General features: G+C 49.0%; 3 protein-coding genes and 2 long non-coding RNA genes across 5 annotated transcripts; all 5 read left to right on the top strand.

Moving 5' to 3' along the window:
• Nucleotides 1-20,402: 20,402 nt before the first annotated feature.
• On the top strand, nucleotides 20,403-21,332 carry LOC306760302 (olfactory receptor 4B13-like; the record flags this gene model as incomplete). The annotated part of the gene is made up of 1 exon (XM_079246102.1): nucleotides 20,403-21,332. One exon carries the CDS (start codon nucleotides 20,403-20,405, stop codon nucleotides 21,330-21,332), a length of 930 nt encoding a protein of 309 aa, XP_079102228.1.
• A 5,425-nt stretch (nucleotides 21,333-26,757) lies between these two features.
• Nucleotides 26,758-30,396, top strand: LOC306760080. The gene is made up of 6 exons (XR_013771435.1): nucleotides 26,758-26,906; nucleotides 28,150-28,268; nucleotides 28,382-28,694; nucleotides 28,788-28,870; nucleotides 29,345-29,384; nucleotides 29,705-30,396. It is a non-coding gene; the product is annotated as an uncharacterized lncRNA (long non-coding RNA).
• Nucleotides 30,397-30,557: 161 nt separating this feature from the next.
• LOC306760081 lies at nucleotides 30,558-33,633 on the top strand. The gene is made up of 3 exons (XR_013771436.1): nucleotides 30,558-31,471; nucleotides 31,810-32,024; nucleotides 33,008-33,633. It is a non-coding gene; the product is annotated as an uncharacterized lncRNA (long non-coding RNA).
• Nucleotides 33,634-35,937: 2,304 nt separating this feature from the next.
• Nucleotides 35,938-42,847, top strand: spcs2 (signal peptidase complex subunit 2). The gene is made up of 5 exons (XM_079246922.1): nucleotides 35,938-36,006; nucleotides 36,722-36,805; nucleotides 39,796-39,959; nucleotides 41,558-41,689; nucleotides 42,026-42,847. Exons 1-5 carry the CDS (start codon nucleotides 35,965-35,967, stop codon nucleotides 42,210-42,212), a joined length of 609 nt encoding a protein of 202 aa, XP_079103048.1. The 5' UTR covers nucleotides 35,938-35,964; the 3' UTR covers nucleotides 42,213-42,847.
• Nucleotides 42,848-48,520: 5,673 nt separating this feature from the next.
• On the top strand, nucleotides 48,521-252,196 carry abcg1 (ATP-binding cassette, sub-family G (WHITE), member 1; the record flags this gene model as incomplete). The annotated part of the gene is made up of 15 exons (XM_079246101.1): nucleotides 48,521-48,583; nucleotides 82,585-82,852; nucleotides 231,784-231,901; nucleotides 231,987-232,119; nucleotides 233,890-233,940; nucleotides 234,027-234,172; nucleotides 238,825-238,948; nucleotides 241,097-241,211; nucleotides 241,283-241,419; nucleotides 241,517-241,615; nucleotides 244,771-244,939; nucleotides 245,040-245,140; nucleotides 246,526-246,684; nucleotides 246,760-246,878; nucleotides 251,968-252,196. The coding sequence occupies 15 exons, from the start codon at nucleotides 48,521-48,523 to the stop codon at nucleotides 252,194-252,196; spliced, it is 2,031 nt and encodes a 676-aa protein (XP_079102227.1).
• Nucleotides 252,197-285,213: the final 33,017 nt, after the last annotated feature.

Raw genomic sequence — 285,213 nt, 5'->3', positions numbered from 1 at the left:
CATCGTGCTGGGGGACGGTGGAGGCATCGTGCTGGGGGACGGTGGGGCATCGTGCTGGGGGACAGTGGAGGCATTGTGCTGGGGGACGGTGGAGGCATCGTGCTGGGGGACGGTGGAGTTATCATGATACCTGACGGTGGGGGCATCATTATACGGGACGGTGGGGGTTATCATGATACCTGACGGTGGGGGCATCATTATACGGGACGGTGGAGGCATCATGATACGGGACGGTGGGGGCATCGTGCTGGGGGACGGTGGAGTTATCATGATACGTGACGGTGGAGGCATCATGATACGGGACGGTAGAGGCATCATGATACGGGATGGTGGAGGCATCATGATACGGGACGGTGGAGGCATCGTGCTGGGGGACGGTGGAGGCATCATGATACGGGACGGTGGAGGCATCATTCTGGGGGACGGTGGAGGCATCATGATACGGGATGGTGGGGGCATCATGCTGGGGGACGGTGGAGGCATCATGCTGGGGGACGGTGGAGGCATCGTGCTGGGGGACGGTGGAGTTATCATGATACGGGACGGTGGAGGCATCATGATACGGGACGGTGGGGGCATCATGCTGGGGGACGGTGGAGGCCTCATGCTGGGGGACGGTGGAGGCATCGTGCTGGGGGACGGTGGAGTTATCATGATACGGGACGGTGGAGGCATCATGATACGGGACGGTGGAGGCATCGTGCTGGGGGACGGTGGAGGCATCATGATACGGGACGGTGGAGGCTTCGTGCTGGGGGACGTGGAGGCATCATGATACAGGACGGTGGGGGCATCGTGCTGGGGGACGGTGGAGGCATCATGCTGGGGTACGGTGGAGGCATCGTGCTGGGGGACGGTGGAGGCATCATGATACGGGACGGTGGAGGCATCATGATACGGGACGGTGGAGGCATCATGCTGGGGGACGGTGGAGGCATTGTGCTGGGGGACGGTGGAGGCATCATGCGCGGGGACGGTGGAGGCATCATGCTGGGGGACGGTGGGGGCATCATGATACAGGACGGTGGGGGCATCATGATACAGGACGGTGGGGGCATCATGATACGGGACGGTGGGGGCATCATGCTGGGGGACGGTGGATGCATCGTGCTGGGGGACGGTGGAGGCATCATGCTGGGTTACGGTGGAGGCATCATGCTGGGTTACGGTGGAGGCATCCTGCTGCTGGACGGTGGTGGCATCATGATACGGGACGGTGGTGGCATCATGCTGGGGGACGGTGGAGTCATCATGATACGGGACGGTGGAGGCATTGTGCTGGGGGACGGTGGAGGCATCATGATACGGGACGGTGGGGGCATCGTGCTGGGGGACGGTGGAGGCATCATGCTGGGGGACGGTGGGGGCATCATGATACGGGACGGTGGGGGCATCGTGCTGGGGGACGGTGCAGGCATCATGATACGGGACGGTGGGGGCATCGTGCTGGGGGACGGTGCAGGCATCATGCTGGGGTACGGTGGAGGCATCGTGCTGGGGGATGGTGGAGGCATCATGATACGGGACGGTGGAGGCATCGTGTTGGGGGACGGTGGAGGCATCGTTCTGGGGGACGGTGGAGGCATCATGATACGGGACGGTGGGGGCATCATGATACGGGACAGTGGAGGCATCGTGCTGGGGGACGGTGGAGGCATCTTGCTTGGGGACGGTGGGGGCATCTTGCTTGGGGACGGTGTGGGCATCATAATAAGGGACGGTGGAGGCATCGTGCTGGGGGGCCGTTGGAGGCATCATGCTGGGGGACGGTGGAGGCATCATGATACGGGACGGTGGAGGCATCGTGCTGGGGGACGGTGGAGGCATCATGATACGGGACGGTGGGGGCATCGTGCTGGGGGACGGTGGAGGCATCGTGCTGGGGGACGGTGGAGGCATCATGATACGGGACGGTGGGGGCATCGTGCTGGGGGACGGTGGAGGCATCGTGCTGGGGGACGGTGGAGGCATCATGATACGGGACGGTGGAGGCATCATGATACGGGACGGTGGGGGCATCATGCTGGGGGACGGTGGAGGCATCGTGCTGGGGGACGGGGGAGGCATCGTGCTGGGGGACGGTGAAGGCATCGTGCTGGGCTACGGTGGAGGCATCGTGCTGGGGGACGGTGGAGGCATCTTGCTTGGGGATGGTGGGGGCATCTTGCTTGGGGACGGTGTGGGCATCGTGCTGGGGGACGGTGGAGGCATCATGATACGGGACGGTGGGGGCATCGTGCTGGGGGACGGTGGAGGCATCGTGCTGGGGGATGGTGGTGGCATCATGATACGGGACGGTAGGGGCATCATGATACGGGACGGTGGAGGCATCGTGCTGGGGGACGGTGGAGGCATCATGATACGGGACGGTGGGGGCATCGTGCTGGGGGACGGTGGAGGCATCGTGCTGGGGGATGGTGGTGGCATCATGATACGGGACGGTAGGGGCATCATGATACGGGACGGTGGAGGCATTGTGCTGGGGGGCCGTTGGAGGCATCATGCTGGGGGACGGTGGAGGCATCATGATACGGGACGGTGGAGGCATCGTGCTGGGGGACGGTGGAGGCATCATGATACGGGACGGTGGGGGCATCGTGCTGGGGGACGGTGGAGGCATCGTGCTGGGGGACGGTGGAGGCATCATGATACGGGACGGTGGGGGCATCATGATACGGGACGGTGGAGGCATTGTGCTGGGGGGCCGTTGGAGGCATCATGCTGGGGGACGGTGGAGGCATCATGATACGGGACGGTGGGGGCATCGTGCTGGGGGACGGTGGAGGCATCGTGCTGGGGGACGGTGGAGGCATCGTGCTGGGGGACGGGGGAGGCATCGTGCTGGGGGACGGTGGAGGCATCGTGCTGGGGGACGGTGGAGGCATCATGCTGGGGGACAGTTGAGGCATCCTGTTGGTGGACGGTGGTGGCATCATGATACGGGACGGTGGAGGCATCGTGCTGGGGGACGGTGGAGGCATCCTGCTGGTGGACGGTGGTGGCATCATGATACGGGACGGTGGTGGCATCGTGCTGGGGGACGTGGAGGCATCGTGCTGGTGGACGGTGGTGGCATCATGATACGGGACGGTGGTGGCATCGTGCTGGGGGACGTGGAGGCATCCTGCTAGTGGACGGTGGTGGTATCATGATACGGGACGGTAGGGGCATCATGATACGGGACGGTGGAGGCATTGTGCTGGGGGGCCGTTGGAGGCATCATGCTGGGGGACGGTGGAGGCATCATGATACGGGACGGTGGAGGCATCGTGCTGGGGGACGGTGGAGGCATCATGATACGGGACGGTGGGGGCATCGTGCTGGGGGACGGTGGAGGCATCGTGCTGGGGGACGGTGGAGGCATCATGATACGGGACGGTGGGGGCATCATGATACGGGACGGTGGAGGCATCGTGCTGGGGGACGGTGGAGGCATCATGCTGGGGGACAGTTGAGGCATCCTGTTGGTGGACGGTGGTGGCATCATGATACGGGACGGTGGAGGCATCGTGCTGGGGGACGGTGGAGGCATCCTGCTGTTGGACGGTGGTGGCATCAATATACGGGACGGTGGAGGCATCGTGCTGGGGGACGTGGAGGCATCGTGCTGGTGGACGGTGGTGGCATCATGATACGGGACGGTGGTGGCATCGTGCTGGGGGACGTGGAGGCATCCTGCTAGTGGACGGTGGTGGTATCATGATACGGGACGGTAGGGGCATCATGATACGGGACGGTGGAGGCATTGTGCTGGGGGGCCGTTGGAGGCATCATGCTGGGGGACGGTGGAGGCATCATGATACGGGACGGTGGAGGCATCGTGCTGGGGGACGGTGGAGGCATCATGATACGGGACGGTGGGGGCATCGTGCTGGGGGACGGTGGAGGCATCGTGCTGGGGGACGGTGGAGGCATCATGATACGGGACGGTGGGGGCATCGTGCTGGGGGACGGTGGAGGCATCGTGCTGGGGGACGGTGGAGGCATCATGATACGGGACGGTGGAGGCATTGTGCTGGGGGGCCGTTGGAGGCATCATGCTGGGGGACGGTGGAGGCATCATGATACGGGACGGTGGGGGCATCGTGCTGGGGGACGGTGGAGGCATCGTGCTGGGGGACGGTGGAGGCATCGTGGTGGGGGACGGGGGAGGCATCGTGCTGGGGGACGGTGGAGGCATCGTGCTGGGGGACAGTTGAGGCATCCTGTTGGTGGACGGTGGTGGCATCATGATACGGGACGGTGGAGGCATCGTGCTGGGGGACGGTGGAGGCATCCTGCTGGTGGACGGTGGTGGCATCATGATACGGGACGGTGGTGGCATCATGATACGGGACGGTGGAGGCATCGTGTTGGGGGATGGTGGTGGCATCATGATACGGGACAGTGGTGGCATCATGCTGGGGGACGGTGGGGGCATCTTGCTTGGGGACGGTGGTGGCATCATGATACGGGACGGTGGAGGCATCGTATTGGGGGATGGTGGTGGCATCATGATACGGGACGGTGGAGGCATCGTGCTAGGGGATGGTGGAGGCATCATGATACGGGACGGTATCATGATGCCTCCACCGTCCCCCAGCACGATGGCCCGTCATGATACGGGACGGTGGAGGCATCGTGCTGGGGGACGGTGGAGGCATCATGATACGGGACGGTGGGGGCATCGTGCTGGGGGACGGTGGAGGCATTGTGCTGGGGGATGGTGGTGGCATCATGATACGGGACGGTAGGGGCATCATGATACGGGACGGTGGAGGCATTGTGCTGGGGGGCCGTTGGAGGCATCATGCTGGGGGACGGTGGAGGCATCATGATACGGGACGGTGGAGGCATCGTGCTGGGGGACGGTGGAGGCATCATGATACGGGACGGTGGGGGCATCGTGCTGGGGGACGGTGGAGGCATCGTGCTGGGGGACGGTGGAGGCATCATGATACGGGACGGTGGGGGCATCATGATACGGGACGGTGGAGGCATTGTGCTGGGGGGCCGTTGGAGGCATCATGCTGGGGGACGGTGGAGGCATCATGATACGGGACGGTGGGGGCATCGTGCTGGGGGACGGTGGAGGCATCGTGCTGGGGGACGGTGGAGGCATCGTGCTGGGGGACGGGGGAGGCATCGTGCTGGGGGACGGTGGAGGCATCGTGCTGGGGGACGGTGGAGGCATCGTGCTGGGGGACAGTTGAGGCATCCTGTTGGTGGACGGTGGTGGCATCATGATACGGGACGGTGGAGGCATCGTGCTGGGGGACGGTGGAGGCATCCTGCTGGTGGACGGTGGTGGCATCATGATACGGGACGGTGGAGGCATCGTGCTGGGGGACGTGGAGGCATCGTGCTGGTGGACGGTGGAGGCATCATGATACGGGACGGTGGTGGCATCGTGCTGGGGGACGTGGAGGCATCCTGCTGGTGGACGGTGGTGGCATCATGATACGGGACGGTGGTGGCATCGTGCTGGGGGACGTGGAGGCATCCTGCTGGTGGACGGTGGTGGTATCATGATACGGGACGGTAGGGGCATCATGATACGGGACGGTGGAGGCATTGTGCTGGGGGGCCGTTGGAGGCATCATGCTGGGGGACGGTGGAGGCATCATGATACGGGACGGTGGAGGCATCGTGCTGGGGGACGGTGGAGGCATCATGATACGGGACGGTGGGGGCATCGTGCTGGAGGACGGTGGAGGCATCGTGCTGGGGGACGGTGGAGGCATCATGATACGGGACGGTGGGGGCATCATGATACGGGACGGTGGAGGCATTGTGCTGGGGGGCCGTTGGAGGCATCATGCTGGGGGACGGTGGAGGCATCATGATACGGGACGGTGGGGGCATCGTGCTGGGGGACGGTGGAGGCATCGTGCTGGGGGACGGTGGAGGCATCGTGGTGGGGGACGGGGGAGGCATCGTGCTGGGGACGGTGGAGGCATCGTGCTGGGGGACAGTTGAGGCATCCTGTTGGTGGACGGTGGTGGCATCATGATACGGGACGGTGGAGGCATCGTGCTGGGTGACGGTGGAGGCATCCTGCTGGTGGACGGTGGTGGCATCATGATACGGGACGGTGGTGGCATCGTGCTGGGGGACGTGGAGGCATCCTGCTGGTGGACGGTGGTGGTATCATGATACGGGACGGTGCGGGCATTTTGCTTGGGGACGGTGGGGGCATCATGATACGGGACGGTGGAGGCATCGTGTTGGGGGATGGTGGTGGCATCATGATACGGGACGGTGGTGGCATCATGCTGGGGGACGGTGGGGGCATCTTGCTTGGGGACGGTGGTGGCATCATGATACGGGACGGTGGAGGCATCGTATTGGGGGATGGTGGTGGCATCATGATACGGGACGGTGGAGGCATCGTGCTAGGGGATGGTGGAGGCATCATGATACGGGACGGTATCATGATGCCTCCACCGTCCCCCAGCACGATGCCCCGTCATGATACGGGACGGTGGGGGCATCGTACTGGGGGACGGTGGAGGCATCGTGCTGGGGGACGGTGGAGGCATCATGATACGGGACGGTGGGGGCATCGTGCTGGGGGACGGTGGAGGCATCATGATACGGGACGGTGGGGGCATCGTGCTGGGGGACGGTGGAGGCATCATGATACGGGACGGTGGGGGCATCGTGCTGGGGGACGGTGGAGGCATCATGATACGGGACGGTGGGGGCATCGTGCTGGGGGACGGTGGAGGCATCGTGCTGGGGGACGGTGGAGGCATCATGATACGGGACGGTGGGGGCATCGTGCTGGGGGACGGTGGAGGCATCGTGCTGGGGGACGGTGGAGGCATCATGATACGGGACGGTGGAGGCATCGTGCTGGGGGACGGCGGAGGCATCATGATACGGGACGGTGGGGGCATCATGCTGGGGGACGGTGGAGGCATCATGCTGGGGGACGGTGGAGGCATCGTGCTGGGGGACGGGGGAGGCATCGTGCTGGGGGACGGTGGAGGCATCATGATACGGGACGGTGGGGGCATCATGCTGGGGGACGGTGGAGGCATCATGCTGGGGGACGGTGGAGGCATCGTGCTGGGGGACGGTGGAGGCATCATGATACGGGACGGTGGGGGCATCATGATACGGGACGGTGGAGGCATCGTGCTGGGGGACGGCGGAGGCATCATGATACGGGACGGTGGGGGCATCATGCTGGGGGACGGTGGAGGCATCATGCTGGGGGACGGTGGAGGCATCATGATACGGGACGGTGGAGGCATCGTGCTGGGGGACGGTGGAGGCATCATGATACGGGACGGTGGGGGCATCGTGCTGGGGGACGGTGGAGGCATCGTGCTGGGGGACGGTGGAGGCATCATGATACGGGACGGTGGGGGCATCATGATACGGGACGGTGGAGGCATTGTGCTGGGGGGCCGTTGGAGGCATCATGCTGGGGGACGGTGGAGGCATCATGATACGGGACGGTGGGGGCATCGTGCTGGGGGACGGTGGAGGCATCGTGCTGGGGGACGGTGGAGGCATCGTGCTGGGGGACGGGGGAGGCATCGTGCTGGGGGACGGTGGAGGCATCGTGCTGGGGGACGGTGGAGGCATCGTGCTGGGGGACAGTTGAGGCATCCTGTTGGTGGACGGTGGTGGCATCATGATACGGGACGGTGGAGGCATCGTGCTGGGGGACGGTGGAGGCATCCTGCTGGTGGACGGTGGTGGCATCATGATACGGGACGGTGGAGGCATCGTGCTGGGGGACGTGGAGGCATCGTGCTGGTGGACGGTGGAGGCATCATGATACGGGACGGTGGTGGCATCGTGCTGGGGGACGTGGAGGCATCCTGCTGGTGGACGGTGGTGGCATCATGATACGGGACGGTGGTGGCATCGTGCTGGGGGACGTGGAGGCATCCTGCTGGTGGACGGTGGTGGTATCATGATACGGGACGGTAGGGGCATCATGATACGGGACGGTGGAGGCATTGTGCTGGGGGGCCGTTGGAGGCATCATGCTGGGGGACGGTGGAGGCATCATGATACGGGACGGTGGAGGCATCGTGCTGGGGGACGGTGGAGGCATCATGATACGGGACGGTGGGGGCATCGTGCTGGAGGACGGTGGAGGCATCGTGCTGGGGGACGGTGGAGGCATCATGATACGGGACGGTGGGGGCATCATGATACGGGACGGTGGAGGCATTGTGCTGGGGGGCCGTTGGAGGCATCATGCTGGGGGACGGTGGAGGCATCATGATACGGGACGGTGGGGGCATCGTGCTGGGGGACGGTGGAGGCATCGTGCTGGGGGACGGTGGAGGCATCGTGGTGGGGGACGGGGGAGGCATCGTGCTGGGGACGGTGGAGGCATCGTGCTGGGGGACAGTTGAGGCATCCTGTTGGTGGACGGTGGTGGCATCATGATACGGGACGGTGGAGGCATCGTGCTGGGTGACGGTGGAGGCATCCTGCTGGTGGACGGTGGTGGCATCATGATACGGGACGGTGGTGGCATCGTGCTGGGGGACGTGGAGGCATCCTGCTGGTGGACGGTGGTGGTATCATGATACGGGACGGTGCGGGCATTTTGCTTGGGGACGGTGGGGGCATCATGATACGGGACGGTGGAGGCATCGTGTTGGGGGATGGTGGTGGCATCATGATACGGGACGGTGGTGGCATCATGCTGGGGGACGGTGGGGGCATCTTGCTTGGGGACGGTGGTGGCATCATGATACGGGACGGTGGAGGCATCGTATTGGGGGATGGTGGTGGCATCATGATACGGGACGGTGGAGGCATCGTGCTAGGGGATGGTGGAGGCATCATGATACGGGACGGTATCATGATGCCTCCACCGTCCCCCAGCACGATGCCCCGTCATGATACGGGACGGTGGGGGCATCGTACTGGGGGACGGTGGAGGCATCGTGCTGGGGGACGGTGGAGGCATCATGATACGGGACGGTGGGGGCATCGTGCTGGGGGACGGTGGAGGCATCATGATACGGGACGGTGGGGGCATCGTGCTGGGGGACGGTGGAGGCATCATGATACGGGACGGTGGGGGCATCGTGCTGGGGGACGGTGGAGGCATCATGATACGGGACGGTGGGGGCATCGTGCTGGGGGACGGTGGAGGCATCGTGCTGGGGGACGGTGGAGGCATCATGATACGGGACGGTGGGGGCATCGTGCTGGGGGACGGTGGAGGCATCGTGCTGGGGGACGGTGGAGGCATCATGATACGGGACGGTGGAGGCATCGTGCTGGGGGACGGCGGAGGCATCATGATACGGGACGGTGGGGGCATCATGCTGGGGGACGGTGGAGGCATCATGCTGGGGGACGGTGGAGGCATCGTGCTGGGGGACGGGGGAGGCATCGTGCTGGGGGACGGTGGAGGCATCATGATACGGGACGGTGGGGGCATCATGCTGGGGGACGGTGGAGGCATCATGCTGGGGGACGGTGGAGGCATCGTGCTGGGGGACGGTGGAGGCATCATGATACGGGACGGTGGGGGCATCATGATACGGGACGGTGGAGGCATCGTGCTGGGGGACGGCGGAGGCATCATGATACGGGACGGTGGGGGCATCATGCTGGGGGACGGTGGAGGCATCATGCTGGGGGACGGTGGAGGCATCGTGCTGGGGGACGGGGGAGGCATCGTGCTGGGGGACGGTGGAGGCATCATGATACGGGACGGTGGGGGCATCATGCTGGGGGACGGTGGAGGCATCATGCTGGGGGACGGTGGAGGCATCGTGCTGGGGGACGGGGGAGGCATCGTGCTGGGGGACGGTGAAGGCATCGTGCTGGGGGACGGTGAAGGCATCGTGCTGGGGGACGGGGGAGGCATCGTGCTGGGGGACGGGGGAGGCATCGTGCTGGGGGACGGTGGAGGCATCGTGCTGGGGGACGGTGGAGGCATCGTGCTGGGGGACAGTTTAGGCATCCTGTTGGTGGACGGTGGTGGCATCATGAAACGGGACGGTGGAGGCATCGTGCTGGGGGACGGTGGAGGCATCCTGCTGGTGGACGGTGGTGGCATCATGATACGGGACGGTGGTGGCATCGTGCTGGGGGACGGTGGAGGCATCCTGCTGGTGGACGGTGGTGGCATCATGATACGGGACGGTGGTGGCATCGTGCTGGTGGACGGTGGTGGCATCATGATACGGGACGGTGGGGGCATCTTGCTTGGGGACGGTTGGGGCATCATGATACGGGACGGTGGTGGCATCATGATACGGGACGGTGGGGGCATCTTGCTTGGGGACGGTGGGGGCATCATGATACGGGACGGTGGTGGCATCGTGCTGGGGGACGTGGAGGCATCCTGCTGGTGGACGGTGGTGGTATCATGATACGGGACGGTGGGGGCATCTTGCTTGGGGACGGTGGGGGCATCATGATACGGGACGGTGGAGGCATCGTGTTGGGGGATGGTGGTGGCATCATGATACGGGACCGTGGGGGCATCATGCTGGGGGACGGTGGAGGCATCATGCTGGGGGACGGTGGAGGCATCGTGCTGGGGGACGGGGGAGGCATCGTGCTGGGGGACGGTGGAGGCATCGTGCTGGGGGACGGGGGAGGCATCGTGCTGGGGGACGGTGGAGTCATCGTGCTGGGGGACGGTGGAGGCATCGTGCTGGGGGACAGTTGAGGCATCCTGTTGGTGGACGGTGGTGGCATCATGATACGGGACGGTGGAGGCATCGTGCTGGGGGACGGTGGAGGCATCCTGCTGGTGGACGGTGGTGGCATCATGATACGGGACGGTGGTGGCATCGTGCTGGGGGACGTGGAGGCATCGTGCTGGTGGACGGTGGTGGCATCATGATACGGGACGGTGGTGGCATCGTGCTGGGGGACGTGGAGGCATCCTGCTGGTGGACGGTGGTGGTATCATGATACGGGACGGTGGGGGCATCTTGCTTGGGGACGGTGGGGGCATCATGATACGGGACGGTGGAGGCATCGTGTTGGGGGATGGTGGTGGCATCATGATACGGGACGGTGGTGGCATCATGCTGGGGGACGGTGGGGGCATCTTGCTTGGGGACGGTGGTGGCATCATGATACGGGACGGTGGAGGCATCGTATTGGGGGATGGTGGTGGCATCATGATACGGGACGGTGGAGGCATCGTGCTAGGGGATGGTGGGGGCATCATGATACGGGACGGTGGAGGCATCATGCTGGGGAACGGTGGTGGCATCATGATACGGGACGGTGGTGGTATTGTGCTGGGGGACGTTGGAGGCATCGTGTTGGGGGACGGTGGTGGCATCATGATACGGGACGGTGGTGGCATCATGATACGGGACGGTGGAGGCATCGTGCTGGGGGACGGTGGAGGCATCATGATACGGGACGGTGGGGGCATCATGCTGGGGGACGGTGGAGGAATCATGCTGGTGGACGGTGGTGGTATCATGATACGGGACGGTGGGGGCATCTTGCTTGGGGACGGTGGGGGCATCATGATACGGGACGGTGGAGGCATCGTGTTGGGGGATGGTGGTGGCATCATGATACGGGACGGTGGTGGCATCATGCTGGGGGACGGTGGGGGCATCTTGCTTGGGGACGGTGGTGGCATCATGATACGGGACGGTGGAGGCATCGTATTGGGGGATGGTGGTGGCATCATGATACGGGACGGTGGAGGCATCGTGCTAGGGGATGGTGGAGGCATCATGATACGGGACGGTGGAGGCATCATGCTGGGGGACGGTGGATACATCGTGCTGGGGGACGGTGGAGGCATCATGCTGGGTTACGGTGGAGGCATCCTGCTGGTGGACGGTGGTGGCATCATGATACGGGACGGTGGTGGTATTGTGCTGGGGGACGGTGGAGGCATCGTGTTGGGGGACGGTGGTGGCATCATGATACGGGACGGTGGAGGCATCGTGCTGGGGGACGGTGGAGGCATCATGATACGGGACGGTGGGGGCATCATGCTGGGGGACGGTGGAGGCATCATGCTGGGGGACGGTGGAGACATCATGATACGGGACGGTGGAGGCATCGTGCTGGGGGACGGTGGAGGCATTATGCTGGGGGACAGTGGAGGCATTATGCTGGGGGACGGTGGAGGCATTGTGCTGGGGGACGGTGGAGGCATCATGATACGGGACGGTGGGGGCATCGTGCTGGGGGACGGTGGAGGCATCGTGCTGGGGGACGGTGGAGGCATCATGATACGGGACGGTGGAGGCATCGTGCTGGGGGACGGCGGAGGCATCATGATACGGGACGGTGGGGGCATCATGCTGGGGGACGGTGGAGGCATCATGCTGGGGGACGGTGGAGGCATCGTGCTGGGGGACGGGGGAGGCATCGTGCTGGGGGACGGTGGAGGCATCATGATACGGGACGGTGGGGGCATCATGCTGGGGGACGGTGGAGGCATCATGCTGGGGGACGGTGGAGGCATCGTGCTGGGGGACGGTGGAGGCATCATGATACGGGACGGTGGGGGCATCATGATACGGGACGGTGGAGGCATCGTGCTGGGGGACGGCGGAGGCATCATGATACGGGACGGTGGGGGCATCATGCTGGGGGACGGTGGAGGCATCATGCTGGGGGACGGTGGAGGCATCGTGCTGGGGGACGGGGGAGGCATCGTGCTGGGGGACGGTGGAGGCATCATGATACGGGACGGTGGGGGCATCATGCTGGGGGACGGTGGAGGCATCATGCTGGGGGACGGTGGAGGCATCGTGCTGGGGGACGGGGGAGGCATCGTGCTGGGGGACGGTGAAGGCATCGTGCTGGGGGACGGTGAAGGCATCGTGCTGGGGGACGGGGGAGGCATCGTGCTGGGGGACGGGGGAGGCATCGTGCTGGGGGACGGTGGAGGCATCGTGCTGGGGGACGGTGGAGGCATCGTGCTGGGGGACAGTTGAGGCATCCTGTTGGTGGACGGTGGTGGCATCATGAAACGGGACGGTGGAGGCATCGTGCTGGGGGACGGTGGAGGCATCCTGCTGGTGGACGGTGGTGGCATCATGATACGGGACGGTGGTGGCATCGTGCTGGGGGACGGTGGAGGCATCCTGCTGGTGGACGGTGGTGGCATCATGATACGGGACGGTGGTGGCATCGTGCTGGTGGACGGTGGTGGCATCATGATACGGGACGGTGGGGGCATCTTGCTTGGGGACGGTGGGGGCATCATGATACGGGACGGTGGTGGCATCATGATACGGGACGGTGGGGGCATCTTGCTTGGGGACGGTGGGGGCATCATGATACGGGACGGTGGTGGCATCGTGCTGGGGGACGTGGAGGCATCCTGCTGGTGGACGGTGGTGGTATCATGATACGGGACGGTGGGGGCATCTTGCTTGGGGACGGTGGGGGCATCATGATACGGGACGGTGGAGGCATCGTGTTGGGGGATGGTGGTGGCATCATGATACGGGACCGTGGGGGCATCATGCTGGGGGACGGTGGAGGCATCATGCTGGGGGACGGTGGAGGCATCGTGCTGGGGGACGGGGGAGGCATCGTGCTGGGGGACGGTGGAGGCATCGTGCTGGGGGACGGGGGAGGCATCGTGCTGGGGGACGGTGGAGTCATCGTGCTGGGGGACGGTGGAGGCATCGTGCTGGGGGACAGTTGAGGCATCCTGTTGGTGGACGGTGGTGGCATCATGATACGGGACGGTGGAGGCATCGTGCTGGGGGACGGTGGAGGCATCCTGCTGGTGGACGGTGGTGGCATCATGATACGGGACGGTGGTGGCATCGTGCTGGGGGACGTGGAGGCATCGTGCTGGTGGACGGTGGTGGCATCATGATACGGGACGGTGGTGGCATCGTGCTGGGGGACGTGGAGGCATCCTGCTGGTGGACGGTGGTGGTATCATGATACGGGACGGTGGGGGCATCTTGCTTGGGGACGGTGGGGGCATCATGATACGGGACGGTGGAGGCATCGTGTTGGGGGATGGTGGTGGCATCATGATACGGGACGGTGGTGGCATCATGCTGGGGGACGGTGGGGGCATCTTGCTTGGGGACGGTGGTGGCATCATGATACGGGACGGTGGAGGCATCGTATTGGGGGATGGTGGTGGCATCATGATACGGGACGGTGGAGGCATCGTGCTAGGGGATGGTGGGGGCATCATGATACGGGACGGTGGAGGCATCATGCTGGGGAACGGTGGTGGCATCATGATACGGGACGGTGGTGGTATTGTGCTGGGGGACGTTGGAGGCATCGTGTTGGGGGACGGTGGTGGCATCATGATACGGGACGGTGGTGGCATCATGATACGGGACGGTGGAGGCATCGTGCTGGGGGACGGTGGAGGCATCATGATACGGGACGGTGGGGGCATCATGCTGGGGGACGGTGGAGGAATCATGCTGGTGGACGGTGGTGGTATCATGATACGGGACGGTGGGGGCATCTTGCTTGGGGACGGTGGGGGCATCATGATACGGGACGGTGGAGGCATCGTGTTGGGGGATGGTGGTGGCATCATGATACGGGACGGTGGTGGCATCATGCTGGGGGACGGTGGGGGCATCTTGCTTGGGGACGGTGGTGGCATCATGATACGGGACGGTGGAGGCATCGTATTGGGGGATGGTGGTGGCATCATGATACGGGACGGTGGAGGCATCGTGCTAGGGGATGGTGGAGGCATCATGATACGGGACGGTGGAGGCATCATGCTGGGGGACGGTGGATACATCGTGCTGGGGGACGGTGGAGGCATCATGCTGGGTTACGGTGGAGGCATCCTGCTGGTGGACGGTGGTGGCATCATGATACGGGACGGTGGTGGTATTGTGCTGGGGGACGGTGGAGGCATCGTGTTGGGGGACGGTGGTGGCATCATGATACGGGACGGTGGAGGCATCGTGCTGGGGGACGGTGGAGGCATCATGATACGGGACGGTGGGGGCATCATGCTGGGGGACGGTGGAGGCATCATGCTGGGGGACGGTGGAGACATCATGATACGGGACGGTGGAGGCATCGTGCTGGGGGACGGTGGAGGCATTATGCTGGGGGACAGTGGAGGCATTATGCTGGGGGACGGTGGAGGCATTGTGCTGGGGGACGGTGGAGGCATCATGATACGGGACGGTGGAGGCATCATGCTGGGGGACGGTGGAGACATCATGATACGGGACGGTGGAGGCATCGTGCTGGGGGACGGTGGAGGCATCATGATACGGGACGGTGGGGGCATCATGATACGGGACGGTGGAGGCATTATGCTGGGGGACGGTGGAGGCATCATGATACGGGACGGTGGAGGCATCGTGCTGGGGGACGGTGGAGGCATCATGATACGGGACGGTGGGGGCATCATGCTGGGGGACGGTGTAGGCATCATGCTGGGTTACGGTGGTGGCATTGTGCTGGGGGACGGTGGAGGCATTATGCTGGGGGACAGTGGAGGCATTATGCTGGGGGACGGTGGAGGCATTATGCTGGGGGACAGTGGAGGCATTATGCTGGGGGACGGTGGAGGCATTGTGCTGGGGGACGGTGGAGGTATCATGATACGGGACGGTGGAGGCATCATGCTGGGGGACGGTGGAGGCATTATGCTGGGGGATAGGCTGGTGTTCGGACAAACCAGTCACAGTCCAGACCTGAACGCAACGGAGAACCCTTTCCTGAAAACTGCTCCCCGTCCCATCAGACTGGATCTGAGGCGACAGAGCGAGACAGAACCTCCGCGGCCCTGAAGCCGAAAGTTCTGGCGGAGTGAAACTTTTCTACTCTGTGCAGCCCTGCTGGTCCTCGGCGAGTCCAACTTTCAGGAAGGTGGAAACTTCCTGACAACAGGGTTAAATGTCTCAGGGGGGGGTGGACACACACCACCGGTGCGGTTACATCACGTCTCATTACAGTAACGAGTCCCAGCAGAACAACGTGCCTCGGAGGACAAAGGGCGCTCGGACAACAACACGCCAATTAGCCGCACAAGGGACAGACGAAGGACACTCAGGTGTCGCCATGGTTACCACTGGTGTTTGTGCTCCAACATCCAGAGGGAGGACGGTTAGATCAACACAGCGGGTTTTCAAGGTTCTCCAGGATTTCCAGGTTCTTCAGGCTCTCCAGGTTTTCCATGCTCTGTTCTGGATTCTGGTCTGGACTCTGGTCTTGAGTCTAGTCTGGTTTCTTGCCTGGTCTGTAGTCTGGATTCTGTTCTGATCTCTGGTTTGGATCTGGTTTGGACTCTGGTCTGGACTTTGGTCTGGACTCTGGTCTGGACTCTGGTCTGGACCAGCTGACCTGAGTCTCTGGATCTATTCTCTGAACATATCACAGATGGATTCTGGACCTAAACTGTTCTGGTTTCTGTAGACCAGAGGTGTCCAGGTCTGGTCCTCCAGGGCCACAATCCTGCAAGTTTTCCAGCTGTCTCTGCTCCAACACACCTGACTCAAACTAATCAGTCATTGTGTAGAGCCTCATATGTTGTTGTGTCCTTTAATGTGAGCCAGGTGTGTTGGAGCAGGGATGTATGGACACCCTGACTGACTGGAAATCAGTGTAAAGATGGTAACTGGTGCGATGTGTTCAGATTTTGTCATCCTGGCTGAACTGGTGGGGGGTTGATTGGTGGTCTTTCTGCATGGAGTTATCATGTTCTCCCCGAGTATCTGTGGATTCTATCTGGTTATTTCCTTCCACCACAAGTACGAGTGCTAGGTTGATTCCTACGTTTAAATGATCATTCATCACATGTAAGTCACTCTGAATACAAGCGTGTCAAACAAACCGATGTAAAAACCACGTTGTATCATATCATCAGAGGATGCAGCTAGTCAGGAGGAATCTCTGGGCGGGGGACAAGGCTGAAAGCTGGAGGCCTACCAAATTAAAAAAAAATTAAAAAGAAAAGAACATCTGCTCCACCTGGTAGGGATTGCTGCCGAAGCGGTGCTGTCCATTATCCTCTGCTCCTGGGTCCCCAGCTACCTATTCTTTGGTTCCCTGTCTCCATCTTCTGCCACTTATCTGGGGTCGGGTCACTGGCACAGCTGCCTAAGCAGGGAAACCCAGACTTCCCTCTCTCCAGCCACATTCACGACCCAAAGCTCATGACCATAGGTGAGGGTTGGAACGTAGATCGACTGGCAAATCGAGAGCTTTGCCTTCTGGCTCAGCTCCTTCTTCACCACGACAGACCCTACCTTACCAGCCTTTAATGGCCCAGCCTCTGGGCTGCCACCCAGAGGTCCAGCCTGTGTCGTTGCAGCCTTCGGGACACCCTCGCGATCAGAGTCTCCTGTCGTTGCAGCCTTCGGGACGCCCTCGCGATCAGAGTCTCCTGTCGTTGCAGCCTTCGGGACGCCCTCGCGATCAGAGTCTCCTGTCGTTGCAGCCTTCGGGACGCCCTCGCGATCAGAGTCTCCTGTCGTTGCAGCCTTCGGGACGCCCTCGCGATCAGAGTCTCCTGTCGTTGCAGCCTTCGGGACGCCCTCGCGATCAGAGTCTCCTGTCGTTGCAGCCTTCGGGACGCCCTCGCGATCAGAGTCTCCTGTCGTTGCAGCCTTCGGGACGCCCTCGCGATCAGAGTCTCCTGTCGTTGCAGCCTTCGGGACGCCCTCGCGATCAGAGTCTCCTGTCGTTGCAGCCTTCGGGACGCCCTCGCGATCAGAGTCTCCTGTCGTTGCAGCCTTCGGGACGCCCTCGCGATCAGAGTCTCCTGTCGTTGCAGCCTTCGGGACGCCCTCGCGATCAGAGTCTCCTGTCGTTGCAGCCTTCGGGACGCCCTCGCGATCAGAGTCTCCTGTCGTTGCAGCCTTCGGGACGCCCTCGCGATCAGAGTCTCCTGTCGTTGCAGCCTTCGGGACGCCCTCGCGATCAGAGTCTCCTGTCGTTGCAGCCTTCGGGACGCCCTCGCGATCAGAGTCTCCTGTCGTTGCAGCCTTCGGGACGCCCTCGCGATCAGAGTCTCCTGTCGTTGCAGCCTTCGGGACGCCCTCGCGATCAGAGTCTCCTGTCGTTGCAGCCTTCGGGACGCCCTCGCGATCAGAGTCTCCTGTCGTTGCAGCCTTCGGGACGCCCTCGCGATCAGAGTCTCCTGTCGTTGCAGCCTTCGGGACGCCCTCGCGATCAGAGTCTCCTGTCGTTGCAGCCTTCGGGACGCCCTCGCGATCAGAGTCTCCTGTCGTTGCAGCCTTCGGGACGCCCTCGCGATCAGAGTCTCCTGTCGTTGCAGCCTTCGGGACGCCCTCGCGATCAGAGTCTCCTGTCGTTGCAGCCTTCGGGACGCCCTCGCGATCAGAGTCTCCTGTCGTTGCAGCCTTCGGGACGCCCTCGCGATCAGAGTCTCCTGTCGTTGCAGCCTTCGGGACGCCCTCGCGATCAGAGTCTCCTGTCGTTGCAGCCTTCGGGACGCCCTCGCGATCAGAGTCTCCTGTCGTTGCAGCCTTCGGGACGCCCTCGCGATCAGAGTCTCCTGTCGTTGCAGCCTTCGGGACGCCCTCGCGATCAGAGTCTCCTGTCGTTGCAGCCTTCGGGACGCCCTCGCGATCAGAGTCTCCTGTCGTTGCAGCCTTCGGGACGCCCTCGCGATCAGAGTCTCCTGTCGTTGCAGCCTTCGGGACGCCCTCGCGATCAGAGTCTCCTGTCGTTGCAGCCTTCGGGACGCCCTCGCGATCAGAGTCTCCTGTCGTTGCAGCCTTCGGGACGCCCTCGCGATCAGAGTCTCCTGTCGTTGCAGCCTTCGGGACGCCCTCGCGATCAGAGTCTCCTGTCGTTGCAGCCTTCGGGACGCCCTCGCGATCAGAGTCTCCTGTCGTTGCAGCCTTCGGGACGCCCTCGCGATCAGAGTCTCCTGTCGTTGCAGCCTTCGGGACGCCCTCGCGATCAGAGTCTCCTGTCGTTGCAGCCTTCGGGACGCCCTCGCGATCAGAGTCTCCTGTCGTTGCAGCCTTCGGGACGCCCTCGCGATCAGAGTCTCCTGTCGTTGCAGCCTTCGGGACGCCCTCGCGATCAGAGTCTCCTGTCGTTGCAGCCTTCGGGACGCCCTCGCGATCAGAGTCTCCTGTCGTTGCAGCCTTCGGGACGCCCTCGCGATCAGAGTCTCCTGTCGTTGCAGCCTTCGGGACGCCCTCGCGATCAGAGTCTCCTGTCGTTGCAGCCTTCGGGACGCCCTCGCGATCAGAGTCTCCTGTCGTTGCAGCCTTCGGGACGCCCTCGCGATCAGAGTCTCCTGTCGTTGCAGCCTTCGGGACGCCCTCGCGATCAGAGTCTCCTGTCGTTGCAGCCTTCGGGACGCCCTCGCGATCAGAGTCTCCTGTCGTTGCAGCCTTCGGGACGCCCTCGCGATCAGAGTCTCCTGTCGTTGCAGCCTTCGGGACGCCCTCGCGATCAGAGTCTCCTGTCGTTGCAGCCTTCGGGACGCCCTCGCGATCAGAGTCTCCTGTCGTTGCAGCCTTCGGGACGCCCTCGCGATCAGAGTCTCCTGTCGTTGCAGCCTTCGGGACGCCCTCGCGATCAGAGTCTCCTGTCGTTGCAGCCTTCGGGACGCCCTCGCGATCAGAGTCTCCTGTCGTTGCAGCCTTCGGGACGCCCTCGCGATCAGAGTCTCCTGTCGTTGCAGCCTTCGGGACGCCCTCGCGATCAGAGTCTCCTGTCGTTGCAGCCTTCGGGACGCCCTCGCGATCAGAGTCTCCTGTCGTTGCAGCCTTCGGGACGCCCTCGCGATCAGAGTCTCCTGTCGTTGCAGCCTTCGGGACGCCCTCGCGATCAGAGTCTCCTGTCGTTGCAGCCTTCGGGACGCCCTCGCGATCAGAGTCTCCTGTCGTTGCAGCTCCCATTTAAAGCCACCCTTCACAGCTGAGTCTCACGTCATGTTTGTGGATATTTTATTTTGGCCTGGTTGGACCCGATCCTCGGCAGCAAAAGTAGGGATTTGGAACATCACCTCTATTGTGGGAAAAAAGCTTCAGCTGGTGTGGTGTTAGATATTGACACAGCTTGGACTCTAGATTTAGTGTCCTCTGGAAGGGCTGGCCTACCTCGGTAGATTAAAAGGTGGGGGACGGGTCCTGACTGTTGTTTGTGCTTATGTACCAAGGGCACTTGCTCACAATGAGCTTTGCGATGGACCTGTGATGTTGAGTCTTTTATTACTTCTTCCAAATTCTTCTGGCACACAGAGATTGGTCATGTTGAAATTTAGGGTTTCTTCATGTCCTGAGGTATAATGCCGAAATGCCGATAGGGGGAGGACTTTCCTCGTCACGTGGCAGGCTGCGGGTAATTCCCAGCTGTGCCGATGGCAGCTGAGGAAAAGGTTGAAGTAGAGGCAGACCTCAGTCTGACTGCTCAGAGGTCTGACTATCAGACAACGCACAGAGCATCATCTTCATCATGTTTCATTCTTTGTTGTGTTTCTGACGGTGATTCTGAGGATGACGACAAACTTCACTCAGGTCTCCTATTTTACTCTCACTGCCTACTTGGACTCTGAGGTTTTAAAATATGTAAATTTCACAGTAATTTTGACAGTGTTTCTTTTGATCCTGGCAGCCAACGTGCTGCTGACGGTGGTGATCTGTGTGAACAGGAGCTTACATGAACCCATGTACATGTTTCTGTGCAGCCTGTTTGTCAACGAGCTGTATGGTAGTACCGGCTTGTTTCCGTTGCTTCTGGTGCAGATCCTGTCTGATGTTCACACTGTTTCTGCTCCTCTCTGCTTCCTGCAGGTCTTCTCTGTTTATTCTTACGTACATGTAGAGTTTTGTAACTTGGCCGTCATGTCGTACGACAGGTATCTGGCCATCTGCTTCCCTCTGCAGTACAGCTCCCTGATGACCTCCTCGAAGGTCACAAAGCTCATTGCTTTGACCTGGTTGTTTCTGCTCATTGAATGTGTCGTGGGAATAATCCTCACTGTGTCTCTGCAGCTGTGCGGAAACATCATCCACAAAGTTTACTGCGACAACTTCTCCATCATCAAACTGGCTTGCTCCGACACCACCTCCAACAACGTGGGGGGAATGGTTTACATCTTCACCGTGATCCTGGGCATCATCATGTTAATCCTCTACACGTATGTTCAGATCCTCAGAGTGTGTTATTCTGGGTCCAGACAGACCCGACAGAAAGCCGTCAGCACCTGCGCGCCTCACCTGGCCTCCCTCCTCAACTTCTCCTTCGGATGTTTCTTTGATATAATGCAGAGCAGGTTCAATATGAGCAGTGTTCCCAGCGTGCTCCGGGTGGTTTTATCTTTGTACTTCCTCACCTGTCAGCCGCTCTTCAGCCCGGTTCTGTACGGACTAAACATATCCGAAGTACGACGTTTAGCTAAACATCTTGTTTTGGGTAAAATGTGAGTTGATGTAACTTCCACCGAAACATCATGAAGCCATTTATAAGGACACTTAGGTTGCTTCTGTTAACCTTCATCATAGGTAAACCTGATCCAACACGGTCCAGCGGTTCTGATCCAGCACAGTCCAGATCCAACATGATCCAACGGTTCTGATCCAATACAATCCAGCGGTCCAGATTAAACACAGTCCAGATCCAACACGGTCCAGCGGTTCTGATCAAACACAGTCCAGATCCAACACGGTCCAGCGGTTCTGATCAAACACAGTCCAGATCCAACACGGTCCAGCGGTTCTGATCAAACACAGTCCAGATCCAACACGGTCCAGCGGTTCTGATCAAACACAGTCCAGATCCAACACGGTCCAGCGGTTCTGATCAAACACAGTCCAGATCCAACACGGTCCAGCGGTTCTGATCAAACACAGTCCAGATCCAACACGGTCCAGCGGTTCTGATCAAACACAGTCCAGATCCAACACGGTCCAGCGGTTCTGATCAAACACAGTCCAGATCCAACACGGTCCAGCGGTTCTGATCAAACACAGTCCAGATCCAACACGGTCCAGCGGTTCTGATCAAACACAGTCCAGATCCAACACGGTCCAGCGGTTCTGATCAAACACAGTCCAGATCCAACACGGTCCAGCGGTTCTGATCCAACACAGTCCAGATCTCTATATGTGTGTGTTGGGTGGCCCCTCGTCCCGTTGGATCAACCTGCCTCACCTCGTCATACTGACACTAAAATAAAATGTTTACTTTATTTGATATTTACCTACAAACAGGTTTCATCATTTATTTCAGTGACTGGCATCATATGTATAAATTTAGTTGCAGATATGTTGTTTTATGTGGGAGTTATATGAATTTGTTGTTGATGGCGGGACATCAAACTTTGAGGCCCCGCCCTTCCTACACGCCTTGGATTCTGTAAACGATTAGCACAACTTTTAATCACACATGCGTCGTGAGCATCCTGACTAATTTTGGTGTCTGTTGGATAAAATCCCTTGGATAAGTTCGTTAAAATGCATGACAAAGAAACAGGCCAAAATCACCCCATAAATGGCACCTTTTTCAAAATGGCCGCCTTCCTGTTGAATTTAGCCATGAAGTCCAAGAGGGTTTTTTTGCAGGGGTTCACATGGAGCACAGGTGTACCAAATTTCATACATGTCAGTCAATCGAGTGGGCGGGGCTAATCAATTGAAATTTTCTTGGGGCCGCTATTCAAACACATTCGAACTTTTTTTTTTTAGCATGTTTCTACATGGCTCAGTTGACACTATGACTGTCCTAGATCTTGATAAGTTTGGTAGAGATCAAAGGTTTTATTGCTTGGTTACACCTACTTCCTGTTTCATGGCGTTGGAGCATCATTCACCATGGTTATGTTTGGCGTGGCAACTTGAGGTTTGTACTGTAGCAACCTGAAAGGGTTTAACATGTTGGGAAGCAGTTTCAAGTTTTTGAGGTTTATTCCAGAGGAGATAGACCACTCAATGTGAACATAAGCACTTCCTGTTGGAAGTGGGCGGGGCTTGGGCCTAGACTGGAAATGGTCATATCAATCTGTTCAAGACCAGGCCCTGATTAATCCCTGTAAGTTTGAAGGTGATCAGTTAATAATTGAGGGATTTACAGTGATTTATGATATCATGGCGGCACGGTCACACTGTGTAGCGCAGAGAAACGATCTTCACCACATATCATCCCCAACATGTTTTCTGCTGTCTGAGGCAATTTGAGCTTGGTGGTGTACACAAAGCCAGAAAAATGGGTGTCTGAGTAAAAAACAACACTTCTGGCCACCAGGGGGCGTGGCTAATCAATAATCCAGTTATTGACATATAGAACTTTTCAGGATGGGACTACCATCAGATCTAGCAAATTTGGTGTCGATAAGTCTTTTTATGTGGAAGTTATCTCAATTTCGTTTTTCACGGCGAGACATCAAACTCTGAGACCCCGCCCTTCCTACACGCCCTGGATTCTGTAAGGGATTAGCACAACTTTTAATCCCACATGCCTCCTGAGCATGCTGAGCAATTTTGGTGTCATTTGGATAAAAGCCCTAGGACAAGTTCGTTCAAATACGAGGTGAGTAAAACTTTGACCTAAAATGGCCGCCTTCCTGTCGACTTTTCATGATGACGTTAGGAGGATTTTTTGTTCACCCTGTCATGTAGAACATGTGTGTCAATTTTTATAAAGGTTGATGACATGCAGTGGTGGGGCACTGAAAATTGGTGGCGCTTTTTTACATTCCAATGGGGGAGTAGGCAAAATTTGGTGAATTTTGGGGCATGTTCAGTCCCCCAAAAAGGCAATTCATTTCGGAGAATAAGAATAATAAGAATAATAAGAATAAGAATAATAAGAATAACAATAATTAAAGCCGCAAGCGGCATCCATTGATTCCTCGCCTCATGCCGAAACCTCCACCCGGACTCTTCACAAAGCTTCCGAGTGGATGTGAAGTCAGTGTTATGAATCCCACGCTAGTTTGTTTAAAAACAAAGCACATACAGTGCTAAATAGAAGACACCAAAATGGCGGACACCCCGTTGCCATGGTAACAGGTGGTCAATGCACTTTTTTACTCGCCTTGGGTTGTTGGTTGCCTTGGGAAGATCGGGCCCCTAGCCCCCCCCCACCCCACACAATACACGTTTCAGCATTTTAAGGACCTACCAAATATGAATGCTGACGGTTTTGGTGCAGATCAGATGTATTTCTGCAGAGATATAAGCAAACCGTCTTTCATGGCGAGAAGGCTTTTTTCCAAGATGGCGGACACTCCGTTGCCATGGTAACGGGTGCTTAATTGAGTTTTTTGCTTGTCTAGGGTTGATACACATGTGTGCCCTCTTTCGTAGCGCTAGGTCAAAGTAGACGATCAGGCCCCTAGGGCGCCCCCCCAAAAAGTGCCCCCCCCCCCACAATACATATTACAATGCGTTAAGGGCCCTCCAAATAAGAAAGATTTTAATTTTGGTGCAGATCGTATGTATTTCTATATGAGTGAACCGTGTTTCATGGCGAGAACGTGTTTTTTCATGGGTTAGTATTTCACTAACTTTTGGTCCCCATCTTGTCACGAAGCTTCCTGGTGAATGTGGAGTCAATCGCATGAATGGCCTCAGACTAGTTTGTTCAAAGATGCGTCCAAATTGAAAAACGGGCAAAAAAATGGCCGCAAACGCCAAGATGGCGGACATCCCGTTGCCATGACAGCAGGTTTACGGTTGGCTTTTTTGGTCATCTTGAGGTGGTAGACATGTGTACCGAATTTCGTCCTCCTACGTCAAACTAAACTTTTTTTTTACCCCGTTCTAGGGGCCATTTTTGGCATTTCTAGGGGGCGCTGTCGAGGCATTTTTGCATTGGCGTGTACGCAGAGCCTACAATATCGCTATTTTCGCCGGGCTTGAGGTGTGTGCCAAGTTTCGCAACTTTTCACGGAGTCTTAGAGGGTCAAAAATGGCCGAGTTGTGGTGAGAAGAATAATAAACATTGCAATAACAATAGGATCCTGCCATACTTTGTGTGGCAGGGCCCTAATTAAAGCCGCAAGCGGCATCCATCGGGTCCTCGCCTCATGCCGAACCCTCCACCCGAACGTGTCACAAGGCTTCCAGGTGCGTTTAAAAGTCAACGACCTGACTCCTAAACCAATTTGTTATAAAACAAATTTGTTACCGCCCACGGGACCCCCTCAAAAACTGCCCCCCCCCCCCCCCCACACACACACACACACACACACACACACAATACATTCTATAATGTGTTAAGGACCTACCAAATATGAATAGTTACAGTTTTGGTGCACATCGCATGAATTTGTGCAGAGATATAAGCAAACCATGTTTCATGGCGAGAAGGATTTTTTCCAAGATGGCGGACATTCCGTTGCCATGGTAACAGGTGCTTAATTGAGTTATTTGCTTGTCTAGGGTTGATACACATGTGTGCCGAATTTCGTAGCCCTAGGTCAAAGTAGACGATCGGGCCCCTAGGGGCCCCCCCCCCCAAAAAAGTGCCCCCTCCACAATACATATTACAATGCGTTAAGGGCCCTCCAAATATGAAAGATTTTAATTTTGGTGCAGATCGGATGTTTTTCTGCGAAGATATGAGTGAACCGTGTTTCATGGCGAGAACGCTTTTTTCCATGGGTTGCCACGGTAACACGCCAATAGCATGAATCCCCTCAGACTAGTTCGTTCAAATGCGACGCGCCCAAATTGACAAAAACGGGCAAAAATATGGTCGTAAACTCCAAGATGGCGGACAGCCTGTTGCCATGACAACAGGTGTTTCATTGACCTTTTTTACTCGTCTTGAAGTGGTAGACATGTTGCCGAGTTTCGTCCTCCTAGTCAAACTAAACTTTTTTGACCCCATTCCAAAGGCCATTTTGGGCGTTTCTAGGGGGCGCTGTCGAGGCATTTTTGCATTGGCGTGCATGCGGACCCTAGAATATCGCTATTTTCGCCGGGCTTGAGGTGTGTGCCAAGTTTCGCAACTTTTCACGGAGTCTTAGAGGGTCAAAATTGAGTGAGTTGTGCTTAGAACGAGAATAATAAACATTTCAACAACGATAGGATCCTGCCATACTTCGTATGGCTCGGACCCTAATAAATTACGCCTTCGCACCACCTTCGGTGCTCGGGCCTAATTATGTTTCTTTCTGCATCTCATCACCTGATCAGGCTCTGACTCGAGCCAAATGTTGACATTTTTAGTTTTATGACTCTCCGCGGCTTCCGTAGAGGTAATATAACGATGGAGCAGCGAGTTGTTGACATTCAGTTAGATGGCTAGATGGGAGGAATTCTCAAACACTTTAAATCCAGGTGAAAAAACACATCTGTTCTCATGACCTGCAGGATATCTGTTAACTGATCCAGACATAATTTCTATTAAAAACAGTTGTTATTGTTATGTTATTTTATATAATTTAATGTGACTTTTTCCTGCCCACACAGAGCAAGTGTACTAACTGACACTGCTGTGATAACACACTTATCTTGCTGCTTATTGCCTGATATTTACTTCTGTCATATTAAAGTCTGACTGTTATCTTATGTTACTTTATACGGTGGCCGGGAAGTGCAAAACAAAATTACATGCAGGGAAACACTTTTACATTTTCGCAATACAAATTTACATCTTGTTAAAAACTTTTACGTTTTCGTGATACAAATATTCATCTTGTGAAACACTTTTAAATTTTCACAATACAAATTTACATCTTGTGAAGCACATTTACATTTTCGCGATACAAATTTACATTAATGCGAAACACTCTTACAAGTTTACCGAAACACTTTTACAAAGTTTTGCCCCGGAAGTGCTATCGTGGGGGCTTCTTTTAGAGCGCCAACAGGAAGCCCCTCATTTGACAATAATCAGCAGGACACGAACAGACATGTATTGTCCATTCTGTGGCAGTTCTCTGAAGAGAACGACCGCTTTTTGTGAATTTTGTGGACGCTCCCTCCATGTCCTTAATAAAGTTGGTGAGGAGACCGCTGGACCGAGCCATCGGGGTGCACACGCTAAGCCACGTAAGTGCCGCATTTTTTCCATGACCCTAGTTTTGTATGTGGATTAAGTTATGTGTATACGTTTTATAAATGTCAGATTAATCGTAGACGTGTAACGTGCATAGAATTTTGGAAAAATGCTCTCAGGGCTGGACCTGCAAACAAAGTCAATACATTAGTCGTAACTCAGGTCATCCCTGGGCATATAATGCTCACACTCGTGTAAGTGCACGTACACACTCATGGATAAAGTGTAACCAAAGCTCCTTATTCTACACTGACTGGCATTTACATAAAATTAAGAACCACCAGTCTTGTGGGGTTTTTTCTTCCTTACTCCCATGAACAGGTTCAATACAACAGTAAAATCAGGTGTCCTTTATTAATGATGGTTTTATGTAAATGGTACTTCTATAGCACTTTTCTAGTCATACAGACCACTCAAAGCGCTTTACACTACTTGTCACATTCACACACACACTCATTCAACACACTCATACCCCTATAGGCACATCGGGGGGCAGTTTTGGGGTTCAGTGTCTTGCCCTAGGACACTTGTCAGCAAACCATTTAGATGTCATGTGGATGCTAGTTTCATGTAGTTCATATATTACACTAAAAATACTAAAAATATTCAATACTAAAGTAAAAACATGATCGGTCAACAGAAGCTTCACCTGATGTTATTTATATGTAACAATAAAATATGTAAAAAAAAAATCGATTAATCTTTGATAAGTGGTTATCCAAATTTAAGAGGGGTTTCCAAACTTCATTATCTAGGGACCTACATGTGGAGATATGTTTGGTAAAATAAGCCATGTCATTATAGTGTAAACACTGTTTACAGCTGTTTCTGAGTTAGACAAGGATACATGTGGATCTGTACACAGTAAGTGTTCAGATCAAGCAGCCAGAGTATCAAAATATCCACCTGTCAGTTTCACACAGCACATAACATTAGAAATTATGCTAGACCAGATACCCTGGAATCACAGATGAACTAATATTTTCTCTTTTGAAATGAGGAAATCACATGCAGAACTTACTTTATATTTAGGGTTGGAATTACCAGTAGATTAAAGTTTCAGTTGATAGGAGATAAATACACATTTTCATGATTCACAGAATTGCAGTTTAGTGGAAGCAAAAGTGAATTTCCTACCCTGGTCATGTTGCAAAATGTTTGTACTTCATACAAACAAATGCTGGAGCTGCTTGCACCTAGCAGTTGGATACTAACATTGAAACTGAATCATTCCAGAACAAGAGCCATGCCCATCTTTTGACAAGTTCATGGAATTTCGAAGTGCCAAGTCAAAAGAGCGCCAGTCATTTCATGTTGGCCAAAAAAGATTTAAACAGGCAACCAAACGTGTACAAGTATGTTTTGTTCTCTTTCAAGCTTGTGTGTGCAGTATCTGTTTCTTTGTCTTTTAGACATGTGCAGCACTGTATTTGAGCTTGTATAATGCATTGTATTCTTATGTTTCCAGATAAATATCGGGTTGATGGTGCCACTTCAGCATGGGATGGGTTTAAAACCTGCTAGAGGGAGAACATTGCCTTTGTTCACTGATCCGGAAATATCTGCACCAGATCTTTTAAAAGATGCTGTCCAGAAAATGAGGGCATTCAATAAAGATATGGCGGCTGGACCATTTGTGCTCCTGTACCCGGATTGTTCAGAAGTTTTAAATGTGCCGGGGTCTGACACACCTTTCAAATTGGGGGAGTACAAAAAAGAAATTGGAAAGGCTTATTCCAGAATAACCCTCTTCATTTGTCAAAAGTCACACTTTGAATCAGGTTTGAAAAGCTCATAAGCTAGGATTGTTTTGTATAGTATTGTATTATAGACAATGTTTTGTTAATTTTTTTTTTTTTTTTTAATATTACCAGAGAATAATGATGTTGACAACTCAGATTCAGAAATCATCATAACATCAAGGAGCACTGCTGAATTCAACCTGGCTGACACTCTGGTAATTTGATTTTCAACTGTTAAATACAGTTAATTTCAGTGTTTTTAAATGTTGAACATTTTCTTTGGCTCGACCAACAGTTTAACTCAATGAAAAGAGTTAGAAAACCGTCAAAATGTAGACAGCAACTAAAAGAATGAATTCTAGCCAATAGCTACTCTTATTTTAAGTAATGTTATTAGACTTTGTTAAAATAAACATTTCTCCCCTAAAAAAACATAACTGTATGCGTTCCCTCTTAGCCCTATCAACCACCAAGCCAAAGCACACCCAGGTCTGAACCTCAACAAGTGAGGTGGGGGGAAAAAGTTTTGCATAAGGATATTAATCAAATTATGATTTGAACACATTCATACATGTGAAGTAGAAGAGGAAATATGATATTAAGAATCAGTTTCTTCTGGATTTAAGTAGACTGCTTGGTTAATCACACTGAATAGGGTTAGTAATTTTATGAATTGGATCCTGTTTCAGAAATGAACAGAGACATTCATCCGCAGTCCAGGATGGAGAGGTATTTATACATTATTGCAAGTTGAAATGTACTCAATGCCTACTAACTTGTGTTTTTGTTCAGCTTTTTTTATTTAACTAACTGCAGTGGGTGGCTTCTTCTGTTTACTGTTAAAAAGATTGGATAATGGCAAGGCTAATCCATCTCTTAAAATAATTAATCTATGCATTGGAAAAAAAATACTAACTTTATTGTGATTCTACAGAAGCATTATACAGTGTATTTCACTGCACCACCTGTGGTGCAGCGAAATATCACATGCTAATTTCTTTGGTTGAGTATGTTCAGTCTGTTTGAGGCATTTTTAATGTCTTTTTCAGATAATAATATCTGACTCTGAAGATCAGGTTTTCTCTGCACAAGATGCTCCCAGTTCCTGTTACCGGTGAGTAAAAAATGATGAGGTTGAATCTCATTAGCTGAGCATGCAATTGAAAATATTTTGATTAAAATTAAACATTTCCTGTAATTCTTCAGAATGGTTAATCTATTTGGAGTGTGAATTTCCCAACAGTCAATACACAGAACTGTATGCTCCATATGTTGAGGAAGAGGAGGAGGGGGAGCTTGTTACAGGAAATGAGAATGACATTCAGCATGCAACAATGCAAGTTTATTTCTCTGCTTTTCATAATGTCATAATAACTAATTTTGTACAACAAACTGTGCTTTTTGTGAATTAACCACTAATTATAACTTAATGTCATTGTAGTGAAGAGACTGACCTTCTGCTGCCCGATGTTATCGCCAATCTTGCAAGTGTTATTGACCATACACAAGTTAGCAGGTTTAACATCTCACAATGTAATATTTGGGATGGTGCAGTCAGAGGGTTCAGACGTTCAACTTATTCTGAAGCTTCTGACATGCTGGGGAAATTCAGTGATGATGCTGGAATTTTAGAAGAGGGCTTGGACACAGGGGGGCCAAGAAGAGAGTTTCTATCACTCCTGATGAAATGCCTGAAAGACCGGCCCATATTTGATGGACCAGATGGTCATCGCTTCTTGGTTTACAATGCAAAAGGTACGCGACAGGTCTTGATATGGTCTCTACTAGTTTCCAGATATCAGTGACCACATAAATCAGACTGCATTTACATTTGCTGGTAGTTTTCCAGAGTTTTGGTACCATGTGACAATTATCAATAATACTATATTAATAGTAGTTATATTTTATTGGGGTGGGGCATACACACTCTCCTAAGAATTTTAGATGTGGTCTATTACTGCCACGTCTTCTTGTGACAGCTTAACAGCCGTGGGCTATACTACCGCTACTTGAGTCGTGAGCATGTCTGTCACAATATTAATGATTATCATGCCTCATCCTTTTGCTTGTCAGTGGTTTTTGTTTTGTCACCTCGCTATTAATCCACAGCTGTGAAGGAGGATGAATACTACCTGGCCGGAAAAATGATTGCTGTATCACTTGTGCATGGAGGTCCAGGGCCCCATTTCCTTTCTGAAGATCTTGTTCACCATCTTGTGGGCCAGGAGTCATTCAAGGGAACAATTGATTTAGTGACAGATACAGAAGTAGGGAAAGCTTTGCACGAGGTGAGAATAGTGAATCTTTTGTGCGATACAGCTGGATTTAGGTACAGTTTTTGGAGTCTTATGAAAATAACTATTTGTGACCTTGAAGTATATATGTCATTGTCTTGTCTGTTTTGGTTGTGTGTAAGCTTGCCTGTATTTAGCCAATGGATATTTTCTAGTTTTGTTACAGACTTCCTTTAATTTTTTTTTTTTTTTTTTTCTTCATTAAATTTGACTTTTCTAAATCCCAGTCTCCTTTAAGGTCCAGTTTACCCTAAACCATTTCACAATTTTTTATATTTATTGCATTTGTTTGCAAGTATTTGCATGCGGTTATTCAGAAGGGGTTTTGAATCTTTGTAATATTTCTCAGATTCAAAATGCTGCTACGCTGGATGCCCTGCGAGAATGTACCATGAGACACAGTACCATGTTACAGACAGCAGGTTGTCTGAGACACGTGACGACTGTCATGGAAAAGACAGAAATTGTGTCTGACTACCTTTCATGGTATATTGTTTATCGCAACTCCTCCGTTATTGACAGGTAACATAAAAATGAATTAGTTTAAATGATCAGTTTTCTATGTACATACATGTAAGAAATGTATTTATTTTCCTGGCACTCATTCTCATTAGCTTGCAGTAGCATGCACAACATATTATTTGGACATTATTTTTTATATTTCTGTTAATAAACATGTTAAGATCTTTTCATGTGCAATGCAAGCTTTGTTGAAATGACTGGACTTTAACTTTCCCTCTCCTTCTACCTTACAATGTGTGTTTCTTTTTTTTTTTTTTTTTGCTTGTTTTTTCTTTTGCTTAGAAACTAATATGGCATTACTAAGCATGTGACAAATGTGTTTGATCTCCACACTCCAGATTCAAAGAGGGGCTCTCAACTCTAAAGGTTTTGACTGCATTACAGCAACACCCAACTTTGCTGGCTCCTGTCCTGTGCTTCCAACACAACCCACTCACCGCTGTGGAACTCGAGAGACTTTTCACACCTGATCTGAGTCCTCTAGGGAGTAATAGGAGGCACCAGGAGAGTCTGACTTTAAGCTTCTGGGCAGATTACCTCCTAGACTGCGAAGGTGTGTGATTCACTTTGATCACTTCTGAGGACAATTTATCCATATATTCACCAATCACATATAACACCATTATCTGCATAATATTTTGTTGGTAAATCTCTGATTGCTCAGTGATCCCATTTTTATCTGCAAATACCCCATTATAAGAGCTTTCAGTGGTATGGACTATGGATTTGCATCAAACTGAGATGTATTTTGCTTTCTGACCACTTTCTGTCAGAAGCATTTTTTCTTCGTTTTAGTGATGTGCACAACGATACTTAGTCTATTTGAGTAAACATATCTTGTTTGTAATGTAGCTTGGAAAAAGCCAAAATACCTTTAGTTATGACTCCACTCGAGTCAGACTTGTGTGACAAATGTTGACTTCAGACTTGCTTGATTAATCATCAGAGAACTACAGTCTTTTCCCCTAAATAATTTTGTATGCAAGGTGGTAAGCTACTCATGGTTGTATGTACGAATATGTACTTGAAACCACAACCTAAGACAAGGAAAAATTAAGTTTCCCCTACCCCAAAGCAAAGCACAATAATTCAAAATCTGCTTATAGCAGCCTAAAACATATAATGCTTAAAACCGTGACTAGGAGGACCCCTGAGGCCACATTTGTGTAGTCTGTGTGTGAGTCACTTCCATCTCTGCCAGAAGTTCCTTTATTTCCATTTGGTTTGGAATCAAATAATAACCAAGTCATATAGACTGCTGTACACATTACAGGTATCATTTCAAGGTCAAACGGGGTCATTTTCAGTGTTTCTGTGTGAACAGTTTGTCATATCGGAGCTCTTCTCACATTCAGTTTTTTTTAAATAGTTTGACCCAAAACTGTATTGTCTTCAAAGTGGACGAGGTCCCAGAATAGACAGATATTCCCTAGTTGGTCAAATATGGATTATGGAACATCTTACTGCTTTCTTACAGCTTGAGGAAGATGGAACCAGTGTTATTCACATGTTTATCCGTATCTTTTATATTTACAGAACACAAAGCCGCTTTGACTGTTGAAGGCATCCTGATGTTTGCAACAGGCCTGACTTCTCTTCCACCATCTGGATTGGATCCACCACCAAGAATGGAGTTCCTGGATAATTCTCCATTTCCAATGGCAAATACTTGCGCAAACACAATTAAGCTGCCTTTATGTAGCACTTATGATGTGTTCAAGTCCCAAATGGACTTTGGGATTCAAAACTCTCCAGGATTTGGCTGCTTTTGAAAGAAAGCTGAGAGGTTCTGCAATTTTGAGTATGGTAGTTAAACTTATGTAACATCCATAGTTGCATTTTATTTTTATAATGAAACATTGGTATACTACATTCTAGTGTGGAAAGGAAAATGTTAAACCTGAAATGGTATGTATGTATAAGATGGTATGAGGGGGGAAAAAAAAAAGTTCTTCACTGGTGTTCACGTCGTGGGCCATTTCAAGGCCAAGTTTGGCTTGAGTTTTTCATTTGGCCAAGTGTGTTTCAATAAACTGTTTATGGTGTCTGAGACCTGAAATTTTAATGTTTTTAATGGTTACAGCCCAAACTGTTACTTTATCAAGATAATACTTGTTTCTGAATATTCACAAATGGAATAATTCAAGTTTTGAAATAAAAATAAAACCCAAGATGGTAAAATGATGAAAGTTTGTTCTTTATTGCCTTGCTCATTTGACTATTAATAAAATGTTTTAGTCATCTGAAAGTTATTTTATAGAAATCTTAGATGGAAAAAAAATTACAATTTACAGTTGGGCAATTTCTGTCAGTCTCAACTAAATGTCTGATGCACTCTCCCAGTTCTTTGGCTTCTGTAGCTGGTTGTGCTCCATGACCATGTCCAAGTACTCCTGCATGGTTTGGTCTCCACAAGAAGGCACTGTGATCTGTGACTCGGGAAAGGCCTCCAATTCAGTCTGTTCAACTGGAAACCCACAGTCTCGTGAGCCAAACCTAGAGGATTACATCAAGATTCAATAAGTATGTCAACTGCAAAGTAAATCATGGTTGCACTAAGCAGTGAAATAGTAAGTTACTAGTCCCCTATATAAGCTAAAATTAATGAGGAAAAAACAAGGTATTAACAGCCTGGGAAGTGAAAACCACAATGGGTATGCAATTACAATGAGGAAATATGGTCTTAGAAGTGTTGGATGATGAAAAATGTGCAAATACATTCAGTATTCAGCCTCTGAATTCTAAACATGTTTACGTTGTGTGGATAGTTATTGTATTTTGTTGCAGTCCAACAAATCCTCTTACCTGTGAGGCAAGTAGTAGAGTTCATTGGGCATGATGCTGTTCTGGAGGGACGAATCCTGTGGCTGTTCCACAGTCTCACACACTCATTCAAGTCTCTTTGAACAACGTCAGAAAATGAATATCTCAGAAGACACTGGTGCTGATGGCTTCCATTAAAATGTCCCATGTCTCTGAGATCTGCAAACAGGTCCATCCAGAACTGAGACCTAAAGGAGGGTGTAGATAGAATTGTGAGGGCTTGTTTATCAAACAAATTTAATACTTCCACACAAATGTAATGTCAACACAAATAATACAACACAAATATACAAACAACGAAAGAAATCTACTAGTCCAATGTGATATAGATTATAGAGACATAAAATAACAACCATCGTCATGTTTTGGTGAACCCGACAAAGCAGATTTACCTGGACTTTCTGAACGTAGACCACCAGGACTCGATACGCTGATTTGAAGTTGATGTACCATACATGTGGCTGGAGGCTCCAGAGAAGTAGTCTCTGAATTGCGGCAAGGATGCCGTTCTCTGTGCCGCAATCAGTCCGTAGTCTCATAGGAACAACACCAAGTTTTTGCACACATTCCAGGAAATTGTGAGCGATGACTGCCGGGTTGTTATTTGAGGGTCCACAGTGGAGCCATAACACTTTCCTGGAAAAACCATCAATGCAGCCTGAAATGGCAAGACCAAACGGCTTCAGTTTATCATAGCCGTCCGCATGCCACATGTAGTTCGGTCCCAAAGAGTGATCTGTTCGTCTAACAAATCTTCTTCTAGCCCTCGTCTCACAACCTGGAGGGTTAAGCTCCCGCAGAAGAGTCATGACCTCGTCTCTCCTCACACGAAGTTTATACTTCTGCTTAAGCACCTGGGTCATTGTCCTGTAGCCAAACAGTTGTCCAGGTCCACCAAGTTCCAATCTGATCGCATTTCTTATCTGGAATGAAGATGAATAATTTTTTCTACGATAGAATCCGGCTTCATTTAATTTAAGTTTCACGGTCCGCAAAGACAAGCGGACATTGTGCAGCCTTTCCATCATGTCAACAATCACACCGTATGTGTGGCCTTCATTAAAATATTTAACAAGACAGTCCATTAGAATAACCTCTTCTCCCTCGACATCTGCGAGAAAACCCAAGCTGTGACCACAATCGCCACAAAATTGCCCTAATACTTGAAAGTAAACTCCACAAAACGGACAAAACATCTCTGCGTCGATTCTTCTACCAATTTGCTTCCTGTTTACATGATCTTCTCTCGCCCCACCACAATATCATTTCCGGGGCAAAACTTTGTAAACGTGTTTTGGTAAACTTGTAAGAGTGTTTCGCATAAATGTAAATTTGTATCGCAAAAATGTAAAAGTGTTTTACAAGATGTAAATTTGTATTGTGAAAATGTAAAAGTGTTTTACAAGATGTAAATTTGTTTTGCACTTCCCGGCCACCGTAACTTTACTTTATGTCTAAATTTAATTTAATTTAATTTAATTTAATATTATTCAATTAATTTTAATTTATTTAATATGGTTTAATTTAATTTAATTTATTTCATTTAGTCGCGAACACGCATGCTACGTGCGCGGCCATGCGATCTGGTGACGACATACGCCGCAGCTTGAATTTACAGCCAATCAGATGCTTCCAGGTTCCAGCCGCCATATTAGTGGTGGAAAGAGAAGATGGCTACACCGCGGAACGGGAAGAGCGGCTTGTTGGAGAAGGTGAGAATGAAGCTTTACCTTGTTGGAGAAGGTGAGAATGAAGCTTTACCTTGTTGGAGAAGGTGAGGATGAAGGTTGGGTTAATTTGTTCCTGAGTTCGGTCTGCAGGCTAACAGGCTCCAGCTGCACGCGCCCTCTGCCTCCATCAGCAGTTTCCGTTAGCGGCTAAGCTAATGCTAACAGGCTACTTCTAACCAAAAATACAAATAATAATAATAATAATAATAAAAGTTATAAACAGGGGTGTTGCTGATAGGAGCCCAGCGTGGATGTTCGGAGTCAACCTGCAGATATTTCCTGCTGCCGGCGGTTCCGCTAAACTCAGAAAATTCACTTTTATTTACATTTTATAGATAAATATATCACAGAATTCACATTTATATTCCTTCTAAAACCTTAAACAGAGATATGCGAGGTTGTTGCTGTTTTATGACATGATCGGGGCTTCAGTTTCAGAGCTGCAGCCTCGCGTGGACTGCTGACGTGTTCCTGCGGGCCGTGAATGCACCACGGCGGGTTGTAGGAAGCAGCTGTTGTGGTTCCAGTTGAACATGCAGCTGGTTCTAGTCTGGGTTGGAACTGGACCCAGGACTGGAACCAGTTCCGACCCAGACTAGAACCAGTGAAGGAACTAAAGAGGCGACGGGAGACCTTGAGGTCCTAGGAGACGGAGATGTTCCTCCTGACCCGGTCTACGTGTCTGTCTGTGTTCCAGTGGAGGATCGACGAGAAGCCGGTGAAGATCGATAAATGGGACGGCGCCGCCGTGAAGAACTCTCTGGACGATGCTGCCAAGAAGGTCTGGTTGTCCAAACGGATGAAGTTGTTCTGTATGAGGGTCAGCTGATCCAGGTCGCCAAGGTTCCTGGATCCAAACGTGATCCGGATCAGCACCGAACAAGTCCTGAACGTTTCATGCCAATCCGTCCAGAACTTTCTAAGCCATGTTGACAGACCAGGGAAGGAAACTCCGGTCCTTTAGCGCCACAGTCCTGCAGCTGTTTGGAGTTTCCCTGCTGCAAATAAACGGCTAATCTGCAGTTTGATGTCAAGCTCTGCTGGTTAGGTCGAGGTGTGCCAGGTGTGTTGCAGCAGGGAAACACCTAACAGCTGCAGGACTGCAGAACTCTGGGAGTTAGTTACCCCTGAGAGAGACAGATAAATAAACAGATAACAAAACAAATAACAAACAACCTGTTACCCAGTAACCCAGTGACCTGTTCCTGTTACCCAGTAACCCAGTGACCTGTTCCAGTTACCAGTTACCCAGTGACCTGTTCCAGTTACCAGTTACCCAGTGACCTGTTAACCAGTAACCCAGTGACCTGTTCCAGTTACCCTGTTAACCAGTAACCCAGTGACCTGTTCCAGTTACCCTGTTAACCAGTAACCCAGTGACCTGTTCCAGTTACCCTGTTAACCAGTAACCCAGTGACCTGTTCCAGTTACCTGTTACCCAGTGACCTGTTCCAGTTACCCTGTTAACCAGTAAGCCAGTGACCTGTTCCAGTTACCTGTTACCCAGTAACCCAGTGACCTGTTCCAGTTACCTGTTACCCAGTAACCCAGTGACCTGTTCCAGTTACCTGTTACCCAGTAACCCAGTGACCTGTTCCAGTTACCTGTTACCCAGTAACCCAGTGACCTGTTCCAGTTACATGTTAACCAGTAACCCAGTGACCTGTTCCAGTTACCAGTTACCCAGTGACCTGTTCCAGTTACCTGTTACCCAGTAACCCAGTGACCTGTTCCAGTTACCTGTTACCCAGTAACCCAGTGACCTGTTCCAGTTACCTGTTAACCAGTAACCCAGTGACCTGTTCCAGTTACCCTGTTAACCAGTAACCCAGTGACCTGTTCCAGTTACCTGTTACCCAGTAACCCAGTGACCTGTTCCAGTTACCTGTTACCCAGTAACCCAGTGACCTGTTCCAGTTACCCTGTTACCCAGTGACCTGTTCCAGTTACCTGTTACCCAGTAACCCAGTGACCTGTTCCAGTTACCCTGTTACCCAGTAACCCAGTGACCTGTTCCAGTTACCCTGTTACCCAGTGACCTGTTCCAGTTACCTGTTACCCAGTAACCCAGTGACCTGTTCCAGTTACCTGTTACCCAGTGACCTGTTCCAGTTACCTGTTACCCAGTAACCCAGTGACCTGTTCCAGTTACCCTGTTACCCAGTACCCCAGTGACCTGTTCCAGTTACCTGTTACCCAGTAACCCAGTGACCTGTTCCAGTTACTGTTACCCAGTAACCCAGTGACCTGTTCCAGTTACCCAGTAACCCAGTGACCTGTTCCAGTTACCAGTTACCCAGTGACCTGTTCCAGTTAACCAGTAACCCAGTGACCTGTTCCAGTTAACCAGTAACCCAGTGACCTGTTCCAGTTACCTGTTAACCAGTAACCCAGTGACCTGTTCCTGTTAACCAGTAACCCAGTGACCTGGTCCAGTTACCTGTTACCCAGTAACCCAGTGACCTGGTCCAGTTACCCTGTTACCCAGTAACCCAGTGACCTGGTCCAGTTACCCTGTTACCCAGTAACCCAGTGACCTGGTCCAGTTACCCTGTTACCCAGTAACCCAGTGACCTGGTCCAGTTACCCTGTTACCCAGTAACCCAGTGACCTGGTCCAGTTACCCTGTTACCCAGTAACCCAGTGACCTGGTCCAGTTACCTGTTACCCAGTAACCCAGTGACCTGTTCCAGTTACCCTGTTACCCAGTAACCCAGTGACCTGTTCCAGTTACCCTGTTACCCAGTAACCCAGTGACCTGTTCCAGTTACCTGTTACCCAGTAACCCAGTGACCTGTTCCAGTTACCCTGTTACCCAGTAACCCAGTGACCTGTTCCAGTTACCCTGTTACCCAGTAACCCAGTGACCTGTTCCAGTTACCTGTTACCCAGTAACCCAGTGACCTGTTCCAGTTACCCTGTTACCCAGTAACCCAGTGACCTGTTCCTGTTACCCTGTTACCCAGTAACCCAGTGACCTGTTCCAGTTACCCTGTTACCCAGTAACCCAGTGACCTGTTCCAGTTACCCTGTTACCCAGTAACCCAGTGACCTGTTCCTGTTACCCTGTTACCCAGTAACCCAGTGACCTGTTCCAGTTACCCTGTTACCCAGTAACCCAGTGACCTGTTCCAGTTACCCTGTTACCCAGTAACCCAGTGACCTGGTCCAGTTACCCTGTTACCCAGTAACCCAGTGACCTGTTCCAGTTATCCTGTTACCCAGTAACCCAGTGACCTGTTCCAGTTACCTGTTACCCAGTAACCCAGTGACCTGTTCCTGTTACCCTGTTACCCAGTAACCCAGTGACCTGTTCCTGTTACCCTGTTAACCAGTAACCCAGTGACCTGTTCCAGTTACCCTGTTAACCAGTAACCCAGTGACCTGTTCCAGTTACCCTGTTAACCAGTAACCCAGTGACCTGTTCCTGTTACCCAGTTACCCAGTAACCCAGTGACCTGTTCCTGTTACCCTGTTAACCAGTAACCCAGTGACCTGTTCCAGTTACCCTGTTAACCAGTAACCCAGTGACCTGTTCCTGTTACCCAGTTACCCAGTAACCCAGTGACCTGTTCCTGTTACCCAGTAACCCAGTGACCTGTTCCTGTTACCTGTTAACCAGTAACCCAGTGACCTGTTCCTGTTACCCTGTTAACCAGTAACCCAGTGACCTGTTCCAGTTACCCTGTTAACCAGTAACCCAGTGACCTGTTACCTGTTAACCAGTGACCTGTTAACCTGCCTGTAACTGAGCTGCTGCGCCCCCTTCAGGTGCTGCTGGAGAAATACGGTTATGTGGAGAATTTCCAGCTGGTCGACGGTCGTCTGCTGATCTGCACCGTTTCCTGTCTGTTCGCCATGTTGGCGCTGGTCTGGGACTACCTGCACCCCTTCCCGGAGTCCAGACCGGTCCTCGCCTGCTGCGTCATCTCATATCCTTCAGGACCCAGGTTCATCTGGCCCAGGTCTATGTAGTCTGAAGTCACTGGGTCTGGTCTGGTCCCGTCTGGTCTGCTCTCAGCTGGTCTGGTCAGGTCTCCAGACAAACTGGAGACAATCTATGTCAATCTGTGATGTGATTGGTTATGTCTGAACTAGAACCAGACGGTCCGACAAAAACCTCACATCCAGATGTCGCTCCTCTTCCATCCCATAATGATCCATAACCATCTCCTCTTCCATCCCATAATGATCCATAACCATCTCCTCTTCCATCCCATAATGATCCATAACCATCTCCTCTTCCATCCCATAATGATCCATAACCATCTCCTCTTCCATCCCATAATGATCCATAACCATCTCCTCTTCCATCCCATAATGATCCATAACCATCTCCTCTTCCATCCCATAATGATCCATAACCATCTCCTCTTCCATCCCATAATGATCCATAACCATCTCCTCTTCCATCCCATAATGATCCATAACCATCTCCTCTTCCATCCCATAATGATCCATAACCAGCTCCTCTTCCATCCCATAATGATCCATAACCAGCTCCTCTTCCATCCCATAATGATCCATAACCATCTCCTCTTCCATCCCATAATGATCCATAACCAGCTCCTCTTCCATCCCATAATGATCCATAACCATCTCCTCTTCCATCCCATAATGATCCATAACCATCTCCTCTTCCATCCCATAATGATCCATAACCATCTCCTCTTCCATCCCATAATGATCCATAACCATCTCCTCTTCCATCCCATAATGATCCATAACCAGCTCCTCTTCCATCCCATAATGATCCATAACCAGCTCCTCTTCCATCCCATAATGATCCATAACCATCTCCTCTTCCATCCCATAATGATCCATAACCATATAAACTGTGTGTAATGTTGTGCCAGTCATCAGTTATGTATCAGGTGTTGCTAGGCAACAGCAGCAGGGCTCTCCTTCCATCTGGGGGAACTATGGCCGTATGACGTTCCACAGGTAAATACCTGCTGCAGCGTCTGGAGTTTATTCTCCTCCACTAGACGCTGCTTTTATTGACTCTATTCTTTATTCTGGATTCTGTATCCTGATTCCTGCAGGTGATAAAATGAGTTAGTTGTGTCGGAGTCCGTTGTTGGGACTGGGAGCTAGTCTGTTGTCGGTTCCACGTCGCTCTTTTTATATCCAAACTGCATCCAGACAGAAATTTCCCTCTTTTAGGAACAAGATCATCAGTTTGGGTTGGCTGCTCATCTTTTAGTTAATTATCCTCTGAAACACGTCTGCTGCCGTCTTCCACCATGTTTAGGTATCGCAGCGTGCCGTAAAGCGTGTCTTGATGTAAAATACTGCAGTAAAGCACCTTATGGTGGCGTAAACGGCAGAGCCTTGTATGGAACGTTTCCCATCGTCCAGGTGATCCTTACGGTCGTATTGCCGCCTCCAGGTCTGACTGTAAAACTAATCCAAGCTGCAGCTTTTAAGTCTTGACTGAAGTGACCGGTGGAAACATCTGGACTGCTGGTTTCTCTTCACGTTTCAGACCAGTAACGTGTGTGTGTGTTCCCTAACTCGTCTTCATCACATACTTCATCATGATGGGCGTCCTGACTCTCTACACCTCCTACAAGGAGAAGAACATCTTCCTGGTGGCCGTGCAGCGCGATCCGGCGGGGATGGACCCGGACCACGCCTGGCAGCTCTCCTCCTCCCTCAAACGGTCAGTCCCACCATCATGTGGTCACATGGTCACATGACTCCGTGTTGGCCAATCCGTCCAGATGTGAGAATTTTTGTCTCCTGTATCCATGAAAACTGTCATTTGGACGGTTTCTGCCGTCTGTGGACGCTTCTTGCTGTTCGACATGACTTGGGTTGATGGTTTAATTCCCATTACCATGATAATGGGCGCCGCCAGGCTGGTGGGTCCTGTAAGCAGGGCCTGGGCGGACATGGGCGTGGCCGTAGGAAGAGCTGAGCGGCGAGCGTCCAGGCGGGGAACTGCTGCTGTTGCTTTGCTTTCTAATCCACGTTCTGTGGTTCTGGTCCGCTCCAGGTTCGATGATCAGTACACTCTCCGGGTCGCCTTCACCGACGGGAAGACCAGGAACTTCCGGGAGGCGGAGTTTACCAAGTCGGTGTCGGCCTTCTTCGACGAGAACGGGACTCTGGTGATGGACCAGTACGAGAAGTCCGTTTCCAAACTGCACGACACGCTGGCCACCGACAAAAAGACCAAATAACGACCCGGAAACCACCAGAAACTTCCTCCTCGGTTTCACTTCATCCTCACAGACCCGGTTCTGCTCAGGAGTTGAGCAGGTCCACGTGTCTGGATCAGCTGATGGTTCTGACCCGCAGGTGGAGGTGCCCGGTACCGATGATCAGTCCTCATCCGACAGTCTGGACCCTGGCTTGTGGTTGTTGCAGCAGTGTGGAGGAACAGAACATGTGGACCTGCTTATGAAACTAGAACCGCCGGTTCTGTGATGAACTGAACCCAGAGAGAGGAAGGACAAGGACTGATGAGCGCTTCTACCGCGGAACGGGGTTTTCTACGGACCCACTGGTCCCTGCGATCCGCGGGTCCGTACAAAACCCCATGGTGTGTTTTGAAACGTCTTGGACCGGACCAGAACCTCCGGCTCCTCCTCAGGTTTGGGAGTTCTGGTGAAACGGGTCGTCATTTCTCTGGAAGGTCGCTGAGCAACCACGGTGTGCCACGTCACGAATGGGCGGAGCCAGGAGGAGCAGGCGTATGATCCTCCGCCTCGCAGCGGGAACGCCCACTTTGTTTGGATGTTTTATTTTTTTATTTTGTGAATTCTGTTGTCATGGAAACGAGTTTATTAATAAACTGATTGTTTCTGCGAACTGTTCCGAGTGTGTTCGGTGTGCTCCAGCCGCCCCGCCCACGGCAACGCCGCGCCTCCCACGGCAATGCCACGCCCCACGGCAACGCGCCCCCCCCCCCACGGAAACGGTGCCGTTGCCGCACTGACCCTCTGCACCTGACCTGGAAGATGAAAAGTTCCTTCACAGCCCAAACGGCGCCAACAAATACCCCTGGCCGACCGGCAGAAACGGCGCCGAGTCCCGCCGCCGTTGGCTGATTTCAGGTTGTGTTGCAGCCAAGTTAATAAAGTCCAATCAAGTTCAATAAAAACAGAACAATGTCCTGTGTGATGGATCGACGTGGAAGTTCAGCAGCGATATCGATGACCGCGTCCTACAGGGACTTCGCTGTTCTCGCTGACTTCCATTAAACTGCAGATTTTTACCAGTTTTCCAGTCTAAAATGTCGACACTTCATTTTGTCCTGATTTTATCAATCAAACTTTATCTGTAGAGCACCTTCCCATTCCTTAAACTAACCAAAGTTCTGTTCAGGTAAAATAAAATAACATTAAAAGCGCTAAAATAAAGACAACATAAGTTAAAAGACAGAAGAGGCAGAGTGCTCCTGCTCTCACATATCTCACATGAAAAGTTTCAAAAGAGATTTAAAGCCACTTAAAGTCCCAGCAGACCTCACCGAAAGACGGAGACTGTTCCAGAGTTTGGAAGCTCCTGCAGAAAAGTCTCCACGAGTCGAGTCCTCGGGACGACTAAAAGCATCTGGTCTTCTGATCGGAGAGCTCCAACGGGACGACCAGAAGCATCTGGTCTTCTGATCGGAGAGCTCCAACGGGACGACCAGAAGCATCTGGTCTTCTGGTCGGAGAGCTCCAACGGGACGACCAGAAGCATCTGGTCTTCTGATCGGAGAGCTCCAACGGGACGACCAGAAGCATCTGGTCTTCTGATCGGAGAGCTCCAACGGGACGACCAGAAGCATCTGGTCTTCTGATCGGAGAGCTCCAACGGGACGACCAGAAGCATCTGGTCTTCTGATCGGAGAGCTCCAACGGGACGACCAGAAGCATCTGGTCTTCTGGTCGGAGAGCTCCAACGGGACGACCAGAAGCATCTGGTCTTCTGGTCGGAGAGCTCCAACGGGACGACCAGAAGCATCTGGTCTTCTGGTCGGAGAGCTCCAACGGGACGACCAGAAGCATCTGGTCTTCTGGTCGGAGAGCTCCAACGGGACGACCAGAAGCATCTGGTCTTCTGATCGGAGAGCTCCAACGGGACGACCAGAAGCATCTGGTCTTCTGGTCGGAGAGCTCCAACGGGACGACCAGAAGCATCTGGTCTTCTGATCGGAGAGCTCCAACGGGACGACCAGAAGCATCTGGTCTTCTGGTCGGAGAGCTCCAACGGGACGACCAGAAGCATCTGGTCTTCTGGTCGGAGAGCTCCAACGGGACGACCAGAAGCATCTGGTCTTCTGGTCGGAGAGCTCCAACGGGACGACCAGAAGCATCTGGTCTTCTGGTCGGAGAGCTCCAACGGGACGACCAGAAGCATCTGGTCTTCTGATCGGAGAGCTCCAACGGGACGACCAGAAGCATCTGGTCTTCTGGTCGGAGAGCTCCAACGGGACGACCAGAAGCATCTGGTCTTCTGATCGGAGAGCTCCAACGGGACGACCAGAAGCATCTGGTCTTCTGATCGGAGAGCTCCAACGGGACGACCAGAAGCATCTGGTCTTCTGGTCGGAGAGCTCCAACGGGACGACCAGAAGCATCTGGTCTTCTGGTCGGAGAGCTCCAACGGGACGACCAGAAGCATCTGGTCTTCTGATCGGAGAGCTCCAACGGGACGACCAGAAGCATCTGGTCTTCTGGTCGGAGAGCTCCAACGGGACGACCAGAAGCATCTGGTCTTCTGGTCGGAGAGCTCCAACGGGACGACCAGAAGCATCTGGTCTTCTGATCGGAGAGCTCCAACGGGACGACCAGAAGCATCTGGTCTTCTGATCGGAGAGCTCCAACGGGACGACCAGAAGCATCTGGTCTTCTGATCGGAGAGCTCCAACGGGACGACCAGAAGCATCTGGTCTTCTGGTCGGAGAGCTGCAACGGGACGACCAGAAGCATCTGGTCTTCTGGTCGGAGAGCTCCAACGGGACGACCAGAAGCATCTGGTCTTCTGGTCGGAGAGCTCCAACGGGACGACCAGAAGCATCTGGTCTTCTGATCGGAGAGCTCCAACGGGACGACCAGAAGCATCTGGTCTTCTGGTCGGAGAGCTCCAACGGGACGACCAGAAGCATCTGGTCTTCTGGTCGGAGAGCTCCAACGGGACGACCAGAAGCATCTGGTCTTCTGATCGGAGAGCTCCAACGGGACGACCAGAAGCATCTGGTCTTCTGATCGGAGAGCTGCAACGGGACGACCAGAAGCATCTGGTCTTCTGATCGGAGAGCTGCAACGGGACGACCAGAAGCATCTGGTCTTCTGATCGGAGAGCTGCAACGGGACGACCAGAAGCATCTGGTCTTCTGATCGGAGAGCTCCAACGGGACGACCAGAAGCATCTGGTCTTCTGGTCGGAGAGCTCCAACGGGACGACCAGAAGCATCTGGTCTTCTGGTCGGAGAGCTCCAACGGGACGACCAGAAGCATCTGGTCTTCTGATCGGAGAGCTGCAACGGGACGACCAGAAGCATCTGGTCTTCTGATCGGAGAGCTGCAACGGGACGACCAGAAGCATCTGGTCTTCTGGTCGGAGAGCTCCAACGGGACGACCAGAAGCATCTGGTCTTCTGGTCGGAGAGCTCCAACGGGACGACCAGAAGCATCTGGTCTTCTGATCGGAGAGCTCCAACGGGACGACCAGAAGCATCTGGTCTTCTGGTCGGAGAGCTCCAACGGGACGACCAGAAGCATCTGGTCTTCTGATCGGAGAGCTGCAACGGGACGACCAGAAGCATCTGGTCTTCTGATCGGAGAGCTCCAACGGGACGACCAGAAGCATCTGGTCTTCTGATCGGAGAGCTCCAGAACAGAGCTGTCAGACCGTTAAAAGATTTAAAAACCAAAAGTAAAACTTTAAAAGCTTTTCTAAATGAGACAAGAGATCACAGCACGGGGGTCACACCGTCTGTTCCCCGTTAACAGGCGGACAGCCGAGCCCTGGACCCGCTGTAGGCGGCGGAGGAGAGACTGGTTAATTCCAGTATAGAGCGAGTTGCAGTGGTCCAGTCTGGAGAAGATAAAAGCATGAATGACCCTTTCAGGACATCACGAGGAATAAAAGGCTTCACTCTACTAAGAAGCCTTAAGTGATAAAAACCAGACTGGACTGCTGCACTGACCTGCTTATCAGAGTTAAAATTAAAATCTAAGAAAAGATTTTTAATAAAAGGGCTAAAAGGGTCTAAAGAGCCGACAGCGCTGCAGCATCCAGCCAGAAGCTCAGTTTTCCCAAAAGTTAAAACTTCATTTTTATGCTTATTTCTGCAGAGGAAGTTTAGTTCCATGTTTTGATGTCCCTCAAACAGCTCTTCAGATTTTCCACACCACAGGATCCATCGGACGTTAACGGGAAATAAATCTGAATGTCGTCCGCGTCACAGTGAAATGGCACGTCATATTTTATAAAAATAGACCCCAGGGGAAGTAAATATAGGAAAAAGAGGATGGGACCTAAGATGGAGCCTTGAGGTACTCCATGTTTCAGTGTCACTTTTGAAGAAGAGAACTGCCCAAAGTTTACTGAAAAAGTCCTGTTACTTAAAGGTGGAGTATGGAAGATTTTCAATATTTTAAAAATAAATTAATAAAATAACTACAATCATAATTATCTTTTTGAACATGTAGGTTCCAGTCTGTCCACATTTAATGCGTTATTAAATGACAAGTTTAATTAATGACAAATGAAAAAAGCACTTTTTTTACTGGTAGGAAAACATTTAAGAAGGGTCTTTGGTTTTTTTTTTTTTAAATATTGAAAATCTTGCATACTCCACCTTTAAATAAGACTTAAACCATTTAAACCAACCGTTTAGACCTACAGACTGCTGCAGGCGTGACAACAGAACATCATGATCTACTGCGTGGAAAGCAGCAGGAAGATCAGGAAGAATTCAAACAGCAGAAGCTCCAGAACCAGCTGGTAAAAGCAATCATTCCAGACCTGAGAAGAGCTGTCTCAGTGCGGAAACAAGACCTGAAACCAGACTGAAACCTGAAGGCCCTGCAGGTTAAGGTGATCCTGTAGCTGATGATAAACCACCTTCTCTAAAATCTTTGAGAGGAACGGCAGCTTAGACACTGGCCTGAAGTTTGAGAGAACATCAAGATCGAAGTTCTTCTTTTTAAGAAGAGGATGCAGAGCAGCATGCTGGAAGTATCTGGACACAACCTGAGAGAAGAGAGGCCTTAACCAAACTGACAACCCCGATATTTACTGGATTCCAGCGGATTCAGCTGTTTTTGGTGGCATTTCCAGTCCTGGGACCAGCAGGCGGCGTGAGACCATGAGTCCAGCGACGGTTGGGCGAAGGACACCTGCACCGGTCGCCGGGCCAGAAATGATTTCTGATCATCAAACGTTGATAAGGAAATGATTTCACACACAAAAAGGATCCTGGTGTCTGCATCCTGGAACTGATTCAACGTTGCTTACTGCAGGACGGAGGAGGAAGAGGATGGTCATCGGGCCTGAGATGAAGGGGGACCTGGTTGGTCCAGACCGGTCCAGACCCAGGAGAGGGGTCACCTGCTTCATGCTGAATTTCTTCTGAAATACTCTTACTGTGCATTTCCATCTGCAGGAAAGGTTGTTTTATCCTCTTTTCCTCCAGAAAGCTTCAACAGGTGTGTTGCAGTACCGGCGCTCCACCGGCAGGGGGAGCTCTGACACCGGAAACCGGACGGCTCACGTGACTCTGGAGGGTCGCTATGATCTGTTTTACCAATCAGAGCAGCCGATTTTCATCCAGCAATAAAACCCTTTTCTGTTTTCTGCAGGTTGGCATAAAAACTTTTATCTGATTTTATCTTTGTCATGTCGGCAAAGAAAACGACTCTCCTGAACGCTCCGCCCACCCTCCTCTTCATCATCCCACCCTCCTCTTCATCATCCCACCCTCCTCTTCATCATGCTCACTGTAGTCTTCATTGGACCCACCGCCTAGTTGTGGGTTTGTTTTCAGTGTTCCTGGGCCAGGACAGACCAGGATGGACCAGGACAGACCAGACCAGGATGGACCAGGATGGACCAGGACAGACCAGACCAGGATGGACCAGGACAGACCAGGACAGACCAGGATGGACCAGGACAGACCAGGACAGACCAGGATGGACCAGGACAGACCAGGATGAACCAGGACAGCCCAGACCAGGACAGACCAGGATTCCAGGGGGATTCTGTGAAATTTGGACTTTCTGAAGTAAAACCAGAATAAATTTGAGGTTCTGATTCTTTTCGCTTCATCTGTAAACATTCACTTCCATCCATCCTTGACAGACACAAAGTCCTGGGAAGGACATGGTCAATATGTGGGAGGGTTTTATTGACGAGGGGGCGGGGCCATACTGAGTGCCTCTGCCATTATGAATAAGGGGCGGGGCTATAAGGGATGGGGCGGGGCCAGCCGGCAGCTCCACTGGGAGCTGAGAGTCTGAGCTCAGACGTTTGGGAGAGCTGCGTCATCTCTGCCATGGCCTGTCTGATGGCCGCCTGGTCCGTCCACAACCCCACTGTCACCAACTCCATCATCATGGTGAGCACGCGCGCGCGCGCACACACACACACACACACACTCTCACTCACCAGGGCTGCTGCTGGAAGTATTACAGTTTTATCTAGGACCTGCTCCGAGTTCAGGATCTGAAGGTGGAACCAGTAAGACCACAGTACCATCCTCGCCCAAACCGAGACGGATCCTGACAGGAAATCCTCCTCCGTGTTTAGAGCATGTAGACCCGACCTGAACCTTCATGGCACCTGCAGAGAAGCCCAGGACTCGCAAGACCTGAGGCTCACCTGCTCCAGTGGAGTCCACAGGTGTGAAGACTGCCCATGTCAGGACACATTTAGAGACGTTAGACATGACTGTTCGGACCAGTGAGGACATTAGCTGTTCTGAAGATTCAGAAACCAGAGAGGGCAGGGGGACCGTATACATATACACAAACCCTGGTACTCTGTGGACGAGTCTAAAAAGTTTAAATGCAACAAAGCCACCAAACTGGACTGCTTCCACAAAAGAATTTGTTGGTACAGATCTAGGAACCAGGTCTTGATCCAGTCTTTATTCAGTCCTGATCCAGTCCTGATTAATTCTTGATGTAGAATAAAAATATTCACTATAAGATCCTTAGAACTAGATCTGGTTCTGACACAGTCCAGGATTTAGATTGATGTTTGAGTCAGAACGTGTAAATTGAGTTAGGACAGAGTCCTGCAGGTGTGATGTGGTTCAGGTGCTTTGTGGTGGTCTGGGAGCAGGTGCTGAACCACAGCAGCTGTCTGAACTGGACTGTGTCCAGCAGTGACCTCTGAGGCAGATTAACGTCCATATGGAGGCAGGTTGTCTGACATTGTCCCACATGCTGCCCTGCTGCCGGCTAATCTTCTGCTCAGCTAACGTCCAACAGGACCAGCAACAGAATCCTCCACGTCACGCTTCCTGTGCAGGTTTTACTGATCCAGCTACACATTGTGGTCTCTCATTGGGATGACAACCTGCACATGGCGTTCAGGTCTGAAAAAAAAGTATGAACAAGAATAAACTAGTTCTATTTCAAATCAACTGATCCTGAAGTCCTGGTGGTCCGACTGGTCCAGCTTGACTAGGTTTACCTGCAGATCTTCCCAGAAGTAATTTATGGTCCAGATGTGGTCCTGTTTCGTCCTGTGGTGACTTCATTGTCTACACCCACATTGAGGTCTGGGATGTACCTGCTAAATACTGTAATTACTGAGTAAACATATAAATGTTGCAGTGACGTGCGTCATGCTTCACAATGGATGGAGGATGGGGTGAGTTTTTAGGGACCAGGGAGATTTCCTGGCAAATGATCAAGACTGGCTGATAAGCAGATTTAGAGTCCTGACAGCTGGGCTCTTACATCTGTGTACTAAACTGGGTCCAGTATAGATGGACCGACCCGCCGGAACCGTGTGATCCCAGTATGTCTTCAGTTGTTGATATCTCTTGGGTTCCTGGCAGCTGGCTCTGTCCAGCGAGGATTAGCCGACAGTTCAGCTGCAAAACAGGAGACGTCTGCCAGAGTATCTTATGGCCCAGTCCAAGCCCAGTCCCAGTTCCAACCCAGTTCCAACCCAGTCCAAGCCTAGTCCCAGTTCCAACCCAGTTCCAACCCAGGCCATCCCCAGTCCCAGTTCCAACCCAGTCCAAGCCTAGTCCCAGTTCCAACCCAGTTCCAACCCAGTCCAAGCCTAGTCCCAGTTCCAACCCAGTTCCAACCCAGGCCATCCCCATTCCCGGTTCCAACCCAGTCCAAGCCCAGTCCCAGTCCCAGTTCCGACCCAGTCCAAGCCCAGTCCCAGTTCTTACCCAGTTCCAACCCAGTCCAAGCCCAGTCCCAGTTCTTACCCAGTTCCAGCCCCGTCCCAGTTCTAACCCAGTTCCAGCCCAGTTCCAGCCCAGTCCCAGTTCCGACCCAGTACCGACCCAGTTCCAACCCAGTTCCAACCCAGTCCAAGCCCAGTCCCAGTTCCAGCCCAGTTCCAACCCAGTCCATGCCCAGTCCCAGTTCCAACCCAGTTCCAACCCAGTTCCAACCCAGTCCAAGCCCAGTCCCAGTTCCAACCCATTTCCAGGACAATCCCAGTTCCGACCCAGTACCGACCCAGTTTCAACCCAGTCCAAGCCCAGTCCCAGTTATAACGCAGTTCCAACCCAGTTCCAGCCCAGTCCCAGTTCCAACCCAGTACCAGCCCAGTCCCAGTTCCGACAAAGTTCCAGCCCAGTCCCAGTTCCAATCCCAGTTCCAACCCAGTTCCAGCCCAGTCCCAGTTCCATCCCAGTTCCAGCCCAGTCCCAGTTCCAACGCAGTTCCAGCCCAGTCCAAGCCCAGTCCCGGTTCTTACCCAATTCCAACCCAGTCCCAGTTCCGACCCAGTTCAAACCCAGTCCAAACCCAGTCCAAGCCCAGTTCCAGTTCCGACCCAGTTCCGGCCCACTCCAAGCCCAGTCCCAGTTCCAACCCAGTTCCAGCCCAGTCCAAGCCCAGTACCAGTTCTTAACTAGTTCCAACCCAGTTCCAACCCAGTCCAAGCCCAGTCCCAGTTCCAACCCAGTTCCAGCCCAGTCCAAGCCAAGTACCAGTTCTTAACTAGTTCCAACCCAGTTCCAACCCAGTCCAAGCCCAGTCCCAGTTCCAACCCAGTTCCTGCCCAATCCATGCCCAGTCCCAGTTCTAACCCAGTTCCAACCCAGTCCCAGCCCAGTCCCAGTTATAACCCAGTTCCAACCCAGTCCAAGCCCAGTCCCAGTTCCAACCCAGTTCCAGCCCAGTCCAAGCCCAGTACCAGTTCTTAACTAGTTCCAACCCAGTTCCAACCCAGTCCAAGCCCAGTCCCAGTTCCAACCCAGTTCCAGCCCAATCCATGCCCAGTCCCAGTTCTAACCCAGTTCCAACCCAGTTCCAACCCAGTCCAAGCCCAGTCCCAGTTCCAACCCAGTTCCAGCCCAGTCCAAGCCCAGTACCAGTTCTTAACTAGTTCCAACCCAGTTCCAACCCAGTCCAAGCCCAGTCCCAGTTCCAACCCAAATCCAGCCCAGTCCAAGCCCAGTACCAGTTCTTAACTAGTTCCAACCCAGTTCCAACCCAGTCCAAGCCCAGTCCCAGTTCCAGCCCAATCCATGCCCAGTCCCAGTTCTAACCCAGTTCCAACCCAGTCCCAGCCCAGTCCCAGTTATAACCCAGTTCCAACCCAGTTCCAGCCCAGTCCAAGCCCAGTACCAGTTCTTAACTAGTTCCAACCCAGTTCCAACCCAGTCCAAGCCCAGTCCCAGTTCCAACCCAGTTCCAGCCCAATCCATGCCCAGTCCCAGTTCTAACCCAGTTCCAACCCAGTTCCAACCCAGTCCAAGCCCAGTCCCAGTTCCAACCCAGTTCCAGCCCAATCCATGCCCAGTCCCAGTTCTAACCCAGTTCTAACCCAGTCTCAGCCCAGTCCCAGTTCCAACCCAGTTCCAGCCCAGTCCCAGTTCCAATCCCAGTTCCATCCCAGTTCCAGCCCAGTCCCAGTTCCAATGCAGTTCCAGACCAGTCCAAGCCCAGTCCCAGTTCTTACCCAGTTCCAGACCAGTCCAAGCCCAGTCCCAGTTCCAACCCAGTTCCAACCCATTCCAAGCCCAGTACCAGTTCTTAACTAGTTCCAACCCAGTTCCAACCCAGTCCAAGCCCAGTCCCAGTTCCAACCCAGTTCCAGCCCAATCCATGCCCAGTCCCAGTTCTAACCCAGTTCCAACCCAGTCCCAGCCCAGTCCCAGTTCCAACCCAGTTCCACCCCAGTCCAAGACTGTCCCAGTTCCAACCCAGTTCCAACCCAATCCAAGCCCAGTACCAGTTCCAACCCAGTCCAAGCCCATTCCCAGTTCCAACCCAGTCCAAGCCCAGTCCCAGTCCCAGTTCTGACCCAGTTCCGACCCAATTCTGACCCAGTTCCAACCCAGTCCAAGCCCAGTCCCAGTTCCAACCCAGTTCCAGCCCAGTCCCAGTTCCGACCCAGTACCGACCCAGTCCAACTGCAGTCCAACCCCAGTCCAAGCCCAGACCCAGTTCCAACCCAGTTCGCGCCCAGTCCAAGCCCAGTCCCAGTTCCAGCCCAGTTCCAACCCAGTCCAAGACTGTCCCAGTTCCAACCCAGTCCAAGCCCAGTTCCAGTTCCAACCCAGTTCCAGTCCAGTCCAAGCCGAGTCCCAGTTCCAACCCATTTCCAGGACAATCCCAGTTCCGACCCAGTACCGACCCAGTTCCAACCCAGTCCAAGCCCAGTCCCAGTTATAACCCAGTTCCAACCCAGTTTCAGCCCAGTCCCAGTTCCAACCCAGTACCAGCCGAATCCCAGTTCCGACACAGTTCCAGCCCAGTCCCAGTTCCAATCCCAGTTCAAACCCAGTTCCAGCCCAGTCCCAGTTCCAATCCCAGTTCCAACCCAGTACCAGCCGAATCCCAGTTCCGACACAGTTCCAGCCCAGTCCCAGTACCAATCCCAGTTCCAACCCAGTTCCTGCCCAGTCTCAGTTCCAACCCAGTTCCCGCCCAGTCCCCGGTCCGACACAGTTCCCGCCCAGTCCCAGTTCCAATCCCAGTTCCAACCAAGCTCCAGTCCAGTCCCAGTTCCAATCCCAGTTCCAATTCCAGTTCCAACCCAGTCCTGTCTAGCACCAGTTCCGACCCAGTTTCAATCCAGTTCCAACCCAGTTCCAGCCCAGTCCCAGTTATAACCCAGTTCCAACCCAGTTCCAGCCCAGTCCCAGTTCCAACCAAGCTCCAGTCCAGTCCCAGTTCCAATCCCAGTTCCAACCCAGTCCTGTCTAGTACCAGTTCCGACCCAGTAAATCCAGTTCCAACCCAGTCCAAGCCCAGTCCCAGTTATAACCCAGTTCCAACCCAGTTCCAGCCCAGTCCCAGTTCCAACCCAGTACCAGCCGAGTCCCAGTTCCGACAAAGTTCCAGCCCAGTCCCAGTTCCAATCCCAGTTCCAACCCAGTTCCAGCCCAGTCCCAGTTCCAATCCCAGTTCCATCCCAGTTCCAGCCCAGTCCCAGTTCTAACGCAGTTCCAGCCCAGTCCAAGCCCAGTCCAAGCCCAGTCCCGGTTCTTACCCAATTCCAACCCAGTCCCAGTTCCGACCCAGTTCAAACCCAGTCCAAGCCCAGTTCCAGTTCCAACCCAGTCCAAGCCCAGTCCCAGCCCAGTCCAAGCCCAGTACCAGTTCTTAACTAGTTCCAACCCAGTCCAAGCCCAGTCCCAGCCCAGTCCAAGCCCAGTACCAGTTCTTAACTAGTTCCAACCCAGTTCCAACCCAGTCCAAGCCCAGTCCCAGTTCCAAACCCAGTTCCAGCCCAGTCCAAGCCCAGTACCAGTTCTTAACTAGTTCCAACCCAGTTCCAACCCAGTCCAAGCCCAGTCCCAGTTCCAACCCAGTTCCAGCCCAATCCATGCCCAGTCCCAGTTCTAACCCAGTTCCAACCCAGTCCCAGCCCAGTCCCAGTTCCAACCCAGTTCCTGCCCAGTCCCAGTTCCAATCCCAGTTCCATCCCAGTTCCAGCCCAGTCCCAGTTCCAATGCAGTTCCAGACCAGTCCAAGCCCAGTCCCAGTTCTTACCCAGTTCCAGACCAGTCCAAGCCCAGTCCCAGTTCCAACCCAGTTCCAACCCATTCCAAGCCCAGTACCAGCCCAGTCCAAGCCCAGTACCAGTTCTTAACTAGTTCCAACCCAGTTCCAACCCAGTCCAAGCCCAGTCCCAGTTCCAAACCCAGTTCCAGCCCAGTCCAAGCCCAGTACCAGTCCTTAACTAGTTCCAACCCAGTTCCAACCCAGTCCAAGCCCAGTCCCAGTTCCAACCCAGTTCCAGCCCAATCCATGCCCAGTCCCAGTTCTAACCCAGTTCCAACCCAGTCCCAGCCCAGTCCCAGTTCCAACCCAGTTCCAGCCCAGTCCCAGTTCCAATCCCAGTTCCATCCCAGTTCCAGCCCAGTCCCAGTTCCAATCCCAGTTCCAACCCAGTCCAAGCCCAGTCCCAGTTCCAACCCAGTTCCAGCCCAATCCATGCCCAGTCCCAGTTCTAACCCAGTTCCAACCCAGTCCCAGCCCAGTCCCAGTTCCAACCCAGTTCCAGCCCAGTCCCAGTTCCAATCCCAGTTCCATCCCAGTTCCAGCCCAGTCCCATTTCCAACCCAGTTCCAGCCCAGTCCAAGCCCAGTACCAGTTCTTAACTAGTTCCAACCCAGTTCCAACCCAGTCCAAGCCCAGTCCCAGTTCCAACCCAGTTCCAGCCCCGTCCATGCCCAGTCCCAGTTCTAACCCAGTTCCAACCCAGTCCCAGCCCAGTCCCAGATCCAACCCAGTTCCAACCCAGTCCAAGACTGTCCCAGTTCCAACCCAGTCCAAGCCCAGTTCCAGTTCCAACCCAGTTCCAGTCCAGTCCAAGCCGAGTCCCAGTTCCAACCCATTTCCAGGACAATCCCAGTTCCGACCCAGTACCGACCCAGTTCCAACCCAGTCCAAGCCCAGTCCCAGTTATAACCCAGTTCCAACCCAGTTCCTGCCCAGTCCCAGTTATAACCCAGTTCCAACCCAGTCCAAGCCCAGTCCCAGTTCCAACCCATTTCCAGGACAATCCCAGTTCCGACCCAGTACCGACCCAGTTTCAACCCAGTCCAAGCCCAGTCCCAGTTATAACGCAGTTCCAACCCAGTTCCAGCCCAGTCCCAGTTCCAACCCAGTACCAGCCGAGTCCCAGTTCCGACAAAGTTCCAGCCCAGTCCCAGTTCCAATCCCAGTTCCAACCCAGTTCCAGCCCAGTCCCAGTTCCATCCCAGTTCCAGCCCAGTCCCAGTTCCAACGCAGTTCCAGCCCAGTCCAAGCCCAGTCCCGGTTCTTACCCAATTCCAACCCAGTCCCAGTTCCGACCCAGTTCAAACCCAGTCCAAACCCAGTCCAAGCCCAGTTCCATTTCCGACCCAGTTCCGGCCCACTCCAAGCCCAGTCCCAGTTCCAACCCAGTTCCAGCCCAGTCCAAGCCCAGTACCAGTTCTTAACTAGTTCCAACCCAGTTCCAACCCAGTCCAAGCCCAGTCCCAGTTCCAACCCAGTTCCAGCCCAGTCCAAGCCCAGTACCAGTTCTTAACTAGTTCCAACCCAGTTCCAACCCAGTCCAAGCCCAGTCCCAGTTCCAACCCAGTTCCAGCCCAATCCATGCCCAGTCCCAGTTCTAACCCAGTTCCAACCCAGTCCCAGCCCAGTCCCAGTTATAACCCAGTTCCAACCCAGTCCAAGCCCAGTCCCAGTTCCAACCCAGTTCCAGCCCAGTCCAAGCCCAGTACCAGTTCTTAACTAGTTCCAACCCAGTTCCAACCCAGTCCAAGCCCAGTCCCAGTTCCAACCCAGTTCCAGCCCAATCCATGCCCAGTCCCAGTTCTAACCCAGTTCCAACCCAGTTCCAACCCAGTCCAAGCCCAGTCCCAGTTCCAACCCAGTTCCAGCCCAGTCCAAGCCCAGTACCAGTTCTTAACTAGTTCCAACCCAGTTCCAACCCAGTCCAAGCCCAGTCCCAGTTCCAACCCAAATCCAGCCCAGTCCAAGCCCAGTACCAGTTCTTAACTAGTTCCAACCCAGTTCCAACCCAGTCCAAGCCCAGTCCCAGTTCCAGCCCAATCCATGCCCAGTCCCAGTTTTAACCCAGTTCCAACCCAGTCCCAGCCCAGTCCCAGTTATAACCCAGTTCCAACCCAGTTCCAGCCCAGTCCAAGCCCAGTACCAGTTCTTAACTAGTTCCAACCCAGTTCCAACCCAGTCCAAGCCCAGTCCCAGTTCCAACCCAGTTCCAGCCCAATCCATGCCCAGTCCCAGTTCTAACCCAGTTCCAACCCAGTTCCAACCCAGTCCAAGCCCAGTCCCAGTTCCAACCCAGTTCCAGCCCAATCCATGCCCAGTCCCAGTTCTAACCCAGTTCTAACCCAGTCCCAGCCCAGTCCCAGTTCCAACCCAGTTCCAGCCCAGTCCCAGTTCCAATCCCAGTTCCATCCCAGTTCCAGCCCAGTCCCAGTTCCAATGCAGTTCCAGACCAGTCCAAGCCCAGTCCCAGTTCTTACCCAGTTCCAGACCAGTCCAAGCCCAGTCCCAGTTCCAACCCAGTTCCAACCCATTCCAAGCCCAGTACCAGTTCTTAACTAGTTCCAACCCAGTTCCAACCCAGTCCAAGCCCAGTCCCAGTTCCAACCCAGTTCCAGCCCAATCCATGCCCAGTCCCAGTTCTAACCCAGTTCCAACCCAGTCCCAGCCCAGTCCCAGTTCCAACCCAGTTCCACCCCAGTCCAAGACTGTCCCAGTTCCAACCCAGTTCCAACCCAATCCAAGCCCAGTACCAGTTCCAACCCAGTCCAAGCCCATTCCCAGTTCCAACCCAGTCCAAGCCCAGTCCCAGTCCCAGTTCTGACCCAGTTCCGACCCAATTCTGACCCAGTTCCAACCCAGTCCAAGCCCAGTCCCAGTTCCAACCCAGTTCCAGCCCAGTCCCAGTTCCGACCCAGTACCGACCCAGTCCAACTGCAGTCCAACCCCAGTCCAAGCCCAGACCCAGTTCCAACCCAGTTCGCGCCCAGTCCAAGCCCAGTCCCAGTTCCAGCCCAGTTCCAACCCAGTCCAAGACTGTCCCAGTTCCAACCCAGTCCAAGCCCAGTTCCAGTTCCAACCCAGTTCCAGTCCAGTCCAAGCCGAGTCCCAGTTCCAACCCATTTCCAGGACAATCCCAGTTCCGACCCAGTACCGACCCAGTTCCAACCCAGTCCAAGCCCAGTCCCAGTTATAACCCAGTTCCAACCCAGTTTCAGCCCAGTCCCAGTTCCAACCCAGTACCAGCCGAATCCCAGTTCCGACACAGTTCCAGCCCAGTCCCAGTTCCAATCCCAGTTCAAACCCAGTTCCAGCCCAGTCCCAGTTCCAATCCCAGTTCCAACCCAGTACCAGCCGAATCCCAGTTCCGACACAGTTCCAGCCCAGTCCCAGTTCCAATCCAGTTCCAGCCCAGTCCCAGTACCAATCCCAGTTCCAACCCAGTTCCTGCCCAGTCTCAGTTCCAACCCAGTTCCCGCCCAGTCCCAGGTCCGACACAGTTCCAGCACAGTCCCAGTTCCAATCCCAGTTCCAACCAAGCTCCAGTCCAGTCCCAGTTCCAATCCCAGTTCCAATTCCAGTTCCAACCCAGTCCTGTCTAGTACCAGTTCCGACCCAGTTTCAATCCAGTTCCAACCCAGTTCCAGCCCAGTCCCAGTTATAACCCAGTTCCAACCCAGTTCCAGCCCAGTCCCAGTTCCAACCAAGCTCCAGTCCAGTCCCAGTTCCAATCCCAGTTCCAACCCAGTCCTGTCTAGTACCAGTTCCGACCCAGTAAATCCAGTTCCAACCCAGTCCAAGCCCAGTCCCAGTTATAACCCAGTTCCAACCCAGTTCCAGCCCAGTCCCAGTTCCAACCCAGTACCAGCCGAGTCCCAGTTCCGACAAAGTTCCAGCCCAGTCCAAGCCCAGTCCCAGTTCCAACCCAGTTCCAGCCCAGTCCAAGCCCAGTACCAGTTCTTAACTAGTTCCAACCCAGTTCCAACCCAGTCCAAGCCCAGTCCCAGTTCCAACCCAGTTCCAGCCCAGTCCAAGCCCAGTACCAGTTCTTAACTAGTTCCAACCCAGTTCCAACCCAGTCCAAGCCCAGTCCCAGTTCCAACCCAGTTCCAGCCCAATCCATGCCCAGTCCCAGTTCTAACCCAGTTCCAACCCAGTCCCAGCCCAGTCCCAGTTATAACCCAGTTCCAACCCAGTCCAAGCCCAGTCCCAGTTCCAACCCAGTTCCAGCCCAGTCCAAGCCCAGTACCAGTTCTTAACTAGTTCCAACCCAGTTCCAACCCAGTCCAAGCCCAGTCCCAGTTCCAACCCAGTTCCAGCCCAATCCATGCCCAGTCCCAGTTCTAACCCAGTTCCAACCCAGTTCCAACCCAGTCCAAGCCCAGTCCCAGTTCCAACCCAGTTCCAGCCCAGTCCAAGCCCAGTACCAGTTCTTAACTAGTTCCAACCCAGTTCCAACCCAGTCCAAGCCCAGTCCCAGTTCCAACCCAAATCCAGCCCAGTCCAAGCCCAGTACCAGTTCTTAACTAGTTCCAACCCAGTTCCAACCCAGTCCAAGCCCAGTCCCAGTTCCAGCCCAATCCATGCCCAGTCCCAGTTTTAACCCAGTTCCAACCCAGTCCCAGCCCAGTCCCAGTTATAACCCAGTTCCAACCCAGTTCCAGCCCAGTCCAAGCCCAGTACCAGTTCTTAACTAGTTCCAACCCAGTTCCAACCCAGTCCAAGCCCAGTCCCAGTTCCAACCCAGTTCCAGCCCAATCCATGCCCAGTCCCAGTTCTAACCCAGTTCCAACCCAGTTCCAACCCAGTCCAAGCCCAGTCCCAGTTCCAACCCAGTTCCAGCCCAATCCATGCCCAGTCCCAGTTCTAACCCAGTTCTAACCCAGTCCCAGCCCAGTCCCAGTTCCAACCCAGTTCCAGCCCAGTCCCAGTTCCAATCCCAGTTCCATCCCAGTTCCAGCCCAGTCCCAGTTCCAATGCAGTTCCAGACCAGTCCAAGCCCAGTCCCAGTTCTTACCCAGTTCCAGACCAGTCCAAGCCCAGTCCCAGTTCCAACCCAGTTCCAACCCATTCCAAGCCCAGTACCAGTTCTTAACTAGTTCCAACCCAGTTCCAACCCAGTCCAAGCCCAGTCCCAGTTCCAACCCAGTTCCAGCCCAATCCATGCCCAGTCCCAGTTCTAACCCAGTTCCAACCCAGTCCCAGCCCAGTCCCAGTTCCAACCCAGTTCCACCCCAGTCCAAGACTGTCCCAGTTCCAACCCAGTTCCAACCCAATCCAAGCCCAGTACCAGTTCCAACCCAGTCCAAGCCCATTCCCAGTTCCAACCCAGTCCAAGCCCAGTCCCAGTCCCAGTTCTGACCCAGTTCCGACCCAATTCTGACCCAGTTCCAACCCAGTCCAAGCCCAGTCCCAGTTCCAACCCAGTTCCAGCCCAGTCCCAGTTCCGACCCAGTACCGACCCAGTCCAACTGCAGTCCAACCCCAGTCCAAGCCCAGACCCAGTTCCAACCCAGTTCGCGCCCAGTCCAAGCCCAGTCCCAGTTCCAGCCCAGTTCCAACCCAGTCCAAGACTGTCCCAGTTCCAACCCAGTCCAAGCCCAGTTCCAGTTCCAACCCAGTTCCAGTCCAGTCCAAGCCGAGTCCCAGTTCCAACCCATTTCCAGGACAATCCCAGTTCCGACCCAGTACCGACCCAGTTCCAACCCAGTCCAAGCCCAGTCCCAGTTATAACCCAGTTCCAACCCAGTTTCAGCCCAGTCCCAGTTCCAACCCAGTACCAGCCGAATCCCAGTTCCGACACAGTTCCAGCCCAGTCCCAGTTCCAATCCCAGTTCAAACCCAGTTCCAGCCCAGTCCCAGTTCCAATCCCAGTTCCAACCCAGTACCAGCCGAATCCCAGTTCCGACACAGTTCCAGCCCAGTCCCAGTTCCAATCCAGTTCCAGCCCAGTCCCAGTACCAATCCCAGTTCCAACCCAGTTCCTGCCCAGTCTCAGTTCCAACCCAGTTCCCGCCCAGTCCCAGGTCCGACACAGTTCCAGCACAGTCCCAGTTCCAATCCCAGTTCCAACCAAGCTCCAGTCCAGTCCCAGTTCCAATCCCAGTTCCAATTCCAGTTCCAACCCAGTCCTGTCTAGTACCAGTTCCGACCCAGTTTCAATCCAGTTCCAACCCAGTTCCAGCCCAGTCCCAGTTATAACCCAGTTCCAACCCAGTTCCAGCCCAGTCCCAGTTCCAACCAAGCTCCAGTCCAGTCCCAGTTCCAATCCCAGTTCCAACCCAGTCCTGTCTAGTACCAGTTCCGACCCAGTAAATCCAGTTCCAACCCAGTCCAAGCCCAGTCCCAGTTATAACCCAGTTCCAACCCAGTTCCAGCCCAGTCCCAGTTCCAACCCAGTACCAGCCGAGTCCCAGTTCCGACAAAGTTCCAGCCCAGTCCCAGTTCCAATCCCAGTTCCAACCCAGTTCCAGCCCAGTCCCAGTTCCTATCCCAGTTCCATCCCAGTTCCAGCCCAGTCCCAGTTCTAACGCAGTTCCAGCCCAGTCCAAGCCCAGTCCAAGCCCAGTCCCGGTTCTTACCCAATTCCAACCCAGTCCCAGTTCCGACCCAGTTCAAACCCAGTCCAAGCCCAGTTCCAGTTCCAACCCAGTCCAAGCCCAGTCCCAGCCCAGTCCAAGCCCAGTACCAGTTCTTAACTAGTTCCAACCCAGTCCAAGCCCAGTCCCAGCCCAGTCCAAGCCCAGTACCAGTTCTTAACTAGTTCCAACCCAGTTCCAACCCAGTCCAAGCCCAGTCCCAGTTCCAAACCCAGTTCCAGCCCAGTCCAAGCCCAGTACCAGTTCTTAACTAGTTCCCACCCAGTTCCAACCCAGTCCAAGCCCAGTCCCAGTTCCAACCCAGTTCCAGCCCAATCCATGCCCAGTCCCAGTTCTAACCCAGTTCCAACCCAGTCCCAGCCCAGTCCCAGTTCCAACCCAGTTCCAATCCCAGTTCCATCCCAGTTCCAGCCCAGTCCCAGTTCCAATGCAGTTCCAGACCAGTCCAAGCCCAGTCCCAGTTCTTACCCAGTTCCAGACCAGTCCAAGCCCAGTCCCAGTTCCAACCCAGTTCCAACCCATTCCAAGCCCAGTACCAGCCCAGTCCAAGCCCAGTACCAGTTCTTAACTAGTTCCAACCCAGTTCCAACCCAGTCCAAGCCCAGTCCCAGTTCCAAACCCAGTTCCAGCCCAGTCCAAGCCCAGTACCAGTTCTTAACTAGTTCCAACCCAGTTCCAACCCAGTCCAAGCCCAGTCCCAGTTCCAACCCAGTTCCAGCCCAATCCATGCCCAGTCCCAGTTCTAACCCAGTTCCAACCCAGTCCCAGCCCAGTCCCAGTTCCAACCCAGTTCCAGCCCAGTCCCAGTTCCAATCCCAGTTCCATCCCAGTTCCAGCCCAGTCCCAGTTCCAATCCCAGTTCCAACCCAGTCCAAGCCCAGTCCCAGTTCCAACCCAGTTCCAGCCCAATCCATGCCCAGTCCCAGTTCTAACCCAGTTCCAACCCAGTCCCAGCCCAGTCCCAGTTCCAACCCAGTTCCAGCCCAGTCCCAGTTCCAATCCCAGTTCCATCCCAGTTCCAGCCCAGTCCCAGTTCCAATCCCAGTTCCAACCCAGTCCAAGCCCAGTCCCAGTTCCAACCCAGTTCCAGCCCAATCCATGCCCAGTCCCAGTTCTAACCCAGTTCCAACCCAGTCCCAGCCCAGTCCCAGTTCCAACCCAGTTCCAGCCCAGTCCCAGTTCCAATCCCAGTTCCATCCCAGTTCCAGCCCAGTCCCATTTCCAAGCCCAGTACCAGCCCATTCCAAGCCCAGTACCAGTTCTTAACTAGTTCCAACCCAGTTCCAACCCAGTCCAAGCCCAGTCCCAGTTCCAAACCCAGTTCCAGCCCAGTCCAAGCCCAGTACCAGTTCTTAACTAGTTCCAACCCAGTTCCAACCCAGTCCAAGCCCAGTCCCAGTTCCAACCCAGTTCCAGCCCAATCCATGCCCAGTCCCAGTTCTAACCCAGTTCCAACCCAGTCCCAGCCCAGTCCCAGTTCCAACCCAGTTCCAGCCCAGTCCCAGTTCCAATCCCAGTTCCATCCCAGTTCCAGCCCAGTCCCAGTTCCGACCCAGTACCGACCCAGTCCAACTGCAGTCCAACCCCAGTCCAAGCCCAGACCCAGTTCCAACCCAGTTCGCGCCCAGTCCAAGCCCAGTCCCAGTTCCAGCCCAGTTCCAACCCAGTCCAAGACTGTCCCAGTTCCAACCCAGTCCAAGCCCAGTTCCAGTTCCAACCCAGTTCCAGTCCAGTCCAAGCCGAGTCCCAGTTCCAACCCATTTCCAGGACAATCCCAGTTCCGACCCAGTACCGACCCAGTTCCAACCCAGTCCAAGCCCAGTCCCAGTCATAACCCAGTTCCAACCCAGTTTCAGCCCAGTCCCAGTTCCAACCCAGTACCAGCCGGATCCCAGTTCCGACACAGTTCCAGCCCAGTCCCAGTTCCAATCCCAGTTCAAACCCAGTTCCAGCCCAGTCCCAGTTCCAATCCCAGTTCCAACCCAGTACCAGCCGAATCCCAGTTCCGACACAGTTCCAGCCCAGTCCCAGTTCCATTCCAGTTCCAGCCCAGTCCCAGTACCAATCCCAGTTCCAACCCAGTTCCAGCCCAGTCTCAGTTCCAACCCAGTTCCCGCCCAGTCCCAGGTCCGACACAGTTCCAGCACAGTCCCAGTTCCAATCCCAGTTCCAACCAAGCTCCAGTCCAGTCCCAGTTCCAATCCCAGTTCCAATTCCAGTTCCAACCCAGTCCTGTCTAGTACCAGTTCCGACCCAGTTTCAATCCAGTTCCAACCCAGTTCCAGCCCAGTCCCAGTTATAACCCAGTTCCAACCCAGTTCCAGCCCAGTCCCAGTTCCAACCAAGCTCCAGTCCAGTCCCAGTTCCAATCCCAGTTCCAACCCAGTCCTGTCTAGTACCAGTTCCGACCCAGTAAATCCAGTTCCAACCCAGTCCAAGCCCAGTCCAAGTTATAACCCAGTTCCAAACCAGTTCCAGCCCAGTCCCAGTTCCAACCCAGTACCAGCCGAGTCCCAGTTCCGACAAAGTTCCAGCCCAGTCCCAGTTCCAATCCCAGTTCCAACCCAGTTCCAGCCCAGTCCCAGTTCCAATCCCAGTTCCATCCCAGTTCCAGCCCAGTCCCAGTTCTAACGCAGTTCCAGCCCAGTCCAAGCCCAGTCCAAGCCCAGTCCCGGTTCTTACCCAATTCCAACCCAGTCCCAGTTCCGACCCAGTTCAAACCCAGTCCAAGCCCAGTTCCAGTTCCAACCCAGTTCCGGCCCAGTCCAAGCCCAGTCCCAGCCCAGTCCAAGCCCAGTACCAGTTCTTAACTAGTTCCAACCCAGTTCCAACCCAGTCCAAGCCCAGTCCCAGTTCCAAACCCAGTTCCAGCCCAGTCCAAGCCCAGTACCAGTTCTTAACTAGTTCCAACCCAGTTCCAACCCAGTCCAAGCCCAGTCCCAGTTCCAACCCAGTTCCAGCCCAATCCATGCCCAGTCCCAGTTCTAACCCAGTTCCAACCCAGTCCCAGCCCAGTCCCAGTTCCAACCCAGTTCCAGCCCAGTCCCAGTTCCAATCCCAGTTCCATCCCAGTTCCAGCCCAGTCCCAGTTCCAATGCAGTTCCACACCAGTCCAAGCCCAGTCCCAGTTCTTAACTAGTTCCAGACCAGTCCAAGCCCAGTCCCAGTTCCAACCCAGTTCCAACCCATTCCAAGCCCAGTACCAGTTCTTAACTAGTTCCAACCCAGTTCCAACCCAGTCCAAGCCCAGTCCCAGTTCCAACCCAGTTCCAGCCCAATCCATGCCCAGTCCCAGTTCTAACCCAGTTCCAACCCAGTCCCAGCCCAGTCCCAGTTCCAACCCAGTTCCACCCCAGTCCAAGACTGTCCCAGTTCCAACCCAGTTCCAACCCAATCCAAGCCCAGTACCAGTTCCAACTCAGTTCCAACCCAGTCCAAGCCCATTCCCAGTTCCAACCCAGTCCAAACCCAGTCCCAGTCCCAGTTCTGACCCAGTTCTGATCCAATTCTAACCCAGTTCCAACCCAGTCCAAGCCCAGTCCCAGTTCCAACCCAGTTCCAGCCCAGTCCCAGTTCCGACCCAGTACCGACCCAGTCCAACTGCAGTCCAACCCCAGTCCAACCCCAGACCCAGTTCCAACCCAGTTCGCGCCCAGTCCAAGCCCAGTCCCAGTTCCAGCCCAGTCAAAGCCCAGTCCCAGTTCTAACCCAGTTCCAGCCCAGTTCCAGCCCAGTCCCAGTTCCGACCCAGTACCGACCCAGTTCCAACCCAGTTCCAACCCAGTCCAAGCCCAGTCCCAGTTCCAACCCAGTTCCAGCCCAGTCCAAGCCCAGTACCAGTTCTTAACTAGTTCCAACCCAGTTCCAACCCAGTCCAAGCCCAGTCCCAGTTCCAACCCAGTTCCAGCCCCGTCCATGCCCAGTCCCAGTTCTAACCCAGTTCCAACCCAGTCCCAGCCCAGTCCCAGATCCAACCCAGTTCCAACCCAGTCCAAGACTGTCCCAGTTCCAACCCAGTCCAAGCCCAGTTCCAGTTCCAACCCAGTTCCAGTCCAGTCCAAGCCGAGTCCCAGTTCCAACCCATTTCCAGGACAATCCCAGTTCCGACCCAGTACCGACCCAGTTCCAACCCAGTCCAAGCCCAGTCCCAGTTATAACCCAGTTCCAACCCAGTTCCTGCCCAGTCCCAGTTCCAACCCAGTACCAGCCGAATCCCAGTTCCGACACAGTTCCAGCCCAGTCCCAGTTCCAATCCCAGTTCAAACCCAGTTCCAGCCCAGTCCCAGTTCCAATCCCAGTTCCAACCCAGTACCAGCCGAATCCCAGTTCCAACCCAGTTCCAACCCAATCCAAGCCCAGTTCCAGTTCCAACTCAGTTCCAACCCAGTCCAAGCCAAGTCCCAGTTCCAGCCCAGTCAAAGCCCAGTCCCAGTTCTAACCCAGTTCCAGCCCAGTCCCAGTTCCAATCCCAGTTTCATCCCAGTTCCAGCCCAGTCCCAGTTCCAATGCAGTTCCAGACCAGTCCAAGCCCAGTCCCAGTTCTTACCCAGTTCCAGACCAGTCCAAGCCCAGTCCCAGTTCCAACCCAGTTCAGACCCTTTCCAAGCCCAGTACCAGTTCTAACCCAGTTCCAACCCAGTCCCAGCCCAGTCCCAGTTCCAACCCAGTTCCACCCCAGTCCAAGACTCTCCCAGTTCCAACCCAGTTCCAACCCAATCCAAGCCCAGTGCCAGTTCTTAACTAGTTCCAACCCAGTTCCAACCCAGTCCAAGCCCAGTCCCAGTTCCAACCCAGTTCCAGCCCCGTCCATGCCCAGTCCCAGTTCTAACCCAGTTCCAACCCAGTCCCAGCCCAGTCCCAGATCCAACCCAGTTCCAACCCAGTCCAAGACTGTCCCAGTTCCAACCCAGTCCAAGCCCAGTTCCAGTTCCAACCCAGTTCCAGTCCAGTCCAAGCCGAGTCCCAGTTCCAACCCATTTCCAGGACAATCCCAGTTCCGACCCAGTACCGACCCAGTTCCAACCCAGTCCAAGCCCAGTCCCAGTTATAACCCAGTTCCAACCCAGTTCCTGCCCAGTCCCAGTTCCAACCCAGTACCAGCCGAATCCCAGTTCCGACACAGTTCCAGCCCAGTCCCAGTTCCAATCCCAGTTCAAACCCAGTTCCAGCCCAGTCCCAGTTCCAATCCCAGTTCCAACCCAGTACCAGCCGAATCCCAGTTCCAACCCAGTTCCAACCCAATCCAAGCCCAGTACCAGTTCCAACTCAGTTCCAACCCAGTCCAAGCCAAGTCCCAGTTCCAGCCCAGTCAAAGCCCAGTCCCAGTTCTAACCCAGTTCCAGCCCAGTCCCAGTTCCAATCCCAGTTTCATCCCAGTTCCAGCCCAGTCCCAGTTCCAATGCAGTTCCAGACCAGTCCAAGCCCAGTCCCAGTTCTTACCCAGTTCCAGACCAGTCCAAGCCCAGTCCCAGTTCCAACCCAGTTCAGACCCTTTCCAAGCCCAGTACCAGTTCTAACCCAGTTCCAACCCAGTCCCAGCCCAGTCCCAGTTCCAACCCAGTTCCACCCCAGTCCAAGACTCTCCCAGTTCCAACCCAGTTCCAACCCAATCCAAGCCCAGTACCAGTTCCAACTCAGTTCCAACCCAGTCCAAGCCCATTCCCAGTTCCAACCCAGTCCAAACCCAGTCCCAGTCCCAGTTCTGACCCAGTTCCGACCCAATTCTGACCCAGTTCCAACCCAGTCCAAGCCCAGTCCCAGTTCCAACCCAGTTCCAGCCCAGTCCCAGTTCCGACCCAGTACCGACCCAGTCCAACTGCAGTCCAACCCCAGTCCAACCCCAGACCCAGTTCCAACCCAGTTCGCGCCCAGTCCAAGCCCAGTCCCAGTTCCAGCCCAGTCAAAGCCCAGTCCCAGTTCTAACCCAGTTCCAGCCCAGTTCCAGCCCAGTCCCAGTTCCGACCCAGTACCGACCCAGTTCCAACCCAGTTCCTACCCAGTCCAAGCCCAGTCCCAGTTCCAACCCAGTTCCAACCCAGTCCAAGCCCAGTCCCAGTTCCAACCCAGTTCCAGCCCCGTCCATGCCCAGTCCCAGTTCTAACCCAGTTCCAACCCAGTCCCAGCCCAGTCCCAGATCCAACCCAGTTCCAACCCAGTCCAAGACTGTCCCAGTTCCAACCCAGTCCAAGCCCAGTTCCAGTTCCAACCCAGTTCCAACCCAGTTCCTGCCCAGTCTCAGTTCCAACCCAGTTCCCGCCCAGTCCCAGGTCCGACACAGTTCCAGCACAGTCCCAGTTCCAATCCCAGTTCCAACCAAGCTCCAGTCCAGTCCCAGTTCCAGTCCCAGTTCCAATCCCAGTTCCAATCCCAGTTCCAACCCAGTCCTGTCTAGTACCAGTTCCGACCCAGTTTCAATCCAGTTCCAACCCAGTTCCAGCCCAGTCCCAGTTATAACCCAGTTCCAACCCAGTTCCAGCCCAGTCCCAGTTCCAACCAAGCTCCAGTCCAGTCCCAGTTCCAATCCCAGTTCCAACCCAGTCCTGTCTAGTACCAGTTCCGACCCAGTTTCAATCCAGTTCTAACCCAGTCCAAGCCCAGTCCCAGTTATAACCCAGTTCCAACCCAGTTCCAGCCCAGTCCCAGTTCCAACCCAGTACCAGCCGAGTCCCAGTTCCGACAAAGTTCCAGCCCAGTCCCAGTTCCAATCCCAGTTCCAACCCAGTTCCAGCCCAGTCCCAGTTCCAATCCCAGTTCCATCCCAGTTCCAGCCCAGTCCCAGTTTTAACGCAGTTCCAGCCCAGTCCCAGCCCAGTCCAAGCCCAGTCCCGGTTCTTACCCAATTCCAACCCAGTCCCAGTTCCGACCCAGTTCAAACCCAGTCCAAGCCCAGTTCCAGTTCCAACCCAGTTCCGGCCCAGTCCAAGCCCAGTCCCAGCCCAGTCCAAGCCCAGTACCAGTTCTTAACTAGTTCCAACCCAGTTCCAACCCAGTCCAAGCCCAGTCCCAGTTCCAAACCCAGTTCCAGCCCAGTCCAAGCCCAGTACCAGTTCTTAACTAGTTCCAACCCAGTTCCAACCCAGTCCAAGCCCAGTCCCAGTTCCAACCCAGTTCCAGCCCAATCCATGCCCAGTCCCAGTTCTAACCCAGTTCCAACCCAGTCCCAGCCCAGTCCCAGTTCCAACCCAGTTCCAGCCCAGTCCCAGTTCCAATCCCAGTTCCATCCCAGTTCCAGCCCAGTCCCAGTTCCAATGCAGTTCCAGACCAGTCCAAGCCCAGTCCCAGTTCTTACCCAGTTCCAACCCAGTCCAAGCCCAGTCCCAGTTCCAACCCAGTTCCAACCCATTCCAAGCCCAGTACCAGTTCTTAACTAGTTCCAACCCAGTTCCAACCCAGTCCAAGCCTAGTCCCAGTTCCAACCCAGTTCCAGCCCAATCCATGCCCAGTCCCAGTTCTAACCCAGTTCCAACCCAGTCCCAGCCCAGTCCCAGTTCCAACCCAGTTCCACCCCAGTCCAAGACTGTCCCAGTTCCAACCCAGTTCCAACCCAATCCAAGTCCAGTACCAGTTCCAACTCAGTTCCAACCCAGTCCAAGCCCATTCCCAGTTCCAACCCAGTCCAAACCCAGTCCCAGTCCCAGTTCTGACCCAGTTCCGACCCAATTCTGACCCAGTTCCAACCCAGTCCAAGCCCAGTCCCAGTTCCAACCCAGTTCCAGCCCAGTCCCAGTTCCGACCCAGTACCGACCCAGTCCAACTGCAGTCCAACCCCAGTCCAACCCCAGACCCAGTTCCAACCCAGTTCGCGCCCAGTCCAAGCCCAGTCCCAGTTCCAGCCCAGTCAAAGCCCAGTCCCAGTTCTAACCCAGTTCCAGCCCAGTTCCAGCCCAGTCCCAGTTCCGACCCAGTACCGACCCAGTTCCAACCCAGTCCAAGCCCAGTCCCAGTTCCAACCCAGTTCCAACCCAGTCCAAGCCCAGTCCCAGTTCCAACCCAGTTCCAGCCCCGTCCATGCCCAGTCCCAGTTCTAACCCAGTTCCAACCCAGTCCCAGCCCAGTCCCAGATCCAACCCAGTTCCAACCCAGTCCAAGACTGTCCCAGTTCCAACCCAGTCCAAGCCCAGTTCCAGTTCCAACCCAGTTCCAGTCCAGTCCAAGCCGAGTCCCAGTTCCAACCCATTTCCAGGACAATCCCAGTTCCGACCCAGTACCGACCCAGTTCCAACCCAGTCCAAGCCCAGTCCCAGTTATAACCCAGTTCCAACCCAGTTCCTGCCCAGTCCCAGTTCCAACCCAGTACCAGCCGAATCCCAGTTCCGACACAGTTCCAGCCCAGTCCCAGTTCCAATCCCAGTTCAAACCCAGTTCCAGCCCAGTCCCAGTTCCAATCCCAGTTCCAACCCAGTACCAGCCGAATCCCAGTTCCGACACAGTTCCAGCCCAGTCCCAGTTCCAATCCAGTTCCAGCCCAGTCCCAGTACCAATCCCAGTTCCAACCCAGTTCCTGCCCAGTCTCAGTTCCAACCCAGTTCCCGCCCAGTCCCAGGTCCGACACAGTTCATGCACAGTCCCAGTTCCAATCCCAGTTCCAACCAAGCTCCAGTCCAGTCCCAGTTCCAATCCCAGTTCCAATCCCAGTTCCAACCCAGTCCTGTCTAGTACCAGTTCCGACCCAGTTTCAATCCAGTTCCAACCCAGTTCCAGCCCAGTCCCAGTTATAACCCAGTTCCAACCCAGTTCCAGCCCAGTCCCAGTTCCAACCAAGCTCCAGTCCAGTCCCAGTTCCAATCCCAGTTCCAACCCAGTCCTGTCTAGTACCAGTTCCGACCCAGTTTCAATCCAGTTCTAACCCAGTCCAAGCCCAGTCCCAGTTATAACCCAGTTCCAACCCAGTTCCAGCCCAGTCCCAGTTCCAACCCAGTACCAGCGGAGTCCCAGTTCCGACAAAGTTCCAGCCCAGTCCCAGTTCCAATCCCAGTTCCAACCCAGTTCCAGCCCAGTCCCAGTTCCAATCCCAGTTCCATCCCAGTTCCAGCCCAGTCCCAGTTTTAACGCAGTTCCAGCCCAGTCCAAGCCCAGTCCCGGTTCTTACCCAATTCCAACCCAGTCCCAATTCCGACCCAGTTCAAACCCAGTCCAAGCCCAGTTCCAGTTCCAACCCAGTTCCGGCCCAGTCCAAGCCCAGTCCCAGCCCAGTCCAAGCCCAGTACCAGTTCTTAACTAGTTCCAACCCAGTTCCAACCCAGTCCAAGCCCAGTCCCAGTTCCAAACCCAGTTCCAGCCCAGTCCAAGCCCAGTACCAGTTCTTAACTAGTTCCAACCCAGTTCCAACCCAGTCCAAGCCCAGTCCCAGTTCCAACCCAGTTCCAGCCCAATCCATGCCCAGTCCCAGTTCTAACCCAGTTCCAACCCAGTCCCAGCCCAGTCCCAGTTCCAACCCAGTACCAGCGGAGTCCCAGTTCCAATCCCAGTTTCATCCCAGTTCCAGCCCAGTCCCAGTTCCAATGCAGTTCCAGACCAGTCCAAGCCCAGTCCCGGTTCCAGCCCAGTACCAGTTCCAACTCAGTTCCAACCCAGTCCAAGCACATTCCCAGTTCCAACCCAGTCCAAACCCAGTCCCAGTCCCAGTTCTGACCCAGTTCCGACCCAATTCTAACCCAGTTCCAACCCAGTCCAAGCCCAGTCCCAGTTCCAACCCAGTTCCAGCCCAGTCCCAGTTCCGACCCAGTACCGACCCAGTCCAACTGCAGTCCAACCCCAGTCCAACCCCAGACCCAGTTCCAACCCAGTTCGCGCCCAGTCCAAGCCCAGTCCCAGTTCCAGCCCAGTCAAAGCCCAGTCCCAGTTCTAACCCAGTTCCAGCCCAGTTCCAGCCCAGTCCCAGTTCCGACCCAGTACCGACCCAGTTCCAACCCAGTTCCAACCCAGTCCAAGCCCAGTCCCAGTTCCAACCCAGTTCCAGCCCAGTCCAAGCCCAGTACCAGTTCTTAACTATTTCCTACCCAGTTCCAACCCAGTCCAAGCCCAGTCCCAGTTCCAACCCAGTTCCAGCCCCGTCCATGCCCAGTCCCAGTTCTAACCCAGTTCCAACCCAGTCCCAGCCCAGTCCCAGATCCAACCCAGTTCCAACCCAGTCCAAGCCCAGTTCCAGTTCCAACCCAGTTCCAGTCCAGTCCAAGCCGAGTCCCAGTTCCAACCCATTTCCAGGACAATCCCAGTTCCGACCCAGTACCGACCCAGTTCCAACCCAGTCCAAGCCCAGTCCCAGTTATAACCCAGTTCCAACCCAGTTCCTGCCCAGTCCCAGTTCCAACCCAGTACCAGCCGAATCCCAGTTCCGACACAGTTCCAGCCCAGTCCCAGTTCCAATCCCAGTTCAAACCCAGTTCCAGCCCAGTCCCAGTTCCAATCCCAGTTCCAACCCAGTACCAGCCGAATCCCAGTCCGACACAGTTCCAGCCCAGTCCCAGTTCCAATCCAGTTCCAGCCCAGTCCCAGTACCAATCCCAGTTCCAACCCAGTTCCTGCCCAGTCTCAGTTCCAACCCAGTTCCCGCCCAGTCCCAGGTCCGACACAGTTCCAGCACAGTCCCAGTTCCAATCCCAGTTCCAACCAAGCTCCAGTCCAGTCCCAGTTCCAATCCCAGTTCCAATCCCAGTTCCAACCCAGTCCTGTCTAATACCAGTTCCGACCCAGTTTCAATCCAGTTCCAACCCAGTTCCAGCCCAGTCCCAGTTCAAACCCAGTTCCATCCCAGTTCCAGCCCAATCCCAGTTCCAACCCAGTTCCAGCCCAGTCCCAGTTCCACCCCAGTCCAAGACTGTCCCAGTTCCAACCCAGTTCCAACCCAATCCAAGCCCAGTCCCAGTTCCAACGCAGTTCCAATCCAGTCCAAGCCCAGTCCCAGTTCCAACCCAGTTCCAACCCAGTCCAAGCCAAGTCCCTGTTCCAACCCAGTTCCAGCCCAGTCCCAGTTCAAACCCAGTTCCAACCCAGTTCCGGCCCAGTCCAGGCCCAGTACCAGTTCCAACCCAGTTCCAACCCAGTCCAAGCCCAGTACCAGTTCTTAACTAGTTCCAACCCAGTTCCAACCCAGTCCAAGCCCAGTCCCAGTTCCAACCCAGTTCCAGCCCCGTCCATGCCCAGTCCCAGTTCTAACCCAGTTCCAACCCAGTCCCAGTTCCGTCCCAGTTCCAACCCAGTTCCAACCCAGTCCAAGACTGTCCCAGTTCCAACCCAGTTCCAACCCAATCCAAGCCCAGTCCGAGTACCAACCCAGTTCTTACCGAGTTCCAGCCCAGTCCCAGTTCCAACCCAGTACCGACCCAGTTCCAACCCAGTTCCAACCCAGTCCAAGCCCAGTCCCAGTTCCAACCCAGTTTTAGCCCAGTCCAAGCCCAGTCCCAGTTCCAACCCATTTCCAACCCAGTTCCAGCTCAGTTCCAGTTCCAACCCAGTTCCAGCCCAGTCCAAGCCCAGTCCCAGTTCCAGCCCAGTCAAAGCCCAGTCCCAGTTCTTACCCAGTTCCAGCCCAGTCCAAGCCCAGTCCCAGTTCCAACCCAGTTCCAAACAAGTCCAAACCCAGTCCCAGTTACACCCTGTTCCAGCCCAGTCCAAGCCCAGTCCCAGTTCCAACCCATTTCCAACCCAGTTCAAACCCAGTTCCAAGTCCAGTCCCAGTTCCGACCCAGTACCGACCCATTTCTAACCCAGTTGCAACCCAGTCCAAGCCCAGTCCCAGTTCCAGCCCAGTCAAAGCCCAGTCCCAATTCCAACCCTGTTCCAACCCAGTCCAAGCCCAGTTCCAGTTCCAACCCAGTTCCAGTCCAGTCCAAGCCGAGTCCCAGTTCCAGCCCATTTCCAGGACAATCCCAGTTCCGACCCAGTACTGACCCAGTTCCAACCCAGTCCAAGCCCAGTCCCAGTTATAACCCAGTTCCAACCCAGTTCCAGCCCAGTCCCAGTTCCAACCCAGTACCAGCCGAATCCCAGCTCTGACACAGTTCCAATCCCAGTTCAAACCCAGTTCCAGCCCAGTCCCAGTTCCAATCCCAGTTCCAACCCAGTACCAGCCGAATCCCAGTTCCGACACAGTTCCAGCCCAGTCCCAGTACCAATCCCAGTTCCAACCCAGTTCCAGCCCAGTCGAAGTTCTTTCCCAGTTCCAGACCAGTCCAAGCCCAGTCCCAGTTCCAACCCAGTTCCAGCCCAGTCCCAGTTCCAATCCAGTACCAGCCAATCCCAGTTCCGACCCAGTTCCAGCCCAGTCCCAGTTCCGACCCAGTACCGACCCAGTCCAACTGCAGTCCAACCCCAGTCCAACCCCAGTCCCAGTTCCAACCCAGTTCCAGCCCAGTCCCAGTTCCGACCCGGTTCCGACCCAGTTCCAACCCATTCCCAGCCCAGTCCCAGTTCCGACCCAGTACCGACCCAGTTCCAACTCAGTTCCAACCCAGTCCAAGCCCAGTCCCAGTCCCAGTTCTGACCCAGTTCTGACCCAATTCTGACCCAGTTCCGAACCCAGTCCAAGCCCAGTCCCAGTTCCAACCCAGTTCCAGCCCAGTCCCAGTTCCGACCCAGTACCGACCCAGTCCAACTGCAGTCCAACCCCAGTCCAACCCCAGTCCCAGTTCCAACCCAGTTCCAACCCAGTCCCAGTTCCGACCCAGTTCCAACCGGATTCCAACCCAGTCAAAGCCCAGTCCCAGTTCCAACCCAGTTCCAGCCCAGTCTGAGCCCAGCCCCAGTTGCAACCCAGTTCCAGGACAGTCCCAGTCCCGACCCAGTACAGACCCAGGTCCAACCCAGTTGCAGCCCAGTCCCAGTTCCGACACAATACCGACCCAGTCCAACTGCAGTTTAACCGCAGTCCAACCCCAGTCCCAGTTCCAATCCAGTTCGCCCCCAGTTCCAACCCAGTTCCACACCAGTCCCAGTTCCAACCCAGTTCCAGCCCAGTCCCAGTTCCGACACAGTCCCCGCCCAGTCCCAGTTCCAATCCCAGTTCAAACCCAGTTCCAGCCCAGTCCCAGTTCCAATCCCAGTTCCACCCCAGTCCAAGACTGTCCCAGTTCCAACCCAGTTCCAGCCCAATCCAAGCCCAGTCCCAGTTCCAACCCAGTTCCAATCCAGTCCAAGCCCAGTCCCAGTTCCAACCCAGTACCGACCCAGTTCCAACCCAGTTCCAACCCAGTCCAAGCCCAGTCCCAGTTCTTACCCAGTTCCAACCCAGTCCCAGTTCCGACCCTGTTCCGAACCCAGTTCCAACCAGGTCCAAGCCCAATCCCAGTTCAGACCCAGTTCCAGCCCAGTCCCAGTTCCGACCCAGTACCGACCCAGTTCCAACCCAGTTCCAACCCAGTCCAAGCCCAGTCCCAGTTCCAACCCAGTTCCAAGCCAGTCCAAGCCCAGTCCCAGTTCCAACCCATTTCCAACCCAGTTGCAGCTCAGTCCCAGTTCCAACACAGTTCCACCCCAGTCCAAGCCCAGTCCCAGGTCTTACCCAGTTCCACCCCAGTCCAAGCCCAGTCCCAGTTCTTACCCAGTTCCAGCCCAGTCCATGGCCAGTCCCAGTTCCAACCCAGTTCCAACCCAGTCCAAGACTGTCCCAGTTCCAACCCAGTTCCAACCCAATCCAAGCCCAGTCCGAGTACCAACCCAGTTCTTACCGAGTTCCAGCCCAGTCCCAGTTCCAACCCAGTACCGACCCAGTTCCAACCCAGTTCCAACCCAGTCCAAGCCCAGTCCCAGTTCCAACCCAGTTTTAGCCCAGTCCAAGCCCAGTCCCAGTTCCAACCCATTTCCAACCCAGTTCCAGCTCAGTTCCAGCTCCAACCCAGTTCCAGCCCAGTCCAAGCCCAGTCCCAGTTCCAGCCCAGTCAAAGCCCAGTCCCAGTTCTTACCCAGTTCCAGCCCAGTCCAAGCCCAGTCCCAGTTCCAACCCAGTTCCAAACAAGTCCAAGCCCAGTCCCAGTTACACCCTGTTCCAGCCCAGTCCAAGCCCAGTCCCAGTTCCAACCCATTTCCAACCCAGTTCAAACCCAGTTCCAAGTCCAGTCCCAGTTCCGACCCAGTACCGACCCATTTCTAACCCAGTTGCAACCCAGTCCAAGCCCAGTCCCAGTTCCAGCCCAGTCAAAGCCCAGTCCCAATTCCAACCCTGTTCCAACCCAGTCCAAGCCCAGTTCCAGTTCCAACCCAGTTCCAGTCCAGTCCAAGCCGAGTCCCAGTTCCAGCCCATTTCCAGGACAATCCCAGTTCCGACCCAGTACTGACCCAGTTCCAACCCAGTCCAAGCCCAGTCCCAGTTATAACCCAGTTCCAACCCAGTTCCAGCCCAGTCCCAGTTCCAACCCAGTACCAGCCGAATCCCAGCTCTGACACAGTTCCAGCCCAGTCCCAGTTCCAATCCCAGTTCAAACCCAGTTCCAGCCCAGTCCCAGTTCCAATCCCAGTTCCAACCCAGTACCAGCCGAATCCCAGTTCCGACACAGTTCCAGCCCAGTCCCAGTACCAATCCCAGTTCCAACCCAGTTCCAGCCCAGTCGAAGTTCTTTCCCAGTTCCAGACCAGTCCAAGCCCAGTCCCAGTTCCAACCCAGTTCCAGCCCAGTCCCAGTTTCAATCCAGTACCAGCCAATCCCAGTTCCGACCCAGTTCCAGCCCAGTCCCAGTTCCGACCCAGTACCGACCCAGTCCAACTGCAGTCCAACCCCAGTCCAACCCCAGTCCCAGTTCCAACCCAGTTCCAGCCCAGTCCCAGTTCCGACCCGGTTCCGACCCAGTTCCAACCCATTCCCAGCCCAGTCCCAGTTCCGACCCAGTACCGACCCAGTTCCAACTCAGTTCCAACCCAGTCCAAGCCCAGTCCCAGTCCCAGTTCTGACCCAGTTCTGACCCAATTCTGACCCAGTTCCGAACCCAGTCCAAGCCCAGTCCCAGTTCCAACCCAGTTCCAGCCCAGTCCCAGTTCCGACCCAGTACCGACCCAGTCCAACTGCAGTCCAACCCCAGTCCAACCCCAGTCCCAGTTCCAACCCAGTTCCAACCCAGTCCCAGTTCCGACCCAGTTCCAACCGGATTCCAACCCAGTCAAAGCCCAGTCCCAGTTCCAACCCAGTTCCAGCCCAGTCTGAGCCCAGCCCCAGTTGCAACCCAGTTCCAGGACAGTCCCAGTCCCGACCCAGTACAGACCCAGGTCCAACCCAGTTGCAGCCCAGTCCCAGTTCCGACACAATACCGACCCAGTCCAACTGCAGTTTAACCGCAGTCCAACCCCAGTCCCAGTTCCAATCCAGTTCGCCCCCAGTTCCAACCCAGTTCCACACCAGTCCCAGTTCCAACCCAGTTCCAGCCCAGTCCCAGTTCCGACACAGTCCCCGCCCAGTCCCAGTTCCAATCCCAGTTCAAACCCAGTTCCAGCCCAGTCCCAGTTCCAATCCCAGTTCCACCCCAGTCCAAGACTGTCCCAGTTCCAACCCAGTTCCAGCCCAATCCAAGCCCAGTCCCAGTTCCAACCCAGTTCCAATCCAGTCCAAGCCCAGTCCCAGTTCCAACCCAGTACCGACCCAGTTCCAACCCAGTTCCAACCCAGTCCAAGCCCAGTCCCAGTTCTTACCCAGTTCCAACCCAGTCCCAGTTCCGACCCTGTTCCGAACCCAGTTCCAACCAGGTCCAAGCCCAATCCCAGTTCAGACCCAGTTCCAGCCCAGTCCCAGTTCCGACCCAGTACCGACCCAGTTCCAACCCAGTTCCAACCCAGTCCAAGCCCAGTCCCAGTTCCAACCCAGTTCCAAGCCAGTCCAAGCCCAGTCCCAGTTCCAACCCATTTCCAACCCAGTTGCAGCTCAGTCCCAGTTCCAACACAGTTCCACCCCAGTCCAAGCCCAGTCCCAGGTCTTACCCAGTTCCACCCCAGTCCAAGCCCAGTCCCAGTTCTTACCCAGTTCCAGCCCAGTCCATGGCCAGTCCCAGTTCCAACCCAGTTCCAACCCAGTTCCAGCCCAGTCCAAGCCCAGTCCCAGTTCCAACCCAGTTCCACCCCAGTCCAAGACTGTCCCAGTTCCAACCCAGTTCCAACCCAATCCAAGCCCAGTCCCAGTTCCAACCCAGTTCCAACCCAGTCCAAGCCCAGTCCCAGTTCCAACCCAGTTCCAACCCAGTTCCAACCCAGTCCAAGCCCAGTCCCTGTTCCAACCCAGTTCCAACCCAGTCCAAGCCCAGTCCCAGTCCCAGTTCTGACCCAGTTCCGACCCAATTCTGACCCAGTTCCAACCCAGTCCAAGCCCAGTCCCAGTTCCAACCCAGTTCCAGCCCAGTCCCAGTTCCGACCCAGTCCAACTGCAGTCCAACCCCAGTCCAACCCCAGTCCCAGTTCCAACCCAGTTCCAGCCCAGTCCCAGTTCTGACCCAGTTCCGACCCAGTTCCAACCCATTCCCAGCCCAGTCCCAGTTCCGACCCAGTACCGACCCAGTTCCAACCCAGTTCCAACCCAGTCCAAGCCCAGTCCCAGTTCCAACCCAGTTCCAGGCCAGTCCAAGCCCAGTCCCAGTTCCAACCCATTTCCAACCCAGTTCCAGCTCAGTCCCAGTTCCAACACAGTTCCAGCCCAGTCAAAGCCCAGTCCCAGGTCTTACCCAGTTCCACCCCAGTCCAAGCCCAGTCCCAGTTCTTACCCAGTTCCAGCCCAGTCCAAGGCCAGTCCCAGTTCCAACCCAGTTCCAACCCAGTTCCAGCCCAGTCCAAGCCCAGTCCCAGTTCCAACCCAGTTCCACCCCAGTCCAAGACTGTCCCAGTTCCAACCCAGTTCCAACCCAATCCAAGCCCAGTCCCAGTTCCAACCCAGTTCCAACCCAGTCCAAGCCCAGTCCCAGTTCCAACCCAGTTCCAACCCAGTCCAAGCCCAGTCCCTGTTCCAACCCAGTTCCAACCCAGTCCAAGCCCAGTCCCAGTTCCAACCCAGTTCCAGCCCAGTCCCAGTTCCGACCCAGTACCGACCCAGTCCAACTGCAGTCCAACCCCAGTCCAACCCCAGTCCCAGTTCCAACCCAGTTCCAGCCCAGTCCCAGTTCTGACCCAGTTCCGACCCAGTTCCAACCCATTCCCAGCCCAGTCCCAGTTCCGACCCAGTACCGACCCAGTTCCAATCCAGTTCCAACCCAGTCCAACCCCAGACCCAGTTCCAACCCAGTCCAAGCCCAGTCCCAGTTCCAACCCAGTTCCAGCCCAGTCCCAGTTCCAACCCAGTACCGACCCAGTCCAACTGCAGTCCAAGCCCAGTCCAACCCCAATCCCAGTTCCAACCCAGTTCCAGCCCAGTCCCAGTTCCGACCCAGTTCCGACCCAGTTCCGACCCAGTTCCAACCCATTCCCAGCCCAGTCCCAGTTCTGACCCAGTACCGACCCAGTTCCAACTCAGTTCCAACCCAGTCCAAGCCCGGTCCCAGTCCCAGTTCTGACCCAGTTCCGACCCAATTCTGACCCAGTTCCAACCCAGTCCAAGCCCAGTCCCAGTTCCGACCCAGTACCGACCCAGTCCAACCCCAGTCCCAGTTCCAATCCAGTTCGCCCCCAGTTCCAACCCAGTTCCACACCAGTCCCAGTTCCAACCCAGTTCCAGCCCAGTCCCAGTTCCGACACAGTCCCCGCCCAGTCCCAGTTCCAATCCCAGTTCAAACCCAGTTCCAGCCCAGTCCCAGTTCCAATCCCAGTTCCACCCCAGTCCAAGACTGTCCCAGTTCCAACCCAGTTCCAGCCCAATCCAAGCCCAGTCCCAGTTCCAACCCAGTTCCAATCCAGTCCAAGCCCAGTCCCAGTTCCAACCCAGTACCGACCCAGTTCCAACCCAGTTCCAACCCAGTCCAAGCCCAGTCCCAGTTCTTACCCAGTTCCAACCCAGTCCCAGTTCCGACCCTGTTCCGAACCCAGTTCCAACCAGGTCCAAGCCCAATCCCAGTTCAGACCCAGTTCCAGCCCAGTCCCAGTTCCAACCCAGTTCCAGCCCAGTCCCAGTTGCAACCCAGTTCCAGGACAGTTCAAGCCCAGTCCCAGTTCCAACCCAGTTCCAACCCAAGTCCAACCCAGTTCCACACCAGTCCCAGTTCCAACCCAGTTCCAGCCCAGTCCCAGTTCCGACACAGTTCCCGCCCAGTCCCAGTTCCAATCCCAGTTCAAACCCAGTTCCAGCCCAGGCCCAGTTCCAATCCCAGTTCCACCCCAGTCCAAGACTGTCCCAGTTCCAACCCAGTTCCAACCCAATCCAAGCCCAGTCCCAGTTCCAACCCAGTTCCAATCCAGTCCAAGCCCAGTCCCAGTTCCAACCCAGTACCGACCCAGTTCCAACCCAGTTCCAACCCAGTCCAAGCCCAGTCCCAGTTCTTACCCAGTTCCAGCCCAGTCCAAGCCCAGTCCCAGTTCCAACCCAGTTCCAGTCCAGTCCAAGCCGAGTCCCCGTTCCAACCCAGTTCCAACCCAGTCCAAGCCCAGTCCCAGTTCCACCCTGTTCCAGCCCAGTCCCAGTTGCAACCCATTTCCAACCCAGTTCCAACCCAGTTCCAGCCCAGTCCCAGTTCCGACCTAGTACCGACCCAGTTCCAACCCAGTTCCAACCCAGTCCAAGCCCAGTTCCAGTCCCGACCCAGTACAGACCCAGTTCCAACCCAAGTCCAACCCAGTTCCAACCCAGTCCCAGTTCCGACCCTGTTCCGAACCCAGTTCCAACCAGGTCCCAGCCCAATCCCAGTTCAGACCCAGTTCCAGCCCAGTCCCAGTTCCAGCCCAGTCAAAGCCCAGTCCCAATTCCAACCCAGTTCCAACCCAGTCCAAGCCCAGTTCCAGTTCCAACTCAGTTCCAGTCCAGTCCAAGCCGAGTCCCAGTTCCAACCCATTTCCAGGACAATCCCAGTTCCGACCCAGTACCGACCCAGTTCCAACCCAGTCCAAGCCCAGTCCCAGTTATAACCCAGTTCCAACCCAGTTCCAGCCCAGTCCCAGTTCCAACCCAGTACCAGCCGAATCTCAGCTCTGACACAGTTCCAGCCCAGTCCCAGTTCCAATCCCAGTTCAAACCCAGTTCCAGCCCAGTCCCAGTTCCAACCCAGTTCCAGCCCAGTCCCAGTTCTGACCCAGTTCCGACCCAGTTCCAACCCATTCCCAGCCCAGTCCCAGTTCTGACCCAGTACCGACCCAGTTCCAACTCAGTTCCAGCCCAGTCCCAGTCCCGACCCAGTTCCGACCCAGTTCCGACCCAGTTCCAACCTATTCCCAGTCCCAGTCCCAGTTCTGACCCAGTTCCGACCCAATTCTGACCCAGTTCCAACCCAGTCCAAGCCCAGTCCCAGTTCCAACCCAGTTCCAGCCCAGTCCCAGTTCCGACCCAGTTCCAACCCGATTCCAACCCAGTCCAAGCCCAGTCCCAGTTCCAACCCAGTTCCAGCCCAGTCCCAGTTGCAACCCAGTTCCAGGACAGTCCCTGTCCCGACCCAGTACAGACCCAGTTCCAACCCAAGTCCAACCCAGTTCCAACCCAGTCCCAGTTCCGACCCTGTTCCGAACCCAGTTCCAACCAGATCAAAGCCCAATCCCAGTTCAGACCCAGTTCCAGCCCAGTCCCAGTTCCGACCCAGTACCGACCCAGTTCCAACCCAGTTCCAACCCAGTCCAAGCCCAGTCCCAGTTCCAACCCAGTTCCAGGCCAGTCCAAGCCCAGTCCCAGTTCCAACCCATTTCCAACCCAGTTCCAGCTCAGTCCCAGTTCCAACACAGTTCCAGCCCAGTCCAAGCCCAGTCCCAGGTCTTACCCAGTTTCACCCCAGTCCAAGCCCAGTCCCAGTTCTTACCCAGTTCCAGCCCAGTTCAAGCCCAGTCCCAGTTCCAACCCAGTTCTCCCCCAGTTCCAACCCAGTTCCACACCAGTCCCAGTTCCAACCCAGTTCCAGCCCAGTCCCAGTTCCGACACAGTTCCCGCCCAGTCCCAGTTCCAATCCCAGTTCAAACCCAGTTCCAGCCCAGTCCCAGTTCCAATCCCAGTTCCACCCCAGTCCAAGACTGTCCCAGTTCCAACCCAGTTCCAACCCAATCCAAGCCCAGTCCCAGTTCCAACCCAGTTCCAATCCAGTCCAGGCCCAGTCCCAGTTCCAACACAGTACCGACCCAGTTCCAACCCAGTTCCAACCCAGTCCAAGCCCAGTCCCAGTTCTTACCCAGTTCCAGCCCAGTCCAAGCCCAGTCCCAGTTCCAACCCAGTTCCAGTCCAGTCCAAGCCGAGTCCCCGTTCCAACCCAGTTCCAACCCAGTTCCAACCCAGTCCAAGCCCAGTCCCAGTTCCACCCTGTTCCAGCCCAGTCCCAGTTGCAACCCATTTCCAACCCAGTTCCAACCCAGTTCCAGCCCAGTCCCAGTTCCGACCCAGTACCGACCCAGTTCCAACCCAGTTCCAACCCAGTCCAAGCCCAGTTCCAGTCCCGACCCAGTACAGACCCAGTTCCAACCCAAGTCCAACCCAGTTCCAACCCAGTCCCAGTTCCGACCCTGTTCCGAACCCAGTTCCAACCAGGTCCCAGCCCAATCCCAGTTCAGACCCAGTTCCAGCCCAGTCCCAGTTCCGACCCAGTACCGACCCAGTTCCAACCCAGTTCCAACCCAGTCCAAGCCCAGTCCCAGTTCCAACCCAGTTCCAGCCCAGTCCAAGCCCAGTCCCAGTTCCAACCCAGTTTCAGCCCAATCCCAGTTCCAACCCAGTACCGACCCAGTTCCAACCCAGTTCCAACCCAGTCCAAGCCCAGTCCCAGTTCCAACCCAGTTCTAGCCCAGTCCAAGCCCAGTCCCAGTTCCAACCCATTTCCAACCCAGTTCCAGCTCAGTTCCAGTTCAAACCCAGTTCCAGCCCAGTCCAAGACCAGTCCCAGTTCCAGCCCAGTCAAAGCCCAGTCCCAGTTCTTACCCAGTTCCAGCCCAGTCCAAGCCCAGTCCCAATTCCAACCCAGTTCCAACCCAGTCCAAGCCCAGTCCCAGTTCCAACCCAGTTCCGGTCCAGTCCAAGCCGAGTCCCAGTTCCAACCCAGTTCCAACCCAGCTCCAACCCAGTTCCAACCCAGTCCAAGCCCAGTCCCAGTTCCACCCTGTTCCAGCCCAGTCCAAGCCCAGTCCCAGTTCCGACCCAGTACCGACCCAGTTCTAACCCAGTTCCAACCCAGTCCAAGCCCAGTCCCAGTTCCAGCCCAGTCAAAGCCCAGTCCCAATTCCAACCCTGTTCCAACCCAGTCCAAGCCCAGTTTCAGTTCCAACTCAGTTCCAGTCCAGTCCAAGCCGAGTCCCAGTTCCAACCCATTTCCAGGACAATCCCAGTTCCGACCCAGTACCGACCCAGTACCGACCCAGTTCCAACCCAGTTCCAGCCCAGTCCCAGTTCCAACCCAGTACCAGCCGAATCCCAGCTCTGACACAGTTCCAGCCCAGTCCCAGTTCCAATCCCAGTTCAAACCCAGTTCCAGCCCAGTCCCAGTTCCAATCCCAGTTCCAACCCAGTACCAGCCGAATCCCAGTTCTAACCCAGTTCCAGCCCAGTCCAAGCCCAGTACCAGTTCCAGTTCAAACCCAGTTTCAACCCAGTTCCCGCCCAGTCCAAACCCAGTCCCAGTTCTGAGCTAGCCCCACTTCCCTCTGTCCAGTACCACTATGGTGTTCTGGATCAGTATGTGGTGGTCTACCTGCTCCACAGCGCTGCTGGATGACGGCTACAAGCGGGTCCCGTCACACTGCGTTTTGTGTTCTCATTTGGTGGTTTGGTCCTGGATCTGGTCTACTCTGACTTCCAGAACACCAACGGACCCCCAGACCTGATGCTGGACCCCCGGACGGTGTGTGTTTGTATGGAAGAGGTGGTCAACAAGCGGCCCGCGGGCACCCAGCAGACGCCGCTGCTGCAGGGATACCTGAAGAAGATGGACGGACACGCGAAGAAGGTGGACAACAGCCTGACAGAAGCCCAGAGATTCTCATCGTTACCACGGAGACCAGCGGTCAACATCGAGTTCAGAGATGTGTCCTACTCCGTCAGAGAGGGACCCCGGTGGAGGAGGAAAGGTAGGACGTCACACCTGAGCATCTACACAGGACCAAAAGACCTGGGGCCTCATTTACGAAGCTGTCGCACAAAACCCGCCGTACGCCGGTTCTCGTCCACTTCTGGGGTTTCTAAAAGCAGGACTTGGCGGTAAAACGTCCCGACCTCCACGCCAACTCTGACCCCGGCGTACGACATCTGGAGAAACAGGAAACGGCGACACCAAAGGCAGGAAATAAAAAGAAATCTGAGCCATTTGTTCCAAATGAAATGTAAACTTTCCCCCAGAATGTTGGACATTAACAGCATCTGCAGAAGAAGAGAAAAAGTTCCTCCAGCACGTAAAACGTCCAGCAGGAAAATGTTCTGAAACCAAGCAGTTCTACATGTTAGAAAAGCCACATCACACAGTTAATAAGTCGTACAGAAGCTGCCGTACTAATAAAGCTCTACATGAAGACCTGCAGGTAAAAGGAGGCGGTCGCCATGACAACAGCCCATCATCAGGCTGCTCAGGTGTTTCCTCCACCTGCAGATACAGAACATGAAGTGATGGTTGGATATAAAATGCTCCCCAATGTGGCTTATCTGTCCCTGCTGGTGGACATGGAACATGGAGACTCTGGACTCCAGTCCGGCACCTTCCAAAGGGAAGGGACTGACAGGTCGGGTCCGCTCCTTTTCCCAACCCAGAGCAGAGGAACAGAACGATGTTCTCCACAGCCAGACGTGGTGTAGCGGCCATCGGGCAGATGGAGGCAGGTGGAGGTGCCTCCATGCCCAGGAGGAAACCTGTTGTACAGCTGCAGATGTGTGCAGATAGTGGAGACGCTACATAACATGCTACTAAATGGTAACGTGTCCCGTTCAGCTGCGACCAGCGCTGTTGTCCCCGACCTCCAACCATCATGTTGGAACCAAACTGCTGCTGTAGCTCCCCCCCCCCCCCCCCCCCCTTCCTCCTCCTGTGGACCAAGATGTCCTCTCTCCCTACATTTTATTGTCTGACCACTTTATTTGTCCTTTCTGGATAAGTCCGCTGGTCTGATGAGACGCTGACAGCATCTGTCCCCTGCTGACCTCCTCTGTCTTTCTGCTGGTGGTGATGTCCATCCCGTCTCCACCAGATAAAATACTTTTACATTTTACAACTTTATCTGTTGGAATTTCTTCCTCATTTTCCAGAAAATTCCTCTTTTTTCCTGCAGAACCGTCATGGAAATGAGATGGATTCATATTTATCAGGGCGTCGGCCTGACCTTTTATGGCCAACATATGGGCGTGGCCAGATGTTTCCTCATGTGGTGTTGATCCTGATTTATGAAGGAAACAGGCGTGGGACGTGCGTGCACACTGCTTTGTAAATCGGGAAGTCTTTTTGCGCCGCATTTCCTGTTTTCCGTCCGTACGCCGCCTGTAGTCAGCGTTGCTACGTGCAGTTTGATAAATGAGGCTCCTGGTCCACACTCCAGGAGGTCATTAGTACAGTTAGACTTTACTTAGGACCATCTGGACTGTGGACTGGGTCTAACTTTACATCACGTCACACATGGGCGCTTACACAGGACCAAAAGACCTGGTCCTGGACCTGGTTCTTGGTAAAGTTAGACCCAGTCCAGAGTCCAGGTAGACCTGGTTCTTGGTAAAGTTAGACCCAGTCCAGAGTCCAGGTAGACCTGGTTCTTGGTAAAGTTAGACCCAGTCCAGAGTCCAGGTAGACCTGGTTCTTGGTAAAGTTAGACACAAGAGACTTGACAGAACCAGAATTCTTTAATGAGAGGAACCGTGCTGGTCCAGAGGAACCAGAACAGCTGCTGAGGACATGATACCGGCATCCGAGAACTCAGACCAGATAAAGATGCTGAATTAGTCGGACTTCCGCAACGTGATGAACATGCAGGACTGATGGTTTGTAGCTGCAGGGATATGTTGTTGAGATAACGTTGATCAGACGGATAGTTCTGTTATTTCCAGCGGTCCACCCACTGACCTTCCATCTGATCACACGGATCCCTGCATGCCCCTTCCCACAGGGTACTGGGGTTCTGCTGCAGCTTGGCAACACAAAGGACATGAACAGGAGCTTAAAACAACACAAGGCGGCCATGATAAACCCATGTAACTAAAATCAGGGATATTCTCTCCAGAAGGAGTTGGTTTTCATTAGGTATTAACATGCTGAAGCAGAAACCAAAAACTCCAAAGTGGATGTAAAACAATTCAGTGATGATGGCAGAAGTGGGCGTGGCTTATTTAAAATCACGATGAGTGATGATGGCAGAAGTGGGCGTGGCTTATTTAACATCACGATGAGTGATGATGGCAGAAGTGGGCGTGGCTTATTTAACATCACGATGAGTGATGATGGCAGAAGTGGGCGTGGCTTATTTAACATCACGATGAGTGATGATAGCAGAAGTGGGCGTGGCTTATTTAACATCACGATGAGTGATGATGGCAGAAGTAGGCGTGGCTTATTTAACATCACGATGAGTGATGATGGCAGAAGTGGGCGTGGCTTATTTAACATCACGATGAGTGATGATGGCAGAAGTGGGCGTGGCTTATTTAACATCACGATGAGTGATGATGGCAGAAGTGGGCGTGGCTTATTTAACATCACGATGCATGAATTTAATCTCTGTTACATCTAAACACTGAAGTCACCTGATACGCCTGCTTCTAAACCTTTTGGACACATTGGGTTGTAATGTTACCACCATGTTTCTGCTCATATCTACAACATGGAGGCTGCTGCCTTCTCTGGTTCACTGCAGGTTGATGACCAGGTCAATGACCTGCAGTAACCTCACAGGTACAAACACGCCTGGACAGTTTCTGTTTAAAACTGCTCTGCTTCTTAGCCTGGAGTCACCCATCGATCTGTTTATCCATCCATCCATCCATCCATCCATCCATCCATCCATCCATCCATCCATTCATTCATTCATTCATTCATTCATTCATCCATCCATTCATTCATTCATTCATTCATTCATTCATTCATCCATCCATTCATTCATTCATTCATTCATCCATCCATCCATCCATCATCCATCCTTCCATCCATCCATCCATCCATCCATCCTGCATCCCTCCTTCTTGCAGATCTGTGTTCTTCTGCTGGATTATCAACTGTAATCTGTTAATCTGCGTCTCTGTAAATAGCTACCGGTCAGATTAGAACCTCTGTTTCTTTCAGTCCCTGTCATGTTCATTTACCAAACACAGAGGAGAGAAAACAAGAGGAGCAGAAGTCCAGCATGTCTCTGTCGTAGTAGATCATCGATTAAAGAAGTTTACTTTACCAGACCAGTTAGTTCATTTGTGCAGCCGCTCTCATGAACAAAAAAAAATCAAAGTGCTTGACATGAAACAAAAGTGTAGAACAAACAGCAAAATCAGTCTGTTAACTGTTTTAAGCAACTGGTTAGAAACCGCTCAATAGCTGGTTAGACACAGGTCTGTAACTGGTTAGAGACAGGTCTGTAACTGGTTAGAGACAAGTCTGTAGCTGGTTAGAGACAGGTCTGTAGCTGGTTAGAGACAGGTCTGTAACTGGTTAGAGACAAGTCTGTAGCTGGTTAGAGACAGGTCTGTAGCTGGTTAGAGACAGGTCTGTAACTGGTTAGAGACAAGTCTGTAGCTGCTTAGAGACAGGTCTGTAACTGGTTAGAGACAAGTCTGTAGCTGGTTAGAGACAGGTCTGTAGCTGGTTAGAGACTGGTCTGTAACTGGTTAGAGACAAGTCTGTAGCTGGTTAGAGACAGGTCTGTAGCTGGTTAGAGACAAGTCTGTAGCTGGTTAGAGACAGGTCTATAGCTGGTTAGAGACAGGTGTGTAACTGGTTAGAGACAGGTCTATAGCTGGTTAGAGACAAGTCTGTAGCTGGTTAGAGACAGGTCTATAGCTGGTTAGAGACAGGTCTGTAACTGGTTAGAGACAGGTCTGTAGATGGTTAGAGACAGGTCTGAAACTGGTTAGAGACAGGTCTGAAACTGGTTAGAGACAGGTCTGTAGCTGGTTAGAGACAGGTCTGTAACTGGTTAGAGACAGGTCTGTAGCTGGTTAGAGACAGGTCTGTAACTGGTTAGAGACAGGTCTGTAGATGGTTAGAGACAGGTCTGAAACTGGTTAGAGACATGTCTGTAGCTGGTTAGAGACAGGTCTGTAGCTGGTTAGAGACAGGTCTAAACCTAGTTAGAGACCGGTCTGAAACTGGTTAGAGACAAGTCTGTAGCTGGTTAGAGAAAGGTCTGTAACTGTTTAGAGAGAGGTCTGTAGCTGGTTAGAGACTGGTCTATAGCTGGTTAGAGACAGGTCTATAGCTGGTTAGAGACAGGTCTTTAGCTGGTTAGAGACAAGTCTTTAGCTGGTTAGAGACAGGTCTGTATCTGGTTAGAGACAGGTCTGTAACTGGTTAGAGACAGGTCTGTAACTGGTTAGATACTGGTCTGAAACTGGTTAGAGACAGGTCTGTAACTGGTTAGATACTGGTCTGAAACTGGTTAGAGACAGGTCTGTAGCTGGATAGAGACAGGTCTATAGTTGGTTAGAGACAGGTCTGTATCTGGTTAGAGACAGGTCTGTAACTGGTTAGAGACAGGTCTGTAGCTGGTTAGAGACAGGTCTGTAACTGGTTAGAGAAAGGTCTGTAGCTGGTTAGATACAGGTCTGTAGCTGGTCAGAGACAGGTCTGTAGCTGGTTAGAGAAAGGTCTGTAGCTGGTTAGAGAAAGGTCTGTAGCTGGTTAGAGACAGGTCTGCAACTGGTTAGAGACAGGTCTAAACCTAGATAGAGACAGGTCTGTAGCTGGTTAGACACCGGTCTTTAGCTGGTTAGAGACAGGTCTATGGCTGCTTAGAGACAGGTTTGTAACTGGTTAGAGACTGGTCTGTAACTGGTTAGAGACAGGTGTGTAATTGATTAGAGAAAGGTCTGTAACTGGTTAGAGACAGGTCTTTAGCTGGTTAGAGACCGACTATATCTGGTTAGAGACTTGTCTGTAACTGGTTAGAGACAGGTCTGTAACTGGTTAGACACCGGTCTTTGGATGTTTACAGACAGGTCTGTAGCTGGTTAGAGACAAGTCTGTAGCTGGTTAGAGACAAGTCTGTAGCTGGTTAGAGACCGGTCTGTAGCTGGTTAGAGACAAGTCTGTAACTGGTTAGAGACAGGTCTGTAGCTGGTTAGAGACAAGTCTGTAGCTGGTTAGAGACCGGTCTGTAGCTGGTTAGAGACAAGTCTGTAGCTGGTTAGAGACAGGTCTGTAACTGGTTAGAGACAAGTCTGTAGCTGGTTAGAGACAAGTCTGTAGCTGGTTAGAGACAGGTCTGTAGCTGGTTAGAGACAAGTCTGTAGCTGGTTAGAGACAGGTCTGTAGCTGGTTAGAGACAAGTCTGTAGCTGGTTAGAGACAGGTCTGTAACTGGTTAGAGACAGGTCTAGCTGGTTAGAGACAAGTGTGTAGCTGGTTAGAGACAGGTCTGTAGCTGGTTAGAGACAAGTCTGTAGCTGGTTAGAGACTGGTCTGTAACTGGTTAGACACTGGTCTGTAACTGGTTAGAGACAGATCTGTAGCTGGTTAAAGACTGGTCTGTAACTGGTTAGAGACTGGTCTGTAACTGGTTAGAGACAGGTCTGTAGCTGGTTAGAGACAGGTCTGTTGCTGGTTAGAGACTGGTCTGTAACTGGTTAGAGACTGGTCTGTAACTGGTTAGAGACAGATCTGTAGCTGGTTAGAGACAGGTCTGTTGCTGGTTAGAGACTGGTCTGTAACTGGTTAGAGAAAGGTCTGTAACTGGTTAGACACAGATCTGTAGCTGGTTAGAGACTGGTCTGTAACTGGTTAGAGACTGGTCTGTAACTGGTTAGAGACAGGTCTGTATCTGGTTAGAGACAGGTCTGTAGCTGGTTAGAGACTGGTCTGTAACTGGTTAGAGAAAGGTCTGTAACTGGTTAGAGACAGATCTGTAGCTGGTTAGAGACTGGTCTGTAACTGGTTAGAGACTGGTCTGTAACTGGTTAGAGACAGGTCTGTATCTGGTTAGAGACAGGTCTGTAGCTGGTTAGAGACAGGTCTGTAACTGGTTAGAGACAGGTCTGTAGCTGGTTAGAGAGAGGTCTGTAAGTGGTTAGACACTGGTCTGTAACTGGTTAGACACAGTTCTATAGCTGGTTAGAGACAGGTCTGTAGCTGGTTAGAGAAAGGTCTGTAGCTGGTTAGAGACAGGTCTGTAAGTGGTTAGAGACAGGTCCGTAGCTGGTTAGAGACAGGTCTGTAACTGGTTAGAGAAAGGTCTGTAGCTGGTTAGAGACAGGTCTGTAACTGGTTAGAGAGAGGTCTGTAACTGGTTAGAGACAGGTCTGTAGATGGTTAGAGACAGGTCTGAAACTGGTTAGAGACAGGTCTGTAGCTGGTTAGAGACAGGTCTGAAACTGGTTAGAGACAGGTCTGTAGCTGGTTAGAGACAGGTCTGTAGCTGGTTAGAGACAGGTCTAAACCTAGTTAGAGACAGGTCTAAACCTAGTTAGAGACCGGTCTGAAACTGGTTAGAGACAAGTCTGTAGCTGGTTAGAGAAAGGTCTGTAACTGTTTAGAGAGAGGTCTGTAGCTGGTTAGAGACTGGTCTATAGCTGGTTAGAGACAGGTCTATAGCTGGTTAGAGACAGGTCTTTAGCTGGTTAGAGACAAGTGTTTAGCTGGTTAGAGACAGGTCTGTATCTGGTTAGAGAAAGGTCTGTAACTGGTTAGAGACAGGTCTGTAACTGGTTAGATACTGGTCTGAAACTGGTTAGAGACAGGTCTGTAACTGGTTAGATACTGGTCTGAAACTGGTTAGAGACAGGTCTATAGCTGGTTAGAGACAGGTCTGTAGCTGGATAGAGACAGGTCTATAGTTGGTTAGAGACAGGTCTGTATCTGGTTAGAGACAGGTCTGTAACTGGTTAGAGACAGGTCTGTAGCTGGTTAGAGACAGGTCTGTAACTGGTTAGAGAAAGGTCTGTAGCTGGATAGAGACAGGTCTGTAAGTGGTTAGAGACAGGTCTGTAGCTGGTTAGACACAGGTCTGTAGCTGGTTAGAGACAGGTCTGTAGCTGGTTAGAGAAAGGTCTGTAGCTGGTTAGAGAAAGGTCTGTAGCTGGTTAGAGACAGGTCTGCAACTGGTTAGAGACAGGTCTAAACCTAGATAGAGACAGGTCTGTAGCTGGTTAGACACCGGTCTTTAGCTGGTTAGAGACAGGTTTGTAATTGGTTAGAGATAGGTCTGTAACTGGTTAGAGACGGGTCTGTAGCTGATTAGAGACAGGTCTGTAGCTGGTTAGAGACAGGTCTGTAGCTGGTTAGAGACACGTCTGTGACTAGTTAGAGACAGGTCTGTAGCTGGTTAGATAACGGTCTTTAGCTGGTTAGAGACAGGTCTATGGCTGCTTAGAGACAGGTTTGTAACTGGTTAGAGACTGGTCTGTAACTGGTTAGAGACAGGTGTGTAATTGGTTAGAGACAGGTTTGTAACTGGTTAGAGACAGGTCTGTAGCTGGTTAGAGACAGGTCTATGGCTGCTTTGAGACAGGTTTGTAACTGGTTAGAGACTGGTCTGTAACTGGTTAGAGACAGGTCTGTAACTTGTTAGAGACAGGTCTGTAACTGGTTAGAGAAAGGTCTGTAGCTGGTTAGAGACCGACTATATCTGGTTAGAGACTTGTCTGTAACTGGTTAGAGACAGGTCTGTAACTGGTTAGACACCGGTCTTTGGATGGTTACAGACAGGTCTGTAGCTGGTTAGAGACAGACTATATCTGGTTAGAGACAGGTCTGTAACTGGTTAGACACCGGTCTTTGGATGGTTAGAGACAGGTCTTTAACTGGTTAGAGACTGGTCTGTAACTGGTTAGACACAGGTCTGTAACTGGTTAGACACACTTCTGTAACTGGTTAGAAACAGGTCTGTAGCTGGTTAGAGATTGGTCTATGGCTACTTAGAGACAGGTCTGTAGCTGGTTAGAGACTGGTCTGTAACTGGTTAGAGACAGGTCTGTAGCTGGTTAGAGACTGGTCTGTAACTGGTTAGAGACAAGTCTTTAGCTTGTTAGAGACAGATCTATAACTGGTTAGAGACAGGTCTGTAGCTGGTTAGAGACAGGTCTGTAACTGTAGCTGGTTAGAGACATATCTATAACTGGTTAGAGACAGGTTTGTAGCTGGTTAGAGACAGGTCTGTAGCTGGTTAGAGACCGGTCTATAGCTGGTTAGAGACAGGTCTGTAGCTTGTTAGACACATGTCTGTAACTGGTTAGAGACAGGTCTGTAAGTGGTTAGAGACAGGTCTGTAGCTGGTTAGACACAGGTCTGTAGCTGGTTAGAGACAGGTCTGTAGCTGGTTAGAGACAGGTCTATGGCTGGTTAGAGACAGGTCTATAGCTGGTTAGACACCGGTTTTTGGCTGGTTAGAGACAGGTCTGTAGCTGGTTAGAGACTAGTCTGTAACTGGTTAGAGACAAGTCTGTAACTGGTTAGACACAGGTCTGTAGCTGGTTAGACACAGGTCTTTAGCTGGTTAGAGACAGGTCTTTAGCTGGTTAGAGACAGGTCTATGGCTGGTTAGGGAATGGTCTAGGGCTGGTTAGAGACATGTCTGTAACTGGTTAGAGACTGGTCTTTAACTGGTAAGAGACAAGTCTGTAACTGGTTAGTCACAGGTCTGTAACTGATTAGACACATGTTTGTAACTGGTTAGAGACAGGTCTGTAGCTGGTTAGAGACAGGTCTTTAGCTGGTTAGAGACAGGTTTGTAATTGGTTAGAGACTTGTCTGGAACTGGTTAGAGACAGGTCTGTAACTGGTTAGAGACAGGTCTGTAGCTGGTTAGAGACCGGTCTATATCTGGATAGAGACAGGTCTGTACCTGGTTAGAGACAGGTCTATAGCTGGTTAGAGACCGATCTATATCTGGTTAGAGACTTGTCTGTAACTGGTTAGAGACAGGTCTGTAGCTGGTTAGAGACAGGTCTGTAGCTGATTAGAGACCGATCTATATCTGGTTAGAGACTTGTCTGTAACTGGTTAGAGACAGGTCTGTAACTGGTTAGAGACAGGTCTGTAGCTGGTTAGAGACCGATCTATATCTGGTTGGAGACTGGTCTGTACCTGGTTAGAGACAGGTCTATAGCTGGTTAGAGACCGATCTATATCTGGTTAGAGACTTGTCTGTAACTGGTTAGAGACAGGTCTGTAACTGGTTAGAGACAGGTCTGTAGCTGGTTAGAGACCGATCTATATCTGGTTGGAGACTTGTCTGTAACTGGTAAGAGACAGGTCTATAGCTGGTTAGAGACCGATCTATATCTGGTTAGAGACTTGTCTGTAACTGGTTAGAGACAGGTCTGTAGCTGGTTAGAGACAGGTCTGTAGCTGGTTAGAGACCGGTCTATATCTGGATAGAGACTGGTCTGTACCTGGTTAGAGACAGCTCTATAGCTGGTTAGAGACACGTCTGTGACTAGTTAGAGACAGGTCTGTAGCTGGTTAGAGACAGGTCTGTAAGTGGTTAGAGACAGGTCTTTAGCTGGTTAGAGACAGGTCTGCAACTGGTTAGAGACAGGTCTTTAGCTGGTTAGAGACAGGTTTATAATTGGTTAGAGATAGGTCTGTAACTGGTTAGAGACGGGTCTGTAGCTGATTAGAGACAGGTCTTTAGCTGGTTAGAGACAGGTCTGTAGCTGGTTAGAGACACGTCTGTGACTAGTTAGAGACAGGTCTGTAGCTGGTTAGACAACGGTCTTTAGCTGGTTAGAGACAGGTCTGTAGCTGGTTAGAGACAGGTCTATGGCTGGTTAGGGAAAGGTCTATGGCTGGTTAGAGACAGGTCTGTAACTGGTTAGAGACAGGTCTTTAGCTGGTTAGAGACAGGTCTATGGCTGCTTAGAGACAGGTTTGTAACTGGTTAGAGACTGGTCTGTAACTGGTTAGAGACAGGTGTGTAATTGCTTAGAGACAGGTCTGTAACTGGTTAGACACCGGTCTTTGGATGGTTAGAGACAGGTCTGTAGCTGGTTAGAGACCGACTATATCTGGTTAGAGACTTGTCTGTAACTGGTTAGAGACAGGTCTGTAGCTGGTTAGAGACAGGTCTGTAGCTGGTTAGAGATAGGTCTATGGCTACTTAGAGATAGGTCTGTAACTGGTTAGATACTGGTCTGTAATTGGTTAGAGACAGGTCTGTAACTGGTTAGACACATGTCTGTAACTGGTTAGAGACATGTCTTCAGCTGGTTAGAGACAGGTCTACGGCTGCTTAGAAACAGGTCTGTAGCTGGTTAGTGACTGGTCTGTAACTGGTTAGAGACAAGTCTTTAGCTTGTTAGAGACAGATCTATAACTGGTTAGAGACAGGTCTGTAGCTGGTTAGAGACAGGTCTTTAGCTGGTTAGAGACAGGTCTGTAAATGTAGCTGGTTAGAGACATATCTATAACTGGTTAGAGACAGGGTTGTAGCTGGTTAGAGACAGGTCTGTAGCTGGTTAGAGACCGGTCTATAGCTGGTTAGAGACAGGTCTGTAGCTTGTTAGACACATGTCTTTAACTGGTTAGCGACAGGTCTTTAGCTGGTTAGAGACAGGTCTATGTCTACTTAGAGACATGTCTGTAACTGGTTAGAGAATGGTCTGTAGCTGGTTAGAGACACGTCTGTGACTAGTTAGAGACAGGTCTGTAGCTGGTTAGAGACAGGTCTGTAAGTGGTTAGAGACAGTTCTGTAGCTGGTTAGAGACAGTTCTGCAACTGGTTAGAGACAGGTCTTTAGCTGGTTTGAGACAGGTTTGTAATTGGTTAGAGATAGGTCTGTAACTGGTTAGAGACGGGTCTGTAGCTGATTAGAGACAGGTCTGTAGCTGGTTAGAGACAGGTCTGTAGCTGGTTAGAGACACGTCTGTGACTAGTTAGAGACTGGTCTGTAGCTGGTTAGACAACGGTCTTTAGCTGGTTAGAGACAGGTCTGTAACTGGTTAGAGACAGGTCTATGGCTGGTTAGGGAAAGGTCTATGGGTGGTTAGAGACAGGTCTGTAACTGGTTAGAGACAGGTCTTTAGCTGGTTAGAGACATGTGTGTAATTGGTTAGAGACAGGTCTGTAACTGGTTAGAGTCAGGTCTGTAGGTGGTTAGAGACCGACTATATCTGGTTAGAGACTTGTCTGTAACTGGTTAGAGACAGGTCTGTAACTGGTTAGAGACCGGTCTTTGGATGGTTAGAGACAGGTCTGTAGCTGGTTAGAGACCGGTCTATAGCTGGTTAGAGACTTGTCTGTAACTGGTTAGAGACAGGTCTGTAACTGGTTATACACCGGTCTTTGGATGGTTAGAGACAGGTCTATGGCTGGTTAGAGACAGGTCTTTAACTGGTTAGAGACTGGTCTGTAACTGGTTAGACACCGGTCTGTAGCTGGTTAGAGACAGTTCTGCAACTGGTTAGAGACAGGTCTTTAGCTGGTTAGAGACAGGTTTGTAATTGGTTAGAGACAGGTCTATAGCTGGTTAGAGACCGGTCTTAAACTGGTTAGAGACAGGTCTATAGCTGGTTAGAGACAGGTCTGTAGCTGGTTAGAGACAGGTCTGTAGCTGGTTAGAGACACGTCTGTGACTAGTTAGAGACAGGTCTGTAACTGGTTAGACAACGGTCTTTAGCTGGTTAGAGACAGGTCTGTAGCTGGTTAGAGACAGGTGTATGGCTGGTTAGGGAAAGGTCTATGGGTGGTTAGAGACAGGTCTGTAACTGGTTAGAGACAGGTCTTTAGCTGGTTAGAGACAGGTCTATGGCTGCTTAGAGACAGGTTTGTAACTGGTTAGAGACTGGTCTGTAACTGGTTAGAGACAGGTGTGTAATTTGTTAGAGACAGGTCTGTAACTGGTTAGAGACAGGTCTGTAGGTGGTTAGAGACCGACTATATCTGGTTAGAGACTTGTCTGTAACTGGTTAGAGACAGGTCTGTAACTGGTTAGACACCGGTCTTTGGATGGTTAGAGACAGGTCTGTAGCTGGTTAGAGACCGGTCTGTAACTGGTTAGAGACTGGTCTTTAACTGGTAAGAGACCAGTCTGTAACTGGTTAGTCACAGGTCTGTAACTGATTAGACACATGTTTGTAACTGGTTAGAGAAAGGTCTGTAGCTGGTTAGAGACAGGTTTGTAATTGGTTAGAGACTTGTCTGGAACTGGTTAGAGACAGGTCTGTAACTGGTTAGAGACAGGTCTGTAGCTGGTTAGAGACCGGTCTATATCTGGATAGAGACAGGTCTGTAGCTGGTTAGACACCGGTTTTTGGCTGGTTAGAGACAGGTCTGTAGCTGGTTAGAGACTAGTCTGTAACTGGTTAGAGACAAGTCTGTAACTGGTTAGACACAGGTCTGTAACTGGTTAGACACATGTCTGTAACTGGTTAGAGACAGGTCTGTAGTTGGTCAGAGACAGTTCTGTAGCTGGTTAGAGACATGTCTGTAGCTGGTTAGGGACAGGTCTGTAACTGGTTAAAGACAGGTCTGTAGCTGGTTAGAGACAGGTCTGTAGCTGGTTACAGACCCGTCTGTTTCTGGTTAGAGACAGCTTTATAGCTGGTTAGAGACAGGTCTGTGACTAGTTAGAGACAGGTCTGTAGCTGGTTAGACACAGGTCTTTAGCTGGTTAGAGACAGGTCTTTAGCTGGTTAGAGACAGGTCTATGGCTGGTTAGGGAATGGTCTAGGGCTGGTTAGAGACATGTCTGTAACTGGTTAGAGACTGGTCTTTAACTGGTAAGAGACAAGTCTGTAACTGGTTAGTCACAGGTCTGTAACTGATTAGACACATGTTTGTAACTGGTTAGAGACCGGTCTGTAGCTGGTTAGAGACAGGTCTTTAGCTGGTTAGAGACAGGTTTGTAATTGGTTAGAGACTTGTCTGGAACTGGTTAGAGACAGGTCTGTAACTGGTTAGAGACAGGTCTGTAGCTGGTTAGAGACCGGTCTATATCTGGATAGAGACTGGTCTGTACCTGGTTAGAGACAGGTCTATAGCTGGTTAGAGACCGATCTATATCTGGTTAGAGACTTGTCTGTAACTGGTTAGAGACAGGTCTGTAGCTGATTAGAGACCGATCTATATCTGGTTAGAGACTTGTCTGTAACTGGTTAGAGACAGGTCTGTAACTGGTTAGAGACAGGTCTGTAGCTGGTTAGAGAACGATCTATATCTGGTTGGAGACTTGTCTGTAACTGGTTAGAGACAGGTCTATAGCTGCTTAGAGACCGATCTATATCTGGTTAGAGACTTGTCTGTAACTGGTTAGAGACAGGTCTGTAGCTGGTTAGAGACAGGTCTGTAGCTGGTTAGAGACCGGTCTATATCTGGATAGAGACTGGTCTGTACCTGGTTAGAGACAGCTCTATAGCTGGTTAGAGACACGTCTGTGACTAGTTAGAGACAGGTCTGTAGCTGGTTAGAGACAGGTCTGTAAGTGGTTAGAGACAGGTCTGTAGCTGGTTAGAGACCGGTCTATATCTGGATAGAGACTGGTCTGTACCTGGTTAGAGACAGCTCTATAGCTGGTTAGAGACACGTCTGTGACTAGTTAGAGACAGGTCTTTAGCTGGTTAGAGACAGGTCTGCAACTGGTTAGAGACAGGTCTTTAGCTGGTTAGAGACAGGTTTGTAATTGGTTAGAGATAGGTCTGTAACTGGTTAGAGACGGGTCTGTAGCTGATTAGAGACAGGTCTGTAGCTGGTTAGAGACAGGTCTGTAGCTGGTTAGAGACACGTCTGTGACTAGTTAGAGACAGGTCTGTAGCTGGTTAGACAACGGTCTTTAGCTGGTTAGAGACAGGTCTGTAGCTGGTTAGAGACAGGTCTATGGCTGGTTAGGGAAAGGTCTATGGGTGGTTAGAGACAGGTCTGTAACTGGTTAGAGACAGGTCTTTAGCTGGTTAGAGACAGGTCTATGGCTGCTTAGAGACAGGTTTGTAACTGGTTAGAGACAGGTCTGTAGGTGGTTAGAGACCGACTATATCTGGTTAGAGACTTGTCTGTAACTGGTTAGAGACAGGTCTGTAACTGGTTAGACACCGGTCTTTGGATGGTTAGAGACAGGTCTGTAGCTGGTTAGAGACCGACTATATCTGGTTAGAGACTTGTCTGTAACTGGTTAGAGACAGGTCTGTAGCTGGTTAGAGACAGGTCTGTAGCTGGTTAGAGATAGGTCTATGGCTACTTAGAGATAGGTCTGTAACTGGTTAGATACTGGTCTGTAATTGGTTAGAGACAGGTCTGTAACTGGTTAGACACATGTCTGTAACTGGTTAGAGACAGGTCTACGGCTGCTTAGAAACAGGTCTGTAGCTGGTTAGTGACTGGTCTGTAACTGGTTAGAGACAAGTCTTTAGCTTGTTAGAGACAGATCTATAACTGGTTAGAGACAGGTCTGTAGCTGGTTAGAGACAGGTCTTTAGCTGGTTAGAGACAGGTCTGTAAATGTAGCTGGTTACAGACATATCTATAACTGGTTAGAGACAGGGTTGTAGCTGGTTAGAGACAGGTCTGTAGCTGGTTAGAGACCGGTCTATAGCTGGTTAGAGACAGGTCTGTAGCTTGTTAGACACATGTCTTTAACTGGTTAGAGACAGGTCTTTAGCTGGTTAGAGACAGGTCTATGTCTACTTAGAGACATGTCTGTAACTGGTTAGAGAATGGTCTGTAGCTGGTTAGAGACACGTCTGTGACTAGTTAGAGACAGGTCTGTAGCTGGTTAGAGACAGGTCTGTAAGTGGTTAGAGACAGTTCTGTAGCTGGTTAGAGACAGTTCTGCAACTGGTTAGAGACAGGTCTTTAGCTGGTTAGAGACAGGTTTGTAATTGGTTAGAGATAGGTCTGTAACTGGTTAGAGACGGGTCTGTAGCTGATTAGAGACAGGTCTGTAGCTGGTTAGAGACAGGTCTGTAGCTGGTTAGAGACACGTCTGTGACTAGTTAGAGACTGGTCTGTAGCTGGTTAGACAACGGTCTTTAGCTGGTTAGAGACAGGTCTGTAACTGGTTAGAGACAGGTCTGTAACTGGTTAGAGACAGGTCTATGGCTGGTTAGGGAAAGGTCTATGGGTGGTTAGAGACAGGTCTGTAACTGGTTAGAGACAGGTCTTTAGCTGGTTAGAGACAGGTGTGTAATTGGTTAGAGACAGGTCTGTAACTGGTTAGAGTCAGGTCTGTAGGTGGTTAGAGACCGACTATATCTGGTTAGAGACTTGTCTGTAACTGGTTAGAGACAGGTCTGTAACTGGTCAGAGACCGGTCTTTGGATGGTTAGAGACAGGTCTGTAGCTGGTTAGAGACCGGTCTATAGCTGGTTAGAGACTTGTCTGTAACTGGTTAGAGACAGGTCTGTAACTGGTTATACACCGGTCTTTGGATGGTTAGAGACAGGTCTATGGCTGGTTAGAGACAGGTCTTTAACTGGTTAGAGACTGGTCTGTAACTGGTTAGACACCGGTCTGTAGCTGGTTAGAGACAGTTCTGCAACTGGTTAGAGACAGGTCTTTTGCTGGTTAGAGACAGGTTTGTAATTGGTTAGAGACAGGTCTATAGCTGGTTAGAGACCGTTCTTAAACTGGTTAGAGACAGGTCTATAGCTGGTTAGAGACAGGTCTGTAACTGGTTAGAGACGGGTCTGTAGCTGATTAGAGACAGGTCTGTAGCTGGTTAGAGACAGGTCTGTAGCTGGTTAGAGACACGTCTGTGACTAGTTAGAGACAGGTCTGTAGCTGGTTAGACAACGGTCTTTAGCTGGTTAGAGACAGGTCTGTAGCTGGTTAGAGACAGGTCTATGGCTGGTTAGGGAAAGGTCTATGGGTGGTTAGAGACAGGTCTGTAACTGGTTAGAGACAGGTCTTTAGCTGGTTAGAGACAGGTCTATGGCTGCTTAGAGACAGGTTTGTAACTGGTTAGAGACTGGTCTGTAACTGGTTAGAGACAGGTGTGTAATTTGTTAGAGACAGGTCTGTAACTGGTTAGAGACAGGTCTGTAGGTGGTTAGAGACAAGTCTATAGCTGGTTAGAGACTTGTCTGTAACTGGTTAGAGACAGATCTGTAACTGGTTATACACCGGTCTTTGGATGGTTAGAGACAGGTCTATGGCTGGTTAGAGACAGGTCTTTAACTGGTTAGAGACTGGTCTGTAACTGGTTAGACACAGGTCTGTAACTGGTTAGACACATGTCTGTAACTGGTTAGAAACAGGTCTGTAGCTGGTTAGAGACAGGTCTGTAGCTGGTTAGATACTGGTCTGTAATTGGTTAGAGACAGGTCTGTAGCTGGTTAGACACATGTCTGTAACTGGTTAGAGACATGTCTTCAGCTGGTTAGAGACAGGTCTACGGCTGCTTAGAAACAGGTCTGTAGCTGGTTAGTGACTGGTCTGTAACTGGTTAGAGACAAGTCTTTAGCTTGTTAGAGACAGATCTATAACTGGTTAGAGACAGGTCTGTAGCTGGTTAGAGACCGGTCTATAGCTGGTTAGAGACAGGTCTGTAGCTTGTTAGACACATGTCTTTAACTGGTTAGAGACAGGTCTTTAGCTGGTTAGAGACAGGTCTATGTCTACTTAGAGACATGTCTGTAACTGGTTAGAGAATGGTCTGTAGCTGGTTAGAGACATGTCTAAACCTGGTTAGAGACTGGTCTGTAGCTGGTTAGAGACAGGTCTGTAGCTGGTTAGACACCGGTCTGTAGCTGGTTAGAGACCGGCCTATAGCTGGTTAGAGACAGGTCTGTAGCTGGTTAGAGGCTGGTCTGTAGCTGGTTAGAGACCGGCCTATAGCTGGTTAGAGACAGGTGTGTAGCTGGTTATAGGCTGGTCTGTAGCTGGTTAGAGACCGGTCTGTAGCTGGTTAGACTTGTCTGCAGCTGGTTAGAGACCTATCTATATCTGGTTAGAGACTTGTCTATAACTGGTTAGAGACAGGTCTGTAGCTGGTTAGAGACAGGTCTGTAACTGGTTAGAGACAGATCTGTAGCTAGTTAGAGACAGGTCTGTAGCTGGTTAGACACATGTCTGTAACTGGTTAGAGACAGGTCTTTAGCTGGTTAGAGACAGGTCTATGGCTACTTAGAGACAGGTCTGTAACTGGTTAGAGACTGGTCTGTAGCTGATTAGAGACAGGTCTGTAACTGGTTAGAGACAGGTCTGTAGCTGGTTAGAGACCGATCTATATCTGGTTAGAGACTTGTCTGTAACTGGTTAGAGACAGGTCTGTAACTGGTTAGAGACAGGTCTGTAACTGGTTAGAGACAGGTCTGTAGCTGGTTAAAGACAGGTCTGTAATTGGTTAGAAACAGGTCTGTAGCTGGTTAGACACATGTCTGTAACTGGTTAGAGAAAGGCCTTTAGCTGGTTAGAGACAGGTCTATGTCTACTTAGAGACATGTCCGTAACTGGTTAGAGACTGGTCTGTAGCTGGTTAGAGACAGGTCTGTAACTGTAGCTGGTTAGAGACTTGTCTGTAACTGGTTAGAGACAGGTCTGTAGCTGGTTAGAGACCGATCTATATCTGGTTAGAGACTTGTCTGTAACTGGTTAGAGACAGGTCTGTAACTGGTTAGAGACAGGTCTGTAGCTGGTTAGAGACCCGTCTATATCTGGATAGAGACAGGTCTGTAGCTAGTTAGAAACCGGTCTTTGGCTGGTTAGAGACAGGTCTGTAGCTGGTTAGAGACTAGTATGTAACTGGTAAGAGACAAGTCTGTAACTGGTTAGACACAGGTCTGTAACTGGTTAGACACATGTCTGTAACTGGTTAGAGACAGGTCTGTAGTTGGTCAGAGACAGTTCTGTAGCTGGTTAGAGACATGTCTGTAGCTGGTTAGGGAAAGGTCTGTAACTGGTTAAAGACAGGTCTGTAGCTGGTTAGAGACAGGTCTGTAGCTGGTTGGAGACCGATCTGTATCTGGTTAGATACTAGTCTGTAACTGGTTAGAGACAGGTCTGTAGCTGGTTACAGACCGGTCTGTTGCTGGTTAGAGACAGGTCTGTGACTAGTTAGAGACAGGTCTGTAGCTGGTTAGACACAGGTCTTTAGCTGGTTAGAGACAGGTCTATGGCTGGTTAGGGAATGGTCTAGGGCTGGTTAGAGACAGGTCTGTAACTGGTTAGAGACTGGTCTTTAACTGGTAAGAGACAAGTCTGTAACTGGTTAGTCACAGGTCTGTAACTGATTAGACACATGTTTGTAACTGGTTAGAGACAGGTCTGTAGCTGGTTAGAGACAGGTCTTTAGCTGGTTAGAGACAGGTCTGTAGCTTGTTAGACACATGTCTGTAACTGGTTAGAGACAGGTCTGTAGCTGGTTAGAGACAGGTCTGTAGCTGGTTAGACACAGGTCTGTAGCTGGTTAGAGACAGGTCTGTAGCTGGTTAGATACAGGTCTATGGCTGGTTAGAGACAGGTCTATAGCTGGTTAGGGAAAGGTCTATGGGTGGTTAGAGACAGGTCTGTAACTGGTTAGAGACAAGTCTGTAACTGGTTAGTCACAGGTCTGTAACTGGTTAGACACATGTTTGTAACTGGTTAGAGACTGGTCTGTAACTGGTTAGAGACAAGTCTGTAAGTGGTTAGTCACAGGTCTGTAACTGGTTAGACACATGTTTGTAACTGGTTAGAGACAGGTCTGTAGCTGGTTAGAGACAGGTCTGTAACTGGTTAGAGACAGGTCTGTAGCTGGTTAGAGACAGGTCTGTAACTGGATAGAGACAGGTTTGTAATTGGTTAGAGATAGGTCTGTAACTGGTTAGAGACGGGTCTGTAGCTGATTAGAGACTGGTCTGTAGCTGGTTAGAGACAGGTCTGTAGCTGGTTAGAGACACGTCTGTGACTAGTTAGAGACAGGTCTGTAGCTGGTTAGACAACGGTCTTTAGCTGGTTAGAGACAGGTCTGTAGCTGGTTAGAGACAGGTCTATGGCTGGTTAGAGACAGGTCTTTAGCTGGTTAGAGACAGGTCTATGGCTGCTTAGAGACAGGTTTGTAACTGGTTAGAGACTGGTCTGTAACTGGTTAGAGACAGGTGTGTAATTGGTTAGAGACAGGTCTGTAACTGGTTAGAGACAGGTCTGTAGGTGGTTAGAGACCGACTATATCTGGTTAGAGACTTGTCTGTAACTGGTTAGAGACAGGTCTGTAACTGGTTAGACACCGGTCTTTGGATGGTTAGAGACAGGTCTGTAGCTGGTTAGAGACCGACTATATCTGGTTAGAGACTTGTCTGTAACTGGTTAGAGACAGGTCTGTAACTGGTTATACACCGGTCTTTGGATGGTTAGAGACAGGTCTATGGCTGGTTAGAGACAGGTCTTTAACTGGTTAGAGACTGGTCTGTAACTGGTTAGACACAGGTCTGTAACTGGTTAGACACATGTCTGTAACTGGTTAGAAACAGGTCTGTAGCTGGTTAGAGACAGGTCTGTAGCTGGTTAGAGATAGGTCTATGGCTACTTAGAGATAGGTCTGTAACTGGTTAGATACTGGTCCGTAATTGGTTAGAGACATGCCTGTAGCTGGTTACAGACCGGTCTGTTGCTGGTTAGAGACAGGTCTGTGACTAGTTAGAGACAGGTCTGTAGCTGGTTAGACACAGGTCTTTAGCTGGTTAGAGACAGGTCTATGGCTGGTTAGGGAATGGTCTAGGGCTGGTTAGAGACAGGTCTGTAACTGGTTAGAGACTGGTCTTTAACTGGTAAGAGACAAGTCTGTAACTGGTTAGTCACAGGTCTGTAACTGATTAGACACATGTTTGTAACTGGTTAGAGACAGGTCTGTAGCTGGTTAGAGACAGGTCTTTAGCTGGTTAGAGACAGGTCTGTAGCTTGTTAGACACATGTCTGTAACTGGTTAGAGACAGGTCTGTAGCTGGTTAGAGACAGGTCTGTAGCTGGTTAGACACAGGTCTGTAGCTGGTTAGAGACAGGTCTGTAGCTGGTTAGAGACAGGTCTATGGCTGGTTAGAGACAGGTCTGTAGCTGGTTAGGGAAAGGTCTATGGGTGGTTAGAGACAGGTCTGTAGCTGGTTAGAGACAGGTCTATGGCTGGTTAAGGAAAGGTCTATGGCTGGTTAGAGACAGGTCTGTAACTGGTTAGAGACAAGTCTGTAACTGGTTAGTCACAGGTCTGTAACTGGTTAGACACATGTTTGTAACTGGTTAGAGACTGGTCTGTAACTGGTTAGAGACAAGTCTGTAAGTGGTTAGTCACAGGTCTGTAACTGGTTAGACACATGTTTGTAACTGGTTAGAGACAGGTCTTTAGCTGGTTAGAGACAGGTTTGTAATTGGTTAGAGATAGGTCTGTAACTGGTTAGAGACGGGTCTGTAGCTGATTAGAGACAGGTCTGTAGCTGGTTAGAGACAGGTCTGTAGCTGGTTAGAGACACGTCTGTGACTAGTTAGAGACAGGTCTGTAGCTGGTTAGACAACGGTCTTTAGCTGGTTAGAGACAGGTCTGTAGCTGGTTAGAGACAGGTCTATGGCTGGTTAGAGACAGGTTTGTAACTGGTTAGAGACTGGTCTGTAACTGGTTAGAGACAGGTGTTTAGCTGGTTAGAGACAGGTCTATGGCTGCTTAGAGACAGGTTTGTAACTGGTTAGAGACTGGTCTGTAACTGGTTAGAGACAGGTGTGTAATTGGTTAGAGACAGGTCTGTAACTGGTTAGAGACAGGTCTGTAGGTGGTTAGAGACCGACTATATCTGGTTAGAGACTTGTCTGTAACTGGTTAGAGACAGGTCTGTAACTGGTTAGACACCGGTCTTTGGATGGTTAGAGACAGGTCTGTAGCTGGTTAGAGACCGACTATATCTGGTTAGAGACTTGTCTGTAACTGGTTAGAGACAGGTCTGTAACTGGTTATACACCGGTCTTTGGATGGTTAGAGACAGGTCTATGGCTGGTTAGAGACAGGTCTTTAACTGGTTAGAGACTGGTCTGTAACTGGTTAGACACAGGTCTGTAACTGGTTAGACACATGTCTGTAACTGGTTAGAAACAGGTCTGTAGCTGGTTAGAGACAGGTCTGTAGCTGGTTAGAGATAGGTCTATGGCTACTTAGAGATAGGTCTGTAACTGGTTAGATACTGGTCCGTAATTGGTTAGAGACAGGTCTGTAACTGGTTAGACACATGTCTGTAACTGGTTAGAGACATGTCTTCAGCTGGTTAGAGACAGGTCTACGGCTGCTTAGAAACAGGTCTGTAGCTGGTTAGAGACTGGTCTGTAACTGGTTAGAGACAAGTCTTTAGCTTGTTAGAGACAGATCTATAACTGGTTAGAGACAGGTCTGTAGCTGGTTAGAGACAGGTCTTTAGCTGGTTAGAGACAGGTCTGTAAATGTAGCTGGTTAGAGACATATCTATAACTGGTTAGAGACAGGGTTGTAGCTGGTTAGAGACAGGTCTGTAGCTGGTTAGAGACCGGTCTATAGCTGGTTAGAGACAGGTCTGTAGCTTGTCAGACACATGTCTTTACCTGGTTAGAGACAGGTCTTTTGCTGGTTAGAGACAGGTCTATGTCTACTTAGAGACATGTCTGTAACTGGTTAGAGAATGGTCTGTAGCTGGTTAGAGACATGTCTAAACCTGGTTAGAGACTGGTCTGTAGCTGGTTAGAGACAGGTCTGTAGCTGGTTAGACACCGGTCTGTAGCTGGTTAGAGACCGGCCTATAGCTGGTTAGAGACAGGTCTGTAGCTGGTTAGAGGCTGGTCTGTAGCTGGTTAGAGACCGGGCTATAGCTGGTTAGAGACAGGTCTGTAGCTGGTTTTAGGCTGGTCTGTAGCTGGTTAGATACCGGTCTGTAGCTGGTTAGACTTGTCTGCAGCTGGTTAGAGACCGATCTATATCTGGTTAGAGACTTGTCTATAACTGGTTAGAGACAGGTCTGTAGCTGGTTAGAGACAGGTCTGTAACTGGTTAGAGACAGATCTGTAGCTAGTTAGAGACAGGTCTGTAGCTGGTTAGACACATGTCTGTAACTGGTTAGAGACAGGTCTTTAGCTGGTTAGAGACAGGTCTATGGCTACTTAGAGACAGGTCTGTAACTGGTTAGAGACTGGTCTGTAGCTGATTAGAGACAGGTCTGTAACTGGTTAGAGACAGGTCTATAGCTGGTTAGAGACATGTCGGTAACTGTAGCTGATTTGAGACTTGTCTGTAACTGGTTAGAGACAGGTCTGTAGCTGGTTAGAGACCGATCTATATCTGGTTAGAGACTTGTCTGTAACTGGTTAGAGACAGGTCTGTAACTGGTTAGAGACAGGTCTGTAACTGGTTAGAGACAGGTCTGTAGCTGGTTAAAGACAGGTCTGTAATTGGTTAGAAACAGGTCTGTAGCTGGTTAGACACATGTCTGTAACTGGTTAGAGAAAGGTCTTTAGCTGGTTAGAGACAGGTCTATGTCTACTTAGAGACATGTCTGTAACTGGTTAGAGACAGGTCTTTAGCTGGTTAGAGACAGGTCTGTAACTGTAGCTGGTTAGAGACTTGTCTGTAACTGGTTAGAGACAGGTCTATAGCTGGTTAGAGACCGATCTATATCTGGTTAGAGACTTGTCTGTAACTGGTTAGAGACAGGTCTGTAACTGGTTAGAGACAGGTCTGTAGCTGGTTAGAGACCGGTCTATATCTGGATAGAGACAGGTCTGTAGCTAGTTAGACACCGGTCTTTGGCTGGTTAGAGACAGGTCTGTAGCTGGTTAGAGACTAGTCTGTAACTGGTTAGAGACAAGTCTGTAACTGGTTAGACACAGGTCTGTAACTGGTTAGAGACATGTCTGTAACTGGTTAGAGACAGGTCTGTAGTTGGTCAGAGACAGTTCTGTAGCTGGTTAGAGACATGTCTGTAGCTGGTTAGGGAAAGGTCTGTAACTGGTTAAAGACAGGTCTGTAGCTGGTTAGAGACAGGTCTGTAGCTGGTTGGAGACCGATCTGTATCTGGTTAGATACTAGTCTGTAACTGGTTAGAGACAGGTCTGTAGCTGGTTACAGACCGGTCTGTTGCTGGTTAGAGACAGCTTTATAGCTGGTTAGAGACAGGTCTGTGACTAGTTAGAGACAGGTCTGTAGCTGGTTAGACACAGGTCTTTAGCTGGTTAGAGACAGGTCTTTATCTGGTTAGAGACAGGTCTGTGGCTGGTTAGGGAATGGTCTAGGGCTGGTTAGAGACAGGTCTGTAACTGGTTAGAGACTGGTCTTTAACTGGTAAGAGACAAGTCTGTAACTGGTTAGTCACAGGACTGTAACTGATTAGACACATGTTTGTAACTGGTTAGAGAAAGGTCTTTAGCTGGTTAGAGACAGGTCTTTAGCTGGTTAGAGACAGGTTTGTAATTGGTTAGAGACTTGTCTGTAACTGGTTAGAGACAGGTCTGTAACTGGTTAGAGACAGGTCTGTAGCTGGTTAGAGACCGGTCTATATCTGGATAGAGACAGGTCTGTAGCTAGTTAGACACCGGTCTTTGGCTGGTTAGAGACAGGTCTGTAGCTGGTTAGAGACTAGTCTGTAACTGGTTAGAGACAAGTCTGTAACTGGTTAGACACAGGTCTGTAACTGGTTAGACACATGTCTGTAACTGGTTAGAGACAGGTCTGTAGTTGGTCAGAGACAGTTCTGTAGCTGGTTAGAGACATGTCTGTAGCTGGTTAGGGAAAGGTCTGTAACTGGTTAAAGACAGGTCTGTAGCTGGTTAGAGACAGGTCTGTAGCTGGTTGGAGACCGATCTGTATGTGGTTAGATACTAGTCTGTAACTGGTTAGAGACAGGTCTGTAGCTGGTTACAGACCGGTCTGTTTCTGGTTAGAGACAGCTTTATAGCTGGTTAGAGACAGGTCTGTGACTAGTTAGAGACAGGTCTGTAGCTGGTTAGACACAGGTCTTTAGCTGGTTAGAGACAGGTCTATGGCTGGTTAGGGAAAGGTCTATGGGTGCTTAGAGACAGGTCTGTAACTGGTTAGAGACAGGTCTTTAGCTGGTTAGAGACAGGTCTATGGCTGCTTAGAGACAGGTTTGTAACTGGTTAGAGACTGGTCTGTAACTGGTTAGAGACAGGTGTGTAATTGCTTAGAGACAGGTCTGTAGGTGGTTAGAGACCGACTATATCTGGTTAGAGACTTGTCTGTAACTGGTTAGAGACAGGTCTGTAACTGGTTAGACACCGGTCTTTGGATGGTTAGAGACTGGTCTGTAACTGGTTAGAGACAGGTGTGTAATTGCTTAGAGACAGGTCTGTAGCTGGTTAGAGACCAACTATATCTGGTTAGAGACTTGTCTGTAACTGGTTAGAGACAGGTCTGTAGCTGGTTAGAGACAGGTCTGTAGCTGGTTAGAGATAGGTCTATGGCTACTTAGAGATAGGTCTGTAACTGGTTAGATACTGGTCTGTAATTGGTTAGAGACAGGTCTGTAACTGGTTAGACACATGTCTGTAACTGGTTAGAGACATGTCTTCAGCTGGTTAGAGACAGGTCTACGGCTGCTTAGAAACAGGTCTGTAGCTGGTTAGTGACTGGTCTGTAACTGGTTAGAGACAAGTCTTTAGCTTGTTAGAGACAGATCTATAACTGGTTAGAGACAGGTCTGTAGCTGGTTAGAGACAGGTCTTTAGCTGGTTAGAGACAGGTCTGTAAATGTAGCTGGTTAGAGACATATCTATAACTGGTTAGAGACAGGGTTGTAGCTGGTTAGAGACAGGTCTGTAGCTGGTTAGAGACCGGTCTATAGCTGCTTAGAGACAGGTCTGTAGCTTGTTAGACACATGTCTTTAACTGGTTAGAGACAGGTCTTTAGCTGGTTAGAGACAGGTCTATGTCTACTTAGAGACATGTCTGTAACTGGTTAGAGAATGGTCTGTAGCTGGTTAGAGACACGTCTGTGACTAGTTAGAGACAGGTCTGTAGCTGGTTAGAGACAGGTCTGTAAGTGGTTAGAGACAGTTCTGTAGCTGGTTAGAGACAGTTCTGCAACTGGTTAGAGACAGGTCTTTAGCTGGTTAGAGACAGGTTTGTAATTGGTTAGAGATAGGTCTGTAACTGGTTAGAGACAGGTCTACGGCTGCTTAGAAACAGGTCTGTAGCTGGTTAGAGACTGGTCTGTAACTGGTTAGAGACAAGTCTTTAGCTTGTTAGAGACAGATCTATAACTGGTTAGAGACAGGTCTGTAGCTGGTTAGAGACAGGTCTTTAGCTGGTTAGAGACAGGTCTGTAAATGTAGCTGGTTAGAGACATATCTATAACTGGTTAGAGACAGGGTTGTAGCTGGTTAGAGACAGGTCTGTAGCTGGTTAGAGACCGGTCTATAGCTGGTTAGAGACAGGTCTGTAGCTTGTTAGACACATGTCTTTAACTGGTTAGAGACAGGTCTTTTGCTGGTTAGAGACAGGTCTATGTCTACTTAGAGACATGTCTGTAACTGGTTAGAGAATGGTCTGTAGCTGGTTAGAGACATGTCTAAACCTGGTTAGAGACTGGTCTGTAGCTGGTTAGAGACAGGTCTGTAGCTGGTTAGACACCGGTCTGTAGCTGGTTAAAGACCGGCCTATAGCTGGTTAGAGACAGGTCTGTAGCTGGTTAGAGGCTGGTCTGTAGCTGGTTAGATACCGGTCTGTAGCTGGTTAGACTTGTCTGCAGCTGGTTAGAGACCGATCTATATCTGGTTAGAGACTTGTTTATAACTGGTTAGAGACAGGTCTGTAGCTGGTTAGAGACAGGTCTGTAACTGGTTAGAGACAGATCTGTAGCTAGTTAGAGACAGGTCTGTAGCTGGTTAGACACATGTCTGTAACTGGTTAGAGACAGGTCTTTAGCTGGTTAGAGACAGGTCTATGGCTACTTAGAGACAGGTCTGTAACTTGTTAGAGACTGGTCTGTAGCTGATTAGAGACAGGTCTGTAACTGGTTAGAGACAGGTCTGTAGCTGGTTAGAGACATGTCGGTAACTGTAGCTGATTTGAGACTTGTCTGTAACTGGTTAGAGACAGGTCTGTAGCTGGTTAGAGACCGATCTATATCTGGTTAGAGACTTGTCTGTAACTGGTTAGAGACAGGTCTGTAACTGGTTAGAGACAGGTCTGTAACTGGTTAGAGACAGGTCTGTAGCTGGTTAAAGACAGGTCTGTAATTGGTTAGAAACAGGTCTGTAGCTGGTTAGACACATGTCTGTAACTGGTTAGAGAAAGGTCTTTAGCTGGTTAGAGACAGGTCTATGTCTACTTAGAGACATGTCTGTAACTGGTTAGAGACTGGTCTGTAGCTGGTTAGAGACAGGTCTTTAGCTGGTTAGAGACAGGTCTGTAACTGTAGCTGGTTAGAGACTTGTCTGTAACTGGTTAGAGACAGGTCTGTAGCTGGTTAGAGACCGATCTATATCTGGTTAGAGACTTGTCTGTAACTGGTTAGAGACAGGTCTGTAACTGGTTAGAGACAGGTCTGTAGCTGGTTAGAGACCGGTCTATATCTGGATAGAGACAGGTCTGTAGCTAGTTAGACACCGGTCTTTGGCTGGTTAGAGACAGGTCTGTAGCTGGTTAGAGACTAGTCTGTAACTGGTTAGAGACAAGTCTGTAACTGGTTAGACACAGGTCTGTAACTGGTTAGACACATGTCTGTAACTGGTTAGAGACAGGTCTGTAGTTGGTCAGAGACAGTTCTGTAGCTGGTTAGAGACATGTCTGTAGCTGGTTAGGGAAAGGTCTGTAACTGGTTAAAGACAGGTCTGTAGCTGGTTAGAGACAGGTCTGTAGCTGGTTGGAGACCGATCTGTATCTGGTTAGATACTAGTCTGGAACTGGTTAGAGACAGGTCTGTAGCTGGTTACAGACCGGTCTGTTGCTGGTTAGAGACAGCTTTATAGGTGGTTAGAGACAGGTCTGTGACTAGTTAGAGACAGGTCTGTAGCTGGTTAGACACAGGTCTTTAGCTGGTTAGAGACAGGTCTTTATCTGGTTAGAGACAGGTCTGTGGCTGGTTAGGGAATGGTCTAGGGCTGGTTAGAGACAGGTCTGTAACTGGTTAGAGACTGGTCTTTAACTGGTAAGAGACAAGTCTGTAACTGGTTAGTCACAGGACTGTAACTGATTAGACACATGTTTGTAACTGGTTAGAGAAAGGTCTGTAGCTGGTTAGAGACAGGTCTTTAGCTGGTTAGAGACAGGTTTGTAATTGGTTAGAGACTTGTCTGGAACTGGTTAGAGACAGGTCTGTAACTGGTTAGAGACAGGTCTGTAGCTGGTTAGAGACCGGTCTATATCTGGATAGAGACAGGTCTGTAGCTGGTTAGACACCGGTTTTTGGCTGGTTAGAGACAGGTCTGTAGCTGGTTAGAGACTAGTCTGTAACTGGTTAGAGACAAGTCTGTAACTGGTTAGACACAGGTCTGTAACTGGTTAGACACATGTCTGTAACTGGTTAGAGACAGGTCTGTAGTTGGTCAGAGACAGTTCTGTAGCTGGTTAGAGACATGTCTGTAGCTGGTTAGGGAAAGGTCTGTAACTGGTTAAAGACAGGTCTGTAGCTGGTTAGAGACAGGTCTGTAGCTGGTTACAGACCGGTCTGTTTCTGGTTAGAGGCAGCTTTATAGCTGGTTAGAGACAGGTCTGTGACTAGTTAGAGACAGGTCTGTAGCTGGTTAGACACAGGTCTTTAGCTGGTTAGAGACAGGTCTATGGCTGGTTAGGGAAAGGTCTATGGGTGCTTAGAGACAGGTCTGTAACTGGTTAGAGACAGGTCTTTAGCTGGTTAGAGACAGGTCTATGGCTGCTTAGAGACAGGTTTGTAACTGGTTAGAGACTGGTCTGTAACTGGTTAGAGACAGGTGTGTAATTGCTTAGAGACAGGTCTGTAGGTGGTTAGAGACCGACTATATCTGGTTAGAGACTTGTCTGTAACTGGTTAGAGACAGGTCTGTAACTGGTTAGACACCGGTCTTTGGATGGTTAGAGACTGGTCTGTAACTGGTTAGAGACAGGTGTGTAATTGCTTAGAGACAGGTCTGTAGCTGGTTAGAGACCGACTATATCTGGTTAGAGACTTGTCTGTAACTGGTTAGAGACAGGTCTGTAGCTGGTTAGAGACAGGTCTGTAGCTGGTTAGAGATAGGTCTATGGCTACTTAGAGATAGGTCTGTAACTGGTTAGATACTGGTCTGTAATTGGTTAGAGACAGGTCTGTAACTGGTTAGACACATGTCTGTAACTGGTTAGAGACATGTCTTCAGCTGGTTAGAGACAGGTCTACGGCTGCTTAGAAACAGGTCTGTAGCTGGTTAGAGACTGGTCTGTAACTGGTTAGAGACAAGTCTTTAGCTTGTTAGAGACAGATCTATAACTGGTTAGAGACAGGTCTGTAGCTGGTTAGAGACAGGTCTTTAGCTGGTTAGAGACAGGTCTGTAAATGTAGCTGGTTAGAGACATATCTATAACTGGTTAGAGACAGGGTTGTAGCTGGTTAGAGACAGGTCTGTAGCTGGTTAGAGACCGGTCTATAGCTGGTTAGAGACAGGTCTGTAGCTTGTTAGACACATGTCTTTAACTGGTTAGAGACAGGTCTTTAGCTGGTTAGAGACAGGTCTATGTCTACTTAGAGACATGTCTGTAACTGGTTAGAGAATGGTCTGTAGCTGGTTAGAGACATGTCTAAACCTGGTTAGAGACTGGTCTGTAGCTGGTTAGAGACAGGTCTGTAGCTGGTTAGACACCGGTCTGTAGCTGGTTAGAGACCGGCCTATAGCTGGTTAGAGACAGGTCTGTAGCTGGTTAGAGGCTGGTCTGTAGCTGGTTAGAGACCGGCCTATAGCTGGTTAGAGACAGGTCTGTAGCTGGTTATAGGCTGGTCTGTAGCTGGTTAGATACCGGTCTGTAGCTGGTTAGACTTGTCTGCAGCTGGTTAGAGACCGATCTATATCTGGTTAGAGACTTGTCTATAACTGGTTAGAGACAGGTCTGTAGCTGGTTAGAGACAGGTCTGTAACTGGTTAGAGACAGATCTGTAGCTAGTTAGAGACAAGTCTGTAGCTGGTTAGACACATGTCTGTAACTGGTTAGAGACAGGTCTTATGCTGGTTAGAGACAGGTCTGTAACTTGTTAGAGACTGGTCTGTAGCTGATTAGAGACAGGTCTGTAACTGGTTAGAGACAGGTCTGTAGCTGGTTAGAGACATGTCGGTAACTGTAGCTGATTTGAGACTTGTCTGTAACTGGTTAGAGACAGGTCTGTAGCTGGTTAGAGACCGATCTATATCTGGTTAGAGACTTGTCTGTAACTGGTTAGAGACAGGTCTGTAACTGGTTAGAGACAGGTCTGTAACTGGTTAGAGACAGATCTGTAGCTAGTTAGAGACAGGTCTGTAGCTGGTTAGACACATGTCTGTAACTGGTTAGAGACAGGTCTTATGCTGGTTAGAGACAGGTCTGTAACTTGTTAGAGACTGGTCTGTAGCTGATTAGAGACAGGTCTGTAACTGGTTAGAGACAGGTCTGTAGCTGGTTAGAGACATGTCGGTAACTGTAGCTGATTTGAGACTTGTCTGTAACTGGTTAGAGACAGGTCTGTAGCTGGTTAGAGACCGATCTATATCTGGTTAGAGACTTGTCTGTAACTGGTTAGAGACTAGTCTGTAACTGGTTAGAGACAAGTCTGTAACTGGTTAGACACAGGTCTGTAACTGGTTAGACACATGTCTGTAACTGGTTAGAGACAGGTCTGTAGTTGGTCAGAGACAGTTCTGTAGCTGGTTAGAGACATGTCTGTAGCTGGTTAGGGAAAGGTCTGTAACTGGTTAGAGACCGGTCTATATCTGGATAGAGACAGGTCTGTAGCTAGTTAGACACCGGTCTTTGGCTGGTTAGAGACAGGTCTGTAGCTGGTTAGAGACTAGTCTGTAACTGGTTAGAGACAAGTCTGTAACTGGTTAGACACAGGTCTGTAACTGGTTAGACACATGTCTGTAACTGGTTAGAGACAGGTCTGTAGTTGGTCAGAGACAGTTCTGTAGCTGGTTAGAGACATGTCTGTAGCTGGTTAGGGAAAGGTCTGTAACTGGTTAAAGACAGGTCTGTAGCTGGTTAGAGACAGGTCTGTAGCTGGTTGGAGACCGATCTGTATCTGGTTAGATACTAGTCTGGAACTGGTTAGAGACAGGTCTGTAGCTGGTTACAGACCGGTCTGTTGCTGGTTAGAGACAGCTTTATAGGTGGTTAGAGACAGGTCTGTGACTAGTTAGAGACAGGTCTGTAGCTGGTTAGACACAGGTCTTTAGCTGGTTAGAGACAGGTCTGTGGCTGGTTAGGGAATGGTCTAGGGCTGGTTAGAGACAGGTCTGTAACTGGTTAGAGACTGGTCTTTAACTGGTAAGAGACAAGTCTGTAACTGGTTAGCCACAGGACTGTAACTGATTAGACACATGTTTGTAACTGGTTAGAGAAAGGTCTGTAGCTGGTTAGAGACAGGTCTTTAGCTGGTTAGAGACAGGTTTGTAATTGGTTAGAGACTTGTCTGGAACTGGTTAGAGACAGGTCTGTAACTGGTTAGAGACAGGTCTGTAGCTGGTTAGAGACCGGTCTATATCTGGATAGAGACAGGTCTGTAGCTGGTTAGACACCGGTTTTTGGCTGGTTAGAGACAGGTCTGTAGCTGGTTAGAGACTAGTCTGTAACTGGTTAGAGACAAGTCTGTAACTGGTTAGACACAGGTCTGTAACTGGTTAGACACATGTCTGTAACTGGTTAGAGACAGGTCTGTAGTTGGTCAGAGACAGTTCTGTAGCTGGTTAGAGACATGTCTGTAGCTGGTTAGGGAAAGGTCTGTAACTGGTTAAAGACAGGTCTGTAGCTGGTTAGAGACAGGTCTGTAGCTGGTTACAGACCGGTCTGTTTCTGGTTAGAGACAGCTTTATAGCTGGTTAGAGACAGGTCTGTGACTAGTTAGAGACAGGTCTGTAGCTGGTTAGACACAGGTCTTTAGCTGGTTAGAGACAGGTCTATGGCTGGTTAGGGAAAGGTCTATGGGTGCTTAGAGACAGGTCTGTAACTGGTTAGAGACAGGTCTTTAGCTGGTTAGAGACAGGTCTATGGCTGCTTAGAGACAGGTTTGTAACTGGTTAGAGACTGGTCTGTAACTGGTTAGAGACAGGTGTGTAATTGCTTAGAGACAGGTCTGTAGGTGGTTAGAGACCGACTATATCTGGTTAGAGACTTGTCTGTAACTGGTTAGAGACAGGTCTGTAACTGGTTAGACACCGGTCTTTGGATGGTTAGAGACTGGTCTGTAACTGGTTAGAGACAGGTGTGTAATTGCTTAGAGACAGGTCTGTAGCTGGTTAGAGACCGACTATATCTGGTTAGAGACTTGTCTGTAACTGGTTAGAGACAGGTCTGTAGCTGGTTAGAGACAGGTCTGTAGCTGGTTAGAGATAGGTCTATGGCTACTTAGAGATAGGTCTGTAACTGGTTAGATACTGGTCTGTAATTGGTTAGAGACAGGTCTGTAACTGGTTAGACACATGTCTGTAACTGGTTAGAGACATGTCTTCAGCTGGTTAGAGACAGGTCTACGGCTGCTTAGAAACAGGTCTGTAGCTGGTTAGTGACTGGTCTGTAACTGGTTAGAGACAAGTCTTTAGCTTGTTAGAGACAGATCTATAACTGGTTAGAGACAGGTCTGTAGCTGGTTAGAGACAGGTCTTTAGCTGGTTAGAGACAGGTCTGTAAATGTAGCTGGTTAGAGACATATCTATAACTGGTTAGAGACAGGGTTGTAGCTGGTTAGAGACAGGTCTGTAGCTGGTTAGAGACCGGTCTATAGCTGGTTAGAGACAGGTCTGTAGCTTGTTAGACACATGTCTTTAACTGGTTAGAGACAGGTCTTTAGCTGGTTAGAGACAGGTCTATGTCTACTTAGAGACATGTCTGTAACTGGTTAGAGAATGGTCTGTAGCTGGTTAGAGACACGTCTGTGACTAGTTAGAGACAGGTCTGTAGCTGGTTAGAGACAGGTCTGTAAGTGGTTAGAGACAGTTCTGTAGCTGGTTAGAGACAGTTCCGCAACTGGTTAGAGACAGGTCTTTAGCTGGTTAGAGACAGGTTTGTAATTGGTTAGAGATAGGTCTGTAACTGGTTAGAGACGGGTCTGTAGCTGATTAGAGACAGGTCTGTAGCTGGTTAGAGACAGGTCTGTAGCTGGTTAGAGACACGTCTGTGACTAGTTAGAGACTGGTCTGTAGCTGGTTAGACAACGGTCTTTAGCTGGTTAGAGACAGGTCTGTAACTGGTTAGAGACAGGTCTATGGCTGGTTAGGGAAAGGTCTATGGGTGGTTAGAGACAGGTCTGTAACTGGTTAGAGACAGGTCTTTAGCTGGTTAGAGACAGGTGTGTAATTGGTTAGAGACAGGTCTGTAACTGGTTAGAGTCAGGTCTGTAGGTGGTTAGAGACCGGTCTATATCTGGATAGAGACAGGTCTGTAGCTGGTTAGACACCGGTTTTTGGCTGGTTAGAGACAGGTCTGTAGCTGGTTAGAGACTAGTCTGTAACTGGTTAGAGACAAGTCTGTAACTGGTTAGACACAGGTCTGTAACTGGTTAGACACATGTCTGTAACTGGTTAGAGACAGGTCTGTAGTTGGTCAGAGACAGTTCTGTAGCTGGTTAGAGACATGTCTGTAGCTGGTTAGGGAAAGGTCTGTAACTGGTTAAAGACAGGTCTGTAGCTGGTTAGAGACAGGTCTGTAGCTGGTTACAGACCGGTCTGTTTCTGGTTAGAGACAGCTTTATAGCTGGTTAGAGACAGGTCTGTGACTAGTTAGAGACAGGTCTGTAGCTGGTTAGACACAGGTCTTTAGCTGGTTAGAGACAGGTCTATGGCTGGTTAGGGAAAGGTCTATGGGTGCTTAGAGACAGGTCTGTAACTGGTTAGAGACAGGTCTTTAGCTGGTTAGAGACAGGTCTATGGCTGCTTAGAGACAGGTTTGTAACTGGTTAGAGACTGGTCTGTAACTGGTTAGAGACAGGTGTGTAATTGCTTAGAGACAGGTCTGTAGGTGGTTAGAGACCGACTATATCTGGTTAGAGACTTGTCTGTAACTGGTTAGAGACAGGTCTGTAACTGGTTAGACACCGGTCTTTGGATGGTTAGAGACTGGTCTGTAACTGGTTAGAGACAGGTGTGTAATTGCTTAGAGACAGGTCTGTAGCTGGTTAGAGACCGACTATATCTGGTTAGAGACTTGTCTGTAACTGGTTAGAGACAGGTCTGTAGCTGGTTAGAGACAGGTCTGTAGCTGGTTAGAGATAGGTCCATGGCTACTTAGAGATAGGTCTGTAACTGGTTAGATACTGGTCTGTAATTGGTTAGAGACAGGTCTGTAACTGGTTAGACACATGTCTGTAACTGGTTAGAGACATGTCTTCAGCTGGTTAGAGACAGGTCTACGGCTGCTTAGAAACAGGTCTGTAGCTGGTTAGTGACTGGTCTGTAACTGGTTAGAGACAAGTCTTTAGCTTGTTAGAGACAGATCTATAACTGGTTAGAGACAGGTCTGTAGCTGGTTAGAGACAGGTCTTTAGCTGGTTAGAGACAGGTCTGTAAATGTAGCTGGTTAGAGACATATCTATAACTGGTTAGAGACAGGGTTGTAGCTGGTTAGAGACAGGTCTGTAGCTGGTTAGAGACCGGTCTATAGCTGGTTAGAGACAGGTCTGTAGCTTGTTAGACACATGTCTTTAACTGGTTAGAGACAGGTCTTTAGCTGGTTAGAGACAGGTCTATGTCTACTTAGAGACATGTCTGTAACTGGTTAGAGAATGGTCTGTAGCTGGTTAGAGACACGTCTGTGACTAGTTAGAGACAGGTCTGTAGCTGGTTAGAGACAGGTCTGTAAGTGGTTAGAGACAGTTCTGTAGCTGGTTAGAGACAGTTCCGCAACTGGTTAGAGACAGGTCTTTAGCTGGTTAGAGACAGGTTTGTAATTGGTTAGAGATAGGTCTGTAACTGGTTAGAGACGGGTCTGTAGCTGATTAGAGACAGGTCTGTAGCTGGTTAGAGACAGGTCTGTAGCTGGTTAGAGACACGTCTGTGACTAGTTAGAGACTGGTCTGTAGCTGGTTAGACAACGGTCTTTAGCTGGTTAGAGACAGGTCTGTAACTGGTTAGAGACAGGTCTATGGCTGGTTAGGGAAAGGTCTATGGGTGGTTAGAGACAGGTCTGTAACTGGTTAGAGACAGGTCTTTAGCTGGTTAGAGACAGGTGTGTAATTGGTTAGAGACAGGTCTGTAACTGGTTAGAGTCAGGTCTGTAGGTGGTTAGAGACCGACTATATCTGGTTAGAGACTTGTCTGTAACTGGTTAGAGACAGGTCTGTAACTGGTTAGAGACCGGTCTTTGGATGGTTAGAGACAGGTCTGTAGCTGGTTAGAGACCGGTCTATAGCTGGTTAGAGACTTGTCTGTAACTGGTTAGAGACAGGTCTGTAAGTGGTTATACACCGGTCTTTGGATGGTTAGAGACAGGTCTATGGCTGGTTAGAGACAGGTCTTTAACTGGTTAGAGACTGGTCTGTAACTGGTTAGACACCGGTCTGTAGCTGGTTAGAGACAGTTCTGCAACTGGTTAGAGACAGGTCTTTAGCTGGTTAGAGACAGGTTTGTAATTGGTTAGAGACAGGTCTATAGCTGGTTAGAGACCGGTCTTAAACTGGTTAGAGACAGGTCTATAGCTGGTTAGAGACAGGTCTGTAACTGGTTAGAGACGGGTCTGTAGCTGATTAGAGACAGGTCTGTAGCTGGTTAGAGACAGGTCTGTAGCTGGTTAGAGACACGTCTGTGACTAGTTAGAGACAGGTCTGTAGCTGGTTAGACAACGGTCTTTAGCTGGTTAGAGACAGGTCTGTAGCTGGTTAGAGACAGGTCTATGGCTGGTTAGGGAAAGGTCTATGGGTGGTTAGAGACAGGTCTGTAACTGGTTAGAGACAGGTCTTTAGCTGGTTAGAGACAGGTCTATGGCTGCTTAGAGACAGGTTTGTAACTGGTTAGAGACTGGTCTGTAACTGGTTAGAGACAGGTGTGTAATTTGTTAGAGACAGGTCTGTAACTGGTTAGAGACAGGTCTGTAGGTGGTTAGAGACCGACTATACCTGGTTAGAGACTTGTCTGTAACTGGTTAGAGACAGGTCTGTAACTGGTTAGACACCGGTCTTTGGATGGTTAGAGACAGGTCTGTAGCTGGTTAGAGACCGGTCTATAGCTGGTTAGAGACTTGTCTGTAACTGGTTAGAGACAGGTCTGTAACTGGTTATACACCGGTCTTTGGATGGTTAGAGACAGGTCTATGGCTGGTTAGAGACAGGTCTTTAACTGGTTAGAGACTGGTCTGTAACTGGTTAGACACAGGTCTGTAACTGGTTAGACACATGTCTGTAACTGGTTAGAAACAGGTCTGTAGCTGGTTAGAGACAGGTCTGTAGCTGGTTAGATACTGGTCTGTAATTGGTTAGAGACAGGTCTGTAGCTGGTTAGACACATGTCTGTAACTGGTTAGAGACATGTCTTCAGCTGGTTAGAGACAGGTCTACGGCTGCTTAGAAACAGGTCTGTAGCTGGTTAGTGACTGGTCTGTAACTGGTTAGAGACAAGTCTTTAGCTTGTTAGAGACAGATCTATAACTGGTTAGAGACAGGTCTGTAGCTGGTTAGAGACCGGTCTATAGCTGGTTAGAGACAGGTCTGTAGCTTGTTAGACACATGTCTTTAACTGGTTAGAGACAGGTCTTTAGCTGGTTAGAGACAGGTCTATGGCTGCTTAGAGACAGGTTTGTAACTGGTTAGAGACTGGTCTGTAACTGGTTAGAGACAGGTGTGTAATTTGTTAGAGACAATTCTGTAACTGGTTAGAGACAGGTCTGTAGGTGGTTAGAGACCGACTATACCTGGTTAGAGACTTGTCTGTAACTGGTTAGAGACAGGTCTGTAACTGGTTAGACACCGGTCTTTGGATGGTTAGAGACAGGTCTATGGCTGGTTAGAGACAGGTCTTTAACTGGTTAGAGACTGGTCTGTAACTGGTTAGACACAGGTCTGTAACTGGTTAGACACATGTCTGTAACTGGTTAGAAACAGGTCTGTAGCTGGTTAGAGACAGGTCTGTAGCTGGTTAGATACTGGTCTGTAATTGGTTAGAGACAGGTCTGTAGCTGGTTAGACACATGTCTGTAACTGGTTAGAGACATGTCTTCAGCTGGTTAGAGACAGGTCTACGGCTGCTTAGAAACAGGTCTGTAGCTGGTTAGTGACTGGTCTGTAACTGGTTAGAGACAAGTCTTTAGCTTGTTAGAGACAGATCTATAACTGGTTAGAGACAGGTCTGTAGCTGGTTAGAGACCGGTCTATAGCTGGTTAGAGACAGGTCTGTAGCTTGTTAGACACATGTCTTTAACTGGTTAGAGACAGGTCTTTAGCTGGTTAGAGACAGGTCTATGTCTACTTAGAGACATGTCTGTAACTGGTTAGAGAATGGTCTGTAGCTGGTTAGAGACAGGTCTGTAACTGGTTAGAGACAGATCTGTAGCTAGTTAGAGACAGGTCTGTAGCTGGTTAGACACATGTCTGTAACTGGTTAGACACAGGTCTTTAGCTGGTTAGAGACAGGTCTATGGCTACTTAGAGACAGGTCTGTAACTGGTTAGAGACTGGTCTGTAGCTGATTAGAGACAGGTCTGTAACTGGTTAGAGACAGGTCTGTAGCTGGTTAGAGACATGTCGGTAACTGTAGCTGATTTGAGACTTGTCTGTAACTGGTTAGAGACAGGTCTGTAGCTGGTTAGAGACCGATCTATATCTGGTTAGAGACTTGTCTGTAACTGGTTAGAGACAGGTCTGTAACTGGTTAGAGACAGGTCTGTAACTGGTTAGAGACAGGTCTGTAGCTGGTTAAAGACAGGTCTGTAATTGGTTAGAAACAGGTCTGTAGCTGGTTAGACACATGTCTGTAACTGGTTAGAGAAAGGTCTTTAGCTGGTTAGAGACAGGTCTATGTCTACTTAGAGACATGTCCGTAACTGGTTAGAGACTGGTCTGTAGCTGGTTAGAGACAGGTCTGTAACTGTAGCTGGTTAGAGACTTGTCTGTAACTGGTTAGAGACAGGTCTGTAGCTGGTTAGAGACCGATCTATATCTGGTTAGAGACTTGTCTGTAACTGGTTAGAGACAGGTCTGTAACTGGTTAGAGACAGGTCTGTAGCTGGTTAGAGACCCGTCTATATCTGGATAGAGACAGGTCTGTAGCTACTTAGAAACCGGTCTTTGGCTGGTTAGAGACAGGTCTGTAGCTGGTTAGAGACTAGTATGTAACTGGTAAGAGACAAGTCTGTAACTGGTTAGACACAGGTCTGTAACTGGTTAGACACATGTCTGTAACTGGTTAGAGACAGGTCTGTAGTTGGTCAGAGACAGTTCTGTAGCTGGTTAGAGACATGTCTGTAGCTGGTTAGGGAAAGGTCTGTAACTGGTTAAAGACAGGTCTGTAGCTGGTTAGAGACAGGTCTGTAGCTGGTTGGAGACCGATCTGTATCTGGTTAGATACTAGTCTGTAACTGGTTAGAGACAGGTCTGTAGCTGGTTACAGACCGGTCTGTTGCTGGTTAGAGACAGGTCTGTGACTAGTTAGAGACAGGTCTGTAGCTGGTTAGACACAGGTCTTTAGCTGGTTAGAGACAGGTCTATGGCTGGTTAGGGAATGGTCTAGGGCTGGTTAGAGACAGGTCTGTCACTGGTTAGAGACTGGTCTTTAACTGGTAAGAGACAAGTCTGTAACTGGTTAGTCACAGGTCTGTAACTGATTAGAGACAGGTCTTTAGCTGGTTAGAGACAGGTTTGTAATTGGTTAGAGACTTGTCTGGAACTGGTTAGAGACAGGTCTGTAACTGGTTAGAGACAGGTCTGTAGCTGGTTAGAGACCGGTCTGTAGCTGGTTCGAGACAGGTCTGTAGCTGGTTAGAGACAGGTCTGTAGCTGGTTGGAGACCGATCTGTATCTGGTTAGATACTAGTCTGTAACTGGTTAGAGACATGTCTGTAGCTGGTTACAGACCGGTCTGTTGCTGGTTAGAGACAGCTTTATAGCTGGTTAGAGACAGGTCTGTGACTGGTTAGAGACAGGTCTGTAACTGGTTAGAGACAGGTCTATAGCTGGTTAGAGACCGATCTATATCTGGTTAGAGACTTGTCTGTAACTGGTTAGAGACAGGTCTGTAGCTGGTTAGAGACAGGTCTGTAGCTGATTAGAGACCGATCTATATCTGGTTAGAGACTTGTCTGTAACTGGTTAGAGACAGGTCTGTAGCTGGTTAGAGACCGATCTATATCTGGTTGGAGACTTGTCTGTAACTGGTTAGAGACAGGTCTGTAACTGGTTAGAGACAGGTCTATAGCTGGTTAGAGACCGATCTATATCTGGTTAGAGACTTGTCTGTAACTGGTTAGAGACAGGTCTGTAGCTGGTTAGAGACAGGTCTGTAGCTGGTTAGAGACCGGTCTATATCTGGATAGAGACTGGTCTGTACCTGGTTAGAGACAGCTCTATAGCTGGTTAGAGACACGTCTGTGACTAGTTAGAGACAGGTCTGTAGCTGGTTAGAGACAGGTCTGTAGCTGGTTAGAGACAGGTCTGCAACTGGTTAGAGACAGGTCTTTAGCTGGTTAGAGACAGGTCTATGGCTGCTCAGAGACAGGTTTGTAACTGGTTAGAGACTTGTCTGTAACTGGTTAGAGACAGGTGTGTAATTGGTTAGAGACAGGTCTGTAGCTGGTTAGAGACAAGTCTGTAGCTGTTTAAAATAGGTAGGTAACTGGTTAGAGACAGGTCTGTAAATGGTTAGAGACAGGTATATAGCGGGTTAGAAACAGGTCTGTAGCTGGTTAGAGACAGGTCTGTACCTGGTTAGAGACAGGTCTGTAGCTGGTTAGAGACAGGTCTATGGATGGTTAGAGACAGGTCTGTAGCTGGTTAGAGACCGGTCTGTAGCTGGTTAGAGACCGGTCTGTAGCTGGTTAGAGACAGGTCTGTAACTGGTTAGAGACAGGTCTGTACCTGCTTAGAGACTTGTCTGTAACTGGTTAGAGACAGGTCTGTAACTGTTAGAGAAAGGTCTGTAGCTGGTTAGAGACAGGTCTGTAGCTGGTTAGACAAAGGTCTTTAGCTGGTTAGAGGCCGGTCTGTAACTGGTTAGAGACAGGTCTGTAGCTGGTTAGAGACCAGTCTGTAGCTGGTTAGAGACAGGTCTATGGATGGTTAGAGACAGGTCTGTAGCTGGTTAGAGACAAGTCTTTAGCTTGTTAGAGACAGATCTATAACTGGTTAGAGACAGGTCTGTAGCTGGTTAGAGACCGGTCTATAGCTGGTTAGAGACAGGTCTGTAGCTTGTTAGACACATGTCTTTAACTGGTTAGAGACAGGTCTTTAGCTGGTTAGAGACAGGTCTATGTCTACTTAGAGACATGTCTGTAACTGGTTAGAGAATGGTCTGTAGCTGGTTAGAGACATGTCTAAACCTGGTTAGAGACTGGTCTGTAGCTGGTTAGAGACAGGTCTGTAGCTGGTTAGACACCGGTCTGTAGCTGGTTAGAGACCGGCCTATAGCTGGTTAGAGACAGGTCTGTAGCTGGTTAGAGGCTGGTCTGTAGCTGGTTAGAGACCGGCCTATAGCTGGTTAGAGACAGGTGTGTGTAGCTGGTTATAGGCTGGTCTGTAGCTGGTTAGAGACCGGTCTGTAGCTGGTTAGACTTGTCTGCAGCTGGTTAGAGACCTATCTATATCTGGTTAGAGACTTGTCTATAACTGGTTAGAGACAGGTCTGTAGTTGGTTAGAGACAGGTCTGTAACTGGTTAGAGACAGATCTGTAGCTAGTTAGAGACAGGTCTGTAGCTGGTTAGACACATGTCTGTAACTGGTTAGAGACAGGTCTTTAGCTGGTTAGAGACAGGTCTATGGCTACTTAGAGACAGGTCTGTAACTGGTTAGAGACTGGTCTGTAGCTGATTAGAGACAGGTCTGTAACTGGTTAGAGACAGGTCTGTAGCTGGTTAGAGACCGATCTATATCTGGTTAGAGACTTGTCTGTAACTGGTTAGAGACAGGTCTGTAACTGGTTAGAGACAGGTCTGTAACTGGTTAGAGACAGGTCTGTAGCTGGTTAAAGACAGGTCTGTAATTGGTTAGAAACAGGTCTGTAGCTGGTTAGACACATGTCTGTAACTGGTTAGAGAAAGGTCTTTAGCTGGTTAGAGACAGGTCTATGTCTACTTAGAGACATGTCCGTAACTGGTTAGAGACTGGTCTTTAGCTGGTTAGAGACAGGTCTGTAACTGTAGCTGGTTAGAGACTTGTCTGTAACTGGTTAGAGACAGGTCTGTAGCTGGTTAGAGACCGATCTATATCTGGTTAGAGACTTGTCTGTAACTGGTTAGAGACAGGTCTGTAACTGGTTAGAGACAGGTCTGTAGCTGGTTAGAGACCCGTCTATATCTGGATAGAGACAGGTCTGTAGCTAGTTAGAAACCGGTCTTTGGCTGGTTAGAGACAGGTCTGTAGCTGGTTAGAGACTAGTATGTAACTGGTAAGAGACAAGTCTGTAACTGGTTAGACACAGGTCTGTAACTGGTTAGACACATGTCTGTAACTGGTTAGAGACAGGTCTGTAGTTGGTCAGAGACAGTTCTGTAGCTGGTTAGAGACATGTCTGTAGCTGGTTAGGGAAAGGTCTGTAACTGGTTAAAGACAGGTCTGTAGCTGGTTAGAGACAGGTCTGTAGCTGGTTGGAGACCGATCTGTATCTGGTTAGATACTAGTCTGTAACTGGTTAGAGACAGGTCTGTAGCTGGTTACAGACCGGTCTGTTGCTGGTTAGAGACAGGTCTGTGACTAGTTAGAGACAGGTCTGTAGCTGGTTAGACACAGGTCTTTAGCTGGTTAGAGACAGGTCTATGGCTGGTTAGGGAATGGTCTAGGGCTGGTTAGAGACAGGTCTGTAACTGGTTAGAGACTGGTCTTTAACTGGTAAGAGACAAGTCTGTAACTGGTTAGTCACAGGTCTGTAACTGATTAGACACGTTTGTAACTGGTTAGAGACAGGTCTGTAGCTGGTTAGAGACAGGTCTTTAGCTGGTTAGAGACAGGTTTGTAATTGGTTAGAGACTTGTCTGGAACTGGTTAGAGACAGGTCTGTAACTGGTTAGAGACAGGTCTGTAGCTGATTAGAGACCGGTCTGTAGCTGGTTCGAGACAGGTCTGTAGCTGGTTAGAGACAGGTCTGTAGCTGGTTGGAGACCGATCTGTATCTGGTTAGATACTAGTCTGTAACTGGTTAGAGACATGTCTGTAGCTGGTTACAGACCGGTCTGTTGCTGGTTAGAGACAGCTTTATAGCTGGTTAGAGACAGGTCTGTGACTGGTTAGAGACAGGTCTGTAACTGGTTAGAGACAGGTCTATAGCTGGTTAGAGACCGATCTATATCTGGTTAGAGACTTGTCTGTAACTGGTTAGAGACAGGTCTGTAGCTGGTTAGAGACAGGTCTGTAGCTGATTAGAGACCGATCTATATCTGGTTAGAGACTTGTCTGTAACTGGTTAGAGACAGGTCTGTAGCTGGTTAGAGACCGATCTATATCTGGTTGGAGACTTGTCTGTAACTGGTTAGAGACAGGTCTGTAACTGGTTAGAGACAGGTCTATAGCTGGTTAGAGACCGATCTATATCTGGTTAGAGACCGGTCTGTAACTGGTTATAGACAGGTCTGTAGGTGGTTAGAGACAGGTCTGTAGCTGGCTAGAGACCGGTCTATATCTGGATAGAGACTGGTCTGTACCTGGTTAGAGACAGCTCTATAGCTGGTTATAGACACATCTGTGACTAGTTAGAGACAGGTCTGTAGCTGGTTAGAGACCGGTCTATATCTGGATAGAGACTGGTCTGTACCTGGTTAGAGACAGCTCTATAGCTGGTTAGAGACACGTCTGTGACTAGTTAGAGACAGGTCTGTAGCTGGTTAGAGACAGGTCTGTAGCTGGTTAGAGACAGGTCTGCAACTGGTTAGAGACAGGTCTTTAGCTGGTTAGAGACAGGTCTATGGCTGCTCAGAGACAGGTTTGTAACTGGTTAGAGACTGGTCTGTAACTGGTTAGAGACAGGTGTGTAATTGGTTAGAGACAGGTCTGTAGCTGGTTAGAGACAAGTCTGTAGCTTGTTTAAAATAGGTATGTAACTGGTTAGAGACAGGTCTGTAAATGGTTAGAGACAGGTATATAGCGGGTTAGAAACAGGTCTGTAGCTGGTTAGAGACAGGTCTGTACCTGGTTAGAGACAGGTCTGTAGCTGGTTAGAGACAGGTCTATGGATGGTTAGAGACAGGTCTGTAGCTGGTTAGAGACCGGTCTGTAGCTGGTTAGAGACCGGTCTGTAGCTGGTTAGAGACAGGTCTGTAACTGGTTAGAGACAGGTCTGTACCTGCTTAGAGACTTGTCTGTAACTGGTTAGAGACAGGTCTGTAACTGTTAGAGAAAGGTCTGTAGCTGGTTAGAGACAGGTCTGTAGCTGGTTAGACAAAGGTCTTTAGCTGGTTAGAGGCCGGTCTGTAACTGGTTAGAGACAGGTCTGTAGCTGGTTAGAGACCAGTCTGTAGCTGGTTAGAGACAGGTCTATGGATGGTTAGAGACAGGTCTGTAGCTGGTTAGAGACCGGTCTGTAGCTGGTTAGCGACAGGTCTATAGCTGGTTAGAGACAGGTCTTTATCTGGTTAGACACAGGTCTATAGGTGGTTGGACACCTGTCAGTTGCTGGTTAGAGACAGGTCTGTAGCTGGTTAGAGACAGGTCTATAGCTGGTTAGAGACAGGTCTTTAGCTGGTTAGACACAGGTCTATAGGTGGTTAGACACCGGTCTGAAGCTGGTTAGAGACAGGTCTATAGCTGGTTAGAGACCGGTCTTTAACTGGTTAGAGACAGGTCTATAGATGGTTAGAGACAGGTCTGTAGCTGGTTAGAGACAGGTCTGTAGCTGGTTAGAGACAGGTCTGTAGCTGGTTAGAGACAGGTCTGTTGCTGGTTAGTGACAGGTCTATAGCTGGTTAGAGACAGGTCTGTAACTGGTTAGAAACAGGGCTGTAGCTGGTTTTAGACAGGTATGTAACTCGTTAGAGACAGGTCTGTAAATGGTTAGAGACAGGTATATAGCGGGTCAGAAACAGGTCTGTAGCCCGTTAGAGACAGGTCTATAGCTGGTTAGAGACCGGTCTTTAACTGGTTAGAGACAGGCCTATAGCTGGTTAGAGACAGGCCGGTAGCTGGTTAGAGACAGGTCTGTAGCTGGTTAGAGAGAGGTCTGTAGCTGGTTAGAGAGAGGTCTGTAGCCGGTTAGAGACAGGTCCATGGCTGGTTAGAGACAGGTCTGTAGCTGGTTAGAGACAGGTCTATAGCTGGTTAGAGACAGGCCGGTAGCTGGTTAGAGACAGGTCTGTAGCTGGTTCGAGACAGGTCTGTAACTGGTTAGAGACAGGTCTGTAGCTGGTTAGTGACAGGTCTATAGCTGGTTAGAGACAGGTCTGTAACTGGTTAGAGACAGGTCTGTACCTGGTTAGAGACAGGTCTATAGATGGTTAGAAACAGGTCTGTAGCTGGTTAGAGACAGGTCTGTAGCCCGTTAGAGACAGGTCTATAGCTGGTTAGAGACAGGCCTGTAGCTGGTTAGAGACAGGTCTGTAGCTGGTTCGAGACAGGTCTGTAACTGGTTAGAGACAGGTTTGTAGCTGGTTAGTGACAGGTCTATAGCTGGTTAGAGACAGGTCTGTAACTGGTTAGAGACAGGGCTGTATCTGGTTAAAAACAAGTCTGTAGCTGGTTTAAGACAGGTCTGTAACTGGTTAGAGACAGCTCTGTAGCTGGTTAGTGACAGGTCTATAGCTGGTTAGAGACAGGTATGTAACTGGTTAGAGACAGGTATATAGCGGGTTAGAAACAGGTCTGTAGCTGGTTAGAGACAGGTCTATGGATGGTTAGAGACAGGTCTGTAGCTGGTTAGAGACCGGTCTGTAGCTGGTTAGAGACAGGTCTATAGCTGGTTAGACACAGGTCTATAGGTGGTTAGACACCGGTCTGTAACTGGTTAGAGACCGGTCTGTAGCTGGTTAGAGACAGGTCTATTGCTGGTTAGAGACAGGTCTGTACCTGGTTAGAGACAGGTATGTACCTGGTTAGAGACAGGTCTATAGATGGTTCGAGACAGGTCTGTAACTGGTTAAAGACCGGTCTGTAGCTGGTTAGTGACAGGTCTATAGCTGGTTAGAGACAGGTCTGTAACTGGTTAGAGACAGGACTGTAGCTGGTTAGAAACAGGTCTGTAGCTGGTGTGAGAGAGGTCCGTAGCTGGTTAGAGACAGGTCTGTAGCTGGTTAGAGACAGGTCTGTAGCTGGTTAAAGACAAGTCTGTTGCTTGTTTAAAATAGGTATGTAACTGGTTAGAGACAGGTCTGTAAATGGTTAGAGACAGGTATATAGCGGGTTAGAAACAGGTCTGTAGCTGGTTAGAGACAGGTCTGTACCTGGTTAGAGACAGGTCTGTAGCTGGTTAGAGACAGGTCTATGGATGGTTAGAGAATGGTCTGTAGCTGGTTAGAGACCGGTCTGTAGCTGGTTAGAGACAGGTCTATAGCTGGTTAGAAACAGGTCTATAGGTGGTTAGAGACCGGTCTGTAGCTGGTTAGAGACAGGTCTGTAACTGGTTCGAGACTTGTCTGTAACTGGTTAGAGACAGGTCTGTAACTGGTTCGAGACTTGTCTGTAACTGGTTAGAGACAGGTCTGTAACTGGTTAGAAACAGGTCTGTAACTGGTTAGAGACATGTCTGTAACTGGTTAGAGACTGGTCTGTAACTGGTTCGAGACTTGTCTGTAACTGGTTAGAGACAGGTCTGTAGCTGGTTAGAGACCGGTCTGTAGCTGGTTAGAGACAGGTCTATAGCTGGTTAGACACAGGTATATAGCCGGTTGGAAACAGGTCTGTAACTGGTTAGAAACAGGTCTGTAACTGGTTATAGACTTGTCTGTAACTGGTTAGAGACAGGTCTGTAAATGGTTAGAGACAGGTCTGTACCTGGTTAGAGACAGGTCTGTAGCTGGGTAGAGACAGGTCTATGGATGGTTAGAGAAAGGTCTGTAGCTGGTTAGAGACCGGTCTGTAGCTGGTTAGAGACAGGTCTATAGCTGGTTATACACAGGTATATAGCCGGTTGGAAACAGGTCTGTAGATGGTTAGAGACAGGTCTGTAGCTGGTAAGAGACTGGTCTATGGATGGTTAGAGACAGGTCTGTAGCTGGTTAGAGACAGGTCTGTAGCTGGTCAGAGACAGGTCTATAGCTGGTTAGAGACAGGTCTGTAGCTGGTTAGAGACCGGTCTGTAGCTGGTTAGAGACAGGTCTATAGCTGGTTAGAGACAGGTCTGTAACTGGTTCGAGACTTGTCTGTAACTGGTTAGAGACAGGTCTGTAACTGGTTAGAGACTGGTCTGTAGCTGGTTAGAGACAGGTCTGTAGCTGGTTAGACAAAGGTCTTTAGCTGGTTAGAGACTGGTCTGTAACTGGTTAGAGACAGGTCTGTAGCTGGTTAGAGACCCGTCTATAGCTGGTTAGAGACAGGTCTGTAACTGGTTAGAGAAAGGTCTGTAGCTGGTTAGAGACAGGTCTGTAGCTGGTTAGCGACAGGTCTATAGCTGGTTAGAGACAGGTCTTTAGCTGGTTAGACACAGGTCTATAGGTGGTTGGACACCGGTCAGTTGCTGGTTAGAGACAGGTCTGTAGCTGGTTAGAGACAGGTCTATAGCTGGTTAGCGACAGGTCTTTAGCTGGTTAGACACAGGTCTATAGGTGGTTAGACACCGGTCTGAAGCTGGTTAGAGACAGGTCTATAGCTGGTTAGAGACCGGTCTTTAACTGGTTAGAGACAGGTCTATAGATGGTTAGAGACAGGTCTGTAGCTGGTTAGAGAGAGGTCTGTAGCTGGTTAGAGAGAGGTCTGTAGCTGGTTAGAGACAGGTCTGTAGCTGGTTAGAGACAGGTCTGTAGCTGGTTAGAGACAGGTCTATGGCTGGTTAAAGACAGGTCTGTAGCTGGTTCGAGACAGGTCTGTAACTGGTTAGAGACAGGTCTGTTGCTGGTTAGTGACAGGTCTATAGCTGGTTAGAGACAGGTCTGTAACTGGTTAGAGACAGGGCTGTAGCTGGTTAAAAACAGGTCTGTAGCTGGTTTTAGACAGGTATGTAACTGGTGAGAGACAGGTCTTTAAATGGTTAGAGACAGGTATATAGCGGGTCAGAAACAGGTCTGTAGCTGGTTAGAGACAGGTCTGTACCTGCTTAGAGACAGGTCTGTACCTGGTTAGAGACAGGTCTATAGATGGTTAGAGACAGGTCTGTAGCTGGTTAGAGAGAGGTCTGTAGCTGGTTAGAGAGAGGTCTGTAGCTGGTTAGAGACAGGTCTGTAGCTGGTTAGAGACAGGTCTATAGCTGGTTAGAGACAGGCCGGTAGCTGGTTAGAGACAGGTCTGTAGCTGGTTCGAGACAGGTCTGTAACTGGTTAGAGACAGGTCTGTAGCTGGTTAGTGACAGGTCTATAGCTGGTTAGTGACAGGTCTATAGCTGGTTAGAGACAGGTCTGTATCTGGTTAAAAACAAGTCTGTAGCTGGTTTAAGACAGGTCTGTAACTGGTTAGAGACAGCTCTGTAGCTGGTTAGTGACAGGTCTATAGCTGGTTAGAGACAAGTATGTAACTGGTTAGAGACCGATCTGTAGCTGGTTAGAGACAGGTCTGCAGCTGGTTAAAGACAAGTCTGTAGCTTGTTTAAAATAGGTATGTAACTGGTAAGAGACAGGTCTGTAAATGGTTAGAGACAGGTATATAGCGGGTTAGAAACAGGTCTGTAGCTGGTTAGAGACAGGTCTGTACCTGGTTAGAGACAGGTCTGTAGCTGGTTAGAGACAGGTCTATGGATGGTTAGAGAAAGGTCTGTAGCTGGTTAGAGACCGGTCTGTAGCTGGTTAGAGACAGGTCTATAGCTGGTTAGACACAGGTCTATAGGTGGTTAGACACCGGTCTGTAACTGGTTAGAGACCGGTCTGTAGCTGGTTAGAGACAGGTCTATAGCTGGTTAGAGACAGGTCTGTACCTGGTTAGAGACAGGTATGTACCTGGTTAGAGACAGGTCTATAGATGGTTCGAGACAGGTCTGTAACTGGTTAAAGACCGGTCTGTAGCTGGTTAGTGACAGGTCTATAGCTGGTTAGAGACAGGTCTGTAACTGGTTACAGACAGGGCTGTAGCTGGTTAGAGACAGGTCTGTAGCTGGTTAAAGACAAGTCTGTAGCTTGTTTAAAATAGGTATGTAACTGGTTAGAGACAGGTCTGTAAATGGTTAGAGACAGGTCTATGGATGGTTAGAGAAGGGTCTGTAGCTGGTTAGAGACAGGTCTGTAGCTGGTTAGAGACAGGTCTATAGCTGGTTAGAAACAGGTCTATAGGTGGTTAGAGACCGGTCTGTAGCTGGTTAGAGACTTGTCTGTAACTGGTTAGAGACAGGTCTGTAACTGGTTAGAAACAGGTCTGTAACTGGTTAGAGACATGTCTGTAACTGGTTAGAGACTGGTCTGTAACTGGTTAGAGACTTGTCTGTAACTGGTTAGAGACAGGTCTGTAAATGGTTAGAGACAGGTGTGTACCTGGTTAGAGACAGGTCTGTAGCTGGGTAGAGACAGGTCTATAGCTGGTTAGACACAGGTATATAGCCGGTTGGAAACAGGTCTGTAACTGGTTAGAAACAGGTCTGTAACTGGTTAGAGACATGTCTGTAACTGGTTAGAGACTGGTCTGTAACTGGTTAGAGACTTGTCTTTAACTGGTTAGAGACAGGTCTGTAAATGGTTAGAGACAGGTCTGTACCTGGTTAGAGACAGGTCTGTAGCTGGGTAGAGACAGGTCTATGGATGGTTAGAGAAAGGTCTGTAGCTGGTTAGTGACAGGTCTATAGCTGGTTAGAGACAGGTCTGTAAATGGTTAGAGACTGGTCTGTAACTGGTTAGAGACTTGTCTGTAACTGGTTAGAGACAGGTCTGTAAATGGTTAGAGACAGGTCTGTACCTGGTTAGAGACAGGTCTGTACCTGGTTAGAGACAGGTCTATAGATGGTTAGAGACAGGTCTGAAGCCCGTTAGAGACAGGTCTATTGCTGGTTAGAGAAAGGCCTGTAGCTGGTTAGAGACAGGTCTGTAGCTGGTTCGAGACAGGTCTGTAACTGGTTAGAGACAGGTCTGTAGCTGGTTAGTGACAGGTCTATAGCTGGTTAGAGACAGGTCTGTAACTGGGTAGAGACCGATCTGTAGCTGGTTAGAGACAGGTCTGTAGCTGGTTTAAGACCGGTCTGTAACTGGTTAGAGACAGCTCTGTAGCTGGTTAGTGACAGGTCTATAGCTGGTTAGAGACAGGTATGTAACTGGTTAGAGACCGATCTGTAGCTGGCTAGAGACAGGTCTGTAGCTGGTGTGAGACAGGTCTGCAGCTGGTTAAAGACAAGTCTGTAGCTTGTTTAAAATAGGTATGTAACTGGTTAGAGACAGGTCTGTAAATGGTTAGAGACAGGTCTGTAGCTGGTTAGAGACAGGTCTATGGATGGTTAGAGACAGGTCTGTAGCTGGTTAGAGACCGGTCTGTAGCTGGTTAGAGACAGGTCTATAGCTGGTTAGACACAGGTATATAGGTGGTTTGACACCGGTCTGTAACTGGTTAGAGACCGGTCTGTAGCTGGTTAGAGACAGGTCTATAGCTGGTTAGAGACAGGTCTGTAGCTGGTTAGAGACCGGTCTGTAGCTGGTTAGAGACAGGTCTGTAACTGGTTCGAGACTTGTCTATAGCTGGTTAGAGACAGGCCTGTAACTGGTTAGAGACAGGGCTGTAGCTGGTTAAAAACAAGTCTGTAGCTGGTTTAAGACAGGTATGTAACTGGTTAGAGACAGGTCTGTAGCTGGTGTGAGAGAGGTCTGTAGCTGGTGTGAGACAGGTCTGCAGCTGGTCAAAGACAAGTCTGTAGCTTGTTTAAAATAGGTCTGTAAATGGTTAGAGACAGGTATATAGCGGGTTAGAAACAGGTCTGTAGCTGGTTAGAGACAGGTCTGTACCTGGTTAAGGAAAGGTCTGTAGCTGGTTAGAGACAGGTCTATGGATGGTTAGAGACAGGTCTGTAGCTGGTTAGAGACCGGTCTGTAGCTGGTTAGAGACAGGTCTATAGCTGGTTAGACACAGGTCTACAGGTGGTTAGACACCGGTCTGTAACTGGTTAGAGACCGGTCTGTAGCTGGTTACAGACAGGTCTATAGCTGGTTAGAGACTGGTCTGTAGCTGGTTAGAGACCGGTCTGTAGCTGGTTAGAGACAGGTCTGTAACTGGTTCGAGACTTGTCTATAGCTGGTTAGAGACAGGGCTGTAGCTGGTTAAAAACAAGTCTGTAGCTGGTTTAAGACAGGTATGTAACTGGTTAGAGACCGATCTGTAGCTGGTTAGAGACCGGTCTATGGATGGTTAGAGACAGGTCTGTATCTGGTTAGAGACCGGTCTGTAGCTGGTTAGCGAGAGGTCTATAGCTGGTTAGAGACAGGTCTTTAGCTGGTTAGACACAGGTCTATAGGTGGTTAGACACCGGTCTGTAACTGGTTAGAGACCGGTCTGTAGCTGGTTAGAGACAGGTCTATAGCTGGTTAGACACAGGTCTACAGGTGGTTAGACACCGGTCTGTAACTGGTTAGAGACCGGTCTGTAGCTGGTTAGAGACAGGTCTATAGCTGGTTAGAGACAGGTCTGTAGCTGGTTAGAGACCGGTCTGTAGCTGGTTAGAGACAGGTCTGTAGCTGGTTAGTGACAGGTCTATAGCTGGTTAGAGACAGGTATGTAACTGGTTAGAGACCGATCTGTAGCTGGCTAGAGACAGGTCTGTAGCTGGTGTGAGACAGGTCTGCAGCTGGTTAAAGACAAGTCTGTAGCTTGTTTAAAATAGGTATGTAACTGGTTAGAGACAGGTCTGTAAATGGTTAGAGACAGGTCTGTAGCTGGTTAGAGACAGGTCTATGGATGGTTAGAGACTTGTCTGTAACTGGTTAGAGACAGGTCTGTAGCTGGTTAGACACAGGTCTGTAACTGGTTAGAGACTGGTCTGTAACTGGTTAGAGACTTGTCTGTAACTGGTTAGAGACAGGTCTGTAGCTGGTTAGAGACCAGTCTGTAGCTGGTTAGAGACAGGTCTATGGATGGTTAGAGACAGGTCTGTAGCTGGTTAGAGACCGGTCTGTAGCTGGTTAGCGACAGGTCTATAGCTGGTTAGAGACAGGTCTGTAGATGGTTAGAGACAGGTCTGTAGCTGGTTAGAGACCGGTCTGTAGCTGGTTAAAGACAGGTCTATAGCTGGTTAGAGACAGGTCTGTACCTGGTTAGAAACAGGTATGTACCTGGTTAGAGACAGGTCTATAGATGGTTCGAGACAGGTCTGTAACTGGTTAAAGACCGGTCTGTAGCTGGTTAGTGACAGGTCTATAGCTGGTTAGAGACAGGTCTGTAACTGGTTACAGACAGGGCTGTAGCTGGTTAGAGACAGGTCTGTAGCTGGTGTGAGAGAGGTCCGTAGCTGGTTAGAGACAGGTCTGTAGCTGGTTAAAGACAAGTCTGTAGCTTGTTTAAAATAGGTATGTAACTGGTTAGAGACAGGTCTGTAAATGGTTAGAGACAGGTATATAGCGGGTTAGAAACAGGTCTGTAGCTGGTTAGAGACCGGTCTGTAGCTGGTTAGCGACAGGTCTATAGCTGGTTAGAGACAGGTCTGTAGATGGTTAGAGACAGGTCTGTAGCTGGTTAGAGACCGGTCTGTAGCTGGTTAGAGACAGGTCTATAGCTGGTTAGAGACAGGTCTGTACCTGGTTAGAGACAGGTATGTACCTGGTTAGAGACAGGTCTATAGATGGTTCGAGACAGGTCTGTACCTGGTTAAAGACCGGTCTGTAGCTGGTTAGTGACAGGTCTATAGCTGGTTAGAGACAGGTCTGTAACTGGTTACAGACAGGGCTGTAGCTGGTTAGAGACAGGTCTGTAGCTGGTGTGAGAGAGGTCCGTAGCTGGTTAGAGACAGGTCTGTAGCTGGTTAAAGACAAGTCTGTAGCTTGTTTAAAATAGGTATGTAACTGGTTAGAGACAGGTCTGTAAATGGTTAGAGACAGGTATATAGCGGGTTAGAAACAGGTCTGTAGCTGGTTAGAGACAGGTCTATGGATGGTTAGAGAAGGGTCTGTAGCTGGTTAGAGACAGGTCTGTAGCTGGTTAGAGACAGGTCTATAGCTGGTTAGAAACAGGTCTATAGGTGGTTAGAGACCGGTCTGTAGCTGGTTAGAGACTTGTCTGTAACTGGTTAGAGACAGGTCTGTAACTGGTTAGAAACAGGTCTGTAACTGGTTAGAGACATGTCTGTAACTGGTTAGAGACTGGTCTGTAACTGGTTAGAGACTTGTCTGTAACTGGTTAGAGACAGGTCTGTAAATGGTTAGAGACAGGTGTGTACCTGGTTAGAGACAGGTCTGTAGCTGGGTAGAGACAGGTCTATAGCTGGTTAGACACAGGTATATAGCCGGTTGGAAACAGGTCTGTAACTGGTTAGAAACAGGTCTGTAACTGGTTAGAGACATGTCTGTAACTGGTTAGAGACTGGTCTGTAACTGGTTAGAGACTTGTCTTTAACTGGTTAGAGACAGGTCTGTAAATGGTTAGAGACCGGTCTGTAGCTGGTTAGCGACAGGTCTGTAGCTGGTTAGTGACAGGTCTATAGCTGGTTAGAGACAGGTCTGTAAATGGTTAGAGACTGGTCTGTAACTGGTTAGAGACTTGTCTGTAACTGGTTAGAGACAGGTCTGTAAATGGTTAGAGACAGGTCTGTACCTGGTTAGAGACAGGTCTGTACCTGGTTAGAGACAGGTCTATGGATGGTTAGAGACAGGTCTGTAGCTGGTTAGAGACCGGTCTGTTGCTGGTTAGAGACAGGTCTGTAGCTGGTTAGAGACTGGTCTGTAACTGGTTCGAGACTTGTCTGTAACTGGTTAGAGACAAGTCTGTAACTGGTTAGAGACATGTCTGTAACTGGTTAGAGACTGGTCTGTAACTGGTTAGAGACTTGTCTGTAACTGGTTAGAGACAGGTCTGTAGCTGGTTAGACACAGGTCTGTAACTGGTTAGAGACTGGTCTGTAACTGGTTAGAGACTTGTCTGTAACTGGTTAGAGACAGGTCTGTAGCTGGTTAGAGACCAGTCTGTAGCTGGTTAGAGACAGGTCTATGGATGGTTAGAGACAGGTCTGTAGCTGGTTAGAGACCGGTCTGTAGCTGGTTAGCGACAGGTCTATAGCTGGTTAGAGACAGGTCTGTAGATGGTTAGAGACAGGTCTGTAGCTGGTTAGAGACCGGTCTGTAGCTGGTTAAAGACAGGTCTATAGCTGGTTAGAGACAGGTCTGTACCTGGTGAGAGACAGGTATGTACCTGGTTAGAGACAGGTCTATAGATGGTTCGAGACAGGTCTGTAACTGGTTAAAGACCGGTCTGTAGCTGGTTAGTGACAGGTCTATAGCTGGTTAGAGACAGGTCTGTAACTGGTTACAGACAGGGCTGTAGCTGGTTAGAGACAGGTCTGTAGCTGGTTAAAGACAAGTCTGTAGCTTGTTTAAAATAGGTATGTAACTGGTTAGAGACAGGTCTGTAAATGGTTAGAGACAGGTATATAGCGGGTTAGAAACAGGTCTGTAGCTGGTTAGAGACCGGTCTGTAGCTGGTTAGCGACAGGTCTATAGCTGGTTAGAGACAGGTCTGTAGATGGTTAGAGACAGGTCTGTAGCTGGTTAGAGACCGGTCTGTAGCTGGTTAGAGACAGGTCTATAGCTGGTTAGAGACAGGTCTGTACCTGGTTAGAGACAGGTATGTACCTGGTTAGAGACAGGTCTATAGATGGTTCGAGACAGGTCTGTACCTGGTTAAAGACCGGTCTGTAGCTGGTTAGTGACAGGTCTATAGCTGGTTAGAGACAGGTCTGTAACTGGTTACAGACAGGGCTGTAGCTGGTTAGAGACAGGTCTGTAGCTGGTGTGAGAGAGGTCCGTAGCTGGTTAGAGACAGGTCTGTAGCTGGTTAAAGACAAGTCTGTAGCTTGTTTAAAATAGGTATGTAACTGGTTAGAGACAGGTCTGTAAATGGTTAGAGACAGGTATATAGCGGGTTAGAAACAGGTCTGTAGCTGGTTAGAGACAGGTCTATGGATGGTTAGAGAAGGGTCTGTAGCTGGTTAGAGACAGGTCTGTAGCTGGTTAGAGACAGGTCTATAGCTGGTTAGAAACAGGTCTATAGGTGGTTAGAGACCGGTGTGTAGCTGGTTAGAGACTTGTCTGTAACTGGTTAGAGACAGGTCTGTAACTGGTTAGAAACAGGTCTGTAACTGGTGAGAGACATGTCTGTAACTGGTTAGAGACTTGTCTGTAACTGGTTAGAGACAGGTCTGTAACTGGTTAGAAACAGGTCTGTAACTGGTGAGAGACATGTCTGTAACTGGTTAGAGACTGGTCTGTAACTGGTTAGAGACTTGTCTGTAACTGGTTAGAGACAGGTCTGTAAATGGTTAGAGACAGGTGTGTACCTGGTTAGAGACAGGTCTGTAGCTGGGTAGAGACAGGTCTATAGCTGGTTAGACACAGGTATATAGCCGGTTGGAAACAGGTCTGTAACTGGTTAGAGACATGTCTGTAACTGGTTAGAGACTGGTCTGTAACTGGTTAGAGACTTGTCTTTAACTGGTTAGAGACAGGTCTGTAAATGGTTAGAGACCGGTCTGTAGCTGGTTAGCGACAGGTCTGTAGCTGGTTAGTGACAGGTCTATAGCTGGTTAGAGACAGGTCTGTAAATGGTTAGAGACTGGTCTGTAACTGGTAAGAGACTTGTCTGTAACTGGTTAGAGACAGGTCTGTAAATGGTTAGAGACAGGTCTGTACCTGGTTAGAGACAGGTCTGTACCTGGTTAGAGACAGGTCTATAGATGGTTAGAGACAGGTCTGAAGCCCGTTAGAGACAGGTCTATTGCTGGTTAGAGAAAGGCCTGTAGCTGGTTAGAGACAGGTCTGTAACTGGTTAGAGACAGGTCTGTAGCTGGTTAGTGACAGGTCTATAGCTGGTTAGAGACAGGTCTGTAACTGGGTAGAGACCGATCTGTAGCTGGTTAGAGACAGGTCTGTAGCTGGTTTAAGACCGGTCTGTAACTGGTTAGAGACAGCTCTGTAGCTGGTTAGTGACAGGTCTATAGCTGGTTAGAGACAGGTATGTAACTGGTTAGAGACCGATCTGTAGCTGGTTAGAGACAGGTCTGTAGCTGGTGTGAGACAGGTCTGCAGCTGGTTAAAGACAAGTCTGTAGCTTGTTTAAAATAGGTATGTAACTGGTTAGAGACAGGTCTGTAAATGGTTAGAGACAGGTCTGTAGCTGGTTAGAGACAGGTCTATGGATGGTTAGAGACAGGTCTGTAGCTGGTTAGAGACCGGTCTGTAGCTGGTTAGAGACAGGTCTATAGCTGGTTAGAGACAGGTCTGTAGCTGGTTAGAGACCGGTCTGTAGCTGGTTAGAGACAGGTCTGTAACTGGTTCGAGACTTGTCTATAGCTGGTTAGAGACAGGCCTGTAACTGGTTAGAGACAGGGCTGTAGCTGGTTAAAAACAAGTCTGTAGCTGGTTTAAGACAGGTATGTAACTGGTTAGAGACCGATCTGTAGCTGGTTAGAGACAGGTCTGTAGCTGGTGTGAGAGAGGTCCGTAGCTGGTTAGAGACAGGTCTGCAGCTGGTCAAAGACAAGTCTGTAGCTTGTTTAAAATAGGTCTGTAAATGGTTAGAGACAGGTATATAGCGGGTTAGAAACAGGTCTGTAGCTGGTTAGAGACAGGTCTGTACCTGGTTAGAGAAAGGTCTGTAGCTGGTTAGAGACAGGTCTATGGATGGTTAGAGACAGGTCTGTAGCTGGTTAGAGACCGGTCTGTAGCTGGTTAGAGACAGGGCTGTAGCTGGTTAAAAACAAGTCTGTAGCTGGTTTAAGACAGGTATGTAACTGGTTAGAGACCGATCTGTAGCTGGTTAAAGACAGGTCTATAGCTGGTTAGACACAGGTCTACAGGTGGTTAGACACCGGTCTGTAACTGGTTAGAGACCGGTCTGTAGCTGGTTAGAGACAGGTCTATAGCTGGTTAGAGACAGGTCTTTAGCTGGTTAGAGACCGGTCTGTAGCTGGTTAGAGACAGGTCTATAGCTGGTTAGAGACAGGTCTATAGCTGGTTAGAGACAGGTCTATAGATGGTTAGAGACAGGTCTGTAGCTGGTTAGAGAGAGGTCTGTAGCTGGTTAGAGAGAGGTCTGTAGCTGGTTAGAGACAGGTCTGTAGCCCGTTAGAGACAGGTCTATAGCTGGTTAGAGACAGGCCGGTAGCTGGTTAGAGACAGGTCTGTAGCTGGTTCGAGACAGGTCTGTAACTGGTTAGAGACAGGTCTGTAGCTGGTTAGTGACAGGTCTATAGCTGGTTAGAGACAGGTCTGTAACTGGTTAGAGACAGGGCTGTATCTGGTTAAAAACAAGTCTGTAGCTGGTTTAAGACAGGTCTGTAACTGGTTAGAGACAGGTCTGTACCTGGTTAGAGACAGGTCTATAGATGGTTAGAAACAGGTCTGTAGCTGGTTAGAGACAGGCCTGTAGCTGGTTAGAGACAGGTCTGTGGCTGGTTCAAGACAGGTCTGTAACTGGTTAGAGACAGGTCTGTAGCTGGTTAGTGACAGGTCTATAGCTGGTTAGAGACCGGCCTGTAGCTGGTTAGAGACAGGTCTGTGGCTGGTTCGAGACAGGTCTGTAACTGGTTAGAGACAGGTCTGTAGCTTGTTAGTGACAGGTCTATAGCTGGTTAGAGACAAGTATGTAACTGGTTAGAGACCGATCTGTAGCTGGTTAGAGACAGGTCTGCAGCTGGTTAAAGACAAGTCTGTAGCTTGTTTAAAATAGGTATGTAACTGGTAAGAGACAGGTCTGTAAATGGTTAGAGACAGGTATATAGCTGGTTAGAAACAGGTCTGTAGCTGGTTAGAGACAGGTCTGTACCTGGTTAGAGACAGGTCTGTAGCTGGTTAGAGACAGGTCTATGGATGGTTAGAGAAAGGTCTGTAGCTGGTTAGAGACAGGTCTATAGCTGGTTAGACACAGGTCTATAGGTGGTTAGACACCGGTCTGTAACTGGTTAGAGACCGGTCTGTAGCTGGTTAGAGACAGGTCTATAGCTGGTTAGAGACAGGTCTGTACCTGGTTAGAGACAGGTATGTACCTGGTTAGAGACAGGTCTATAGATGGTTCGAGACAGGTCTGTAACTGGTTAAAGACCGGTCTGTAGCTGGTTAGTGACAGGTCTATAGCTGGTTAGAGACAGGTCTGTAACTGGTTACAGACAGGGCTGTAGCTGGTTAGAGACAGGTCTGTAGCTGGTTAAAGACAAGTCTGTAGCTTGTTTAAAATAGGTATGTAACTGGTTAGAGACAGGTCTGTAAATGGTTAGAGACAGGTATATAGCGGGTTAGAAACAGGTCTGTAGCTGGTTAGAGACAGGTCTATGGATGGTTAGAGAAGGGTCTGTAGCTGGTTAGAGACAGGTCTGTAGCTGGTTAGAGACAGGTCTATAGCTGGTTAGAAACAGGTCTATAGGTGGTTAGAGACCGGTCTGTAGCTGGTTAGAGACTTGTCTGTAACTGGTTAGAGACAGGTCTGTAACTGGTTAGAAACAGGTCTGTAACTGGTTAGAGACATGTCTGTAACTGGTTAGAGACTGGTCTGTAACTGGTTAGAGACTTGTCTGTAACTGGTTAGAGACAGGTCTGTAAATGGTTAGAGACAGGTCTGTACCTGGTTAGAGACAGGTCTGTAGCTGGGTAGAGACAGGTCTATAGCTGGTTAGACACAGGTATATAGCCGGTTGGAAACAGGTCTGTAACTGGTTAGAAACAGGTCTGTAACTGGTTAGAGACATGTCTGTAACTGGTTAGAGACTGGTCTGTAACTGGTTAGAGACTTGTCTTTAACTGGTTAGAGACAGGTCTGTAAATGGTTAGAGACAGGTCTGTACCTGGTTAGAGACAGGTCTGTAGCTGGGTAGAGACAGGTCTATGGATGGTTAGAGAAAGGTCTGTAGCTGGTTAGTGACAGGTCTATAGCTGGTTAGAGACAGGTCTGTAAATGGTTAGAGACAGGTCTGTACCTGGTTAGAGACAGGTCTGTACCTGGTTAGAGACAGGTCTATGGATGGTTAGAGACAGGTCTGTAGCTGGTTAGAGACCGGTCTGTTGCTGGTTAGAGACAGGTCTGTAGCTGGTTAGAGACTGGTCTGTAACTGGTTCGAGACTTGTCTGTAACTGGTTAGAGACAAGTCTGTAACTGGTTAGAGACATGTCTGTAACTGGTTAGAGACTGGTCTGTAACTGGTTAGAGACTTGTCTGTAACTGGTTAGAGACAGGTCTGTAGCTGGTTAGACACAGGTCTGTAACTGGTTAGAGACTGGTCTGTAACTGGTTAGAGACTTGTCTGTAACTGGTTAGAGACAGGTCTGTAGCTGGTTAGAGACCAGTCTGTAGCTGGTTAGAGACAGGTCTATGGATGGTTAGAGACAGGTCTGTAGCTGGTTAGAGACCGGTCTGTAGCTGGTTAGCGACAGGTCTATAGCTGGTTAGAGACAGGTCTGTAGATGGTTAGAGACAGGTCTGTAGCTGGTTAGAGACCGGTCTGTAGCTGGTTAAAGACAGGTCTATAGCTGGTTAGAGACAGGTCTGTACCTGGTTAGAGACAGGTATGTACCTGGTTAGAGACAGGTCTATAGATGGTTCGAGACAGGTCTGTAACTGGTTAAAGACCGGTCTGTAGCTGGTTAGTGACAGGTCTATAGCTGGTTAGAGACAGGTCTGTAACTGGTTACAGACAGGGCTGTAGCTGGTTAGAGACAGGTCTGTAGCTGGTGTGAGAGAGGTCCGTAGCTGGTTAGAGACAGGTCTGTAGCTGGTTAAAGACAAGTCTGTAGCTTGTTTAAAATAGGTATGTAACTGGTTAGAGACAGGTCTGTAAATGGTTAGAGACAGGTATATAGCGGGTTAGAAACAGGTCTGTAGCTGGTTAGAGACCGGTCTGTAGCTGGTTAGCGACAGGTCTATAGCTGGTTAGAGACAGGTCTGTAGATGGTTAGAGACAGGTCTGTAGCTGGTTAGAGACCGGTCTGTAGCTGGTTAGAGACAGGTCTATAGCTGGTTAGAGACAGGTCTGTACCTGGTTAGAGACAGGTATGTACCTGGTTAGAGACAGGTCTATAGATGGTTCGAGACAGGTCTGTACCTGGTTAAAGACCGGTCTGTAGCTGGTTAGTGACAGGTCTATAGCTGGTTAGAGACAGGTCTGTAACTGGTTACAGACAGGGCTGTAGCTGGTTAGAGACAGGTCTGTAGCTGGTGTGAGAGAGGTCCGTAGCTGGTTAGAGACAGGTCTGTAGCTGGTTAAAGACAAGTCTGTAGCTTGTTTAAAATAGGTATGTAACTGGTTAGAGACAGGTCTGTAAATGGTTAGAGACAGGTATATAGCGGGTTAGAAACAGGTCTGTAGCTGGTTAGAGACAGGTCTATGGATGGTTAGAGAAGGGTCTGTAGCTGGTTAGAGACAGGTCTGTAGCTGGTTAGAGACAGGTCTATAGCTGGTTAGAAACAGGTCTATAGGTGGTTAGAGACCGGTCTGTAGCTGGTTAGAGACTTGTCTGTAACTGGTTAGAGACAGGTCTGTAACTGGTTAGAAACAGGTCTGTAACTGGTTAGAGACATGTCTGTAACTGGTTAGAGACTGGTCTGTAACTGGTTAGAGACTTGTCTGTAACTGGTTAGAGACAGGTCTGTAACTGGTTAGAGACAGGTCTGTAGCTGGGTAGAGACAGGTCTATAGCTGGTTAGACACAGGTATATAGCCGGTTGGAAACAGGTCTGTAACTGGTTAGAAACAGGTCTGTAACTGGTTAGAGACATGTCTGTAACTGGTTAGAGACTGGTCTGTAACTGGTTAGAGACTTGTCTTTAACTGGTTAGAGACAGGTCTGTAAATGGTTAGAGACCGGTCTGTAGCTGGTTAGCGACAGGTCTGTAGCTGGTTAGTGACAGGTCTATAGCTGGTTAGAGACAGGTCTGTAAATGGTTAGAGACTGGTCTGTAACTGGTTAGAGACTTGTCTGTAACTGGTTAGAGACAGGTCTGTAAATGGTTAGAGACAGGTCTGTACCTGGTTAGAGACAGGTCTGTACCTGGTTAGAGACAGGTCTATAGATGGTTAGAGACAGGTCTGAAGCCCGTTAGAGACAGGTCTATTGCTGGTTAGAGAAAGGCCTGTAGCTGGTTAGAGACAGGTCTGTAGCTGGTTCGAGACAGGTCTGTAACTGGTTAGAGACAGGTCTGTAGCTGGTTAGTGACAGGTCTATAGCTGGTTAGAGACAGGTCTGTAACTGGGTAGAGACCGATCTGTAGCTGGTTAGAGACAGGTCTGTAGCTGGTTTAAGACCGGTCTGTAACTGGTTAGAGACAGCTCTGTAGCTGGTTAGTGACAGGTCTATAGCTGGTTAGAGACAGGTATGTAACTGGTTAGAGACCGATCTGTAGCTGGTTAGAGACAGGTCTGTAGCTGGTGTGAGACAGGTCTGCAGCTGGTTAAAGACAAGTCTGTAGCTTGTTTAAAATAGGTATGTAACTGGTTAGAGACAGGTCTGTAAATGGTTAGAGACAGGTCTGTAGCTGGTTAGAGACAGGTCTATGGATGGTTAGAGACAGGTCTGTAGCTGGTTAGAGACCGGTCTGTAGCTGGTTAGAGACAGGTCTATAGCTGGTTAGACACAGGTATATAGGTGGTTAGACACCGGTCTGTAACTGGTTAGAGACCGGTCTGTAGCTGGTTAGAGACAGGTCTATAGCTGGTTAGAGACAGGTCTGTAGCTGGTTAGAGACCGGTCTGTAGCTGGTTAGAGACAGGTCTGTAACTGGTTCGAGACTTGTCTATAGCTGGTTAGAGACAGGCCTGTAACTGGTTAGAGACAGGGCTGTAGCTGGTTAAAAACAAGTCTGTAGCTGGTTTAAGACAGGTATGTAACTGGTTAGAGACCGATCTGTAGCTGGTTAGAGACAGGTCTGTAGCTGGTGTGAGAGAGGTCCGTAGCTGGTTAGAGACAGGTCTGCAGCTGGTCAAAGACAAGTCTGTAGCTTGTTTAAAATAGGTCTGTAAATGGTTAGAGACAGGTATATAGCGGGTTAGAAACAGGTCTGTAGCTGGTTAGAGACAGGTCTGTACCTGGTTAGAGAAAGGTCTGTAGCTGGTTAGAGACAGGTCTATGGATGGTTAGAGACAGGTCTGTAGCTGGTTAGAGACCGGTCTGTAGCTGGTTAGAGACAGGTCTATAGCTGGTTAGACACAGGTCTACAGGTGGTTAGACACCGGTCTGTAACTGGTTAGAGACCGGTCTGTAGCTGGTTAGAGACAGGTCTATAGCTGGTTAGAGACAGGTCTGTAGCTGGTTAGAGACCGGTCTGTAGCTGGTTAGAGACAGGTCTGTAACTGGTTCGAGACTTGTCTATAGCTGGTTAGAGACAGGGCTGTAGCTGGTTAAAAACAAGTCTGTAGCTGGTTTAAGACAGGTATGTAACTGGTTAGAGACCGATCTGTAGCTGGTTAAAGACAGGTCTATAGCTGGTTAGACACAGGTCTACAGGTGGTTAGACACCGGTCTGTAACTGGTTAGAGACCGGTCTGTAGCTGGTTAGAGACAGGTCTATAGCTGGTTACAGACAGGTCTTTAGCTGGTTAGAGACCGGTCTGTAGCTGGTTAGAGACAGGTCTATAGCTGGTTAGAGACAGGTCTATAGCTGGTTAGAGACAGGTCTATAGATGGTTAGAGACAGGTCTGTAGCTGGTTAGAGAGAGGTCTGTAGCTGGTTAGAGAGAGGTCTGTAGCTGGTTAGAGACAGGTCTGTAGCCCGTTAGAGACAGGTCTATAGCTGGTTAGAGACAGGCCGGTAGCTGGTTAGAGACAGGTCTGTAGCTGGTTCGAGACAGGTCTGTAACTGGTTAGAGACAGGTCTGTAGCTGGTTAGTGACAGGTCTATAGCTGGTTAGAGACAGGTCTGTAACTGGTTAGAGACAGGGCTGTATCTGGTTAAAAACAAGTCTGTAGCTGGTTTAAGACAGGTCTGTAACTGGTTAGAGACAGGTCTGTACCTGGTTAGAGACAGGTCTATAGATGGTTAGAAACAGGTCTGTAGCTGGTTAGAGACAGGTCTGTGGCTGGTTCAAGACAGGTCTGTAACTGGTTAGAGACAGGTCTGTAGCTGGTTAGTGACAGGTCTATAGCTGGTTAGAGACAGGCCTGTAGCTGGTTAGAGACAGGTCTGTGGCTGGTTCGAGACAGGTCTGTAACTGGTTAGAGACAGGTCTGTAGCTGGTTAGTGACAGGTCTATAGCTGGTTAGAGACAGGTCTGTATCTGGTTAAAAACAAGTCTGTAGCTGGTTTAAGACAGGTCTGTAACTGGTTAGAGACAGCTCTGTAGCTGGTTAGTGACAGGTCTATAGCTGGTTAGAGACAAGTATGTAACTGGTTAGAGACCGATCTGTAGCTGGTTAGAGACAGGTCTGCAGCTGGTTAAAGACAAGTCTGTAGCTTGTTTAAAATAGGTATGTAACTGGTAAGAGACAGGTCTGTAAATGGTTAGAGACAGGTATATAGCGGGTTAGAAACAGGTCTGTAGCTGGTTAGAGACAGGTCTGTACCTGGTTAGAGACAGGTCTGTAGCTGGTTAGAGACAGGTCTATGGATGGTTAGAGAAAGGTCTGTAGCTGGTTAGAGACCGGTCTGTAGCTGGTTAGAGACAGGTCTATAGCTGGTTAGACACAGGTCTATAGGTGGTTAGACACCGGTCTGTAACTGGTTAGAGACCGGTCTGTAGCTGGTTAGAGACAGGTCTATAGCTGGTTAGAGACAGGTCTGTACCTGGTTAGAGACAGGTATGTACCTGGTTAGAGACAGGTCTATAGATGGTTCGAGACAGGTCTGTAACTGGTTAAAGACCGGTCTGTAGCTGGTTAGTGACAGGTCTATAGCTGGTTAGAGACAGGTCTGTAACTGGTTACAGACAGGGCTGTAGCTGGTTAGAGACAGGTCTGTAGCTGGTTAAAGACAAGTCTGTAGCTTGTTTAAAATAGGTATGTAACTGGTTAGAGACAGGTCTGTAAATGGTTAGAGACAGGTATATAGCGGGTTAGAAACAGGTCTGTAGCTGGTTAGAGACAGGTCTATGGATGGTTAGAGAAGGGTCTGTAGCTGGTTAGAGACAGGTCTGTAGCTGGTTAGAGACAGGTCTATAGCTGGTTAGAAACAGGTCTATAGGTGGTTAGAGACCGGTCTGTAGCTGGTTAGAGACTTGTCTGTAACTGGTTAGAGACAGGTCTGTAACTGGTTAGAAACAGGTCTGTAACTGGTTAGAGACATGTCTGTAACTGGTTAGAGACTGGTCTGTAACTGGTTAGAGACTTGTCTGTAACTGGTTAGAGACAGGTCTGTAAATGGTTAGAGACAGGTGTGTACCTGGTTAGAGACAGGTCTGTAGCTGGGTAGAGACAGGTCTATAGCTGGTTAGACACAGGTATATAGCCGGTTGGAAACAGGTCTGTAACTGGTTAGAAACAGGTCTGTAACTGGTTAGAGACATGTCTGTAACTGGTTAGAGACTGGTCTGTAACTGGTTAGAGACTTGTCTTTAACTGGTTAGAGACAGGTCTGTAAATGGTTAGAGACAGGTCTGTACCTGGTTAGAGACAGGTCTGTAGCTGGGTAGAGACAGGTCTATGGATGGTTAGAGAAAGGTCTGTAGCTGGTTAGTGACAGGTCTATAGCTGGTTAGAGACAGGTCTGTAAATGGTTAGAGACTGGTCTGTAACTGGTTAGAGACTTGTCTGTAACTGGTTAGAGACAGGTCTGTAAATGGTTAGAGACAGGTCTGTAACTGGTTAGAGACAGGTCTATAGATGGTTAGAGACAGGTCTGAAGCCCGTTAGAGACAGGTCTATTGCTGGTTAGAGAAAGGCCTGTAGCTGGTTAGAGACAGGTCTGTAGCTGGTTCGAGACAGGTCTGTAACTGGTTAGAGACAGGTCTGTAGCTGGTTAGTGACAGGTCTATAGCTGGTTAGAGACAGGTCTGTAACTGGGTAGAGACCGATCTGTAGCTGGTTAGAGACAGGTCTGTAGCTGGTTTAAGACCGGTCTGTAACTGGTTAGAGACAGCTCTGTAGCTGGTTAGTGACAGGTCTATAGCTGGTTAGAGACAGGTATGTAACTGGTTAGAGACCGATCTGTAGCTGGCTAGAGACAGGTCTGTAGCTGGTGTGAGACAGGTCTGCAGCTGGTTAAAGACAAGTCTGTAGCTTGTTTAAAATAGGTATGTAACTGGTTAGAGACAGGTCTGTAAATGGTTAGAGACAGGTCTGTAGCTGGTTAGAGACAGGTCTATGGATGGTTAGAGACAGGTCTGTAGCTGGTTAGAGACCGGTCTGTAGCTGGTTAGAGACAGGTCTATAGCTGGTTAGACACAGGTATATAGGTGGTTAGACACCGGTCTGTAACTGGTTAGAGACCGGTCTGTAGCTGGTTAGAGACAGGTCTATAGCTGGTTAGAGACAGGTCTGTAGCTGGTTAGAGACCGGTCTGTAGCTGGTTAGAGAAAGGTCTGTAACTGGTTCGAGACTTGTCTATAGCTGGTTAGAGACAGGCCTGTAACTGGTTAGAGACAGGGCTGTAGCTGGTTAAAAACAAGTCTGTAGCTGGTTTAAGACAGGTATGTAACTGGTTAGAGACAGGTCTGTAGCTGGTGTGAGAGAGGTCTGTAGCTGGTGTGAGACAGGTCTGCAGCTGGTTAAAGACAAGTCTGTAGCTTGTTTAAAATAGGTATGTAACTGGTTAGAGACAGGTCTGTAAATGGTTAGAGACAGGTCTGTAGCTGGTTAGAGACAGGTCTATGGATGGTTAGAGACAGGTCTGTAGCTGGTTAGAGACCGGTCTGTAGCTGGTTAGAGACAGGTCTATAGCTGGTTAGACACAGGTATATAGGTGGTTAGACACCGGTCTGTAACTGGTTAGAGACCGGTCTGTAGCTGGTTAGAGACAGGTCTATAGCTGGTTAGAGACAGGTCTGTAGCTGGTTAGAGACCGGTCTGTAGCTGGTTAGAGACAGGTCTGTAACTGGTTCGAGACTTGTCTATAGCTGGTTAGAGACAGGCCTGTAACTGGTTAGAGACAGGGCTGTAGCTGGTTAAAAACAAGTCTGTAGCTGGTTTAAGACAGGTATGTAACTGGTTAGAGACAGGTCTGTAGCTGGTGTGAGAGAGGTCTGTAGCTGGTGTGAGACAGGTCTGCAGCTGGTCAAAGACAAGTCTGTAGCTTGTTTAAAATAGGTCTGTAAATGGTTAGAGACAGGTATATAGCGGGTTAGAAACAGGTCTGTAGCTGGTTAGAGACAGGTCTGTACCTGGTTAAGGAAAGGTCTGTAGCTGGTTAGAGACAGGTCTATGGATGGTTAGAGACAGGTCTGTAGCTGGTTAGAGACCGGTCTGTAGCTGGTTAGAGACAGGTCTATAGCTGGTTAGACACAGGTCTACAGGTGGTTAGACACCGGTCTGTAACTGGTTAGAGACCGGTCTGTAGCTGGTTAGAGACAGGTCTATAGCTGGTTAGAGACAGGTCTATAGCTGGTTAGAGACAGGTCTGTAGCTGGTTAGAGACCGGTCTGTAGCTGGTTAGAGACAGGTCTGTAACTGGTTCGAGACTTGTCTATAGCTGGTTAGAGACAGGGCTGTAGCTGGTTAAAAACAAGTCTGTAGCTGGTTTAAGACAGGTATGTAACTGGTTAGAGACCGATCTGTAGCTGGTTCGAGACCGGTCTATGGATGGTTAGAGACAGGTCTGTAGCTGGTTAGAGACCGGTCTGTAGCTGGTTAGCGACAGGTCTATAGCTGGTTAGAGACAGGTCTTTAGCTGGTTAGACACAGGTCTATAGGTGGTTAGACACCGGTCTGTAACTGGTTAGAGACCGGTCTGTAGCTGGTTAGAGACAGGTCTATAGCTGGTTAGACACAGGTCTACAGGTGGTTAGACACCGGTCTGTAACTGGTTAGAGACCGGTCTGTAGCTGGTTAGAGACAGGTCTATAGCTGGTTAGAGACAGGTCTGTAGCTGGTTAGAGACCGGTCTGTAGCTGGTTAGAGACAGGTCTGTAACTGGTTCGAGACTTGTCTATAGCTGGTTAGAGACAGGGCTGTAGCTGGTTAAAAACAAGTCTGTAGCTGGTTTAAGACAGGTATGTAACTGGTTAGAGACCGATCTGTAGCTGGTTAGAGACCGGTCTATGGATGGTTAGAGACAGGTCTGTAGCTGGTTAGAGACCGGTCTGTTGCTGGTTAGAGACAGGTCTGTAGCTGGTTAGAGACTGGTCTGTAACTGGTTCGAGACTTGTCTGTAACTGGTTAGAGACAAGTCTGTAACTGGTTAGAGACATGTCTGTAACTGGTTAGAGACTGGTCTGTAACTGGTTAGAGACTTGTCTGTAACTGGTTAGAGACAGGTCTGTAGCTGGTTAGACACAGGTCTGTAACTGGTTAGAGACTTGTCTGTAACTGGTTAGAGACAGGTCTGTAGCTGGTTAGAGACCAGTCTGTAGCTGGTTAGAGACTGGTCTGTAGCTGGTTAGAGACCGGTCTGTAGCTGGTTAGCGACAGGTCTATAGCTGGTTAGAGACAGGTCTGTAGATGGTTAGAGACAGGTCTGTAGCTGGTTAGAGACAGGTCTGTAGCTGGTTAGAGACAGGTCTGTAGCTGGTTAGAGACCGGTCTGTAGCTGGTTAAAGACAGGTCTATAGCTGGTTAGAGACAGGTCTGTACCTGGTTAGAGACAGGTATGTACCTGGTTAGAGACAGGTCTATAGATGGTTCGAGACAGGTCTGTAACTGGTTAAAGACCGGTCTGTAGCTGGTTAGTGACAGGTCTATAGCTGGTTAGAGACAGGTCTGTAACTGGTTACAGACAGGGCTGTAGCTGGTTAGAGACAGGTCTGTAGCTGGTGTGAGAGAGGTCCGTAGCTGGTTAGAGACAGGTCTGTAGCTGGTTAAAGACAAGTCTGTAGCTTGTTTAAAATAGGTATGTAACTGGTTAGAGACAGGTCTGTAAATGGTTAGAGACAGGTATATAGCGGGTTAGAAACAGGTCAGTAGCTGGTCTGAGACCGGTCTGTAGCTGGTTAGCGACAGGTCTATAGCTGGTTAGAGACAGGTCTGTAGATGGTTAGAGACAGGTCTGTAGCTGGTTAGAGACCGGTCTGTAGCTGGTTAGAGACAGGTCTATAGCTGGTTAGAGACAGGTCTGTACCTGGTTAGAGACAGGTATGTACCTGGTTAGAGACAGGTCTATAGATGGTTCGAGACAGGTCTGTACCTGGTTAAAGACCGGTCTGTAGCTGGTTAGTGACAGGTCTATAGCTGGTTAGAGACAGGTCTGTAACTGGTTACAGACAGGGCTGTAGCTGGTTAGACACAGGTCTGTAGCTGGTGTGAGAGAGGTCCGTAGCTGGTTAGAGACAGGTCTGTAGCTGGTTAAAGACAAGTCTGTAGCTTGTTTAAAATAGGTATGTAACTGGTTAGAGACAGGTCTGTAAATGGTTAGAGACAGGTATATAGCGGGTTAGAAACAGGTCTGTAGCTGGTTAGAGACAGGTCTATAGCTGGTTAGAGACAGGTCTATAGCTGGTTAGAAACAGGTCTATAGGTGGTTAGAGACCGGTCTGTAGCTGGTTAGAGACTTGTCTGTAACTGGTTAGAGACATGTCTGTAACTGGTTAGAGACTGGTCTGTAACTGGTTAGAGACTTGTCTGTAACTGGTTAGAGACAGGTCTGTAAATGGTTAGAGACAGGTGTGTACCTGGTTAGAGACAGGTCTGTAGCTGGGTAGAGACAGGTCTATAGCTGGTTAGACACAGGTATATAGCCGGTTGGAAACAGGTCTGTAACTGGTTAGAAACAGGTCTGTAACTGGTTAGAGACATGTCTGTAACTGGTTAGAGACTGGTCTGTAACTGGTTAGAGACTTGTCTTTAACTGGTTAGAGACAGGTCTGTAAATGGTTAGAGACCGGTCTGTAGCTGGTTAGCGACAGGTCTGTAGCTGGTTAGTGACAGGTCTATAGCTGGTTAGAGACAGGTCTGTAAATGGTTAGAGACAGGTCTGTAACTGGTTAGAGACTTGTCTGTAACTGGTTAGAGACAGGTCTGTAAATGGTTAGAGACAGGTCTGTACCTGGTTAGAGACAGGTCTGTACCTGGTTAGAGACAGGTCTATAGATGGTTAGAGACAGGTCTATTGCTGGTTAGAGAAAGGCCTGTAGCTGGTTAGAGACAGGTCTGTAGCTGGTTCGAGACAGGTCTGTAACTGGTTAGAGACAGGTCTGTAGCTGGTTAGTGACAGGTCTATAGCTGGTTAGAGACAGGTCTGTAACTGGGTAGAGACCGATCTGTAGCTGGTTAAAAACAAGTCTGTAGCTGGTTTAAGACAGGTCTGTAACTGGTTAGAGACAGGTCTGTGCCTGGTTAGAGACAGGTCTATAGATGGTTAGAAACAGGTCTGTAGCTGGTTAGAGACAGGCCTGTAGCTGGTTAGAGACAGGTCTGTGGCTGGTTCAAGACAGGTCTGTAACTGGTTAGAGACAGGTCTGTAGCTGGTTAGTGACAGGTCTATAGCTGGTTAGAGACAGGCCTGTAGCTGGTTAGAGACAGGTCTGTGGCTGGTTCGAGACAGGTCTGTAACTGGTTAGAGACAGGTCTGTAGCTGGTTAGTGACAGGTCTATAGCTGGTTAGAGACAGGTCTGTATCTGGTTAAAAACAAGTCTGTAGCTGGTTTAAGACAGGTCTGTAACTGGTTAGAGACAGCTCTGTAGCTGGTTAGTGACAGGTCTATAGCTGGTTAGAGACAAGTATGTAACTGGTTAGAGACCGATCTGTAGCTGGTTAGAGACAGGTCTGCAGCTGGTTAAAGACAAGTCTGTAGCTTGTTTAAAATAGGTATGTAACTGGTAAGAGACAGGTCTGTAAATGGTTAGAGACAGGTATATAGCGGGTTAGAAACAGGTCTGTAGCTGGTTAGAGACAGGTCTGTACCTGGTTAGAGACAGGTCTGTAGCTGGTTAGAGACAGGTCTATGGATGGTTAGAGAAAGGTCTGTAGCTGGTTAGAGACCGGTCTGTAGCTGGTTAGAGACAGGTCTATAGCTGGTTAGACACAGGTCTATAGGTGGTTAGACACCGGTCTGTAACTGGTTAGAGACCGGTCTGTAGCTGGTTAGAGACAGGTCTATAGCTGGTTAGAGACAGGTCTGTACCTGGTTAGAGACAGGTATGTACCTGGTTAGAGACAGGTCTATAGATGGTTCGAGACAGGTCTGTAACTGGTTAAAGACCGGTCTGTAGCTGGTTAGTGACAGGTCTATAGCTGGTTAGAGACAGGTCTGTAACTGGTTACAGACAGGGCTGTAGCTGGTTAGAGACAGGTCTGTAGCTGGTTAAAGACAAGTCTGTAGCTTGTTTAAAATAGGTATGTAACTGGTTAGAGACAGGTCTGTAAATGGTTAGAGACAGGTATATAGCGGGTTAGAAACAGGTCTGTAGCTGGTTAGAGACAGGTCTATGGATGGTTAGAGAAGGGTCTGTAGCTGGTTAGAGACAGGTCTGTAGCTGGTTAGAGACAGGTCTATAGCTGGTTAGAAACAGGTCTATAGGTGGTTAGAGACCGGTCTGTAGCTGGTTAGAGACTTGTCTGTAACTGGTTAGAGACAGGTCTGTAACTGGTTAGAAACAGGTCTGTAACTGGTTAGAGACATGTCTGTAACTGGTTAGAGACTGGTCTGTAACTGGTTAGAGACTTGTCTGTAACTGGTTAGAGACAGGTCTGTAAATGGTTAGAGACAGGTGTGTACCTGGTTAGAGACAGGTCTGTAGCTGGGTAGAGACAGGTCTATAGCTGGTTAGACACAGGTATATAGCCGGTTGGAAACAGGTCTATAACTGGTTAGAAACAGGTCTGTAACTGGTTAGAGACATGTCTGTAACTGGTTAGAGACTGGTCTGTAACTGGTTAGAGACTTGTCTTTAACTGGTTAGAGACAGGTCTGTAAATGGTTAGAGACAGGTCTGTACCTGGTTAGAGACAGGTCTGTAGCTGGGTAGAGACAGGTCTATGGATGGTTAGAGAAAGGTCTGTAGCTGGTTAGTGACAGGTCTATAGCTGGTTAGAGACAGGTCTGTAAATGGTTAGAGACTGGTCTGTAACTGGTTAGAGACTTGTCTGTAACTGGTTAGAGACAGGTCTGTAAATGGTTAGAGACAGGTCTGTAACTGGTTAGAGACAGGTCTATAGATGGTTAGAGACAGGTCTGAAGCCCGTTAGAGACAGGTCTATTGCTGGTTAGAGAAAGGCCTGTAGCTGGTTAGAGACAGGTCTGTAGCTGGTTCGAGACAGGTCTGTAACTGGTTAGAGACAGGTCTGTAGCTGGTTAGTGACAGGTCTATAGCTGGTTAGAGACAGGTCTGTAACTGGGTAGAGACCGATCTGTAGCTGGTTAGAGACAGGTCTGTAGCTGGTTTAAGACCGGTCTGTAACTGGTTAGAGACAGCTCTGTAGCTGGTTAGTGACAGGTCTATAGCTGGTTAGAGACAGGTATGTAACTGGTTAGAGACCGATCTGTAGCTGGCTAGAGACAGGTCTGTAGCTGGTGTGAGACAGGTCTGCAGCTGGTTAAAGACAAGTCTGTAGCTTGTTTAAAATAGGTATGTAACTGGTTAGAGACAGGTCTGTAAATGGTTAGAGAAGGGTCTGTAGCTGGTTAGAGACAGGTCTATGGATGGTTAGAGACAGGTCTGTAGCTGGTTAGAGACCGGTCTGTAGCTGGTTAGAGACAGGTCTATAGCTGGTTAGACACAGGTATATAGGTGGTTAGACACCGGTCTGTAACTGGTTAGAGACCGGTCTGTAGCTGGTTAGAGACAGGTCTATAGCTGGTTAGAGACAGGTCTGTAGCTGGTTAGAGACCGGTCTGTAGCTGGTTAGAGACAGGTCTGTAACTGGTTCGAGACTTGTCTATAGCTGGTTAGAGACAGGCCTGTAACTGGTTAGAGACAGGGCTGTAGCTGGTTAAAAACAAGTCTGTAGCTGGTTTAAGACAGGTATGTAACTGGTTAGAGACAGGTCTGTAGCTGGTGTGAGAGAGGTCTGTAGCTGGTGTGAGACAGGTCTGCAGCTGGTCAAAGACAAGTCTGTAGCTTGTTTAAAATAGGTCTGTAAATGGTTAGAGACAGGTATATAGCGGGTTAGAAACAGGTCTGTAGCTGGTTAGAGACAGGTCTGTACCTGGTTAAGGAAAGGTCTGTAGCTGGTTAGAGACAGGTCTATGGATGGTTAGAGACAGGTCTGTAGCTGGTTAGAGACCGGTCTGTAGCTGGTTAGAGACAGGTCTATAGCTGGTTAGACACAGGTCTACAGGTGGTTAGACACCGGTCTGTAACTGGTTAGAGACCGGTCTGTAGCTGGTTAGAGACAGGTCTATAGCTGGTTAGAGACAGGTCTATAGCTGGTTAGAGACAGGTCTGTAGCTGGTTAGAGACCGGTCTGTAGCTGGTTAGAGACAGGTCTGTAACTGGTTCGAGACTTGTCTATAACTGGTTAGAGACAGGGCTGTAGCTGGTTAAAAACAAGTCTGTAGCTGGTTTAAGACAGGTATGTAACTGGTTAGAGACCGATCTGTAGCTGGTTCGAGACCGGTCTATGGATGGTTAGAGACAGGTCTGTAGCTGGTTAGAGACCGGTCTGTAGCTGGTTAGCGACAGGTCTATAGCTGGTTAGAGACAGGTCTTTAGCTGGTTAGACACAGGTCTATAGGTGGTTAGACACCGGTCTGTAACTGGTTAGAGACCGGTCTGTAGCTGGTTAGAGACAGGTCTATAGCTGGTTAGACACAGGTCTACAGGTGGTTAGACACCGGTCTGTAACTGGTTAGAGACCTGTCTGTAGCTGGTTAGAGACAGGTCTATAGCTGGTTAGAGACAGGTCTGTAGCTGGTTAGAGACCGGTCTGTAGCTGGTTAGAGACAGGTCTGTAACTGGTTCGAGACTTGTCTATAGCTGGTTAGAGACAGGGCTGTAGCTGGTTAAAAACAAGTCTGTAGCTGGTTTAAGACAGGTATGTAACTGGTTAGAGACCGATCTGTAGCTGGTTAGAGACCGGTCTATGGATGGTTAGAGACAGGTCTGTAGCTGGTTAGAGACCGGTCTGTTGCTGGTTAGAGACAGGTCTGTAGCTGGTTAGAGACTGGTCTGTAACTGGTTCGAGACTTGTCTGTAACTGGTTAGAGACAAGTCTGTAACTGGTTAGAGACATGTCTGTAACTGGTTAGAGACTGGTCTGTAACTGGTTAGAGACTTGTCTGTAACTGGTTAGAGACAGGTCTGTAGCTGGTTAGACACAGGTCTGTAACTGGTTAGAGACTTGTCTGTAACTGGTTAGAGACAGGTCTGTAGCTGGTTAGAGACCAGTCTGTAGCTGGTTAGAGACTGGTCTGTAGCTGGTTAGAGACCGGTCTGTAGCTGGTTAGCGACAGGTCTATAGCTGGTTAGAGACAGGTCTGTAGATGGTTAGAGACAGGTCTGTAGCTGGTTAGAGACAGGTCTGTAGCTGGTTAGAGACAGGTCTGTAGCTGGTTAGAGACCGGTCTGTAGCTGGTTAAAGACAGGTCTATAGCTGGTTAGAGACAGGTCTGTACCTGGTTAGAGACAGGTATGTACCTGGTTAGAGACAGGTCTATAGATGGTTCGAGACAGGTCTGTAACTGGTTAAAGACCGGTCTGTAGCTGGTTAGTGACAGGTCTATAGCTGGTTAGAGACAGGTCTGTAACTGGTTACAGACAGGGCTGTAGCTGGTTAGAGACAGGTCTGTAGCTGGTGTGAGAGAGGTCCGTAGCTGGTTAGAGACAGGTCTGTAGCTGGTTAAAGACAAGTCTGTAGCTTGTTTAAAATAGGTATGTAACTGGTTAGAGACAGGTCTGTAAATGGTTAGAGACAGGTATATAGCGGGTTAGAAACAGGTCAGTAGCTGGTCTGAGACCGGTCTGTAGCTGGTTAGCGACAGGTCTATAGCTGGTTAGAGACAGGTCTGTAGATGGTTAGAGACAGGTCTGTAGCTGGTTAGAGACCGGTCTGTAGCTGGTTAGAGACAGGTCTATAGCTGGTTAGAGACAGGTCTGTACCTGGTTAGAGACAGGTATGTACCTGGTTAGAGACAGGTCTATAGATGGTTCGAGACAGGTCTGTACCTGGTTAAAGACCGGTCTGTAGCTGGTTAGTGACAGGTCTATAGCTGGTTAGAGACAGGTCTGTAACTGGTTACAGACAGGGCTGTAGCTGGTTAGACACAGGTCTGTAGCTGGTGTGAGAGAGGTCCGTAGCTGGTTAGAGACAGGTCTGTAGCTGGTTAAAGACAAGTCTGTAGCTTGTTTAAAATAGGTATGTAACTGGTTAGAGACAGGTCTGTAAATGGTTAGAGACAGGTATATAGCGGGTTAGAAACAGGTCTGTAGCTGGTTAGAGACAGGTCTATAGCTGGTTAGAGACAGGTCTATAGCTGGTTAGAAACAGGTCTATAGGTGGTTAGAGACCGGTCTGTAGCTGGTTAGAGACTTGTCTGTAACTGGTTAGAGACATGTCTGTAACTGGTTAGAGACTGGTCTGTAACTGGTTAGAGACTTGTCTGTAACTGGTTAGAGACAGGTCTGTAAATGGTTAGAGACAGGTGTGTACCTGGTTAGAGACAGGTCTGTAGCTGGGTAGAGACAGGTCTATAGCTGGTTAGACACAGGTATATAGCCGGTTGGAAACAGGTCTGTAACTGGTTAGAAACAGGTCTGTAACTGGTTAGAGACATGTCTGTAACTGGTTAGAGACTGGTCTGTAACTGGTTAGAGACTTGTCTTTAACTGGTTAGAGACAGGTCTGTAAATGGTTAGAGACCGGTCTGTAGCTGGTTAGCGACAGGTCTGTAGCTGGTTAGTGACAGGTCTATAGCTGGTTAGAGACAGGTCTGTAAATGGTTAGAGACAGGTCTGTAACTGGTTAGAGACTTGTCTGTAACTGGTTAGAGACAGGTCTGTAAATGGTTAGAGACAGGTCTGTACCTGGTTAGAGACAGGTCTGTACCTGGTTAGAGACAGGTCTATAGATGGTTAGAGACAGGTCTATTGCTGGTTAGAGAAAGGCCTGTAGCTGGTTAGAGACAGGTCTGTAGCTGGTTCGAGACAGGTCTGTAACTGGTTAGAGACAGGTCTGTAGCTGGTTAGTGACAGGTCTATAGCTGGTTAGAGACAGGTCTGTAACTGGGTAGAGACCGATCTGTAGCTGGTTAGAGACAGGTCTGTAGCTGGTTTAAGACCGGTCTGTAACTGGTTAGAGACAGCTCTGTAGCTGGTTAGTGACAGGTCTATAGCTGGTTAGAGACAGGTATGTAACTGGTTAGAGACCGATCTGTAGCTGGTTAGAGACAGGTCTGTAGCTGGTGTGAGACAGGTCTGCAGCTGGTTAAAGACAAGTCTGTAGCTTGTTTAAAATAGGTATGTAACTGGTTAGAGACAGGTCTGTAAATGGTTAGAGACAGGTCTGTAGCTGGTTAGAGACAGGTCTATGGATGGTTAGAGACAGGTCTGTAGCTGGTTAGAGACCGGTCTGTAGCTGGTTAGAGACAGGTCTATAGCTGGTTAGACACAGGTATATAGGTGGTTAGACACCGGTCTGTAACTGGTTAGAGACCGGTCTGTAGCTGGTTAGAGACAGGTCTATAGCTGGTTAGAGACAGGTCTGTAGCTGGTTAGAGACCGGTCTGTAGCTGGTTAGAGACAGGTCTGTAACTGGTTCGAGACTTGTCTATAGCTGGTTAGAGACAGGCCTGTAACTGGTTAGAGACAGGGCTGTAGCTGGTTAAAAACAAGTCTGTAGCTGGTTTAAGACAGGTATGTAACTGGTTAGAGACCGATCTGTAGCTGGTTAGAGACAGGTCTGTAGCTGGTGTGAGAGAGGTCCGTAGCTGGTTAGAGACAGGTCTGCAGCTGGTCAAAGACAAGTCTGTAGCTTGTTTGAAATAGGTCTGTAAATGGTTAGAGACAGGTATATAGCGGGTTAGAAACAGGTCTGTAGCTGGTTAGAGACAGGTCTGTACCTGGTTAGAGAAAGGTCTGTAGCTGGTTAGAGACAGGTCTATGGATGGTTAGAGACCGGTCTGTAGCTGGTTAGAGACAGGTCTATAGCTGGTTAGACACAGGTCTACAGGTGGTTAGACACCGGTCTGTAACTGGTTAGAGACCGGTCTGTAGCTGGTTAGAGACAGGTCTATAGCTGGTTAGAGACAGGTCTGTAGCTGGTTAGAGACCGGTCTGTAGCTGGTTAGAGACAGGTCTGTAACTGGTTCGAGACTTGTCTATAGCTGGTTAGAGACAGGGCTGTAGCTGGTTAAAAACAAGTCTGTAGCTGGTTTAAGACAGGTATGTAACTGGTTAGAGACCGATCTGTAGCTGGTTAAAGACAGGTCTATAGCTGGTTAGACACAGGTCTACAGGTGGTTAGACACCGGTCTGTAACTGGTTAGAGACCGGTCTGTAGCTGGTTAGAGACAGGTCTATAGCTGGTTAGAGACAGGTCTTTAGCTGGTTAGAGACCGGTCTGTAGCTGGTTAGAGACAGGTCTATAGCTGGTTAGAGACAGGTCTATAGCTGGTTAGAGACAGGTCTGTAGCTGGTTAGAGACCGGTCTGTAGCTGGTTAGAGACAGGTCTGTAACTGGTTCGAGACTTGTCTATAGCTGGTTAGAGACAGGGCTGTAGCTGGTTAAAAACAAGTCTGTAGCTGGTTTAAGACAGGTATGTAACTGGTTAGAGACCGATCTGTAGCTGGTTAGAGACCGGTCTATGGATGGTTAGAGACAGGTCTGTAGCTGGTTAGAGACCGGTCTGTAGCTGGTTAGCGACAGGTCTATAGCTGGTTAGAGACAGGTCTTTAGCTGGTTAGACACAGGTCTATAGGTGGTTAGACACCGGTCTGTAACTGGTTAGAGACCGGTCTGTAGCTGGTTAGAGACAGGTCTATAGCTGGTTAGACACAGGTCTACAGGTGGTTAGACACCGGTCTGTAACTGGTTAGAGACCGGTCTGTAGCTGGTTAGAGACAGGTCTATAGCTGGTTAGAGACAGGTCTGTAGCTGGTTAGAGACCGGTCTGTAGCTGGTTAGAGACAGGTCTGTAACTGGTTCGAGACTTGTCTATAGCTGGTTAGAGACAGGGCTGTAGCTTGTTAAAAACAAGTCTGTAGCTGGTTTAAGACAGGTATGTAACTGGTTAGAGACCGATCTGTAGCTGGTTAGAGACCGGTCTATGGATGGTTAGAGACAGGTCTGTAGCTGGTTAGAGACCGGTCTGTTGCTGGTTAGAGACAGGTCTGTAGCTGGTTAGAGACTGGTCTGTAACTGGTTCGAGACTTGTCTGTAACTGGTTAGAGACAAGTCTGTAACTGGTTAGAGACATGTCTGTAACTGGTTAGAGACTGGTCTGTAACTGGTTAGAGACTTGTCTGTAACTGGTTAGAGACAGGTCTGTAGCTGGTTAGACACAGGTCTGTAACTGGTTAGAGACTGGTCTGTAACTGGTTAGAGACTTGTCTGTAACTGGTTAGAGACAGGTCTGTAGCTGGTTAGAGACCAGTCTGTAGCTGGTTAGAGACAGGTCTATGGATGGTTAGAGACAGGTCTGTAGCTGGTTAGAGACCGGTCTGTAGCTGGTTAGCGACAGGTCTATAGCTGGTTAGAGACAGGTCTGTAGATGGTTAGAGACAGGTCTGTAGCTGGTTAGAGACCGGTCTGTAGCTGGTTAGAGACAGGTCTATAGCTGGTTAGAGACAGGTCTGTACCTGGTTAAAGACAGGTATGTACCTGGTTAGAGACAGGTCTATGGATGGTTAGAGACAGGTCTGTAGCTGGTTAGTGACAGGTCTATAGCTGGTTAGAGACAGGTCTGTAACTGGTTACAGACAGGGCTGTAGCTGGTTAGAGACAGGTCTGTAGCTGGTGTGAGAGAGGTCCGTAGCTGGTTAGAGACAGGTCTGTAGCTGGTTAAAGACAAGTCTGTAGCTTGTTTAAAATAGGTATGTAACTGGTTAGAGACAGGTCTGTAAATGGTTAGAGACAGGTATATAGCGGGTTAGAAACAGGTCTGAAGCTGGTTAGAGACAGGTCTATGGATGGTTAGAGAAGGGTCTGTAGCTGGTTTGAGACAGGTCTGTAGCTGGTTAGAGACAGGTCTATAGCTGGTTAGAAACAGGTCTATAGGTGGTTAGAGACCGGTCTGTAGCTGGTTAGAGACTTGTCTGTAACTGGTTAGAGACAGGTCTGTAACTGGTTAGAAACAGGTCTGTAACTGGTTAGAGACATGTCTGTAACTGGTTAGAGACTGGTCTGTAACTGGTTAGAGACTTGTCTGTAACTGGTTAGAGACAGGTCTGTAAATGCTTAGAGACAGGTGTGTACCTGGTTAGAGACAGGTCTGTCGCTGGGTAGAGACAGGTCTATAGCTGGTTAGACACAGGTATATAGCCGGTTGGAAACAGGTCTGTAACTGGTTAGAAACAGGTCTGTAACTGGTTAGAGACATGTCTGTAACTGGTTAGAGACTGGTCTGTAACTGGTTAGAGACTTGTCTTTAACTGGTTAGAGACAGGTCTGTAAATGGTTAGAGACAGGTCTGTACCTGGTTAGAGACAGGTCTGTAGCTGGGTAGAGACAGGTCGATGGATGGTTAGAGAAAGGTCTGTAGCTGGTTAGTGACAGGTCTATAGCTGGTTAGAGACAGGTCTGTAAATGGTTAGAGACTGGTCTGTAACTGGTTAGAGACTTGTCTGTAACTGGTTAGAGACAGGTCTGTAAATGGTTAGAGACAGGTCTGTACCTGGTTAGAGACAGGTCTGTACCTGGTTAGAGACAGGTCTATAGATGGTTAGAGACAGGTCTGAAGCCCGTTAGAGACAGGTCTATTGCTGGTTAGAGAAAGGCCTGTAGCTGGTTAGAGACAGGTCTGTAGCTGGTTCGAGACAGGTCTGTAACTGGTTAGAGACAAGTCTGTAGCTGGTTAGTGACAGGTCTATAGCTGGTTAGAGACAGGTCTGTAACTGGGTAGAGACCGATCTGTAGCTGGTTAGAGACAGGTCTGTAGCTGGTTTAAGACCGGTCTGTAACTGGTTAGAGACAGCTCTGTAGCTGGTTAGTGACAGGTCTATAGCTGGTTAGAGACAGGTATGTAACTGGTTAGAGACCGATCTGTAGCTGGTTAGAGACAGGTCTGTAGCTGGTGTGAGACAGGTCTGCAGCTGGTTAAAGACAAGTCTGTAGCTTGTTTAAAATAGGTATGTAACTGGTTAGAGACAGGTCTGTAAATGGTTAGAGACAGGTCTGTAGCTGGTTAGAGACAGGTCTATGGATGGTTAGAGACAGGTCTGTAGCTGGTTAGAGACCGGTCTGTAGCTGGTTAGAGACAGGTCTATAGCTGGTTAGACACAGGTATATAGGTGGTTAGACACCGGTCTGTAACTGGTTAGAGACCGGTCTGTAGCTGGTTAGAGACAGGTCTATAGCTGGTTAGAGACAGGTCTGTAGCTGGTTAGAGACCGGTCTGTAGCTGGTTAGAGACAGGTCTGTAACTGGTTCGAGACTTGTCTATAGCTGGTTAGAGACAGGCCTGTAACTGGTTAGAGACAGGGCTGTAGCTGGTTAAAAACAAGTCTGTAGCTGGTTTAAGACAGGTATGTAACTGGTTAGAGACCGATCTGTAGCTGGTTAGAGACAGGTCTGTAGCTGGTGTGAGAGAGGTCCGTAGCTGGTTAGAGACAGGTCTGCAGCTGGTCAAAGACAAGTCTGTAGCTTGTTTAAAATAGGTCTGTACATGGTTAGAGACAGGTATATAGCGGGTTAGAAACAGGTCTGTAGCTGGTTAGAGACAGGTCTGTACCTGGTTAGAGAAAGGTCTGTAGCTGGTTAGAGACAGGTCTATGGATGGTTAGAGACAGGTCTGTAGCTGGTTAGAGACCGGTCTGTAGCTGGTTAGAGACAGGTCTATAGCTGGTTAGACACAGGTCTACAGGTGGTTAGACACCGGTCTGTAACTGGTTAGAGACCGGTCTGTAGCTGGTTAGAGACAGGTCTATAGCTGGTTAGAGACAGGTCTGTAGCTGGTTAGAGACCGGTCTGTAGCTGGTTAGAGACAGGTCTGTAACTGGTTCGAGACTTGTCTATAGCTGGTTAGAGACAGGGCTGTAGCTGGTTAAAAACAAGTCTGTAGCTGGTTTAAGACAGGTATGTAACTGGTTAGAGACCGATCTGTAGCTGGTTAGAGACCGGTCTATGGATGGTTAGAGACAGGTCTGTAGCTGGTTAGAGACCGGTCTGTAGCTGGTTAGCGACAGGTCTATAGCTGGTTAGAGACAGGTCTTTAGCTGGTTAGACACAGGTCTATAGGTGGTTAGACACCGGTCTGTAACTGGTTAGAGACCGGTCTGTAGCTGGTTAGAGACAGGTCTATAGCTGGTTAGACACAGGTCTACAGGTGGTTAGACACCGGTCTGTAACTGGTTAGAGACCGGTCTGTAGCTGGTTAGAGACAGGTCTATAGCTGGTTAGAGACAGGTCTGTAGCTGGTTAGAGACCGGTCTGTAGCTGGTTAGAGACAGGTCTGTAACTGGTACGAGACTTGTCTATAGCTGGTTAGAGACAGGGCTGTAGCTGGTTAAAAACAAGTCTGTAGCTGGTTTAAGACAGGTATGTAACTGGTTAGAGACCGATCTGTAGCTGGTTAGAGACAGGTCTGTTGCTGGTTAGAGACAGGTCTGTAGCTGGTTAGAGACTGGTCTGTAACTGGTTCGAGACTTGTCTGTAACTGGTTAGAGACAAGTCTGTAACTGGTTAGAGACAGGTCTGTAGCTGGTTAGACACAGGTCTGTAACTGGTTAGAGACTGGTCTGTAACTGGTTAGAGACTTGTCTGTAACTGGTTAGAGACAGGTCTGTAGCTGGTTAGAGACCAGTCTGTAGCTGGTTAGAGACAGGTCTATGGATGGTTAGAGACAGGTCTGTAGCTGGTTAGAGACCGGTCTGTAGCTGGTTAGCGACAGGTCTATAGCTGGTTAGAGACAGGTCTATAGATGGTTAGAGACAGGTCTGTAGCTGGTTAGAGACAGGTCTATGGATGGTTAGAGACAGATCTGTAACTGTTAGAGACTGGTCTGTAGCTGGTTAGACAAGGTCTTTAGCTGGTTAGAGACTGGTCTGTAACTGGTTAGAGACAGGTCTGTAGCTGGTTAGAGACCAGTCTGTAGCTGGTTAGAGACAGGTCTATAGCTGGTTAGAGACAGGTCTGTAACTGTTAGAGACTGGTCTGTAGCTGGTTAGACAAGGTCTTTAGCTGGTTAGAGACTGGTCTGTAACTGGTTAGAGACAGGTCTGTAGCTGGTTAGAGACCAGTCTGTAGCTGGTTAGAGACAGGTCTATGGATGGTTAGAGACAGGTCTGTAGCTGGTTAGAGACCGGTCTTTAGCTGGTTAGCGACAGGTCTATAGCTGGTTAGAGACAGGTCTATAGATGGTTAGAGACAGGTCTGTAGCTGGTTAGAGACAGGTCTATGGATGGTTAGAGACAGGTCTGTAGCTGGTTAGAGACCGGTCTGTAGCTGGTTAGAGACAGGTCCATAGCTGGTTAGAGACAGGTCTTTAGCTGGTTAGACACAGGTCTATAGGTGGTTAGACACCGGTCTGAAGCTGGTTAGAGACAGGTCTATAGCTGGTTAGAGACAGGTCTATAGATGGTTAGAGACAGGTCTGTAGCTGGTTAGAGAGAGGTCTGTAGCTGGTTAGAGAGATGTCTGTAGCTGGTTAGAGACAGGTCCATGGCTGGTTAGAGACAGGTCTGTAGCTGGTTAGAGACAGGTCTATAGATGGTTAGAGACAGGTCTGTAGCTGGTTAGAGAGAGGTCTGTAGCTGGTTAGAGACCGGTCTTTAACTGGTTAGAGACAGGTCTATAGATGGTTAGAGACAGGTCTGTAGCTGGTTAGAGAGAGGTCTGTAGCTGGTTAGAGAGAGGTATGTAGCTGGTTAGAGACAGGTCCATGGCTGGTTAGAGACAGGTCTGTAACTGGTTAGAGACAGGGCTGTATCTGGTTAAAAACAAGTCTGTAGCTGGTTTAAGACAGGTATGTAACTGGTTAGAGACAGGTCTGCAGCTGGTTAGAGACAGGTCTATGGATGGTTAGAGACAGGTCTGTAGCTGGTTAGAGACCGGTCTGTAGCTGGTTAGAGACAGGTCTATAGCTGGTTAGAGACAGTCTATAGCTGGTTGGACACAGGTCTATAGGTGGTTGGACACCGGTCTGTAGCTGGTTAGAGAAAGGTCTGTAGCTGGTTAGAGACCGGTCTGTAGCTGGTTAGACAGATTTATGGCTGGTTAGACACAGGTCTGTAGCTGGTTAGAGACCTGTCTGTAGCTGGTTAGAGACAGGTCTATAGCTGGTTAGAGACAGGTCTATAGCTGGTTAAAAACAAGTCTGTAGCTGGTTTAAGACAGGTATGTACCTGGTTAGAGACCGATCTGTAGCTGGTTAGAGACAGGTCTGTAGCTGGTTAGAGACAGGTCTATGGATGGCTAGAGACAGGTCTGTAGCTGGTTAGAGACCGGTCTGTAGCTGGTTAGCGACAGGTCTATAGCTGGTTAGAGACAGGTCTATAGATGGTTAGAGACAGGTCTGTAGCTGGTTAGAGACAGGTCTATGGATGGTTAGAGACAGGTCTGTAGCTGGTTAGAGACCGGTCTGTAGCTGGTTAGAGACAGGTCCATAGCTGGTTAGAGACAGGTCTTTAGCTGGTTAGACACAGGTCTATAGGTGGTTAGACACCGGTCTGAAGCTGGTTAGAGACAGGTCTATAGCTGGTTAGAGACAGGTCTATAGATGGTTAGAGACACGTCTGTAGCTGGTTAGAGAGAGGTCTGTAGCTGGTTAGAGACAGGTCCATGGCTGGTTAGAGACAGGTCTGTAGCTGGTTAGAGACAGGTCTATAGCTGGTTAGAGACAGGTCTGTAGCTGGTTAGAGACAGGTCTGTAGCTGGTTAAAGACAGGTCTATAGCTGGTTAGTGACAGGTCTATATCTGGTTAGAGACAGGTCTGTAGCTGGTTAAAGACAGGTCTGTAGCTGGTTAGTGACAGGTCTATATCTGGTTAGAGACAGGTCTGTAACTGGTTAGAGACAGGGCTGTAGCTGGTTAAAAACAGGTCTGTAGCTGGTTTTAGACAGGTATGTAACTGGTTAGCGACAGGTATATAGCGGGTCAGAAACAGACCCGTAGCTGGTTTGAGACAGGTCTGTACCTGCTTAGAGACTGGTCTGTACCTGGTTAGAGACAGGTCTATAGATGGTTAGAGACAGGTCTGTAGCTGGTTAGAGAGAGGTCTGTAGCCCGTTAGAGACAGGTCTGTAGCCCGTTAGAGACAGGTCTATAGCTGGTTAGAGACAGGTCTGTAGCCCGTTAGAGACAGGTCTATAGCTGGTTAGACACAGGTCTATAGGTGGTTAGACACCGGTATGTAACTGGTTAGAGACCGGTCTGTAGCTGGTTAGAGACAGGTCTGTAACTGGTTCGAGACTTGTCTATAGCTGGTTAGAGAAAGGCCTGTAGCTGGTTAGAGACAGGTCTATGGATGGTTAGAGACAGGTCTGTAGCTGGTTAGCGACAGGTCTATAGCTGGTTAGAGACAGTTCTATAGGTGGTTGGACACCGGTCTGTAGATGGTTAGAGACAGGTCTGTAGCTGGTTAGAGACCGGTCTGTAGCTGGTTAGACAGGTCTATGGCTGGTTAGAGACAGGTCTGTAGCTGGTTAGAGACCGGTCTGTAGCTGGTTAGAGACAGGTCTATAGCTGGTAAGAGACAGGGCTGTAGCTGGTTAAAAACAAGTCTCTAGCTGGTTTAAGACAGGTATGTAACTGGTTAGAGACAGGTCTTTAGCTGGTTAGACACAGGTCTATAGGTGGTTGGACACCGGTCTGTAGCTGGTTAGAGACAGGTCAATAGCTGGTTAGAGACCGGTCTGTAGCAGGTTAGACAGGTCTATGGCTGGTTAGAGACAGGTCTATAGCTGGTTAGAGACCGGTCTTTAGCTGGTTAGAGACAGGTCTTTAGCTGGTTAGAGACAGGTCTTTAGCTGGTTAGATACAGGTCTATAGGTGGTTAGACACCGGTCTGAAGCTGGTTAGAGACAGGTCTATAGCTGGTTAGAGACCGGTCTTTAACTGGTTAGAGACAGGTCTATAGATGGTTAGAGACAGGTCTGTAGCTGGTTAGAGAGAGGTCTGTAGCTGGTTAGAGAGAGGTATGTAGCTGGTTAGAGAAAGGTCCATGGCTGGTTAGACACAGGTCTGTAACTGGTTAGAGACAGGGCTGTATCTGGTTAAAAACAAGTCTGTAGCTGGTTTAAGACAGGTATGTAACTGGTTAGAGACCGATCTGTAGCTGGTTAGAGACAGGTCTTTAGCTGGTGTGCGAGAAGTCTGTACCTGGTTAGAGACAGGTCTGTAGCTGGTTAGAGACAGGTCTATGGATGGTTAGAGACAGGTCTGTAGCTGGTTAGAGACCGGTCTGTAGCTGGTTAGAGACAGGTCTATAGCTGGTTAGATACAGGTCTATAGGTGGTTAGACACCGGTCTGTAACTAGTTAGAGACTGGTCTGTAGCTGGTTAGAGACAGGTCTTTAGCTGGGAAGAGACCGGTCTGTAGCTGGTTAGAGACAGGTCTGTAGCTGGTTAAAAACAAGTCTGTAGCTGGTTTAAGACAGGTATGTAACTGGTTAGAGACCGATCTGTAGCTGGTTAGAGACCGGTCTATGGATGGTTAGAGACAGGTCTGTAGCTGGTTAGAGACAGGTCTGTTGCTGGTTAGAGACAGGTCTGTAGCTGGTTAGAGACTGGTCTGTAACTGGTTCGAGACTTGTCTGTAACTGGTTAGAGACAAGTCTGTAACTGGTTAGAGACATGTCTGTAACTGGTTAGAGACTGGTCTGTAACTGGTTAGAGACAGGTCTGTAGCCGGTTAAACACAGGTCTGTAACTGGTTAGAGACTGGTCTGTAACTGGTTAGAGACAGGTCTATAGATGGTTAGAGACAGGTCTGTAGCTGGTTAGAGAGAGGTCTGTAGCTGGTTAGAGAGAGGTCTGTAGCTGGTTAGAGACAGGTCTGTAACTGGTTAGAGACAGCTCTGTAGCCGGTTAAACACAGGTCTGTAACTGGTTAGAGACTGGTCTGTAACTGGTTAGAGACTTGTCTGTAACTGGTTAGAGACAGGTCTGTAGCTGGTTAGAGACCAGTCTGTAGCTGGTTAGAGACAGGTCTATGGATGGTTAGAGACAGGTCTGTAGCTGGTTAGAGACCGGTCTGTAGCTGGTTAGCGACAGGTCTATAGCTGGTTAGAGACAGGTCTATAGATGGTTAGAGACAGGTCTGTAGCTGGTTAGAGACAGGTCTATGGATGGTTAGAGACAGATCTGTAACTGTTACAGACTGGTCTGTAGCTGGTTAGACAAGGTCTTTAGCTGGTTAGAGACTGGTCTGTAACTGGTTAGAGACAGGTCTGTAGCTGGTTAGAGACCAGCCTGTAGCTGGTTAGAGACAGGTCTATAGCTGGTTAGAGACAGGTCTGTAACTGTTAGAGACTGGTCTGTAGCTGGTTAGACAAGGTCTTTAGCTGGTTAGAGACTGGTCTGTAACTGGTTAGAGACAGGTCTGTAGCTGGTTAGAGACCAGTCTGTAGCTGGTTAGAGACAGGTCTATGGATGGTTAGAGACAGGTCTGTAGCTGGTTAGAGACCGGTCTTTAGCTGGTTAGCGACAGGTCTATAGCTGGTTAGAGACAGGTCAATAGATGGTTAGAGACAGGTCTGTAGCTGGTTAGAGACAGGTCTATGGATGGTTAGAGACAGGTCTGTAGCTGGTTAGAGACCGGTCTGTAGCTGGTTAGAGACAGGTCCATAGCTGGTTAGAGACAGGTCTTTAGCTGGTTAGACACAGGTCTATAGGTGGTTAGACACCGGTCTGAAGCTGGTTAGAGACAGGTCTATAGCTGGTTAGAGACAGGTCTATAGATGGTTAGAGACAGGTCTGTAGCTGGTTAGAGAGAGGTCTGTAGCTGGTTAGAGAGAGGTCTGTAGCTGGTTAGAGACAGGTCCATGGCTGGTTAGAGACAGGTCTGTAGCTGGTTAGAAACAGGTCTATAGATGGTTAGAGACAGGTCTGTAGCTGGTTAGAGAGAGGTCTGTAGCTGGTTAGAGACCGGTCTTTAACTGGTTAGAGACAGGTCTATAGATGGTTAGAGACAGGTCTGTAGCTGGTTAGAGAGAGGTCTGTAGCTGGTTAGAGAGAGGTATGTAGCTGGTTAGAGACAGGTCCATGGCTGGTTAGACACAGGTCTGTAACTGGTTAGAGACAGGGCTGTATCTGGTTAAAAACAAGTCTGTAGCTGGTTTAAGACAGGTATGTAACTGGTTAGAGACAGGTCTGCAGCTGGTTAGAGACAGGTCTATGGATGGTTAGAGACAGGTCTGTAGCTGGTTAGAGACCGGTCTGTAGCTGGTTAGAGACAGGTCTATAGCTGGTTAGAGACAGTCTATAGCTGGTTGGACACAGGTCTATAGGTGGTTGGACACTGGTCTGTAGCTGGTTAGAGAAAGGTCTGTAGCTGGTTAGAGACCGGTCTGTAGCTGGTTAGACAGATTTATGGCTGGTTAAACACAGGTCTGTAGCTGGTTAGAGACCTGTCTGTAGCTGGTTAGAGACAGGTCTATAGCTGGTTAAAAACAAGTCTGTAGCTGGTTTAAGACAGGTATGTACCTGGTTAGAGACCGATCTGTAGCTGGTTAGAGACAGGTCTGTAGCTGGTTAGAGACAGGTCTATGGATGGCTAGAGACAGGTCTGTAGCTGGTTAGAGACCGGTCTGTAGCTGGTTAGCGACAGGTCTATAGCTGGTTAGAGACAGGTCTATAGATGGTTAGAGACAGGTCTGTAGCTGGTTAGAGACAGGTCTATGGATGGTTAGAGACAGGTCTGTAGCTGGTTAGAGACCGGTCTGTAGCTGGTTAGAGACAGGTCCATAGCTGGTTAGAGACAGGTCTTTAGCTGGTTAGACACAGGTCTATAGGTGGTTAGACACCGGTCTGAAGCTGGTTAGAGACAGGTCTATAGCTGGTTAGAGACAGGTCTATAGATGGTTAGAGACACGTCTGTAGCTGGTTAGAGAGAGGTCTGTAGCTGGTTAGAGACAGGTCCATGGCTGGTTAGAGACAGGTCTGTAGCTGGTTAGAGACAGGTCTATAGCTGGTTAGAGACAGGTCTGTAGCTGGTTAGAGACAGGTCTGTAGCTGGTTAAAGACAGGTCTGTAGCTGGTTAGTGACAGGTCTATATCTGGTTAGAGACAGGTCTGTAGCTGGTTAGTGACAGGTCTATATCTGGTTAGAGACAGGTCTGTAACTGGTTAGAGACAGGGCTGTAGCTGGTTAAAAACAGGTCTGTAGCTGGTTTTAGACAGGTATGTAACTGGTTAGCGACAGGTATATAGCGGGTCAGAAACAGATCTGTAGCTGGTTAAAGACAGGTCTGTAGCTGGTTAGTGACAGGTCTATATCTGGTTAGAGACAGGTCTGTAACTGGTTAGAGACAGGGCTGTAGCTGGTTAAAAACAGGTCTGTAGCTGGTTTTAGACAGGTCTGTACCTGCTTAGAGACTGGTCTGTACCTGGTTAGAGACAGGTCTATAGATGGTTAGAGACAGGTCTGTAGCTGGTTAGAGAGAGGTCTGTAGCCCGTTAGAGACAGGTCTGTAGCCCGTTAGAGACAGGTCTATAGCTGGTTAGAGACAGGTCTGTAGCCCGTTAGAGACAGGTCTATAGCTGGTTAGACACAGGTCTATAGGTGGTTAGACACCGGTATGTAACTGGTTAGAGACCGGTCTGTAGCTGGTTAGAGACAGGTCTGTAACTGGTTCGAGACTTGTCTATAGCTGGTTAGAGAAAGGCCTGTAGCTGGTTAGAGACAGGTCTATGGATGGTTAGAGACAGGTCTGTAGCTGGTTAGCGACAGGTCTATAGCTGGTTAGAGACAGTTCTATAGGTGGTTGGACACCGGTCTGTAGATGGTTAGAGACAGGTCTGTAGCTGGTTAGAGACCGGTCTGTAGCTGGTTAGAGACAGGTCTATAGCTGGTTAGAGACAGGGCTGTAGCTGGTTAAAAACAAGTCTCTAGCTGGTTTAAGACAGGTATGTAACTGGTTAGAGACAGGTCTTTAGCTGGTTAGACACAGGTCTATAGGTGGTTGGACACCGGTCTGTAGCTGGTTAGAGACAGGTCAATAGCTGGTTAGAGACCGGTCTGTAGCAGGTTAGACAGGTCTATGGCTGGTTAGAGACAGGTCTATAGCTGGTTAGAGACCGGTCTTTAGCTGGTTAGAGACAGGTCTTTAGCTGGTTAGAGACAGGTCTTTAGCTGGTTAGATACAGGTCTATAGGTGGTTAGACACCGGTCTGAAGCTGGTTAGAGACAGGTCTATAGCTGGTTAGAGACCGGTCTTTAACTGGTTAGAGACAGGTCTATAGATGGTTAGAGACAGGTCTGTAGCTGGTTAGAGAGAGGTCTGTAGCTGGTTAGAGAGAGGTATGTAGCTGGTTAGAGACAGGTCCATGGCTGGTTAGACACAGGTCTGTAACTGGTTAGAGACAGGGCTGTATCTGGTTAAAAACAAGTCTGTAGCTGGTTTAAGACAGGTATGTAACTGGTTAGAGACCGATCTGTAGCTGGTTAGAGACAGGTCTTTAGCTGGTGTGCGAGAAGTCTGTACCTGGTTAGAGACAGGTCTGTAGCTGGTTAGAGACAGGTCTATGGATGGTTAGAGACAGGTCTGTAGCTGGTTAGAGACCGGTCTGTAGCTGGTTAGAGACAGGTCTATAGCTGGTTAGATACAGGTCTATAGGTGGTTAGACACCGGTCTGTAACTAGTTAGAGACTGGTCTGTAGCTGGTTAGAGACAGGTCTGTAGCTGGTAAGAGACCGGTCTGTAGCTGGTTAGAGACAGGTCTGTAGCTGGTTAAAAACAAGTCTGTAGCTGGTTTAAGACAGGTATGTAACTGGTTAGAGACCGATCTGTAGCTGGTTAGAGACCGGTCTATGGATGGTTAGAGACAGGTCTGTAGCTGGTTAGAGACAGGTCTGTTGCTGGTTAGAGACAGGTCTGTAGCTGGTTAGAGACTGGTCTGTAACTGGTTCGAGACTTGTCTGTAACTGGTTAGAGACAAGTCTGTAACTGGTTAGAGACATGTCTGTAACTGGTTAGAGACTGGTCTGTAACTGGTTAGAGACAGGTCTGTAGCCGGTTAAACACAGGTCTGTAACTGGTTAGAGACTGGTCTGTAACTGGTTAGAGACAGGTCTATAGATGGTTAGAGACAGGTCTGTAGCTGGTTAGAGAGAGGTCTGTAGCTGGTTAGAGAGAGGTCTGTAGCTGGTTAGAGACAGGTCTGTAACTGGTTAGAGACAGGTCTGTAGCCGGTTAAACACAGGTCTGTAACTGGTTAGAGACTGGTCTGTAACTGGTTAGAGACTTGTCTGTAACTGGTTAGAGACAGGTCTGTAGCTGGTTAGAGACCAGTCTGTAGCTGGTTAGAGACAGGTCTATGGATGGTTAGAGACAGGTCTGTAGCTGGTTAGAGACCGGTCTGTAGCTGGTTAGCGACAGGTCTATAGCTGGTTAGAGACAGGTCTATAGATGGTTAGAGACAGGTCTGTAGCTGGTTAGAGACAGGTCTATGGATGGTTAGAGACAGATCTGTAACTGTTAGAGACTGGTCTGTAGCTGGTTAGACAAGGTCTTTAGCTGGTTAGAGACTGGTCTGTAACTGGTTAGAGACAGGTCTGTAGCTGGTTAGAGACCAGTCTGTAGCTGGTTAGAGACAGGTCTATAGCTGGTTAGAGACAGGTCTGTAACTGTTAGAGACTGGTCTGTAGCTGGTTAGACAAGGTCTTTAGCTGGTTAGAGACTGGTCTGTAACTGGTTAGAGACAGGTCTGTAGCTGGTTAGAGACCAGTCTGTAGCTGGTTAGAGACAGGTCTATGGATGGTTAGAGACAGGTCTGTAGCTGGTTAGAGACCGGTCTTTAGCTGGTTAGCGACAGGTCTATAGCTGGTTAGAGACAGGTCTATAGATGGTTAGAGACAGGTCTGTAGCTGGTTAGAGACAGGTCTATGGATGGTTAGAGACAGGTCTGTAGCTGGTTAGAGACCGGTCTGTAGCTGGTTAGAGACAGGTCCATAGCTGGTTAGAGACAGGTCTTTAGCTGGTTAGACACAGGTCTATAGGTGGTTAGACACCGGTCTGAAGCTGGTTAGAGACAGGTCTATAGCTGGTTAGAGACAGGTCTATAGATGGTTAGAGACAGGTCTGTAGCTGGTTAGAGAGAGGTCTGTAGCTGGTTAGAGAGAGGTCTGTAGCTGGTTAGAGACAGGTCCATGGCTGGTTAGAGACAGGTCTGTAGCTGGTTAGAAACAGGTCTATAGATGGTTAGAGACAGGTCTGTAGCTGGTTAGAGAGAGGTCTGTAGCTGGTTAGAGACCGGTCTTTAACTGGTTAGAGACAGGTCTATAGATGGTTAGAGACAGGTCTGTAGCTGGTTAGAGAGAGGTCTGTAGCTGGTTAGAGAGAGGTATGTAGCTGGTTAGAGACAGGTCCATGGCTGGTTAGAGACAGGTCTGTAACTGGTTAGAGACAGGGCTGTATCTGGTTAAAAACAAGTCTGTAGCTGGTTTAAGACAGGTATGTAACTGGTTAGAGACAGGTCTGCAGCTGGTTAGAGACAGGTCTATGGATGGTTAGAGACAGGTCTGTAGCTGGTTAGAGACCGGTCTGTAGCTGGTTAGAGACAGGTCTATAGCTGGTTAGAGACAGTCTATAGCTGGTTGGACACAGGTCTATAGGTGGTTGGACACTGGTCTGTAGCTGGTTAGAGAAAGGTCTGTAGCTGGTTAGAGACCGGTCTGTAGCTGGTTAGACAGATTTATGGCTGGTTAAACACAGGTCTGTAGCTGGTTAGAGACCTGTCTGTAGCTGGTTAGAGACAGGTCTATAGCTGGTTAAAAACAAGTCTGTAGCTGGTTTAAGACAGGTATGTACCTGGTTAGAGACCGATCTGTAGCTGGTTAGAGACAGGTCTGTAGCTGGTTAGAGACCGGTCTGTAGCTGGTTAGCGACAGGTCTATGGATGGCTAGAGACAGGTCTGTAGCTGGTTAGAGACCGGTCTGTAGCTGGTTAGCGACAGGTCTATAGCTGGTTTAAGACAGGTCTATAGATGGTTAGAGACAGGTCTGTAGCTGGTTAGCGACAGGTCTATAGCTGGTTAGAGACAGGTCTATAGATGGTTAGAGACAGGTCTGTAGCTGGTTAGAGACAGGTCTATGGATGGCTAGAGACAGGTCTGTAGCTGGTTAGAGACCGGTCTGTAGCTGGTTAGCGACAGGTCTATAGCTGGTTAGAGACAGGTCTATAGATGGTTAGAGACAGGTCTGTAGCTGGTTAGAGACAGGTCTATGGATGGTTAGAGACAGGTCTGTAGCTGGTTAGAGACCGGTCTGTAGCTGGTTAGAGACAGGTCCATAGCTGGTTAGAGACAGGTCTTTAGCTGGTTAGACACAGGTCTATAGGTGGTTAGACACCGGTCTGAAGCTGGTTAGAGACAGGTCTATAGCTGGTTAGAGACAGGTCTATAGATGGTTAGAGACACGTCTGTAGCTGGTTAGAGAGAGGTCTGTAGCTGGTTAGAGACAGGTCCATGGCTGGTTAGAGACAGGTCTGTAGCTGGTTAGAGACAGGTCTATAGCTGGTTAGAGACAGGTCTGTAGCTGGTTAGAGACAGGTCTGTAGCTGGTTAAAGACAGGTCTGTAGCTGGTTAGTGACAGGTCTATATCTGGTTAGAGACAGGTCTGTAGCTGGTTAGTGACAGGTCTATATCTGGTTAGAGACAGGTCTGTAACTGGTTAGAGACAGGGCTGTAGCTGGTTAAAAACAGGTCTGTAGCTGGTTTTAGACAGGTATGTAACTGGTTAGCGACAGGTATATAGCGGGTCAGAAACAGATCTGTAGCTGGTTAAAGACAGGTCTGTAGCTGGTTAGTGACAGGTCTATATCTGGTTAGAGACAGGTCTGTAACTGGTTAGAGACAGGGCTGTAGCTGGTTAAAAACAGGTCTGTAGCTGGTTTTAGACAGGTCTGTACCTGCTTAGAGACTGGTCTGTACCTGGTTAGAGACAGGTCTATAGATGGTTAGAGACAGGTCTGTAGCTGGTTAGAGAGAGGTCTGTAGCCCGTTAGAGACAGGTCTGTAGCCCGTTAGAGACAGGTCTATAGCTGGTTAGAGACAGGTCTGTAGCCCGTTAGAGACAGGTCTATAGCTGGTTAGACACAGGTCTATAGGTGGTTAGACACCGGTATGTAACTGGTTAGAGACCGGTCTGTAGCTGGTTAGAGACAGGTCTGTAACTGGTTCGAGACTTGTCTATAGCTGGTTAGAGAAAGGCCTGTAGCTGGTTAGAGACAGGTCTATGGATGGTTAGAGACAGGTCTGTAGCTGGTTAGCGACAGGTCTATAGCTGGTTAGAGACAGTTCTATAGGTGGTTGGACACCGGTCTGTAGATGGTTAGAGACAGGTCTGTAGCTGGTTAGAGACCGGTCTGTAGCTGGTTAGACAGGTCTATGGCTGGTTAGAGACAGGTCTGTAGCTGGTTAGAGACCGGTCTGTAGCTGGTTAGAGACAGGTCTATAGCTGGTTAGAGACAGGGCTGTAGCTGGTTAAAAACAAGTCTCTAGCTGGTTTAAGACAGGTATGTAACTGGTTATAGACAGGTCTTTAGCTGGTTAGACACAGGTCTATAGGTGGTTGGACACCGGTCTGTAGCTGGTTAGAGACAGGTCAATAGCTGGTTAGAGACCGGTCTGTAGCAGGTTAGACAGGTCTATGGCTGGTTAGAGACAGGTCTATAGCTGGTTAGAGACCGGTCTTTAGCTGGTTAGAGACAGGTCTTTAGCTGGTTAGAGACAGGTCTTTAGCTGGTTAGATACAGGTCTATAGGTGGTTAGACACCGGTCTGAAGCTGGTTAGAGACAGGTCTATAGCTGGTTAGAGACCGGTCTTTAACTGGTTAGAGACAGGTCTATAGATGGTTAGAGACAGGTCTGTAGCTGGTTAGAGAGAGGTCTGTAGCTGGTTAGAGAGAGGTATGTAGCTGGTTAGAGACAGGTCCATGGCTGGTTAGACACAGGTCTGTAACTGGTTAGAGACAGGGCTGTATCTGGTTAAAAACAAGTCTGTAGCTGGTTTAAGACAGGTATGTAACTGGTTAGAGACCGATCTGTAGCTGGTTAGAGACAGGTCTTTAGCTGGTGTGCGAGAAGTCTGTACCTGGTTAGAGACAGGTCTGTAGCTGGTTAGAGACAGGTCTATGGATGGTTAGAGACAGGTCTGTAGCTGGTTAGAGACCGGTCTGTAGCTGGTTAGAGACAGGTCTATAGCTGGTTAGACACAGGTCTATAGGTGGTTAGACACCGGTCTGTAACTGGTTAGAGACTGGTCTGTAGCTGGTTAGAGACAGGTCTGTAGCTGGTAAGAGACCGGTCTGTAGCTGGTTAGAGACAGGTCTGTAGCTGGTTAAAAACAAGTCTGTAGCTGGTTTAACACAGGTATGTAACTGGTTAGAGACCGATCTGTAGCTGGTTAGAGACCGGTCTATGGATGGTTAGAGACAGGTCTGTAGCTGGTTAGAGACAGGTCTGTTGCTGGTTAGAGACAGGTCTGTAGCTGGTTAGAGACTGGTCTGTAACTGGTTCGAGACTTGTCTGTAACTGGTTAGAGACAAGTCTGTAACTGGTTAGAGACATGTCTGTAACTGGTTAGAGACTGGTCTGTAACTGGTTAGAGACAGGTCTGTAGCCGGTTAAACACAGGTCTGTAACTGGTTAGAGACTGGTCTGTAACTGGTTTGAGACAGGTCTATAGATGGTTAGAGACAGGTCTGTAGCTGGTTAGAGAGAGGTCTGTAGCTGGTTAGAGAGAGGTCTGTAGCTGGTTAGAGACAGGTCTGTAACTGGTTAGAGACAGGTCTGTAGCCAGTTAAACACAGGTCTGTAACTGGTTAGAGACTGGTCTGTAACTGGTTAGAGACTTGTCTGTAACTGGTTAGAGACAGGTCTGTAGCTGGTTAGAGACCAGTCTGTAGCTGGTTAGAGACCGGTCTGTAGCTGGTTAGCGACAGGTCTATAGCTGGTTAGAGACAGGTCTATAGATGGTTAGAGACAGGTCTGTAGCTGGTTAGAGACAGGTCTATGGATGGTTAGAGACAGATCTGTAACTGTTAGAGACTGGTCTGTAGCTGGTTAGACAAGGTCTTTAGCTGGTTAGAGACTGGTCTGTAACTGGTTAGAGACAGGTCTGTAGCTGGTTAGAGACCAGTCTGTAGCTGGTTAGAGACAGGTCTATAGCTGGTTAGAGACAGGTCTGTAACTGTTAGAGACTGGTCTGTAGCTGGTTAGACAAGGTCTTTAGCTGGTTAGAGACTGGTCTGTAACTGGTTAGAGACAGGTCTGTAGCTGGTTAGAGACCAGTCTGTAGCTGGTTAGAGACAGGTCTATGGATGGTTAGAGACAGGTCTGTAGCTGGTTAGAGACCGGTCTTTAGCTGGTTAGCGACAGGTCTATAGCTGGTTAGAGACAGGTCTATAGATGGTTAGAGACAGGTCTGTAGCTGGTTAGAGACAGGTCTATGGATGGTTAGAGACAGGTCTGTAGCTGGTTAGAGACCGGTCTGTAGCTGGTTAGAGACAGGTCCATAGCTGGTTAGAGACAGGTCTTTAGCTGGTTAGACACAGGTCTATAGGTGGTTAGACACCGGTCTGAAGCTGGTTAGAGACAGGTCTATAGCTGGTTAGAGACAGGTCTATAGATGGTTAGAGACAGGTCTGTAGCTGGTTAGAGAGAGGTCTGTAGCTGGTTAGAGAGAGGTCTGTAGCTGGTTAGAGACAGGTCCATGGCTGGTTAGAGACAGGTCTGTAGCTGGTTAGAGACAGGTCTATAGATGGTTAGAGACAGGTCTGTAGCTGGTTAGAGAGAGGTCTGTAGCTGGTTAGAGACCGGTCTTTAACTGGTTAGAGACAGGTCTATAGATGGTTAGAGACAGGTCTGTAGCTGGTTAGAGAGAGGTCTGTAGCTGGTTAGAGAGAGGTATGTAGCTGGTTAGAGACAGGTCCATGGCTGGTTAGAGACAGGTCTGTAACTGGTTAGAGACAGGGCTGTATCTGGTTAAAAACAAGTCTGTAGCTGGTTTAAGACAGGTATGTAACTGGTTAGAGACAGGTCTGCAGCTGGTTAGAGACAGGTCTATGGATGGTTAGAGACAGGTCTGTAGCTGGTTAGAGACCGGTCTGTAGCTGGTTAGAGACAGGTCTATAGCTGGTTAGAGACAGTCTATAGCTGGTTGGACACAGGTCTATAGGTGGTTGGACACTGGTCTGTAGCTGGTTAGAGAAAGGTCTGTAGCTGGTTAGAGACCGGTCTGTAGCTGGTTAGACAGATTTATGGCTGGTTAAACACAGGTCTGTAGCTGGTTAGAGACCTGTCTGTAGCTGGTTAGAGACAGGTCTATAGCTGGTTAAAAACAAGTCTGTAGCTGGTTTAAGACAGGTATGTACCTGGTTAGAGACCGATCTGTAGCTGGTTAGAGACAGGTCTGTAGCTGGTTAGAGACAGGTCTATGGATGGCTAGAGACAGGTCTGTAGCTGGTTAGAGACCGGTCTGTAGCTGGTTAGCGACAGGTCTATAGCTGGTTAGAGACAGGTCTATAGATGGTTAGATACAGGTCTGTAGCTGGTTAGAGACAGGTCTATGGATGGTTAGAGACAGGTCTGTAGCTGGTTAGAGACCGGTCTGTAGCTGGTTAGAGACAGGTCCATAGCTGGTTAGAGACAGGTCTTTAGCTGGTTAGACACAGGTCTATAGGTGGTTAGACACCGGTCTGAAGCTGGTTAGAGACAGGTCTATAGCTGGTTAGAGACACGTCTGTAGCTGGTTAGAGAGAGGTCTGTAGCTGGTTAGAGACAGGTCCATGGCTGGTTAGAGACAGGTCTGTAGCTGGTTAGAGACAGGTCTATAGCTGGTTAGAGACAGGTCTGTAGCTGGTTAGAGACAGGTCTGTAGCTGGTTAAAGACAGGTCTGTAGCTGGTTAGTGACAGGTCTATATCTGGTTAGAGACAGGTCTGTAGCTGGTTAGTGACAGGTCTATATCTGGTTAGAGACAGGTCTGTAACTGGTTAGAGACAGGGCTGTAGCTGGTTAAAAACAGGTCTGTAGCTGGTTTTAGACAGGTATGTAACTGGTTAGCGACAGGTATATAGCGGGTCAGAAACAGATCTGTAGCTGGTTAAAGACAGGTCTGTAGCTGGTTAGTGACAGGTCTATATCTGGTTAGAGACAGGTCTGTACCTGCTTAGAGACTGGTCTGTACCTGGTTAGAGACAGGTCTATAGATGGTTAGAGACAGGTCTGTAGCTGGTTAGAGAGAGGTCTGTAGCTGGTTAGAGAGAGGTCTGTAGCTGGTTAGAGACAGGTCTGTAGCCCGTTAGAGACAGGTCTGTAGCCCGTTAGAGACAGGTCTATAGCTGGTTCGAGACAGGTCTGTAGCCCGTTAGAGACAGGTCTATAGCTGGTTAGACACAGGTCTATAGGTGGTTAGACACCGGTATGTAACTGGTTAGAGACCGGTCTGTAGCTGGTTAGAGACAGGTCTGTAACTGGTTCGAGACTTGTCTATAGCTGGTTAGAGAAAGGCCTGTAGCTGGTTAGAGACAGGTCTATGGATGGTTAGAGACAGGTCTGTAGCTGGTTAGCGACAGGTCTATAGCTGGTTAGAGACAGTTCTATAGGTGGTTGGACACCGGTCTGTAGATGGTTAGAGACAGGTCTGTAGCTGGTTAGAGACCGGTCTGTAGCTGGTTAGACAGGTCTATGGCTGGTTAGAGACAGGTCTGTAGCTGGTTAGAGACCGGTCTGTAGCTGGTTAGAGACAGGTCTATAGCTGGTTAGAGACAGGGCTGTAGCTGGTTAAAAACAAGTCTCTAGCTGGTTTAAGACAGGTATGTAACTGGTTAGAGACCGATCTGTAGCTGGTTAGAGACAGGTCTGTAGCTGGTTAGAGACAGGTCTATGGATGGTTAGAGACAGGTCTGTAGCTGGTTAGAGACCGGTCTGTAGCTGGTTAGCGACAGGCCTATAGCTGGTTAGAGACAGGTCTTTAGCTGGTTAGACACAGGTCTATAGGTGGTTGGACACCGGTCTGTAGCTGGTTAGAGACAGGTCAATAGCTGGTTAGAGACCGGTCTGTAGCAGGTTAGACAGGTCTATGGCTGGTTAGAGACAGGTCTATAGCTGGTTAGAGACCGGTCTTTAGCTGGTTAGAGACAGGTCTTTAGCTGGTTAGAGACAGGTCTTTAGCTGGTTAGACACAGGTCTATAGGTGGTTAGACACCGGTCTGAAGCTGGTTAGAGACAGGTCTATTGCTGGTTAGAGACCGGTCTTTAACTGGTTAGAGACAGGTCTATAGATGGTTAGAGACAGGTCTGTAGCTGGTTAGAGAGAGGTCTGTAGCTGGTTAGAGAGAGGTATGTAGCTGGTTAGAGACAGGTCCATGGCTGGTTAGACACAGGTATGTAACTGGTTAGAGACCGATCTGTAGCTGGTTAGAGACAGGTCTGTAGCTGGTGTGCGAGAAGTCTGTACCTGGTTAGAGACAGGTCTGTAGCTGGTTAGAGACAGGTCTATGGATGGTTAGAGACAGGTCTGTAGCTGGTTAGAGACCGGTCTGTAGCTGGTTAGAGACTGGTCTATAGCTGGTTAGACACAGGTCTATAGGTGGTTAGACACCGGTCTGTAACTGGTTAGAGACTGGTCTGTAGCTGGTTAGAGACAGGTCTGTAGCTGGTAAGAGACCGGTCTGTAGCTGGTTAGAGACAGGTCTGTAACTGGTTAGAGACAGGTCTGTAGCTGGTTAAAAACAAGTCTGTAGCTGGTTTAAGACAGGTATGTACCTGGTTAGAGACCGATCTGTAGCTGGTTAGAGACAGGTCTATGGATGGTTAGAGACAGGTCTGTAGCTGGTTAGAGACCGGTCTGTAGCTGGTTAGCGACAGGTCTATAGCTGGTTAGAGACAGTCTATAGCTGGTTGGACACAGGTCTATAGGTGGTTGGACACCGGTCTGTAGCTGGTTAGAGAAAGGTCTGTAGCTGGTTTGAGACCGGTCTGTAGCTGGTTAGACAGATTTATGGCTGGTTAGACACAGGTCTGTAGCTGGTTAGAGACCTGTCTGTAGCTCGTTAGAGACAGGTCTATAGCTGGTTAGAGACAGGTCTATAGCTGGTTAAAAACAAGTCTGTAGCTGGTTTAAGACAGGTATGTACCTGGTTAGAGACCGATCTGTAGCTGGTTAGAGACAGGTCTGTAGCTGGTTAGAGACAGGTCTATGGATGGTTAGAGACAGGTCTGTAGCTGGTTAGAGACCGGTCTGTAGCTGGTTAGCGACAGGCCTATAGCTGGTTAGAGACAGGTCTTTAGCTGGTTAGACACAGGTCTATAGGTGGTTGGACACCGGTCTGTAGCTGGTTAGAGACAGGTCAATAGCTGGTTAGAGACCGGTCTATAGCAGGTTAGACAGGTCTATGGCTGGTTAGAGACAGGTCTATAGCTGGTTAGAGACCGGTCTTTAGCTGGTTAGAGACAGGTCTTTAGCTGGTTAGAGACAGGTCTTTAGCTGGTTAGACACAGGTCTATAGGTGGTTAGACACCGGTCTGAAGCTGGTTAGAGACAGGTCTATTGCTGGTTAGAGACCGGTCTTTAACTGGTTAGAGACAGGTCTATAGATGGTTAGAGACAGGTCTGTAGCTGGTTAGAGAGAGGTCTGTAGCTGGTTAGAGAGAGGTATGTAGCTGGTTAGAGACAGGTCCATGGCTGGTTAGACACAGGTATGTAACTGGTTAGAGACCGATCTGTAGCTGGTTAGAGACAGGTCTGTAGCTGGTGTGCGAGAAGTCTGTACCTGGTTAGAGACAGGTCTGTAGCTGGTTAGAGACAGGTCTATGGATGGTTAGAGACAGGTCTGTAGCTGGTTAGAGACCGGTCTGTAGCTGGTTAGAGACTGGTCTATAGCTGGTTAGACACAGGTCTATAGGTGGTTAGACACCGGTCTGTAACTGGTTAGAGACTGGTCTGTAGCTGGTTAGAGACAGGTCTGTAGCTGGTAAGAGACCGGTCTGTAGCTGGTTAGAGACAGGTCTGTAACTGGTTAGAGACAGGTCTGTAGCTGGTTAAAAACAAGTCTGTAGCTGGTTTAAGACAGGTATGTACCTGGTTAGAGACCGATCTGTAGCTGGTTAGAGACAGGTCTATGGATGGTTAGAGACAGGTCTGTAGCTGGTTAGAGACCGGTCTGTAGCTGGTTAGCGACAGGTCTATAGCTGGTTAGAGACAGTCTATAGCTGGTTGGACACAGGTCTATAGGTGGTTGGACACCGGTCTGTAGCTGGTTAGAGAAAGGTCTGTAGCTGGTTTGAGACCGGTCTGTAGCTGGTTAGACAGATTTATGGCTGGTTAGACACAGGTCTGTAGCTGGTTAGAGACCTGTCTGTAGCTCGTTAGAGACAGGTCTATAGCTGGTTAGAGACAGGTCTATAGCTGGTTAAAAACAAGTCTGTAGCTGGTTTAAGACAGGTATGTACCTGGTTAGAGACCGATCTGTAGCTGGTTAGAGACAGGTCTGTAGCTGGTTAGAGACAGGTCTATGGATGGTTAGAGACAGGTCTGTAGCTGGTTAGAGACCGGTCTGTAGCTGGTTAGCGACAGGTCTATAGCTGGTTAGAGACAGGTCTTTAGCTGGTTAGACACAGGTCTATAGGTGGTTGGACACCGGTCTGTAGCTGGTTAGAGACAGGTCTGTAGCTGGTTAGAGACCGGTCTGTAGCTGGTTAGACAGGTCTATGGCTGGTTAGAGACAGGTCTATAGCTGGTTAGAGACCGGTCTTTAGCTGGTTAGAGACAGGTCTTTAGCTGGTTAGAGACAGGTCTTTAGCTGGTTAGACACAGGTCTATAGGTGGTTAGACACCGGTCTGAAGCTGGTTAGAGACAGGTCTATAGCTGGTTAGAGACCGGTCTTTAACTGGTTAGAGACAGGTCTATAGATGGTTAGAGAGAGGTCTGTAGCTGGTTAGAGAGAGGTCTGTAGCTGGTTAGAGAGAGGTATGTAGCTGGTTAGAGACAGGTCCATGGCTGGTTAGACACAGGTCTGTAACTGGTTAGAGACAGGGCTGTATCTGGTTAAAAACAAGTCTGTAGCTGGTTTAAGACAGGTATGTAACTGGTTAGAGACCGATCTGTAGCTGGTTAGAGACAGGTCTGTAGCTGGTGTGAGAGAAGTCTGTACCTGGTTAGAGACAGGTCTGTAGCTGGTTAGAGACAGGTCTATGGATGGTTAGAGACAGGTCTGTAGCTGGTTAGAGACCGGTCTGTAGCTGGTTAGAGACAGGTCTATAGCTGGTTAGACACAGGTCTATAGGTGGTTAGACACCGGTCTGTAACTGGTTAGAGACTGGTCTGTAGCTGGTTAGAGACAGGTCTGTAGCTGGTAAGAGACCGGTCTGTAGCTGGTTAGAGACAGGTCTGTAACTGGTTAGAGACAGGTCTGTAGCTGGTTAAAAACAAGTCTGTAGCTGGTTTAAGACAGGTATGTACCTGGTTAGAGACCGATCTGTAGCTGGTTAGAGACAGGTCTGTAGCTGGTTAGAGACCGGTCTGTAGCTGGTTAGCGACAGGTCTATAGCTGGTTAGAGACAGGTCTTTAGCTGGTTAGACACAGGTCTATAGGTGGTTGGACACCGGTCTGTAGCTGGTTAGAGACAGGTCTGTAGCTGGTTAGAGACCGGTCTGTAGCTGGTTAGACAGGTCTATGGCTGGTTAGAGACAGGTCTATAGCTGGTTAGAGACCGGTCTTTAGCTGGTTAGAGACAGGTCTTTAGCTGGTTAGAGACAGGTCTTTAGCTGGTTAGACACAGGTCTATAGGTGGTTAGACACCGGTCTGAAGCTGGTTAGAGACAGGTCTATAGCTGGTTAGAGACCGGTCTTTAACTGGTTAGAGACAGGTCTATAGATGGTTAGAGAGAGGTCTGTAGCTGGTTAGAGAGAGGTCTGTAGCTGGTTAGAGAGAGGTATGTAGCTGGTTAGAGACAGGTCCATGGCTGGTTAGACACAGGTCTGTAACTGGTTAGAGACAGGGCTGTATCTGGTTAAAAACAAGTCTGTAGCTGGTTTAAGACAGGTATGTAACTGGTTAGAGACCGATCTGTAGCTGGTTAGAGACAGGTCTGTAGCTGGTGTGAGAGAAGTCTGTACCTGGTTAGAGACAGGTCTGTAGCTGGTTAGAGACAGGTCTATGGATGGTTAGAGACAGGTCTGTAGCTGGTTAGAGACCGGTCTGTAGCTGGTTAGAGACAGGTCTATAGCTGGTTAGACACAGGTCTATAGGTGGTTAGACACCGGTCTGTAACTGGTTAGAGACTGGTCTGTAGCTGGTTAGAGACAGGTCTGTAGCTGGTAAGAGACCGGTCTGTAGCTGGTTAGAGACAGGTCTGTAACTGGTTAGAGACAGGTCTGTAGCTGGTTAAAAACAAGTCTGTAGCTGGTTAGAGACAGGTATGTACCTGGTTAGAGACCGATCTGTAGCTGGTTAGAGACAGGTCTGTAGCTGGTTAGAGACCGGTCTGTAGCTGGTTAGCGACAGGTCTATAGCTGGTTAGAGACAGGTCTTTAGCTGGTTAGACACAGGTCTATAGGTGGTTGGACACCGGTCTGTAGCTGGTTAGAGACAGGTCTGTAGCTGGTTAGAGACCGGTCTGTAGCTGGTTAGACAGGTCTATGGCTGGTTAGAGACAGGTCTATAGCTGGTTAGAGACCGGTCTTTAGCTGGTTAGAGACAGGTCTTTAGCTGGTTAGAGACAGGTCTTTAGCTGGTTAGACACAGGTCTATAGGTGGTTAGACACCGGTCTGAAGCTGGTTAGAGACAGGTCTATAGCTGGTTAGAGACCGGTCTTTAACTGGTTAGAGACAGGTCTATAGATGGTTAGAGAGAGGTCTGTAGCTGGTTAGAGAGAGGTCTGTAGCTGGTTAGAGAGAGGTATGTAGCTGGTTAGAGACAGGTCCATGGCTGGTTAGACACAGGTCTGTAACTGGTTAGAGACAGGGCTGTATCTGGTTAAAAACAAGTCTGTAGCTGGTTTAAGACAGGTATGTAACTGGTTAGAGACCGATCTGTAGCTGGTTAGAGACAGGTCTGTAGCTGGTGTGAGAGAAGTCTGTACCTGGTTAGAGACAGGTCTGTAGCTGGTTAGAGACAGGTCTATGGATGGCTAGAGACAGGTCTGTAGCTGGTTAGAGACCGGTCTGTAGCTGGTTAGAGACAGGTCTATAGGTGGTTAGACACCGGTCTGTAACTGGTTAGAGACCGGTCTGTAACGGGTTCGATACTTGTCTATAGCTGGTTAGAGACAGGGCTGTAGCTGGTTAAAAACAAGTCTGTAGCTGGTTTAAGACAGGTATGTAACTGGTTAGAGACAGGTCTGTAACTCGTTAGAGACAGGGCTGTAGCTGGTTAAAAACAAGTCTGTAGCTGGTTTAAGACAGGTATGTAACTGGTTAGAGACCGATCTGTAGCTGGTTAGAGACAGGTCTGTACCTGGTTAGAGACAGGTCTATAGATGGTTAGAGACAGGTCTGTAGCTGGTTAGAGACAGGTCCATGGCTGGTTTGAGACAGGTCTGTAGCCCGTTAGAGACAGGTCTATAGCTGGTTAGAGACAGGTCTGTACCTGGTTAGAGACAGGTCTGTAGCTGGTTAGAGACAGGTTTATAGCTGGTTAGACACAGGTATATAGCGGGTTAGAAACAGGTCTGTAGCTGGTTAGAGACAGGTCTATGGATGGTTAGAGACAGGTCTGTATCTGGTTAGAGACCGGTCTGTAGCTGGTTAGAGACAGGTTTATAGCTGGTTAGACACAGGTATATAGCGGGTTAGAAACAGGTCTGTAGCTGGTTAGAAACAGGTCTGTACCTGGTTAGAGACAGGTCTGTAGCTGGTTAGAGACAGGATTATAGCTGGTTGGAGACAGGTCTGTAACTGGTTCGAGACTTGTCTGTAACTGGTTAGAGACAGGTCTGTAACTGGTTAGACACAGGTCTGTAACTGGTTAGAGACATGTCTGTAACTGGTTAGAGACTGGTCTGTAACTGGTTAGAGACTTGTCTGTAACTGGTTAGAGACAGATCTATAGCTGGTTAGAGACAGGTCTGTAACTGTTAGAGAAAGGTCTGTAGCTGGTTAGAGACAGGTCTGTAGCTGTTAGAGACTGGTCTGTAGCTGGTTAGACAAAGGTCTTTAGCTGGTTAGAGGCTGGTCTGTAACTGGTTAGAGACAGGTCTGTAGCTGGTTAGAGACCAGTCTGTAGCTGGTTAGAGACAGGTCTATGGATGGTTAGAGACAGGTCTGTAGCTGGTTAGAGACAGGTCTATAGATGGTTAGAGACAGGTCTCTAGCTTTTTAGAGACAGGTCTATGGATGGTTAGAGACAGGTCTGTAGCTGGTTAGAGACCGGTCTGTAGCTGGTTAGCGACAGGTCTATAGCTGGTTAGAGACAGGTCTACAGATGGTTAGAGACAGGTCTGTAGCTTTTTAGAGACAGGTCTATGGATGGTTAGAGACAGGTCTGTAGCTGGTTAGAGACCGGTCTGTAGCTGGTTAGAGACAGGTCTGTAGCTGGTTAGAGACCGGTCTTTAACTGGTTAGAGACAGGTCTATAGATGGTTAGAGACAGGTCTGTAGCTGGTTAGAGAGAGGTCTGTAGCTGGTTAGAGAGAGGTATGTAGCTGGTTAGAGACAGGTCCATGGCTGGTTAGAGACAGGTCTTTAACTGGTTAGAGACAGGGCTGTATCTGGTTAAAAACAAGTCTGTAGCTGGTTTAAGACAGGTATGTAACTGGTTAGAGACCGATCTGTAGCTGGTTAGAGACAGGTCTGTGGCTGGTGTGAGAGATGTCCGTAGCTGGTTAGAGACAGGTCTGCAGCTGGTTAAAGACAAGTCTGTAGCTTGTTTAAAATAGTTATGTAACTGGTTAGAGACAGGTCTGTAGCTGGTTAGAGACCGGTCTGTAGCTGGTTAGAGACAGGTCTGTACCTGGTTAGAGACAGGTCTATAGATGGTTAGAGACAGGTCTGTAGCTGGTTAGAGAGAGTTCTGTAGCTGGTTAGAGAGAGGTCTGTAGCTGGTTAGAGAGAGGTATGTAGCTGGTTAGAGACAGGTCCATGGCTGGTTAGACACAGGTCTGTAACTGGTTAGAGACAGGGCTGTATCTGGTTAGAGACAGGTCTGTAGCTGGTGTGAGAGAAGTCTGTACCTGGTTAGAGACAGGTCTGTAGCTGGTTAGAGACAGGTCTATGGATGGTTAGAGACAGGTCTGTAGCTGGTTAGAGACCGGTCTGTAGCTGATCAGACACAGGTCTATAGCTGGTTAGACACAGGTCTATAGGTGGTTAGACACCGGTCTGTAACTGGTTAGAGACAGGTCTATGGATGGTTAGAGACTGGTCTGTAGCTGGTTAGAGACAGGTCTGTAGCTGGTAAGAGACCGGTCTGTAGCTGGTTAGAGACAGGTCTGTAACTGGTTAGAGACAGGTCTGTAGCTGGTTAAAAACAAGTCTGTAGCTGGTTTAAGACAGGTATGTACCTGGTTAGAGACCGATTTGTAGCTGGTTGGAGACAGGTCTGTAGCTGGTTAGAGACCGGTCTGTAGCTGGTTAGCGACAGGTCTATAGCTGGTTAGAGACAGGTCTTTAGCTGGTTAGACACAGGTCTATAGGTGGTTGGACACCGGTCTGTAGCTGGTTAGAGACAGGTCTGTAGCTGGTTAGAGACCGGTCTGTAGCTGGTTAGACAGGTCTATGGCTGGTTAGAGACAGGTCTATAGCTGGTTAGAGACCGGTCTTTAGCTGGTTAGAGACAGGTCTTTAGCTGGTTAGAGACAGGTCTTTAGCTGGTTAGACACAGGTCTATAGGTGGTTAGACACCGGTCTGAAGCTGGTTAGAGACAGGTCTATAGCTGGTTAGAGACCGGTCTTTAACTGGTTAGAGACAGGTCTATAGATGGTTAGAGAGAGGTCTGTAGCTGGTTAGAGAGAGGTCTGTAGCTGGTTAGAGAGAGGTATGTAGCTGGTTAGAGACAGGTCCATGGCTGGTTAGACACAGGTCTGTAACTGGTTAGAGACAGGGCTGTATCTGGTTAAAAACAAGTCTGTAGCTGGTTTAAGACAGGTATGTAACTGGTTAGAGACCGATCTGTAGCTGGTTAGAGACAGGTCTGTAGCTGGTGTGAGAGAAGTCTGTACCTGGTTAGAGACAGGTCTGTAGCTGGTTAGAGACAGGTCTATGGATGGTTAGAGACAGGTCTGTAGCTGGTTAGAGACCGGTCTGTAGCTGGTTAGAGACAGGTCTATAGCTGGTTAGACACAGGTCTATAGGTGGTTAGACACCGGTCTGTAACTGGTTAGAGACTGGTCTGTAGCTGGTTAGAGACAGGTCTGTAGCTGGTAAGAGACCGGTCTGTAGCTGGTTAGAGACAGGTCTGTAACTGGTTAGAGACAGGTCTGTAGCTGGTTAAAAACAAGTCTGTAGCTGGTTTAAGACAGGTATGTACCTGGTTAGAGACCGATCTGTAGCTGGTTAGAGACAGTTCTATGGATGGTTAGAGACAGGTCTGTAGCTGGTTAGAGACCGGTCTGTAGCTGGTTAGCGACAGGTCTATAGCTGGTTAGAGACAGTCTATAGCTTGTTGGACACAGGTCTATAGGTGGTTGGACACCGGTCTGTAGCTGGTTAGAGAAAGGTCTGTAGCTGGTTAGAGACCGGTCTGTAGCTGGTTAGACAGATTTATGGCTGGTTAGAGACAGGTCTGTAGCTGGTTAGAGACCTGTCTGAAGCTGGTTAGAGACAGGTCTATAGCTGGTTAAAAACAAGTCTGTAGCTGGTTTAAGACAGGTATGTACCTGGTTAGAGACCGATCTGTAGCTGGTTAGAGACAGGTCTATGGATGGTTAGAGACAGGTCTGTAGCTGGTTAGAGACCGGTCTGTAGCTGGTTAGCGACAGGTCTATAGCTGGTTAGAGACAGTCTATAGCTGGTTGGACACAGGTCTATAGGTGGTTAGACACCGGTCTGAAGCTGGTTAGAGACAGGTCTATAGCTGGTTAGAGACCGGTCTTAAACTGGTTAGTGACAGGTCTATAGCTGGTTAGAGACAGGTCTGTAACTGGTTAGAGACAGGGCTGTAGCTGGTTAAAAACAGGTCTGTAGCTGGTTAGAGACAGGTCTGTAGCCCTTTAGAGACAGGTTTATAGCTGGTTAGAGACAGGCCTGTAGCTGGTTAGAGACAGGTCTGTAGCTGGTTCGAGACAGGTCTGTAACTTGTTAGAGACAGGTATGTAACTGGTTAGAGACAGGTCTGCAGCTGGTTAAAGACAAGTCTGTAGCTTGTTTAAAATAGGTATGTAACTGGTTAGAGACAGGTCTGTAAATGGTTAGAGACAGGTATATAGCGGGTTAGAAACAGGTCTGTAGCTGGTTAGAGACAGGTCTGTAGCTGGTTAGAGACAGGTCTATGGATGGCTAGAGACAGGTCTGTAGCTGGTTAGAGACCGGTCTGTAGCTGGTTAGAGACAGGTCTATAGGTGGTTAGACACCGGTCTGTAACTGGTTAGAGACTTGTCTGTAACGGGTTCGATACTTGTCTATAGCTGGTTAGAGACAGGGCTGTAGCTGGTTAAAAACAAGTCTGTAGCTGGTTTAAGACAGGTATGTAACTGGTTAGAGACAGGTCTGTAACTGGTTAGAGACAGGGCTGTAGCTGGTTAAAAACAAGTCTGTAGCTGGTTTAAGACAGGTATGTAACTGGTTAGAGACCGATCTGTAGCTGGTTAGAGACAGGTCTGTACCTGGTTAGAGACAGGTCTATAGATGGTTAGAGACAGGTCTTTAGCTGGTTAGAGAGAGGTCTGTAGCTGGTTAGAGAGAGGTCTGTAGCTGGTTAGAGACAGGTCCATGGCTGGTTTGAGACAGGTCTGTAGCCCGTTAGAGACAGGTCTATAGCTGGTTAGAGACAGGTCTGTACCTGGTTAGAGACAGGTCTGTAGCTGGTTAGAGACAGGTTTATAGCTGGTTAGACACAGGTATATAGCGGGTTAGAAACAGTTCTGTAGCTGGTTAGAGACAGGTCTATGGATGGTTAGAGACAGGTCTGTATCTGGTTAGAGACCGGTCTGTAGCTGGTTAGAGACAGGTTTATAGCTGGTTAGACACAGGTATATAGCGGGTTAGAAACAGGTCTGTAGCTGGTTAGAAACAGGTCTGTACCTGGTTAGAGACAGGTCTGTAGCTGGTTAGAGACAGGATTATAGCTGGTTAGAGACAGGTCTGTAACTGGTTCGAGACTTGTCTGTAACTGGTTAGAGACAGGTCTGTAACTGGTTAGACACAGGTCTGTAACTGGTTAGAGACATGTCTGTAACTGGTTAGAGACTGGTCTGTAACTGGTTAGAGACTTGTCTGTAACTGGTTAGAGACAGATCTATAGCTGGTTAGAGACAGGTCTGTAACTGTTAGAGAAAGGTCTGTAGCTGGTTAGAGACAGGTCTGTAGCTGTTAGAGACTGGTCTGTAGCTGGTTAGACAAAGGTCTTTAGCTGGTTAGAGGCTGGTCTGTAACTGGTTAGAGACAGGTCTGTAGCTGGTTAGAGACCAGTCTGTAGCTGGTTAGAGACAGGTCTATAGATGGTTAGAGACAGGTCTGTAGCTTTTTAGAGACAGGTCTATGGATGGTTAGAGACAGGTCTGTAGCTGGTTAGAGACCGGTCTGTAGCTGGTTAGCGACAGGTCTATAGCTGGTTAGAGACAGGTCTATAGATGGTTAGAGACAGGTCTGTAGCTTTTTAGAGACAGGTCTATGGATGGTTAGAGACAGGTCTGTAGCTGGTTAGAGACCGGTCTGTAGCTGGTTAGAGACAGGTCTGTAGCTGGTTAGAGACCGGTCTTTAACTGGTTAGAGACAGGTCTATAGATGGTTAGAGACAGGTCTGTAGCTGGTTAGAGAGAGGTCTGTAGCTGGTTAGAGAGAGGTATGTAGCTGGTTAGAGACAGGTCCATGGCTGGTTAGAGACAGGTCTTTAACTGGTTAGAGACAGGGCTGTATCTGGTTAAAAACAAGTCTGTAGCTGGTTTAAGACAGGTATGTAACTGGTTAGAGACCGATCTGTAGCTGGTTAGAGACAGGTCTGTGGCTGGTGTGAGAGATGTCCGTAGCTGGTTAGAGACAGGTCTGCAGCTGGTTAAAGACAAGTCTGTAGCTTGTTTAAAATAGGTATGTAACTGGTTAGAGACAGGTCTGTAGCTGGTTAGAGACCGGTCTGTAGCTGGTTAGAGACAGGTCTGTACCTGGTTAGAGACAGGTCTATAGATGGTTAGAGACAGGTCTGTAGCTGGTTAGAGAGAGTTCTGTAGCTGGTTAGAGAGAGGTCTGTAGCTGGTTAGAGACAGGTACATGGCTGGTTAGAGACAGGTCTTTAGCCCTTTAGAGACAGGTTTATAGCTGGTTAGAGACAGGCCTGTAGCTGGTTAGAGACAGGTCTGTAGCTGGTTCGAGACAGGTCTGTAGCTTGTTTAAAATAGGTATGTAACTGGTTAGAGACAGGTCTGTAAATGGTTAGAGACAGGTATATAGCGGGTTAGAAACAGGTCTGTAGCTGGTTAGAGACAGATCTGTACCTGGTTAGAGACAGGTCTATGGATGGTTAGAGACAGGTCTGTAGCTGGTTAGAGACCGGTCTGTAGCTGGTTAGAGACAGGTCTATAGGTGGTTAGACACCGGTCTGTAACTGGTTAGAGACCGGTCTGTAACGGGTTCGATACTTGTCTATAGCTGGTTAGAGACAGGGCTGTAGCTGGTTAAAAACAAGTCTGTAGCTGGTTTAAGACAGGTATGTAACTGGTTAGAGACAGGTCTGTAACTGGTTAGAGACAGGGCTGTAGCTGGTTAAAAACAAGTCTGTAGCTGGTTTAAGACAAGCATGTAACTGGTTGGACACAGGTCTGTACCTGGTTAGAGACAGGTCTATAGATGGTTAGAGACAGGTCTGTAGCTGGTTAGAGAGAGGTCTGTAGCTGGTTAGAGAGAGGTCTGTAGCTGGTTAGAGACAGGTCCATGGCTGGTTTGAGACAGGTCTGTAGCCCGTTAGAGACAGGTCTATAGCTGGTTAGAGACAGGTCTGTACCTGCTTAGAGACAGGTCTGTAGCTGGTTAGAGACAGGTTTATAGCTGGTTAGACACAGGTATATAGCGGGTTAGAAACAGGTCTGTAGCTGGTTAGAGACAGGTCTATGGATGGTTAGAGACAGGTCTGTATCTGGTTAGAGACCGGTCTGTAGCTGGTTAGAGACAGGTTTATAGCTGGTTAGACACAGGTATATAGCGGGTTAGAAACAGGTCTGTAGCTGGTTAGAGACAGGTCTGTACCTGGTTAGAGACAGGATTATAGCTGGTTAGAGACAGGTCTGTAACTGGTTCGAGACTTGTCTGTAACTGGTTAGAGACAGGTCTGTAACTGGTTAGACACAGGTCTGTAACTGGTTAGAGACATGTCTGTAACTGGTTAGAGACTGGTCTGTAACTGGTTAGAGACTTGTCTGTAACTGGTTAGAGACAGGTCTGTAACTGTTTAGAGACAGATCTATAGCTGGTTAGAGACAGGTCTGTAGCTGTTAGAGAAAGGTCTGTAGCTGGTTAGAGACAAGTCTGTAGCTGTTAGAGAAAGGTCTGTAGCTGGTTAGAGACAAGTCTGTAACTGGTTCGAGACTTGTCTGTAACTGGTTAGAGACAGGTCTGTAACTGGTTCGAGACTTGTCTGTAACTGGTTAGAGACAGGTCTGTAACTGGTTAGACACAGGTCTGTAACTGGTTAGAGACATGTCTGTAACTGGTTAGAGACTGGTCTGTAACTGGTTAGAGACTTGTCTGTAACTGGTTAGAGACAGGTCTGTAACTGTTTAGAGACAGATCTATAGCTGGTTAGAGACAGGTCTGTAGCTGTTAGAGACTGGTCTGTAGCTGGTTAGACAAAGGTCTTTAGCTGGTTAGAGGCTGGTCTGTAACTGGTTAGAGACAGGTCTGTAGCTGGTTAGAGACCAGTCTGTAGCTGGTTAGAGACTGGTCTGTAGCTGGTTAGCGACAGGTCTATAGCTGGTTAGAGACAGGTCTATAGATGGTTAGAGACAGGTCTGTAGCTTTTTAGAGACAGGTCTATGGATGGTTAGAGACAGGTCTGTAGCTGGTTAGAGACCGGTCTGTAGCTGGTTAGCGACAGGTCTATAGCTGGTTAGAGACAGGTCTTTAGCTGGTTAGACACAGGTCTATAGGTGGTTGGACACCGGTCTTTAGCTGGTTAGAGACAGGTCTGTAGCTGGTTAGAGACCGGTCTTTAACTGGTTAGAGACAGGTCTATAGATGGTTAGAGACAGGTCTGTAGCTGGTTAGAGAGAGGTCTGTAGCTGGTTAGAGAGAGGTATGTAGCTGGTTAGAGACAGGTCCATGGCTGGTTAGAGACAGGTCTGTAACTGGTTAGAGACAGGGCTGTATCTGGTTAAAAACAAGTCTGTAGCTGGTTTAAGACAGGTATGTAACTGGTTAGAGACCGATCTGTAGCTGGTTAGAGACAGGTCTGTAGCTGGTGTGAGAGATGTCCGTAGCTGGTTAGAGACAGGTCTGCAGCTGGTTAAAGACAAGTCTGTAGCTTGTTTAAAATAGGTATGTAACTGGTTAGAGACAGGTCTGTAGCTGGTTAGAGACCGGTCTGTAGCTGGTTAGAGACAGGTCTATAGCTGGTTAGACACAGGTCTATAGGTGGTTAGACACCGGTCTGTAACTGGTTAGAGACCGGTCTGTAGCTGGTAAGAGACCGGTCTGTAGCTGGTTAGAGACAGGTCTGTAACTGGTTCGAGACTTGTCTATAGCTGGTTAGAAACAGGTCTGCAACTGGTTAGAGACAGGTCTGTAGCTGGTTAAAAACAAGTCTGTAGCTGGTTTAAGACAGGTATGTACCTGGTTAGAGACCGATCTGTAGCTGGTTAGAGACAGGTCTGTAGCTGGTTAGAGACAGGTCTATGGATGGTTAGAGACAGGTCTGTAGCTGGTTAGAGACCCGTCTGTAGCTGGTTAGCGACAGGTCTATAGCTGGTTAGAGACAGTCTATAGCTGGTTAGAGACAGTCTATAGCTGGTTGGACACAGGTCTATAGGTGTTTAGACAGCGGTCTGAAGCTGGTTAGAGACAGGTCTATAGCTGGTTAGAGACCGGTCTTAAACTGGTTAGAGACAGGTCTATAGATGGTTAGAGACAGGTCTGTAGCTGGTTAGAGAGAGGTCTGTAGCTGGTTAGAGACAGGTCTATAGCCGGTTAGAGACGGGTCTGTTGCTGGTTAGACACAGGTCTATAGCTGGTTAGAGTAGGGTCTGTAGCTGGTTAGAGACAGGTCTGTAGCTGGTTAGAGACAGGTATGTCGATGGTTTGAGAAATGCCTATAGCTGGTTTGAGAAATGCCTATAGCTGGTTAGAGACAGGTCTGTAGATGGTTTGAGACAGGTCTATAGCTGGTTAGAGACTTGTCTGTAAGTGGTTAGAGACAGGTCTGTATATGGTTAGAGACCGGTCTATATCTGGTTAGAGACTTGTCTGTAACTGGTTAGAGACAGGTTTGTAGATGGTTAGAGACCAATCTATATCTAGTTAGAGAGTTGTCTGTAAGTGGTTAGAGAGTTGTCTGTAGCTGGTTAGAGACAGGTCTGTAACTGGTTAGAGACTGGTCTGTAGCTGGTTAGAGACAGGTCTGTAACTGGTTAGAGACTGGTCTGTAGCTGGTAAGAGACTGGTCTGTAGATGGTTAGAGACAGGTCTGCAGATGGTTTGAGACAGGTCTGTAACTGGTTAGAAAGCGGTCTGTAGCTGGTTAGAGACAGGTCTGTAGATGGTTAGAGACCAATCTATGTCTGGTTAGAGACTGGTCTGTAACTGGTTAGAGACCGGTCTGTAGCCGGTTAGAGACAGGTCTATATCTGGTTAGAGACTTGTCTGTAAGTGGTTAGAGACAGGTCTGTAGATGGTTTGAGACAGGTCTATAGCTGGTTAGAGACTGATCTGTAGCTGGTTAGAGACAGGTCTATGGCTGGTTAGAGACAGGTCTGTAGCCGGTTAGAGACAAGTCTATAGCTGGTTAGAGACTTGTGTGTAAGTGGACAGAGACAGGTCTATGGCTGGTTAGAGACAGGTCTGTAGCCGGTTAGAGACAAGTCTATAGCTGGTTAGAGACAGGTCTGTAGCTGGTTAGATACAGGTCTGTAACTGGTTAGAGACCGGTCTTTAGCTGGTTAGAGACTGGTCTGTAGCTGGTAAGAGACTGGTCTGTAGCTGGTAAGAGACAGGTCTGTAGTTGGTTAGAGACAGGTCTATAGCTGGTTAGTGAGATGTTTATAGCTGGTTAGAGACAGGTCTGTAAATGGTTACAGACAGGTCTTTAGCTGGTTTAAGATAGGTATGTAACTGGTTAGAGACAGGTCTGTCGCCTGTTAGAGAGAGGTCTTTAGCTCGTCAGAGACAGGTCTGTAGGTGGTTAAAGACAAGTCTGTTGCTGGTTTAAGATAGGTATGTAACTGGTTAGAGACCGGTCTTTAACTGGTTAGTGACATTTCTATAGCTGGTCAGCGACAGGTCTGTAACTGGTTAAAGACAAGTCTATAGCTGGTTTAAGATAGGTATGTAACTGGTTAGAGACAGGTCTATGGCTGGTTAGAGACAGGTCTGTAGCTGGTTAGAGTAGGGTCTGTAGCTGGTTAGAGACAGGTCTGAAGGTGGATAGAGACAGGTCTGTAGCTGGTTAGAGTAGGGTCTGTAGCTGGTTAGAGACAGGTCTGCAGGTGGATAGAGGCTGGTTAGAGACAGGTCTGTAACTGGTTAGAGACAGGTCTGTAACTGGTTAGAGACTGGTCTGTAACTGGTTAGAGTAGGGTCTGTAGCTGGTTAGAGACAGATCTGTAAATGGTTAGAGACAGGTCTGTAACTGGTTAGAGACAGGTCTGTAGCTGGTTAGAGACAGGTCTATAACTGGTTAGAGACTGGTCTGTAGCTGGTTAGAGACAGATCTGTAAATGGTTAGAGACAGGTCTGTAACTGGTTCGAGACAGGTCTGTAGCCGGTTAGAGACGGGTCTGTAACTGGTTAGAGACAGGTCTGTAGCTGGTTAGAGACAGGTATGTAGATGGTTTGAGAAATGCCTATAGCTGGTTTGAGAAATGCCTATAGCTGGTTAGAGGCTGGTCTGTAGCTGGTTAGAGACAGGTCTGTAGATGGTTAGAGACAGGTCTGTAGCTGGTTAGAGACAGGTATGTAGATGGTTAGAGACTGGTCTGTAGCTGGTTAGCTACAGGTCTATAGCTGGTTAGAGACAGGTCTATAGATGGTTAGAGACAGGTCTGTAGCTTTTTAGAGACAGGTCTATGGATGGTTAGAGACAGGTCTGTAGCTGGTTAGAGACCGGTCTGTAGCTGGTTAGCGACAGGTCTATAGCTGGTTAGAGACTTGTCTTTAGCTGGTTAGACACAGGTCTATAGGTGGTTGGACACCGGTCTGTAGCTGGTTAGAGACAGGTCTGTAGCTGGTTAGAGACCGGTCTTTAACTGGTTAGAGACAGGTCTATAGATGGTTAGAGACAGGTCTGTAGCTGGTTAGAGAGAGGTCTGTAGCTGGTTAGAGAGAGGTATGTAGCTGGTTAGAGACAGGTCCATGGCTGGTTAGAGACAGGTCTGTAACTGGTTAGAGACAGGGCTGTATCTGGTTAAAAACAAGTCTGTAGCTGGTTTAAGACAGGTATGTAACTGGTTAGAGACCGATCTGTAGCTGGTTAGAGACAGGTCTGTAGCTGGTGTGAGAGATGTCCGTAGCTGGTTAGAGACAGGTCTGCAGCTGGTTAAAGACAAGTCTGTAGCTTGTTTAAAATAGGTATGTAACTGGTTAGAGACCGGTCTGTAGCTGGTTAGAGACAGGTCTATAGCTGGTTAGACACAGGTCTATAGGTGGTTAGACACCGGTCTGTAACTGGTTAGAGACCGGTCTGTAGCTGGTAAGAGACCGGTCTGTAGCTGGTTAGAGACAGGTCTGTAACTGGTTCGAGACTTGTCTATAGCTGGTTAGAAACAGGTCTGTAACTGGTTAGAGACAGGTCTGTAGCTGGTTAAAAACAAGTCTGTAGCTGGTTTAAGACAGGTATGTACCTGGTTAGAGACCGATCTGTAGCTGGTTAGAGACAGGTCTGTAGCTGGTTAGAGACAGGTCTATGGATGGTTAGAGACAGGTCTGTAGCTGGTTAGAGACCCGTCTGTAGCTGGTTAGCGACAGGTCTATAGCTGGTTAGAGACAGTCTATAGCTGGTTAGAGACAGTCTATAGCTGGTTGGACACAGGTCTATAGGTGGTTAGACACCGGTCTGAAGCTGGTTAGAGACAGGTCTATAGCTGGTTAGAGACCGGTCTTAAACTGGTTAGAGACAGGTCTATAGATGGTTAGAGACAGGTCTGTAGCTGGTTAGAGAGAGGTCTGTAGCTGGTTAGAGACAGGTCTATAGCCGGTTAGAGACGGGTCTGTTGCTGGTTAGACACAGGTCTATAGCTGGTTAGAGTAGGGTCTGTAGCTGGTTAGAGACAGGTCTGTAGCTGGTTAGAGACAGGTATGTAGATGGTTTGAGAAATGCCTATAGCTGGTTTGAGAAATGCCTATAGCTGGTTAGAGACAGGTCTGTAGATGGTTTGAGACAGGTCTATAGCTGGTTAGAGACTTGTCTGTAAGTGGTTAGAGACAGGTCTGTATATGGTTAGAGACCGGTCTATATCTGGTTAGAGACTTGTCTGTAACTGGTTAGAGACAGGTTTGTAGATGGTTAGAGACCAATCTATATCTAGTTAGAGAGTTGTCTGTAAGTGGTTAGAGAGTTGTCTGTAGCTGGTTAGAGACAGGTCTGTAACTGGTTAGAGACTGGTCTGTAGCTGGTTAGAGACAGGTCTGTAACTGGTTAGAGACTGGTCTGTAGCTGGTAAGAGACTGGTCTGTAGATGGTTAGAGACAGGTCTGCAGATGGTTTGAGACAGGTCTGTAACTGGTTAGAAAGCGGTCTGTAGCTGGTTCGAGACAGGTCTGTAGATGGTTAGAGACCAATCTATGTCTGGTTAGAGACTGGTCTGTAACTGGTTAGAGACCGGTCTGTAGCCGGTTAGAGACAGGTCTATATCTGGTTAGAGACTTGTCTGTAAGTGGTTAGAGACAGGTCTGTAGATGGTTTGAGACAGGTCTATAGCTGGTTAGAGACTGATCTGTAGCTGGTTAGAGACAGGTCTATGGCTGGTTAGAGACAGGTCTGTAGCCGGTTAGAGACAAGTCTATAGCTGGTTAGAGACTTGTGTGTAAGTGGACAGAGACAGGTCTATGGCTGGTTAGAGACAGGTCTGTAGCCGGTTAGAGACAAGTCTATAGCTGGTTAGAGACAGGTCTGTAGCTGGTTAGATACAGGTCTGTAACTGGTTAGAGACCGGTCTTTAGCTGGTTAGAGACTGGTCTGTAGCTGGTAAGAGACTGGTCTGTAGCTGGTAAGAGACAGGTCTGTAGTTGGTTAGAGACAGGTCTATAGCTGGTTAGTGAGATGTTTATAGCTGGTTAGAGACAGGTCTGTAAATGGTTACAGACAGGTCTTTAGCTGGTTTAAGATAGGTATGTAACTGGTTAGAGACAGGTCTGTCGCCTGTTAGAGAGAGGTCTTTAGCTCGTCAGAGACAGGTCTGTAGGTGGTTAAAGACAAGTCTGTTGCTGGTTTAAGATAGGTATGTAACTGGTTAGAGACCGGTCTTTAACTGGTTAGTGACATTTCTATAGCTGGTCAGCGACAGGTCTGTAACTGGTTAAAGACAAGTCTATAGCTGGTTTAAGATAGGTATGTAACTGGTTAGAGACAGGTCTATGGCTGGTTAGAGACAGGTCTGTAGCTGGTTAGAGTAGGGTCTGTAGCTGGTTAGAGACAGGTCTGAAGGTGGATAGAGACAGGTCTGTAGCTGGTTAGAGTAGGGTCTGTAGCTGGTTAGAGACAGGTCTGTAACTGGTTAGAGACAGGTCTGTAACTGGTTAGAGACTGGTCTGTAACTGGTTAGAGTAGGGTCTGTAGCTGGTTAGAGACAGATCTGTAAATGGTTAGAGACAGGTCTGTAACTGGTTAGAGACAGGTCTGTAGCTGGTTAGAGACAGGTCTATAACTGGTTAGAGACTGGTCTGTAGCTGGTTAGAGACAGATCTGTAAATGGTTAGAGACAGGTCTGTAACTGGTTCGAGACAGGTCTGTAGCCGGTTAGAGACGGGTCTGTAACTGGTTAGAGACAGGTCTGTAGCTGGTTAGAGACAGGTATGTAGATGGTTTGAGAAATGCCTATAGCTGGTTTGAGAAATGCCTATAGCTGGTTAGAGGCTGGTCTGTAGCTGGTTAGAGACAGGTCTGTAGCTGGTTAGAGACAGGTCTGTAGCTGGTTAGAGACAGGTATGTAGATGGTTAGAGACTGGTCTGTAGCTGGTTAGCTACAGGTCTATAGCTGGTTAGAGACAGGTCTATAGATGGTTAGAGACAGGTCTGTAGCTTTTTAGAGACAGGTCTATGGATGGTTAGAGACAGGTCTGTAGCTGGTTAGAGACCGGTCTGTAGCTGGTTAGCGACAGGTCTATAGCTGGTTAGAGACTTGTCTTTAGCTGGTTAGACACAGGTCTATAGGTGGTTGGACACCGGTCTGTAGCTGGTTAGAGACAGGTCTGTAGCTGGTTAGAGACCGGTCTTTAACTGGTTAGAGACAGGTCTATAGATGGTTAGAGACAGGTCTGTAGCTGGTTAGAGAGAGGTCTGTAGCTGGTTAGAGAGAGGTATGTAGCTGGTTAGAGACAGGTCCATGGCTGGTTAGAGACAGGTCTGTAACTGGTTAGAGACAGGGCTGTATCTGGTTAAAAACAAGTCTGTAGCTGGTTTAAGACAGGTATGTAACTGGTTAGAGACCGATCTGTAGCTGGTTAGAGACAGGTCTGTAGCTGGTGTGAGAGATGTCCGTAGCTGGTTAGAGACAGGTCTGCAGCTGGTTAAAGACAAGTCTGTAGCTTGTTTAAAATAGGTATGTAACTGGTTAGAGACCGGTCTGTAGCTGGTTAGAGACAGGTCTATAGCTGGTTAGACACAGGTCTATAGGTGGTTAGACACCGGTCTGTAACTGGTTAGAGACCGGTCTGTAGCTGGTAAGAGACCGGTCTGTAGCTGGTTAGAGACAGGTCTGTAACTGGTTCGAGACTTGTCTATAGCTGGTTAGAAACAGGTCTGTAACTGGTTAGAGACAGGTCTGTAGCTGGTTAAAAACAAGTCTGTAGCTGGTTTAAGACAGGTATGTACCTGGTTAGAGACCGATCTGTAGCTGGTTAGAGACAGGTCTGTAGCTGGTTAGAGACAGGTCTATGGATGGTTAGAGACAGGTCTGTAGCTGGTTAGAGACCCGTCTGTAGCTGGTTAGCGACAGGTCTATAGCTGGTTAGAGACAGTCTATAGCTGGTTAGAGACAGTCTATAGCTGGTTGGACACAGGTCTATAGGTGGTTAGACACCGGTCTGAAGCTGGTTAGAGACAGGTCTATAGCTGGTTAGAGACCGGTCTTAAACTGGTTAGAGACAGGTCTATAGATGGTTAGAGACAGGTCTGTAGCTGGTTAGAGAGAGGTCTGTAGCTGGTTAGAGACAGGTCTATAGCCGGTTAGAGACGGGTCTGTTGCTGGTTAGACACAGGTCTATAGCTGGTTAGAGTAGGGTCTGTAGCTGGTTAGAGACAGGTCTGTAGCTGGTTAGAGACAGGTATGTAGATGGTTTGAGAAATGCCTATAGCTGGTTTGAGAAATGCCTATAGCTGGTTAGAGACAGGTCTGTAGATGGTTTGAGACAGGTCTATAGCTGGTTAGAGACTTGTCTGTAAGTGGTTAGAGACAGGTCTGTATATGGTTAGAGACCGGTCTATATCTGGTTAGAGACTTGTCTGTAACTGGTTAGAGACAGGTTTGTAGATGGTTAGAGACCAATCTATATCTAGTTAGAGAGTTGTCTGTAAGTGGTTAGAGAGTTGTCTGTAGCTGGTTAGAGACAGGTCTGTAACTGGTTAGAGACTGGTCTGTAGCTGGTTAGAGACAGGTCTGTAACTGGTTAGAGACTGGTCTGTAGCTGGTAAGAGACTGGTCTGTAGATGGTTAGAGACAGGTCTGCAGATGGTTTGAGACAGGTCTGTAACTGGTTAGAAAGCGGTCTGTAGCTGGTTAGAGACAGGTCTGTAGATGGTTAGAGACCAATCTATGTCTGGTTAGAGACTGGTCTGTAACTGGTTAGAGACCGGTCTGTAGCCGGTTAGAGACAGGTCTATATCTGGTTAGAGACTTGTCTGTAAGTGGTTAGAGACAGGTCTGTAGATGGTTTGAGACAGGTCTATAGCTGGTTAGAGACTGATCTGTAGCTGGTTAGAGGCTGGTCTATATCTGGTTAGAGACTTGTGTGTAAGTGGACAGAGACAGGTCTATGGCTGGTTAGAGACAGGTCTGTAGCCGGTTAGAGACAAGTCTATAGCTGGTTAGAGACTTGTGTGTAAGTGGACAGAGACAGGTCTATGGCTGGTTAGAGACAGGTCTGTAGCCGGTTAGAGACAAGTCTATAGCTGGTTAGAGACTTGTGTGTAAGTGGACAGAGACCGGTCTGTAGCCGGTTAGAGACAAGTCTATAGCTGGTTAGAGACCGGTCTTTAGCTGGTTAGAGACTGGTCTGTAGCTGGTAAGAGACTGGTCTGTAGCTGGTAAGAGACAGGTCTGTAGTTGGTTAGAGACAGGTCTATAGCTGGTTAGTGAGATGTTTATAGCTGGTTAGAGACAGGTCTGTAAATGGTTACAGACAGGTCTTTAGCTGGTTTAAGATAGGTATGTAACTGGTTAGAGACAGGTCTGTCGCCTGTTAGAGAGAGGTCTTTAGCTCGTCAGAGACAGGTCTGTAGGTGGTTAAAGACAAGTCTGTTGCTGGTTTAAGATAGGTATGTAACTGGTTAGAGACCGGTCTTTAACTGGTTAGTGACATTTCTATAGCTGGTCAGCGACAGGTCTGTAACTGGTTAAAGACAAGTCTATAGCTGGTTTAAGATAGGTATGTAACTGGTTAGAGACAGGTCTATGGCTGGTTAGAGACAGGTCTGTAGCTGGTTAGAGTAGGGTCTGTAGCTGGTTAGAGACAGGTCTGCAGCTGGTTAAAGACAAGTCTGTAGCTTGTTTAAAATAGGTATGTAACTGGTTAGAGACAGGTCTGTAGCTGGTTAGAGACCGGTCTGTAGCTGGTTAGAGACAGGTCTATAGCTGGTTAGACACAGGTCTATAGGTGGTTAGACACCGGTCTGTAACTGGTTAGAGACCGGTCTGTAGCTGGTAAGAGACCGGTCTGTAGCTGGTTAGAGACAGGTCTGTAACTGGTTCGAGACTTGTCTATAGCTGGTTAGAAACAGGTCTGTAACTGGTTAGAGACAGGTCTGTAGCTGGTTAAAAACAAGTCTGTAGCTGGTTTAAGACAGGTATGTACCTGGTTAGAGACCGATCTGTAGCTGGTTAGAGACAGGTCTGTAGCTGGTTAGAGACAGGTCTATGGATGGTTAGAGACAGGTCTGTAGCTGGTTAGAGACCCGTCTGTAGCTGGTTAGCGACAGGTCTATAGCTGGTTAGAGACAGTCTATAGCTGGTTAGAGACAGTCTATAGCTGGTTGGACACAGGTCTATAGGTGGTTAGACACCGGTCTGAAGCTGGTTAGAGACAGGTCTATAGCTGGTTAGAGACCGGTCTTAAACTGGTTAGAGACAGGTCTATAGATGGTTAGAGACAGGTCTGTAGCTGGTTAGAGAGAGGTCTGTAGCTGGTTAGAGACAGGTCTATAGCCGGTTAGAGACGGGTCTGTTGCTGGTTAGACACAGGTCTATAGCTGGTTAGAGTAGGGTCTGTAGCTGGTTAGAGACAGGTCTGTAGCTGGTTAGAGACAGGTATGTAGATGGTTTGAGAAATGCCTATAGCTGGTTTGAGAAATGCCTATAGCTGGTTAGAGACAGGTCTGTAGATGGTTTGAGACAGGTCTATAGCTGGTTAGAGAGTTGTCTGTAAGTGGTTAGAGAGTTGTCTGTAGCTGGTTAGAGACAGGTCTGTAACTGGTTAGAGACTGGTCTGTAGCTGGTTAGAGACAGGTCTGTAACTGGTTAGAGACTGGTCTGTAGCTGGTAAGAGACTGGTCTGTAGATGGTTAGAGACAGGTCTGCAGATGGTTTGAGACCAATCTATGTCTGGTTAGAGACTGGTCTGTAACTGGTTAGAGACCGGTCTGTAGCCGGTTAGAGACAGGTCTATATCTGGTTAGAGACTTGTCTGTAAGTGGTTAGAGACAGGTCTGTAGATGGTTTGAGACAGGTCTATAGCTGGTTAGAGACTTGTGTGTAAGTGGACAGAGACAGGTCTATGGCTGGTTAGAGACAGGTCTGTAGCCGGTTAGAGACAAGTCTATAGCTGGTTAGAGACTTGTGTGTAAGTGGACAGAGACAGGTCTATGGCTGGTTAGAGACAGGTCTGTAGCCGGTTAGAGACAAGTCTATAGCTGGTTAGAGACTTGTGTGTAAGTGGACAGAGACAGGTCTATGGCTGGTTAGAGACAGGTCTGTAGCCGGTTAGAGACAAGTCTATAGCTGGTTAGAGACAGGTCTGTAGCTGGTTAGATACAGGTCTGTAACTGGTTAGAGACCGGTCTTTAGCTGGTTAGAGACTGGTCTGTAGCTGGTTAGAGACAGGTCTGTAGTTGGTTAGAGACAGGTCTATAGCTGGTTAGTGAGATGTTTATAGCTGGTTAGAGACAGGTCTTTAAATGGTTACAGACAGGTCTTTAGCTGGTTTAAGATAGGTATGTAACTGGTTAGAGACAGGTCTGTCGCCTGTTAGAGAGAGGTCTTTAGCTCGTCAGAGACAGGTCTGTAGGTGGTTAAAGACAAGTCTGTTGCTGGTTTAAGATAGGTATGTAACTGGTTAGAGACCGGTCTTTAACTGGTTAGTGACATTTCTATAGCTGGTCAGCGACAGGTCTGTAACTGGTTAAAGACAAGTCTATAGCTGGTTTAAGATAGGTATGTAACTGGTTAGAGACAGGTCTATGGCTGGTTAGAGACAGGTCTGTAGCTGGTTAGAGTAGGGTCTGTAGCTGGTTAGAGACAGGTCTGAAGGTGGATAGAGACAGGTCTGTAGCTGGTTAGAGTAGGGTCTGTAGCTGGTTAGAGACAGGTCTGCAGGTGGATAGAGGCTGGTTAGAGACAGGTCTGTAACTGGTTAGAGTAGGGTCTGTAGCTGGTTAGAGACAGATCTGTAAATGGTTAGAGACAGGTCTGTAACTGGTTAGAGACAGGTCTGTAGCTGGTTAGAGACAGGTCTATAACTGGTTAGAGACTGGTCTGTAGCTGGTTAGAGACAGATCTGTAAATGGTTAGAGACAGGTCTGTAACTGGTTCGAGACAGGTCTGTAGCCGGTTAGAGACGGGTCTGTAACTGGTTAGAGACAGGTCTGTAGCTGGTTAGAGACAGGTATGTAGATGGTTTGAGAAATGCCTATAGCTGGTTTGAGAAATGCCTATAGCTGGTTAGAGGCTGGTCTGTAGCTGGTTAGAGACAGGTCTGTAGATGGTTAGAGACAGGTCTGTAGCTGGTTAGAGACAGGTATGTAGATGGTTAGAGACAGGTATGTAGATGGTTTGAGAAATGCCTATAGCTGGTTTGAGAAATGCCTATAGCTGGTTAGAGGCTGGTCTGTAGCTGGTTAGAGACAGGTCTGTAGCCGGTTAGAGACGGGTCTGTAACTGGTTAGAGACAGGTCTGTAGCTGGTTAGAGACAGGTATGTAGATGGTTTGAGAAATGCCTATAGCTGGTTAGAGGCTGGTCTGTAGCTGGTTAAAGACTTGTCTGTAACTGGTTAGAGACAGGTCTGTAGCCGGTTAGAGACGGGTCTGTAACTGCTTAGAGACAGGTCTGTAGCTGGTTAGAGACAGGTATGTAGATGGTTTGAGAAATGCCTATGGCTGGTTTGAGAAATGCCTATAGCTGGTTAGAGGCTGGTCTGTGGCTGGTTAAAGACTTGTCTGTAGCTGGTTAGAGACAGGTCTGTAGCCGGTTAGAGACGGGTCTGTAACTGGTTAGAGACAGGTCTGTAGCTGGTTAGAGACAGGTATGTAGATGGTTTGAGACAGGTCTATAGCTGGTTAGAGACTTGTCTGTAAGTGGTCAGAGACAGGTCTGTATATGGTTAGAGACCGGTCTATATCTGGTTAGAGACTTGTCTGTAACTGGTTAGAGACAGGTTTGTAGATGGTTAGAGACCAATCTATATCTAGTTAGAGAGTTGTCTGTAAGTGGTTAGAGAGTTGTCTGTAGCTGGTTAGAGACAGGTCTGTAACTGGTTAGAGACTGGTCTGTAGCTGGTTAGAGACATTTCTGTAACTGGTTAGAGACTGGTCTGTAGCTGGTAAGAGACTGGTCTGTAGATGGTTAGAGACAGGTCTGTAACTGGTTAGAGACTGGTCTGTAGCTGGTAAGAGGCTGGTCTGTAGCTGGTTAGAGACAGGTCTGTAACTGGTTAGAAAGCGGTCTGTAGCTGGTTAGAGACAGGTCTGTAGATGGTTAGAGACCAATCTATGTCTGGTTAGAGAATTGTCTGTAAGTGGTTAGAGACAGGTCTGTAGCCGGTTAGAGACAGGTCTGTAGCTGGTTAGAGACTGCTCTGTAGCTGGTTAGAGACAGGTCTATATCTTGTTAGAGACTTGTCTGTAAGTGGTTAGAGACAGGCCTTTAGATGGTTAGAGACCAATCTATATCTGGTTAGAGACTTGTCTGTAAGTAGTTAGAGACAGGTTTGTAGCTGGTTAGAGACAGGTCTGTAACTGGTTAGAGACTGGTCTGTAGCTGGTTAGAAATAGGTCTATAGCTGGTTAGACACTGGTCTGTAGCTGGTTCGAGACAGGTCTGTAGCTTGTGAGAGACAGGTCTGTAGCTGGTCAGAGACAGGTCTGTAGCTGGTTCGAGACAGGTTATTAGCTGGTTAGAGAGAGGTCTGTAGCTGGTTAGACACTGGTCTGTAGCTGGTAAGAGACAGGTCTGTAGCTGGTTAGAGACAGGTCTATAGCTGGTTAAGGACAGGTTTATGGCTGGTTAGAGACTGGTCTGTAGCTGGTTAGAGACAGGTCTATAGCTGGTTAGAGACTGGTCTGTAGCTGGTTAAGGACAGGTTTATGGCTGGTTAGAGACTGGTCTGTAGCTGGTTAAGGACAGGTTTATGGCTGGTTAGAGACAGGTCTGTAGCTGGTAAGAGACAGGTCTGTAGCTCGTTAGATAAAGGTCTGTAACTGGTTAGAGACAGGTCTGTAACTGGTTAGAGACCGGTGTGTAGCTGGTTAGAGACAGGTCTGCAGATGGTTTGAGACAGGTCTATAGCTGGTTAGAGGCTGGTCTGTAGCTGGTTAGAGACTGGTCTGTAGATGGCTAGAGACAGGTCTGCAGATGGTTTGAGACAGGTCTATAGCTGGTTAGAGGCTGGTCTGTAGCTGGTTAGAGACTGGTCTGTAGATGGCTAGAGACAGGTCTGCAGATGGTTTGAGACAGGTCTATAGCTGGTTAGAGGCTGGTCTGTAGCTGGTTAGAGACTTGTCTGTAACTGGTTAGAGACAAGTCTGTAGATGGTTAGAGACCAATCTATAGCTGTTTAGAGACTTGTCTGTAACTGGTTAGAGACAGGTCTGTAGATGGTTAAAGACCAATCTATATCTGGTTAGAGACAGGTCTGTAGCTGGTTAGAGACAGGTCTGTAACTGGTTAGAGAGCGGTTGTAGCTGGTTAGAGACAGGTCTATAGCTGGTTAGAGACAGGTCTGTAGATGGTTAGAGACAGGTCTGTAGCTGGTTAGAGACTGGTCTGTAGATGGTTAGAGACAGGTCTGCAGATGGTTTGAGACAGGTCTATAGCTGGTTAGAGGCTGGTCTGTAGCTGGTTAGAGACTTGTCTGTAACTGGTTAGAGACAAGTCTGTAGATGGTTAAAGACCAATCTATACCTGGTTAGAGACACGTCTGTAGCTGGTTAGAGACAGGTCTATAGCTGGTTAGAGACAGGTCTGTAGATGGTTAGAGACAGGTCTGTAGCTGGTTAGAGACTGGTCTGTAGATGGTTAGAGACAGGTCTGCAGATGGTTTGAGACAGGTCTATAGCTGGTTAGAGGCTGGTCTGTAGCTGGTTAGAGACTTGTCTGTAACTGGTTAGAGACAAGTCTGTAGATGGTTAAAGACCAATCTATATCTGGTTAGAGACACGTCTCTAACTGGTTAGAGACTTGTCTGTAGATGGTTAAAGACCAATCTGTATCTGGTTAGAGAGTTGTCTGTAAGTGGTTAGAGACAGGTCTGTAGATGGTTAGAGACAGGTCTGTAACTGGTTAGAGAGCGGTTGTAGCTGGTTAGAGACAGGTCTATAGCTTTTAGAGACAGGTCTGTAGCTGGTTAGAGACAGGTCTGTAACTGGTTAGAGAGCGGTTGTAGCTGGTTAGAGACAGGTCTATAGCTGGTTAGAGACAGGTCTGTAGATGGTTAGAGACCAATCTATATCTGGTTAGAGACAGGTCTGTAACTGGTTAGAGACTGGTCTGTAGCTGGTTAGAGACAGGTCTGTAACTGGTTAGAGACCGGTCTGTAGCTGGTTAGAGACAGGTCTGTAGCTGGGTAGAGACAGGTCTGTAGATGGTTAGAGACAGGTCTATATCTTGTTAGAGACTTGTCTGTAAGTGGTTAGAGAAAGGTCTGTAGATCGTTAGAGACAGGTCTATATCTGGTTAGAGACTTGTCTGTAAGTGGTTAGAGACAGGTCTGTAGTTGGTTAGAAACAGGTCTGTAGCTGGTTAAAGACAGGTCTATGGCTGGTTAGAGACAGGTCTGTAGCTGGTTAGAGACAGGTCTGTAGCTGGTTAGATACAGGTCTGTAACTGGTTAGAGACAGGTCTGTAGCTGGTTAGATACAGGTCTGTAACTGGTTAGATACAGGTCTGTAACTGGTTAGATACAGGTCTGTAACTGGTTAGAGACTGGTCTGTAGCTGGTAAGAGACAGGTCTGTAGCTGGTTAGATACAGGTCTGTAACTGGTTAGAGACTGGTCTGTAGCTGGTAAGAGACAGGTCTGTAGCTGGTTAGAGACAGGTCTGTAACTGGTTACAGACAGGTCTTTAGCTGGTTTAAGATAGGTATGTAAATGGTTAGAGACAGGTCTGTAGCTGGTTAGTGACATGTCCATAGCTGGTCAGCGACAGGTCTTTAACTGGTTAAAGACAGGTCTATAGCTGGTTAGAGACAGGTCTGCAGGTGGATAGAGACAGGTCTGTAACTGGTTAGAGGCTGGTCTATAGCCGGTTAGAGACGGGTCTGTAGCTGGTTAGAGACAGGTCTGTAGCTGGTTAAACACAGGTCTGTAGCTGGTTAGAGACAGGTCTGTAGCTGGTTAGAGTAGGGTCTGTAGCTGGTTAGAGACAGATCTGTAGATGCTTAGAGACAGGTCTGTAACTGGTTAGAGACAGGTCTGTAGCCCGTTAGAGACAGGTCTATAGCCGGTTAGAGACGGGTCTGTAACTGGTTAGAGACAGGTCTGTAGCTGGTTAGAGACAGGTCTGTAACTGGTTAGAGACAGGTCTGTAGCTGGTTAGAGACAGGTCTATAAGTGGTTAGAGACCGGTCTGTAACTGGTTAGAGACAGGTCTGTAGCTGGTTAGAGACATGTCTTTAGCTGGTTAGAGACTGGTCTGTAGCTGGTTAGAGACAGGTCTATATCTGGTTAGAGACTTGTCTGTAAGTGGTTAGAGACAGGTCTATGGCTGGTTAGAGACAGGTCTGTAGCCGGATAGAGACAAGTCTATAGCTGGTTAGTGACAAGTCTATAGCTGGTTACAGACAGGTCTTTAGCCGGTTTAAGATAGGTATGTAACTGGTTAGAGACAGGTCTGTAACTGGTTAGAGACCGGTGTGTAGCTGGTTAGAGACAGGTCTGTAGCTGGTTAGAGACAGGTCTGTAGCTGGTTAGATACAGGTCTGTAACTGGTTAGAGACCGGTCTGTAGCTGGTTAGAGACAGGTTTATAGCTGGTTAGAGACTGGTCTGTAGCTGGTAAGAGACTGGTCTGTAGCTGGTAAGAGACAGGTCTGTAGTTGGTTGGAGACAGGTCTATAGCTGGTTAGTGAGATGTCTATAGCTGGTTAGAGACAGGTCTGTAACTGGTTACAGACAGGTCTTTAGCTGGTTTAAGATAGGTATGCAAATAGTTAGAGACAGGTCTGTAGCTGGTTAGAGAGAGGTCTGTAGCTCGTCAGAGACAGGTCTGTAGCTGGTTAAAGACAGGTCTGTTGCTGGTTTAAGATAGGCATGTAACTGGTTAGAGACCGGTCTGTAGCTGGTTAGTGACATGTCTATAGCTGGTCAGCGACAGGTCTTTAAATGGTTAAAGACAGGTCTATAGCTGGTTTAAGATAGGTATGTAACTGGTTAGAGACTTGTCTGTAACTGGTAAGAGACTGGTCTGTAGCTGGTTAGAGGCTGGTCTATAGCCGGTTAGAGACGGGTCTGTAGCTGGTTAGGGACAGGTCTGTAGCTGGTTAGAGACAGGTCTGTAACTGGTTAGAGACAGGTCTGTAGCTGGTTAGAGACAGGTCTATAGGTGGTTAGAGACAGGTCTGTAGATGGTTAGAGACCAATCTATATCTGGTTAGAGACTTGTCTTTAAGTGGTAAGAGACAGGTCTGTTGCTGGTTAGAGACAGGTCTGTAACTGGTTAGAGACTGGTCTGTAGCTGGTTAGAGACAGGTCTGTAACTGGTTAGAGACCGGTCTGTAGCTGGTTAGAGACAGGTCTGTAACTGGTTAGAGACTGGTCTGTAGCTGGTAAGAGACAGGTCTGTAGCTCGTTAGATAAAGGTCTGTAACTGGTTAGAGACCGGTCTGTAGCTGGTTAGAGACAGGTCTATAGCTTTATAGACTGGTCTATAGCTGGAAAGAGACTGGTCTGTAGCTGGTAAGAGACAGGTCTATAGCTGGTGAGAGACAGGCCTGTAACTGGTTAGAGACAGGTCTGTAACTGGTTAGAGACCGGTGTGTAGCTGGTTAGAGACAGGTCCGTAGCTGGTTAGAGACAGGTCTGTAGCTGGTTAGAGACTGGTCTGTAGATGGCTAGAGACAGGTCTGCAGATGGTTTGAGACAGGTCTATAGCTGGTTAGAGGCTGGTCTGTAGCTGGTTAGAGACTTGTCTGTAACTGGTTAGAGACAAGTCTGTAGATGGTTAGAGACCAATCTATAGCTGTTTAGAGATTTGTCTGTAACTGGTTAGAGACAGGTCTGTAACTGATTAGAGACCGGTGTGTAGCTGGTTAGAGACTGGTCTGTAGCTGGTAAGAGACTGGTCTGTAGCTGGTAAGATACAGGTCTGTAGTTGGTTGGAGACAGGTCTATAGCTGGTTAGTGAGATGTCTATAGCTGGTTAGAGACAGGTCTGTAACTGGTTACAGACAGGTCTTTAGCTGGTTTAAGATAGGTATGCAAATAGTTAGAGACAGGTCTGTAGCTGGTTAGAGAGAGGTCTGTAGCTCGTCAGAGACAGGTCTGTAGCTGGTTAAAGACAGGTCTGTTGCTGGTTTAAGATAGGTATGTAACTGGTTAGAGACCGGTCTGTAGCTGGTTAGTGACATGTCTATAGCTGGTCAGCGACAGGTCTTTAAATGGTTAAAGACAGGTCTATAGCTGGTTTAAGATAGGTATGTAACTGGTTAGAGACTTGTCTGTAACTGGTAAGAGACTGGTCTGTAGCTGGTTAGAGGCTGGTCTATAGCCGGTTAAAGACGGGTCTGTAGCTGGTTAGAGACAGGTCTGTAGCTGGTTAGAGACAGGTCTGTAACTGGTTAGAGACAGGTCTGTAGCTGGTTAGAGACAGGTCTATAGGTGGTTAGAGACAGGTCTGTAGATGGTTAGAGACCAATCTATATCTGGTTAGAGACTTGTCTGTAAGTGGTAAGAGACAGGTCTGTTGCTGGTTAGAGACAGGTCTGTAACTGGTTAGAGACTGGTCTGTAGCTGGTTAGAGACAGGTCTGTAACTGGTTAGAGACCGGTCTGTAGCTGGTTAGAGACAGGTCTATAGCTGGTTAGAGACCGGTCTATAGCTGGTAAGAGACTGGTCTGTAGCTGGTAAGAGACAGGTCTGTAGTTGGTTAGAGACAGGTCTGTAGCCGGTTAGAGACACGTCTATAGCTGGTTTAAGATAGGTATGTAACTGGTTAGAGACAGGTCTGTAACTGGTTAGAGACCGGTGTGTAGCTGGTTAGAGACAGGTCTGTAGCTGGGTAGAGACAGGTCTGTAGATGGTTAGAGACAGGTCTATATCTTGTTAGAGACTTGTCTGTAAGTGGTTAGAGAAAGGTCTGTAGATCGTTAGAGACAGGTCTATATCTGGTTAGAGACTTGTCTGTAAGTGGTTAGAGACAGGTCTGTAGTTGGTTAGAGACAGGTCTGTAGCTGGTTAAAGACAGGTCTATGGCTGGTTAGAGACAGGTCTGTAGCCGGTTAGAGACCGGTGTGTAGCTGGTTAGAGACAGGTCTGTAGCTGGTTAGAGACAGGTCTGTAGCTGGTTAGATACAGGTCTGTAACTGGTTAGAGACAGGTCTGTAGCTGGTTAGATACAGGTCTGTAACTGGTTAGATACAGGTCTGTAACTGGTTAGATACAGGTCTGTAACTGGTTAGAGACTGGTCTGTAGCTGGTAAGAGACAGGTCTGTAGCTGGTTAGATACAGGTCTGTAACTGGTTAGAGACCGGTCTGTAGCTGGTTAGAGACAGGTCTATAGCTGGTTAGAGACTGGTCTGTAGCTGGTAAGAGACTGGTCTGTAGCTGGTAAGAGACAGGTCTGTAGCTGGTTAGAGACAGGTCTGTAACTGGTTACAGACAGGTCTTTAGCTGGTTTAAGATATGTATGTAAATGGTTAGAGACAGGTCTGTAGCTGGTTAGTGACATGTCCATAGCTGGTCAGCGACAGGTCTTTAACTGGTTAAAGACAGGTCTATAGCTGGTTAGAGACAGGTCTGCAGGTGGATAGAGACAGGTCTGTAACTGGTTAGAGGCTGGTCTATAGCCGGTTAGAGACGGGTCTGTAGCTGGTTAGAGACAGGTCTGTAGCTGGTTAAACACAGGTCTGTAGCTGGTTAGAGACAGGTCTGTAGCTGGTTAGAGTAGGGTCTGTAGCTGGTTAGAGACAGATCTGTAAATGCTTAGAGACAGGTCTGTAACTGGTTAGAGACAGGTCTGTAGCCGGTTAGAGACAGGTCTATAGCCGGTTAGAGACGGGTCTGTAACTGGTTAGAGACAGGTCTGTAGCTGGTTAGAGACAGGTCTGTAACTGGTTAGAGACAGGTCTGTAGCTGGTTAGAGACAGGTCTGTAGCTGGTTAGAGACATGTCTATAGCTGGTTAGAGACTGGTCTGTAGCTGGTTAGAGACAGGTCTATATCTGGTTAGAGACTTGTCTGTAAGTGGTTAGAGACAGGTCTATGGCTGGTTAGAGACAGGTCTTTAGCCGGATAGAGACAAGTCTATAGCTGGTTAGTGACAAGTCTATAGCTGGTTACAGACAGGTCTTTAGCCGGTTTAAGATAGGTATGTAACTGGTTAGAGGCCGGTGTGTAGCTGGTTAGAGACAGGTCTGTAGCTGGTTAGAGACAGGTCTGTAGCTGGTTAGAGACATGTCTATAGCTGGTTAGAGACTGGTCTGTAGCTGGTTAGAGACAGGTCTATATCTGGTTAGAGACTTGTCTGTAAGTGGTTAGAGACAGGTCTATGGCTGGTTAGAGACAGGTCTGTAGCCGGATAGAGACAAGTCTATAGCTGGTTAGTGACAAGTCTATAGCTGGTTACAGACAGGTCTTTAGCCGGTTTAAGATAGGTATGTAACTGGTTAGAGACAGGTGTGTAACTGGTTAGAGACCGGTGTGTAGCCGGTTAGAGACAGGTCTGTAGCTGGTTAGAGACAGGTCTGTAACTGGTTAGATACAGCTCTGTAACTGGTTAGAGACCGGTCTGTAGCTGGTTAGAGACAGGTTTATAGCTGGTTAGAGACTGGTCTGTAGCTGGTAAGAGACTGGTCTGTAGCTGGTAAGAGACAGGTCTGTAGTTGGTTGGAGACAGGTCTATAGCTGGTTAGTGAGATGTCTATATCTGGTTAGAGACAGGTCTGTAACTGGTTACAGACAGGTCTTTAGCTGGTTTTAGATAGGTATGCAAATAGTTAGAGACAGGTCTGTAGCTGGTTAGAGAGAGGTCTGTAGCTCGTCAGAGACAGGTCTGTAGCTGGTTAAAGACAGGTCTGTTGCTGGTTTAAGATAGGTATGTAACTGGTTAGAGACCGGTCTGTAGCTGGTTAGTGACATGTCTATAGCTGGTCAGCGACAGGTCTTTAAATGGTTAAAGACAGGTCTATAGCTGGTTTAAGATAGGTATGTAACTGGTTAGAGACTTGTCTGTAACTGGTAAGAGACTGGTCTGTAGCTGGTTAGAGGCTGGTCTATAGCCGGTTAAAGACGGGTCTGTAGCTGGTTAGAGACAGGTCTGTAGCTGGTTAGAGACAGGTCTGTAACTGGTTAGAGACAGGTCTGTAGCTGGTTAGAGACAGGTCTATAGGTGGTTAGAGACAGGTCTGTAGATGGTTAGAGACCAATCTATATCTGGTTAGAGACTTGTCTGTAAGTGGTAAGAGACAGGTCTGTTGCTGGTTAGAGACAGGTCTGTAACTGGTTAGAGACTGGTCTGTAGCTGGTTAGAGACAGGTCTGTAACTGGTTAGAGACCGGTCTGTAGCTGGTTAGAGACAGGTCTATAGCTGGTTAGAGACTGGTCTATAGCTGGTAAGAGACTGGTCTGTAGCTGGTAAGAGACAGGTCTGTAGTTGGTTAGAGACAGGTCTGTACCTGGTTAAAGACAGGTCTATGGCTGGTTAGAGACAGGTCTGTAGCCGGTTAGAGACAAGTCTATAGCTGGTTTAAGATAGGTATGTAACTGGTTAGAGACAGGTCTGTAACTGGTTAGAGACCGGTGTGTAGCTGGTTAGAGACAGGTCTGTAGCTGGTTTAAGATAGGTCTGTAGCTGGTTAGATACAGGTCTGTAACAGGTTAGAGACAGGTCTGTAGCTGGTTAGATACAGGTCTGTAACTGGTTAGATACAGGTCTGTAACTGGTTAGAGACTTGTCTGTAACTGGTTAGAGACAGGTCTGTAGCTGGTTAGATACAGGTCTGTAACTGGTTAGAGACCGGTCTGTAGCTGGTTAGAGACAGGTCTATAGCTGGTTAGAGACTGGTCTGTAGCTGGTAAGAGACTGGTCTGTAGCTGGTAAGAGACAGGTCTGTAGCTGGTTAGAGACAGGTCTTTAGCTGGTTTAAGATAGGTATGTAAATGGTTAGAGACAGGTCTGTAGCTGGTTAGAGACAGGTCTGTTGCTGGTTTAAGATAGGTATGTAACTGGTTAGAGACCGGTCTGTAGCTGGTTAGTGACATGTCCATAGCTGGTCAGCGACAGGTCTTTAACTGGTTAAAGACAGGTCTATAGCTGGTTAGAGACAGGTCTGCAGGTGGATAGAGACAGGTCTGTAACTGGTTAGATACAGGTCTGTAGCTGGTTAGAGGGTGGTCTATAGCCGGTTAGAGACGGGTCTGTAGCTGGTTAGAGACAGGTCTGTAGCTGGTTAAACACAGGTCTGTAGCTGGTTAGAGACAGGTCTGTAGCTGGTTAGAGACAGGTCTGTAGCTGGTTAAACACAGGTCTGTAGCTGGTTAGCGACAGGTCTGTAGCTGGTTAGAGACAGGTCTGTAGCCGGTTAGAGACAGGTCTATAGCCGGTTAGAGACGGGTCTGTAACTGGTTAGAGACAGGTCTGTAGCTGGTTAGAGAAGGGTCTGTAACTGGTTAGAGACAGGTCTGTAGCTGGTTAGAGACAGGTCTGTAGCCGGTTAGAGACAGGTCTATAGCCGGTTAGAGACGGGTCTGTAGCCGGTTAGAGACAGGTCTATAGCCGGTTAGAGACGGGTCTGTCACTGGTTAGAGACAGGTCTGTAGCTGGTTAGAGACAGGTATGTAACTGGTTAGAGACCGGTCTGTAGCTGGTTAGTGACATGTCCATAGCTGGTCAGCGACAGGTCTTTAACTGGTTAAAGACAGGTCTATAGCTGGTTAGAGACAGGTCTGCAGGTGGATAGATACAGGTCTGTAACTGGTTAGATACAGGTCTGTAGCTGGTTAGAGGCTGGTCTATAGCCGGTTAGAGACGGGTCTGTAGCTGGTTAAACACAGGTCTGTAGCTGGTTAGAGACAGGTCTGTAGCTGGTTAGAGACAGGTCTGTAGCTGGTTAAACACAGGTCTGTAGCTGGTTAGAGACAGGTCTGTAGCTGGTTAGAGACAGGTCTGTAGCCGGTTAGAGACAGGTCTATAGCCGGTTAGAGACGGGTCTGTAACTGGTTAGAGACAGGTCTGTAGCTGGTTAGAGACAGGTCTGTAACTGGTTAGAGACAGATCTGTAGATGCTTAGAGACAGGTCTGTAACTGGTTAGAGACAGGTCTGTAGCCGGTTAGAGACAGGTCTATAGCCGGTTAGAGACGGGTCTGTTTCTGGTTAGAGACAGGTCTGTAGCCGGTTAGAGACAGGTCTATAGCCGGTTAGAGACGGGTCTGTAACTGGTTAGAGACAGGTCTATAGCCGGTTAGAGACGGGTCTGTAACTGGTTAGAGACAGGTCTGTAGCCGATTAGAGACAGGTCTGTAGCCGGTTAGAGACAGGTCTATAGCCGGTTAGAGACGGGTCTTTAACTGGTTAGAGACATGGCTGTAGCTGGTTAGATACAGGTCTGTAGCTGGTTAGAGACGGGTCTGTAGCTGGTCTTTAGTTGTGTTAGGAAAAATACGTGGTAGCAGTGACATGTTAAACATAAGCCAGAGATTACTTTGTGTTGAGTTAAAAAAGATTTTAGATGCAAAATTATTTCTTGCAGGATTTTCATTTCAGTTATATAAAATTTCTTTTTAGTTATTTTCGGTTTTCCGAAAATAAATTTAGAATATCTTATGTTTCCCATGAAACATAAGGAGGAGATGTTTGGAAAGAAGTTCAGGTGATGAATGCCTCCAACATCCCACTGCCCTCTACTGTTGAGCGAGTTACTGGGCCTGACAACGTTGCCAAGCTTTGGAGAAAACACTACAGTGATTTTTTAATTGTCTAAAAAGTGAATGTTTTATTATTTAAAATTTGCCAACTTAAAATGTGCTAATTACAGTTGATGATGTAACTGAAGCCGTTAAGAAACCTTCAATGAACAAAGCTTGTGGCTTTGACCAAATCACAGCATGTAAATTTGCCTGTCATAGAGTTGTGGTATTACTTTCTTTATGTTTTACTGCACTGTTAAAGCTTGGATCTTCACCCATTCTTACTTGTACCTGTAGTCAAAGATAAAACAGGGACATTTCCTGGTATTGATAATTCCAGGCCCATTGCACTGGCCTGTGTGATATCCAAACTTTAGAGATCATCCTTCTGGATCCACTAAAGCGATACGTTGTCACTCCTTTTGAGCAGTCTGGGTTTAACAGTTAGCTTCATCTTGATCTTCATCTTCTGCCACTTATCCCGGGTCGGGTCGCGGGGGCAGCAGCCTAAGCAGGGAAGCCCAGACTTCCCTCTCCCCAGCCACATTTGCCAACTCTGCGGGGGGATCCCGAGGCGTTCCCAGGCCAGCCGAGAGATATAATCCCTCCAGCGTGTCCTGGGTCTTCCCCGGGGTCTCCTCCCAGAGGGACGTGCCTGGAACACCTCACCAGGGAGGTCCAGGAGGCATCCTGACCAGATGCCCGAGCCACCTCAACTGGTTCCTCTCGATGCGGAGGAGCAGCGGCTCTACTCTGATCTCCTCCTGGATGACAAAGCTCCTCACCATATCTCTAAGGGAGAGCCCGGCCACCCTGCGGAGGAAACTCATTTCAGCCGCCTGTATACGAGATCTCGTTCTTTCGGTCACGACCCACAGCTCATGACCATAGGTGAGGGTAGGAACGTAGATCGACTGGTAAATCGAGAGCTTCGCCTTCTGGCTCAGCTCCTTCTTCACCACGACAGACCGGCGCAGAGTCCGCATTACTGCAGACGCCGCACCGATCCGTCTGTTGATCTCGCGCTCCATCCTTCCCTCACTCGTGAACAAGACCCCGAGATATTTAAACTCCTCCACTTGAGGCAGGACCTGACCCCCGACCCGGAGAGGACAATCCACCCTATTCCGGCTGAGGACCATGGTCTCAGATTTGGAGGTGCTGATTCTCATCCCAGCCGCTTCACACTCGGCCGTGAATCGCTCAAGCGAGAGCTGGAGATCACGACCAGATGAAGCCAACAGGACCACGTCATCTGCAAAAAGCAGGAACCCAATCCTGAGGCCACCAAGTCGGATCCCCTCAACACCTCGGCTGCACCTAGAAATTCTGTCCATATAAGTTATGAACAGAATCGGTGATAAAGGGCAGCCTTGGTGGAGTCCAACCCTCACTGGAAACGAATCCGACTTACTGCCGGCAATGCGGACCAAGCTCTGACACCTGTCGTACAGGGACCGGACAGCCCGTACAAGGGGGTCCGGTACCCCATACTCCCGGAGTACCCCCCACAGGAGGGGGGGGTTTAACAGTTAACATGGAACAGAAATGTGGATCTATGCTCTGAAAGAGGCTGTAAGTACAGAGGGCAGAACTCCACCATGTTTCTGTGCCTCGAAGGCATTTGACCATATCAACAGGAGTTCCTCCTCATCATCAGGGCATCTTTAGCACATGCACCAAACAATGCAGGTTAGTTGGGAAACTGCACCATCAGGTTCTTTTCTAGTGTCTAATGGAGGGAGACAGGGTGGGATTTTGTCCCCCATGCTCTTTAACCTCTATATGGATGTTCTCTCATCGACTGAAACCTGTAAGACAGGCTGCGTGGTGGGGGAAAGACTATCATCTCCTCTGCTGGCCTGGAACAACTGCTGAAAGTTTGTTCAGAATACGGGGAGTAGTATGACATCATGTTTACCCTTGGAAGAGTGCTGTGATGGTGGTGCCAACTAAAGAGCCGCGGAAGTCTGTCTTTTCTGTGTTTTACTTGTCAGGAGAGGGGCTGACTGGTGGAACGGGTCACATGATGATGATGATGACATGCAGAGCCTGTTTGTGGTGCAGACAAACTAAAGCTAAATTTCATAAACTCCAGATTGCATACAACGATGCTGCCAGAATTCTGCCGTAAGTCCCATGTTGGACCAGCCTGCTGCAGAATAACGTGTCCACGTTACAAGTTTTGATAAGAAACTTCATGTATAAATTCATAATGAGACTCACAAAATGAAATTCTTAAAGACCCAAGCAGAGTAGCATCATGTGTCGCTCAGTCAGCGACACGCAGACGCCGCCTCGGTGAAACTGCGTTGCTTCACTCTTTTCGTTGTGTTTGTCATCATAAACATGAAATAACGTCGATCAGCTGCTCATTTACATAGACATTACTATTCATGAGACGCTTTGCTCCATTTATGGCTGAATGTGGGCGTGTCAGGCGGAGCAGGAGGCGGAGCCTTGTGGCGACGTTGAGGTGCCGGTGGGAGTTCTGCACATGGTTTATAGATGTGGATTCTTTCTGCCGTACGAACACTTGAAGTATCGATGCTACGCGGCGTTTTAAAGATGAAGCCGCTGGTCCGGACCTGAACAGGTCTAGGTCTGAACCAGAGCAGTTCTGGTTCAGGTCTACGTTGTTTTCTCCCTCTGAGTTTTGGCTGAACTGAGCCTTCAACCAGAACCGGTTTGAGCCGGATCAGATTTCCCTGACAATCCGATCCGGCTCAGACCGGTTCTGGTTGGAGGCTCTTTGTCCCCAGATGAAACTTGTGGAGTTCCAGTGGGAACATTCCTCACCTGCTCAGGTGTGATCAGTCTAAACCTCCCCAGCCTTTCTCTGGACGGGTTTTACTGAAAGCTGGATCACATGTGGATTCTGGTCTCCGGAGGACTGAAACTGATATGAAGGCAGAAAATGACCGAGAAAGGATGCAAACGAACTTTAGAAAACATGTTTTTTTCTATTAAGCTGTTTATAAAATGATAAATATAAACAACAACAGAAATATCAGTTTAACTGTTTTATGCTGTTATTGCCTAAATATTTTAAAACATATTAAAATAACTCATGTTGTTTCTCCTTTACTATTTTTTATTCCTATATTTATGTTTGGGTTTTTTATTTTATTAAGTTAGATATAGAAATAAATCATTTTGGGTTGAAAAAAATTGTAAATTTATATTTTTAAAAAATGAAAAGAAAAATGTTTAAATGAATAATATATGATGATTATTCAAATAGAAACTTTAAAAGGAGTCTTGTGTCTTTTTACAAATTTTTACAAACTTGTAATTTTTAATGTTTTTTTTATTGTTGTATTTATTTCTTTCATTTTTATCATTTTATTTTCCTTTTTACCCAAAACGATTAATCTAGAATTATGATCTGTAATAGGACATGATGTTATGCCGGGTGGACACTGTGCGATTTTAGAAATCTGACTGTCGGGGAAATGCTCCCTCTGCACGACCGGGTTTGTCCCTCGTACTCTATCTGACCCGACGACATGTGTACTCATACTGTACGACTGCTGTCAGCCACCATTATTGACAACCACGACGAGTTGTCGGCGTCAGTCGGCGTGTGACGGCACGACGTGCTCGAGTGTGAACAACGAAAAACAAAGGTTCCTAGTTCCTATGACAACCACAGCGTGCCTGACAACAAGATGGCGAGCAGGCAGCAAGTTGTTGCAGTTGTGTGCGCTGTCTTGTGCACTGAAACGAAATAAAAAAAGAAAACCTCGTCTTCTCTCCATAGCTCTACTAATCTCTCTTCTAGCAGCTGTGTCCACCGCACACGTCTGAAGTTGGGGTTGCCCGTCATTGTTTAAAGCTCCACCGGTGTCTTCTGCGCAGGTGCGAACGTAGAATTGTGACGTAACACCACTCACACTGTACGAGCGACGGCGAACATTTCTGACATGCCAGAAGTTTGATCGGGAGGTCGCAGCATCATCGTTAGAACGTAGCAGCAATTAATCCTTCCTCGTGAGTGTTCTCACACTGTACGGCTCCCGACCTCCCGACCGGACATCCCGACGCTGCCATGTTTCCACCATGACGCAGCGTGACGTCTGCAACAGCAAAAGCCTGGTGAAATCGCCTCCAGATCGCACAGTGTCCGCCCGGCATAAGCATCCCAATTTGTGAAAGGTCTTCTGCGCAGGGCTGACCCCAGGTGGTCCCCACCAGGCAGATAGTAGGGACACATCTTCAGTTGTCGTCTGCTGCCCATTGGGTGTTGTGGCCTTTTGACACTGCTGGGGCAGGCCTACCACAGGCTGCTTCTTGGGGCCCGCCTGGGACCCTTCCTCCTCATCCATATCTGCTGGCTGCAGAGTCCAGTCGGCTCAGTCTGGTCCGATGCTTCTCTGATGGTGCGACGCAGGGCCTGGCCATGGATCCTCAGGTCCTTTAGCAGATTAAGGCTGGAGGTTGCAACGGAGCCTTGGCAGCCCACCTCCACAGGGTGGGTGGAGGTTGCAGTTTGAGAAGGTCATGCGAGTGGCCTACATCCACGTACATCTCGCAGTCTTGTGTGCCCTCCAACCGGCCTTTCCTACCTGGTACTGCTGGAGTTCGGGGTTTTTGCTCTCCTTCACAAACAAAGGATACTGTTGAGACTGCTTTAGGTGTTCTGAGTGGAGAGGAGGTGGTTGCTCTTCTTTTGTCCTCCACAGCTGCAGCCAGAGTCTTCACTACCTGATTGTGCCTCCAGGTGTACCTGCCCTGGGTGAGGAACACTTTGCAGCGAGGGAGGATGTGCCTGAGTGTTGCTGCTATATTACACAAAGGGCATGCACGATCTTCGCCCAACCGCTGGTGGAGGTTTGTAGGTGATGGAAGAACATTGTACATTGCATTGTACAAGAAGGAAGCCTGCCTCCATTTGCCACAGATCCTTCCAGAGTATCTTCTTTTTTTCAATGCTCTCCCAATTCATCCCCTGGCCTTGGCAAACTTATGACACAGCCTTTGTGCATCTCGCAGTCTCTTCCTGGCGCCGGACTTCCAGGACCACCAACTTCCACCGTTCCACTGCTGATGCCTTTCTCCAGAGGGGTTTGTCCTTACATCAGCCCAGTCCACCTCTTCCCTGCTGGGCTTGGCCCACAGTCTCTGCATGCTGGAGTGCTGACTAAGCTTGTTGCTCTTTTGGGGTCTACTTTCGCCCTGTTGTTAATGCTGGTGTAACAGACCTTATGTTTGCATCCTGAGACTCCGAGACCGTCAGGTCCAGTCTTGATTTTGTGCATTTGAACTCTTCTCTGAAACTTGAGAGGCGCAGATCAAGAATGCCATGTCCGTAAAGGCTGATGCTGCTCAGACACTTGGGAACACCGAACCATTTCCTCACATAAGCGGTAATTTTTATTTCCATCTTCTGGATGGGAATATCAATAACAGTCAGCAGACTAAACTGGAGGCCCCACAGCTTAAGTTTGCCAGGAAGCGAGGATTGGTCGAGCATCTTAAGGTCCCTACCAAGATCTTGCTTCAGCTGTTCGACCTGGCCGCAGTCTTTAAGGCTTACATCATAGCGTCTCCCCAGGCTTTTAATTAGTTTTTCAGCGATGGTTGGTGTTGGCTCGTCTGAAAGCTTGCCTTTGACGATTGAGATGCACCTTGATTTAGCTGGTTTGAACTTCATCCTGGCCCATGAGATGTTCTCCTGGAGTTTCTCTAGGAGACGCCTAGTGCATGGCACTGTTGTAGTGAGAGTTGTTCTCTCATCCATAAACGCCCTGACTGGTGTCAGCTTGACTCCGGATTCAGCTGCTTTCCACCCACAATGCATTTTGAGGCTCTAAGAATCACCTCCATTGCTGTAGGAAATGCAAGGGGGCATCTGCAGACTGCCAGTATGCTGATTTCTAGGCTCTGATATGTGGGGATGAAATCAGGTGTAAAGAAGCAGAACTGAAGATCCTGGACTGAAGCCTGCAGAGATTCCATAGTCCAGCAGAGGGTCCCTGGTTCTGCTTTCAGGCCCATAGTCCAGCAGAGGGTCCCTGGTTCTGCTTTCAGGCCCATAGTCCAGCAGAGGGTCCCTGGTTCTGCTTTCAGGCCCATAGTCCAGCAGAGGGTCCCTGGTTCTGCTTTCAGGCCCATAGTCCAGCAGAGGGTCCCTGGTTCTGCTTTCAGGCCCATAGTCCAGCAGAGGGTCCCTGGTTCTGCTTTCAGGCCCATAGTCCAGCAGAGGGTCCCTGGTTCTGCTTTCAGGCCCATAGTCCAGCAGAGGGTCCCTGGTTCTGCTTTCAGGCCCATAGTCCAGCAGAGGGTCCCTGGTTCTGCTTTCAGGCCCATAGTCCAGCAGAGGATCCCTGGTTCTGCTTTCAGGCCCATAGTCCAGCAGAGGATCCCTGGTTCTGCTTTCAGGCCCATAGTCCAGCAGAGGGTCCCTGGTTCTGCTTTCAGGCCCATAGTCCAGCAGAGGGTCCCTGGTTCTGCTTTCAGGCCCATAGTCCAGCAGAGGGTCCCTGGTTCTGCTTTCAGGCCCATAGTCCAGCAGAGGGTCCCTGGTTCTGCTTTCAGGCCCATAGTCCAGCAGAGGGTCCCTGGTTCTGCTTTCAGGCCCATAGTCCAGCAGAGGGTCCCTGGTTCTGCTTTCAGGCCCATAGTCCAGCAGAGGGTCCCTGGTTCTGCTTTCAGGCCCATAGTCCAGCAGAGGGTCCCTGGTTCTGCTTTCAGGCCCATAGTCCAGCAGAGGGTCCCTGGTTCTGCTTTCAGGCCCATAGTCCAGCAGAGGGTCCCTGGTTCTGCTTTCAGGCCCATAGTCCAGCAGAGGGTCCCTGGTTCTGCTTTCAGGCCCATAGTCCAGCAGAGGGTCCCTGGTTCTGCTTTCAGGCCCATAGTCCAGCAGAGGATCCCTGGTTCTGCTTTCAGGCCCATAGTCCAGCAGAGGATCCCTGGTTCTGCTTTCAGGCCCATAGTCCAGCAGAGGGTCCCTGGTTCTGCTTTCAGGCCCATAGTCCAGCAGAGGGTCCCTGGTTCTGCTTTCAGGCCCATAGTCCAGCAGAGGGTCCCTGGTTCTGCTTTCAGGCCCATAGTCCAGCAGAGGGTCCCTGGTTCTGCTTTCAGGCCCATAGTCCAGCAGAGGGTCCCTGGTTCTGCTTTCAGGCCCATAGTCCAGCAGAGGGTCCCTGGTTCTGCTTTCAGGCCCATAGTCCAGCAGAGGGTCCCTGGTTCTGCTTTCAGGCCCATAGTCCAGCAGAGGGTCCCTGGTTCTGCTTTCAGGCCCATAGTCCAGCAGAGGGTCCCTGGTTCTGCTTTCAGGCCCATAGTCCAGCAGAGGGTCCCTGGTTCTGCTTTCAGGCCCATAGTCCAGCAGAGGGTCCTCTCTAGTACAGTTCAGTACAGAGCGTAGTATAGTGTAGTACAGTGTAGTATAGAATTTAGTACAGTGCAGTATGGTGTAGTACAGTGTAGTATAGAATGTAGTACAGTGCAGTACAGTATAGTACAGTGTAGTATGGAGTGTAGTACAGTGTAGTACAGTGTAGTACGGAGTGTAGTATGGAGTAAAGTACAGTGTAGTATAGTGTAGAACAGTGTAGTACAGTGTAGTATGGAGTGTAGTACAGTGTAGTATAGAATGTAGTACAGTGCAGTACAGTGTATTACAGTGTAGTATAGAATGTAGTACAGTGCAGTACAGTATAGTACAGTGTAGTATGGAGTGTAGTACAGTGTAGTACAGTGTAGTACGGAGTGTAGTATGGAGTAAAGTACAGTGTAGTATAGTGTAGAACAGTGTAGTACAGTGTAGTATGGAGTGTAGTACAGTGTAGTGCAGTGTAGTACGGAGTGTAGTATGGAGTGAAGTACAGTGTAGTATAGTGTAGTACAGTGTAGTACAGTGTAGTATGGAGTGTAGTACAGTGTAGTACGGAGTGTAGTACAGTGTGGTACAGAATGTAGTACAGTGTGGTACAGAGTGTAGTATGGAGTGTAGTACAGTGTAGTACGGAGTGTAGTACAGTATAGTACAGTGTAGAACAATGTAGTACGGAGTGTAGTACAGTGTAGTACAGTGTAGTTCGGAGTGAAGTATAGTGTAGTACGGAGTGTAGGACAGTGTAGTAAAGTGTAGTATGGAGTGTAGTACAGTGTATTACAGTGTAGTAGAGTGTAATACAGTGTAGTACGGAGTGTAGTACAGTGTAGTATGGAGTGTAGTATGGAGTGTAGTACAGTGTATTACAGTGTATTACAGTGTAGTACGGAGTGCAGTACAGTGTAGGACGGAGTGTAGTACAGTGTAGGATGGAGTGTAGTACAGTGTAGTACGGAGTGTAGTACAGTGTAGTATGGAGTGTAGTACGGAGTGTAGTACAGTGTAGTACAGTCTAGTATGGATTGTAGTACAGTTTAGTACAGTGTTGTATGGAGTGTAGTACGGAATGTTGTACAGTGTAGTACAGTGTAGTACAGTGTAGTACGGAGTGTAGTACAGTGTAGTACGGACTGTAGTATAGTGTAGTACAGAGTTTAGTACAGTGTAGTATGGAGTGTAGTACGGAGTGTAGTACAGTGTCGTACGGAGTGTAGTACAGTGTAGTACAGTGTAGTACAGTGTAGTACGGAGTGTAGTACAGTGTAGTACAGTGTAGTTAGGAGTGTAGTACAGTGTAGTACAGTGTAGTTCAGTGTAGTACAGTGTAGTACAGAGTGTAGTACAGTGTAGTACAGTGTAGTACAGTGTAGTACGGAGTGTAGCACAGTGTAGTACGGAGTGTAGTACGGAGTGTAATTCAGTGTAGTACAGTGTAGTACAGTATAATACAGGGTAGAACAATGTAGTACGGAGTCTAGTACAGTGTAGTACAGTGTAGTACAGTGTAGTACGGAGTGTAGTACAGTGTAGTACAGTCTAGTATGGATTGTAGTACAGTTTAGTACAGTGTTGTATGGATTGTAGTACGGAATGTTGTAGTGTAGTACAGTGTAGTACAGTGTAGTACAGTGTAGTATGGAGTGTAGTTCAGTGTAGTACGGAGTGTAGTATAGTGTAGTACGGAGTGTAGTACAGTGTAGTAAGGAGTGTAGTACGGAGTGTAGTACAGTGTAGTACGGAGTGTAGTACAGTGTAGTACGGAGTGTAATACAGTGTAGTACAGTGTAGTATGGAGTGTAGTACGGAGTGTAGTATAGTGTAATACGGAGTGTAGTACAGAGTGTAGTACAGTGTAGTACGGAGTGTAGCACAGTATAATACGGAGTGTAGTACAGTGTAGTTAGGAGTGTAGTATAGTGTAGTACAGTGTAGTACAGTGTAGTATGGAGTGTAGTTCAGTGTAGTACGGAGTGTAGTATAGTGTAGTACGGAGTGTAGTACAGTGTAGTAAGGAGTGTAGTACGGAGTGTAGTACAGTGTAGTACGGAGTGTAGTACAGTGTAGTACGGAGTGTAATACAGTGTAGTACAGTGTAGTATGGAGTGTAGTACGGAGTGTAGTATAGTGTAATACGGAGTGTAGTACAGAGTGTAGTACAGTGTAGTACGGAGTGTAGCACAGTATAGTACGGAGTGTAGTACAGTGTAGTTAGGAGTGTAGTATAGTGTAGTACAGGGTAGTTCAGTGTAGTACAGTGTAGTACAGAGTGTAGTACAGTGTAGTACAGTGTAGTACAGTGTAGTACGGAGTGTAATTCAGTGTAGTACAGTGTAGTACAGTATAGTACAGTGTAGAACAATGTAGTATGGAGTGTAGTACAGTGTAGTATGGTGTAGTTCGGAGTGTAGTATTGTGTAGTACGGAGTGTAGTACATTGTAGTAAAGTGTAGTATGGAGTGTAGTATGGAGTGTAATACAGTGTAGTACGGAGCGTAGTACAGTATAGTACAGTGTAGAACAATGTAGTACGGAGTGTAGTACAGTGTAGTACAGTGTAGTTCGGAGTGTAGTATAGTTTAGTACAGTGTAGTATGGAGTGTAGTACAGTGTAGTACAGTGTAATACAGTGTAGTACGGAGTGTAGTACAGTGTAGTATGGAGTGTAGTATGGAGTGTAGTACAGTGTAGTACGGAGTGTAGTACAGTGTAGGACGGAGTGTAGTACAGTGTAGGATGGAGTGTAGTACAGTGTAGTACGGAGTGTAGTACAGTGTAGTATGGAGTGTAGTACGGAATGTTGTACAGTGTAGTACAGTGTAGTACAGTGTAGTACGGAGTGTAGTACAGTGTAGTACGGAGTGTAGTATAGTGTAGTACGGAGTGTAGAACAGTGTGGTACGGAGTGTAGTACAGTGTAGTACGGAGTGTAGTACAGTGTAGTACAGTGTAGTACGGAGTGTAGTACAGTGTAGTACAGTGTAGTTAGGAGTGTAGTACAGTGTAGTACAGTGTAGTTAAGTGTAGTACAGTGTAGTACAGAGTGTAGTACAGTGTAGTACAGTGTAGTACAGTGTAGTACGGAGTGTAGCACAGTGTAGTACGGAGTGTAGTACGGAGTGTAATTCAGTGTAGTACAGTGTAGTACAGTATAATACAGGGTAGAACAATGTAGTACGGAGTCTAGTACAGTGTAGTACAGTGTAGTACAGTGTAGTACGGAGTGTAGTACAGTGTAGTACGGAGTGTAGTACAGTGTAGTACAGTCTAGTATGGATTGTAGTACAGTTTAGTACAGTGTTGTATGGATTGTAGTACGGAATGTTGTAGTGTAGTACAGTGTAGTACAGTGTAGTACGGAGTGTAGTTCAGTGTAGTACGGAGTGTAGTATAGTGTAGTACGGAGTGTAGTATAGTGTAGTATGGAGTGTAGTACGGAGTGTAGTACAGTGTCGTACGGAGTGTAGTACAGTGTAGTACGGAGTGTAATACAGTGTAGTACAGTGTAGTATGGAGTGTAGTACGGAGTGTAGTTCAGCATAGTACGGAGTGTAGTATAGTGTAATACGGAGTGTAGTACAGAGTGTAGTACAGTGTAGTACGGAGTGTAGCACAGTGTAGTACGGAGTGTAGTACAGTGTAGTTAGGAGTGTAGTACAGTGTAGTACAGTGTAGTACGGAGTGTAGTACAGTGTAGGACGGAGTGTAGTACAGTGTAGGATGGAGTGTAGTACAGTGTAGTACAGTGTAGTACGGAGTGTAGTACAGTGTAGTATGGAGTGTAGTACGGAGTGTAGTACAGTGTAGTACGGAGTGTAGTACAGTGTAGTACAGTCTAGTATGGATTGTAGTACAGTGTAGTACAGTGTTGTATGGAGTGTATTACAGTGTAGTACAGTGTAGTACGAAGTGTAGTACAGTGTAGTACGGAGTGTAGTACAGTGTAGTACAGTCTAGTATGGATTGTAGTACAGTTTAGTACAGTGTTGTATGGATTGTAGTACGGAATGTTGTAGTGTAGTACAGTGTAGTACAGTGTAGTACGGAGTGTAGTTCAGTGTAGTACAGAGTGTAGTACAGTGTAGTACGAAGTGTAATACAGTGTAGTATAGTGTAGTACGGAGTGTAGTACAGTGTAGTATGGAGTGTAGTCCGGAGTGTAGTACAGTGTAGTACAGTGTAGTTCGGAGTGTAGTATAGTGTAGTACGGAGTGTAGTATAGTGTAGTGAAGTGTAGTATGGAGTGTAGTACTGTGTAGTATGGAGTGTAGTACGGACTGTAGTACAGTGTAGTACGGAGTGTAGTACAGTGTAGTACAGTGTAGTACGGAGTGTAGTACAGTGCAGGACAGAGTGGAGTATAGTGTAGTACAGTGTAGTACAGTGTAGTACGGAGTGTAGTACAGTGTTGTACAGTGTTGTATGGATTGTAGTACGGAATGTTGTAGTGTAGTACAGTGTAGTACAGTGTAGTACGGAGTGTAGTTCAGTGTACTACGGAGTGTAGTATAGTGTAGTACGGAGTGTAGTATAGTGTAGTGAAGTGTAGTATGGAGTGTAGTACAGTGTAGTAGAGTGTAATACAGTGTAGTACGGAGTGTAGTACAGTATAGTATGGAGTGTAGTACGGAGTGTAATACAATGTAGTACGGAGTGTAGTACAGTGTAGTACAGTGTAGTATGGAGTGTAGTACGGCGTGTAGTACAGTGTAGTACAGTGTAGTATGGAGTGTAGTACGGCGTGTAGTACAGTGTAGTACAGTGTAGTATGGAGTGTAGTACGGCGTGTAGTACAGTGTAGTACAGTGTAGTATGGAGTGTAGTACGGCGTGTAGTACAGTGTAGTACAGTGTAGTATGGAGTGTAGTACGGCGTGTAGTACAGTGTAGTACAGTGTAGTATGGAGTGTAGTACGGCGTGTAGTACAGTGTAGTATGGAGTGTAGTACGGCGTGTAGTACAGTGTAGTACAGTGTAGTATGGAGTGTAGTACGGCGTGTAGTACAGTGTAGTATGGAGTGTAGTACGGCGTGTAGTACAGTGTAGTATGGAGTGTAGTGCGGCGTGTAGTACAGTGTAGTATGGCGTGTAGTACGGCGTGTAGTACAGTGTAGTACAGTGTAGTATGGAGTGTAGTACGGCGTGTAGTACAGTGTAGTACAGTGTAGTATGGAGTGTAGTACGGCGTGTAGTACAGTGTAGTACAGTGTAGTATGGAGTGTAGTATGGCGTGTAGTACAGTGTAGTATGGAGTGTAGTACGGCGTGTAGTACAGTGTAGTATGGAGTGTAGTGCGGCGTGTAGTACAGTGTAGTATGGAGTGTAGTACGGCGTGTAGTACAGTGTAGTACAGTGTAGTATGGAGTGTAGTACGGCGTGTAGTACAGTGTAGTATGGAGTGTAGTGCGGCGTGTCGTACAGAGTGTAGTACAGTGTAGTACGAAGTGTAATACAGTGTAGTACAGTGTAGTATTGAGTTTAGTACGGAGTGTAGTTCAGCATAGTACGGAGTGTAGTATTGTGTAATACGGAGTGTAGTACAGAGTGTAGTACAGTGTAGTACGGAGTGTAGCACAGTATAGTACGGAGTGTAGTACAGTGTAGTTAGGAGTGTAGTATAGTGTAGTACAGGGTAGTTCAGTGTAGTACAGTGTAGTACAGAGTGTAGTACAGTGTAGTACAGTGTAGTACGGAGTGTAATTCAGTGTAGTACAGTGTAGTACAGTATAGTACAGTGTAGAACAATGTAGTATGGAGTGTAGTACAGTGTAGTATGGTGTAGTTCGGAGTGTAGTATTGTGTAGTACGGAGTGTAGTACATTGTAGTAAAGTGTAGTATGGAGTGTAGTATAGTCTAGTACAGTGTAGTATGGAGTGTAGTACAGTGTAGTACAGTGTAGTACAGTGTAATACAGTGTAGTACGGAGTGTAGCACAGTGTAGTATGGATTGTAGTACGGACTGTAGTACAGTGTAGTACGGCGTGTAGTACAGTGTAGTAAAGTGTAGTATGGAGTGTAGTACAGTGTAGTACAGTCTAATACAGTGTAGTACGGAGTGTAGTACAGTGTAGTATGGAGTGTAGTACAGTGTAGTACAGTGTAATAAAGTGTAGTACGGAGTGTAGTACAGTGTAGTATGGAGTGTTGTACGGACTGTAGTACAGTGTAGTACAGTGTAGTACGGAGTGTAGTACAGTGCAGGACGGAGTGTAGTACAGTGTAGGACAGAGTGGAGTACAGTGTAGTACAGTGTAGTACAGTGTAGTACGGAGTGTAGTACAGTGTAGTACAATGTAGTTCGGAGTGTAGTATAGTGTAGTATGGAGTGTAGTATAGTGTAGTGAAGTGTAGTATGGAGTGTAGTACTGTGTAGTATGGAGTGTAGTACGGACTGTAGTACAGTGTAGTACGGAGTGTAGTACAGTGTAGTACAGTGTAGTACGGAGTGTAGTACAGTGCAGGACAGAGTGGAGTATAGTGTAGTACAGTGTAGTACAGTGTAGTACGGAGTGTAGTACAGTGTAGTACGGAGTGTAGTACAGTGTAGTACAGTGTTGTATGGATTGTAGTACGGAATGTTGTAGTGTAGTACAGTGTAGTACAGTGTAGTACGGAGTGTAGTTCAGTGTACTACGGAGTGTAGTATAGTGTAGTACGGAGTGTAGTACAGTATAGTATGGAGTGTAGTACGGAGTGTAGTACAGTGTAGTACGGAGAGTAGTACAGTGTAGTACGGAGTGTAATACAGTGTAGTACAGTGTAGTACAGTGTAGTTCGGAGTGTAGTATAGTGTAGTACGGAGTGTAGTATAGTGTAGTGAAGTGTAGTATGGAGTGTAGTACAGTGTAGTAGAGTGTAATACAGTGTAGTACGGAGTGTAGTACAGTATAGTATGGAGTGTAGTACGGAGTGTAGTACAATGTAGTACGGAGTGTAGTACAGTGTAGTACAGTGTAGTATGGAGTGTAGTACGGCGTGTAGTACAGTGTAGTACAGTGTAGTATGGAGTGTAGTACGGCGTGTAGTACAGTGTAGTACAGTGTAGTATGGAGTGTAGTACGGCGTGTAGTACAGTGTAGTACAGTGTAGTATGGAGTGTAGTACGGCGTGTAGTACAGTGTAGTACAGTGTAGTATGGAGTGTAGTACGGCGTGTAGTACAGTGTAGTACAGTGTAGTATGGAGTGTAGTACGGCGTGTAGTACAGTGTAGTATGGAGTGTAGTACGGCGTGTAGTACAGTGTAGTATGGAGTGTAGTGCGGCGTGTAGTACAGTGTAATACAGTGTAGTACGGAGTGTAGCACAGTGTAGTATGGAGTGTAGTACAGTGTAGTATGGAGTGTAGTACGGACTGTAGTACAGTGTAGTACGGCGTGTAGTACAGTGTAGTAAAGTGTAGTATGGAGTGTAGTACAGTGTAGTACAGTCTAATACAGTGTAGTACGGAGTGTAGTACAGTGTAGTATGGAGTGTAGTACAGTGTAGTACAGTGTAGTACAGTGTAATAAAGTGTAGTACGGAGTGTAGTACAGTGTAGTATGGAGTGTAGTACGGACTGTAGTACAGTGTAGTACAGTGTAGTACGGAGTGTAGTACAGTGCAGGACGGAGTGTAGTACAGTGTAGGACAGAGTGGAGTACAGTGTAGTACAGTGTAGTACAGTGTAGTACGGAGTGTAGTACAGTGTAGTACAGTGTAGTTCGGAGTGTAGTATAGTGTAGTACGGAGTGTAGTATAGTGTAGTGAAGTGTAGTATGGAGTGTAGTACTGTGTAGTATGGAGTGTAGTACGGACTGTAGTACAGTGTAGTACGGAGTGTAGTACAGTGTAGTACAGTGTAGTACGGAGTGTAGTACAGTGCAGGACAGAGTGGAGTATAGTGTAGTACAGTGTAGTACAGTGTAGTACGGAGTGTAGTACAGTGTTGTACAGTGTTGTATGGATTGTAGTACGGAATGTTGTAGTGTAGTACAGTGTAGTACAGTGTAGTACGGAGTGTAGTTCAGTGTACTACGGAGTGTAGTATAGTGTAGTACGGAGTGTAGTATAGTGTAGTGAAGTGTAGTATGGAGTGTAGTACAGTGTAGTAGAGTGTAATACAGTGTAGTACGGAGTGTAGTACAGTATAGTATGGAGTGTAGTACGGAGTGTAATACAATGTAGTACGGAGTGTAGTACAGTGTAGTACAGTGTAGTATGGAGTGTAGTACGGCGTGTAGTACAGTGTAGTACAGTGTAGTATGGAGTGTAGTACGGCGTGTAGTACAGTGTAGTACAGTGTAGTATGGAGTGTAGTACGGCGTGTAGTACAGTGTAGTACAGTGTAGTATGGAGTGTAGTACGGCGTGTAGTACAGTGTAGTACAGTGTAGTATGGAGTGTAGTACGGCGTGTAGTACAGTGTAGTACAGTGTAGTATGGAGTGTAGTACGGCGTGTAGTACAGTGTAGTATGGAGTGTAGTACGGCGTGTAGTACAGTGTAGTACAGTGTAGTATGGAGTGTAGTACGGCGTGTAGTACAGTGTAGTATGGAGTGTAGTACGGCGTGTAGTACAGTGTAGTATGGAGTGTAGTGCGGCGTGTAGTACAGTGTAGTATGGCGTGTAGTACGGCGTGTAGTACAGTGTAGTACAGTGTAGTATGGAGTGTAGTACGGCGTGTAGTACAGTGTAGTACAGTGTAGTATGGAGTGTAGTACGGCGTGTAGTACAGTGTAGTACAGTGTAGTATGGAGTGTAGTATGGCGTGTAGTACAGTGTAGTATGGAGTGTAGTACGGCGTGTAGTACAGTGTAGTATGGAGTGTAGTGCGGCGTGTAGTACAGTGTAGTATGGAGTGTAGTACGGCGTGTAGTACAGTGTAGTACAGTGTAGTATGGAGTGTAGTACGGCGTGTAGTACAGTGTAGTATGGAGTGTAGTACGGCGTGTAGTACAGTGTAGTATGGAGTGTAGTGCGGCGTGTAGTACAGTGTAGTACAGTGTAGTACTACAGCGGAGGCTACTGCCGGTCACGGAGGATTACATTCTGCTCTGTCAGATCAAATCTGATAATCTGGATTCAGGCCCTTCAGCAGATAAACTCTGCAGCTCGTCTTCGTAATGCTTGTCCTCTTCGGTTTCCACGGTAACCACGATAAACACAAACTAGTCCAGATGTTCTTCATTGGAAGGTTTCAGGACCGGACCTCTGCTGAGGATCAGGTCTGGTTTCAGGTCTGTGGATCAGGTCTGAGAATCAGGTCTGTCGTCTCAGGTCTGAGGATCAGGTCTGGTTTCAGGTCTGTGGATCAGGTCTGAGGATCAGGTCTGGTTTCAGGTCTGTGGATCAGGTCTGAGGATCAGGTCTGTTGTCTCAGGTCTGAGGATCAGGTCTGAGGATCAGGTCTGAGGACCAGGTCTGGTTTCAGGTCTGAGGATCAGGTCTGAGGACCAGGTCTGGTTTCAGGTCTGAGGATCAAGTCTGAGGATCAGGTCTGAGGACCAGGTCTGGTTTCAGGTGTTGGGAGTTTGGGCGTCGGCTCAGTGTGAAGCCGGTCTGAGACAGAAACCTGTGAAACCGGATCCGTGGACCCGGAGACAAAGCTCTGTTCTGACTGCTGCTGGGAACCTGCATACTGACAGTTTCTGTTCTGTCTCAGGTTACAAGACTCTGCTGAAAGGGATCTCTGGGAAATTCACCAGCGGGGACCTGGTGGCCATCATGGGGCCCTCAGGGGCCGGGAAGTCCACTCTCATGAATATCCTGGCTGGATACAGGTCGGTTTCATCCATCTCACTGTTTCTAATCCGGAGATCCGAGAACCGGTCCGGATTGTCATCATCGGTGTGTGCTTGTGGACAGGGAGACCGGGATGAAGGGGGAGATCCTGATCAACGGTCAGCCCAGAGACCTACGGTCCTTCAGGAAGGTTTCCTGCTACATCATGCAGGATGACATGCTGCTGCCTCACCTCACGGTGCAGGAAGCCATGATGGTAAACACAGCACTCAAATCTGCCCCGAATCCTCAGAAATCAGACCAGGAGCCGTTTCACTGAGAATATCAGCTTGCCTTGCTGATATCTCTGCATGGATGAAGGATCGCCACCTTCAGCTCAGTCTGTCCAAGACAGAGCTCATTGTCTGTCCAGCCAATCCTTCCTTACCTCCGCAGAGACGTGAAGCTCCGCTCCATCACTGCCCTGGGGGACTCCTCGTTTCACTGTTCTTTGAAGAAATCTATATTTACCATCTAATGCTAAAGTGATGTCAGAGAAATCTTCCGAGTCATTTCTCTATGTCATCTTGCTCGTTCCTTAGCATGAAGTTTCTGCATCAGAAGAGCTGCTGAAGGATCAGTCAGGTCCGCTTCCCGAGGCCAAACTGGGATCTGGTTCCAGGGAGAGGGTCCGGTAACTGAAGGTTCCGCTTCCCGAGGCCAAACTGGGATCTGGTTCCACGGAGAGGGTCCGGTAACTGAAGGTTCCGCTTCCCGAGGCCAAACTGGGATCTGGTTCCACGGAGAGGGTCCGGTAACTGAAGGTTCCGCTTCCCGAGGCCAAACTGGGATCTGGTTCCAGGGAGAGGGTCCGGTAACTGAAGGTTCCGCTTCCCGAGGCCAAACTGGGATCTGGTTCCACGGAGAGGGTCCGGTAACTGAAGGTTCCGCTTCACGGAGCCAAACTGGGATCTGGTTCCACGGAGAGGGTCCGGTAACTGAAGGTTCCGCTTCCCGAGGCCAAACTGGGATCTGGTTCCAGGGAGAGGGTCCGGTAACTGAAGGTTCCGCTTCCCGGAGCCAAACTGGGATCTGGTTCCACGGAGAGGGTCCGGTAACTGAAGGTTCCGCTTCCCGGAGCCAAACTGGGATCTGGTTCCACGGAGAGGGTCCGGTAACTGAAGGTTCCGCTTCCCGAGGCCAAACTGGGATCTGGTTCCACGGAGAGGGTCCGGTAACTGAAGGTTCCGCTTCCCGAGGCCAAACTGGGATCTGGTTCCAGGGAGCGGGTCCGGTAACTGAAGGTTCCGCTTCCCGAGGCCAAACTGGGATCTGGTTCCACGGAGAGGGTCCGGTAACTGAAGGTTCCGCTTCACGGAGCCAAACTGGGATCTGGTTCCACGGAGAGGGTCCGGTAACTGAAGGTTCCGCTTCACGGAGCCAAACTGGGATCTGGTTCCACGGAGAGGGTCCGGTAACTGAAGGTTCCGCTTCCCGGAGCCAAACTGGGATCTGGTTCCACGGAGAGGGTCCGGTAACTGAAGGTTCCGCCTCCCGGAGCCAAACTGTGACGTTAGAAACTTTTCAGAACATTTCTGGCACAGAAAAATAAATCTGGCATTACAGTCATCCAGTCTGCAAGTATCAATTCAATGGACTTTTTCTGCATCACTGAGACTGGATGTTCCTTATTCTGGGAATCTTCCGTAGGTGGAAGAGGCATTCAGGTCCAAACACATCCTCTATCTACCTGAATTTAGAACGAGACATCGTTGTAATCTAACAAACGGATTGGTTCCATTAGTCTTCATTGAGAAGTAAATCTGAATGTCATCTGCAAAGAAATGAACATTTATACCCTGCTTTATAGTAATATTACCTCACGAAAGCATGTACAAAAAGTATGTTGCATAAAGTTTGTGGAAAGTACCGGTCCACTTGCAGAACCCCAAAGAACTGCATGACTCTCTTGTACTGGTGTGGTGAAGTCCAGATTTTCCAGAATTAAGTGGTATTATTATTATGATTTTTTTTTTCTTTTTTGCAGGTTTCTGCCAACCTGAAGCTACAGGAGAAGGTGGAGGCTCGGAGAGAGATGGTGAGTTCTGATCCCAGTCTGGGTCCTGGTCTTGGTCCTGGTCTGGAGACTGAATGGCAGGTCTGGTTCTGGTCACTGTTCATCAGGTCCAGGAAATCCTGATGGCCTTGGGCTTGTTGGACTGCGCTAAAACACGGACATCCCACCTGTCAGGGGGTCAGAGGAAGAGGCTGGCCATCGCTTTGGAGCTCGTCAATAACCCTCCAGTCATGTTCTTCGACGAACCCACCAGGTGAAAAGAACTTCAGGCCTGGTTTTATCTTGTTGCTTTTGTTTTTCACTCAGATTCTGAGTCCTGATTAGTTCAGCAGCAGTTTTCCTTCAGGTTCTATTTCTGATGTTTTTATGTACATCAAGCAAAACCAGTAGCTCTTCTTCATGTTCTCAGCTGTTCTTCCCAAGCAGATTCTGATATTCTTCATGATCTGGATTTGCAGAGAACGTTGATGACAGAGACGTTGCGGACACTATACGTTACCGCAACATCAGGCTGACGCGCTGACGTTGCGGTAACGTATAGTGTCATTTCCTGTTTACCTAGCGTGTATCACTGCTTTGTTTGTTTGTTTGATTGTTACGAGCCGTTGGCTCCTTTAACTTCTTTCTAACTTCTATCTATTGTTAACCAACCACTCACTTTAGCGCACAATATCTTCCCAAACCACTGTTCTATATATTGCATTTATTTTTGAGATCTTAGGCTTTCTGTTTACTTGACTTAAACAGCTCAAGCACTCGACGACAGTCAGGCAGAAGCGTAGCCCCAAACCAAAACCCACTGGCCACCACCGACCTGTTCACGTTTCTAACAGATTTTCCCCGCTCAGCGACACACCTGCTGAGGCAGAAACCCTGATTATAGGTAGTTCCATAGTCAGAAACGTAGCTCTAGAGACACCGGGGACCATAGTCAAATGCATTCCTGGGACCAGAGCGGGCGACGTCGAGTCGTATTTGAAACTGCTGGCTAAGGCTAAACGTAAATACCGTAAGATTGTAATTCACGTCGGCGGTAACGACACCCGCCAATCGGAGGTCACTAAAATTAATGTTGCTTCGGTGTGTAACTTTGCCAAGAGCATGTCGGACTCCGTAGTTTTCTCTGGTCCCTTGCCAAATTTAATCAGTGATGACATGTTTAGCCGCATGTCATCCTTCAACCGCTGGTTGTCTAGGTGGTGTCCCGATAACAACGTGGGTTTTATAGATAATTGGAGCGCTTTTTGGGGAAAGCTTGGTCTTATTAGGAGAGATGGCATCCATCCCACGTTGGATGGAGCCGCTCTCTTATCTAGCAATATGGACTCTTTTATTAGTCAGCTAAACTGACAACTCAGGGTTGGGACCAGGAGGCAGAATTGTAGTCCTACACACTTTTCTGCAGCTTCCCACCTGCCGCCGCCCACCCAAAACCCCATTCAGACCTTATACAACTCCCCAGCAGTAAGAATTAAACACAAAAACACTTCTGGGGTTAGTCGTGAAAACCTCATAAAAATAAAAACAATAGATCTAATAAAATCTGAAAATAAGACAATAAAGTGTGGCCTACTGAATATTAGATCCCTCCCAAATAAGTCTTTATTAGTCAATGACTTGACAGGTGATCACCACATTGATTTATTCTGTCTTACGGAAACCTGGTGACAGCAAGAGGATTATGTTAGTATTAATGAAGCTACGCCAGCTAACTATTTAAACTTTCACATTCCTAGAACTACAGGCAGAGGAGGAGGTGTTGCAGCTATTTTTCAGTCAGAATTATTAATTAATCCTAAGCACAAAACTATCCTGACATTAAATTTATCTCATCCAAAATGGAATTCAGAGAAACCGCTCTTTTTAGCATTAGTGTATCGCCCACCTGGACCTTACTCCGAGTTTCTGACCGAATTCTCTGATCTCTTGTCTGAGTTAGTGCTGACTACTGATAAGTAGTCAGCACTAACTCAGACTCAGAATCAATCAATTGATTAAACAATCAATTGAATCAATTTTTTCCCCTCTACCATGTGTTAGCATGACTGAGAGTCCCCCTTTAAGCCTTACTCCTGCTCAGATTGATCAACATGCTGATACTATAACAGCTTCAATGCGTACAACCTTGGATAATGTTGCTCCCCTAAAGAAGAAGAAATTAGGTAAGATTATGAAGGCTCCCTGGTTTAATTCCCAGCTTCGAGCTCTAAAACAGGCGTCAAGGCGTTTGGAAAACAGATGGCGTTCATCAGGACTAGAGGAGTCTCACTTAACCTTGAAAGAAAGTTTAAGCGTATACAAAAAAGCCTTACGTACGGCAAGAACAGCTTATTATTCATCATTGATAGAGGAAAACAAGAACAATCCTCGGTTTCTTTTCAGCACTGTAGCTAGGCTTACTAGGAGCCGGAGCGCTGTGGAGCCATGTATTCCTTTCTCACTTAGCTGTGATGATTTCATGTATTTTTTCAGGAATAAAATTGACACTATTAGAGATCAAATCCACAATACTCTTCCTTCTACCTATAATGTTGAGCCTGTTGTGGTCTCCGAAGCATCCTTAGAACCAGGATCTGACTTGTGTCTAAATAGTTTCTGTCCTGTCCAACCCTCTGAATTAACTAAAATAATAGCTTCATCTAAACCATCCACCTGTATCTTAGACCCTCTCCCAACGAGCCTCTTTAAGGACATTTTCCCTTTAATTAATACATCACTACTAAGTCTTATCAATATGTCTTTAGTGACAGGATATGTACCACAATCATTTAAAACTGCTGTAATCAAGCCTTTACTTAAAAAGCAATCTCTGGATCCAGAGGTGATAGCAAATTATAGACCTATATCTAATCTCCCGTTTATGTCCAAAATTCTGGAGAGAATAGTTTCAGCTCAACTACATGCCCACCTGAGCAGAAATAATTTATGCGAGGAGTTTCAGTCAGGATTTAGAGCTCATCATAGTACTGAGACAGCATTGGTGAAAGTTACTAATGACCTTCTTATGGCCTCAGACAAAGGACTTGTGTCCGTACTTATCCTGCTTGATCTTAGTGCTGCATTTGATACAGTCGATCATAACATTCTGTTACAGAGACTAGAACAGGTGGTTGGAATTACAGGTACAGCGTTAAGCTGGTTTAAATCATATTTATCTGATAGACTTCAGTTTGTTCATGTAAATGACAAGTCCTCCTCCCAAACTACAGTAAGTCATGGAGTTCCTCAAGGTTCTGTACTTGGACCAGTACTCTTCACGCTATATATGCTCCCTTTAGGCAAAATTATTAGACAGCATGGAATAAACTTTCATTGTTATGCAGATGATACTCAGATATACTTATCCTTTAAACCAGATGAAACAAATCAGCCCAATAGGCTACAAAATTGTCTCATAGACATAAAGACTTGGATGTCTAGAAATTTTCTCCTCTTAAACTCAGATAAGACTGAAGTAATTCTCGTTGGATCTGAAAAACTCAGAGCTAAATTTTCCGGTTTTGTAATGAACCTGGATGGCATTACTTTAGCTTCCAGTGCTACAGTGAGAAACCTTGGAGTAATATTTGACCCTGACCTGTCCTTTGGTCCACATATTAAGCAGGTTACTAAAACAGCCTTCTTTCATTTACGTAATATAGCCAAAATTAGGGACATTCTGTCTCGGAGTGATGCAGAAAAACTGGTTCACGCTTTTGTTACTTCGAGACTAGATTACTGTAACTCTCTATTACTGGGCTGTCCTAAATATGCCCTGAAAAGCCTTCAGCTGATCCAGAATTCTGCAGCCAGAGTCCTGACCAGAACCAGCATGAGAGATCATATTTCTCCAGTTTTAGCCTCTCTTCATTGGCTGCCTGTTGAATCTAGAATAGAATTTAAAATCCTTCTCCTTACATATAAAGCCCTCCACAGCCAGGCACCACTATATATCAAAGACCTCATTGTTCCTTATATACCAAGTAGAGTACTTCGTTCGCAGACTGCAGGCTTACTTGTGGTTCCTAGAGTCTCAAAGAGCCGAGCAGGAGGCAGAGCCTTTGGTTATCAGGCCCCTCTCTTATGGAATAAGCTCCCAGTTAGTGTTAGGGAAGCAGACACCCTCCCCACCTTTAAGACTAGGCTGAAGACTTATCTTTTTGATAAGTCCTATAGCTAGGGATGGTTAGCATCCCTTAGTTATGCTGCTATAGGTTTAGACTGCTGAGGGACATTTCCTGATACACTGAGCTTCTTTCTTTTTCTCTTTATCTCTCTCTCTTTTACCCGCCTGTTGAATCTAGAATAGAATTTAAAATCCCCACCCTTACATATAAAGCCCTCCACAGCCAGGCACCACTATATATCAAAGACCTCATGGTTCCTAAGCTGAGCTTCTTTCTCTCTCTCTTTATCTCTCTCTCTTATCCCCCCCCCCCCCCCATAACCGTGTAGCATCATTAACATGTATGTCTCCTGTCTCAGCAGGTCTCCCTGGCCGGGAGTAGCAGTTCCTGTTGTCTGTTGTCTTTCTGTCCTCTTCCCCCCACACAGCAGAGGCAGATGGCTGCCTGTCCTGAGCCGGGTTCTGCTGGAGGTTTCCTTCCTGTTAAAAGGGAGTTTTTTCCTTCCCACTGTCGCCAGTGTGCTTGCTCAGGATGGGAGATTGAGTTGGACTCAACTCAATCTGTTGGTTTCCTTATATAGGCTGTTATGAATTGGCTTTCATTATGTTTTCTTCTCTGTCTGTAAAGCGTCTTGAGATGGCTATATAAATAAAGTTGAATTGAATTGAATTGATGCAGTTCACGGAACAGCTTTTTGGTAGATATCTGAAGGACCTCACACAGTGCTGGATCCTGCTTGTCTGTGGACCTTTGGAGTGTGTCTGAATGTGCAGTAATGCTAACATTATGTGTGTTTCAGCGGTCTGGACAGCTCATCGTGTTTCCAGGTTGTCTCTCTGCTCAAAGCTCTAGCTCGAGGAGGACGAACCGTCATCTGCACCATCCACCAACCCAGCGCCAAACTCTTCGAGCTCTTTGACAAGGTGAGTCGTCCCACAGAGCACATCCAGGTTCTTAGCGGGTCTCTGGACCTTTCAGGATACCAGATTAGATAAGGATCATAATCTTATGGTCATACCCCACACAAAAATCTGTCTACCAAGCTGGAAGGTCCATGTGATATTTAGTTTATAGTTTAGTTTTTATGTCTACGGAGATTCTTTTTTATCAGGCAATAATAGAGCTATGCATGGGATGTCAGCTGGCGTTAACCAGCCCAGCACCACTATGAAGGCACTGGGAACAAAGAAGTCCCTTAAGACCAGCAGCCAGGTTCAGATGATAAAGACAAACCCTTCACTTGTCCTCCACACAGATTAGAACTTTTCCCAACAGAGTCCTCTGCTGGATACAAAATGAATCTAAAAATGTATTTGTACAAGCTTCAGTCAGACTTCTAAATAAAACTACCTCAGACCGGAAATAACACGCAACACATTCATGGTGTTTTATCAGTGTTTATTTATATATTGTTTCAGGGTGTGTAACAGGTGTACAGTGGAGGACGATTTGTATTAACAGAAGCTAGTTCACTGTTAGAACATTGTACTTTGTGTTTTGTAGACTGATACTGTGTTGTATCATAAAGGCACAACATAGAGTCCCTGTAGGGAAGTAAAGTTTCCCTACAGAGACAATAAAATATTGTATTATATTGAACCATAGCGTATCACAGTGTATCATATCACCTTCTTTCATATGTCATTCTATCATATTGTATGTTGCGTTGTTGTTTCCTCGAGTTACATACTTCTGAGGTTTTCCTGCCGATTTCCTGGGTTTTCCTCCAAGTTTTCTGAACATCAGCAGTGGTTCTGTTTGGTGATCTTGTTTTGGTGTGGTTGTTCAGTTTAGTTTAGTGATTCATTTAATTTAGTGGTTCAGTGGTTCGATTCTGTTTCATGATTTGGTTCGATGGTTCCATTTGGTGGTTCAATTTGGTTGTTCGATTCAGTTTGATAATTCGGTTTGGTGGTTCAGTTCAGTTTGATGATTCGTTTCGGTGGTTCGGTTCAGTTTGATGCTTTGGTTTGGTGGTTCGGTTCAGTTTGATGCTTCGGTTTGGTTCAGTTCAGTGGTTTGATTAAGTTTGATGATTTGGTTCAATTCTGTGGTTTGGTTCAGTCGTTTGATTTAGTTTGATGATTTGGTTCTTTTCAGTTTGGTGATTTGGTTTGGTGGTTTGGTTCAGTTTAAGGATTTGGTTTGGTGGTTTGGTTCAGTTTAAGGATTCGGTTTGGTGGTTCGGTTAAGTTTGATGATTCAGTTTGGTGGTTCGGTTCAGTTTGATGATTTGGTTTGGTAGTTCAGTTCAGTGGTTTGATTTAGTTTGATGATTTAGTTCTGGGGTTTGGTTCAGTCATTTGATTTAGTTTGATGATTCGGTTAAATTCAGTTTGATGATTCGGTTTAATGGTTTGGTTCAGTTTGATGATTCGGTTTGGTGGTTCGGTTCAGTTTGATGATTTGGTTTGGTGGTTCAGTTCAGTTTGATGCTTTGGTTTGGTAGTTCGGTTCAGTTTGATGCCTTGGTTTGGTAGTTTGGTTCAGTTCTGTGGTCTGGTTCAGTCCTTCGATTTAATTTTATGATTGGGTTTAGTTCAGTGGTTTTGTTCAGAGATTCGATTTAGTATGATGATTTGGTTCAGTTCGGTGGTTTGGTTCAGTTGTTCGATTTAGTTTTATGATTTGGTTCTATTCAGTTTGATGATTCGGTTCGGTGGTTCGGTTCAATTTAATGATCGGGTTTGGTGGTTCGGTTCAGTTTTATGATTCGGTTTGGTGGTTCGGTTCAGTTTGATGCTTTGGTTTGGTAGTTCGGTTCAGTCGTTCGATTCAGTTTGATGATTCAGTTTGGTGGTTCAGTTCAGTTTGATGATTTGGTTCAGTGGTTCGGTTCAGTTTGATGATTCGGTTTGGTGGTTCTGTTGAGTTCGATGATTTGGTTAATATTTTATGATGCAAAATATTACTACCAAGCTTTTTAGACATTTCTGCTGATTTAAATCAAGAAATGGTGAAGAAAGTTTCCTCCTGAGTTCTGAGCTCGGTTTCTGCCCATCTCTAGAACCAGTTCTGAAACAATGTGAAGTGGACCACAGGAAGTTCTGAACTGTGTGCTTGTGTTCCAGCTGTATGTGCTGAGTCAGGGTCAATGCATCTACCGAGGGAATGTGTCCAGTCTAGTTCCGTACCTCCAGGACCTCGGACTCAACTGCCCCACCTACCACAACCCAGCAGACTTTGGTAAGAGCCACACACACATGCACACATACACACAAAGACAAACACACACATCAGCATCTTTCTGTCTGCAGTCATGGAGGTGGCCTCTGGGGAGTACGGGGACCAGATGGTGAGACTGGTAAAGGCCATTCACGACAGAAAGTGTGAGAAGGAGCATCAGACAGTGCTGAATGGAGATTCTAACCTCCACCCGCTGCTGTGGCAGGAGGTAGAAAACAAACACACCCCCTAGTAAAAAACAAAAATGAAACAAAAGAAAAAGTTCCTTATTCCCAAAACGTTCCTTCCATCTTTGTTCTCTTCAGGATTCTTCATCTGAAGGTTGCCACAGTTTCTCAGCGAGCTGCATGACTCAATTCTGCATCCTGTTCAGGAGAACATTCCTCAGCATCCTACGAGACTCTGTGAGAAACTCAGCTGAGCTTTATGCATCTGCCAGGAAATGTCCTGAGTTCACCTGGAAGTCCAGCAAATAACACATACTAGATTTTATTTAAGCTTCAGAACTTTGTAACAGATAGACTTTTCTAAGCAATCATAAAACTGCTTCAGATGGCATTGAATACAGTTTCTCTCAAATCTGAAAATATAATAAATCCAGGAAAAGTTTGAGCTGATCCAGTCAGGAGCTCCATCACAGTTTACAGCAGGGGTATCCACAGTCCTCGAGGACTACTGTCCTGCCGGTTTGCAATTTGATGTGATATAGCACACATGATGCTAATCAAAGGAATCCAACAGCCTATGAAGTTCTGTCCAATGACTCATTAATTTGAGTCAGGTGTGTTAGAGCAGGAAAACAAAGAACACCTTTGAAAACCAGAGCTGGACACCCTTGGTTTACAGAATGTTATGTCAGATCCAGTTCTAAACTAAGGAGGCATTGTCTGCTAGACCTGGTATTATGGGGGACTGTTTGATCTGGGACTCGACTCGTAACCAGGTCTTAATACTGGAGGGAACTCCATACCATCAAGGACTCAGAATGTATTTGGACTCTTGACGATCGGGAACCCAGTAAAATCTGGAACTTGGTACGATGGAGAACTCTACAAAATCCGGAACATGGTACAATTAGGAATTTGGTATGATCGGGAACTTGGTACGATAGAGAACTGGGTAAAATTGGTAACTCGTTATGATCTGGAACTCGGTAAAATGGGGAACTCTGTAAAACCTGGAACTCTGTACGTTCGGCGACTAGGTAAATTTGGGAACTTATCTCTGTAAAACCAAGAACTGAGTAAAATTGAGAACTCTGTATGATCGGAACTCTGTACGATCGGAACTCAGGTTGATCAGGAACTCGGAATGATCATTAACTTGGTACAAAAGTGAACTCAATACAATCGGGAACTCTGTAAAATTGGCATCTCAGTGAAATTGGGAATTTGGTAAAGTCAGAAACTCAGTACAATTGGGAACAAGGTAAGATCGGATATCCAGGACGATCTGAAACTCGGTATGATCAGGAACTTGACATGATTGGTAACTCAGTAAAATCTGGAACGTGTTAAAATTGAGAATTTGGTATGATCAGGAACTCAGTACAAACGGGAACTCGGTAAGATTGATAACTTGGTAACATCAGGAACTCGGTAAAATCGGGATTACAGTAAAATTGGGAACACAGTATGACCGGTAACTCGATAAAATTGGGAACTCTAAAATCAGGAACTGGATGACATCGAGAACTCATTGAATCATTACTTTGATCCAATCCCCCATCCTGAGCTGCACGAGGTGACAGTGAGAAGGAAAAAACTTCTTTTTAACAGGAAGAAAACTTCCAGCAGAACCTGGCTCAGGGAGGGCAGCCATACATTAATATATTAGAGAAATAGAGCGAGGTACTTCTCAGTGCATCAGGTAACATCCCCATTGCTACATAAGTAATGGATGGCTAGACTACCCATAACTATAAGAGCAAAGAGCAGAACCTGGACAGTTGGGTCCCGTACATGCAGACTCCAACTCAGGAGATGCTCATATCCTAACTATAAGAATCATGGAAAAGGAAGGTTTTCAGCTCCATCTTAAAGGTGTGGAGGGAGTCTGCTTCCCGAACCAACGGTGGGAGCTGGGTAAACATGGTAACTCAGTAAAATTGGTAATTGTACAATCGGGAACTCAGTAAAATCGGGAGCTCAGTAAAATTGGGAACTCAGGGAAAATTAGGAACTCCGGAAAATTGGGAACATGTCTGGTTGTTCGCATCTCCAATTAAAAAAGTGGACTTTCTAAACTAGGATTAGAATCAGATGGATTGGCATGAAGATCTCAGTCCACATACAGGTTCACATGGTCCTGAAAGTTCAGAAAAATAAATTAAATGTGATATAATGCATTAATGTTATGTAATATTCAATTAAATTCAACTTTATTTATATAGCGTCAAATCACAGCAATGCCATCTCAAGACGCTTTACAGACAGAAAAAAATGCTGCTGTGTGGGGGGAAGAGGACAGAAAGACAACAGACAACAGGAACTGCTACTCCCGGCCAGGGAGACCTGCTGAGACAGGAGACATACATGTTAATGATGAAACACTGTTATTGGGGGGGGGGAGATAAAAGAGAGAGATAAAGAGAAAAAGAAAGAAGCTCAGTGTATCAGGAAATGTCCCTCAGCAGTCTAAACCTATAGCAGCATAACTAAGGGATGCTAACCATCCCTAGCTATAGGACTTATCAAAAAGATAAGTCTTCAGCCTAGTCTTAAAGGTGGGGAGGGTGTCTGCTTCCCTAACACTAACTGGGAGCTTATTCCATAAGAGAGGGGCCTGATAACCAAAGGCTCTGCCTCCTGCTCGGCTCTTTGAGACTCTAGGAACCACAAGTAAGCCTGCAGTCTGCGAACGAAGTACTCTACTTGGTATATAAGGAACTATGAGGTCTTTGATATATAGTGGTGCCTGGTTGTGGAGAGCTTTATATGTAAGGAGAAGGATTTTAAATTCTATTCTGGATTCAACAGGCAGCCAATGAAGAGAGGCTAAAACTGGAGAAATATGATCTCTCATGCTGGTTCTGGTCAGGACTCTGGCTGCAGAATTCTGGATCAGCTGAAGGCTTTTCAGGGCATATTTAGGACAGCCCAGTAATAGAGAGTTACAGTAATCTAGTCTCGAAGTAACAAAAGCGTGAACCAGTTTTTCTGCATCACTCCGAGACAGAATGTCCCTAATTTTGGCTATATTACGTAAATGAAAGAAGGCTGTTTTAGTAACCTGCTTAATATGTGGACCAAAGGACAGGTCAGGGTCAAATATTACTCCAAGGTTTCTCACTGTAGCACTGGAAGCTAAAGTAATGCCATCCAGGTTCATTACAAAACTGGAAAATTTAGCTCTGAGTTTTTCAGATCCAAAGAGAATTACTTCAGTCTTATCTGAGTTTAAGAGGAGAAAATTTCTAGACATCCAAGTCTTTATGTCTATGAGACAATTTTGTAGAAATTAAATAGAACTACATTACATGCAATAATAACTAAAACATGTCATTTACAGGAAGTTTACATGTGATTGATATCATGAGGTCATATAATTGATTGAGCAGGTGCTGACTCACTTGAGGATCTCTTCCCACATCGGTATCGGCATTTTGATTGGTCTGCTGTATCTGGGCATCGGGAACGAGGCCAAGAAGGTTCTAAGTAACTCTGGATTCCTCTTCTTCTCCATGTTGTTCCTCATGTTCGCGGCTCTGATGCCCACAGTCCTCACCTGTGAGTCCGGCGCTGGTCATGTGACCCAGTTTTAGAGAAGTGCGTAGCTTGTAGATTGGTTGCAGAATGTGGGTCCAGTTTGGTGTGTTTGTGTTCCCAGTTCCTCTGGAGATGGGAGTTTTTCTGAGGGAACACCTGAACTACTGGTACAGCCTGAAGGCGTACTACCTGGCTAAGACCATGGCCGATGTCCCGTTCCAGGTAATCAGCTGCTTGTTTTAGCTGGTCAGCTGCTTGTTTTTAACTGGTCATCTGGTTGTGTTTAACCGGTCAAGTGGTTGTGTTTAACTTGTCAACTGGCTGTGTTGAACTGGTCAACTTGTTGTTTTCAACTGGTCAACTGGTTGTGTTTAACTGGTTAACTACTTGTTTTTAACAGGTCAACTGGTTGTGTTTATCTTGTCAACTGCATGTATTTAACTGGTCAGCTGGTTGTTTTCAACTGGTCAGCTGCTTTTTTTTAACTGGTCAGCGTATTGTTTTTAACTGGTCAGCTGGTTAAATTTAACTGGTCAACTACTTGTTTTTAACTGTCTGGTTGTATTTAACTGGTCAGCTGTTTGTTTTTAACTGGTCAACTGTTTGTGTTTAACTAGTCAACTGGTTGTGTTTAACTGGTCAGCTGGTTGTTTTCAACTGGTCAGGGGATTGTGTTTAACTGGTCAACTGGTTGTGTTTAACTGGTCAGCTGGTTGTTTTCAACTGGTCAGGGGATTGTGTTTAACTGGTCAACTGGTTGTTTTTCAACTGGTCAGTTGGTTTTATTTAACTGATCAGCTACTTGGTTTTAACTGGTCAGCTAATTGTATTTAACTGGTCAGCTGGTTGTTTTCAACTGGTCAACATATTGTTTTTAACTGGTCAGCTGGTTGTATTTAACTGGTTGTTTTTACCTGGTCAGCTAGTTCTTTTGAACTGGTCAGTGGATTGTTTTTAACTGGTCAGCTGGCTGTTTTTAACTGGTCAACTGCTTGTGTTTAACTGGTCAACTGCTTGTTTTTACTGGTCAGATGGTTGTTTTTAACTGGTCAATTGGTTTTATTTAACTGGTCAGCGACTTGGTTTTACCTGGTCAGCTAATTGTATTCAACTGCTCAACTGCATGTTTTTAACTGGTCAACTGCTTGTGTTTAACTGGTCAACTACTTGTTTTTAACTGGTCAGATGGTTGTTTTTAAGTGGTCAACTGCATGTGTTTAACCGGTCAACTGGTCAGTTGGTTTTATTTAACTGGTCAACTACTTGTTTTTAACTGGTCAGCTGCTTGTATTTATCTGGTAAACTGGTTGTTTTTATCATTCCATTTGTAATGGTTGCATTAAGTGAAGCAAATAAGTTGTTCCAGCTGATCCAAGAGAAAATGGGAATCTGATGATCAGCTAATTTCTTCCAGATGCTGCTTAAGAGAAAGTTTTCCACTTTGAGTTTGCCGCTTTCTTCGAGTATCCTAAAAAGTTTCCTCTTTCAGAAACTTTAGGTTTTTATTTTATTTTTCAAATGTTTGGGGTTTTCTGAAACCTTCATGTTTGGTGCAGTCTCACCTGCCTGGTTCTGGGTGGAGCTGATGCCTGTCCCATGTGGCGCAGGTGGTGTTTCCACTGGTGTACTGCAGCATTGTGTACTGGATGACGGCTCAGCCTCCGGACGCTGGCCGGTTCTTCCTCTTCTTGTCTCTGGGGATCATGACGTCTCTGGTGGCTCAGAGTCTGGGTCTGCTGATCGGCGCTGCCTCCACATCTCTGCAGGTTGGTGTTCCTTCTACACATCCGTTGACTCTCAAGTGTCTACACAAGTCACTCAGGTGTGCTTGTTTCCTGCAGGTGGCCACGTTTGTGGGTCCAGTCACGGCCATCCCGGTTCTCCTGTTCTCCGGGTTCTTTGTCAGCTTCGACACCATCCCCTGGTACCTGCAGTGGATGTCCTACATCTCCTACGTCAGGTGGGGGTGCTGTTTGACAGATCCACACTTGCTGTCAGTCTTAAATTCAATTCAACTTTCAATTCAATTCAACTTTATTTATTTAGTGTCAAATCATGGCAATGCCATCTCAAGATGCTTCACAGACAGACAAGAAAATATAATGAAAGCCAATTCATAACAGCCCATATAAGGAAACCAACAGATTGAGTTGAGTCCAACTCAATCTCCCATCCTGAGCAAGCACACTGGCGACAGTGGGAAGGAAAAAACTCCCTTTTAACAGGAAGGAAACCTCCGGCAGAACCCGGCTCAGGACAGGCAGCCATCTACCTCTGCTGTGTGGGGGGAAGAGGACAGAAAGACAACAGACAACAGGAACTGCTACTCCCGGCCAGGGAGACCGAGACAGGAGACATACATGTTAATGATGCAACACTGTTATTGGGGGGGGGGGGGGGGGGGGGTGGATAAGAGAGAGAGAGAAAGAGAGAGAGAAAGAAGCTCAGCTTAGGAACCATGAGGTCTTTGATATATAGTGGTGCCTGGCTGTGGAGGGCTTTATATGTAAGGAGAAGGATTTTAAATTCTATTCTAGATTCAACAGGCAGCCAATGAAGAGAGGCTAAAACTGGAGAAATATGATCTCTCATGCTGGTTCTGGTCAGGACTCTGGCTGCAGAATTCTGGATCAGCTGAAGGCTTTTCAGGGCATATTTAGGACAGCCCAGTAATAGAGAGTTACAGTAATCTAGTCTCGAAGTAACAAAAGTGTGAACCAGTTTTTCTGCATCACTCCGAGACAGAATGTCCCTAATTTTGGCTATATTACGTAAATGAAAGAAGGCTGTTTTAGTAACCTGCTTAATATGTGGGCCAAAGGACAGGTCAGGGTCAAATATTACTCCAAGGTTTCTCACTGTAGCACTGGAAGCTAAAGTAATGCCATCCAGGTTCATTACAAAACTGGAAAATTTAGCTCTGAGTTTTTCAGATCCAACGAGAATTACTTCAGTCTTATCTGAGTTTAAGAGGAGAAAATTTCTAGACATCCAAGTCTTTATGTCTATGAGACAATTTTGTAGCCTATTGGGCTGATTTGTTTCATCTGGTTTAAAGGATAAGTATATCTGAGTATCATCTGCATAACAATGAAAGTTTATTCCATGCTGTCTAATAATTTTGCCTAAAGGGAGCATATATAGCGTGAAGAGTACTGGTCCAAGTACAGAACCTTGAGGAACTCCATGACTTACTGTAGTTTGGGAGGAGGACTTGTCATTTACATGAACAAACTGAAGTCTATCAGATAAATATGATTTAAACCAGCTTAACGCTGTACCTGTAATTCCAATCACCTGTTCTAGTCTTTGTAACAGAATGTTATGATCGACTGTATCAAATGCAGCACTAAGATCAAGCAAGATAAGTACGGACACAAGTCCTTTGTCTGAGGCCATAAGAAGGTCATTAGTAACTTTCACCAATGCTGTCTCAGTGCTATGATGAGCTCTAAATCCTGACTGAAACTCCTCGCATAAATTATTTCTGCTCAGGTGGGCATGTGCTGAGCTGAAACTATTTTCTCCAGAATTTTGGACATAAACGGGAGATTAGATATAGGTCTATAATTTGCTATCACCTCTGGATCCAGAGATTGCTTTTTAAGTAAAGGCTTGATTACAGCAGTTTTAAATGATTGTGGTACATATCCTGTCACTAAAGACATATTGATAAGATTTAGTAGTGATGTATTAATTAAAGGGAAAATGTCCTTAAAGAGGCTCGTTGGGAGAGGGTCTAAGATACAGGTGGATGGTTTAGATGAAGCTATTATTTTAGTTAATTCAGAGGGTTGGACAGGACAGAAACTATTTAGACACAAGTCAGATCCTGGTTCTAAGGATGCTTCGGAGACCACAACAGGCTCAACATTATAGGTAGAAGGAAGAGTATTGTGAATTTGATCTCTAATAGTGTCAAATTTATTCCTGAAAAAATACATGAAATCATCACAGCTAAGTGAGAAAGGAATACATGGCTCCACAGCGCTCCGGCTCCTAGTAAGCCTAGCTACAGTGCTGAAAAGAAACCGAGGATTGTTCTTGTTTTCCTCTATCAATGATGAATAATAAGCTGTTCTTGCCGTACGTAAGGCTTTTTTGTATACAATTAAACTTTCTTTCCAGGTTAAGTGAGACTCCTCTAGTCCTGATGAACGCCATCTGTTTTCCAAACGCCTTGATGCCTGTTTTAGAGCTCGAAGCTGGGAATTAAACCAGGGAGCCTTCATAATCTTACCTAATTTCTTCTTCTTTAGGGGAGCAACATTATCCAAGGTTGTACGCATTGAAGCTGTTATAGTATCAGCATGCTGATCAATCTGAGCAGGAGTAAGGCTTAAAGGGGGACTCTCAGTCATGCTAACACATGGTAGAGGGGAAAAAATTGATTCAATTGATTGTTTACATTTTGTAATATTATTGTCTGATAAACATCTACTATAGTAGAATTTATTTTTGGTCAGTGAGTAATCAAATAAAGTGAATTCAAAGGTTAATAAGAAGTGATCAGACAAGACAGGGTTTTGAGGAAAAACTTTGAGCTTATCAGTCTCAATACCAGATGTTAGAACCACATCAAGAGTATGACCATGAGAGTGAGTGGCTCCATGGACATTTTGTGAAAACCCAATTGAGTTTAGAATAGAGCTAAAGGAAATGTTTAAACTATCATTTTCATGGTCAACATGAATATTAAAATCACCTAGTACAATGACCTTATCAGTAGTCAGCACTAACTCAGACAAGAGATCAGAGAATTCGGTCAGAAACTCGGAGTAAGGTCCAGGTGGGCGATACACTAATGCTAAAAGGAGCGGTTTCTCTGGATTCCATTTTGGATGAGATAAATTTAATGTCAGGAATTCAAAGGATTTATAGTTAGTTTGTGCTTAGGATTAATTAATAATTCTGACTGAAAAATAGCTGCAACACCTCCTCCTCTGCCTGTAGTTCTAGGAATGTGAAAGTTTAAATAGTTAGCTGGCGTAGCTTCATTAATACTAACATAATCCTCTTGCTGTAACCAGGTTTCCGTAAGACAGAATAAATCAATGTGGTGATCACCTATCAAGTCATTGACTAATAAAGACTTATTTGGGAGGGATCTGATATTCAGTAGGCCACACTTTATTGTCTTATTTTCAGATTTTATTAGATCTATTGTTTTTATTTTTATGAGGTTCTCACGATTAACCCCAGAAGTGTTTTTGTGTTGTTTAATTCTTACTGCTGGGAAGTTGTATAAGGTCGGAATGGGGTTTTGGGTGGGCGGCGGCAGGTGGGAAGCTGCAGAAAAGTGTGTAGGACTACAATTCTGCCTCCTGGTCCCAACCCTGAGTTGTCAATTCAGGGTCGCGGGGAAGCTGGAGCCTATCCCAGCTGGCTATGGGCGACAGGCAGGGTACACCCTGGACAGCTTGCCAGTCCATTGCAGGGCCACACAGAGACAAACAACCACTCAGACTCACTCCTATGGGCAATGTAGAGTAACCAATGAACCTATCATGCATGTCTTTGGACGGTGGGAGGAAGCCGGAGTACCCAGAGAGAACCCACGCATACACGGGGAGGACATGCAAACTCCACACAGAAAGGCCACTGACCGAACCCCTCCCCAGCCAAGGATAGAACCACTGACCTTCTTGCTGTGAGGCCACAGTGCTAACCACTGTGCCATCGAGCAGAGTCAATTTAGCTGACTAATAAAAGAGTCCATATTGCTAGATAAGAGAGCGGCTCCATCCAACGTGGGATGGATGCCATCTCTCCTAATAAGACCAGGCATTCCCCAAAAAGCGCTCCAATTATCTATAAAACCCACGTTGTTATCGGGACACCACCTAGACAACCAGTGGTTGAAAGATGACATGCGGCTAAACATGTCATTGCTGATGAAAGTGGACCACACATCTGATAACCTGATATCTTTTATTTCTTTGCAGACAGAATGATTATATATTTCATATTTCATCTCATCAGCCTAATTTCTGGCCCATTTGAACTTTGTTCTAGGCCCATTCAAGGCACGTTACAGACTTGTTTCAGGCCCATTCCAGGCCCATGCCAGGCTTGTTTCAGGTCGTTCCAGGCCCGTTTCAGGTTTAATTGAGGCCCGTTCTAGGCCAGTTTTAGGCTTGTATTAGGCCTGATTCAGGCCCCATTTCAGGCTCGTTCTCGGCTTGTTTCAGGCTTGTTCCAAGCCCAATTCAGGCTCTGTTTGAGGCCCAATTCAGGCCCTGTTCCAGGCCCGTCTAAGGCCCATTTCAGGCCCATTTTAGACCCAAAACCAAGTCCAGAAAAAGTTGTGTTGCGAATAATATAGGGATCAAAAATATGTTTTATATGATGTCTGTAAACCTGGACTGGGTTCAGATCAGTCTTCCACTTGGGGCTCCACTACAAACCCAATCCCCATAGACTTCCATGTTAAAAAGACCAACTTCACAGCAGAAATAAACATGTTTATGGCAGAAATTAACATGTTTACAGCAGAAATAAACATGTTTATGGCAGAAATTAACAACAGTTTCCAAATCTGGCATATTTAGGGGCGTGTCGTTTTCATTGATAGGTACCCGAGGTCTAGCTGCAATCAGGAGGAACGTAGAACAACCGCGGTTTTTAAGCTGTTAACAGCATGACTTTATTTTAGACCACTTACCTCTGTTAGCTGGTTAGCTCCTGTTAGCTCTGTGTTAGCTCAGTTAGGTCTTAGCTACGGGCAGGTCATAGTTCACTTGATGTCAATCATCCACCATGACGCTCACAGCCCCCCTCTCCCGCCAGAAACTAGACTGGTTCTGGTCTTCAGTCTAGATCTGAAACAACCAGGACCCCATGCTGTTGGACATCTGAAAACATGTCTGCAGCAAGAATAGCTCTGAAACAGTTTTTCTGGAAAGTGTTGGGTCTGAGGTGGAAAAGTGGAGGAATTCTTAACAGATGAAGCATTTGCTTCGGTATTCTGGTCTTCCTCCAGGTGGTGGTTTCTGGGCAGGCCAGCAGAGGCCGTTGCCATCTCAGCTGAACCGTCTTCTGTCTTTCAGGTACGGGTTTGAGGGTGTCATCTTGTCCATCTATGGTCTGGACCGTGAGGACCTTCACTGTGACAAAGACGAGACGTGTCACTTCCAGAAGTCGGAGGCCATCCTGAAGGAGCTGGACATGCTGGGCGCTAAACTTTACCTAGACTTCATCATCCTCGCCGTCTTCTTCCTGTCTCTCAGGCTAATTGCTTACTTTGTCCTCCGCTACAAGATCAGCTCTGAGAGGTAAACCAGGACCTGGACCAAAACCAGGGCCAGGAGGACGAGAAGCGGATCTGAGCAAGCTGCATTTAGGCCAAAAAGCAGTAGGCCGAAATTAGCATGTAGCCCCGTTGTCCCTCTGCAGGGGCACAAAGACTGGATTTTGGCTTGCTGATTAAAAACACATGAACAGACAAGTGAGTGATCGCATAAGACCTGTAGGCATCAATCTGGCTTTATCACCTTCAGGTCCTGCAGGGACAGGAGCTGGTCTCCTGGTTCCTGAGGGTTCCACTGTGCCAGAACCCAAGGGTCTATAGAAAAACTGAACCAGTGTCCTGGAAATGATCCAGAGGTTTCTGGAAGAACAAGCTAACTTTTCATTACTATGTGCATTATTGATGAATTTATGGGTGGACCGGGACCGAGGTTTAGAGGACGGGTGATCCGGGACCGAGGTTTAGAGGACGGGTGATCCGGGACCGAGGTTTAGAGGACGGGTGGACCGGGACCGAGGTTAAGAGAAAGGGTGGACCGGGACCGAGGTTTAAGAGAGGATGGGTGGACCGGGAGCGAGATTTAAAGGAGGACGGCTGGACTGGGACCGAGTTTCAGAGGACGGGTGGACCGGGACTGAGGTTTAGAGGAGGAGGGGTGGCCCGGGACCGAGGTTTAACGGAGGACGGGTGGACCAGGACAAAGGTTCAGAGGAGGATGGTGGACCGGGTCTGAGGTTAATAGGAGCATGGGTGGACTGGGACAGAGATTTAGAGGAGGACGGATGGGCTGGGACCGAGGTTTAGTGGATGATGGGTGGACCGGGACAAAGGTTTAGAGCAAGATGGGTGGACCGGGACAGAATCTCAAAATGTCTTTAAATAAAATTCTTTGTCTTGCATCTTGTCTCGCTATTTTTCGCCCTCGAGATGTTCAAGTCCACATGCAGTAAATCTGAGCTAGATCCTGATTGTCTGAGGCCTTGTCCACACGTAGCGGGAATCCCTTGTCCACACGTAGTGGGAATCTCTTGTCAACACATAGCGGGAATCCCTTGTCCACACGTAGCGGGTATCTCTTGTCCACACGTAGCGGGAATCTCTTGTCCACACGTAGCGGGTAACTCTTGTCCACACGTAGCGGGAATCTGTTCTCCCCACGTGGCAAGTATCTCTTGTCCCCACGTAGCAAATATCTCGCATGCGGTATCTCTTGTCCCCACGTAGCGGGAATCTTTTGTCCACACGTAGTGGGAATCTCTTGTCCACACGTAGCGGGTATCTCTTGTCCACATGTAGCGGGTATCGCTTGTCCACACGTAGAGGGTATCTCTTGTCCACACCAAGCGGGAATCCCTTGTCCACACATAGCAAGTATCTCTTGTCCACACATGGCGAGTATCTCATGTCTACACGTAGCGTGAATCTCTTGTCCACACGTAGCCGATATCTCTTGTCCACACGTAGGCGATATCTCTTGTCCACACATAGTGGGAATCTCTTGTCCCCACGTTTGTCCATTTGTCCCCACGTAGTAAGTATCTCTTGTCCACACGTAGTGAGAATCTTTTGTCCACACGTAGCGGGAATCTCTTGTCCCCACGTAGCAAGTATCTCTTGTCCCCACGTAGCAAGTATCTCGCATGCTGTATCTCTTGTCCACACGTAGCGGGAATCTTTTGTCCACACGTAACGAGAATCATTTGTCCACATGTAGCCGGAATCTCTTGTCCCCACGTAGCAAGTATCTCTTGTCCTCACGTAGCGGGTATCTCTTGTTAACACGTAACGGGTATCTCTTGTCCACACGTAGTGGGAATCTCTTGTCAACACGTAGCGGGAATACCTTGTCCACACGTAGCCGGAATCTTTTGTCCCCACGTAGCAAGTATCTCTTGTCCACACGTAGCGGGTATCTCATGTCCCCACATAGCAGGAATCCCTTGTCCACACATAGCAAGTATCTCTTGTCCACACATGGCGGGTATCTCATGTCTACTCATAGCGGGTATCTCTTGTCGACACATAGCGGGAATCCCTTGTCCACACGTAGCGGGTATCTCTTGTCCACACGTAGCGGGAATCTCTTGTCCCCACGTAGCAAGTATCTCTTGTCCACACATAGTGGGAATCTCTTGTCCCCACGTTTGTCCATTTATCCCCACGTAGCAAGTATCTCTTGTCCCCATGTAGCAAGTATCTCGCACGCAGTATCTCTTGTCCCCACGTAGCGGGAATCTTTTGTCCACACGTAGTGGGAATCTTTTGTCCCCACGTAACAAGTATCTCTTGTCCCCACGTGGTAAGTATCTCGCATGCTGTATCTCTTGTATCCACGTAGCAGGAATCTTTTGTCCACACGTAGCGGGAATCTCTTGTCCACATGTAGCAGGAATCTCTATTCCACACAGAGCAGGATTTTTTGACCACATGTTGCAAATATCTCGCGTGCAGTATCTCTTGTCCACACATAGCGGGAATCTCTTGTCCAAACGTAGCGGGTATATCTTGTCCACATGTAGCGGGAATCTCTTTTCCACACATAGCAAGTATCTCTTGTCCACACATAGCGGGAATCATTTGTCCACAGGTAGCGTGAATCTTTTGTCCACACGTAGCGGGAATCTCTTGTCCCCACGTAGCAGGTATCTCTTTTCCCCTTGTAGCAAGTATCTGGCCTGCGGTATGTCTTCTCGCCACGTAGCGGGAATTTTTTGTCCACACGTAGCGGGAATCTCTTGTCCCCACGTAGCAAGTATCTCTTGTGCACACGTACCGGGTATCTCATGTTCATGGGGACAAATGGACAAATGTGGGGACAAGAGATACCCGCTACGTGTGGACAAGAGATACCCACTACATGTGGACAAGCGATACCCGCTACGTGTGGACAAGAGATATCCACTATGTGTGGACAAGAGATTCCAGCTACGTGTGGACAAAACATTCCCACTACGTGGGGACAAGAGATACCCGCTACGTGTGGACATGAGATACCCGCTACATGTTGACAAAAGATTCCCGCTATGTTGGGACAAGAGATACTGCATGCGAGATACTTGGTACGTGTGGACAAGAGATTCCCGCTACGTGTGGACATGAGATACCCGCTACGTGTGGACAAGAGATTCCCGCTACGTGTGGACAAAAGATTCCCACTACGTTGGGACAAGAGATACTGCATGCGAGATACTTGGTACGTGTGGACAAGAGATTCCCGCTACGTGTGAACATGAGATACCCGGTACGTGTGCACAAGAGATACTTGCTACGTGGGGACAAGAGATTCCCGCTACGTGTGGACAAAAGATTCCCGCTACGTGGGGACAAGAGATTCCCTCTACGTGTGGACAAGAGAAACCCGCTACGTGTGGACAAAAGATTCCCGCTACGTGGGGACAAGAGATACAGCATGGAAGATACTTGCTACGTGGGGACAAGAGATACTTGCTAAATGGGGACAAATGGACAAATGTGGGGACAAGAGATACCCGCTACGTGTGGACAAGATATACCCACTACATGTGGACAAGCGATACCCGCTACGTGTGGACAAGAGATATCCACTATGTGTGGACAAGAGATTCCAGCTACGTGTGGACAAAACATTCCCGCTACATGGGGACAAGAGATACCCGCTACGTGTGGACATGAGATACCCGCTACATGTTGACAAAAGATTCCCGCTATGTTGGGACAAGAGATACTGCATGCGAGATACTTGGTACGTGTGGACAAGAGATTCCCGCTACGTGTGGACATGAGATACCCGCTACGTGTGCACAAGAGATACTTGCTACGTGGGGACAAGAGATTCCAGCACGTAGCGGGAATCTCATGTCCACACGTACCGGGTATCTCTTGTCCACACGTAGCGGGAATCTCTTTTCCCCACATAGCGGGTATCTCTTGTCCACACGTTGCGGATCTGTCTTATCCACACGTAGCGGGTATCTCTTGTCCACACGTAGCGGGTATCTCTTATCCACATGTAGCGGGTATCTCTTGTCCCCACGTAGAGGGTATCTCTTGTCCACACGTAGCGGGAATCCCTTGTCCACACATAGCAAGTATCTCTTGTCCACAGGTAGTGGGAATCTCTTTTCAACACGTAGTGGGAATCCCTTGTCCAAACGTAGCGGGTATCTCTTGTCCACACGTAGCGGGAATCTCTTGTCTACACGTAGAGGGTATCTCTTGTCCACACGTAGCGGGAATCCCTTCTCCACACATAGCAAGTATCTCTTGTCCACACGTAGCGGGAATCTCTGCTCCCCATGTAGCAAGTATCTCTTGTCCACACGTAGAAAGTATCTCTTGTCCACACGTAGAAAGTATCTTGCATGCTGTATCTATTGTCCCCACGTAGCTGGAACCTTTTGTCCACACGTAGCGGGAATCTCTTGTCCACACGTAGCGGGAAACTTTTGTCCCCACATAGCGGGTATCTCTTGTCCACATGTTGTGGATATCTGTTATCCACATGTAGCGGGTATCTCTTGTCCACACGTAGCGGGTATCTCTTGTCGACATGCAGCGGGTATCTCTTGTCCCCACGTAGAGGGTATCTCTTGTCCACACGTAGCGGGAATCCCTTGTCCACACATAGCAAGTATCTCTTGTCCACACGTAGTGGGAATCCCTTGTCCACACGTAGCAGGTATCTCTTGTCCACACGTAGCGGATATGTCTTATCCACACGTAGCGGGTATCTCTTGTCCACATGCAGCGGGTATCTCTTGTCCCCACGTAGAGGGTATCTCTTGTCCACACGTAGTGGAATCCCTTGTCCACACGTAGCGGGTATCTCTTGTCCACACGTAGCGGATATGTCTTATCCACACGTAGCGGGTATCCCTTGTCCACACATAGCAAGTATCTCTTGTCCACACGTAGCGGGAATCTCATGTCCACACGTAGCGGGTATCTCTTGTCCACACGTAGCGGATATCTCTTATCCACACGTACCGGGTATCTCTTGTCCACACGTAGAAAGTATCTTGCATGCTGTATCTATTGTCCCCACGTAGCTGGAATCTTTTGTCCACACGTAGCGGGAATCTCTTGTCCACACGTAGCGGGAAACTTTTGTGCCCACATAGCGGGTATCTCTTGTCCACACGTAGCGGGTATCTCTTGTCCACATGCAGCGGGTATCTCTTGTCAGAACGTAGGGGGAATCCCTTGTCCACACATAGCAAGTATCTCTTGTCCACACGTAGTGGGAATCCCTTGTCCACACGTAGCGGGTATCTCTTGTCCACACGTAGCGGATATGTCTTATCCACACGTAGCGGGTATCTCTTGTCCACACATAGCAAGTATTTCTTGTCCACACGTAGCGGGAATCTCATGTCCACACGTTGCGGGTATCTCTTGTCCACACATAGCGGGAAACTCTTGTCCCCACATAGCGGGTATCTCTTGTCCACACGTAGCGGATATCTCTTATCCACACGTACCGGGTATCTCTTGTCCACACGTAGCGGGTATCTCTTGTCCACATGCAGCGGGTATCTCTTGTCCCCACGTAGAGGGTATCTCTTGTCCACACGTAGCGGGAATCCCTTGTCCACACATAGCAAGTATCTCTTGTCCACACGTAGTGGGAATCCCTTGTCCACACGTAGCGGATATCTCTTGTCCACACGTAGCGGATATGTCTTATCCACACGTAGCGGGTATCTCTTGTCCACATGCAGCGGGTATCTCTTGTCCCCACATAGAGGGTATCTCTTGTCCACACGTAGCGGGAATCCCTTGTCCACACATAGCAAGTATCTCTTGTCCACACGTAGCGGGAATCTCATGTCCACACGTTGCGGGTATCTCTTGTGCACACGTAGCGGGAAACTCGTCCCCACATAGCGGGTATCTCTTGTCCACATGTAGCGGATATCTCTTATCCACACGTACCGGGTATCTCTTGTCCACACGTAGCGGGTATCTCTTGTCCACATGTAGCGGGTATCTCTTGTCCCCACGTAGAGGGTATCTCTTGTCCACACGTAGCGGGAATCCTTTGTCCACACATAGCAAGTATCTCTTGTCCACACGTAGTAGGAATCTCTTTTCAACACGTAGCGGGAATCCCTTGTCCACAGGTAGAGGGTATCTCTTGTCCACACGTAGCTGGAATCCCTTATCCACACATAGCAAGTATCTCTTGTCCACACGTAGCGGGAATCTCTTCTCCCCATGTAGCAAGTATCTGTTGTCCACACGTAGAAAGTATCTCTTGTCCACACGTAGAAAGTATCTTGCATGCTGTATCTATTGTCCCCACGTAGCTGGAAACTTTTGTCCACACGTAGCGGGAATCTCTTGTCCACACGTAGCGGGAAACTTTTGTCCCCACATAGCGGGTATCTCTTGTCCACATGTAGTGGATATCTCTTATCCACACGTAGCGGGTATCTCTTGTCCACACGTAGCGGATATGTCTTTTCCACACGTAGCGGGTATCTCTTGTCCACACATAGCAAGTATTTCTTGTCCACACGTAGCGGGAATCTCATGTCCACACGTTGCGGGTATCTCTTGTCCACACGTAGCGGGAAACTCTTGTCCCCACATAGCGGGTATCTCTTGTCCACACGTAGCGGGAAACTTTTGTGCCCACATAGCGGGTATCTCTTGTCCACACGTAGCGGGTATCTCTTGTCCACATGCAGCGGGTATCTCTTGTCAGAACGTAGGGGGAATCCCTTGTCCACACATAGCAAGTATCTCTTGTCCACACGTAGTGGGAATCCCTTGTCCACACGTAGCGGGTATCTCTTGTCCACACGTAGCGGATATGTCTTATCCACACGTAGCGGGTATCTCTTGTCCACACATAGCAAGTATTTCTTGTCCACACGTAGCGGGAATCTCATGTCCACACGTTGCGGGTATCTCTTGTCCACACATAGCGGGAAACTCTTGTCCCCACATAGCGGGTATCTCTTGTCCACACGTAGCGGATATCTCTTATCCACACGTACCGGGTATCTCTTGTCCACACGTAGCGGGTATCTCTTGTCCACATGCAGCGGGTATCTCTTGTCCCCACGTAGAGGGTATCTCTTGTCCACACGTAGCGGGAATCCCTTGTCCACACATAGCAAGTATCTCTTGTCCACACGTAGTGGGAATCCCTTGTCCACACGTAGCGGATATCTCTTGTCCACACGTAGCGGATATGTCTTATCCACACGTAGCGGGTATCTCTTGTCCACATGCAGCGGGTATCTCTTGTCCCCACATAGAGGGTATCTCTTGTCCACACGTAGCGGGAATCCCTTGTCCACACATAGCAAGTATCTCTTGTCCACACGTAGCGGGAATCTCATGTCCACACGTTGCGGGTATCTCTTGTGCACACGTAGCGGGAAACTCGTCCCCACATAGCGGGTATCTCTTGTCCACATGTAGCGGATATCTCTTATCCACACGTACCGGGTATCTCTTGTCCACACGTAGCGGGTATCTCTTGTCCACATGTAGCGGGTATCTCTTGTCCCCACGTAGAGGGTATCTCTTGTCCACACGTAGCGGGAATCCTTTGTCCACACATAGCAAGTATCTCTTGTCCACACGTAGTAGGAATCTCTTTTCAACACGTAGCGGGAATCCCTTGTCCACACGTAGAGGGTATCTCTTGTCCACACGTAGCTGGAATCCCTTATCCACACATAGCAAGTATCTCTTGTCCACACGTAGCGGGAATCTCTTCTCCCCATGTAGCAAGTATCTGTTGTCCACACGTAGAAAGTATCTCTTGTCCACACGTAGAAAGTATCTTGCATGCTGTATCTATTGTCCCCACGTAGCTGGAAACTTTTGTCCACACGTAGCGGGAATCTCTTGTCCACACGTAGCGGGAAACTTTTGTCCCCACATAGCGGGTATCTCTTGTCCACATGTAGTGGATATCTCTTATCCACACGTAGCGGGTATCTCTGGTCCACACGTAGCGGATATGTCTTTTCCACACGTAGCGGGTATCTCTTGTCCACACATAGCAAGTATTTCTTGTCCACACGTAGCGGGAATCTCATGTCCACACGTTGCGGGTATCTCTTGTCCACACGTAGCGGGAAACTCTTGTCCCCACATAGCGGGTATCTCTTGTCCACACGTAGCGGGAAACTTTTGTGCCCACATAGCGGGTATCTCTTGTCCACACGTAGCGGGTATCTCTTGTCCACATGCAGCGGGTATCTCTTGTCAGAACGTAGGGGGAATCCCTTGTCCACACATAGCAAGTATCTCTTGTCCACACGTAGTGGGAATCCCTTGTCCACACGTAGCGGGTATCTCTTGTCCACACGTAGCGGATATGTCTTATCCACACGTAGCGGGTATCTCTTGTCCACACATAGCAAGTATTTCTTGTCCACACGTAGCGGGAATCTCATGTCCACACGTTGCGGGTATCTCTTGTCCACACATAGCGGGAAACTCTTGTCCCCACATAGCGGGTATCTCTTGTCCACACGTAGCGGATATCTCTTATCCACACGTACCGGGTATCTCTTGTCCACACGTAGCGGGTATCTCTTGTCCACATGCAGCGGGTATCTCTTGTCCCCACGTAGAGGGTATCTCTTGTCCACACGTAGCGGGAATCCCTTGTCCACACATAGCAAGTATCTCTTGTCCACACGTAGTGGGAATCCCTTGTCCACACGTAGCGGATATCTCTTGTCCACACGTAGCGGATATGTCTTATCCACACGTAGCGGGTATCTCTTGTCCACATGCAGCGGGTATCTCTTGTCCCCACATAGAGGGTATCTCTTGTCCACACGTAGCGGGAATCCCTTGTCCACACATAGCAAGTATCTCTTGTCCACACGTAGCGGGAATCTCATGTCCACACGTTGCGGGTATCTCTTGTGCACACGTAGCGGGAAACTCGTCCCCACATAGCGGGTATCTCTTGTCCACATGTAGCGGATATCTCTTATCCACACGTACCGGGTATCTCTTGTCCACACGTAGCGGGTATCTCTTGTCCACATGTAGCGGGTATCTCTTGTCCCCACGTAGAGGGTATCTCTTGTCCACACGTAGCGGGAATCCTTTGTCCACACATAGCAAGTATCTCTTGTCCACACGTAGTAGGAATCTCTTTTCAACACGTAGCGGGAATCCCTTGTCCACACGTAGAGGGTATCTCTTGTCCACACGTAGCTGGAATCCCTTATCCACACATAGCAAGTATCTCTTGTCCACACGTAGCGGGAATCTCTTCTCCCCATGTAGCAAGTATCTGTTGTCCACACGTAGAAAGTATCTCTTGTCCACACGTAGAAAGTATCTTGCATGCTGTATCTATTGTCCCCACGTAGCTGGAAACTTTTGTCCACACGTAGCGGGAATCTCTTGTCCACACGTAGCGGGAAACTTTTGTCCCCACATAGCGGGTATCTCTTGTCCACATGTAGTGGATATCTCTTATCCACACGTAGCGGGTATCTCTGGTCCACACGTAGCGGATATGTCTTTTCCACACGTAGCGGGTATCTCTTGTCCACACATAGCAAGTATTTCTTGTCCACACGTAGCGGGAATCTCATGTCCACACGTTGCGGGTATCTCTTGTCCACACGTAGCGGGAAACTCTTGTCCCCACATAGCGGGTATCTCTTGTCCACACGTAGCGGATATCTCTTATCCACACGTACCGGGTATCTCTTGTCCACACGTAGCGGGTATCTCTTGTCCACATGCAGCGGGTATCTCTTGTCCCCACGTAGAGGGTATCTCTTGTCCACACGTAGCGGGAATCCCTTGTCCACACATAGCAAGTATCTCTTGTCCACACGTAGTGGGAATCCCTTGTCCACACGTAGCGGATATCTCTTGTCCACACGTAGCGGATATGTCTTATCCACACGTAGCGGGTATCTCTTGTCCACATGCAGCGGGTATCTCTTGTCCCCACATAGAGGGTATCTCTTGTCCACACGTAGCGGGAATCCCTTGTCCACACATAGCAAGTATCTCTTGTCCACACGTAGCGGGAATCTCATGTCCACACGTTGCGGGTATCTCTTGTGCACACGTAGCGGGAAACTCGTCCCCACATAGCGGGTATCTCTTGTCCACACGTAGCGGATATCTCTTATCCACACGTACCGGGTATCTCTTGTCCACACGTAGCGGGTATCTCTTGTCCACATGTAGCGGGTATCTCTTGTCCCCACGTAGAGGGTATCTCTTGTCCACACGTAGCGGGAATCCTTTGTCCACACATATCAAGTATCTCTTGTCCACACGTAGTAGGAATCTCTTTTCAACACGTAGCGGGAATCCCTTGTCCACACGTAGAGGGTATCTCTTGTCCACACGTAGCTGGAATCCCTTATCCACACGTAGCAAGTATCTCTTGTCCACACGTAGCGGGAATCTCTTCTCCCCATGTAGCAAGTATCTGTTGTCCACACGTAGAAAGTATCTCTTGTCCACACGTAGAAAGTATCTTGCATGCTGTATCTATTGTCCCCACGTAGCTGGAACCTTTTGTCCACACGTAGCGGGAATCTCTTGTCCACACGTAGCGGGAAACTTTTGTCCCCACATAGCGGGTATCTCTTGTCCACATGTAGTGGATATCTCTTATCCACATGTAGCGGGTATCTCTTGTCCACACGTAGCGGGTATCTCTTGTCGACATGCAGCGGGTATCTCTTGTCCCCACGTAGAGGGTATCTCTTGTCCACACGTAGCAGGAATCCCTTGTCCACACATAGCAAGTATCTCTTGTCCACACGTAGTGGGAATCCCTTGTCCACACGTAGCGGGAATCTCTTATCCACACGTACCGGGTATCTCTTGTCCACACGTAGTGGGTATCTCTTGTCCACATGCAGCGGGTATCTCTTGTCCCCACGTAGAGGGTATCTCTTGTCCACACGTAGCGGGAATCCCTTGTCCACACATAGCAAGTATCTCTTGTCCACACGTAGTGGGAATCCCTTGTCCACACGTAGCGGATATCTCTTGTCCACACGTAGCGGATATGTCTTATCCACACGTAGCGGGTATCTCTTGTCCACATGCAGCGGGTATCTCTTGTCCCCACATAGAGGGTATCTCTTGTCCACACGTAGCGGGAATCCCTTGTCCACACATAGCAAGTATCTCTTGTCCACACGTAGCGGGAATCTCATGTCCACACGTTGCGGGTATCTCTTGTGCACACGTAGCGGGAAACTCGTCCCCACATAGCGGGTATCTCTTGTCCACACGTAGCGGATATCTCTTATCCACACGTACCGGGTATCTCTTGTCCACACGTAGCGGGTATCTCTTGTCCACATGTAGCGGGTATCTCTTGTCCCCACGTAGAGGGTATCTCTTGTCCACACGTAGCGGGAATCCTTTGTCCACACATAGCAAGTATCTCTTGTCCACACGTAGTAGGAATCTCTTTTCAACACGTAGCGGGAATCCCTTGTCCACACGTAGAGGGTATCTCTTGTCCACACGTAGCTGGAATCCCTTATCCACACGTAGCAAGTATCTCTTGTCCACACGTAGCGGGAATCTCTTCTCCCCATGTAGCAAGTATCTGTTGTCCACACGTAGAAAGTATCTCTTGTCCACACGTAGAAAGTATCTTGCATGCTGTATCTATTGTCCCCACGTAGCTGGAACCTTTTGTCCACACGTAGCGGGAATCTCTTGTCCACACGTAGCGGGAAACTTTTGTCCCCACATAGCGGGTATCTCTTGTCCACATGTAGTGGATATCTCTTATCCACACGTAGCGGGTATCTCTTGTCCACACGTAGCGGATATGTCTTATCCACACGTAGCGGGTATCTCTTGTCCACACATAGCAAGTATTTCTTGTCCACACGTAGCGGGAATCTCATGTCCACACGTTGCGGGTATCTCTTGTCCACACGTAGCGGGAAACTCTTGTCCCCACATAGCGGGTATCTCTTCTCCACACGTAGCGGATATCTCTTATCCACACGTACCGGGTATCTCTTGTCCACACGTAGCGGGTATCTCTTGTCCACATGCAGCGGGTATCTCTTGTCCCCACGTAGAGGGTATCTCTTGTCCACACGTAGCGGGAATCCCTTGTCCACACATAGCAAGTATCTCTTGTCCACACGTAGTGGGAATCCCTTGTCCACACGTAGCGGATATCTCTTGTCCACACGTAGCGGATATGTCTTATCCACACGTACCGGGTATCTCTTGTCCACATGCAGCGGGTATCTCTTGTCCCCACATAGAGGGTATCTCTTGTCCACAGGTAGCGGGAATCCCTTGTCCACACATAGCAAGTATCTCTTGTCCACACGTAGCGGGAATCTCATGTCCACACGTTGCGGGTATCTCTTGTGCACACGTAGCGGGAAACTCGTCCCCACATAGCGGGTATCTCTTGTCCACACGTAGCGGATATCTCTTATCCACACGTACCGGGTATCTCTTGTCCACACGTAGCGGGTATCTCTTGTCCACATGTAGCGGGTATCTCTTGTCCCCACGTAGAGGGTATCTCTTGTCCACACGTAGCGGGAATCCTTTGTCCACACATAGCAAGTATCTCTTGTCCACACGTAGTAGGAATATCTTTTCAACACGTAGCGGGAATCCCTTGTCCACACGTAGAGGGTATCTCTTGTCCACACGTAGCTGGAATCCCTTATCCACACATAGCAAGTATCTCTTGTCCACACGTAGCGGGAATCTCTTCTCCCCATGTAGCAAGTATCTGTTGTCCACACGTAGAAAGTATCACTTGTCCACACGTAGAAAGTATCTTGCATGCTGTATCTATTGTCCCCACGTAGCTGGAACCTTTTGTCCACACGTAGCGGGAATCTCTTGTCCACACGTAGCGGGAAACTTTTGTCCCCACATAGCGGGTATCTCTTGTCCACATGTAGTGGATATCTCTTATACACATGTAGCGGGTATCTCTTGTCCACACGTAGCGGATATCTCTTGTCGACATGCAGCGGGTATCTCTTGTCCCCACGTAGAGGGTATCTCTTGTCCACACGTAGCGGGAATCCCTTGTCCACACATAGCAAGTATCTCTTGTCCACACGTAGTGGGAATCCCTTGTCCACACGTAGCGGGAATCTCATGTCCACACGTTGCGGGTGTCTCTTGTCCCCACGTAGAGGGTATCTCTTGTTCACACATAGGAAGTATCTCTTGTCCAAAGGTAGCGGGAATCTCTTGTCTACACGTATCGGGTATCTCTTGTCCACACGCAGCGGGAATCCCTTGTTCACACATAGCAAATATCTCTTGTCCACACGTAGCGGGAATCTCATGTCCACACGTTGCGGGTATCTCTTGTCCCCACGTAGAGGGTATCTCTTGTCCACACATAGCAAGTATCTCTTGTCCACACGTAGTGGGAATCTCTTGTCAACACGTAGCGGTAATCCCTTGTGCACACGTAGAGGGTATCTCTTGTCCACACGTACCGGGTATCTCTTGTCCACACGTAGCGGGTATCTCTTGTCCACATGTAGCGGATATCTCTTGTCCCCACGTAGAGGGTATCTCTTGTCCACACGTAGTGGGAATCTCTTGTCAACACGTAGCGGGAATCCCTTGTGCACACATAAAGGGTATCTCTTGTCCACACGTAGCGGGAATCCCTTGTCCACACATAGCAAGTATCTCTTGTCCACACGTAGCGGGAATCCCTTGTCCACACATAGCAAGTATCTCTTGTCCACACGTAGCGGGAATCTCATGTCCACACGTAGCGGGTATCTCTTGTCCACACGTAGCGGGAAACTCTTGTCCCCACATAGCGGGTATCTCTTGTCCACACATAGCGGATATCTCTTATCCACACGTAGCGTGTATCTCTTGTCCACACGTAGCGGGTATCTCTTGTCCACATGTAGCGGGTATCTCTTGTCCCCACGTAGAGGGTATCTCTTGTCCACACGTAGCGGGAATCCTTTGTCCACCCATAGCAAGTATCTCTTGTCCACACGTAGTAGGAATCTCTTTTCAACACGTAGCGGGAATCCCTTGTCCACATGTTGCGGGTATCTCTTGTCCACACGTAGTGGGAATCTCTTGTCAACACGTAGCGGGAATCCCTTGTGCACACATAAAGGGTATCTATTGTCCACACGTAGCGGGAATCCCTTGTCCACACATAGCAAGTATCTCTTGTCCACACGTAGCGGGAATCCCTTGTCCACACGTAGCAAGTATCTCTTGTCCACACGTAGCGGGAATCTCATGTCCACACGTAGCGGGTATCTCTTGTCCACACGTAGCGGGAAACTCTTGTCCCCACATAGCGGGTATATCTTGTCCACACATAGCGGATATCTCTTATCCACACGTAGCGTGTATCTCTTGTCCACACGTAGCGGGTATCTCTTGTCCACATGTAGCGGGTATCTCTTGTCCCCACGTAGAGGGTATCTCTTGTCCACACGTAGCGGGAATCCTTTGTCCACCCATAGCAAGTATCTCTTGTCCACACGTAGTAGGAATCTCTTTTCAACACGTAGCGGGAATCCCTTGTCCACATGTTGCGGGTATCTCTTGTCCACACGTAGCGGATATCTCTTATCCACACGTACCGGGTGTCTCTTGTCCACACGTAGAAAGTATCTTGCATGCTGTATCTATTGTCCCCACATAGCTGGAATCTTTTGTCCACACGTAGCGGGAATCTCTTGTCCACACGTAGCGGGAAACTTTTGTCCCCACATAGCGGGTATCTCTTGTCCACACGTAGCGGGTATCTCTTGTCCACATGCAGCGGGTATCTCTTGTCAGAACGTAGCGGGAATCCCTTGTCCACACATAGCAAGTATCTCTTGTCCACACGTAGTGGGAATCCCTTGTCCACACGTAGCGGGTTTCTCTTTTCCACACGTAGCGGATATGTCTTATCCACACGTAGCGGGTATCTCTTGTCCACACGTAGCGGGAATGTCATGTCCACACATTGCGGGTATCTCTTGTCCACACGTAGCGGGAAACTCTTGTCCCCACATAGCGGGTATCTCTTGTCCACACGTAGCGGATATCTCTTATCCACACGTACCGGGTATCTCTTGTCCACACGTAGGGGGTATCTCTTGTCCACATGCAGCGGGTATCTCTTGTCCCCACGTAGAGGGTATCTCTTGTCCACACGTAGCGGGAATCCCTTGTCCACACATAGCAAGTATCTCTTGTCCACACGTAGCGGGAATCTCATGTCCACACGTTGCGGGTATCTCTTGTCCACACGTAGCGGATATCTCTTATCCACACGTACCGGGTATCTCTTGTCCACATGTAGAAAGTATCTTGCATGCTGTATCTATTGTCCCCACGTAGCTGGAATCTTTTGTCCACACGTAGCGGGAATCTCTTGTCCACACGTAGCGGGAAACTTTTGTCCCCACATAGCGGGTATCTCTTGTCCACACGTAGTGGATATCTCTTATCCACATGTAGCAAGTATCTCTTGTCCACACGTAGCGGATATGTCTTATCCACACGTAGCGGGTATCTCTTGTCCACACGTAGCGGATATGTCTTATCCACACGTAGCGGGTATCTCTTGTCCACACGTAGCGGATATGTCTTATCCACACGTAGCGGGTATCTCTTGTCCACATGCAGCGGGTATCTCTTGTCCCCACGTAGAGGGTATCTCTTGTCCACACGTAGCGGGAATCCCTTGTCCACACATAGCAAGTATCTCTTGTCCACACGTAGTGGGAATCCCTTGTCCACACGTAGCGGGAATCTCATGTCCACACGTTGCGGGTGTCTCTTGTCCACACGTAGAGGGTATCTCTTGTCCACACATAGCAAGTATCTCTTGTCCAAAGGTAGCGGGAATCTCTTGTCTACATGTAGCGGGTATCTCTTGTCCACACGCAGCGGGAATCCCTTGTTCACACATAGCAAATATCTCTTGTCCACACGTAGCGGGAATCTCATGTCCACACGTTGCGGGTATCTCTTGTCCCCACGTAGAGGGTATCTCTTGTCCACACATAGCAAGTATCTCTTGTCCACACGTAGCGGGAATCTCATGTCCACACGTAGCGGGTATCTCTTGTCCACACGTAGCGGGAAACTCTTGTCCCCACATAGCGGGTATCTCTTGTCCACACATAGCGGATATCTCTTATCCACACGTAGCATGTATCTCTTGTCCACACGTAGCGGGTATCTCTTGTCCACATGTAGCGGGTATCTCTTGTCCCCACGTAGAGGGTATCTCTTGTCCACACGTAGCGGGAATCCTATGTCCACACATAGCAAGTATCTCTTGTCCACACGTAGTAGGAATCTCTTTTCAACACGTAGCGGGAATCCCTTGTCCACACGTTGCGGGTATCTCTTGTCCACACGTAGCGGATATCTCTTATCCACACGTACCGGGTATCTCTTGTCCACACGTAGAAAGTATCTTGCATGCTGTATCTATTGTCCCCACATAGCTGGAATCTTTTGTCCACACGTAGCGGGAATCTCTTGTCCACACGTAGCGGGAAACTTTTGTCCCCACATAGCGGGTATCTCTTGTCCACACGTAGCGGGTATCTCTTGTCCACATGCAGCGGGTATCTCTTGTCAGAACGTAGCGGGAATCCCTTGTCCACACATAGCAAGTATCTCTTGTCCACACGTAGTGGGAATCCCTTGTCCACACGTTGCGGGTATCTCTTGTCCACACGTAGCGGATATCTCTTATCCACACGTACCAGGTATCTCTTGTCCACACGTAGAAAGTATCTTGCATGCTGTATCTATTGTCCCCACATAGCTGGAATCTTTTGTCCACACGTAGCGGGAATCTCTTGTCCACACGTAGCGGATATGTCTTATCCACACGTAGCGGGTATCTCTTGTCCACACGTAGCGGGAATGTCATGTCCACACGTTGCGGGTATCTCTTGTCCACACGTAGCGGGAAACTCTTGTCCCCACATAGCGGGTATCTCTTGTCCACACGTAGCGGATATCTCTTATCCACACGTACCGGGTATCTCTTGTCCACACGTAGGGGGTAACTCTTGTCCACATGCAGCGGATATCTCTTGTCCCCACGTAGAGGGTATCTCTTGTCCACACGTAGCGGGAATCCCTTGTCCACACATAGCAAGTATCTCTTGTCCACACGTAGTGGGAATCCCTTGTCCACACGTAGCGGGAATCTCATGTCCACACGTTGCGGGTGTCTCTTGTCCCCACGTAGAGGGTATCTCTTGTTCACACATAGCAAGTATCTCTTGTCCAAAGGTAGCGGGAGTCTCTTGTCTACACGTATCGGGTATCTCTTGTCCACACGCAGCGGGAATCCCTTGTTCACACATAGCAAATATCTCTTGTCCACACGTAGCGGGAATCTCATGTCCACACGTTGCGGGTATCTCTTGCCCCCACGTAGAGGGTATCTCTTGTCCACACATAGCAAGTATCTCTTGTCCACACGTAGTGGGAATCCCTTGTGCACGCGTAGAGGGTATCTCTTGTCCACACGTACCGGGTATCTCTTGTCCACACGTAGCGGGTATCTCTTGTCCACATGTAGCGGACATCTCTTGTCCCCACGTAGAGGGTATCTCTTGTCCACACGTAGTGGGAATCTCTTGTCAACACGTAGCGGGAATCCCTTGTGCACACATAAAGGGTATCTCTTGTCCACACGTAGCGGGAATCCCTTGTCCACACATAGCAAGTATCTCTTGTCCACACGTAGCGGGAATCCCTTGTCCACACATAGCAAGTATCTCTTGTCCACACGTAGCGGGAATCTCATGTCCACACGTAGCGGGTATCTCTTGTCCACACGTAGCGGGAAACTCTTGTCCCCACATAGCGGGTATCTCTTGTCCACACATAGCGGATATCTCTTATCCACACGTAGCGTGTATCTCTTGTCCACACGTAGCGGGTATCTCTTGTCCACATGTAGCAGGTATCTCTTGTCCCCACGTAGAGGGTATCTCTTGTCCACACGTAGCGGGAATCCTTTGTCCACACATAGCAAGTATCTCTTGTCCACACGTAGTAGGAATCTCTTTTCAACACGTAGCGGGAATCCCTTGTCCACATGTTGCGGGTATCTCTTGTCCACACGTAGCGGATATCTCTTATCCACACGTACCGGGTGTCTCTTGTCCACACGTAGAAAGTATCTTGCATGCTGTATCTATTGTCCCCACATAGCTGGAATCTTTTGTCCACACGTAGCGGGAATCTCTTGTCCACACGTAGCGGGAAACTTTTGTCCCCACATAGCGGGTATCTCTTGTCCACACGTAGCGGGTATCTCTTGTCCACATGCAGCGGGTATCTCTTGTCAGAACGTAGCGGGAATCCCTTGTCCACACATAGCAAGTATCTCTTGTCCACACGTAGTGGGAATCCCTTGTCCACACGTAGCGGGTTTCTCTTTTCCACACGTAGCGGATATGTCTTATCCACACGTAGCGGGTATCTCTTGTCCACACGTAGCGGGAATGTCATGTCCACACATTGCGGGTATCTCTTGTCCACACGTAGCGGGAAACTCTTGTCCCCACATAGCGGGTATCTCTTGTCCACACGTAGCGGATATCTCTTATCCACACGTACCGGGTATCTCTTGTCCACACGTAGGGGGTATCTCTTGTCCACATGCAGCGGGTATCTCTTGTCCACACGTAGCGGATATCTCTTATCCACACGTACCGGGTATCTCTTGTCCACACGTAGAAAGTATCTTGCATGCTGTATCTATTGTCCCCACATAGCTGGAATCTTTTGTCCACACGTAGCGGGAATCTCTTGTCCACACGTAGCGGGAAACTTTTGTCCCCACATAGCGGGTATCTCTTGTCCACACGTAGCGGGTATCTCTTGTCCACATGCAGCGGGTATCTCTTGTCAGAACGTAGCGGGAATCCCTTGTCCACACATAGCAAGTATCTCTTGTCCACACGTAGTGGGAATCCCTTGTCCACACGTAGCGGGTATCTCTTGTCCACACGTAGCGGATATGTCTTATCCACACGTAGCGGGTATCTCTTGTCCACACGTAGCGGGAATGTCATGTCCACACGTTGCGGGTATCTCTTGACCACACGTAGCGGGAAACTCTTGTCCCCACATAGCGGGTATCTCTTGTCCACACGTAGCGGATATCTCTTATCCACACGTACCGGGTATCTCTTGTCCACACGTAGCGGATATCTCTTGTCCCCACGTAGAGGGTATCTCTTGTCCACACGTAGCGGGAATCCCTTGTCCACACATAGCAAGTATCTCTTGTCCACACGTAGTGGGAATTTCTTGTCCACATGTAGCGGGTATCTCTTGTCCCCACGTAGAGGGTATCTCTTGTCCACACATAGCGGGAATCCTTTGTCCACACATAGCAAGTATCTCTTGTCCACACGTAGTAGGAATCTCTTTTCAACACGTAGCGGGAATCCCTTGTCCACACGTTGCGGGTATCTCTTGTCCACACGTAGCGGATATCTCTTATCCACACGTACCGGGTATCTCTTGTCCACACGTAGAAAGTATCTTGCATGCTGTATCTATTGTCCCCACATAGCTGGAATCTTTTGTCCACACGTAGCGGGAATCTCTTGTCCACACGTAGCGGGAAACTTTTGTCCCCACATAGCGGGTATCTCTTGTCCACACGTAGCGGGTATCTCTTGTCCACATGCAGCGGGTATCTCTTGTCAGAACGTAGCGGGAATCCCTTGTCCACACATAGCAAGTATCTCTTGTCCACACGTAGTGGGAATCCCTTGTCCACACGTAGCGGGTATCTCTTGTCCACACGTAGCGGATATGTCTTATCCACACGTAGCGGGTATCTCTTGTCCACACGTAGCGGGAATGTCATGTCCACACGTTGCGGGTATCTCTTGACCACACGTAGCGGGAAACTCTTGTCCCCACATAGCGGGTATCTCTTGTCCACACGTAGCGGATATCTCTTATCCACACGTACCGGGTATCTCTTGTCCACACGTAGGGGGTATCTCTTGTCCACATGCAGCGGATATCTCTTGTCCCCACGTAGAGGGTATCTCTTGTCCACACGTAGCGGGAATCCCTTGTCCACACATAGCAAGTATCTCTTGTCCACACGTAGTGGGAATCCCTTGTCCACACGTAGCGGATATCTCTTGTCCACACGTAGCGGATATGTCTTATCCACACGTAGCGGGTATCTCTTGTCCACATGCAGCGGGTATCTCTTGTCCCCACATAGAGGGTATCTCTTTTCCACACGTAGCGGGAATCCCTTGTCTACACATAGCAAGTATCTCTTGTCCACACGTAGCGGGAATCTCATGTCCACACGTTGCGGGTATCTCTTGTCCACACGTAGCAGATATCTCTTATCCACACGTACCGGGTATCTCTTGTCCACATGTAGAAAGTATCTTGCATGCTGTATCTATTGTCCCCACGTAGCTGGAATCTTTTGTCCACACGTAGCGGGAATCTCTTGTCCACACGTAGCGGGAAACTTTTGTCCCCACATAGCGGGTATCTCTTGTCCACACGTAGTGGATATCTCTTATCCACATGTAGCAAGTATCTCTTGTCCACACGTAGTGGGAATCCCTTGTCCACACGTAGCGGGTATCTCTTGTCCACACGTAGCGGATATGTCTTATCCATACGTAGCGGGTATCTCTTGTCCACATGCAGCGGGTATCTCTTGTCCCCACGTAGAGGGTATCTCTTGTCCACACGTAGCGGGAATCCCTTGTCCACACATAGCAAGTATCTCTTGTCCACACGTAGTGGGAATCCCTTGTCCACACGTAGAGGGAATCTCATGTCCACACGTTGCGGGTGTCTCTTGTCCACATGTAGAGGGTATCTCTTGTCCACACATAGCAAGTATCTCTTGTCCAAAGGTAGTGGGAATCTCTTGTCTACATGTAGCGGGTATCTCTTGTCCACACGCAGCGGGAATCCCTTGTTCACACATAGCAAATATCTCTTGTCCACACGTAGCGGGAATCTCATGTCCACACGTTGCGGGTATCTCTTGTCCCCACGTAGAGGGTATCTCTTGTCCACACATAGCAAGTATCTCTTGTCCACACGTAGTGGGAATCTCTTGTCAACACGTAGCGGGAATCCCTTGTGCACATGTAGAGGGTATCTCTTGTCCACACGTACCCGGTATCTCTTGTCCACACGTAGCGGGTATCTCTTGTCCACATGTAGCGGATATCTCTTGTCCCCACGTAGAGGGTATCTCTTGTCCACACGTAGTGGGAATCTCTTGTCAACACGTAGCGGGAATCCCTTGTGCACACATAAAGGGTATCTCTTGTCCACACGTAGCGGGAATCCCTTGTCCACACATAGCAAGTATCTCTTGTCCAAACGTAGCGGGAATCCCTTGTCCACACATAGCAAGTATCTCTTGTCCACACGTAGCGGGAATCTCATGTCCACACGTAGCGGGTATCTCTTGTCCACATGTAGCGGGAAACTCTTGTCCCCACATAGCGGGTATCTCTTGTCCACACATAGCGGATATCTCTTATCCACACGTAGCGTGTATCTCTTGTCCACACGTAGCGGGTATCTCTTGTCCACATGTAGTGGGTATCTCTTGTCCCCACGTAGAGGGTATCTCTTGTCCACACGTAGCGGGAATCCTTTGTCCACACATAGCAAGTATCTCTTGTCCACACGTAGTAGGAATCTCTTTTCAACACGTAGCGGGAATCCCTTGTCCACACGTATAGGGTATCTCTTGTCCACACGTAGCTGGATTCCCTTATCCACACATAGCAAGTATCTCTTGTCAACACGTAGCGGGAATCTCTTCTCCCCATGTAGCAAGTATCTCTTGGCCACACGTAGAAAGTATCTCTTGTCCACACGTAGAAAGTATCTTGCATGCGGTAACTATTGTCCCCACGTAGCTGGAATCTTTTGTCCACACGTAGCGGGAATCTCTTGTCCACACGTAGCGGGAAACTTTTGTCTCCACATAGCGGGTATCTCTTGTCCACACGTAGTGGATATCTCTTATCCACATGTAGCGGGTATCTCTTGTCCACACGTAGCGGGTATCTCTTGTCCACATGCAGCGGGTATCTCTTGTCCCCACGTAGAGTGTATCTCTTGTCCACACGTAGCGGGAATCCCTTGTCCACACATAGCAAGTATCTCTTGTCCCCACGTAGAGGTTATCTCTTGTCCACACGTAGCGGGATTCCCTTGTCCACACATAGCAAGTATCTCTTGTCCAAAGGTATTGGGAATCTCTTGTCAACAGGTAGTGGGAATCCCTTGTCCACACGTAGTGGGTATCTCTTGTCCACACGTAGCGGGAATCTCTTGTCTACACGTTGCGGGTATCTCTTGTCCACACGTAGCGGGAATCCATTGTCCACACATAGCAAGTATCTCTTGTCCACACGTAGCGGGAATCTCATGTCCACACGTTGCGGGTATCTCTTGTCCACACCTAGCGGGAAACTCTTGTCCCCACATAGCGGGTATCTCTTGTCCACACGTAGCGGATATCTCTTATCCACACGTACCGGGTATCTCTTGTCCACACGTAGCGGGTATCTCTTGTCCACATGTAGCTGGTATCTCTTGTCCCCACGTAGAGGGTATCTCTTGTCCACACGTAGCAAGTATCTCTTATCTAAAGGTAGTGGGAATCTCTTGTCAACAAGTAGTGGGAATCCCTTGTCCACACGTAGCGGGTATCTCTTGTCCACACGTAGCGGGAATCTCTTGTCTACACGTAGCAGGTATCTCTTGTCCACACATAGCGGGAATCGCTTGTCCACACATAGAAAGTATACCTTGTCCACACGTAGCGGTAATCTCATGTCCACACGTTGCGGGTGTCTCTTGTCCCCACGTCGAGGGTATCTCTTGTCCACACATAGCAAGTATCTCTTGTCCAAAGGTAGCGGGAATATCTTGTCTACACGTAGCGGGTAGCTCTTGTCCACACGCAGCGGGAATACCTTGTTCACACATAGCAAATATCTCTTGTCCACACGTAGCGGGAATCTCATGTCCACACGTTGCGGGTATCTCTTGTCTCCACGTAGAGGGTATCTCTTGTCCACACATAGCAAGTATCTCTTGTCCACACGTAGTGGGAATCTCTTGTCAACACGTAGCGGGAATCCCTTGTGCACACGTAGAGGGTATCTCTTGTCCACACGTAGCGGGAATCCCTTGTCCACACATAGCAAGTATCTCTTGTCCACACGTAGCGGGAATCCCTTGTCCACACATAGCAAGTATCTCTTGTCCACACGTAGCGGGAATCTCATGTCCACACGTAGCGGGTATCTCTTGTCCACACGTAGCGGGAATCTCTTCCTCCCATGTAGCATGTATCTCTTGTCCACACGTAGTGGGAATCCCTTGTCCACACGTAGCGTGTATCTCTTGTCCACACGTAGTGGGAATCTCTTCTCCCCACGTAGAGGGTATCTCTTGTCCACACGTAGTGGATATCTCTTGTCCACACGTACCGGGTATGTCTTGTCCACACGCAGCGGGTATCTCTTGTCCACACGTAGCGGGAATCTCTGGTCCCCACGTACAGGGTATCTCTTGTCCACACGTAGCGGGAATCCCTTGTCCACACATAGGAAGTATCTCTTTTCCACACGTAGCGGATTTCTCTTATCCACACGTAGCGGGTATCTCTTGTCCACACGTAGCGGGTATCTCTTGTCCACACGTAGCGGGAATCCCTTGTCCACACATAGCAAGTATCTCTTGTCCACACGTAGTGTGAATCTCTTGTCGACACGTAGCGGGAATCCCTTTTCCACACGTAGAGTGTATCTCTTGTCCACACGTAGCGGGAATCCCTTGTCCACACATAGCAAGTATCTCTTGTCCACATGTAGCGGGAATCCCTTGTCCACACATAACAAGTATCTCTTGTCGACACGTAGCGGGAATCTCATGTCCACACGTAGCGGGAATCTCTTGTCCACACGTAGCGGGAAACTCTTGTCCCCACATAGCGGGTATCTCTTGTCCACACGTAGCGGATATCTCTTATCCACACGTAGCGGGTATCTCTTGTCCACACGTAGCGGGTATCTCTTGTCCACATGTAGCGGGAATCCCTTGTCCACACATAGAGGGTATCTCTTGTCCACACGTAGCGGGAATCCCTTATCCACACATAGCAAGTATCTCTTGTCCACACGTAGCGGGAATCTCTTCTCCCCATGTAGCATGTATCTCTTGTCCACACGTAGCGGGAATCCCTTGTCCACACGTAGCGTGTATCTCTTGTCCATACGTAGTGGGAATCTCTTCTCCCCACGTAGAGGGTATCTCTTGTCCACACGTAGCGGGTATCTCTTGTCCACACATAGCGGGTATCTCTTGTCCACATGTAGCGGGGATCTCTTGTCCCCACGTAGAGGGTATCTCTTGTCCACACGTAGTAGGAATCCCTTGTCCACACGTAGCGGGAATCCCTTGTCCACACATAGCAAGTATCTCTTGTCCACACGTAGCGGGTATCTCTTGTCCCCACGTAGAGGGTATCTCTTGTCCACACGTAGAAAGTATCTCTTGTCCACACGTAGAAAGTTTCTTGCATGCTGTATCTATTGTCCCCACGTAGCTGGAATCTTTTGTCCACACATAGCGGGTATCTCTTGTCCACACGTAGCGGGTATCTCTTGTCCACACGTAGTGGATATCTCCTATCCACACGTAGCGGGTATCTCTATTCCACATGCAGCGGGTATCTCTTGTCCCCACGTGGAGGGTATCTCTTGTCCACACGTAGCGGGAATCCCTTGTCCACACATAGCAAGTATCTCTTGTCCACACGTAGTGGGAATCCCTTGTCCACACGTAGCGGGTATCTCTTGTCCACACGTAGCGGAAATGTCTTATCCACATGTATCGGGTATCTCTTGTCCACATGTAGCGGGTATCTCTTGTCCCCACGTAGGGGTTATCTCTTGTCCACACGTAGCGGGAATCCCTTGTCCACACATAGCAAGTATCTCTTGTCCACAGGTAGTGGGAATCTCTTGTCAACACGTAGTGGGAATCCTTGTCCACACGTAGCGGGGATCTCTTGTCCACACTTAGCGGGAATCTCTTGTCTACACGTAGAGGGTATCTCTTGTCCACACGTAGCGGGAATCCCTTATCCACACATAGCAAGTATCTCTTGTCCCCACATAGCGGGAATCTCATGTCCACACGTTGCGGGTATGTCTTGTCCACACGTAGTGGGAAACTCTTGTCCACACGTACCGGGTATCTCTTGTCCACATGTAGCGGATATCTCTTATCCACACGTAGTGGGTATCTCTTGTTCACACGTAGCGGTTATCTCTTGTCCACATGTAGCGGGTATCTCTTGTCCCCACGTAGAGGGTATCTCTTGTCAACACGTAGCGGGAATCCTTTGTCCACACATAAAAAGTATCTCTTGTCCACACATAGTAGGAATCTCTTTTCAACACGTAGCGGGAATCCCTTGTCCACACGTAGATGGTATCTCTTGTCCACACGTAGCGGGAATCCCCTATCCACACATAGCAAGTATCTCTTGTCCACACGTAGCGGGATTCTCTGCTCCCCATGCAGCAAGTATCTCTTGTCTACACGTAGAAAGTATCTCTTGTCCACACGTAGAAAGTATCTTGCATGCGGTATCTATTGTCCCCACGTAGCTGGAATCTTTTGTCCACACGTAGCGGGAATCTCTTGTCCACACGTAGCGGGAAATTCTTGTCCCCACATAGCGGATATCTCTAGTCCACACGTAGTGGATATCTCTTATCCACACGTAGTGGGTATCTCTTCTCCACACTTAGCGGGTATCTCTTGTCCACATGCAGAGGGTATCTCTTGTCCCCACGTAGAGGGTATCTCTTGTCCACACATAGTGGGAATCCCTTGTCCACACGTAGCGGGTATCTCTTGTCCACACGTAGCAGGAATTTCTTGTTCCCACGTAGAGGGTATCTCTTGTCCACACGTAGCGGGTGTCTCTTGTCCACACTTAGCGGGTATCTCTTGTCCACAGGTAGCGGGTATCTCTTTTCCCCACGTAGAGGGTATCTCTTGTCCACACGTAGCGGGAATCCCTTGTCCACACGTAGCGGGTATCTCTTGTCCACACGTAGCGGGAATCTCTTCTCCCCACGTAGAGGGTATCTCTTGTCCACACGTAGCGGGTATCTCTTGTCCACACGTAGCTGGTATCTCTTGTCCACATGTATCGGGGATCTCTTGTCCCCACGTAGAGGGTATCTCTTTTCCACACGTAGTGGGAATCCCTTGTCCACACGTAGCGGGAATCCCTTGTCCACACATAGCAAGTATCTCTTGTCCACACGTAGCGGGTATCTCTTGTCCCCACGTAGAGGGTATCTCTTGTCCACACGTAGCAAGTATCTCTTGTCCACACGTAGAAAGTATCTCTTGTCAACACGTAGAAAGTATCTTGCATGCGGTATCTATTGTCCCCATGTAGCTGGAATCTTTTGTCCACACTTAGCGGGAATCTCTTGTCCACACGTAGCGGGAAACTCTTGTCCCCACATAGCGGGTATCTCTTGTCCACACGTAGTGGATATCTCCTATCCACACGTAGCGGGTATCTCTATTCCACATGCAGCGGGTATCTCTTGTCCCCACGTAGAGGGTATCTCTTGTCCACATGTAGCGGGAATCCCTTGTCCACACATAGCAAGTATCTCTTGTCCACACGTAGTGGGAATCCCTTGTCCAAACGTAGCGGGTATCTCTTGTCCACATGTAGCGGGTATCTCTTGTCCACACATAGCGGGAAACTCTTGTCCACACGTACCGGGTATCTCTTGTCCACACGTAGCGGATATCTCTTATCCACACGTAGCGGGTATCTCTTGTCCACAGGTAGCGGGTATCTCTTTTCCCCACGTAGAGGGTATCTCTTGTCCACACGTAGCGGGAATCCCTTGTCCACACGTAGCGGGTATCTCTTTTCCCCACGTAGAGGGTATCTCTTGTCCACACGTAGCGGGTATCTCTTGTCCACATGTAGCGGGAATCCCTTATCCACACATAGCAAGTATCTCTTGTCCACACGTAGCGGGAATCTCTTCTCCCCATGTAGCATGTATCTCTTGTCCACACGTAGCGGGAATCCCTTGTCCACACGTAGTGTGTATCTCTTGTCCATACGTAGCGGGAATCTCTTCTCCCCACGTAGAGGGTATCTCTTGTCCACACGTAGCGGGTATCTCTTGTCCACACGTAGCGAGTATCTCTTGTCCACATGTAGCGGGGATCTCTTGTCCCCACGTAGAGGGTATCTCTTGTCCACACGTAGTGGGAATCCCTTGTCCACACGTAGGGGGAATCCCTTGTCCAAACATAGCAAGTATCTCTTTTCCACACGTAGCGGGTATCTCTTGTCCCCACGTACAGGGTATCTCTTGTCCACACGTAGTTAGTATCTCTTGTCCACACGTAGAAAGTATCTTTCATGCGGTATCTATTGTCCCCACGTAGCTGGAATCTTTTGTCCACACTTAGCGGGAATCTCTTGTCCACACGTAGCGGGAAACTCTTGTCCCCACATAGCGGGTATCTCTTGTCCACACGTAGCGGGTATCTCTATTCCACATGCAGCGGGTATCTCTTGTCCCCACGTAGAGGGTATCTCTAGTCTACACGTAGCGGGAATCCCTTATCCACACATAGCAAGTATCTCTTGTCCACACGTAGCGGGAATCTCTGCTCCCCATGTAGCAAGTATCTCTTGTCCCCACGTAGAGGGTATCTCTTGTCCACACGTAGCAAGTATCTCTTTTCCACACGTAGAAAGTATCTCTTTTCCACACGTAGAAAGTATCTCTTATCCACACGTAGAAAGTATCTTGCATGCGGTATCTATTGTCCCCACGTAGCTGGAATCTTTTGTCCACACTTAGCGGGAATCTCTTGTCCACACGTAGCGGGAAACTCTTGTCCCCACATAGCGGGTATCTCTTGTCCACACGTAGTGGATATCTCCTATCCACACGTAGCGGGTATCTCTATTCCACATGCAGCGGGTATCTCTTGTCCACACATAGCAAGTATCTCTTGTCCACAGGTAGTGGGAATCTCTTGTCAACACGTAGTGGGAATCCTTGTCCACACGTAGCGCGTATCTCCTGTCCACACGTAGCGGGAAACTCTTGTCCACACATAGCGGGTATCTCTTGTCCACACTTAGCGGATATCTCTTATCCACACGTAGCGGGTATCTCTTGTCCACACGTAGCGGGTATCTCTTGTCCACATGTAGCGGGAATCCCTTGTCCACACATAGAGGGTATCTCTTGTCCACACGTAGCGGGAATCCCTTATCCACACGTAGCGTGTATCTCTTGTCCACACGTAGCGGGAATCTCTTCTCCCCACGTAGAGGTTATCTCTTGTCCACACGTAGCGGGAATCTTTTGTCCACACATAGCAAGTATCTCTTGTCCACAGGTAGAGGGAATCTCTTGTCAACACGTAGTGGGAATCCTTGTCCACACGTAGCGGGTATCTCTTATCCACACTTAGCGGGAATCTCTTGTCTACACGTAGAGGGTATCTCTTGTCCACACGTAGCGGGAATCCCTTATCCACACATAGCAAGTATCTCTTGTCCACACGTAGCGGGAATCTCATGTCCACACGTTGCGGGTATCTCTTGTCCACACGTAGCGGGAAACTCTTGTCCCCACATAGCGGGTATCTTTTGTCCACACGTAGCGGGAATCTCTTATCCACACGTAGCGGGAAACTCTTGTCCCCACATAGCGGATATCTCTTGTCCACACGTAGTGGATATCTCTTATCCACACGTAATGGGTATCTCTTGTCCACACGTAGCGGGTATCTCTTGTCCACATGCAGAGGGTATCTCTTGTCCCCACGTAGAGGGTATCTCTTGTCCACACATAGTGGGAATCCCTTGTCCACACGTAGCGGGTATCTCTTGTCCACACGTAGCAGGAATCTCTTGTCCCCACGTAGAGGGTATCTCTTGTCCACACGTAGAGGGTATCTCTTGTCCACACGTAGCGGGTATCTCTTGTCCACAGGTAGCGGGTATCTCTTTTCCCCACGTAGAGGGTATCTCTTGTCCACACGTAGCGGGAATCCCTTGTCCACACGTAGCGGGTATCTCTTGTCCACACGTAGCGGGAATCTCTTGTCCCCACGTAGAGGGTATCTCTTGTCCACACGTAGCGGATATCTCTTATCCACACGTAGCGGGTATCTCTTGTCCACACGTAGCGGGTATCTCTTGTCCACATGTAGCGGGTATCTCTTTTCCCCACGTAGAGGGTATCTCTTGTCCACACGTAGCGGGAATCCCTTGTCCACACATAGCAAGTATCTCTTGTCCACACGTAGTGGGAATCTCTTGTCAAAACGTAGCGGGAATCCCTTGTCCACACGTAGAGGGTATCTCTTGTCCACACGTAGCGGGAAACCCTTGTCCACACATAGCAAGTATCTCTTGTCCACATGTAGCGGGAATCCCTTGTCCACACATAACAAGTATCTCTTGTCCACACGTAGAGGGTATCTCTTGTCCACACGTAGCGGGAAACCCTTGTCCACACATAGCAAGTATCTCTTGTCCACATGTAGCGGGAATCCCTTGTCCACACATAACAAGTATCTCTTGTCCACACGTAGCGCGTATCTCCTGTCCACGCGTAGCGGGAAACTCTTGTCCACACATAGCGGGTATCTCTTGTCCACACGTAGCGGATATCTCTTATCCACACGTAGCGGGTATCTCTTGTCCACACGTAGCGGGTATCTCTTGTCCACATGTAGCGGGAATCCCTTGTCCACACATAGAGGGTATCTCTTGTACACACGTAGCGGTAATCCCTTATCCACACGTAGCGTGTATCTCTTGTCCACACGTAGCGGGAATCTCTTCTCCCCACCTAGAGGGTATCTCTTGTCCACACGTAGCGGATATCTCTTGTCCACACGTACCGGGTATCTCTTGTCCACACGCAGCGGGTATCTCTTGTCCTCACGTAGTGGGGATCTCTGGTCCCCACGTAGAGGGTATCTCTTATCCACACGTAGCGGGTATCTCTTGTCCACACGTAGCGTGTATCTCTTGTCCACACGTAGCGGGAATCTCTTGTCCACACATAGCAAGTATCTCTTGTCCACATGTAGCGGGAATCCCTTGTCCACACATAACAAGTATCTCTTGTCCACACGTAGCGGGAATCTCATGTCCACACATAGCGGGTTTCTCTTGTGCACACGTAGCGGGAAACTCTTGTCCCCACATAGCGGGTATCTCTGGTCCACACGTACCGGGTATCTCTTGTCCACATGTAGCGGGAATCCCTTGTCCACACATAGAGGGTATCTCTTGTCCACACATAGCGGGAATCCCTTATCCACACATAGCAAGTATCTCTTGTCCACACGTAGCGGGAATCTCTTCTCCCCATGTAGCATGTATCTCTTGTCCACACGTAGCGGGAATCCCTTGTCCACACGTAGAGTGTATCTCTTTTCCACACGTAGCGGGAATCTCTTCTCCCCACGTAGCGGGTATCTCTTGTCCACATGTAGCGGGGATCTCTTGTCCCCACGTAGAGGGTATCTCTTGTCCACACGTAGTGGGAATCCCTTGTCCACACGTAGCGGGAATCCCTTGTCCACACATAGCAAGTATCTCTTGTCCAGACGTAGCGGGTATCTCTTGTCCCCACGTAGAGGGTATCTCTTGTCCACACGTAGCAAGTATCTCTTGTCCACACGTAGAAAGTATCTCTTGTCCACACGTAGAAAGCATCTTGCATGCGGTATCTATTGTCCCCACGTAGCTGGAATCTTTTGTCCACACTTAGCAGGAATCTCTTGTCCACACGTAGCGGGAAACTCTTGTCCCCACATAGCGGGTATCTCTTGTCCACACGTAGTGGATATCTCCTATCCACACGTAGCGGGTATCTCTATTCCACATGCAGCGGGTATCTTTTGTCCCCACGTAGAGGGTGTCTCTTGTCCACACATAGCGGGAATCCCTTGTCCACACATAGCAAGTATCTCTTGTCCACACGTAGTGGGAATCCCTTGTCCACACGTAGCGGGTATCTCTTGTCCACATGTAGCGGGTATCTCTTGTCCCCACGTAGAGGTTATCTCTTGTCCACACGTAGCGGGAATCTTTTGTCCACACGTAGCAAGTATCTCTTGTCCACAGGTAGAGGGAATCTCTTGTCAACACGTAGTGGGAATCCTTGTCCACACGTAGCGGGTATCTCTTGTCCACACTTAGCGGGAATCTCTTGTCTACACGTAGAGGGTATCTCTTGTCCACACGTAGCGGGAATCCCTTATCCACACATAGCAAGTATCTCTTGTCCACACGTAGCGGGAATCTCATGTCCACACGTTGCGGGTATCTCTTGTCCACACGTAGCGGGAAACTCTTGTCCCCACATAGCGGTTATCTCTTGTCCACATGTAGCGGATATCTCTTATCCACACGTACCGGGTATCTCTTGTCCACACGTAGCGGATATCTCTTATCCACACGTAGTGGGTATCTCTTGTTCACACGTAGCGGTTATCTCTTGTCCACATGTAGCGGGTATCTCTTGTCCCCACGTAGAGGGTATCTCTTGTCCACACGTAGTAGGAATCTCTTTTCAACACGTAGCGGGAATCCCTTGTCCACACGTAGATGGTATCTCTTGTCCACACGTAGCGGGAATCCCTTATCCACACATAGCAAGTATCTCTTGTCCACACGTAGCGGGAATCTCTGCTCCCCATGTAGCAAGTATCTCTTGTCCACACGTAGAAAGTATCTCTTGTCCACACGTAGAAAGTATCTTGCATGCGGTATCTATTGTCCCCACGTAGCTGGAATCTTTTGTCCACACGTAGCGGGAATCTCTTGTCCACACTTAGAGGGTATCTCTTGTCCACACATAGTGGGAATCCCTTGTCCACACGTAGCGGGTATCTCTTGTCCACACGTAGCAGGAATCTCTTGTCCCCACGTAGAGGGTATCTCTTGTCCACACGTAGCGGATATCTCTTATCCACACGTAGCGGGTATCTCTTGTCCACACGTAGCGGGAATCCCTTGTCCACAGTTAGCGGGAATCTCTTGTCTACACGTAGAGGGTATCTCTTGTCCACACGTAGCGGGAATCCCTTATCCACACATAGCAAGTATCTCTTGTCCACACGTAGCGGGAATCTCATGTCTACACGTTGCGGGTATGTCTTGTCCACACATAGCGGGAATCTCTTGTCCACACATACCGGGTATCTCTTGTCCACACGTAGCGGATATCTCTTATCCACACGTAGCGGGTATCTCTTGTCCACAGGTAGCGGGTATCTCTTTTCCCCACGTAGAGGGTACCTCTTGTCCACACGTAGCGGGAATCCCTTGTCCACACGTAGCGGGTATCTCTTTTCCCCACGTAGAGGGTATCTCTTGTCCACACGTAGCGGGTATCTCTTGTCCACATGTAGCGGGAATCCCTTGTCCACACATAGAGGGTATCTGTAGTCCACACGTAGCGGGAATCCCTTATCCACACATAGCAAGTATCTCTTGTCCACACGTAGCGGGAATCTCTTCTCCCCATGTAGCATGTATCTCTTGTCCACACGTAGCGGGAATCCCTTGTCCACACGTAGCGTGTATCTCTTGTCCATACGTAGCGGGAATCTCTTCTCCCCACGTAGAGGGTATCTGTTGTCTACACGTAGCGGGTATCTCTTGTCCACACGTAGCGGGTATCTCTTGTCCACACGTAGCGGGAATCCCTTGTCCCCACATAGATGGTATCTCTTGTCAACACGTAGCGGGAATCCCTTCTCCACACGTAGAGGGTATCTCTTGTCCACACGTAGCGGGAATCTCTGCTCCCCATGTAGCAAGTATCTCTTGTCCACACGTAGAAAGTATCTCTTGTCCACACGTAGAAAGTATCTTGCATGCGGTATCTATTGTCCCCACGTAGCTGGAATCTTTTGTCCACACGTAGCGGGTATCTCTTGTCCA

This window comes from Telmatherina bonti, assembly GCF_933228915.1.
Source record: "Telmatherina bonti genome assembly, chromosome: 9".
Classification (NCBI taxonomy): Eukaryota; Metazoa; Chordata; class Actinopteri; order Atheriniformes; family Telmatherinidae; genus Telmatherina; species Telmatherina bonti.
Note: the sequence above shows the minus strand (reverse complement) of the source record. Positions and strands in the feature narration are given on the sequence as shown.

Bases quoted from the DNA above. Each gene is read 5' to 3' on its own strand.
- spcs2 (XM_079246922.1), top strand. From the start codon at position 35,965: ATGGCTACACCGCGGAACGGGAAGAGCGGCTTGTTGGAGAAG. The intron at 36,007-36,721 runs GTGAGAATGAAG...TCTGTGTTCCAG, and splicing joins AGAGCGGCTTGTTGGAGAAG to TGGAGGATCGACGAGAAGCC. The intron at 39,960-41,557 runs TCCTTCAGGACC...CTTCATCACATA, and splicing joins GCCTGCTGCGTCATCTCATA to CTTCATCATGATGGGCGTCC.